Consider the following 243,793-nt stretch of genomic DNA (forward strand, 5'->3'; position numbering starts at 1 on the left):
GATGAACCCAGGGACTGTGCTTCTGCCCTCACCCTCCCCCCGTTGAAACCACCTGAACATGTGTCACTTGTCTCCTTGAGATGCAGTCTGGATGAGTAAGGCTTATGTTGCCTGCTCTTGCCCAGCCGTAGTCAGTGGGCTATTAGAAGTGTTCCTGGGATGGGCGGCGCCTGTGGCTCAAGGAGTAGGGTGCCGGTCCCATATGCCGGAGGTGGAGGGTTCAAACCCAGCCCTGGCCAAAAAAAAAAAAAAAAAAAAAAGTGTTCCTGGGAAACTAGACCTTCCTGAATACCCCTCAGGACCAAGTTCTAAGCCCATGGCCCTGAGGGTTGGGTTTCCCAGAGGCTCAGGATAGCACCTGAGATGGATGGGGATCCCCAGGCTCTGTGGCCTAGACATTGTCCAGCCTCTACCTGGAAGAGTTATTCTTTGACACAACCTGTAGTTTTCTGTGCCATTTACCACTTCTCAGGATACCACCTGCTGGTGGGGGCTCCTCATAAGCACTTTGGTGCCAGGGGATCACTGACAGGCCCAAAACACTGATCTTCAGAACCGGGTGTGAAACAGGTGGCAATGCTCAAGCGGTCCCACTTCCAGCAGAGTTGAGCAGCTCCCAAATCCCCCTGCCCCTCTCAGGAGGGAGCTGCCCTCCAGGGGTGCAGGGAGTGATGCTGAGGCCAGCAGAACTCTGCAGCAGCTACCTCTCTGGATCTACCAATGGAGCCGCAGTAGGAAATAGGAGGTACAGGCAAATTTGCATCATTCAGAAAAGGCTGATTTCCAAAAGATCTAATCTCAAAGCTATGGGTGGTGGACAGAGTTGTCTCAGTCCATTCAGGCTGCTATAACAAAAGGCTGTTTACTAGGTGGGTTATAAACCACAAACTTCTTCCTCACAGGTCTGGAAACCAGGGTGTCAAAGATCAAGGTACTAGCAGATTTGGTGACTGGTGAGGACTCACTTCCTGGCTCATAGGTGGTGCCATTTTGCTGCATCCTTACATGCCAGAGGGCAGGGGAGCTCTCTGGGGTCTCCTCAGGCACTAATCCCATTCAGGAGAACCCTGCCCCACACCATCATCCCACCCCATAGGGTTTAGGATTTGAACATGGATGGGGGGTGGGGGTGCACATTCAGACCACAGCAGGAAACACAAGAAGTGATCAGTCATGGGCAGCAAAGCTATTAACCACCACCAACCCCAAAGTTATAGGGGCCTGGCAGGGAGGTCCCTAAAACCCAGGGAGCCCTGATAGGAGCCAAGACCTTAGGTCAAGGGCACAGCTAGCTAAAGGTGACCTTCCTCCCCTTCCCTGTCTCCCCTGGGAGATACTGAACCTGGTAGGGGAGCACATTTCGCACATCCATGTGTCAGCCATTTAGGGCAGAGTTTCTAACTGAAGAGTGTGTCCCCCTCAAGCTGATTCCCAAGAGTTGGCTAGAAAGCTGGTTCCTTATGTGCTTGTATGACCTTACGGAATGACGGTTTAATACTTAGCATCTTACATGCTTATTGCCTCATAGCTTCTGCAGGTCAGGAAGGAGGGGAAGCTAAGCCTTGAGGTTCTGGCTCCGAATGTCTTGGGAGGTCGCAAGCATCTGCAGGCTTAAGTGGGGTTGGATCACACTCCTAGCTAAGATGACAACTCATCCTTGTTTTCCCAGGACTGTTTATGTTCTGCCTACGGCTGCTGTGCACGCTATGATGGAAGAATTGACTAGCTCACAGACCATATGGCCCTCGAATCTTGAAATACTTAGGACTTGGCACTTTACAGGAAAGTTTGACAGCCTCTGACATAGACTCACACTGAAAATCAACTTCACAGGAAACATGAGTAACAGTGTGCCTGGGTGTCCCCAAATGCCCCTTCAGAGATGGGGGCAGGCTCCCTGGGGTCTCAGGATCCCACTTGGCTTGGGGTTCTAGAGCTTTAAAGTCTGAATATCTTAGCATGTGTTACAATGCCCTTCAAAGAGATATCACCAGACTTGGCATTCGGATGAGAAGCCCACTGAAGTGAGTGCACTGAAGTAGTAAAGATGTGTGGGTATGGCAGGGTCACCAAGATGGACAGCCACTGAAGCCCCTGGACTCTTTACCTGAGGGCTTTCTCTGCTGTTGAACTCTGGGGCATGGCAAGCCAGCAGTCTCCAGAGCTAAAACCCAGGGAGCAGCCCTCAGCCACTGACCACCAGGAGTTGACATAAGGACACCCCAGCTCTTGCATGCCTCCAGAGGAATAATTCTGGGGTGTATCATCTCTAGTGGCTCTCTAGAAGTCCCTGGGGAGCTGGTGCTCCAGTACCCACAGTAGTAATGAGCTTGGTAATGTTAGCAGCCACCGTTTGGCCACTGGATGGCCATTTCATGCAGGGCACTGCTGGTCAGGCCCTAACAAGCCTGGATGAGCCTATGTGCCAACATCTAGAGATAGTCCATTCACTTCCAAGGCCTATTGTCAGAGACAAGCAGGGGAACTGGACTCCATGGTATTGGTTAAGGACCCAGGGCATCTGTGCACTCATTCAATGAAGCATTAACTGGCTGTAAATTTAGTCTAACTAAAAATACTTTGAACAATATAGCCACCTTGAAAGAAAGAGATAGTGACTTGTAACCTATAAAAAGGGGATCTGTTTAATGTATGCTAAGCTAATAACATTGCCGCTATATACTATCACTGTGAGTATAAAAATAACACAAACAAGAGAGCAGATATCCTCCCTGTTCCCCAGAATTGCTAACTTTCCTATAAAGAAAAGTGAAATTATTATCTCTCACCTGCTTCTCCATTGATTACCTTGGATGACAAATGGACCGACTCTTTGGTCCAGTAATACCAACGCCACTTAGTTGAGTATTCGCTTCATCTCACTTCTCCCCTCCCTTCATCAGTCTTTTCCTAGGTGCATCTCCAAATCTCCTGTGCTTAAATCTCTATTTTGGGTCTCCTGTCAGAACCAATCTAAGACAATGGACCCCTAAACTAGAGGGGGCCTGAAAAAGTTCTAGATTTGGCTCAGACTCCAATGACTAATTTTGTTGTTGTTGCTGTGTGACATTGTGGTTTCAAAGCAGAATGGTTTTGTCCAGTTCTAAGCTGGGAATGCCACATCTCCGAAATCCTAACTGAATGAGACTATTCAGACTAATAAGAAATCCCCAAGAGCTCATCTGATATGAATCTTCCAAGTTTGTCCTCCTAGATGGAAACCTCTGTCTTTGCCCCTGTGTGAGCACAATAACCACCATCCCTTTGGTCTTCTACCGTCAAAGCTGGTTCAGGTTGCTGCCTTTCAGGTGACTAAGTAGATCCAGGCAAGAGAAGAACGAGAGCAGAGCCACCAAGAGCTTCCTGCCCCCTGAGGAGCCTGAGTTAGACTGAGACCTACAGACTTATCTCATCGGAACTGGTGGTCTGCTGTGGTTTGAATGTGCCTCCCAAAGGTCATGGGTTGGAAACTTTAGCCCTGATGTAGTAGTGTTGGGAGGTGACTGGATCATGAGGTCTCTGCCTGCATGAATGGTGTAATCCACTCATAGATTAATGGGTTACTGAGGGAAATGAGTTATTAGAGTGGGTCTATTATAAAACCCACTGTGGCCTTCTCTCATAACCATCTCACCATGTGATGCCCTCCACCACTGGATGATGCAGTAATAAGGCCTTCACAGGTGCAGCCCCTTGGCCTTGCACTTCCCAGCCTCCATAACTACATAAGAAAATTTTTTTTATAAATTATGCAGTCTCAGGTATTCTGTTAATAGCAAGAGAAAATGGAGATGTGGTACCTATGATGACCCTCTTGGGTCCAAGATATTAATGGGCTTAAGTAAGGTCCTTTGGGTACCCAAGCCCAGAGACAACTTCATCTGTTAAATCTATTGCTAGTTTTCCAAAATAATGCCAAATCTACCAGTCTTCTTCCTTGGTAAGAAGGACTAAGGAGGGGAATTCTAAAACACGATATATGTGTACATCTATAAGCTAAGAAGTAGCACAGAGGTCTCTGGAATCCTGGAATATAATATGCCATATTAACTTTGTTCTGATAGGTGGTGATCTAACAACACTTGATGCCTTGGAATCTGACAGAGCCACATAATGTCATCTTGGTGCTGAAATTAGCATTCTGTCTCAGGCTAGAGTGAGAGCTACAGTCAAGGGTGGCGAGAGAGAGAATGGTCTCGTGGTAGAGAATTTCACAGTTCACTGGGGGAAACAGACTCATACTTTCAAAGGTAGGCAAAGTAACAGTTGAGGTGATAAATTCTAAATAGGATATAAATCAAGGAAGATTTCTGGAGGTGGAGACCATTCAGCAAGACTGAAGTACAGATAGATTAGAACTGAGGAGAAAGACAGGCTGGCAGAAAAGGGCTCAGTAAGAAAAGAGCTTAAGAACTTTCTGAAGAGAAGGCTAGACGGTCATGTAAGGCACACATAGTCCTCAAATCAGTCTTGGGTTTGAATTTGGCTTAACCATGGATAAGCTAGGAGAGCTCGAACAATTCTGGTGATTTTTTTTCACTCAAATAATCACTTTTTAAATATGTAAAATGAGGATTCATACCTATCACCTAAGGGTATTAAGATTATAGCCCCCATGTGGGTAGGTCTAGCACACAGCAAATGTCAACAAGTGTCCTTTGAGTAGGCTTGAAGAGCAGTGATGACAGTAGTTCTGCATATCCCTGGCAGACGTTACATGGAGACAGACTTGTTTGACATTAGAAAGGACATCTGAGTAACAGTGGATGCCCTGGGATTCAGGGGACTCTCTCCCATTAGGTATTGAACTACAGCTGCTGGGTACTCACTGCTTGGCTGGGCTGCTGTGAACACAGTCTTAAACAGATAGGCAGATGAGACTCTGTACCTGGCTCAGACCCTGAGAATGATGTACACTAATGTTGTGCAGACCCACTAGGCTTTGGTGGGACCGAGTTCCGAACCAAAAGCTCTCAAAACAATTTTGTTTCTACCTTTTTTCTCTTAAAACTTTATTATATCTCATCGCCTTCATTAGAAGTGAGATGATATGCATGAAAAATGTTTTGACCTCCTTCAAATCTTAGAAACCAGATTACATTCCAGCTAATGTATTAGAAATCGAGATTTTCCATGTAGTGGTGCCCACCCTAGATACGTTCTTGAACCTGGGCAAATTAAATCATTTTAAATGTTCCAGGAGGGAGCTTACTATTTAACTCATATCAGAGGATGTCTCATGCTAGGGAATCCACAGGATGGCTGGGATTTGTGAATATTAGCTTTAAAGTGACTAGTAAAACCATTTTCAATGACTACTTTTTATAACGTGAGTTATGTTCTTGGAGGAGGGATTTCTAGGATTATCGAAGTGCAGGTGAGAGAGCTGGGAAAAGATTATGGCAAGCCCTGCAGACCTGGGTTTTGCCATACAAGGTCTTGCCTTCACTGGTCCTACTTGTGGGGAGTTTCCTACATGCAATTACATGCCTGACTTTTGTGACCAGTTAGGGCAGAAAACTGTTAGAGAGACTGTCCCAAGACCTTTAGCGTACTCAAGGCTGACTTTCAACTATCAGCGTGTGCATCTCTGGGCCTGATAGCTTTTTCTGAAATTGCAGGGCAGTTGATAGCAGACCCAAAGCACCAGGGAATTAGCATTTTCTAAGAGGTACCTTCAACCAGTGATTGGCAAGACCGTAAACACCCCAACATATTTTTTCTTTCTCTCATTACCCCCCAAATTCGGGTGAGAGAATTCTGAGAGATTAACTCTGCACCATTACTCGGGCTCCAGGAGGACTGGGGTTCCAGGTGCCCTGGCCTCCCCTCCTTGTGCCCGTCTCAGTTCCTCCACACCTGCTTGAAATCCACTGATTGAACATAAATTAAGGCCCCGGTTTTGTGGATTCCTTACCAGCTTCATCTTCCTGATTGTTGACCATCAGGCCCCAGTGCATGAACACTGTCTCCAAAGCTGCTGAGGAGGAGCAGGCAGCCCCCTAAGTGTGCCATGATGAACTAATGGGATTTGTGGTCAGGAGGATGTTCTAAGGGAACATCCAAGCGTCTATTTGGATATTTGAAACAGGGAGATAAGGTGTCAATTCTTAGTCACCTTATCTGAAAAACATTCACTTGTTAATCTCAGAAGGGTATAACAGTATTTCTAGACTTGTAAGGTGAGACTCTAGAATCTGTTATGTAGTTCATTTGAGAGGGGCTGCTGTGTGGTGCCTAACACTACCTTCAGGAGAGTTTTTCTGGTTTCTAGATAGTCCTGCCTCTCCCTAACCCACAAAATTTATTTGGGGTGGCTCATTGGACCTATGTCCAAATGCACTGTTTCTCCCAAGGGAAAGGAATTGCCTATTGGAGAGTTGAGGGAAACTGAGGCAGCTGTATCTTTGCACAGAGATTCTTATCAAAACACCCGTTTGCTGACCTTTTCATGCAAGGTGTCCATTTCCTCAGCCTACTTTCTCCTTTGGATACAGATTCTGTGTATTACTGTCCACAAACTAAGCCTCTTGGCTCGCACCCAGAAAGCATGCTAACTACCACTTTGTCAATAGAAGTAAAAGTAACAAAGTCACAATGTCTAAGAAGGGCAAGGTTGAAGCTCGGGTGGCAGAGCAAAGAAGGGTCTCTGCCACTTACTCATCGGACCAGGGCCTGGTTGAGCTTTCCTCTAGTCCCTGACTTTTCCTTCCGTGGACACTGCAGATCACCTGGGGGTATCGAGTCTCATTGTTTTGAGGAGACCGTGGTCTCCTGGATGACATACCAGGCCTGTTTTATAGGCTCCTTCTCTCCCTCAGTGTGTAACCAACCCACTGATGCTAGACACGTGGTGGTTTAGTGACACTGAGATGGCAGGAACAGGGGAGAAGGAACACTGAGTTCTTCATTTGAAAATGGAATTCGGTCCTGCACAGGTGAATATCATTAAGTCTGTTGTCAGCAAATCAAATTGTATCTGGCACCATTTTTAATCAGTCCCATTATCTTTCCTTTCCCTGGTATGAAGAAGTGCCTCTTTGCCTCCCTCACTCTGCACTGGGGACCTCTAATGGGAGGGACGCTGTGGGGAAGGGAGCAGTGCAGAGAGCAAGTGATGTGTGGCAAGGAGAGCATGCTAAGGGTGCAAAAGGATTCCGTGAACCTAGAATTCCTTAGGATTACTCCCCTAGACTTCTGTGTTTTTAATTCCTCCACAACTTAAATAACTTAAAAAATTGCTGTGGGAGGAAAGGGAAAAAGATAAGCTCTGCAGAAAGCAGACCTCTGAAGAGCTGGGAGTAAACTGTGCAGGGGGACAAGGAGTTTACCATTTTGTCCCAGAAAGGAATGCAAACAATTCCAAGGTCACAGGTGAGTCTTTAGCATCCATGCCCTCACGTGGCCCATTTGAATGGGGCTGCAGAGAAGCTCTGTGGAACTTACTAGGGATGACCAAATCTTGATGGAAGAGATCGCCAGAAAACTGTTTTGGGTTGTAAACTTCAACGTAAGACTATAAGCTGCCTCAAGGAAGACAGGACTGTCTCATCCACCTTTAGTCCCTGGTTGACAAGCAAGATGTTTTGATAAATGTGATCCATGCTTGTGCTCAAAAATGCATGTTTGAGTGGAAGAGTTCCTGGGGGATGTCCAGGCTGTTGAAGGCAAGTTTGAGGCTGGAGAGTTGGGCTCTGTAAATGTCAGGGTCCTCAGGGGGGAAGTAATTACAGTCCTGACATTTGGAACTCATGAAAGGGCCTGGCCCAGTAAAAACTACGGAGTGAAATGGACAGCTGAGTTATGGGGAGGGTAGAGGGAGTCACTTCATTTTCCTGCTGTGCCCCTTTCCCTGCCAGGCTCCCCCATCCACAGGAAGGACCACCACTTTCCTTTGTTCCTGCTCATCAAGACATGCCTCATTTGTAACAGAGGAAAGTGGGCTAAATTCAAGGAACTGACACATTCAGAATGGGTTGAGGAGACGGTCTGGATTAGGGATACTTGCCACACATCTGTACAATCTAGGGCTACCTTCTGAAGAAGCTTATTTACAAGGTGGTTTGGGAAGTGTCTTTACGGTCACTCTTTCACACGTCTTGTCCTAGCCTGTCACATGTATCTGTTACCCACCTATAGCAAGGCTGGAAAGCCTACTTTGAGAAAATCGAAGGCATTCAAACACTATTTGTTGGCAAGGGTGAGAATGTTCAATGATTTTTCTCCAAGATCATGTTGGAGAACTTACTAGCTCTGACTTATTTATGGACTTATATAGAACCTTCCCCACCACTACCAAATGGGGACAGCTCAATAGACATCCCCACCATATCTTACCCCCAGTGATGTGTAGGCAAATTTCAGAGCTGCTGCTTGCCTGAACCAGTTTTGCAACAACATGGAATGAGCTGAAATTATTGTAGGAAGGAACATAACATTTCAAAGCGTAAGTCCCTGATCTGGGGTTCAGAAAATAGGTGCCAGTGTTAAATTATTTAAAATCTGATAACAAATTCCATGAGCTTCCCCAATTTTATCAACTCAGACTTCTAATGTGTCTGTATCCTTTTGGAAGCAAATTTCTAGGCAGAGCTCCATCTGAAATTAAAGCCATCAGATATCTTATGTTTTATAGGACCATCCTTCAGGCCGGCAATGGTACTTTTAGCCAGTTTCTCTTCCTTCTGTAAACCTTCTATCCTACAAGGTAGGTATAGAAACTATACCCCATAAATACTTGGGAAAACCCCATTTAGAAATAACAGGCCAAGAAAATACTGCATCCTTAAGGATTTTTCCCACTGTAGCACTTTTGTGAAAGTATTTTGCTAGAGAAAATCATACTAATTAGGGCATCTCCCAAGATGTTTCTTACATATCATATCCCAACATTGTATGGTTGTCTTTGTCTCCATCTGTCCCATTTGTATATCACTCTAGCTCTATCTGGGTTCTATGGTTGGATCATAAAGTATGTTATCCCCTTTGAGTGGGGGTAGATATTAACTAGAACAACTTTCTAGATATATTTCATTCAGTTCATAGGAACAGATATAAAGAAGGGAAATGAGGCATGACCCGGGGTGTGAATATTGAGGGTGTGGGGGCATTGGAGATTGGGATTTTTTTCCCTACAGACTGCTAGATCCTGGTAGGAAATCATCTTTCCTACCAGGAATTGGTAGGAAATCATGGTAGGAAATCATCTTTCCTACCAGAAATTGGTAGGAAATCATCTTTCTATCCAGTGCCCAGCATATAAGAACCCAAACAATTGAATGAAAGTTTACAGCCTTACTGATTGCTTTTCAGATGTTGCTGACTACTGTTGATCATAAAATTTGGCCCACTGGGAGTCCTCTGAGCTTCCTCCTTTCCTTTGCCTTCACTGCCATCCCATCTTGTGTCAGTGGCCCAGACCTCCTGGATCTAATCTCTCTGACCTCACAGAAAGGAGGAGAGGAGTTACAGCTGTGACTGAGTCCACCAAAATACCAGTCTATTAAAACCATCAATTCAAAGTCCATGATATTTGCTGGGAAAGAGTTCCATTGGATTAGACTTTTAATTGGTATGAAATGCAGCCCAGAAAATGGGGGTCTTGAGAGAATTTCATTCTTCAGCCTGTTAGCAATTAACTAACTTCCTCCCGAGTTACTGCCCCCTGGAGAATTGGAGATGTTAAATTACCAGGCAGGGGAAATTCTATTATGCAGAAGCCCGATCCTTTTATATTCACAGTTCTTTCCTCTACTGCCTCCCCATCTTCCTCTGAAGCAAATCACAAATGAGCTGTCTGACCCAAAGCTCCTAAGGAGAATTAGAAACTCTGTAAACTGTGAATATGAACAAATAACTATTTGCTTGGTCATGTCATTTCCAACATATTATCTTCAGGGTCAAAGACATGGGAGTTTGTCTTCATTCAGGCTGCTATTCCAGAATGCAACAAATATATTTCTCACAGTTCTGGAGACTGGGAAGTTCAAGAACAAGGCAATGGCCTTCAGTGTCTGCAGCTCCCTCTCTTTATCTAGGATTGCATCTTCTCAGTGTCTTCACATAATCGAAGGAGCAAGGCAGCTCTCTGGGGTCGCTTGTAAGGGCACCAATCCCATTCATGAAGGTTCCACCCTCATGATCTAATCACTTCCAAAGGCTCTACTACCTTCTATCATGTTAGTGATCAGGTTTTAACATGAATTTGAGGAATGGAGTACAGCATTCAAACTATAGAATTCTACCCCTGGCCTTCTAAAACTTACGTCCTTCTCACATGAAAAAATACATTCATTCCATCTCTAAAAGTTATACTTTAAAGTTGATTTGGGAACAAGTTATAAGTCCAAAGTCTCATCTAAGTGTTATCTGCATCAGATATAGTGAGATCAAGGTATTACTCATCTTAGGTCAAATTGCTTTCTGGTTATAAACCTATGAATTCAAAACATGCTTCCAAAATGCAATGGAGGGAAAAGGATAGGATAGATACTTCCCATTCCAAAAGGGAGAAATAGAGGGGGTAAAAAGAGGTAACAGGTCCCAAGCAAGTCCAAAGCTCAACGGGGCAAACATAATTTAAGCTCTAGAATAATTTGATTTTTTATGTTCTGCCTTCCAGATACATGCTAAAGTGGGGGGTTGAGTCCCAAAGACTGTGAATGGTCCCTACGCTCATGGCTTTGCTACATGCTGCCCATACCACACTTATCCTGGGTTGTGGTTGGGTACCTGTGGCTTGCCCAGGCTGGAATTTTATGCCAGTAGCTCTACCAATTTGGGGGCTTGGGAACAGCCCTGCCCCCATGACTCCATGGGCATTTCCCTAGTAGGGGCTTTCTGTGGTGGACTCTGTTGCTCCAGGGGTTCCCTGCCTGGGACCAGCTCTCTGGGTATCCTTTGTAATCTAGGTGGAGATAACTGCACCTCCACAGCTATGCTGTTATAAACAACAGAAATGGAGCACGGGGAGCAGAGCCTGTGATGTGAGCTGGCATCACCATAGCAGCTCCTGCTCTAAATTCATCCTGGTCCATGCATCCTTGAACTCTAGGCCTCTGATGAAGGTGGCACCCCAATGGCTTCAGGGCCATTCTTCCATTGCCTTAGATGATAATTGGTACTGGCTTTGCTTTAGATCGTGGACAAACTTCCTTATCAGAGGGTCATTTGGCCACATCCTAGATATTCTCACCTGACTAGACTTTCTCATTCCTGAGAATTTTCCCATTTAAGTGCTGCTTGATTAAAAACTCCATCTTTAATTTCTTCTTGCATTTGACTATATGAATTCAGAGAATCCAACTGTACCTTCAATGCTTTGCTTAGAAATTCCTTTAGCCAAATATGCTCACAAGTGCTACCTTTCACAAATCACTAGAGCATGACTATAACTCAGCTAAGTTCTTTCCCAGTTTATGACAAGGATCACTTTTATTCTAGTTTCTAATATTTATATCTAAGGCATCATCAGACTGGCCTTCACTTGTATTTCTTTCTTTTGTGTGTGTGTGTGTGTTATGACATTTATATTCTACATTTACTAAGTTTCATATGTACCCTTGTAAGATGCACCGTAGGTGTAATCCCACGAATCACTCTCCCTCTTCCCCCTTCTTCCCCCCTTCATCCCCCCTCCATCCCCTCCCTCCGCTCCCTCTCCCCCTTCCCGATATTCTTAGGTTATAACTGGGTTATAGTTTTCATATGAAAGCCATAAATTAGTTTCATAGTAGGGCTGAATACATTGGATACTTTTTCTTCCATTCTTGAGATACTTTACTAAGAAGAATATGTTCCAGCTCCATCCATGTAAACATGAAAGAGGTAATGTCTCCATCTTTCATTAAGGCTGCATAATATTCCATGGTGTACATATACCATAATTTATTAATCCATTCGTGGATCGATGGGCACTTGGGCTTTTTCCATGACTTAGCAATTATGAATTGGGCTGCAGTAAACATTCTGGTATAAATATCTTTGTTATAATGTGATTTTTGGTCTTCTAGGTATATACCTAGTAGAGGAATTATAGGATTGAATGGCAGATCTATTTTTAGATTTCTAAGTGTTCTCCAAACATCTTTCCAAAAGGAATGTATTAATTTGCATTCCCACCAGCAGTGCAGAAGTGTTCCCTTTTCTCCACATCCACGCCAACATCTCTGGTCTTGGGATTTTGTGATACGGGCTAATCTTACTGGAGTTAGATGATATCTCAAAGTAGTCTTGATTCACATTTCTCTGATTAAAGATGATGAGATTTTTTTCATATGTCTGTATGCCATGAGCCTGTCTTCTTCAGAGAAGTTTCTCTTCAAGTCCCTTGCCCAGCCTGCGATGGGATCACTTGTTCTTTTCTTGCTTATACATATGAGTTCCCTGTGGATTCTGGTTATTAAACCTTTGTCAGAGACATAACCTGCAAATATCTTCTTCCATTCTGAGGGCTGTCTGCTTGCTTTTTGTACTGTGTTCTTGACTGTGCAGAAGCTTTTTGTTTTGATCAGGTCCCAGTAGTGTATTTTTGATGCTGCTTCAATTGCCCGGGGGTGGTCCTCATAAAATACTCACCCAGACCGATTTCTTCAAGGGTTTTCCCTGCATTCTCTTCTAGTATTTTTATAGTTTAATGTCTTAAGTTTAAATCTTTAATCCAGTGAGAGTGTATCTTAGTTTGTGGTGAAAAGTGTGGGTCCAGTTTCGGTCTTCTACAGGTTGCCAGCCAGTTCACCCAGCACCATTTGTTAAATAGGGAATCTTTTCTCCACTAAATGTTTTTAATTGGCTTGTCAAAGATCAAATAACAGTAAGTAGCTGGGTTAATCTCTTGGTTCTCTAATCTGTTCCATACATCTACCTGTTTTTGTGCCAGTACCGTGCTGTTTTGATCACTATTGGTTTATAGTATAGTCTGAGGTCCAGTAGCATGATTCCTCCTGCTTTGTTTTTATTTCTGAGTAATGTTTTTGCTATTCGAGGTTTTTTCTGATTCCATATAAAACGAAGTATTATTTTTTCAAGATCTTTAAAGTATGACAGTGGAGCTTTAATAGGGATTGCATTAAAATTGTATATTGCTTTGGGTAGTATGGACATTTTAACAATGTTGATTCTTCCCAGCCATGAGCATGGTATGTTTTTCCATTCGTTAACATTTTCAGCTATTTCTTTTCTTAGAGTTTCATAGTTCTCTTTATAAAGATCTTTCACATCCTTTATTAGATAAACTCCCAAATATTTCATCTTCTTGTATTTCTTTCCCTATTGAATGGAATGGAATAGAGTCCTTAACTTTTTTTTCAGCTTGACTATTGTTGCTATATATAAAGGCTACTGATTTATGAATGTTGATTTTGTAACCTGAGATGCTTCTGTATTCCTTGATTACTTCTAAGAGTTTTGTAGTAGAATCCCTGGTGTTTTCCAGATATACAATCATATCATCTGTGAAAAGTGAAAGTTTGATCTCTTCTGACCCTATATGGATACCCTTGATCACCTTTTCTTCCCTAATTGTGGTGGCTAAAACTTCCATTACAATGTTGAAGAGCAGTGGAGACAATGAGCAACCTTGTCTGGTTCCTGATCTAAGTGGAAATGATTTCAATTTAACTCCATTCAATACGGTATTGGCTGTGGGGTTGCTGTAGATGGCCTCTGTCGGTTTAAGAAATGTCCCTTCTATACCAATTTTCTTAAGTGTTCTGATCATGAAGGGATGCTGGATATTATCAAAAGCTTTCTCTGCATCAATTGAGAGAATCATATGGTCTTTGTTATTTAATTTGTTTATGTGCTGAATTATACTTATAGATTTAACCAGCCTTGAGACCCTGGAATAAAACCGACTTGGTCATGCTGTATAATCTGTTTGATGTGTTGCTAGATTCTGTTTGTTAGGATCTTATTGAATATTTTTGCATCTATATTCATTAGTGATATTGGTTTATAATTTTCTTTTCTTGTTGGGTCTTTTCCTGGTTTGGGGATCAGGGTGATGTTTGCTTTTTAGAATGTGTTGGGTAGTCTTCCTTCTTTTTCTACATTTTGGAACAGGTTGAGTAATATAAGTACTAGTTCCTCTTTAAAGTTTGGTAGAATTCTGACGTGAAGCTATCTAGTCCTGGGCTTTTCTTTTTAGGGAGATTTTGTATGGTTGGTGGTATTTCAGAACTTGATATTGGCCTGTTCAACATTTCCACTTGATTCTGGCTAAGTCTTGGAAGGTGACGTGCTTCCAAGTATTGGTCAATTTCCTTCAGATTTTCATATTTCTGAGAATAAAGTTTCTTGTAATATTCATTAAGGATTTTTTGAATTTCTGAGGAGTCCATTATTTTGTCTTTGTCATTTCTGATTGAGATTAGAGATTTTACTCTTTTTTCCTGGTTAGTTTCCTTTTTAATCTATCTCTGACCCAGCTATCATTCAGCATAAGGTTATTTAACCTCCATGTTTTAGTATGAGTATGCAGATTCCTGTTGCTACTGAGTTCAACTTTTATTCCATGGTGGTCTGAGAAGATGCATGGAATAATTTCTATTCCTTTAAATTTACTGAGGTTAGACTTGTGACCTAAGATGTGATCGATTTTAAAGTATGTTCCGTGGGCTGATGAGAAGTATGTGTATTCAGTTTTGTTGGGATGAAATGTTCTGTAGATGTCTGCTAAATCCAAATGTTGGATGGTTAGGTTTAAATCTAAAATTTCTTTGCTCAGCTTCTTATTGGAGGATCGATTCAACACTGCCAAAGGAGTGTTGAAATCTCCGACTATTATGGAGCTGGAGGAAATCAAGTTGCTCATGTCTGTTAGTTTCTCTTATAAATTGAGGCGCATTCTGGTTGGATGCATAAATATTAATAATTGAAATCTCATCATCCTGAGTATTACCCTTAACAAATATGAAGTCGCCATTCTTATCCTTCCTTACTTTTGTTTGTTTAAAGCCTATTGTATCTGCAAATAGAATTGCAACACCTGCTTTTTTCTGATTACCTTTTCCTGAAATATGGACGACCATCCTTTCATCTTGAGTCTATATTTATCTTTTAACGTAAGATGTGATTCTTGTATGCTGCAAATATCTGGCCTGAGTTTTTGTGTCCAGTTTAAGAGGACAGTTTAAGCCATTCACATTAATGGAGAATATTGATAAGTCTGGTAAAATTTGGGGTGTCAAGTTTTTCGAAAGTCCTGTGGGCATGTTTAATTTTTTTTGCCACTCTGGAAGTTGGAGTTTGATCAAAAGTTTGAGTGAGTTTACTTTTGTGGTAGAGGATTGGGCTGGTCATTATGGAGGATAGGTCTGAGAATATCCTGAAGAGCTGGTTTGGTTATGGCAAATTTCATCAACATATGAATGTCATTAAAGGATTTAATTTCTCCATCACAAATCAAACTCAGTTTAGCTGGATACAGGATCCAGCGTTGAAAGATTTTTTTTTTTTTAGGAGATTAAAAGTTGATGACCACCCTCTTCAGGCTTGAAAATTTTCATTGGAGAGATCTGCAGTCATTCTAATATTCTTCCCTTTGTAGGTAATGGATTTCTTACGTCCGGCTGTTTTCAGAATTTTCTCCTTCATATTAACTTTAGTGAAGTTAATTATGATGTGCCTGGGGGATGTCTTATTTGGGTTGAGTCATTCTGGGTTCTGAAACTGTCTGCTATCTGAATTTCAGAATCTCTTGGCATGTCTGGAAAATTCTCTTTCATAATTTCATGGAGAAGGGCCTCTGAACCTTGTGAAGCCACTTCATCGCTTTCAGGGATTCCAATGAGCGAATATTACCACCTTCGAATTATCCCAGAGCTCTCTGAGAGAATGATCTGTTTTTGCTCTCCATTTCTCTTCCTCTTTGAGAGTTTGGGAGCATTCAAAAGGTTTATCGTCAATGTCAGAAATCCTTTCTTCTGCTTGCTCTACTCTGTTACTGAGGGATTCTACTGCATTTTTCAGATCTTTGAGGGCTGTAAATTCTTGCTTCAGTGTGTCAAAATCTTTGGTGATTTTGTCTTTAAATTCGTTGAATTCTTGAGACAACATTTTAATTTCTCTTCGAATTTCTAATTCCAACTTTTGAATTGCTCCTCGAATTTCTAATTCCAAATTTTCCTCCATTTTATTAATCTTGTTTGCAATCCAAATTCTGAATTCAATTTCTGACATCTCGGCCAGCTATTTGAATGGGATCTTCACTTACATCTGCCATATCTTTGCTTGGGGGTGGGGGGGTTGATGTATTGTGGTTATTCATGTTACCAGAGTTTTTCCACTGCTTCTCCCCCATGATTATTTTACACCATTTGACTTTTCCCCTGGAGCTTTGTCAAGGACCCATACAGTGCTATGGCCTGAGAAACTGGGGACCTGTTTGGTTTGGTGGGGCTAAGTGGCTCTGTCTTGTTTTCAGCTGGTCTCTGTGTGACCCTAGAGAAATAGTTACTCTGGGTTGAAGTCTTAGCTGTGGAGAAATACCAGCAATTAAGTCACCCCGCCCACCCCTCCCACAGGTAACAATGGGAAAAGGAAAATCAAACCTTCCCACAACCACACACCCAGGGCACCACTTGGATAGTCTTCAGGCAATTGGCTCAGTCAGCACCTGTCTCAAGTGGGAGAGTTTAAAAGGTCTTTGAAAACTAGATCACAGGGATCTGCTGACAACTGAGATATGACTTGCTCTGGTGCTTTGTGAAGTCAGGAGGACCCACCCAGAAAATAGATTAGTCTGGGAAGGTTGATGCCTCCTTCCCCACCTTGCACCTCTGTCACACCCAGTCACTGATAACCCCACAGGGCTGTGACTCAGTTGCCTCCAATGAGCAGATAGTCCAGGGTTTTGCACCTACCTGAATCACAAGGAGATCTATGTCTGCTCAGCCAGGCTGCTGCTCTCTGCCTCTATCTGGCAGGGGGAGGTGAGGCCTGACTAATTCAGGAGGCTGAGCTGTTCACTCAGTTCCAGCCCCGCCCCTGATTGATGTTACTGACAGAACAGAACAACTTTGCAGGAATCTGTTTCTGTCCCTGCTAAATTCTCCTGTGGAAGAGAAGCTGTTTTGAGTTCCCAGAACCTGTGCCTCAGGCCCTGTCTGTGTTCCTGTACGGTCTCAGCTGTAGTTTGTATTTGCAGCACAGTTACCTGTCAGTTCCAGTCTCTGCCTGCCCTCCTTTGTTTAAGCTTATGGTCCCTTGGGGACCAGGTGCATCTTAGGCTCAGTAAAGCGGTCCTCTGGCTCAGCTCTGCCCTGGGAATCTCTGGCTCTGAGCATGCATTTTCTAGTCCCTGCGCTCTGCCCAGGCTGGTACCGCCTCAGGCAAACCTTTATTCATGGGGCCTGCGTTTCTGTCCCAAATCTGTTCCGCTGTGGCTGCCACCTGAGAAGATGCCCGGCCTCCTCTGGTTGCCCAGAGAGACAGGGCATGTGACGTCAGAATATCTGGGGGTGAGCCCTATTGTTGCCAAAAACATCTGCTGCTCTGCACCTTGGGGCATCGCCGCTCTGGTGTGGTTCCCTCCCAGCTGACTGTCCTCTCCTCACTCCCATGCCACAGAATCAGCACTGACCAGCTGCAGTCCAGGCCCTGTCCATACCCCTCAAAAAATCACCCAAGAATCTGGACTCCTGGGGGACAGGCCTTCAGACCTCAGCGTGAGAGTGGAGGGGAGTGCTGGGAGCTCAGAATTGAAGGTAGAGAATATATACAATTTTACACACTTTTATGCCTGGCAGAAGAGCGCCATGGCACCCTAGTAGGGGAGGTAGGTCCAGTTTTTAGAGTCTCTCCCATGGAGTATAGTGGGAGGACTTTTGAACTCTGCTCATTTGTTTGTGGGGTACTCTGAGCTGTTCTCATGGGGGAGGGGACTCCTATCAGCTTGGTGATGGATTTTGTACCTTTTGTTTATATCCTTGGGGTTGCAGCTCATCTTGGTGGGATTGATGTGCATTCTTCAACCTTCTCCCTTAGTGCAGCTCTAATCCACCAGGTTACTTGCTAAATTTCTGTCCTTTAAGTCTCCTTCTGGATGGGGACCTCTGTGGAAAGCTGGCTTCAGTCAGCCATCTTGTTTCCGCCTCCAATAGTCATTCTTTATATTGACACTTGATAGGCAAACCCTATCTTGATTTGTATCATGTATGTACCTGGCTTCTTTTACTGAAACTAATGTTTGAGATTCATCCATATTGTCACATCTATCAGTTCATCCTTGCTATGGTTTGAATGTGTCCTCCAAAGATTATAATTTGGAAACTTAATCCTTAATGCAACAGTGTTGAGAGGTGATAAGGTGATAAGGTCATAAGGTCATGAGAGCTCTGTTGTCTTGAATGGATTAATGCCATAATCACGGGAATAGGCTTAGTTATTGCAGGAGTTTCTGATGAAAAGAATGAGTTTTGTTGCTCTTTCCTCATGCTCCTTTCCCTATTTTCTTTTACCATGTGATGCTTTCTGCCTTGTTTGATGCAGTAAGAGGGCCTTCACCAGATGTGGTTCCTTGTGCTAGGAATTCCCAGCCTCCAGAATTAGAAAAAAAGAAATCTGTTCCAGTCCCAGGTATTCTGTTATAGCCACAGAACTGAACTGAAACAATTATGTTACTTTAATATTTATTTTTATTCTATTGTAGGAAAACCAGTTTGCTTTAATTTTATACTACATCATTTTTTTGTTGTTGTTCATCCTTTTTTATTTATTTATTAAATCATAGCTGTGTACATTGATATGATCATGAGGCATCATTCACTAGCTTCACAGACCGTTTGCCAAGTTTCACATATACCCTTGTAAGATGCACCGCTGGTGTAATCCCACCAATCCCCTTCCCTCTATCTCCCTCCCCTCTCCCTCCCCTTTCCCCCATTCTTAGGTTGTATTTATCACATATGACTATACCATGATTTATGCCATTGTTCCATAATCTTGGCTTAGAAGGGCTAGAAAATCTTAAGTCCCAGAATGGCAGGATCTAAAAGACTCTTTAGTGTTTTGAATGTTTGCATCTTCCCCAGATTCATATGCGTGGTGGGGTGGGGCCTTTGGGAGGTGATTAGATCAGGAAGATGGAGACTTCATGAATGTGATCTGTGTCCTTGTAAATCTGGCCCAGCCTCTGGGAGCTGCTTTGCTATACATACCAGCAAGAAGATGAATCTATGAGCCAGGAAATGGGCCCTCACTAGACTCTGAATATCCTGGCACCTTCATCTCGAACTTCCCAGCCTTCATAGCTATAAGAAATATATTTCTATTGTTTATAAACTGCCCAATTTAAAGTATTTTTGCTATACTAACCTTAACAGACTCAGGAAATTGATACTGAAAAGTAGAGTGATGAGTGCTCCTGTAACAAATACCTAAAATGTAGAAGAAACTATGGAACTAGAAAAAGGGTAGAAGCCAGAATCATTTTGAGGTCCATGCTGGAAAAGTCTACATTGCCATGAACACACTATAAAGGGTGATTCTGGTAAGGGGGCTCAGAAGGAGAAGAGCTATCTACAGAAAAACCTCAGTCTTCTTAGATAATACCTAGTGGTAGTGAACAGAAAGCTGGTAGAAATAAAATGCTCATCATCCTTAATCATCAGAGAAATGCAAATCAAAACTACTTTGAGATATCATCTAACTTCAGTAAGATTAGCCCATATCACAAAATCCCAAGACCAGAGATGTTGGCGTGGATGTGGATAAAAGGGAACACTTCTGCAGTGCCGGTGGGAATGCAAATTAATACATTCCTTTTGGAAAGATGTTTGGAGAACACTTAGAGATCTAAAAATAGACCTGACATTCAATCCTATAATTCCTCTACTAGGCATATACCCAGAAGACCAAAAATCACATCATAACAGGTATTTGTACCAGAATGTTTACTGCAGCCCAATTCATAATTGCTAAGTCATGGAAAAAGCCCAAGTGCCCATCGATCCACAAATGGATTAATAAATTGTGGTATATGTACACCATGGAATATTATGCAGCCTTAAAGAAAGATGGAGACTTTACCTCTTTTATGTTTACATGGATGGAGCTGGAACATATTCTTCATAGTAAAGTATCTCAAGAATGGAAGAAAAAGTATCCAATGTATTCAGCCCTACTATGAAACTAATTTATGGCTTTCACATGAAAGCTATAACTCAGTTATAACCTAAGAATATGGGGAAGGGGGGGAGGGAAGAGGAGAATGGGCAGAGGGAGGGTGATTGGTGGGATACACCTGTGGTGCATCTTACAAGGGTACATGTGAAACTTACCCTGTTTCCCCGAAAATAAGACATCCTCCGAAAATAAGACCTACTTACAGGAAAGATAAGATATCCCCTGAAAATAAGACCTAGCACATCTTTGGGAGCACACCTTAAGACACTGTCTTATTTTCGGGGAAACAGGGTACTAAATGTAGAATATAAATGTCTTAACACAATAACTAAGAAAATGCCAGGAAGGCTATGTTAACCAGTGTGATGAAAATGTGTCAAACGGTCTATAAAACCAGTGTATGGTGCCCCATGATTGCATTAATGTACACAGCTATGATTTAATGATAAAAAAATAATGACTATTAAAAGTGAGCATGAAGGAGCTGGCTTAGGTGATGGAAATGTAGCCATGCATTGCATAATGACATTTGGTCAATGATAAACTGAATATGAGGTGGTCTCATGAGATACAATACCATGTTTTACTATATCTTTTCTGTTTAGTTGTTCAGATACACACTTACCATTGTGTTATAATTGGCTACGATACTCAGTACAGTAATATATTTGTATAGGTTTGTATCCCAGGAGCAGTAGGCCATACCATTTAGGTTTGTGTAAGTAATTTATGACAACACAATGACTGTCACCTCAAGATGCATTTCTCAGAATGCATCGCTATGGTTAAGTGACACATGACTAGTTTAGATAATGAGTGTATTTAAACAGGTGTATACCTTTGTTAAAACTCCTTGTGTTGTATACTTAAGATCTGTGCATTTCTCTATATGTAAATTTTACCCCAGTAAAAGACTTAGGCTTGAATGGAACAAATAGACCTATGCCTTTTAACTCAGCAAATTTTACTGAGAATTTTGTCTTCTGTCATTAAACAAGTATATAAAGCCATTCCAGTGTTATAATAGAAAAAATAGAAATACAATTTAAGTGCTCAGCAGTGATTAAATTATGGTGGCTTTATGCAACAGTGTTCCACAGCCATGAAAAAATGTTGAAATGTACTTTGACACAGGAAAATACAAAGTGTGAATTAAAAACACTGGAGTACAAATCCATTTTTGCAAACATTAAATATAATTGGCTCTTTTCCTTTGGTTTAATTACAGGCAACATATATACTTTTTAGAGCTCTGAAAAGTATAAAACAGTATATATGTCTGTAATGAATGCATGCAACTTTAATTTCTAGTTGTGTTCTTCATTTGTAATTAGATTTGGGACAGTTCCTAACGGTGCTCAACTCCTAGACTGCCAATGCTCATAGCTTGTTCTTTTTATATTTCTTTCCCTTCATCACAGGCTCTTGATCTCAGACACTTCCTGTTTCTCAGGAAAATATCTAGGGACTCTCTATTTCCATCATATTGCTACACTCTCATCATTTAATCCAGAAGAGGATACCTGTTTCCTCTTTGAGGCTTGAACGTCAAACCTCCTCTCTGCCACAGTCGGCTAGCCCACACTCCCAGGCTTTTTACACTTTGCCCTTCCCTGAAGGTGCTGGCTAGCATGGATGGGATCTCCTTACCCTTGAGCTTTGTTCATGTTCTCTCTGCTCCCATTTGCAGGACCTGGGCATATTACATGGCTTCCCAGCCTCTGACTTTGGCCGTATCTGCACCGCTCTACCTGGCTTATCCTCTAGCATAGTCTTTGGGATCACACCTCTTTATCTACCTTTTATTCCAATTTTTCAGATCTTGAGATCTCAGCTCAAGGTGCTTGTGTATTTCTATATTTTGTGCAAAGGCACAACATAGTAGGTTGAGCAGTGACCCCCAAATGATCGGACAAAGTCTCAATCCCCAGAGCATGTGAGTGTGACCTGATTTGGAAACAAAATCTTTGTAGATATAATTAGGGATCTTTTAGATGTGATCATCCTGGAGTTATGATGGGCCCACAATCTAATGAAAGACTTAGAAATGAAAACGAGATCTGGCACATGGACAAGGAAACTGTGTGAGTGTGGAGGCAGGGCTGGGGGCTGTGCTGCAAGAAGCCAAGACACACTTAGTCACCAAAGCCTCAAAGAAGCAGGTGTAACAGGTGGCCTGAGGAAAAACAGCAAATATGTATTCTATCTCTTCACAACTGCGACTTTCTTTCTTGAAGCTGTCTTCTGTTCTTTGTACTAAAGATGACCTGGAGGCCTGTGGCACCAGGGGGAGGTGAGGGTGGGCCTCCCAAGTGAGTGGAGGGTCATGCCTTTGACCACAGAATGGGAAACTTAAAATCATTAACTGTAGTTGAACGATAATAGGACTTCTCCTTTACAAAACAGTTTATGTTCAGTATACTTTGGGGGACAGATAGTCTGACATTTTTCCTCCTTTGCCAGCAAAGTAATCAATTTCTCTTTCCATCTCAAAAACCACTTGCTCCTGTTTTTCTGATGAAGCTTTGAGAGCAAGTGCTAAGCTTTCAGCAATAGATTTTGGAGTCCCTGGATGGGCTCATTCATTGGCCCAGTGGAATAGTGCCCCATAACTGCTAGAAGAGGCGGGAGCAACCCTGGGTCGGCCAGGGGTCTTTGCTGGAAAGAGCAGCAGCATTTTGGGGTGAAACATGGGACACACCAGCAGCTGCTGGAGCCTGTTTTAGCTCTGGGGATCTCTCATCTCTCTCCCCACAAAGTAGATGCAGCTCCTTGCAACCTGAGCTGAGAAAAAGGAAATAGATTTGGAAAGGGTCTGGGCCAACGTTGTTCAGCCTTTTTATCTATGGCACAGTTGAACCTATAGTTAAACTTCCATGGCACACTTAAATTATGTTGATCAAAAAAAAAGGTAAAAAACAGAATATACTTTGCTTTGAACTTTTGAAAATAATCTTCAAAAATTTTCACAGCATACCAGTTGAAAATCACTGGTCTAAACACCAGGACTTTTGTTACATTTTCTGGGTTGCATCCCAAGATCCTTGCTCCTACCCATTTTGGGGAGGTTTTCAAACCTCCATTTGTTTAGGGTGGCAGTTTGGGGGAGGGGAGCATGAGATTAACAGAACTTTGGGGACCTGGTTTAGATTGAGTTCCCAAGGAATGGGGGACTAGGGCACCATTTGGAAAGGTTTTACCTTCCAGACCTTTAGGGCATTTGGGTTACCATCTGAGGTGCCAGTTGGGGGTGGCATTCGTCCTCTTTGGATTCCCATTTGATAGGTCTTGGCATTTTGTGTTGAGATTGTCTACTGTCTGAGTTTTGTTAAACCATAGAAAAGTTCCTCTTAAAAGTCTCTTGGGAGGAATTTTGGCTAAATGGTCAACTTAGAGCTGCAAACCTATGTCTAAGGAAAATGGTTTTATTATAATCTAATATACAAGATCAGACAGTTAAGTTCATGAACTGATCCTAGAAAAAGTGCTACATATCTCACAGTCACCACTGACATGCTCCCCTGGGTAAGCTGTGCACCATCGCCAGTGCCCAGCCCACCCTTCAAAGCACTTTTTCTAAAATGAATTCACAAACTTCGTCAGACCTTCTATGTGCTGGACTGTGAGAAGTGGCTGTTAAACGAAAACCTTATACTATCTTATAACTGAAATTATTTTGTCAAAATCAGGTAAATGGGAAGAGATTTATGTGGGTAGGAGGCTTGAGATTGGACATTCCATGTTTAATGACCTAGTACAATCTTAAGGCCTGGAATGAAGTTAATAGCATACTCTGTTTTCGTTTAAATAGCTGATTCACTGGTGGGAGGAGAAACCAGTGAGCACAGCCTGCAGGCAGAGGTCTGGGGAGGGAGCACCTGTTGTCCAACTGTCCCCAACTACAACTGCGCATGTAACAGGGCAGGAAGGCGTTCTGGCTTTGGGGGCAGGGTTGGCTGCAGTGTCTGCCACAGTTGGGGTGATGTGAGGCTCCTTCAGAGGCTCGCAGCCAGCCCTAAAAGGGAAGCCCAGTCCCGGGCAACTGCCGCCATGGCATGGCAGGGAAGTGTGCTCCCGCATCTGCTGGGTTTTAACTCAGGGTCTAGAAGGGTCTCACAGCAGAAAGCTCAGTTTGGCCAGAAGGTGCCCTTAACTAGAGGAGAACAATTTATATCAGTTTTAAAACCTTTGCCTAAAAGTTGTAAAAACTTTCAGGTAACAAAACACCCCCGCCCCACCCCGGAGTTTAAGTCCAAGGCTCTAAACTCTCCTACCAGTGAGTATAGATATTCACAAGACCAATGTGTCACTAATGACACTGTACAAGTGACTTTAAATGACACTCAGTTACATTAGAGTAGCAGGATCCTGAGACTTGGGTGGCCTTGTGGTATGGATGAACGATGTGAAAGACTTTAAAAGGGCTTTTCTGCCCTGCTTGTTGAAAACGAAGCAGGGGACTTAAGAAACTGCAGTTGGACATATTTATGAATACTTGTCTAGGGTTCCTAAGAATGGCATCTGGATTGCAGACTTGGGACTGATGGCAAAGCTCTCCTATGAGGTGCTTAAGGGGTTGCCTTTTAACTGCCCCTGCTTTGAGTTTGCCTGATGTAAAATAAGAAAAAGAATGAGCCTTAAAGTTGGGAGACATCTCAGGCCAGTGACATAATTCTCAAATTCACTGAACAATATTGGGAGAGGGTAACCTTTTTGCCTCAACAGTTACTTATAAATGGTTAAAGCCTGTTTATTCTTAATCCTCCCACCCTTTTGCCAGCCAAGTGATTGTTTAGAAATTTCAGAAGCTGTGTAGCAGCAGGGATCTGTGAGATTATCTGATGCCAGAGCAAAATTGAGATCATTTTGCTGATGGGAGCAGATTTATGGATAAAGAAAGGGCTGGATTTGTGATGGTCATGGAATACACTTTTACCTGGGACTTCAACCTAGGAAGCTGAGCTATAGTTATTGAGAGGAAAAGGTATACATTTATATGGATTCTAAATGCTTTTATGTTTTTGTATGCTCATACTGTCTTTTGAAAGAAAAGGGATCTCTTGGTGAGAGGAGAGAAGAATACTAAGTATGCTACTGAAAAAAATGGCCTCCATGCAGGCCGTGGATGAGCCCAGGCAGGTGGCCAGCATGGGAAGAAATCAGACCACTGGCAGGGCTGCTAAGGAGGCCATTCGAGATGGTCTTTTATCTGGGGCTTTGATACCCCAGCTAGATCCAAGCTAAAGACAGGGACTCTACCATTGGGATGGCACAGCTAAGTGGAGACAGTACTCTCATGTAATTGTTCTCCTACCTGAAACTTTGGTCTGGCCTTAGGCACCGACATGAAGGCACATATTATGGACATTGTGCCTTAATGGATTTGGGGGGGCTCGTTTCAGGGAATTCTGTTTACAACAGACTATTTGTATAATTTGCCTTAATGGATGTGGGGAAACGTGATTTAAGAGGACCCTGTTTGCAACAAACTATTTATATGCTTGGGGTGATCTAAGGACTGATAGGGACTTTCTACACAAAGAGCAACATGTGAGCTTTTGATGATAGGAAAGATTGATTTCACTCATATCTAACCTTGTACTAGTAAATACTATTCAGGCTAGGTAGAGGCTTGTGCTACCTAAACGGATGGGGTACCTGGATGAGAGAGCACATATGAAGTTCCAAGGTGGGCTTCCACCAGGAGCTGCTGGCATGGGACAGAACACTTGCTGAGTTCCTGTGCATGTGCAGCACAGAACAGGAACAAGCCTCAGAGGGCAACGGGATGACACACGTCATCTAGGGAGAGAGATCAGGAGAAATAGAAAAGGACATGTTGGCACTGGATGCGGTGGACAGAGCAGAGATAATTCTATAGCTCAAGATGTCCACTACATGGCAGTGATTTTGGGGGGGGGGGCGCGAATGTTGCTTCCCACTGTCTACCTGGATCTACTGCACAGTATCCTGTGGCTGCCCATGAACTTCAAGTGAACCCCTGGTGGGAACCTGGTGAGCCTTTTCTCCAAGAAATGGACATGGATCCTGCAAGGTGTCATGGGCTCATCTCCACACAGGGTGATAAGAAACCTTCTTTCGAATCAGGTATTCCAGCAAATAAGCAAAGTCCTACATCTAGAATGGAAATTGCATACTCCCTGAAATTGATACTGGAAAGTGGGCTAAAACATTGTAGCTTATCTTCCTTCTAGTAAGAGTGGCCCTCAAAAATAGGCTTAAGTTAAGCCCCTAAAAATGGTTTATGAGAGAGCCTTCCTAACACCCAGAGTTAGGTGTTAGTCATGAGTTAAAACACAGTAAAGCTGTATGTCAAATAAGTTGGTCGGGTACTAACTGCTGTGCATGAGTTTCCCTCTTTCAGATCCCCACCGCAGTTGACAGCAGGGATGTGGAAGGGACTCTATGGAGTGCCTCTAACAGCTCACAACTTATTAAAACCGTAAGGAGTGAAATCTCCTTTGGTCCAAAGTAGAAAGGTGTCCCATGGAAGAAGAGAACCCAAACCCCAGTGGAGGGGCCAGCCATTAGGCATCTAAAGTACTTAAGCAAAAGGGAAAATGGAAATGTTGATATTTTTGCTAACCTTTCTTCAATCTGTTCTGTCGATAGGGTAGCAAGACAAATCTTAAATAAGAATGTCTCAGACTACTACCTTTTCTGTTCATCTGCCTTGCCTGCTGAGTTTGTTATACTAAACCTTGTTTGGCCCTGTATGGTTCTAAATTTACAGAAGCTGGTCTCTCAGATCACCTCTGGGGTGCAACTGTGTTTCTTTGTCCACCTGTACCAGCCCTGTGTCAGACATTGTAGGCAAAGCAACAGTCCATTCTGCCTTGTCAGTCCCCTCTCTTGTTGCCTCTGATTTTTTTGCCTGGTAATCTAAGGATGCTGACACAAATTTTACAGTGACATATATACATAAGTACAAACCTTCCATCTAAAACATCGCCCCAACTTAGTAGGAAATAGCTCTAGTCTACACTATCTTTTCCTCTTTCCATAGATATGGAGAGGTAAAATTGAGAGTGGGGAATATGTAACAAAGGGATCTGAGGGAAAAAAATAGCAGAAAGGATTTCTCTCTCTTTGAAGGGAAAGTTGGTTGGGTACTAACTGCTGTGCATGAGTTTACCCTTCCCTGCCTGAGGCATTGGTCAGGAGGGGCAGAGAAGTGTCTTATTTGGAGGGGGTGGTTGGGTACAAGAGATGGACCTGGAGACCTGAGCACCACCAGCCAGGCAGAGGTGAGGGTGGGCCTCCCAGGTGGGCCCAGGTGCTGGCTTCATCTTTGTCAGAGATGAGAAGATTAGAATCATTAACTATAATTGAATGACAACAGGCACTTCCCTTTAAAAATCGTTTCTGCTTATGATCAGGACATTTTTTTTAAACAGTCTGCCATGTTTCCTCCTTTGCCAGCAAAGTAAGAAATTTTTTCTCTTCCTCTCAAAAACCATTTGTTCCTGTTTTTCTGATGCAGCTTCATGAATAAGTGCCAAGCTTTCGGGAATACAAAGAGAGAATCCCCTAGACCTTTCAGAGGAAGCATGACCCAGCTGACACCTTAATTTCAGACTATTGACTCTGGACTGTGAAAATAAACTTGTTCTAACCGAGTTTGTGGTGGCTTGTCCCAACAGCCATAGGTAACAAATACAGCAATAATTAGCAAAACATCTGCACCCTTCCACCCCCACCACCTGACCTAGTGGAAGAAAGAATTGATAGTCTCAGATGAAGACACAAATCAAAGCCTGGGCTTGTCTGGAAGCAATTTCCTCTGAGAAATGACTCCAGGAAAGAGAGGAAATAAGTGAAAACAGAAAAGGGAAGCTAAAACAAGCATGTGTCACGGAGCAAGCTGGTCCGCACTGGTCAACAGATGTCCACTCACCAGGACCCTCCATCAGTTGTCGCAGCGCCCTCTGGAATCTTCCAAGAGATGGGAGTGGGGAGCACTTATTTTCTGGCTTCCGTGCTGGTCAACAATGGCCAAGTTGGATATCAACTGCTCATTGCCCTGCTTTCAGCAAGAATTGGGAGTGAACAAAGCCCCTGGGCAGAATGTGAGACTGTGCCATAGCCCAGAGTTGGAGTGATTACCTGGCTGGAGTGACACAGGACCAAGAGGACACCAGGAAGGCCACCAGAGGGGTGATCCTGGTGTCAAAAGACCTGTCATCACACTTGGACTCTATAGTTTTGGGAAATGCTCTCAAAATTCTAAGCTTGTTTAATTGATAATGGTTCATCTGACCCTTCAGATCAGTTGAGGGTTTAATAGAAAGGTATTCTGTAAGCTGTAAAACACTAATGAATATCAACCAGGATTTCCCCAACTGTATACAATCAGCTTGAACTACAAGGACCTAGTTTTCCCCAACCTCAGCCTCTGTCCTTCACCTCTGTCTTCCACCTCTTCTCGCTCCTCTCCCCTTCCTGTCAGGCCTGCAGCATCTCCACTAATCCGTGTCACACCCCCAGCTAGCCACAGACCCAGCCAGCAGTGCAATTAGACTCCAGGAAGATGCTGCCCTGTGGAAGGACTTGGAAGGAAGAGAAGTGTACTCGTATACAGAACAAACTCGTCCTCCTCAGGACCATCTTCTTATAAAATCTAATTACATTTTCATGCTTTTATAGCAAAAGAAGATTAAATATTTAATAAAGACATCAGCACAATTTGGGCAGCTCTGAGACCTCAGGAGGAAGCCACCTGTCTACAACTGGCTCAGGTGACAGGAACCTCAGGGCAAGTGCCTGGGTGGTGGCCGCTGCTCAGTGACCTTGCCACACAGAGCCTGCATGTAGGGGAGTGCTAATAGAATCCTGCTCTTGCATTTTTTTTTTGTTACAGCTGAGGAGCAAAGAACATTTGCATCACACCAAATGTGCAGTATTCTTACAACTAAACCCAGGGCAGTGAAAAAGCCTTATGCTCGTAAGTGGCAGAAAAATAAGATTTCACTAACTCAGGCTATTTTTTCTGGAAAACTTCACCACATACCAGGACTGGGGGATAATAAAACATCTCATTCTGCTTTTCTCTGAGGAGAAAGGGCAATGGTTGACTGGGAGTTTCTGGTGCCTACAGCACTGCACATGAGCTCCTTGTGGCAAACCCATGTGTCCAATAATTAGATAAGACTCATTTTTCAGCATTTTTTTGAACAAGGAAATGTTCAAAATAATATGCCTTAGGACAAAGTTTAAAACTTAAAGAATACATTTTATAAAGATCATGATCTCCAATCTTTGATTAGACACTAATTTAAAATATCCCTACATAAAAATTCTAAAAACACACATTTAAAACTTAGATTAATAGATCATAATAGAAAAAGATTCAAATACTTAGAACTGGTTTTCCTGGTTTCAAAATGATGGCATAGAAGCAAGCTGATGTCTCTACCCTTCCTCACACACAGAAAATCAAAAAATACACAGGGCTGATATTATCACCAGAAATGTCAGAACTCAAATATGAAGATTACAGTTCCTGAGGACACAGAAATGACAACTCTAAGCAGATGGTAAAAGAATTGGACTTCACATCTCCACTGCCCCTCCTCAAATCTTCCTGGCACTAAGCATGAGTAAATTTCCCTTTGACTCACTTTCTATGCTGGGAAGTGTTAGATTGACAACTAGCTTCCTTGCCATTTTGGGTTCCCTGGCATGAGATCTGTCGCTTCCTCAAGCCATGGGAAGCATAGCAAGCGCCTGAAGAAAGAAATATCCCAGAGGACAGCTGGAGACAATAGAGAGGCAGAACTACCCTCCCCATCCCTGAATATTCTGTAACTCAGCCAAAAGACACCAGATCAGAGTGGCTATTCAGTAGAACATGCTGGAAGCATGTTCTGTACCTGCCCTGGAAACAGCCCCCTAGCAAGCCTTCCTACACTGCCCGGATACCCACCTCCCCTTCTCCATTCAGATTGGGCAGCACTTCCATCTTCTAGTTAGGGCAAACGTGGGCTTAAGGTTCCATCTAGAGTTAAACAAGAGATAGTAATGTAGTGGGGGAAATATTCAATAGGTAAATCACAAAGAATGAATAATCATCCAATCAAAACTAAAGCAGAAGCCAGACAGAAGACTGGAATAAAGAAATAATCCTTCAATACTAAGACACAAATGTATGTCCACAAAGAACAAACAAACAAAAAACCATGACCTCTTCAAGTAACTGACCCTAATAAGATAGCTCTCTAAGCAAGAACTCAAAATAGTTAAGGAAACTATCAATACAGCACAGAGAAACAATTCAAGAATTCAAAAGAAATCTGTTTGAACTTAAGTCAGAGGATTTCACTAGTAAAATATATCAAGCAGAGGAAAAATCAGTACATCCAAAGGCAAGCTATTGGAAATAGAGGGAAAAAAGAATGAAGAATAAATATTGCCTATAAAATACAGAAATTTATCTCAAAAGACCAATTCTAAGAATTATTGCTATTCAAGAAAGTTGAGCAAGAACAATGAAAATAAAATTTATTCAAAGAAATAAAATTTTCCAAAACTTGAGAGAAAATATCCAAATATAGGAAGCTCAAAACACCAAATAGATTCAACACAAGACCACCTCAAGGCAATAATCAGCTCTCCAGGTCAGAGAATCCTAAAAACACCAAGAGAAAAGAAGCAAATACAATAGACTCTCCATTGTTTACCACTTCGCTACACTGACCACCTCAAGTTGACTTAATTTTCATAGACTGGACATTTACATTTCAGTACAGTAGGCCTAGTTCCTGATATTGACCAATTTGTTACAGTCCCTTGGGTGGTCAACTTACAGAGCTTCTATAGTAATATCAAAGGAATTCTAATTCACCTGGTAATGGGCTTTTCAATGGAAACCATATAAGTTAGGAGGGAGCAGAATGATATTTTCAAAGTGCCCAAAGAAAAGAACTGCCACCCAGAAATACTCTATCTAGATAAGTTATCCTTCAAATATTAAGGAAATAATCTTTCTAGACAAACACCAAGAATTCATTAGATCTGTCTTATAAGAAATATGCAGAGGAGTTCTTTAATCTGGAAGAAAACCCCACTAATGTGCAGAAATTCTTTAGGTATAAAACCTCCTAAAAGCACACAAACCCACAATATTCCAAGACTACAATTTTGGTATACCGTCTACTTATAACCCTAGTATAAAGGCTAAAAGACAAATTCATCAAAAATACTAATAACAACCAGTTAAGAGGGGCAAATAACTTGTTATACCCTTTAAGATATTTTCTGTAAGCTTCATGGTAATCATAATGCAAAAACCTATAATAAACACCAAAAAAAAGAGAAAAGGCAATGAATTTAAATCTACTACCAAAGAAAATCACTTAACCACAGAGGAAAATAGGAGTTATAAAACCATAAAATAAGTAAAAAACAACCAAAAAAAATACTATGGCAAACTTAACATATGGACGTCAGTATAGTATTTGATTTCTATCACAAATAAAACTCAGTTTACGTGGATAGATACAGGATCCTGGGCTAAAAGTAGTTTTGTTTTAGAAAGTTTGAGGACAATGACCATCTTCTTGTGGTTTGAAAAGTTTCGGCTGAATGATCCTCAATCATCTTGATATTTTTCCCTTTGTAGGCAAAACTTTTCTTACATCTGGTTTCTTGCAGGATTTCCTATATAGTAACTTTGTCAAAGTTAATTACAATGTGTCTAAGAGATGTTTCATTTAGAGCTTTCTGGGGTTCTGAAACTATTATCTGATTCCTGGGTAGATAGATTGTCCTAGGAAGTAAAAATACCGCTCACCTGAAAGAGTTCAAAGGGTTTCCAAGTGGCCAGAAAGCAGAAATCCACAGCTAGATTCATCTATGCAATCCCAAGGGGCTGGAACAGGGTCCCCTCCAATGGGAAGGGAAGTCAGGAAAGATCACTGCCTCCTCACCCCCCATGAATTCAGCCCACACCACTGACTCTGGGTGTCACTGTCTCTGCACATGTCCCTCTCTCCCTGTGCCCCCTCCTTCCACATGTGCCACTGTTTCCATACTGCTGTTTGGTGGTCACACAATGCCCAGACAACTAGACCAGCTCTCCAGGAAATACTCAGACCCATTGTTCATAATGACCAGCATGATGGTCTACCACCAAAGTAAATTCACCCAGGATTTAAAGAACAAAACCTAGCTTCCACAATGCTGAAAGGGTTAAAAAGATATGCATTGGACCTTTGAAAAACAAGATGGCCAAAACGCTACCATAACTATCAATCCTCAAGGTGAATGGCTTCAATTCTTAAGAAGCACAGGTTGGCTAAGTGGATACAAAACTCAATCCAGGTATCTGTTGCCTCCAGGAGACGCACTTCAAAAGATAAAACAACTCAGGGTGAAGGGAGAGACAACTATAATCCAGGCAAATAGAATTCAGAAAAAAAGCAGTGGTTGCAACTTATCTATAGATACAACTGGATTTAAACCAACAAAAATGAGGAGACAGGACCCGAGGCTCAAGCGGGGTCAGTGCAGGCACCATGGCTGGGATCACCACCATCGAGGCGGTGAAGCGCAAGATCCAAGTTGTGCAGCAGCAGGCCAGTGATGCAGAGGAGAGAGCCGAGCGCCTCCAGCGGGAAGTGGAGGGAGAAAGGCGGGCCCAGGAGCAGGCCGAGGCTGAGGTGGCCTCCTTGAACTGCAGGATCCAGCTGGTTGAAGAGGAGCTGGATCGTGCCCAAGAGCGCCTAGCCACTGCCCTGCAAAAGTTGGAGGAAGTGGAAAAAGCTGCTGACGAGAGTGAAAGAGGTATAAGGTTATTGAAAACCTAGCCTTAAAAGATGGAACTGCAGGAAATCCAGCTCAAAGAAGCGAAAAATATTGCAGAAGAGGCAGATAGGAAATATGAAGAGGTGGCTCATAAGTTGGTGATTATTGAAGGAGACTTAGAACGCACAGAGGAACGAGCTGAGCTGGCAGAGTCCCGTCGCTGAGATGGATGAGCAGATCAGACTGATGGACCAGAACCTGAAGTGTCTGAGCACTGCTGAAGAAAAGTATTCTCAAAAAGAAGACAAACATGAGGAAGAGATAAAAATTCTTACTGATAAACTCAAGGAGGCAGAGACCCATGTGGAGTTTGCTGAGAGATCGGTAGCTAAGCTGGAAAAGACAATTGATGATTTGGAAAATAAACTGAAATGTACCAAAGAGGAGCACCTCTGTACACAAAGAATGCTGGACCAGACTCTGCTTGACCTGGATGAGATGTAGAGCACCCCAGTCCCCTCTGCTGCCGCTTCTCCCTCTGACCCTGACTCCACCTGAGGCCATCCTGCCTGAAGCTGACCTTTGAACTGAGGGCTGATCTTTAACTGGAAGACTGCTTTCTCCTTTCTCCGCTCCCTCCATCCCCTACTACCCCTCCGCCATGTCTTTTTTGCCAAACTATCTCTGTCTCTTCCCAGAAATTCCAGCTGGGCTCGAGGCTGAGCATCTTTGGGAACAACATTTAAGGGAATGTCAGCATAATGCAAAATGTCTTTAAAAGCATGTTGTGATGTACACATTTTGTAACTACCTTTTTTATTGTTGTGGCAACCATTTGTAAAACATTCCAGATACTTCCCCAGCTCTTGAAGCAGCAATCTAATCCCTTTCTCACTTTTGGAAGATGACTTTTCAGTTTAATTCATATTGCCCTCTTCTTAGAAGAGGGGGAAAAGGTATGGGCCTGCCTTACTGAGAACCAAACAGAGCCCAGGGAGATATTCCTCTATGGACAACCTCACTCCTCAAAGTACCAGCCAAACCAGAAAGGTGATCCTAGGAGGAGTTAGCCAAAAAAAAAAAAAAAAAAGAAAAAGAAAAGAAAGAAACAACAACAAAAACATACTGTTGAGGTTTTCAGCTTTAAGATATCTTTGGACAACTTTTATTTTTTATTTTTATCCTTAGAAGTGACCAAATTAAGATGGTAAGACCTCTGAGACCAGATTTTTATCCTGTCTCTACCCCCTTGCCAACGACTCAGAGAATGGATCATGTGCTCCTTATGTTCAGTGGACCACATAATTGCTCTCCTACTTCTTAAAGAAAATTATGTTTTGCCACTAATTTAGCAATATGAAACTCATCGCATTACCCTTTCTGGGTCCGAAGCTGCTATGTCTAAAAGTGCCATCTCCTCGTACTTTGCAACAGTCTGTGCTGGAGAAATCTTGAATAGCTTATGTACAAGACTCTGAAAATTTTATATTATTTGAAACCTTGCTTCATTTGGTTTGGGGCATCCTGGGCACCCCATCTGGCTGTGAGAGCTCTCTACAGTCTTTGAGCTGGCAGGGTACTGAAAACCTGTTAAAGTTTCTTTCCCTGCCCAGTCCCCGCTTTTTGGTGAGGTTTCTCTGAGTGAGGCCTGTTAGGTGTACATCCTGCAGCTTATTGGCTTAAAATGTACTCTCCTTTGGTATGGTCTCTTTGGGGCCAATGGGGACAAAGAGAAAACCAGTAGTGCAACTGTTTTGATAATGAATATTGATATGTCTTTTTGAAATAAAGAACCAGTCCCTCCAACTCTCAAAAAAAAAAAAAACCAACAAAAATAAGGAAAGACAAGGATGGATCCTAATATTTGTCAAGGGAAACACACCATATGAAGAGATTTCAATAGTTAACATTTATGCACCCTATCAGAATGCTCCTCGATTTATAAAACCTTAATGGATCTGCACTATAATAGTTGGAAATGTTAACACACCTTTGGAAGTTCTGGATAGATCCTCCAAGAATAAACAAAGAAATAGTGGACTTACACTTGACCATTGGACAAATGGACTTAAAAGACATGCAGAACATTTCATCCTAATAAAAGTGAATACACAAAAGTGTGTATTACACACTTATTATACACACTTTTGTGTATTCACTTTTTGATTGATTGATTATATCTTAGGACATAAAACAATAGAAATTATTGGAAAAAACAATACTTCATTTTATATGGAATCAGAAAAAACCTCGAATAGCCAAGACATTACTCAGAAATAAAAACAAAACAGGAGGAATTACGCTACCAGACCTCAGACTATACTACAAATCAATAGTGATCAAAGAAGCATGGTATTGGCACAAAAACAGAGGTAGATATCTGGAATAGAATAGAGAATCAAGAGATGAATCCAGCTACTTACCGTTATTTAATCTTTGACAAGCCAATTAAAAACATTCAGTGGGGAAAAGATTCCCTATTTAACAAATGGTGCTGGGTGAACTGGCTGGCAACCTGTAGAATACTGAAAGTGGATCCACACCTTTCACCATTAACTAAGATAGACTCTCACTGGATCAAAGATTTAAACTTAAGACATGAAACTATAAAAATACTAGAGGAGAGTGCAGGGAAAACCCTTGAAGAAATCGGGCTGGGCGAGTATTTTATGAGGAGGACCCCCCGGGCAATTGAAGCAGCTTCAAAAATACACTACTGGGACTTGATCAAACTAAAAAGCTTCTGCACAGCCAAGAACACAGTAAGTAAAGCAAGCAAACAGCCCTCAGAATGGGAGAAGATATTTGCAGGTTATGTCTCTGACAAAGGTTTAATAACCAGAATCCACAGAGAACTCAAACGCATTAGCAAGAATAGAACAAGGGATCCCATCGCAGGCTGGGCAAGGGATTTGAAGAAAAACTTCTCTGAAGAAGACAGGCGCGTGGCCTTCAGACATATGAAAAAATGCTCATCATCTTTAATCATCAGAGAAATGCAAATCAAAACTACTTTGAGATACCATCTAACTCCAGTGAGACTAGCCTATATCACAAAATCTCAAGACCAGAGATGTTGGCGCGGATGTGGAGAAAAGGGAACACTTTTGCACTGCTGGTGGGAATGCAAATTAATACATTCCTTTTGGAAAGAGATATGGAGAACACTTAGAGATCTAAAAATAGATCTGCCATTCAATCCTGTAATCCCTCTACTGGGCATATACCAGAAGACCAAAAAGCACATCATAACAAAGATATTTGTACCAGAATGTTTATTGCAGCTCAATTCATAATTGCTAAGTCATGGAAGAAGCCCAAGTGCCCATCGATCCATGAATGGATTAATAAATTGTGGTACATGTACACCATGGACTATTATGCAGCCTTAAAGAAAGATGGAGACTTTACCTCTTTCATGTTTACATGGATGGAGCTGGAACATATTCCTCTTAGTAAAGTATCTCAAGAATGGAAGAAAAAGTACCCAATGTACTCAGCCCTACTATGAAACTAATTTAGGGTTTTCACATGAAAGCTATAACCCAGTTATAACCTAAGAATAGGGGGAAGGGGGAAAGAGGGGAGGGAGGGAGGGGGGAGGTGGGCAGAGGGAGGGGGATTGGTGGGATTACACCTGCGGTGCATCTTACAAGGGTATATGTGAAACTTGATAAACGGTCTGTAAAGCTAGTGAATGATGCCCCATGATCATATCAATGTACACAGCTATGATTTAATAAAAAATAAATAAATAAATAAATAAGTAAATTGGGTTTCCTACTCCTCAGCTGTCTGCAGAGCCGGATTAAGTTCCCATGGGGCCCTAGGCAGATTACCAGTTTGGGACCCTCATGCCCTCATGTGATAACACTGAACACTGACCATTTGCATTAATACTGAGCACTGACTATTTGCATTAACACTGAGCACTTACAATTATCATTACCTCTGAGTACTGACTATTTGTATTATCACTGTGATGCAACCCACCCCCCCAGAAATCACCCCCAACCAACTAACCAACTTTTAAAAAAAAGGCTCTCCTAACATAAAAAAAAGGCACCCCCATCTGCAAAAAAGACCTCCTAACTTCAGGGAAAAAAGGCTCCCCTTAACCACAAAAAAAAAGGCCTTACTAACTGCAAAATTAAAAAAAATAGACCTCCTAACTTAAAAAAAAAAAAATTCTAACTTGTTCTTACCTCAGGCAGCAGCAGGCTCTGCACAGGCAAGCTCGTGACTCATCTGATCACACCTGAGACTGAGAGGTGTCGTCGAGAGACAGAAGGAAGGGAGTTGGAGAGTGGTGCACATTCCACACATACACAATGAGGGCCCAGGACCAGTCATCTGCTAAGCAGGACAGGCAGCAGCAGCAGCAAAAACACCTGCAGGCAGGATAAATGTCCTCGGCGGGCTGCATGTGGCTGGTGGGCTGTAGTTTGAGGACCTCTGCTCCAGACATTTCTGATTAAGCCCTAACCCACGTGATGGTATGTGGAGGTAATTAGGTTTGGATGAGCTCATGGTGGGGAGCCCTCATGGTGGGATTGGTGTGCTTATGAGAGAGACCAGAGCAGTCTTCCTACCCCTTTCCCTCCTCCAAGATAATGAAAGACATGTAGTAATTTCATCCAACTTGATTCAAGGATCAAGGACATGAAAATCCACAGAATAAAGGACCATACTTCAGCAGCCTAGCTCCTCCCTAGGAAAGAAATAGCTAATGAAATAGGTCACAGTCTGACTCTCAGGGCCGCACTGGGATACTGGGCTGGGTGCTTGGTCAGTGCTCTTGCAGGCGTGGCTTTGCCTCACTCTCTTCTTCACATCCTGCATCCATACCCTATGACAGGCCTCACCCATGGGCGGCATTGTAGGCTGAGCCAGAGCCCCTCCAGTGCTCTGGCCATCGATTCCACCCAGCTTTTCTCTATAAGCCAAACCACTCCTCTACGGCTGTAATGCTAGACTTGCAGGGTGGGAGAATCTTTGAAGCCACATTCTTCAGTCCACCTCCACCAGTAATAAGGCTTATAGCCTGATCTCCACTGGGACTTCCCTGGTATTTATGTTTCAATTGATTCTGGGATGAGAAATTATTGAAAATGAATGATATCCCTGAAGACCCCAGTGTTTGCTGTGTGGTATCCACATGGGTCATGTGATACCAGATCCACACAGACTTCTCACTGAACCCATCAGAGGTTCACTGTTTAACCAGCCAAGTATTCACTAATGTCCACAAGGCCGGGAGGAAGGACTTTTAGAAGGTAGCCAGGAAGGTGGCTTTTTGCCCAAAAAGGAGAGTCACATTACTGATGGCTGATGGCTGTCACTCACTTTGCAAAGTGTGTTGAAGGGAAATAAACTGCTGTGCTCTACATCAGAGATCTGTGATGGCAAATTATGGGTAACAAGAACTATAGAAACAGCAGATGGAAGTACGAAACAAATATTAGTGTGTGTGATCACTTGGACACGGAGCTCACATTGTGTCTGTTTTCTGTTCCACAACAGAGAGGACCTAACGCAGACCTGAAAGGGCTGTGGGACAGCAGGGGCCCAGAAAAGGGTCAGCACGTGACAGGGGAGGGAGAGGAGAGGGCTGCTACAGGAGGCATCAATTTCCTAGCACAAAGGACGAACAATATCCCGTTTATGCCATATGTCTGCATCTTGAAATAATGATTATAAACTAAGCCTACCAGCCACTTTAAATTTGCTCATGACTACTTGTTCCCATGATTGAGTGACTATGCATATCACAAATTAAATTGTTTGCAATTTGTAGAACCATTCTCTTGTCTTTATATAAAGTCTAAAGTTCAAGAACCCCTTTGAGTATTATTGACAATTAAAGGTGTTTAGTTCAGATATCTGAGCACTGTAACCTTCTCTGTAACCAAAAATAGTACTTGTTTCTATCCGAGGGCATCACATATAAATATGCAGAAGTAACTGTGCTATAAAAGTGGGGATGAGTTACAAGAAGCCAGCAATCTGAATGTCTTTGTCTTAGCATCTGTTTGTGAAGAAACTCAAACTGACATTCAAGTACACATAGTTTATTTTGGATGTGATCCAGGAAACATTGGTTGGGAGTGGAGAAGGGAGAAAAGAAAGAGAAGCAGCCAACACAGGGCACCATACTTGCTAATGGAGGTTAATCTCATGGAGGAATTCTGGGAGCCATTGTAGGAAACAGGCTTCAGTCACCCCACCCAGGAGGTAAGGGAGCTAGTGCCAACTCCCATCAGTCATTGGCTGAGGGCTACTCAAGCATATGTCACTGTGTTTGAGGACAGAGCAAGAGGCAGAGGAGCAGGTGCTGGCGCATGGTGGTCAAGCCAGTGTGCTGTGAACTGGGTGGGCTGAGGAGCCTGGGCACCAACAGTGTCTGCTATTCCCAACCCCACACCTTTGGTCCTCTCTACCATTATCTAGAGGTCTGTGTGGAATGAACGTCCTGGATAATAGAGGAGGGCATTTGGTGGTTATATTGGAGCAGACCAGCAGGAAAGTCCAGCCCGCTGAGCACCCTGACCTGATGAGTCCACCCAGGCACACTGGGCCAAAGGTTCTCCACAGTTACTGTCCACTTCACTGAGACCCACATGTGAGGACCCAGGGTCCTGAGGATGGAACAGGCAGCTTGAGCCTCAGTCACTCTGGCGTATAGCCTGGTCCCCTGCAATCCTATCTAAACTGCTCATATCTGAGTCTTTTTTTTTTTTCTTTTGCAGTTTTACAGTTTGCGGTTCAAACCCGGGGCTGGGTTTGAACCTGCCGTCTCCAGCCTATGGGGCCGGTGCCCTACTCCTTTGAGCCGCAGGTGCTGCCCCTGGGTCTCTTTTTACAGAGAATTTCATGTGTTTGGAAGGATCCTCCCACTATCCTTAGCCTATCACCTTTTAGTGTCCTGATTTCTATTAGGCAGACTTCAGTCTACAATATTTTCAAGGAAGGGCCTCTTGTTCTCTTTTGCTCCTCACCCTCTCCCAGCTTTCCAAGGCTGGATTCTAATCTAGAGAAGTTGTTCCTTATGGTGCAGGTGGGAGAATAACAGCCTTAAATGAGCATCGAGGATTTGCTTCTCAAACTGTGGCTCCGAGAACCCCTGCCCCAAGAGCTGAAGGAACTCGTTAAAGAGGTAGGCCTGGGGGCTCCATTCTACACCCACAGAATCTGAATCTCTGGGCCTGACATGAGGATAAGCTGCACCTTTAAGAAGCAAACCAGGTGACTCTAATACAAGACCTAGCTTCTCAAACTTCAGTACCCATTAGAATCACCCAGGCAGGTTTAGAAACTTCTGATGCACAGGCCATGTTAGCACCAATTAAGGCAGAATACAGGAGTGAGATCAGGACATGAGGACGTGTTAAGACTCCCTAGGAGATACCAAATGTGCACCAAGTTTGAGAACCTGTGATCTGACCTATAACTAGCAGGGAAGAAACTGTTAAATGGTTGACTTTGAGAAGCTTGGGTTTCTCATTTTTAAAAACAGACCCTTTCTTTCCTCCTGGCCTCAGAAGTCTTATCTATGACTTTTAATTCACAGGTGAGGAAGCTGAATCCTAAAATGTAAAAACACGGTGGCCAAACAGCTTATTAAATTTTGATTCTTTCTCTTCATTCAATACAATAAACATTCTTAAATGCTCAGTGCCAATATCCAGTGTTTAGCAAGTCATTGTCAGACAGGGAGTCATGTGAGTTACCCACATATACCAGGCATCCCCACTGCATGATTTGGAGATTTTTTAATATATGACCTTACTCTGTACTCTTTACTTTTAATTTCTAGAAACATTTCAACATTTCAGTGTCCTGACCTTTATAAACAATAAAGGCAAGAACTTTTGGAAGAAATGTACATCTATATAAATAATCCACAAACAAAAATTAAAAGTCCTCCAAGCCACATACTAAAAACCATAGGCTTTTAAAAATGCATAAAGCAAACATGAAACTTTGCATCTGCAGACATAGTAAAGGCTGAAGAATTTTGACGTGTATGTATGTATATCACCATAGCTCTGTAGATCTTCCCCCATATGGAAGTAAAAAAGTAACTCCAGTTTACTGGTTCCTTTTATTTATTTTTTTTTTGAGAAACTCATGCAATAGAATGCTGCTGTTTTGTTTGCCTTACAGAAAATTGTTAAAGTGAAACAGCCTCAGTTATTTCCCTTCACTTCTGTGCATCACACGTGGCCTTCAAATGAAGACAGCCCCATTCCCAGGGAAGAGACGTGACGAACTCCTCCATGAAGCCAATGCCAGCTTGGTTCTCTATAATGCGAGAAATCCAACAAAACCAGTTTGATCTAATCCAATATACCAAGGAGCCATAAACACGTTTTGGTATTGGTAATAGAGCTTTTAGTTTTATATTTCAAAAAAATAACATGAAGGAGAAAGTATGAAGAATAAAACCACATTTTAGAAGAAAAATTATAGGCTTCCTACAGGGGTTGTTTGCCAAATTATAAAGGTGATTCAACTGCACTAAAACCAACATATGCTTAGTTTGATTTTTCTTGAAGCTAAGAATTGTTTGCTTCGTGTGTTTCACATTCTCGTTTTCTTAATGCTTTAAACCTCCAGTGAAATAATGTTAAATATTCAAGATAATGGGGGCTGTGTTCTTTCCATAGCCCAGGTTTAGCCAAGCACAAAGGGAACCTTCACTGAGACACTGCTTGAAGTAATCCCTAACAGGCAGTGAGATGCGTTTCTGAAAGTGTACCATTCTGCCTGACGTGACTCTTTTCTGAAAGCATCTCCTGTTTCTGACTCCTTTACTCTGCCAAGTGATAAGAGCACTGATCCATCAGACACACATGTTCAACCTGGAGCAGACGAGGATGGAGACTCAGGAAGGGTGGCCAAAGGCCCAGAACTATGGCTTCTATGCACTCCTGGCAATATTTAAAAGTTGTAGAGTTCCTTACCTGATGTGATAGGCTCTGTGTCAACAGGGGCCTAGTCAGGAGAATAGAAACAACTCCAGGTACTCAAAAGGGGGGATGTAACTCAGGGTGGGTCTCAGCCGCTCTGCTTCTGGTGACTTAATCCAACCTTCCCTGTCTCTGAGGGACAGAAGCGGGAGGGGGACATGCCACCTCCTGGGGCATGCATCCAGGGCCTATATCCTGGGACTTAAATCCTACGGATAGCCAAATTCCTGGGGTCTGGCAGGAAGATGGAGAAAAGCTTCCTCCCCAACTCCAAAGTAGTTCTCCTTGGGCCCAGATCCTTACCCTGTGTATCAGAGTCTCTCCTGAAGAGCGGGTCTAACCTCTCTCAGTCTGTTGGAGTGAGACAGGACTCAGACCTTTGTCTTTACTCGCTTCCTGAACTTTCCTCTCCAACTAAAATTATCCCCAAAAATTACAAAGCAAAAATTCTCATCCTGTGTATATGCATACAGATAGGCACACTAGGGAGAAAGGGAGTGAGGCGTTGCCTGTACAATGAGGAAGGCCCAGCTCAGGCAACCAAAACTATACTTATAATTAAGAGGGGTATTAGGATAGGTATGTGTTAGAGTAAAAATAAAATTCTTAACTGCCTTCCCCGATCACAGATCTGTTCGTATGCTCCTTCCCTTTTGACTCCCTTTCCCTAAATGATGGAGTTCAAAAGTGGTCTATGTTTACTGAGTGTCCAGACCGTGTTTCTCAACCCCCACAAATGCATAACTCAGAGGCTACATGTTGCTTTAAGTTCCAATACAATGCAGGCAATGAGAAGTTTGGGATGGCCCCAGGATTCAGGGAGCCACTGCATGTTATCTGTTTCTATGCAACAAAATACTCCAAAATTTAGCAGATTAGAATGAACATCACTATGTACCCTATAAATATGTATAATTATGTGTCAGTTAAAAATAACAAGATTTATTGCCTCAGTTGTTAAAGTTCAGGCCTTCAGGAGTGGCTTAGTGTGGTTGGCCTGGCTCAGAGGCTGCAGTCAAGCTGTTCCTGGGGCACCAGGCTTCCAGGGCAAGTGTCTGCTCCAGGCTCATTCACAGGGTTGTTGGCAGGTCTTGGTTCCCGTGGGCTGTTGGAAGGAGGGCTTCAGTGTCTCATCACATGGGCTTCATCACAGGGTGCCCTGCATGACCAAAACAGAGGGCACCAGCTTCCCCCAGAGCAAGTGATCCAAGAGGAAGCCAGAACCCAAAACAGAAGCTGCAGTGTCTTTACAACTTGATATCCTAAGTGGCATGCCATCACTTCTGTGTGCTGTTTGTCACACACACCAATCCTGGTATAGATGAGGGGACTACACAAGACCATGAACACCAGTAGGAGGGGATTGTTGGGGACCATCTTAGAGGCTGACTGCCACCCCCTCTTATACCTCCTACCAACTTTTTCAAAGAATAGACCAGAAGGAGGAGGTCCTAGTCCACTTGAGCAGTAATTACTTTTCATTCAGCTTTTGTTTCTTGTTCTAAGGAACACTGTGAGCTGGAGAGATGACTGACATTCTGGGGTCCAGGGAAATATCATCAAATACTATTAAACTATAATTATGGCAGATCAAGTGAGTACATTTGCAGAATTTGAGAGTCAAGTGCTATATTACAAAGTTGAGGTCTCTGTATAGCTGGTCCAGGGTCTTAAATTGAATTTGAATCGTTTTAGAATCGTCTTTCCTAGAGTCGGGATACTTGGTGACATTAGCCTATGGGAGCCACTGCTCCTACCATGAGTCCTTGCAGGTCAACCTTGTTCCAAATGAAGAGGGCAGGGCTGTCACATGGGCCAGAGCAACTGTAATTCAAAACAAGCCCTTTAATGTTTGAGTATAATGCCTTTTTGTAAGCACAACTCCTCCCTCATCTCAAAAACTGATTCACAAGTGACAGTCAGGAGTTATTGTGTGTTGTAATGCTGTAGGAAAGTAGTAAAGAGATTTTGGGGCTGCTTTTGGGGTAGTAAAATCAACAACGACCTGGGGAATCCAAAGGCTAAAGCAAGACAACAACATTGAATGTGGAGCACAGGTCCTGATGTATTTCATTGGGTTTTGGAAGCATGTGCTCAAGGCAGTCTGATATACTGGAAAAAACAAAAGGCCTTTTTCATTTACTCTTCACCTACTATTTCTCCCCACACACAACCAATCAATTCTCCAGCAGGCACCATTAGTTGTTTTGTAATTCAATCAGAGACTATCTACCTGGAGATTGTGTCAGGTCCCCCAGGTTGAGGGACTAATTCTTAGTCCTTCCAGATTGTCCCCCAGTTCTGATGTTGCTTGCGAGTAGTAGGTTGCTACTTAAGTTTCTGACAACTGGCTGTCTACTGGGGGTTCCAATGATCCCTTCCTTGGGTTTAATTAATTTGCTACAATGACACACAGAACTCTGAAACACATTTAGCCATTTATTATAAAGGTTATTACTGGGAAGCCAACATTGATGGATCGCCTGAGCTCAGGAATTCAAGATCAGCCTGAGCAAGGACAAGACCCCATCTATAAAACTAACAGGGAGTTCTGGCAGGCACTTTTAGTTCCAGCTACTTGGAGGCTGAGGCAAGAGGATTTCTTGAGCCCAACAGTTTGAGGTTGCTGTGAGCTGTGAAGCCATGGCACTCTACCCAGGGTGACAAAGTGAGACTCTGTCTCCAAAAATAAATATATATCTATACACACATATATAAAGGTTATTATGAAGAATACAAACAGATGAACAGTCAGATGGAATAGAGGCATAGGCCAAGGCATGAGGGAAGGGGCACAGAGCTTCAGTGCCCTCTCCCATATGGGCACACCATCCTCTAGACACCACTCTGTGTTCAGCTACCAAGAAGCTCCATGATCCCTGTCTTCTGGATTTTTATGGAGGCTTCATTACACAGGCACACTTGAATACATCATTGGCCATGGCTCATCAGTTCAACTTTCTGCCCTGTGCCCTCCAAGGAGGTTGAGGGGTGGGGTTGGAAGTCCCAACCCTCTAATCATGGCTTTGTCTTCCAAGTGACCAGCCCCATCCTGAAACCACATAGGGAACTCCAGCCACTGGTCATTTTGTTAGCATATAAGACACTCTTATTACTATACATTACAAGCATTTTAGGAGTCATAGGTATTTGTCTATGTCATAAACCTGAATTGAAGACCAAATGTATATTTCAAACAATCATAGGCAGTTTAGCTGTTCAAGCTAGGCTTCTGTAAGGCTTAGGAGGGAGTAGTAAAGGTCAATGGTCAGTGAGTCCATTGTGCTTCAATGTCAAAAACTATTTTAAACCATTCAAGATAGATGATATGGTAGCAACATACCATAAGGTACCATACCAACATACCATATGGTAGCAAGTCCCCAAATTTTGGTGGCTTGAAGGTTTGTCTCTCTCACAGTTGATGTCTATGACGGGTTGACTTGGGTGTTCTGCTCATTGTAATCACTCAGAGCCCCAGGCAGGTGAAGCAGCCACCATTTTGAACTTGGCAGGTCATCATGCCATACAGAAAGCACACTATGGAGTGTCCCCTACCAGGAATTAAATGCTCAGCCCCAAATAGACACAGCATTTCCAGTCATTTCCACCCATAAAACATTATCACCTAAATAGCCCAATAAAATGCCTGAAGTGGGGAAGGTGGTTGAATATGGGTGAACAGAATTATTCACAACCACAACTGGATTTCAGTGAAAATTAAACCCTAACTTTCTTTTCTTTTGCTTCCTTGTCCACCTAATTCCCCAAGACGGCACTTCATCTGTGTTAGTGTCTACAGCTGGCAACAGCAATGTAGATCTGGAGACAGTAATGTGTACTTTGTTCTGGAATCGTCACTCCTGCTTGAGAAATGCTATTGTGGCAAATAGATGGGATGGATCTAGGGCTGGTGCTATGACATCTGTAGGTCCTGTATAGGCTTTGGAAAGGGTGGGGGGGGAATGAGATTCAAATCTGGAATTAACTTGGCAGTTCAGGTGCTGAAATGATTCTGTCCACTCCAGTGGAAGACATCCCAGAGCACGACCATTGGAGAAGGGCCCACTCTACCCAGGGTGTCTGGTGCCAGGTGCCTGGTGAATGTGAAGTCAGGGTCACAGCAGGAAAGAGGCTGCAACTCACATTGCTCAAAGGAGGAAGACTCCATGGAAGAACTTTTTGACGTGTGGGCACAATTATGGGGAAACAACTAGGATGTTAAAACACCCAATGCTAGCATTAGCTAGGAGCCTCGTAATCCTCTCAGATGAAAGGAGGAGGGCAAATAGTATTATCTTAGCCTCTGAGGGCTAGAACTGTGAAGGGGCTGCTGAATAAAATCTATAGTTGTTCAAATACAGACCAGTGCTAGAAATGTTGCTGAAAGCAGGAAGGAAGCTGAAAGAAATAGTCCATCTTCTCTTCCCACCTGCCAATCTCCTATCAGCATGTCTTATTGACGAAACTTGATGAAAAGCCAGCTAGCAAAGGAGCTCCAGTGATGCCATTCCCAGACACCAGCCTTCTGAGCAGAGAGAAGGGCAGACAATGGCTTTAGAAAGATGGTGCTGGGAGTTAGGGTGGTGATGTGAGACTGTCTCTATCTGGCCTGAGTGCAGTAAGAAAATTAAGGTGAATTTTGGCCTTTAATTTTTCTGGAACTTTAGTTTCCCTAAGGGAAGGGATATTTTGTTTTCTCCAAGGCAAAAAAAAAAGATGAGGGTGTTGGTGGGGGAGAGTTTGTTACTGGTAATTATCTCTGAGGGAATTTAATGAAGAGAATGGATTCATATGATTTCCATTTAGAACATTTTTAATATTGTGAGCATTGTATGTGTGCTACTTAGGGGCTTACTGTTCTAGTGAGCCAGGTTTATAAGACTAGGACTGATTTGAGAAAATCAGGGGTCAATATTTGGTGACCCCATGACATTGGGCAAAGTGTCTTATCCATTTTAGAGGTTTCTAGAGCCCATAGAAGAACTGCCCATTTCTCTGGGCGCAGGAACTTATAAAAATCAGTGGTGTCAGGAGCTGTCTTATACTTCCATTCCCCTTAATCATGGCTGGTCTCCCCCACTGAAGAGCGTCATTTCATTCCTGGTTGACCATAAACTTGAGTGAGGACAATAAACTTGAGCTCACTGGTCTAACAACACAAAGTGGGGAAATGTTGAGGAGGAGATATTTCCACCAATCAACGCACTCCTTCCTGACTTCTACCCACCACCCTGGGAAGACCGGCCATCTAACAAGGTTGCTGAAGTCTTGACTGGGTCTGGTTTACAAGTTGATGTAGGACTGAGCCCTTAGGGGTTCCTGACTCAGTGCACTGATTGTATCAATTGTAATAAAAGAGAGCTCCAGGGAGTTTAATTGTCTTGTTTTATGTGGGTGACTTTACCAAATTTTTTCCTCCTTGTAGTTTGAAGCTCTGTTCTTAAATATGTTGGCTACTGATCTATGTCTTTTGCATTTAGGGGCTAGGTAGCAAGTCTTGCCCTTCTCCTCAAACACAAGGCACATGCTTAATTCAGAGCTCTATGTTGGAGGTTACATGTCACTGATGACTTTGGTTTGAATTGTCACCCAAAGTTCATGTGCCGGAAACTTAATCCCAATGCAAATGTTGAGATGTGTGGCCTAATGAGAGGTAATTAGGTCCTGAGGGGTCTGCCCTTCCCAGTGGACTAATGTCATTATTGCTGGAGTGGGTAAATCATGGCACAAATGAGTTTCTGATGAAAGGATGAGTTCAGCCCCCTCTTCCTCGCTTGTCCTGGTACCATGTGATGCCTTCCATTGGATGATACAGCAAGAAGGCCTTCCCCAGATGCCAGCCCTTTGACCTTGGACTTGCCTAATCTGTGATAGTCTGCTACAGCAACACAAAACCAACTAAGACATTGGCTGATCTAGTAATAAAGAGGTACTTTGAATTTAATTTTTCTACACATGTACACACTGTTAAGTTAAAACTAACCAATGAGCACACACATGTAGAGGGAAGTAAAACTCAGTGGAAATCAACCAGGTCAGAGGGGGGAGGGGATAAAGTCTTCCTAATGGGTAGTAGGAACCCTATTTGAGTGATGGGCACAACTATAGCTGGGTCTAAGCATTACAAAGCAATCCATATACTAAAACACTTGCATCCCCTTAATATCTTGAATTTTTTTTAATTGCTTTTATTTTTCATAAATGCATCCTTTGGGTACCTAGGGAGCAGGAGAGTGAACATTCATTGCTCCAGCACCCTTTTTCCCTGCAATTATCTTTTCCTTTTGGTCAGAGCACTTTCCTTTTGAAAAATTTGATTTCCTCACTCCAGTCTTGCAATTTGAATGGGCAATTGTCAATCAGTTTATAGGGCAGGTACATGATCCAAGACAGACCAATCAGAGCAACAGTAATGATTGCCCCTGTTTTAATCACATGCTCATCTTTCCAGCACAATATCCTTATTGTTTTTAAACCAAATCCTCATTGGAAAGAGCCTTTTCTTTCCCAGTAATAAAGTTAGTGAGAGGTTATCAGAAAGCAGCCAGTACTCTCTGTTCCCCCACCACAGGGAGAAAGTCATTCATTCTTTCCTATGAGAGACTTCAATTACTCAAAACAACAGAGAAATCTGTGAAAACGTTCCAGAGAGATCATATAATCCTGCTCTTCTGATCTTCCCCAGCTGTACCCATGCCCTTCCAGATGCCAATAACATTTCCTTTTTGTCTAGGGTGATTTAATTGGATTTCTGTCACAAGCAGGAGTCATGACTGAATTCGTAGGAGACTGTTAGGGGAGGATGTGTGGGTGTTTTGGGATGCCTGGCCATCACACCACCTCCAACCAATGTCCTTCACAGCATAGACTAGGTAAAAGAACGGCACAAAACTAACAGTGATCAAATCTCCCTAAGTGGTCAGGGAATGCTTCCCAAAAAAGTAATGCCTGTTGTAGGCTTAGGTTTTCAGAACCAAAAAGCACCAGGGTAGAATTTAAGGAATTTGGAGTAACATACACATTGTAGTAAAAGGAAATTCTGCAGCATTAGAAATAACTCACAAGCCATTCTATGGCATTTGAACTTCATCTTGAAGCGATGGGGACCCACAGTGTCTACCACTCAAGACCCCCGACCTCTACTGGAGCAAAGCAACTGTCTGTGGCTGCCACTTCCTGTTTTAGGGGTGGTAGATAAAGGAGAGGTTCCAAGTTAAAAATACTGAAAGGGGAGTCTGAGCTCACTGCATGGTCCTTACAAGTGTGCAGCAAGGGAGAATGGGACAGCTCTACTCGCAGGTGATGTTGGACCAAGTTCCCTGCCTCCCTGATCCCGCTCACCTACCCCCAATTTTTCATCTGTGAGATGACATCTCCCTTTCTGCCCTGAGGGTCCCCAGAAACCTTTGCTGACTCATGTGCTAACCAACACTGCCATCTAGCGGGAGCCCTTGGAAATCGTCTCACAGAATCACCCCAGCTTCTGTCATGGTCCTGGGAGGCAGGAATGCCCAGCCAGCCCCCCTGCCCCATCTCTCAGGGATGAACTCATTGCCCACGATGGTTCCACTGCCATGACATGAACACAGTTCCTACATGGGAACAGAGCTCTGCAGACCGCAGCCTATGCTCACCTGTCAGCCTCCAATGGCCCTCATCAAATAGCACAGCTGAGGTGCTCTGTGGGGCCTGTGTTGTCTGAACATAGGACAGCGGTACTATACAAACATGGCATTCCTTTGGACATTTCATTGTCTATTTCAAATGACCTCCAGCCCCTCATATTCTCCTTCAGTAATTTTGGGAATTGCTAATGCCAGTTGATAGCCCCAGTGATCCTGGTGACAGTAATATCTGCCATGTTGTTTTCACTGTATGTTAGCTCACTGGACTGCTATGTCCTTTTGTAGTTCACTCATGAACTTCACACTCTCCCTTGCCTTGCTTGATGAGCTGCTAAAGCCACACGAGATATCAGGGGCACTGTTATCTAAAAGGGCCACCATCATTAGATGTCTTTTAATATCTGAGCTACTGGTGTCATGGTCTGGGGCACTGGCTATTCCAAAGTTGCTACTCCAGGACCTCATCTTTCCTGCCTTCCCTTGTCACCAGAAGTTGTCGCCCATTGGCCCCCTTATACACCTGATGTTCTATGAAGACATAAGGTTTCTGCTCTATGGCCCAAAGGCTGGCAAAATATTCCTACTAGAGAAAAGGAGGGAAGAGCGGCAGGAGAAAGAGATAAGGACACGGAGAATAAAATCAAAGCTCTGTCAAGAGAAGTACGAAGTACCCACATTTTCAGGTCATTTAGATGTGACTTTCTGCTTTTTCTCATGTAATATGGAATTGAAATTGTTGAAATTTGACTGATTAGGTTTCCATTCAATTCTGCCAGCAGTGCAACAGAGTGAGGGGCATTCTGTGGTTTTGCTTTGTGTCGGTTTGCTTGTTCTGTCTTGTGTCTATTTCTGGTCATGCACTTTGCAACGTTGCTATTGTAAGCGTGAATCTCGGGGATTATGTCTATTCTCCTGTTGGCTAAAGACTCCACCCTGTATTTCTGAGAAGACAGGCCTGTCTTCTCCACCCGTCTTCTGGGAAAGAAAACATAGAACAAGGGATGAGGGGAGAGGCTTCTGTGGAGGCAGGACCTGAACTGTCTCCAGCTCAGGTCCACAGAGCAGGAGACCTGGCTTTTCAGCTCTCTTGCATCACTGCCTGTGTTGCACGTTGTTCAGTTCTACTCAGAAAGCTTTAATTGCATGCCTACTATGTACCAGAGTCTGTGCTGGGTTCACGAAGTCCACAATTTATCAGAGAGTTTCTTATGAGGAGATGCCTAGAAAATTAATCTAGATCTTCTATGCAAAACTGTACGAATGATGGAGAAAGCTATTTGGTAGTTGAAAAGAAATAGCAGAAATTGGAAAGGGAAAGTTCAGAAAGGGGAAGTCTTGCACAAACTGTTAGAATACTATGGGTGAAATATTACAGTGTCAGAAATTGGGGAGAATTTGGGGAACATCTAGTTGAGCCTTTTTTTGTACTAATATAGTGGCTGAGTCTTGATTCTGCCACCAATTTCTGAGAACAGCAGGTAAGTTTTCTACCTTTAATTCAGATGTCTCAATCGGTATCACCCCAAAATCATATGCAAGGAAGGGAGGTGCCCATGTGGCAATAAATGGAGGGGAAACATTGGTGGTAAGACACAAACAAGGCATAAGAATATTTGTATTATAGCATTTGGGAAATCCAAAGAACCAGAATAAAATTATGTACCCACAGAGTTTGGATAGTTGGATCTCTTCATTCACCAATGAATTCTTGAGCGTCTGCCTTGTGCCAAACTTGATACTGGATACAGACGATAGATACGGAAAATTTACACTCTTCTAAGAAAATGCATAATTACTTGATTGATTCACACTTCTTTTTCCAGAACATCTAACTCCAGTGTCCCTGCCTGACTCTGAGCTCCTGTATTCCATTGTGTCCACTCACTGATCCCTTGACAAGCCCACCAGCCTTCTCCCAGCTTACTTAGCCTCCTGACCTTCCTGTATCCATATTTTCCTTGGAATCCACAGCCAGCTAGGCCAGCCATGTTCTCACCAGCTTCCTCATGTTGCCCCTGTCCTTGACCTTTCATCTTGATGCCAAGATCCATTCTTCTATGCATTCCTTAAATACGCATTAAGTAACTGCTATGAGCTCCTCTACACACTGAGGATATTTCAGTAAGGAGCTAAATTCCTTCTGGGACTTGTGTTTTAGAGGCAAGCTTCATATAAACAGTAAACATATCATCATAAACACACAATGGAATGTCATGTAGTAATGAGGGCTGTGAAAAAATACAGTGAAGTAATAAGTGGTCAGGTAAAGCCTCTTTGACCATAATGAAGTGAAATATTGAGCTAAAATCCTGGATAAGAACATTCCAGGAAGAGAGGCCCAGAGGTGGCAAACATGACTGGTATGCTCAAAAAGGAGCAAGGTGGCGTGGCCCTATGGACTAATGGAGAGGTAGGGTGGTAGGAAATATTAACAGAAGCCAGAGGCAGCTCAGGGCCCTTGTGAGCAGTGTTGAGTTCTACTCTAAGTGCAGCAGGAAGCCATTGGAGAGGGCAGATTTGAGCAGGGAGCCAGTTACAGCTGTTATAGGAATCTGAGGAGGAGCATGGTGGCTCCTGTGGGAGGCGGCAGTCACTGAAGTGGTGAGAGTGCTCAGTGCAGGCCGTGGGCTATAGGCAGAGTTAACAAGATCCGTGAGTGGATCAGTCACAAGTCACAGGAATGATGAGATAGACCCATGGCGACTGAACCAATGAGTGTTGCCATCTTATAAGACAAGTCTTGAGAAGGACTAGGTTGGAAGAGGGTAAAGAGGAAATAAAAGATATTTTCTCTATTTGTTTGAGATGTCTCTTAGACGTTCAAGCAAGATATTAAGTAGGCAGTTTGGTATATAATATAAACCTGAGGTCATTGTGTTGCCAGTGATGCTAAAGCCGTGATGCTGGGTGAGATCACCTAAGGAGTGGGTGTAAATGAAGAAGTAGTAGGAAGGATGGAGCCCTGGGGACACCTTGACGTTTAGAGGTCCAGAGGGTGGGAAAACCACCCAAGGAGGTTGAGACAAAGTTGTCAGAAGAATAGAAGAAAACCAGATGGACCAATGTTCTTGGAGGTGACCAGCTGCTCAGCTGTCACTCAGACCGTGTACTGACCCCCAAAGCCAGGGACATACTTCTGCCCGCATTTGTGTCTTTGGCCCTAAGTGGCCTGGAGATAGCTGGGTCCTCCTCTCAGCCTTTGCTGGGTAGTTTTCTTCGCCACATCCCACAGTATTTCCTCCACTTTCCCATCCCCCACCCCATCACATCTCACAAATGACCTCTTCATTGGAAAGAGGGAGAGAACTCACTCTCCTTCAAGATGACATGCGTCTTTCTCTTTCTGTCAGAGGAGCAGGGGAGGGGCTCTCCTAGTTTTCTTTTCTGGGCAAAGTCCCACATTCATCCACCTTGACTCTCACTATCCTGATCTCCTTGTTGCCAAAAATCCTGGATGGGTCATCAACTACTCAAACTGCTCTCAACTGTTTCTCAGCCTTGGAAGCAAAAAGACTGGTTCATCCCTAATGTGGATAGTCTCTTATCCTCTTCACTCTAAACTTGCTTCCACTAGCAGCATCTTTATCAAACTCAGAGCTGATGGTTATAGTGTTCCCCTGCTCAAAATCCTTCAGAGGCCACTTTTTGCAGGGTATTCAGCTAAGTCTCAACTGCAATCTGGTTCCCCAATCCTCCATCCCAACCTCATCATCTGCTGGACATAAATACTCTGTTACATACAGGGAACATAATCTTCCCCCAAACTACCATGCACATTTTTGCTAATGTTTTCTAGGCCATATCCCAGCCCCAGTTCCTCTACCAATCAGAATTCATTGCTGTTTCCCGTTGTATTGACTTTGTCCCCCACTTTGTTGCACCTGGCATTACAGTGCCTTGTGTCTGTCACCCCCAACAAGACTCATACCTGGTTCACTCGTGGTCATGTTCACCTTTGTTCACAGAGCTATATGATTAAGAGGGGCTTAAAACTGGATTTGTGTGGGGGTAAGGGTGAGAGTGGGGGTGTGGGTGGCTGCTTGTTGCAGCAAGGAAATGACTCAAGCTAAAGCTTGAGGCAGGAATGAGCTCGGTGTGTTTGGTAAATAGTAGGTGCTAGAAAGGATGAGTTGTTGAGGTTGAGGAATAAAATAAATCCATGGTCAAACTCAAGGGTCTGGACCTCATCCTATAGGCAATGCCCTGTGCTTTCCCAAGTTCTTTAGATTTCAAATGTCTGTTTTTTGGTCAGACCATGTATAGCAAGAATCTGTGTAAAAATCATGGTTCTGTGACAACATAATTCTAACATTCTGAGAAGGGTTATAACATGGGGAAGGGACAGCTCAGAGGAACATGCACCCATGTGCAGGTCAGGGTCGTGGACAGAGGAGGACCTGGAATGGTCAGTGGAAGCTGTTAGTACCCTGAAGGAAGGAGTGGGGACAGGAGGAAGGGAGCCCAGGGAAAGCCTACATGTCACAGAAGAGGGAAAGGTCAGGTCCACCACCTGGGCAGACAGAAGTCTAAGGGCCTTGAAAGAAAGCAAGTTGCCTACATTTCAGGTTAGATCTTAGGTTTCACAGATCCCAGTCCAGGTTTCCTTTTCACTTTGAAGAGTGGAATCTGAGCAGATAGGAGTAAGGAGAGTGTTGGGCCCTGCAGAGCTAAGCACAGTCCCTAATGACATGCAAATTTAGTGCTAAAATACCCTGGGCTATATATACTACTAGCTTTGCCCCTGGCGTCCTGATAACCAGCGAAGGGCTGCCACCTTCCCTGAGCGACCTTCCTGGTAGGCACATCTCTTTTGCCATGGCAGGCAGCCTGCATTGCTCCAAAACCCAGGCTCCCAGGATCTTAGAAAGAGGTTGCCCTGGTGGCCTTCAAATACAGGGAACTTTTCTCCTTACTCAGTTATGTAGTCTCATTGCAAATTTAGAGAATAAAGACAATTTGTCCTAAAAGAAAGTATCTATGGTCACAAAGGGCTTAAAAAACCTTTGTAAGCACACGGCCTCACCTGGGCAGAACCCAAAGCCGCACACCCCTGCCCGGTATCTGCTTTCCTGCAGTTCTCAGGGCTTCACGCTCAGGGAAATCCTGCTCTGGTCTGCAACCTACTCTGGGCTTCTCATATTTCTACTAACCACCACAAAAAAAAAAAAACAAAAAAACACAACCCTTTCTCCAAAACACATAGTTCTCAAGAGTTTAAAACTGAGGTAGGAGTTTTAATAAAAGTCTCAGAACAGGATGGAGAAACTGAGTGGAATCAGAAGGAAGGAAATAAGATAATAGCTAAGAAGATACGTCTTTGAAAGAGCCCATCGAGTATTAGGCAGAATTTCTAAAACAATGCATACCTAGGAATAAACTAGGGACATTTCTGTATCTTAAAGATAGAGAATTTCTAAAGCTTTCAGAGATACAATTTTTTTTCTACAAAGAAATAAGAATAAAATCTTGTGAGCAATTCTGAAGGCTCAATGACAATGGAGCAATGTTCCCAAAGACCCAATTGAATGGCTGACTGACTATGGAATTCGGGGGGTAAAATACCAAATCAAATGTGAGGAAACACCAAGACACTGTACAAGTCTGGGTCTTGCAGGAAACATCCCAAGATGGGGTCTTGTGTGGCAAGACCTTTATTAGGGCATTTCCCATAAGAGACATGGGCCAGGAGAGGCTGGGCGAGCTGTCAGACGGTGATAAGGATCTGTCTCCATGCGAAGGAGAGAGGGAAGGTGGGTGCGCAGGACTATTAGACTGCGCTGCAATTTTGCAAGAGTTCAGAAAGCTTGCAGAGAGTCCTCAGGTCCAAGGGAAGTCTCTGCCTCCCTGCTCAGTCACTAGTGGGGGTGGCCCAGGAGAAGCCCCAGCATGAACATGCTGATGGATTGCAGAGGCAGCAGCAGACATGTGGGTCAATTACATTCCCTGCAGGGGGAGATCTGATGGGCATTCTCACAGCAGCCATAGATGTTCTGATTTGCAAGGATTCAGAAAGTTTGCAACCCTGTAGCCTGGTGTGTTAAAAATGAGTATGTACTTCAGAAAAAATTCCCCCAAAAGAGAGTGAAACAGGAGAGATAGTGGGCACCAAGGACACTCTCAAATGGCAAAAAATTATATATAAAAAAAAAAGCTCATGTAACCTCAGTCCCCTTCAAGTAACACAGATGATAAAACTACGTACTTCCTTCCACGAAGGGTTCAATCACACCACTTGAGATTCTACTATAAAGAAAAGGTAAATAATCAGAGTCTTATAAATGGATTGGGTTTCTATCTTTTAGAATCGATCTGTCAAAATAGTAAAGAAGTAATCTTAAAGGACAGAACAAAAGCTCAGCAAACCTTGACAAAGTGAAAAGGATAATGTGAACCAGGCGGGGGGATGGGAGGAAGGAAGGTGGAAAGAGGCAGAAGCCCAGTAATTTTCTCACTTTTCATAACATAGTTATGTCTGAACGAGAATAGATGAGCACATTTCTAAGTTTATTATTTGCAGTGACATAAAATCGGAAACTTAAGTGGCTCTTGAAGAGTAAGGCTGAGGAGGAAGATTTTAATTTGTTTTAGACTATTCAGCATTGCTCATGCTATGTACATAATTTTATCGTTTCAAGTGTTTGAAAGAACTTCTAGAGATTTAAGTATTTAAAAATGATCTTGTTTTAGAAAAAGCGTAGCACCTTTAGTTACTCTAACATGAAACAAGAGCTCATCTATTACTCTTAAGAAAATGAAATCACTTGTAACTTGAGTGCAGACCTTGCTGGCAAGCATTCTGCTTAGTAATGCTAGTTTGGTTTAACTTTAGCAAGATCATGTCCTCAGTGCAATTTAAAATGATGTTTGTGAATAAATATATCTGCCACTGGAGGGTTTGCTTCTGATTCCCTGCAGGTAAGTCTTGGAATATGCATAGAGGTCAGTAGTGTAAAGAATCAGAAGGCATATTTTTATCTCATGCTGGTATCAGTAGCCTAAAAATAATTACAGGTGAAAGCCAAAACTCATTCCCAGATGTAAGCTCCAAGAATGTTAAGAATATTATTTTTTAAAAGGGGGGAGGGAGATGTTAGAGAATGAAGTTTTAAGTATTTAGCTTGCTTCATCTGGAGGACAGAGCCATGACCAAATGATGTGGGGTAGTGACACTGGTGTAGTGACCTAAATAAGAGGAGGAGAGGGAGAGAAAGGAACACCCAATGCCACTCTTTTAGAGGGGTTGTATTACATCGTCCACCTCAGTTCAGCGTAAGAGACTGTATGAGGGCTTGGGACCAAAGCCTGAACCGTCATAAAGAATGCATCTATCCGGGGGAAATAGGGAGAGGGATGTAGAGAGGGCAGGCCTTCCCTCTGTAGCTGGAAGCAGGGGGAGCTGAGGCTGAGAAGAGGGATGGTTTGGCCAAGGCCTGGAGACACCTCTTGTGAACCAGCACAGACTGCAGACTCTAGGTAGTGATGATTTTCAATATTGGGTATCATTTTTTTTCCTTTTCTTCTTTGTAATCATATTTTGTTACTCTAAAACTTTCAGTAAGGGGCCCAAGTTCCTGAGATACTTGACTTTTGAGCATAAAGAAAGTAAACCCTAATTTGCAAAACAAAAGCAAAAGGTCTCAGGACATGTCCTTGGTGCAAAGAGGGAAAGATTTGGAAAATAGGAAGATCTAATGGAGTATAATTTTTCTGGGTTTTTGTCTCTCTCTTTTCTTTTTTTATTAGACACAGCATTTCATTCTTGCTCAGGCTGGTCTCAACTTCCTTAGCTCAAAGGATCCTCCTGCCTTAGCCTCCCAGAATGCTAGGATTACAGATGTGAGCCACTGCACCCAGCATTGTTCCTGATTTAGAAATATGTCTATTATGAAGGATACTTCCTATAGGTTTTGCGGAGATATATACTTTTTGGATTAAGCAAATTCCCTTGTATTCTTTGTTGCTGAGAATTTCATAGAATGGCATGCATTGGGATATATCATTACCTCCCTTAATCTGTTAATATAGTTCTCTATTCTGTTCCACTGACCTCTGCCAATATCACACCGTCTTGATTACTGTAGCTACATAAGTCTTAAAACTGAATAGACAGATTCTTTTCATTCTTTTTAAACATTTATTCATTCTAATTACTTTGACTTTCTGTCTAAATTTTGGAATAATCTTGCTAAAGTTTTTAGAGAAATTGCTTTCAACTTGGGAAGAGCTGACATCTTCTTCCAATGCATAAACACGATCAATCTCCATTTATTTAATTTCTTTCATCAGTGTCTTTCAGTTTTCAGATAAAGTCCTATACATAGTTTGTTAGATAATCAAGTATACTATGTCATTTTGAGAAACTACAAGTGGTATATTTTTAATTTTTGTGTCCATGTGTTCATTGATACTATATAGAAATACAATTGATTATTGTACATTTATTTTATATCATATGCCATTACTACAATCACTTATTAGTTCTAGGAGTTTTAGAGTCCCTGAGTTTCTCTGTATGGACCATTGTGTCATCTGCAAATAGTCTTATTTCTTCCTTTCTTATCTTTATGCCTTCTATTTCCTTTTCTTTATTGCACTGTCTATAACTTCTAGCGCTATCTTGAATAGGAGTGGTGGGAGAGAATATTCTTGCTTTGTTTTTGATCTTAAGGGGAAAGTATTTACTCTTTCATGATGAAATACAATGGTAGCTATAAGATGTTTTTCATGGGTGCTGTTTCTTAAATTGAAGATACTTTAATTCCTATCTTTCTGAGTTTTTATAAAAAGTTTAAAGACATTAGCTTCCTTCACGTCCCTTTAATATCCCCCATTTATAATAAATTATCTTAAATTTCTTCAATGGATTTAGAACCACATCAAACAATGTTATAATTTTTACTTCACATAATTTAGAAAACTTGAGAGAAAATGTATTACATGAGTATTTGCTCATATTTCTACTCTATTTCTTCCTAATATGCCAATATTTCTTCTTTATCCTTTTCTTTAAGCTGAAACAAGATCTTTAGCCATAATTTTAGGGTAGATCTATTGGGAATAAATTCTGTTTCCCTTTATCTAAAAATGTCTTGATTTTTTTTCTTCATTCCTAGAGAAAATTTTTGCTGGATATAGAATTCTTGGCTCGCAGTTTTTTTCTTTAATGCTTGGAAAATATTGTGTTAGAGTAACTAAAGGTGCTACGCTTTTTCTAAAACAAGATCATTTTTAAATACTTAAATCTCTAGAAGTTCTTTCAAACACTTGAATCTTCCTTTGTAAGGCTTAATAATGTTATTTTTTATGTATATACCACTTCCAATCCATTCATCTGTTGGTGGGCACTTGAGTACCTCCACATGTCCATCACTGGAATAAAACTGTTGTAAACATGGGTATACAAATATCTTTTCAAGACGTTGATTTCAATTATTTTGAGTGGAGGTGAAATGGCTACATCATTCTATTCTATGGGTAATTCTATTTTTAATATTTTGAGGACGTGCCAAACAGTTTTCCAAAGTGGCTGCACCATTTTACATTCCCACCAACGGTTCACAGAGATTCTAATTTTTCTGCATTCTCACTAACACTTGTTTTGTTTTGATTATAGCCATCTTAATGGGTATGTCTCATCATGGTTTTGTTTTGCGTTTCCATAGTGATGGTAAGCATTTTTTCTATATGCTTATTGGTCGTTTTTATATCTTCTTTGAAAAATAGGCTTGAATAGACATTTCTCCAATTTTTTTTCACTATTTTTATGATGACTACTTTAAATTTTGTTAGATAATTCTAACACCTATATCATATTGGGATTAGCATTTATTGTCTTTTTTCATTCAGTTTGAAATTATCTTGATTCTGATATATGTATGATGAGTGATTTGTGATTAAATACTGGACATTTTGGGAATTATGTAATGAGACTATGGATCTTATTTAAACTTTCTGTTCTAGTAGGCTTCCTCTGACATTGTCCTGGCAGGGGATGGAGAGAGCTGTTACTGCCAGGTGAGGGTGGGAGTCCAGTTTCCTTGGCCTTCATTAACACCTGTAAAGGAGAGCTCCTTGTTACTGCTCTGCAGGGGAGACAGTTCTGGTTTCCCTGCTTGGGAAGGGTAGAAATGCCTCATGAGTGCTCCCCAGATGACCTCCTCTGACACTGTAGGGTGGAGAGGAGCCTCACTACCTCCATGTGGTGGTAAAAGGCCAACTCTCCACTAGACCTCCTCCAGCAGGAGGGGGATGAGCATCTTATTACTTCCAGGGGGCTGTGGAAGTCTAGGATCCCACATGGTTTTCATTGATCCCACAGAGGGTAAGGATGCCTGTGACTGCCAGGCAGGAAGCAGTAACTCCCTGCTTAGCATTCTCTGATACTAGTTTGGTGTAGGGGGAAGGGGGGGAAGGAGAGATGATGGTGTTTCCTTCAGTTTGACCACAGATCCCCACTCAGCCTTTGCTGTCCTGGGTGGGGGTGGGACCACAGCTTTTTCCTGTGGAGCAGAATGGTTCTTGTCTAAGAATTTCCCCTTTGACTAGGCTATGTCTTTCCTGGTCCTATTATTGGAGAAGGTGTGATATTATTGAGACTTTATTTTTGTCTGCATTCATTGGCTTTTTGGTTTTGGGAGACTTCAGCTTCAAATCTCGGATGTCTGAGACAAAAAGAAAACCTTAGAGACTCACCATCATGTCATTTTTCGGGTCCTGAGGACCCTAGCTGGTCTGCTGGTCTTCCCTCTTCTCTCCTTCTGGAGTTGTGTGTGTGTGTGTGTGTGTGTGTGTGTGTGTGTGTTTTCCAGGGTTTTTAGTTGTAGATTAAGTCCTCACTTAACATTATTGATAGGTTCTTGGAAACCGTGACTTTAAGCAAAATGACATAAAAAGAAATCAATTTTACCATAAGCTACTTGATAAAAATAAAAGTTAAGTTCCTACAGTGCATTTCTGGTCACAATAATATCACCAAACTTCTAAATAAAGACCCCAAACCCTTCTGATATGTGACCTATGGATACATTTAAGAAAGATTAATAAAAACAAGTAAGTAATTATTGACTCACTTATTCGGGGTCATAGGTGGCTAGAGCCTATCCCAGAAGCTTGGGGTACCAGGCAGAAGCCAGCCCTGGACAAAATACCAATCCATTTCAGGTTACACTCACACACACAGCCACACTCAGATGGGGACCATGTAGAGAAACCAATGAATGTAACATGTACATCTTTGGGATGTGGGAAGAAACCAGAGGACCTGGAGAAAACCCACACAGACTTGGAAAGAACATGCAGGCGCCACACGATGGCCCCATTTGGGAGTTGATTCTTTTTTCTCATCAACATTATAACAAAATAATATTGAACGAAATGTTATTCAAGGATCTGCTGTACTTTGCAGAAGAAATAGGGGAAAGTACATCTCCTCCACCATCTATTCTATCTATTCTATTAGAACTCTAAATTACAAGTTCATTTAAAAAAATAGTTATACACCTATTCAGATTTTCTATTTTTCCATCAGTCAATTTCAATAACCTATGTTTTTCCAAGACACTGTCTATTTCAGGTTTCAATTTTTTTATTGGTATAAAATTGTTCACAGCTTTATTTCATTTTAAAGTTCCCTAATACTGTCTACTGATATGTCCCTGATATATCTCCTTTCTATTTATCATTTTGGTTTTTTGTTCCTCTTTTTCTCTTGCCTCTCAACATTATCCTTGGCAAAGGTTTATCTATAATTGTCTTTTCAGAAGGTTGAACTTGGTTTGGTGATAATGCTTTGCTATTTTTTCTGTTTTATTGGTAAATTAGCTATTGCTGTGATATGACTTGGATTCAAACCACCAAAACTCAGTATTTAAACAGGCAGCATTTATTTCCTCCTAAAAGATGTGTGAGTCTGCACTCAGCTGACTAGGCTGAAATCCTGGCTCCAGACTCCAAGTTGAAGGTCGTCTTCAGATCTTACCCTTCTTAGACCTGGGGCAAGTTCTTCTCTTGGTGAATGGTAGGCATGCAAGAAAGCAAACTACACTGCACACAAACATATATAAGTCCCCTGCTCTTACCAAATTTACCAAAATTCCACTGGATAAACCCAATTGATGGTGAAACCCCTTTTCAATTGGGCAGGAAAGTATTACATATATTCTATCTGGCAACTTGGCAGTTTTCATCCATTGTGGTAATAGATGTGGATGTATAATCCTTTACTGGTTGAAAAGTAAAGTAATCCAATATGTCACAATTATTGATCTCATCTTTATTGGCCTCCATTTATTAATGTACTTTGGAATCTGTTCCGTCTAATTTCTTGAGTTGGCTCATTAACTCACAGATCTTCTGACTTCTTTTGGCATATGAGGCTGTAAATTTCTTTAAAGGTAGCATTAGCTTCACCCTATGAGTTTTCATGTGTAGATTTTCATTATTGTTTGGTTAACAGATATTCTTGTATTCCTTACAATAATGTCTTTGACCCCCAAACTACTTAAGTGTTGTTTTAAAATTTCCAAATGTATTTTTATATTTTTGTTATTACCTTTTAATTATAGTGATATATATGATATTAATTCTTTTAGTATTTGTAAAAGTTTGTTCTGTGGCCTTAATATGTGGCTAATTTTCATAAATGTTCATGTGTTTGAGTAAAGTTTATATTTTTTAATTTTGGGTACAGTGTTTAATATGTCTATTTCATCACAGTCATTATGTTATTAACATCTTCCAAACATTTATTTTTCATTTACTTAAGCTGTCAGAACCAGAATGTTTTGGATTTGATATTTTTCTTATATTCCTCTCAATAGCTTGCTTTATATATTTTGAGGCTTTTTGAGGTGTATAATATTTAGAAATGTCATATCCTTTTAACAAATTGAAATTTCACCATTATGAAGTAACCCTCCTTAAAGCAAAAAAGCATTTTGAAATATAAAGTCTTTGTCTCATTTTGAAACAACTGCACAAGCTTGATTTTGGTTAATATTTGCCTGGCATTTTTTTTTCCATTCTTTTATGTGTGACCTTTGTGTTCCTTTATGTGCACAGTATATCTCTGACGAATAGTACAGTGCTAATTTTTAACATATCCAATTAGATAATCTTATCTTTTTATATTGATTATGATTATTGAATTTGTGCTACAACATTTCAAATATAAGACACAAACTTTCCTCACATTTTAATATCTTTGAAGTTAGAATACTTTAAAAATTTTTATCTTTAATTATGGGCACATGAGAGTTGTATATATTTAGGGGGATACATACATTTTGATACAGGCATGCAATGTACAATGATCAAATCAGGGTAATTAGAGTACTACTTCAAGTATTTGTCATTTTCGGGGGGTTAGGAACATTCCAATTTCACTCTTTTAGTTATTTTAAAATATACAGTATAAGTATATACCATATTAGATATAGATATACACACAAAATGGAATATTATTAGGCCATAATAAGAAATGAAATCCTGTTATTTGTAATAACATGGATGAAACTAGAGGGCATTATGTTAATTGAAATAAGCTAGGCACAGAAAGATATACTTCACATTTTTTCATTCATAAGTGGGAGCTAAAATTTTTTAAATTGAACTCATGGAGATAGTGGAACAATGGTTACCAAAGGTTGGGAAGGGTAAGCAAGGAGGGCAGGATAAATAGGGATGATTAACGAGTGCAAAAATATAGTTAGAATGAATAAGATCTAATACTTAGCAGTTCCAAAGATTGACTATAGCTAACAATAATTTATTGAAATCAGAATGTTTCTTATAATTCATATAATTAGCAGCTTTCATTTTTAGTAGCATAAAAAGTTTAGATGTATTTTGTAACCGATGTCATCTTAGACAGGTTAGATTCTATAAAATAGGATATTTACTTTTTTCTTAAGTTTTTCTCCACCACTTCCCCACTCCTTTTCTATCTTTATTGACTTGATTAAGGTTTATTTCCCTTTGTTCTTTACACTTACATGGAATGTTCACATTCAATTTGTATCATTTTAGTGATTGCTCTTAATACCATAGCACGCTTTACTTAAATTCTAAAGCTAATTAGTATCTTATTTGAATTCTTCCAAAAGCTGCCCTTGAGACAAGAACTTGGGTACAGGATTTGGGAAGTGAGACTGGGAAACACAATTGCAGGCATGGGAAAGTGAGACAAGGAAGGGAGAAGGGCCCATCTAGGGAATACCCGCAAGCAGATTACTGTTGTAGTTACTGTTGAATGTGCCTAATAATTTTCCCACCACGGGTCAAGGGGTCAGGGCATTAATCTTCTGACTCTTCCATTGAGTTGAAAGTCATCCCTGGGTGCTAACGTCTCCAAACTTCCGGACTGTGCCTGTTTAAGGCAGAGCAAGTTTCCATGGTGCAGGACAAAGGCACTAGACACAGGAAGAGACACGTGCTTGGGCAGGAACTGTGAGCTTTGTTGAAAACTGTCTACCACAGCCACCAGTGAACTTGAGCTGGCAGAGGATGTGGACAGAGTGTCAGCAGTGTCTGCTGCAATCGATATTCCTAATCTTCTCCTGCTCATCGCCCAACCTTGAACTTTTCATTCTGAGCACCGATCCTACTTTACATATCCATCAGTATGTATTTTATTTACACTTTTTTATATGCCTCCAAAAAGAATGATCGCTTAAAAATAATCGATAGGCAGTTATATTTCGCCAGGGTTGTCAATTTCCTTGCTCACCATTCCTTCTTTATAGCCTCACTCCTTTCTTTATGGAATTAATTTATATCCTCCTCTAGTAAAAGTTTTCTTCACCATCTGAACTTTTTGGCTCCTAGATTTAGATAATGAGTTTTGACATTGAGATTGAAAAGTATCTCTGGTTATGCAAAACTATTTCATTCCGGAGTTTTAGATAGCGAATAGCGAAAGTTTCCATAGGTAAGGATTTATGTCGTTCAGCAGGACTGTTTTCTTTTTTTCCTTCAGAAAATCTGTTAGAGAATTTAGTCTTTGTCAAATATGACTTTTGTTCCCCAGTCCTGATTGATAGTTTAGGTATTGAATTTTAAGTTCATTTTTACTTCCAACACTTAAAAGATGCATTGGACTTCAAAATGTTCATGGCAAATAGAAATTAAAATATAAAAGTATAAACTTCATTCCTCAACACAATCTCTATCAAGTTCAAGACACTTTTGTAAGTGATGATAGCAGCTGTTTGGTCTATCCCTAAAGAACAGAGGGTCCTAGGAATTTAACCATGTCAAAACAGTATTTTTTTTTACATTATTAACTGAATAAAAATGGATGCTCTTTAAAAGTTTATTAAGATTAGGAAACGGGCAGCACCTGTGGCTCAGTGAGTAGGGTGCCAGCCCCATTTGCTGAGGGTGGCGGGTTCAAACCCAGCTCCGGCCAAACTGCAATAACAAAAAAAAAAAAATAGCCGGGCGTTGTGGCAGGCGCCTGTAGTCCCAGCTGCTCGGGAGGCTGAGGCAAGAGAATCCCGTAAGCCCAAGAGTTAGAGGTTGCTGTGAGCCGTGTGACGCCATGGCACTCTACCCGAGGGCGGTACAGTGAGACTCTGTCTCTACAAAAAAAAAAAAAAAAAAAAAGATTAGGAAACAAAAAGAAGTCAGAAGGAGGCGAATCAGGACTGTAAGGGGAGTGCCAAATGATTTCCCATGAAAACTCACAAAATTGCCCTGGTTTAATGAGAGGAATGTGCAGGAGTGTTATAATAGACAAGGACTTTCTAGTGAAGTTTGGGGGCTACTGTTTGGCTAACTTTCTTGAAACACTCATAATAAATGCACCATTCTTTTGCCCTCGAAAAAGTCAATAAGAAAATCCCTTTAGCATCGAAAACAAAACTTGTTGCCATGACAATCCTCTTGGCCAGTCTAGGTTTACTTTGACTGAACCGCTCTCCTATCTTGGTAGCCATTGCTTTGAATGTGCCTTGTCTACAGGATCATGCTGCTAAAGCCAAGTTTTAACTCCTATTATAATTCTTAAAAAAATACTTTATTTTGATCAAATTCGTTTAAAGTTTCCTTTGAAATCACCGCTCTGGTCTGCAGCTGACCTAGGCACAAAAGTTTTAGCACTCATTGAATGCAAAGTTTGTGTAACTTTAATTTTTCAGTCAGAATTGTGTAAGCTGACCCAAATGACATGTCTATCGTGTTACCTACTCTTTGTGCTGTTAATCATCCATCTTTCTCAATTATGACCTGAGTAAGATTAATTTTTCCCTCAAATCAACGTGAATGGTCTGCCACTGCAGTCTTCGTTTTTAACATTGTCTCATCCCTTCTTAAAATGAATTATCTTTTTGTAAACGGCTGATTTCTTTGGGGTATTGTCCCTGTAAACTTTTTATAAGGCATCAATGATTTCACTATTCTTCCACAGAAGAGTCATCATAAATTTGACATTTGTTTTTCAATTTTACCAGAATTCACATTGCTCTGATAGGACCTCTTTTCAAACTGATGTCTTATCCTTTTTGGTGACTCGAACTAGATCTAATTCAGTCATGTTATAATAACTTAATGTAAGTTTATTTTTGTGCAAAAAGGTTTTGAAATCATGCACAGTTTTTTCATTTGCATTTCCCACAAACTGTAGACCCCTGGTGTTATTTCAGTGTTTATTATTAGAAGTCTATTGTCTGATCCTTCCACTTTGGCCATCTGCCATTTTTCTGGTTAATATTTCCTTTGTCTGTTGCTTCATTTTCTGCACTTCAATGTATTTGAATGTGTAACTACTTTTATTTATGCCTTTCAGGGGTATGTGACCATAGGGCTAGTCAAAGAAAAAAAGAAAAGTCCTTCAATTTTTTTCCCCTTTAAAAATTTTTTTAAATTCTTTATTAACTCATAACTGTGTACATTAATGCTTTTATGAGGTACAATGTGCTGACTTGATATACAGTGTCTTTCTAGATTCTGCCAATACTTTACGGCCCAAAGACTTAGGGGGGAAAATGAAAATACAGAGTATCGTCAGGCAGGGATGAGATTAGCGAACAAAATCATCTAAATGCTTTTTGGAAGCTGTAGAATTTATATGACTCTAATCAAGTAATCAAAATTGAGATTACATAAAGTGTTGGGTGGTGATATCATTGGAATGGTAGGTACTAATCCCACCTGAAGACAACGGAGGTCTCCCTTAATCTAGAGTTACTAAAACCGAACTCAGTATGTCAATCTGTGACACAGGAAGAATCACGCTGGACGTAGGCAGCTCCACGTCTGGTACCCCTGTACCAAGTACCTCTGTCCAAATTGTAGCTCCAATTTGCCTCGGGTGACAATCATCTACCATCATGAATTATTGTCTCAGTAACCTAAAGTCATAATAAAACTTGGTGGTTTAAGTGTCTCTTAACCCCCAAAATGTAGAAATTAATGAAGTGTATAAAACCCATGGCATTGGTTTGTTACATTGAGGATAATCTCTGAGCGCTGGGTATTTAAAATGCTTGTAAAATATAATTGAATTTGGCACCCTAACATAAATGACAAATAAGCCTGTGATTCAAATTAAATGTGCACTTGGTTTGAAGTTAAATACCATAAGAGAAATTGACTTAATTTATAAACAGTGTTAGAACAGTGAAGAGAACTTGCATTAAAGTGTTGCTTAATAATGAAGAAAGGATTAGTTTGTTGGGTCATAAGTTTGTGAGTTTAGACATCCTAACTTAAAGAAATTTGAATATGTTAGGTTTATATATGTTATTTTAAGTGTTTAAAGAAAATTAGTCTGTTCAACTCAAGTTTACTTAACATCAATCAAAATTGAATTTCCTTAAGTAATCAAGGAAATCAATCAATTAAAGGATCTCTGAAAATGATTATCTTGTATAAAATGCATGGGGTTTAAAGTAGTATAGGAAAATGTATCAGATGCATTTAGGGGTTTAAGGAAACTTACGTTTTAAAATTTATAATTTCAGTAAATTTAAAAAATCAAACCCAAATAAATGCTAATAATAATCTCTGTGTACATGAACTTCCCTTGAACTTAAAACAATCTCAAATAGAAACCGAATCTAAAGATTCCTTCCCTTTATCAATGTAATCTCTTGCTGATTCTCTGTAATCTCACCTTCTGAAATTCCTACTGGGTGTAAATTAAGCCTTTTCACTCTCCATTTTTCATACCTCTCATTTTTTTGGTTTTCTTACCCAGAATGTAATACAGAGAAATAACTTCTCTTTTAATTCCCAATTCTGTCTTCACCTGGATCTGATTAATCTGTCCACTGGGAATTTTTCTTTAATTTCAATGGTTCTATTTCTCATTTCATGCCAGATACAAACCTAGTTTACCTCTTCGGAACCAAACTACTTCCCTTGTTCTCAAAGTTCTTCCCTCTTGCATTAACTCACTGGGGTGAACAGCCCACTCTCCTCCCTTCGTTGAGCAGCTCCGACTGGCCAGAGGCCTGAGGTTGCATGGCCCGTATGTCTCTTGTGCCCTACCTGTCTGTACCAAGTTGCTCCTCCACCTCTGGTTTTCTGAGTGACATCAAAGGATTAATAATGCAACACTTCTGAGTTAGCTATCTATGGAGTGCAATTTGAGCAATGGGAAATGGAAACAGGAGGGAGCTAGGCAGATAAATTTCCCTTCCCATCATCCTTTTAATCAGAGGATCAGAGGTACCATTTCATTTTGAAAACCTTTTGGTAAAGTTCTATGCTCTAAGCAAATACACCTGCTATGTGATCAACTATTTCTTCGTGTCTCTCAAGAATCAGCGGCCAGTGCAGTGATGCATCATATCATGTTGCTTCATATATGTCCTTGCTCCACTTCCCTTTTTCTTCCTCACCTTGTAACTTGGCTTGTAACTTCCTAATAAAGTATCTGCATCTTAATCCTTGCCTCAGGCTCTGCTTTCTAGAGAACCTCAGGTGAGGGAGTCTTCAAAACTCTTGTTTAATTTTAACCTTCTCCTGTTTTTAAAAATGTTCTTGGATGTTACTAATATAACTACCAGTCAGAGATTATAAACTCTTTAGAATAACTATTTTACATTATTGAAAACCTAATCTTTTCATATTGCTGACTTTCACTCATTGTGAATTCTTTCCTTATGTGTTTTACGATTTGGGGATTGTGAGTTTATCTTCATGGGAACTGTATTGAAGGAACCCTGAGAATCCTAAGATGACGTTTGGTCCCTCCAGAGAGAACTTGCACTCACTTTGTCACAGATATTACCAGTTTAGGAGCCATCAACAATATATTGGACGTGTACCACGTGTACATATCAGGACAGTAGGCCTAGTTCCTCATGTTGAGCACCTCTGTGTATTGACCAGTTTGTTACAATTCCTTGGGTGATCAACTTAGAGGTTGTACCATATATGCAACCTCCCTCCAGGGAGGCCAGATGTCTAAGGGAATTATTAGTTCCCTTTAACCAGAATCAAGTAAAGACAGATAAGCCTCCTTGATATCTCTTTGCTTGTGGATTGATTCAGGTTTCAATTCCTACTCTTTTTCTAAAGATATAGTAGGTCTTTGTTAGTTTTCAGCTTTATATTCAAGGCTTCAACAAGCTCTCTGAAGCAGACAAACCCTCTGAGGACAACTGCAGTGTGAGCTGAAGACTACTATAGTTTTCAATTTATTTTTAATTTTTCCCCTAAGTTACATAATTATTTTCTTCTAAGTTCAGCTATGCATTTAGAAGACTGTTTTTTATATTTTGTCATACCTTCCTGGTATTTTAGAATGGAAGGTTTTTTGATGATCTAATCTGCTATAGTGTCACTGCATTTCTATCATGCTGGAAACGTAATGTGAAGTCTATCTTTTACAATAATAATTGAAAGGAGTTGTGTCATTGCTATATGTTGAGTACTACTAGCCCTTTAAATGAGTTAATTCATTTATCTGCTCAACAACTTTATGAGGTAAGTATTGATTATCCTCACTGCATTAGTCTGGGTCCTCCAAGACAGAAATCCAAGACTAGAACAAATGTGCAAGAATTTTATTAAGGGAAATGTCTTTCTTCAAAAAGAAATGGGAGAAAGCTGGTAAAGGTTGGGAGAGTCCATAGCACAAGTCTAACCCTGAGTGAAGGAAAAAGGTCTTAAACTACAGAGCAGTCTTAGAAATGTTTGGCAAAGCTGTTGTTGGAGAGTCTTCAAACCACAGTTGGCTGACAAAGGAGTCCCATGTCTCTCAACAATGGGTGTGCCCCAGTGTCCCTGCCATGTTAGGCATTGGTGAGGAGCAGACCATGAGAGATGTGACCTTGGCACAAATGCTATTGATGGATTCCAAATAGCAGCAGCTGGGCCCCAGCCAGCCATGCTGTCTGTGCATTCACATGCCACCACACCCACTCGATGTACAAGGAAACTATCAGAACACACAACTGTACAAAGTAGAAACATGACTCTAACTTAGGTACTTTGGCTCCAGGACCTGATTTCTCTTTGCTTTTTGTAATAAATAAGATTGTATTGCATTGGAAAGTCACATTCTTTGTGTAGAAAGAATACTAAGATAATGACGCATATATGGTACAACCTCTAAGTTGATCACCCAAGGAACTATAACAAACTGGTCAATACACAGAGGTGCTCAACATGAGGAACTAGGCCTACTGTACTGATATGTACACGTGGTACACGTCCAATCAGGTCAACTAAAGGAGATGGTCGCTATATAGAGGTGGTCAGCAATGGAGATTCTATTGTAATTTGCTTGTAGTTTTTCAAGGTGCAAGTTATATTTTTAATCAGATTCTTCAAAGGGATTTATAAGAGAACACACTTTAAAAAGCCTTTATAGGTGGAAAACTTCAGGGTCAGGAGCCAAAGCACTTGCCAGTGATCTTTACAATGTGACTGTCACTGGGAATTCACTGATTATTGATGCATATTCCCTCTCTCCTCAGTCTGGTTAGTTACAAATTAATACTGTTCCTTTTCTCACAGGATGTCCTTATCTTTTCTGCTATTGCAGAAGCATCTAGTTTCCTACTCTATATCTACTATTCCTTTTTCATTACCAATTGCCCCAGAGCCAGTGTGGTGAGTCTGCCTCTTGCCAGAATGTTTGGTCTAAAAGACTTATGACATAAGAGGCCTCCAGCAGAGGCTCCCTCTTGGGAGGGAAGCTTGGGGTCTGAGGATCAGGGGTTGAAGGGAGTCTTATTTTTCACTGTATTCCCTGTTTTACATTGAGGTTTTGTACCATATACACACATTGCCTAAAATAATTGAGAACGTAATTACTCTCTGTAAAAATAAAAGTTTAATTAGGAATACTCTGTCATGTCATTGTCTCCCAAAGATTTTAAAGGTGCGTTTGGAGTCCAGCTTCTCTGTGAAGGCTTCTCCCAGTAGCAATATATTTCATCAATTTGAAGATGATTTTTCACATCTTGATAGGTCGGAAGTTGACAGACTTTTACCACAACCTTGGAGGCCGTGATGCAGTTGTTTTTGCTTGCCCATACGCAAAGTAAAATGTTACCCCCCATTTGAATGTTTGTTGACTGAAATGTGGAGAGTTGCAGTTTACTAGCATGCCATCAGAAATACGAGACCTGATTGTCATCTGCAAACCTTCTCTTGGCATCTTTTATTAAGATCAATAAAGTACCAGCAGCAAAACCTGTAGAAAGAGCATCAGGAACTTGGAAGAAAATCCCAGAGCATCAAGAATATCACCAAGCACCTCATAACTGACAGGCTGACAGAGTATTGGAAAACCCAGACGTTAATTCTCTTTTGAAAAGTGAGTCAGAGAAGTTAGAGTCTATGGGGGAAGTGTTAGTGATACCTTAACCAATTCTCAAATTTAAATCAAGTTTATTGAGGTATATTTTAAATATAGTAAAATTTATCCTACTTGGGCACAAAGTTCTATGAACAACGTTGTGTAATCATAGCCAAATAAAAGCAAATGCTGTGTAAGTTTTCTCATGCCCTTTGTAGACAATTCCCTACCCATACTCCCAGACCTGGTAACTACTGATCTGTTTTCTACCTCTATTGTTTGGTGTTTTCTATGATGTTGTACAGCATTTTGAGTCTGCCTTCTGTCACTTAGCATTATACTTTTGCCTTTATCATTTAGCTATTGAGGTAAATTAGGTAATATTGCTTTCCAATTTTTGGTAATTATGGGTAAAGCCATAAATATTCAGATACAGTAGTTCCTCCCTTTATCCATAGGATATGGGGTAAGTACCAAACCCTATACTATATGCTGTGTGTCTTAAATCCAATAATCATTATAGCTACTAAGTGACTAATGGTAGGTGGCACATACAGCATGGATATGCTGGACAAAGGGATGATTCACCAGCCATAACTGCAACCTCGTCAGCACTTAGTCTGATCAGCTTTTAAAGATTCTAGTCATTGTATTTGTTTGTAGTGGTATCTCGTTTTAATTTGTATTTCCCAATGGACGAATGATGTCAGTCATCTTTTCATGAGTTTATTCGCTTTCTATATGTCTTTGAAGAAATAAGTGTCTTTTGAATCATTTTAATTGTATTGTTTGTGTTCATATTATTGAGTTTTTATATTGTATATTATGGGTATTCTTTATCAGTTATGTGTCTTGCAAATACTATTTCTGTGATATTCTGTGGTTTGTCTTTTCATTTTCTTTATCAAATAGGAGAATACTTAAATTCTGTGAAGTCTAATATGTCAATTCTTTTTTCTTTTATGGCTCACACTTTTTGTGTTCAATCTAAGAAATCTTTTTGGTTTTGTTTGTTTTTATTTTCTGAGACAGAGTCTCACGCTGTTGCCCTGGGTAGAGTGCCATGGTGCCATCATAGCTCACAGCAACCTCAAACTCCTAGGCTTAAGTGGTCCTCCTGCCTTGGTTTTTCTATTTTTTAGTAGGGAAGAGGTCTCTCTTTTGCTCAGGCTGGTCTCAAACTCCTGAGGTCAAGCAATCCACCCACCTCAGCCTCCCAGAGTGCTAGGATTACAGTGTGAGCCATCACACAGGGCCAATCTAAGAAATCTTTCTAAAACCCAAGGTCACAAAGATTTTTTCCTGTGTTCTCCTAGACATTTTGTGGCTTTTAGATTATTTCAAATAGGTCTATAATCTATTTCAAGTTAATTTTTTTTCATGTACAAGCTGTGGGTTAGTATTCAATTGTTTCATTAACATTTTGTTGAAAAGAATCTTTTTCTATTGAATTCAAACTTTATTGAAAATTAGTTGACCATATAACCATGGGTCTATTTTCTGTTCCACTGATCAATTTCTTTGCCAAGACCACACTGTTGTGATTACAAAGATTTTGTAGCAAATCTTAGAAATGAAGTAATGTAAGTCCTCCAACTTTGTTCTTGTTTTCCAAAAGTATTGACTATTCTTGTTGCTTTGCTTTGCCTTATAAATTTTAGAGTTAGCCAGTTTTTTGCTACAAAAAAAAGTTTGTTGAGGATTTTGGGACTTACGGATTTCATTGAATTTTTATAGACCAATTTGGGGAGAATTGATATCTTAAGAATATTGGTCTTCAATCCATGATTATGGTATATCTTTATTTAGCTCATCTTGGATTTATCTTGGCAATGTTTTATAGTTTTAAGCATAAATCTTATACATATTCTATAATATTTATCTCTAAATATTTCATGGGTTTTTTTGATGCCATTATATATGGAATTTCTTATTAAATTTATAATCATTACTAAAGTAGAAATATTTTTTTGTATTCTGCAACCAGAATAAACTTTAAAGTAGCTTTTATTTTATATTCTTTATGATTTTCCATGTAAGAAAAGTCATGTTATCTATAAATAGAGATTATTTTATTTATTTATTTCCAATTTGTATGGCTTTTATTTCTTTTTTCTTGACTCATTATGCTAGCCAGACCCATTAGTGCTGATCAGGAATAGTTATTTCTCTTATGTGTACATAATATTGATAAATGGTAAATAAATATCATGTCTAACTATAAAAGAGCTTTCAATAAGTATATAATTTAAAATAAAAATAGAAAAGTATGTTGTCATTGTATAATTTGTATCTTTTTTCTCATTGATGCCTAAAATGATGGTGTATTTTATAATTGATGGTGTTAGATACAGTGAAATCTTGTGATAGAGCAGCCATATTGCATCTTCACAGACTATCATATGAAAATACACCTGGAATTATTCAATGTGGAGGCCCTGATGTTAAGTTACACACTTCTACGGGCTTCCTAGTTTTGATTTACCACTATGATTTCATTAACCACAGCACGGGGTTTCAACTTAAGCCTGAGTCAGGTCTACCACTTGGGCCCTTATGGCTAAAAATGATTTTCAGGTCAGAGATATTTACTAGGAGTTGACTATGACAGATTTGAGCAAGTGACTCTTAAACTGTGAATGGTCTAAAATTTTACCTTACAAGCAAACAAGAGAGCATGGAAGTTTCATGGATGCTTCTAGAAGACACCAAATGCCTGGGTAGTCTGTGACATATCAGGAACTTTATTACCTGTAGCACAGAAAGCTTCATGAGTTTTGTGTTTGTATTGGTTCCCCTTGCCTACTAAGTGCTATGGGGGAATGCAGGGCTGAACCTAGATGGATGCAGATTTGGGTCACAACTGAAAAATCTCCAACTTAAAAAGTCTCAATCTTTAAAGGGATTGTAAACAAATCTGTCTAACTTTTACCCCAGAGAGAGACAGTTATCTTTATTATTCTGGACATCATACTGCCCTCTGCTCCAGAGATGGCCACTATTTCCCTCTTCCAAGACAAACGTCCATGCAAAGATAGTCCTAGGGCTGCCAGTACCTCTGTTCAGAAGACTTGATCCATGGAGAATTTTATTCCAACACTAATGTGCGTGGGTCAGCTAGGAAAAGGAATCATGAGTATAACATCCCTGTCACTGTTCTCCACTGTGGCAGTCTCCCTATACCTTCAACACATTCAACAAATCTGTTTCTTTGTCTAGACCTACATTTGACTATAATTCCCAACTTTCTATATGATTAAGTATGGCCACATTACTTAGATGGCCAATGAAACATGGATAGAAGGGACATTACCATCTCCAGCCCTGACCTTTGAAATCTTCCCCACATAATCTTCTGTGTCCCTTCTCTTTTCCCATCCTTTTCATGCTCTGGTTGATTTCAGTAAAAGACAAATTCCTTTTTGAAGAATCTTTAGTAGAATCTTTATGGAAGAAGATTGGGTTCTTGAATAGTTGCATGGAGCAGATTCTCCCCCTTCCTATCCCAATAGGCATGTAAATGTGATGAAAGTGAAAAATAAAGCCATTCATTTTTAGTGGCCTGACATAAGTTCATTGATTACAGTAGCTATGTTACTCCATTAGCCTTACCACTATCCCACCCCAAACCGTGGGCCTGGGTAGATGCTAGTTTATCTGTTACTTAAAGTCCTCTGATAAATGTTAACTCAACTTTCAACTCCATTTGCTGTAAATATGGAGTAAGTCATGTAATGTGTAAATTTTGTCAGCTCAGGATGCTACCACCCAATGGTGCAGAATAGCACCATGGAGGCTCTAACCCAGTGGTTCTCAACCTTCCTAATGCCATGGCCATTTAACACAGTTCCTGTGGGTCATGACCCACAGGTTGAGGACTGCTGCTCTAAAATAGCTTGGAGCAGGTCTGAGAGTCTTTCACTTGGGAGAGTAGGTCATGGCCACTAACATCATTGAGGGTGCTACTAGGGGGGATGAGTAAGGAAACCATAGTGCCTGTTTGTATTTATTAGCTTCTTTAAGACGTCCACAGGTCCTCCCAGACTACTTCAGTGAGAGAGAAGTCACTTTGTCCACAGGGGTGACTTAATCCCATTAGAGACCAAAGCTGGGTCAAAGGGACTCAAGGAACACCACTCACATGAGCTTCCCCCAACCACCCTTTTTATACTTCAGGGTCAAATCATTTCTGATATCTATTGCACACTGTATTTTCTAAACACATTTTATGGGAAAACAGCCATGCTTATCTGTTTAGGTAATATCTATGGTCCCTTTCTCCACCTGTAGACTTAGTAGTTATAGCACAGCGGCTACAAAACCTAAAATATTTGCTATCTGGACCTTTACAAAACAAATTTGATAACCCCCGGTAGAAACCATTTTCATACACATCATACATATGTAGAAACTGGGGCTCTACTGATTTAGATCATTTCATTCAATTCACAGAGTACATTACCAACTTGCCCAGTGTAACTTAAAGGCATTAATTTTTCAAATATTTAAGAGACTTTTGGATAACTTGAAGTACTTGCAAAAGTATACCTCAGATTCAAGCTGGCCCAAATCTCTTTCTGTATAGCTATGTATATAGCTAAATAGTTCAATGAAATATTAGCAGTTGAGTGAATCATTCCACATAGTACTGTAGATTGCTTCTAAGGCTTCCTTGCCTGCCCATTCTGTAGAAATCCTACTGTGCACATCTCTTTAGCCCAGAGTAATAGTTTGGATTTTAAAAATTAGGGGTAGGGTTTATCTATTCCTCCCTTTCCAATATTTTCTGCCCCAAGAACCAAGGTAGACTGACACAACTTTGGAAGAAAAAGACAAAACAACAAATAACCTAACCCTGTTGTAGAGTCCTTGGCCAAAAGAAAAAAAAATAGAGTTATAAGGACTTTATTTCAAAGGTAAAGTGATGTCCATAGCCCCGAGTGGCCCTTTTGCTAAAGTGCCAAGTGGCCTGATATTTAGGGGAAATGGCACCCAGACAGGGACGCGCCTCAGGCTTCTGAGGCTGGTGTGTGGGTGTTAAGATATTTATTGAGTTGCTTCAAGCCCACTATTACCTGCCACTTATGTGTCATGGTGTCTTCATTTAGAAAACAGAACCCAGGGAACTCCCTGTCATCACCGACTCCCTCTCAATGTTAAAAGGCAATGTCTTACCCTTACCCTCCCTTGCTGGCTCCCTCTCCTGCTCTCTTTAGCTCACCGTAGCTCACTGTCTCCTATGTGTGTACTCTTTGCTTTCCCACTCCCTGCTCCAACCTTCCCTGAGTTCATCTGAACATTCAGTTCCTGAACCCACTCCACTTTTAATCTGTCAGCCCCCTTCCAAATTCCTTTCTTCCCCCATCCATCACTTCAAGTACTCTACTACCCTCAGCTTCAGTCTTGCTCAGTTTTCCTTACTGATCGTGTACCTGGCAAACCTCCAACATTGGATCAATCCAATTGCTGGCTTTCTCTTCTCCTATCACCAGTTCACTCAGCCTTCTGGGGACAATAAAAAAATCAGGGAGGCTTGAAGCCACTTCAAACTTCTCTCCTCCACACTCATCAGACCCCCCACCTTAGCATAATCTGCCTTAGCAAATCTGTCAACAGATGCTTCTTACCTTTTCCTCAGAAACAAACTATAGTGGACATTTGCTGCTTGGCTTCCCAGCATCCATTCTCTGTCTTTCTCTCCCCTAAATACTTAATTTCCTTTGAGAAAGTTCCCCTTCCCCATTCTCAGTCATGCTGTTTCGGTGGGTTTGACCTGATGCCAAGCGTGGGCACTGATGGGCTTCAGCTCATGAGTTCCCCTACTTTTCTGACCACAGTGAGAGGTACATCGTAGATGACCACACCACCCCACTGGGCCAGAGAGAGACACAGGGGCAACTTCAGGGACTTCTGACACTTTCCACCTGGTGGATGTGAAGTCTCTGATTGCTGAGGCCTATGGAGAAAGATAAGGGCAAGAGAATCATAGGAGCCAGGGTAATTGGATGTCTGGAGCCTCTGGATCAAACTGTGCCTACACGCGGGGCTGCCTTGAGACTTTCAAGGGTGTCAGTCATTAAATCTCCACATTGCTTTTAAAAAGTTCCATTGAACTTTCTATTGCTTGCATTCTAACTGATGCCCCATTCCAAAATTTTACCTCTGTCATTAAATCCCTCCTTTCACTACATTCCCAGCAAATGACCTTGCCTCCTGTTCAAGGAGGAAATGGAAGTCTTCTAGCAGAAACTCCATCAGCTTACTTCCCTGACATCTTTAAGAACTTTTGAATCTGAATCTATCTTCCTGCTTCCTTCTCAGAAACTTCCCTGCCACCTTCTCAGAAACTTTGTCTCAGTACCTTTTCGGGGGGATTAATATGAGAGTACACACAATTAGGTACAGTCTCAGTTGCAGTTGAGTGTGCCATATCCTCCTACATTGTACCCATCAGGTGGGAACTTACTAAACCCTCCCTTCTCCTTTCCCCTTCTTGAATTTAATTGTGTTTTTCTCTCATGTGGTCCTGTAATTGTTGATCTGATAGCTTTAATATAGTATTGAGTATGTAGGATGCTTGCTTTTCCATTTTTGAGACACTTTACTTGGAAGAATTTCCTTTATATCCATCCAGGTAAATATAAAAAATGCAAAGTCTCCATCTTCTTATGGCTAAATAGTATTCCATGGCACACAGTTTATTTACCACCCATGGGTTGATGGGCACTTAGGTTGTTCTCACATCTTTAAAATTATGAATTGAGCTTCTATAAACATTTGAGTCCAAATGTCCTTATGGTAAAATGATTTTTTTTTCTTCTGGGTAGATACCTAGTAATGGGATTGTGGGATCAAATGGAAAGTCTACTTTTAGCTCTGAGGATTCTCCATACTTCTTTCTAAAAGGGCTATATTAGTTTGCAATCTCGCTATCAGTGCATAGATATTCCTCTGTCTCTGCATCCCACCAGCATTTGTGCTTTGGGACCTTATGATATGGGCTATTCTCACTGAGATAAGGCGATATCTCAAAGTGTATTTAATTTCCATTTCTCTGATAATTTGGGATGATGAGCATTTTTTCATGTGTTTCTGTCACATCTGACAGTCATCTGTCCTCTTGGGAAAAGATTTGGTCCATGTCTCTTGCCCAGTGATTAATGAGGTTATTTGCTCTTTTTTTGTTGATTTGCTTGAGTTTTTGTAGATTCTGGTTATTTGCTCCTTGTCAGACGTAACATGTGACTATTTTCTCCTATTCTCCTGTTGACTATTTGCTTTGTTGATTGTGTCTTTAGCTGTGCAGAAGTTTTTTAATTTGATCAGGTCCCATTTATTAATTTTTGTTGTTTCTTCAATTTCCAATGATGTCTTCTTCATAAAATCATTCCCAGGCTGATATTGTAAAGAGTTTTTGCAATTAGTAGCCTTCATATGTTCCAAAAAAAAAAAAAAAAAATCAAGCTGAGAATCAAATCAAAGACACAATAGCTCTCACTGTAGCTTCAAAGAAAGTGAAATAACCTTGAAATATACTTAAAAAAGGATGTGAAGGATCTCTACATAGAGAATTATGAAATACTAAGAAAAGAAATAGCAGAGGAAGTTAACAAATGGAAAAACATACCATGCTTATGGCTGGTATATACTACCCAAAGTCTACAGATTAAAATACACAAGGATCATACTTTGAAGAACTTGAAAAAATAGTTCTTTGTTGTCCCAGTATCTTCATCTCCCTTTCCACTAGTTCTTTATGTTTCCCTTTCCTTCCAGAAGAGTACCTCCCAATAAACAGTCGACAACTATTCCCAGGCCCACTTCCTCATTTTCCTGGCTCTCTTCATCTATCCTTCTCTGCCATATTTCTTGGGGGGACATATGTCCTCCCACAAGGACTTCACCTGGAGGGCATGCCTTGGATGAGGATCCATGGAACAGTCAAGGGTTTCTACACAGTAGGCAATTAACCACAGGGGGACCTCAAAACAGAGATCTTGGCAGAAGAAGTCAATTGGGGCATCACTGGTGTTTGTTATCCTTGAAGCCACTGAGGTTGATGCAACCTCTCAACAAGTGTGGGTGGTGAGAATAGAAGAGAGCTCTTTGAGGTTTTGGGGAAGGGACACTTAAGGAAGAAGTGGGAAAGGGGGCACCTTTCAATGGCTAAAAGTTCAGCAGTAAGAGGTAAACTAGGAGAGAAGACTATCCTGGAAGCTAAGAGAGGAGCATGTTCCAAAGAGGAAATGATTGGTCAACTGCTACCTAAGGATCAAGAATGATAGGACAAAAATCAGTGGATTGAAAGGTAGTGGGAATTTTAGAGTGTCAGGGTCAGAAGCTAGCCTTCAGTGGGTAGGAGGGTAAATAGAAGGTCAGAAAAGGAGGAGAAAAAAACCATAGACAGTTGTACAACTAGCTTTGTTTAGATTACTCCAAAAGCAGACTGTGGACAAGTACATCTGATTTATAATCTGATTTATATGGCAGCAAACCCCAAAATCACAATTGAAGAGTAGGGTAAAGGAGATAGAAAGGGGGAAGAGGGGGTACCCATGGGCAAGACTGCTATGTACCACTGAGGCATAGTCCTCATGCCCACCAGATCCAGCCTCAGAATTGTGCCCCTGGTCCATGTATGTAAGTCACTACAAAAGTTTTGAGACAGACTGTGTTATGCTCCATTATTTCATTTCCAAGAAACACAGTCAACAGCATTCTTTCTGATTCACTCATGCAAGTTTCAACTTGCTCAGCTTATCAGTATTGTTGGGAGGGTTTCATTTGTTTCTGTCCATTCAGATTTTGTTTGTTTACTTTTGTGTATCTCAAAACTTTTGTAAGTTCTTGTTATTACAAGTGAACGTCATAGTCACTAGTAGTACATAAGCTAGAGCTAATTGACTCCCACGCCCCCTTGGTTGAGGGCTGCCTCTGGAGGCATCCTCCTCACCAAGCTCATCCTCTCACACTTGCTAGGCAAGCTCTTATGGTATCTGAGAAAACCCTATGGGTGTGGGAGGGAAGAGTTCATGGTGCTGGAGCTGCCAACTGCAGCTGCCTTGAACTCTGCAGAGTCCGGGGAGTATGGAAGATCATTAGCCCCACCCAGGACCTTTCTTTCCTTTACCAAGCCATGGCTAAGGTTAGAGAAGGGGACCTTTGGAAATGTAACCCAAGGCAGGCATGACAGAGACTTCTAGCATGATAGAGTAGATAAGAATGCAGTGTGCCCACATGAAATTAATACTTCCAAAGGCTGGAGAGGTCTGACTGAACAGTAGATAAAAATGTTTTCTCAGCCCCACATTGTCTTCCTGAAGTGGGAGCCAGAATTAGGGGCCTGAGCAGGAAGACACAGACGTTATTGCAGTGCTCTGCTCTTTACCCTTTGTGACAGAGGCATGGGGAGGGACATGGTGAACACCTTGTTAGGCCTTACATTTTCCTCTCCCCTAAGCTTTATTCCCTCTATATTAGAACAGAGAGCCCAAAGACTTGACCTTCCTTTTCCTGAATGTACCTGGACCATCATTGTTTCTTTATATTTCTTGATCATTTTCCATTCACCAGGAGCTGGGGGAAGAATTTTGCCAGAGAAGTGAGCAGTGAACCTCAGATTTATTTGGGAGGAAAACCCCCAAACACCAGGAAACAGCTGTCTGCAGAATGGTGTCAGCAGTCTTGAAGCGAGCATGGAAGAAAAACAAACCAGCAGGCAAGGAGGACTCTTCCCACCCTCCCCACTCCCATCCCTTTCTCCAAAGGTCAAGTGAAAGAAAAACAAGGCGTGGCTGGGGAAAGAGTGAAACAGAGAGTGCTGGAAGAGGCTGGCAGGACTTTCAGCTGACCTAAGGCTTGGAAGAGTTAGTTGTGAGTCCCCTAAACACAGGCTCCAGCAACACAGTTAGCTCTTCCTTCCTTCATACCATCGAGGCAGAATTGTGAGAGCACATCTGTGCCTTCTGAGTATACACACTCTGGGGCTGAGGGGACAAAAAATGGGAGGGTCCAGTGACCTAGGGGTAGATTCTTGGGAAGAATGATCCCTCCCCATGGAGGCAGCAATCCAGCAGAGCAACTGGATCCTGCAATCTTGGGTCTGTTCTGCAAGACCTCACCTTTGTTATCTTTGCCTGATCACCAGTCCCATCACACATTTCTAGGAGCCTTTCTTGTGTCTGAAAATAAGGGCTGCATGGATAACAACACATGGGGAAGAAGCGTACATACTTAGAAAGTTTCAAATGCTAGGCAACAGGAAAGGAGGAAGTGGTTGTAAACTGTGTTAGTGGAGGTGAAGATTATGCCAGGCCTAACATCTGTGGTTAGAGTTGGAGTAAACATTTTTCTTATTGTCACGCTGTCACACCCAAAGATGTCACTACTGGAGGTCGTGCTCCCAGCTCTCTTCAGTCCTCCCGTGGAAGTCCCTCCTCCGGCTCCTCTTCCCTGTCCCACAGAGCAGCTGCCTCTCCTTCGCTCTGGTGTTGCCTTTGTGTCTTCCTCTAGCCTCACCCTAGGCATTCAATGTCCGCACCTCGCTGTTCAAGCACTCTGCCTCCCTTTGAAAAGAAACTCAAACCATAGCTCTGGGAAATTATTTTTGATTAGCAGAATGAGACGGGGGTGTGGAAAATGTGTACTGAACAAAGAGCAAATCCATTGTCATCTCTCCCTGCTGTTTGACCCCTCACAAGTGGAGAGCAGTTTTGCCCTTCCCATTGGCTCGTTTGAAGTCTCTGTATTATTTTTAATATTCTTTCTGTTCTTGCATCCTGCATGGGAAATGTCCACTTTTATAACTCACAGGGGTGAGACTGCAGGGCTTTTCCCCTGGCAGCCACCTGGCCATTCCTAGGTTCTGGCTCTGTGTTGTACGAATGTCACAAAGGGGTCTGACAGCGATTGACAGGGATGTGATGAAAGCCCAAAAGATGAACAGCAGGCGGACTGATGTCAGAGGCGGGAAGGAGTGGTTGGATGGCCCAGCCCAGATGCACTTACCTAGTGAACACAGAGAGCAGCCGGCAGCTGGGGGCAGCAGCAAGGTCAGCGAGGTCTTCACTCACTGGACTGTTGTAAAAAAAATACCTGGCTGGGTAATTTGTGAACAATAGAAGTTTATCGCTCACAGTTCTGAAGCCGAGAAGTCGGGGAACGAGGTGCTGGTAGATTCAGTGTCTGGTGAGGACCCGTTCCTCTTATACAGTGACCAGCTGCCCCCTCCCACGATGGAAGAACAAAAGGGCTTCCCTGTCCTCTAAGAATGTTAATGCCACTCTTGGGGGGTAGGCTCATGAGCCAATCATTTCTCAGCACCTCATCACTAAGGATGAAGTTTCAACATGTGAAATTTGGGGTACAACAAACACTCAGAGCACAGCAGTAGGTAATACTACTGAACATTATAACATGCCAGACATGGCTCCAAGCCTAAGCCCAGCTCATCTGCTTAGAGGAAGTTGGTACCAACGTCCCTTTGTAGCTGTGAAAAATTGAGGCATAGAGGGACGTAATAACTTGCTAAGGTCACACATTTGGTAAATGCTGGGGACAGGATCTGACCCCAGGCCATCCTGGCTCCAGAGCCTGTGCTCAGAACCACTGCACCATACTCCCCTTTCACCTTGGGAGGGTTCAAGCTCCTTGGCCTGCAAAGCCTTACCTGGAATAAGAGGCCTCTCAGAGCTTGTGAAAGGTCCCTTCTAAGGCCCCACATTACACACATCAGACTGGCTGCTTTTTGTACCTGTGTAACCTATACATGTGCTAGAGACCTCTCCTATGGGCCAGGCACGCCTTACCTTTCTTGGGGTGATCAAGTGTGCAATATGATTATTGGGGACACTGCACAGATAGGACACCACCCCAGGCTCTGTGGGGTAGTATAACCTAGTACAAGGGCTACGTGCCTGCACTCGGGGTCATTCTAGCCGAACGAGGGTCAGTTTCCTCAATGTCTTCCAGTTGTGGCAACGACCCCCAGGGTTCACTATATACCATGCCTGCATCTGACCTTGTTCTAGAAAGGATTTCAAATAGGTTGTGAAGGGAATAAGTCTATTCACACTCAGAAAGTTGAGTTTATAATGATTTTTTATAAAATATTATTGAATAAATAATTTTATAAATGATACTATTTCCATATTAAATGTTAAATTACTACTCAGAAATAATACTTAAATAAATTTAACTCACAGGCATAGGTAGGCACAGCTGTTATCACTTTTGAATTGATCTTGGCTTTTTCACCTATTAACCTCTCAGGACTGAGAGGGCATACTCAAATTAGGAGAGTTTCATAAAGTGACATTTATTGAAGTATAGGCTGGGTATAGGGAAATCCCCACAGAAAGTGTGGTATCCTGAAGCTAACAATGGTGTGTGGAAGGGAATTGAGGAGGTGAGGAGGGCTGTGTCACTCCTAGCCTAAAGGAGAACTGTGGGAAGGGGAAGGAATTATATGGGAGGATCACCTTGACAGAAGCTATCAGGGAAGGAGCCAAGGGCCTGGTCCCTCACATACTCTTCTCTCTCCCTCTGGTCTCTTGTTAGCCCCCCACCCCCATCCTTAGACAAGACCCATCAGAAGCCAGAGGATGAGGGTCATCCTGCAGGTCAGCCTTCTGAGACCAGAGCAAGGCAGAAAAGATAGAGAGGTGGCCTAGAGGTGGGAAAAGAAGATATCTCCATGGTCTCACTCCGTCATCCAGGCTGGAGAATAGTATCATGATCATAGCTTACTACAACCTTGACCTGCTGGGCCCAAACATTCCTCTCACTTAAGCTTCCCAAGTAGCTGGGACTATAGGCACATGCCACCACACCCACCTACTTTCTTTTAATTTTTGCAGAAACAGAGTTTTGCTATGTTGTCCAGACTGGTCTTGAACTCCTGGTTTCAAGAGATCCTCCTGTCTCAGCCTCACAAAGTGCTGAGATTACAAGTGAGAGTCACCATACCCAGCATCTGATTTCTTTCTTAGGATTGAAGTTTTCGTAGCACAGGGTCTGCCTCAGTCGACCAAACCTCAAGTGGGTAGAAGACGCCCTCTGGTCTTGACTTGAGGAGGAAGCCGAGTTGTGCTCCTCTTCCCTGGAGCCGTAACTGGAAAAGGAAAGTGTGTATTTTTCTCACTGAGGAGACAAAGTTTATCTGGATTACCCTTGGCCCAATTCTGTATTATCTCAAGTCTATAATCCTTTATGTGTAATTCCATAGCCCAACTACTTCTGAAAATGAAAACCTTTTCCATATTTTAGCTTGTCAGCAAAACATGACCTACTGACATAAACTACTTGTAACCACTATCTATCCCACTCTATAGGAATATGGTTTTTTGTAGAAAAATTATGTTTGGTTACTGGGGGCTTCCCAGGCCCCGTCTCTTGTACTATATTCATAAGCTTCTGCATATTCATACTATGTATAATATACAGTATACGACTTTCAAAACTCCCAAACATTTCTAGATTCCAAAATCTATCTGGCCCCTCAGGCTTCAGATATGAGAGATGTTTTGGCCTTGTAGTTCTGATTCACTTCAGCTCCATAACACTCTTTAGAAAAAGGGATAGGAAAAGGTATGCTTGTCATTTATAATTAATAGAATGTCTTTACTTCAAATGTGGCTTTGATACAAAATAAAACGTTCCTATTAAAATAGAAAAATTAGCCAGGTATTGTGGCTGGCACCTGTATTCTCACCTACTCAGGAGACTGAAGCAAGAAGATCTCTTGAGCCCAAGTTTGAGGTTGCTGTGAGTTACGATACCCAGGGTGAGAGATGAGACTCTGTCTCAAAAATAAATAAAATAAATAATAAATATAAATTTAAAAATATATGTGTAATGTACTTTTAAACTCAAACTTAGTTTTTGAAGCATCTCTATCCCTTTTGAATACAATATGAGATCGTAAAAGACGATTCAGTAGAGAATCGCAGCAGGAAAGAGCTAAGAGAGGGAAGAGATACTACAAGAGAATTTGCTGAAAGGAGGATTTGCAGGGTGTGGGCAGGGTCAAGGACACCAACAGAGGATAGTACTTTAGATCATGGATTCTGGAGCTGGACTCTCTGCGTTCGAATCTCAGCTTCACCACTTATTAGTTCTGTGTCCTTGGGCCAGCGAGTTAATGTCTTTACGTCTCATATTTTCATAATGTAGTAACATCCTTCTTTTTTTCCTTGTTTATTTATTTATTTATTATTAATAATTATATTATTATTTATATAATTATATATTATTTATATAATTTATTATTAATAACTTATTATTATTAAATCATAGCTGTGTACATTAATGCAATCATGGGGCACCATACACTGGTTTTATAGACCGTTTGACACATTCTCATCACACTGGTTAACATAGCCTTCCTGGCATTTTCTTAGTTATTGTGTTAAGACATTTATATTCTACATTTACTAAGTTTCACATGTACCCTTGTAAGATGCACCGCAGGTGTAATCCCACCAATCACCCTCCTTCCGCCCATCCTCCCCCTCCCTCCCCTCCCTCTCCCCCTTCTTAATTGATTTTCACAACCATGCTGTGAAGTATGGGCATCTTCCCCTTTGACATATGATGAAACTGGAGAAGTCAAGTAATTGGCCCCAGGTTAGGCAGTGAATCTGCAGCAAGTGAGACTGGCAGTAAGAACTCCCTGCAGCCACCTCCTCACCTGCCTTCTTTGCAGAGACTGGCCCTTCCCTGGCTGCCCCAGGAGGGGAACAGGTCACACAGTGTTCTCAGCCTGGCCAATTCACATATGAGCAGAAAGGCTTCTAAGGTATTTCCAGAAATGTCAGCCTTTGATATTTCTTGTTACGTATCTCCACCCTGATAATTACCCCAACTCAATTTAACAAACAGCAACTGCATAATCCAAATAATACAACTTGATCTTGTTTGTAGAGGAGTCAGATCTGAGTCAGTGGATTTGATTGTCTTGGGAGAATTAAAGTCTATTTTCTAGTTCAAAGGTAGAACCAAATATGAGTTCCTTTTCTTCTAAATGCATGGGCCTTCATACAATGGACTCCAACTCAGCTGGAAGAGTAGAGTAAAATCACACGTAACATCGTCTCTTGCCTTCCTAGGCCTGGTGGGAAGGGAAGCAGGGACGTCAATGTCTAGGTCTCTCTCTCTTTTCTTTACTGTCTTCTGCTCCTCGACCACGGCCTTCCCCTGACAGAATTTAAACAGAAGTCTAAAGCCACAGAGATCCTTGGAATCAACTTCTTGGGGCAGAGAGCAGGAGGAAAAGACAGGTAAAGAATGAGGGAAGTGGAGAACAAACACAATTCCAGTACAGATAGCAAAGGACGTCCCTTTCCTGTAACGGAGACAGGCACTATTTTTTTTTCTTTTCTTCTCTTTTTTTCTTTTACTGAAGGAGTAAAACAGTCACACACCAACAGTGTTGTAAATTTAAGTGCAAAAGCATTGAAGTGCTTTACTACAAATTACAACCTAGAAACACGTTAACTGAACAATTAAAATTCATACAATCAGAAAGAAAGAAATAGAAACTCACAGTAGGAATTCATACACAATATTTAAATTTTCTATTGCTGTGTAACAAGTTACCCCAAAATGTTACAGCTGAAAAACAGCAAATTTTCATTATTTCACACAACTTCTGAGGGTCAGGAATCTGGGAGTAGCTTTGCAGGTGGTTCTAGCTGAGGGTCTCTCATGAGATTTCAGTCGAGATGTCAGGGGCTGCAGTCATGTCAAGCACAGAGGTGGCAAGATCCACATCCAAAATGGTTTACACACGTGGCTGTTGGCCAGAGGCTTTAGGTCCTCACTGGCTATTGGCAGGACGTTTTAGTCCTTGTCATGTGGGCCTCTCCAAAGAGCAGTCCCCAACACGGCAACTGGCTTCTCCCAGAATGAGGGACTCAGGTGAGAGAGAGCAAGAGGAAGCCCAGTGTCTTTCGGTGGCTACTCAGAAGTCTAACAGAAGTCTAAGTCTATCACTTCTGCTCCGTTGTCTTTGCTAGAGTTCTAAGTTCACCCCACATTTACGGGGAGGGAAACTAGGCTTGGCTTTTTGAAGAGAAGAATATTTAGGAGTTTATGACCTATTCAAAACCATCAGACACTCAGAAGATCAGTTCCACAAAATAGCTCAGGATGATTTCATGGTAGAGATGAAGGGTTGGCCTGCAAGAGATCTGGGAAGATCTCAGAAGGTTCTGAGTGCCCCAGCCCCTCCTCTCTTCCCTGATAGTTGGGACCCATCCATCCTTCTTGGCCCTCCCTGTGCCACCTTCTTTTATCCCAGCTCTTTATTATACCTACTCTATCTTCCTTTGTTGCTCTTGGCTAAACTAATTTGAGCTGAGGTATGCCTAGTTTATAAAGAACCTGCAAATAAGTAGAATAATCCCTCGTGGGAGTTACCTAATGCTAATAAAAGATCTCCTGGAAGCACAATGCATCTAAAGGAACCAATCTCTTTAATTTCTTTCAAGTGGAAAAGGATGGTTTCAATAGCATGAGTAAAGTCCTCCCTGGCCCCTGGACAACAACATAAAAAATCAGAGGTTGTTATGCATTATATGATTTAATTTTCATAGCAGCTGAAGATCAGTTTTTGATTTCCAGTCAATGAGGAACCTAAGCTAGCAGAGAGCAACTACATAGCAAGATTGTGAAGCGTGGAGCTGCTGCCCAGTGCAGGGCACCTGTTGAACCTGGTTTTCCTAGCAAGGACCCTGAAGCATCATCTCTGTGGCAAAACTAGTAGCCCACTCTGGGAATCCAGGGGAACCAAGTTTGTTCTATTTTCAAGAGTTCGGAGAGGATGATGTGAGTACAGAATAGTTATAAATGACTATTAGAATGCCTCTGGGTCTCCAGAGGACAAGGGAATATGTATTAAGGTAGCAATTCTCAAGTTTTCTGTCTCAGGAACTCTTTATACTCAAAATATTAAAGATCCCCCAAAGCTTGTGCTTCTTTGTTTGTGTTTTATTTAACATCTATTTTAAAAATGTCTTTGAATTGACAAAAATTATATGCATTTATTATGTACAACATGTTATTTTGAGCTAGGCAAACATTGTGAAATCAGGCTAATTAACATATGCATTGCCTCATATTCTTGTGTGTGTGGCAAGAACACTGAATAGCCACTCTCAGCAATCTTCAGGAATCCAATACATTGTTGTCAATTGTAGTCACTATGTTGTACAATAGAGCTCTTGAAATATTTAATATCTACTTACTCCACTTACTATATCAATTCATTTATAGTTATGATATTAGAAATTAAACATGAGGTTAGGTGCGGTGGCTCACGCCCATAATCCTAGCACGATGGGAGGCTGAGGTAAGTGGATCACTTGAGCTCAGGAGTTCGAGAGCAGCCTGAGCAAGAGTAAAATCCCTCATCGCTACTAAAAATAAAAACTAAGGCAAGAGGATCACTTGAGCCCAAGAGTTTGAGGTTGCTGTGGCACTCTACCAAGGGTGACAAAGTAAGACTGTATCTCAAAAAATAATAATAATAATGATAAAGAGAAAGAAAGAAATTGAGAAATTTTAAAAATATTTCATTCATTTAAAAATAACAATGTTAATATGACATAATACCTATTACATTTTAGCATATGCTTTTATGGAAATAACTGTTTTCCAAAGCAAAAAAAAAATATTGGCATATGTTAGATTTTTGCAAATTTCTTTCATGTCTGGCTTAGTAGAAGGCAGCTGGATCCCATCTCTGCTTCTGCATTCAATCCCTGGTAAAATCAAACATTGTGCAGTGGGTGGAAAACCCCTTTATGCAGTCATAAGTGCATGACAGTGGAAAAGTCAATTAATGTCTCAGCATTATTATGAAAATATTGTTGACCTCAGAAATCCACACTTTTAGAACAGCTGCACGAATGTGGTCTTACCAACTCTCTTCTTCTTTATTTTGCTGATGGCACACTCTGAACAGAGCATACTGGAGTCAGCATTCCTGGCTCTGGGACTATGTCTACATACACAGCCACATAAGGCCTCCATGGCTGATTTCAGTGTGCAATGGGAACAAAATAAATAAATACATCAAAGAATTGTCCAGAAGGGAAAAGCTGGATGACACTTTAGAAAGTACGTAGAATTGTGTTCCTATGGTAAGATTATGTTCCTGTCCACCAATGTCTGCTTCCCCTTTCTGCAGGAAGACCAAGCATCTCCTCCCTTTGAAGTTTGATACTGTCACATGACTTGCTCCAAACAGTGATGTGTGGCACTTCAGAAGGAAGGTCTATGAACCAGTTTGCTCTTTGTCACATTCTTTTCCCTACCGGCATCCCCAGTGCTCTATATGGGTATTAGCTGCCCCATCAGCCTGGCCCCCAGAGTGAGGATGCCACTGATGGGAAGCAGAGTTCCCGCCTAACCCTTGCTGGGCACGTAGCACACAGGGGAAAATAAACATGCATGATTTTTAGCCATTGAGATGTTGGGAAGAGTTGTTATAGCAGTACAATATATCCCAACCTAACTGCTACATCTAGTCTCAGTTCATTTTGTGTTGATGTGCAAGGAATACCTGAGACTGGATAATTTTAAAGAAGAGGACATTTAGCTCATGGTTCTGCAGCCTGTACAAGTAGCAGGGTGCTGGCATCTGCTTAGCCTCTGGTGAGGGGTCTCATGCTGTGTCAAAACATGGTGGAGAAAGTCAAAGGGGAAGCAAGTGTGTGCCAAGAGGGCCAAACTCCAGGGTGTCTTGACTTTACAACAACCCTCTCTCCTAGGAACTAATTCATTGCCTCCAAGAACCAATCCAGTCTCCTGAGAGCCAGGACTCAGGACACACAGGATTTCAGCTTTCAACAAAATGGACTAAACTTTAAGATCTTGCTCAGCCCAGAGATCCACATAAAAAGTGACAATAAGGCCCAAGCAAAAGAAAAACCACATACAATTTGTATAAAGAATCGAAAAGGGCTCCATGCAACTGGTGGCATTTTGGATTTAAGTCTATTATGTCAGATGGCTTCTTCCCTGAGATTGTGTCCTCTCCAGAAAGGCTCTTCAGGTATCCTCACATCCCGCCCTGCAAACACACACACACGGGCACACACATGGTTTTTGTCTTTCCCATCTCCACACCTAGTTCCTTTGATAAATCCAGACATACACCTAAACTTGAACAGAGCTTAAACAGTCCTCAGTAGGTCTTCAGGGCCTGTGCAATAGACTTCCATATGTCCCATCCCACCAGTTTCAAAGGTACCCAGACACACCCTCATCCCCCACGATGTATTGTCTGAACTTTGAGAAACATCATGAGAAACTCAACCTTGAGGCTAAGACTTAAAATCCTCTCAGCTCTTTGGATACTGTTGCTGAATTTGTAAAAGTCAGTTATTCTTTCCTTCCCAACTAGTCTGTCATTCAAAACCAGAAGCTATATCCTCACTTCTTAAAATGCACTTGGCAGCTAGTCTGTACTGGTCAGGGTTTGATTCTTGCAATTTCACAGTGATAGGGTTTTAAATAAAGAGGACAGGCTGATTTGAGCATAAAGATTGTTAGTGCATAAGTTCATTATGAGTGTGCTTACTGAAAATATGTGACAGAGGCAAAAAAATCTTAATCAATGGAGGTTTATTAAGCCAAAGTTGAGGACATACCCAGGAAAAACATGAGTCACAGGCAAAACTGTGCCTGTTTTTCGAAAGGGGAATTTGGAAGTTTCAGCATTTAAAAGCATACGGGGTGGGGGTGGGGAGGCCAGGGTTGAGGATAGTGAAATAGATGGTTACATACTCCTGAGGAAAACCTACATTTTGCATAAGATAAGGCAAATGTTCTAAAGAATAAAAGAAGTGAGGGTAGCATCAATTATATATAGTTGTCCCTGGGTAGGTAAAAGGAATGTTTGATCCTGTCTTGTTTCTGTTCTGCTGCTTGTAAAGATAAATGTGCAATTCATTATTAGTGTGGAATCTAAGAGACTTTAGACATAGTCTGCAAACCTAAGTTAAAATCTGGGTGTCCATGCTTATAAGCAGCCAGTGAGGAATTTCCTAAATGAATGATATGTGAGGCCAGTTCTTCACAGGTGCCTGAGGCCTTTACCTTCCCATGGTCTATGAAGCTAGTGAATGATGCCCCATGATCATATCAATGTACACAGCTATGATTTAATAAAAAAATAAATAAATAAAAAGAATTGGGGGACGGTGTTGAGATTTTTGTTTCCTTTTTACAAGTGTGTGTTACCATCCACAATCTCAGAGGATGACAGCTCTCACTTTTCAATAGAGAGAAAGAGGCACATCCCACCATTCCCAACACATATTGGATCTTCACTATATAATTGCAGGAATCATATTATTCTGGGTTTGTAACCCAGTTTTGTCATCTATGAGCTGTGTGACCTTGGGAAAATTACCTGGCCTCTCTACCCCTCAATTTTCTCAGTTGCAAAATGGACATTCTATTCATTTGGGGATTATTGTATTAAATGATGCTTAGTATGGTGCTCGGTGTGTAGGAAGCACTCAAAAAAGGATATCCACTTATTCTGTGACTTCTTCCTATTTACTCTTTTTTTCGAATGGAGAGATCAAAACTGTCAATGTGTTTTTGGGTCACAACTGGACCAAGCACCTTGAAAGATAGAACTGACTGTCCCACAATCAAGGTCTGAATAAGGTGAAGTGAGTGAGTTAAGTCATTTAAGTGCAGGATTGATCTTATTTTTATTTAAAATGTTGACATTTCGTAAATTTTTAATACTGATTTTGATTTTTCTTGAAATACTGCATTAAAATACCTTGTTAACCAAGTTTTCTTCGTCCCCTCCCCTTAAATTCTGCACCCAAGGCAGCGTCTCCTTCACTTGACCCTAGTCCTGCCCTGCCTGCTGAGCTATTAGGAACACCACGACCTAAATAGGAGACCGGAGTAGCCAGAGACACCCGGAGGAAGAGACCTGGCCAGGTCCCCGAGTTTACCCTTCTGCCCTGGATCACTTAACTGAGCCCAGGAAAGGGGCAGAGGGAGTGGACTACAGCTCCCAGAGGGCCGCGCGGCGCCCTCGCCGATTGGCTGCGCGGGCCCCGCCTTCGTCCCGCCCCCTGCCCCTGCCGAGTTGACCCGGGAGAACACCGGGCTAGTGAGCGCCTGAAGACACAGCTACCCTCGGAGGCTCGCCCCTGCGCGCAGGCTTCATGGCGGCGCGGCTGTTGTCCCGGATGCTGCAGCGCGTTGTGGGGTCCAGTGCCCGGAGCTGCAGCTCGGGGGCTCCGGTGACGCAGCCCTGCCCCGGGGAGCCCTCGCAAGCTTCCGCGGTGAGCCCACCCCACCCGCCCGCATCCACACCCAGCCAGGTTACCCAGAGCAGCACCCCAGCTCTACCGCAGGGCCCCTCTTCTGGGAGGGACCCCTCCGCGCTCTGCACCGGGCGGAGCGAAGGGCCCCAGATAACCTGCTCAAGTCTCACCCGCTCACCCAGCGGCTGGGTTCCTCGGAGACTCTCTTCAAAACCTCCCTGCCCTCAGCCATGCCGCCCGCTTCCAAGTCTAAGCATTGGTCAGAAATGGGGGCAACCAGGGGACTGGCATTTTGAGTCCAGAGAAGTGTTATTATTAGCACTCCCCAGCCCTGCCTGACCCCCAACCACTTCCCTAAATATTTTTCCCTCCCTGTCCCCAGAGTGGAGGTGTCTGACCCACGTGTTTTTGTGACATCTGCTTCACAGTGCGACTGACTAAACATGTCACCTTTGTGCTTCCAACAGTCAGTTATCGCTTTGTAGCCACAAGGCTCTGTGACCCATCCTTTACTGACTCTGTCTCGTTTTTATTAACTTTAGGAGAGTTCAGCCTCTTTCTACAGCATAACGAAGCAGGACTTGGCCTCTTCCCAGGGTACAGCTTCCTACCTCTCTGTGGGGTTTGGGGTAGGATCCCTCAGCCCTTGGCAGCACCCCTCAGATATGCTTCAAATCTGAAGAAGTTTTAAGTTTGTTCCTGTTCTTTTGCACATGTGGTTACAGAGTAATTTGGAAAGAAAAGCATCTCTCCATACAGCGAAACCTCTTTTCTAGACCTATCTAATAGTTCTTTTCCTGTCTCCCAGGATTAGGCTTCATGTCCTGGGATTCATTACATCACTGCTGCCCCTCCCTGTATTGCTCAATGGTGGAGAGGACTTCTGCCTAATTTGTGATTCCTCAGATAAGCAGACCCCTTTGCTGGGAAGTGTAGACTTTCTTAGTATCCTTGAACGCTGAGCTTTATTGAGGAAATGATAGGAAAGCAAAAATGGCTGAGAGATCTTTAAAGAATTTAAGAAAAGGGAAGTTTCTTCTCTACCCCCACCCCCATTTATTGTGTACTTTTCATGAAAGTACTTGTATGCTCAAGTGACTTCATGTGTGGTCTCATTTAGTCCTCACAATAAATTGTGTGAGGTGAGCAGGGTTGGTATTTTCAGGTGAGGTGGCCCATCAAAAAGTAACTTGCCTCAAGGCACAGAGCCAGAAATTGGGGAAGCGGGAACACAACTCTAAGGCCTGTGATTATACCTCCTCCCTATGGAGAGACCAGGGACAGAGGCTGGTCCCTCACACTGTAAGGGAAGGTATAACAGAGCAGGAAGAACATGGAATCTAGGGCAGAATGCTGGGGTGTGTTTCAGTCCCACTCCTTATTAGATGTGTGAGCTTCAGCAAGTTCCTTCACCTCTCAGTGCCTCAGTTTTCTCATCTGTAAAGTGAGGTAACTGTCTGCTCTGTAGGATGTTGTAGGGATTAAAATAATTAACATAATGCTAAGGACAAAGCCTGGCACGTGTAAATGCTGTAGGATGTCAATGCTGGCAGGGATTATTATTACTGTCCTTGCTGCCATTGGCACATGCTGTGTCCTGTTAGTTCCCTCCCACTTGGACATGCAGGATAGCCATTCTGCCAACTGTTTGCTCACAGGCCTTCCAACCTGGACTCCATTAGTGTTAGCCCCAGTGGACTGGTAGCTCCTGAGGGGGGGCGCTCCTCTGCCTCTAAGTGTTTCCTCACAGTGCTTAACACAGGTTGTGCAACCAGTGGATTCAACAAGTAGTTTGGAGGCCAGGTGCAGTGGCTCATGCCTATAATCCTTGTACTCTGGGAGGCTGAGGTGAGTGGACTGCTGAAGTTCAAGTGTTCAAGACAGCCTGAGCAAAGGGAGACCCCGTCTCTACTTTTCTACAAATGGAAAAACTAGTCTGGCATTGTGGTGAGCGCCTGTTGTCCCAGCTACTTGGGAAGCTGAGTCAGGGATGAGCCCAGGAGTTTGAGGTTGCTGTGAGCTATGATGCTACAGCACTCTAGTCTGGGCAACAGAGTGAGACTGTCTCAAACAAACAAAAACCAAGTAGTTATGGCTGTTTGAGCCTCAAACTAGTCGGGAGTCACATGGCATAGTAGACAGCACTGGACATGGAGGCCCATGTTTTCACCCTCTGATGTCACCTGGCTCCTGGGTTGTCACCTCTCCCTCATTTCATATCTCTAAAACCAGAGGCTTGGACCAGCCCGTTCTTAGATGGGGAGGACACAGAAATCTGTCTTTAAAAGAATCTCAGAGGTGGGATGAGACTGGAGGTAGATACATGTGTATATTTAGTTCATGCAGGGTCCCTCTACCCACACCTCTCCCTTACAGGGCTGGTGGGCTGCTTTGGTTGGGGGGTGCTTGGAGAGCCAAAATGGGAGACCTGGGGGCATTGTGTGTCAGGGTGTGGGTGTGAGAGAAGTGAGGTGTGAGCAGAGCTGGCTGTGAGGATAGTGGAAAGGAGGCTTTGGGCTAGGTCAGAGGACAGGGTGAGCACGTGGAAAGGCATGCGGTGGTGTGTGGGTCAGTGGAGAGGTAGGTGGGGGAGACACAGCAATCTGCCATCCTGACTGGGAGGCCCATACGATTTTCCCTACAGGTTTGAGCTCAGCCTGGAAGCACTGCACCCCTCTTTCTGCCTCTCAGGCTCCATGCAGCCTTGGTTGGGGCAACAACAAAGGGTTGCTGCCTGTGGCACGGGAGAAGGTGGGTCTGGACAAGGCAAAGGCATCCAGGTGTTCAGAGGGCCAGAAAGAACAAATTCTGGCTAGGGAATTAGGCTGGAAGGAAGTGGGTGTGGGAGAGGTGGGAGCAGCACTGCGGGACCTGGTGTGGGGAGTAAGGTAAAGGAGGGGGACGGCACTTTCCAGGGGGTAATCTTGACTTCTAACCTGCTCAGCTCCTCAGAATGCTCGTTTCAGTGAGGTGTGGCTATCCTTGCCAGGAAGCGCAGGTGTAAAGCCCTCACACTTAGGGCGGGAATGAGGGGGCAGGGAAGAAGAACCAGGCCTGGGGCTAAGCACTTTTTTTACTGGGTCCTCTCATTTAAGAAAAATTAATTTGGAGGGACCCTGGTATGTATCATCACAGTAGCAGGTGAATTGGGGCCACTGATGCTACTCTGCCTAGACTCTACAGCTATTTGAGGGCTAGCCTTTATTATTCAAATCAGATGCCCAAGGCCAGTGATGATCAGAGGAAGGCACTCTGAAGGCAGGGTCACCCCCTCAACTAACTTATTTGTACCACCCTTCCCCACCCCATTCCCCCAATCTGCATTGGGTAGACAAGAAATAACCAGTAGCATACATCAGGCTGTCCAGGGCCTGCTTATAGCACTAGTACTGGGAGCGCTGGGAGAGCTGAGACCTTACTTGTGCTACTTTGGGTGGTGGGATAACAACTGTGAAACTGTGCTTCAGGCCATCTGTCATTAGTAGACTTGGGAGGCCAGGATTTTATAGGGCTGGGAAGTTGACACAGTGGGAAAACATGATGGCACACAGAGGTGGTTGGTTCTCCATGATCACTTATTGAACACTTAACCATGTGCCAGGGACTCATGCAGTAGAATTAGGTGAGACTAGTATTCCCACGGTAGACACAAGGAAACCAGGCTTTAGAAAATTTAGGCCACTCGTTCAAGAGCTAGAGGCAGGCTTGTTATCCAGGTTTACTTGCTCCCAAGCCTGTGCTCAAAACCACAACAACCCCTGGATTACAATGGCACCTGACCCTGTGATGTCAGAAGGCCAGTGGTTGTAAGCCCTGGCTACCCAGTGGAAAGCTGGGGCACTCGGTGGAGTCAGACTCTTTAGGGTGGTGCTCTGTCATCAGTTCTTAGAAGCTCTTCAGGTGATTTTGATGAGCTGCTGGGGTTGAGAACCATTGCACTGGGCTAAACCATTTTGACAGTAGAGACCAACCTGGAAATGAATGGCTACCCCAGTGTAAGTGGGTTTGCACACGCCTTTACGTTAGAGCCAGGCCTATTTGTTGACGGACACAGTGGTTCAACACTTGGTTCCAACATACTGTTCTAGATGCTGGGGATACCGAGTCAGACAGGATGACTTCTCACACAGAGAAAACAGGCTGGCCCAGGCGGGGGCAATGTGAGCAGTTAGGGCTATCTGTTTATCTCTGGAGCCCCAGCCCTTCCTGAGTGAGCACTGTTGCTGTCTCCTCTGTCCTATATACCCCTGCATCCTGGGCTCCTTGACTAGTACTGATATTTTTTCCCTCTAGGAGCTTAACAGGGAAAACAAATGGAAAAATGAAAGTAGGGCATGCAGTGTTGGAGGAGAGAAGATGTGGGGATGAGGCTTGGTAATATCCACGTAGCGAGTTTGCGTGGCTGGCGGGGTGAGAGGGGTGTGTGTGTGTTTAGAAGTGGAGGTGCAGCCTGAAAGGATCTAGATAAGTTGACAAAAGTTCTCAAAAGTGAAAGCCGTGCGGCCTCTCCCATGGCATTTCCGTTCTGGATTGCTCCATCACACAGCTTGCTCTTGGGTTTCTGCTGAGTCATGCTCCTTGGTCCTCTCACGTGTTCCTACTTCCTGGGTTTATTTTGGCTCCTCCCTCACCCCTCCCCATATGTCAAGATGAAGGTGGCATCTTGGCAAGTGAAGCAGTAAAGTCTGCAGTGACAATGACTGAATTGCAAATAGCTGTTGGTGAAAAGGAGGGTGACAGTAAATTTGGATTCCAGGTGGCAAATGGGATTCTGGATTATGAAGCAGCCCCTGCCCCACCACCATGGCTACCCCTGGAGAGGAAGCAGGGGCGAGTTTGAGCTTTCTCTGTCACACCACGGGGAGGGAGGAAACGACTGTTATGATTACAGCAGACCAGTTCAGAGAAGGGATTGCTGCTTGTTTCCCATGGGAATGAGAGCAGAGCCTCTCAGAGGAAGTGGGAAACTGGTCTTGGGTGGTAGATTAAGGAAAGTTTTATGAACCCAGGAAAACCATGGAAGTACTCCCACACACTCCCACTGGTGCCTCTTCTGTCTTTGAGTTAATCAATAGCTCTTGACCCTGGCTACAGATTAGGATCATACTGACAGGAACAACTGCCCTAGAGATCTAGCTTCCTTTGGTCTTCAGTGGAATATTGAGTTCCCCAGGTGGTCCTGATGTGCAGGCAGGGATGAGTAACGTACTGAAGTAAATGTTTCCTTCTCCTGGCATAGGTTTGCAATTTACCCTGGACCTCTGAAGAGCCTAAGGCCTCTGCTCTTGTAAGAAGTCATGATAATCCTAGTACCTGCCAGCTTCTTATCCCCCCCAGCCCCCACCTTTACTCCTAGCAGGACAACCTTAGCCCATAACTGTGTTCTTATTTTACACCTGGGAAGAGAGTCTTGGAGAAGTTAAGGAACTTTCCAGGATGCCAGTCACACCTGGAGTTCTCAACTCCCATTCCCAACAGAGCCCTGTTTGGAGGTCTCATGGATGACCACCATGGTCTTGATTTCTTTGTCCTAAAGGTTCTAGAGACGTGACTTCTCCCCACCCTAGTCATCATTCTGCCTGCTTTCTTGGATTCTCTGTGTAATCAGAGGAAAGAATTTGAAACCTAATATCAGAAGACATGGATTTGAATCTTGGTTCTGCCAAGAGTGTTCTAGTACCTCATTAGAGCCTTAGTTATAATTATCCCTGTGGGGTGGGTGTGGGAATTGAGCAGAGAGTTTGGAAACTTTAAGATGCTTGGTAAATATTACTTCCTTGTAGCAATTATCTCATCAGCATCTGACAGGATCCAGGGTGGTGCCCTCCATGGAGGAGAGAGAGCGGGTGTGGGAAGAGTCTCAGGTTGGCTCCCTCCTTTTCCACCCCAGGACAAGTCTGGGCCTTGCTTAGACCCTGTAGCATTCTCTTTCCGTCTAGACCCTGTACAATGGGTACGTCATCCTTTCTGGCTCTGGATAGTGTGAAATATTAGGACTGAATAAAGAGCGCCGAGTTCCCCCTTGCCCCTCCCTCCACCTTGCTGCCTAGCCAGAGATCTCACACCCTCACTGAGGGCCCAGGGTGTGGGCCCTTCCCTTCCGTCCTACTCCTCACTCTGTAAATGAGAGGGACAATCTCAGCTTCCCAAGGATTGTGAAAAGGTTAGAAGTGCTGTACAGATGTCGGCGTGAGGGCAGGGGCAGTTGGTATCTGGGGCTATCTCAGTTCTCCCTGTGCCTTCCCCCCAGCCCAGTATCAGGGTCCTAAGTTCCTCCCTGCCCTGTCCTTGCAGGATCTGTCCAGACGGAGGCAGTTCCTGCGGGAGCATGCAGCCCCCTTCTCTGCCTTCCTCACTGACAGCTTCGGCCGGCAGCACAGCTACCTACGGATCTCCCTCACGGAGAGGTGCAATCTCAGATGTGAGTTGCCTTCCTGGACCCTCTCTGAGCTGCTGTCTCTCTGCTGAAGCAGTTCTCAACCCCCATTCCCAAAATTCTCCCCAGTCCTCGTATGCTGCTTCCTAACCTCCACACCTACCTACTTTGCTTGCCAGGCTAGGTGAACTTCAGGGGCAGGACAGGGGTCAGCGTTGAGTTTTATGATTGTGAAAACTGGGTTCTACTCAGGATTAGATTTGAGAACAGAATCACGATTGGGTCTAGGGAGATTGGGTCCTGGACCTCTCACTCTTCAGGGTTCCTTCTTCCTGTTTCCCTGTAGTTCCCAAAGACCAGCACGTGGCTGGGCGTTGGGGGGTGGACATTATAAACAAGTGCAGTACACAGCAGTGCCCTGGGCTGCTGGCCATGGAGACAGTTCAGTCCCATGATGCATCAGCTGAGGCCAGGCTGATACAAGCAGTGCGCAAGTCGTAATCCCAAGCCAGAAGCACTCCGGGGGACTTGCACCTTTACCTCTTCCCACCTTCCTCCCTGTCACCCTCCCTCCTTCTGTCCTTCCTTCCTTCTGTTGTACTTCATTATAAGAAATGTGTTTACTGCATGGCTCAATAAATGGATACAAATCTGTTTAGGAAATGTTTAACCAAACAAAACATACTGTACATAATACATACTTATATTCCTACTTACTCTCTTTAATCTCAAAACACCAATTCTGGACCTAGATTACTAATTTGACTTTATGACCCTCTGACAGATGCTGACCCAATCCTTAATAAAACTGTGCTACAGCTGGGCACAGTGGCTCACTCCTGTAATCCTAACACTGTGGGAGGCTGAGGTGGGTGGATTGCCTGAGCTCGCAAGTTCAAGACCAGCCTGAGCCAGAGCGAGACCTCATCTCTAAAAAACAGCAGGCGTTGTGGCGGGCGCCTATACTCTCAGCTACTTGGGAGGCTGAGGCAAGAACTGTTTATTTAGCCCAGGAGTTTAAGGTTACTGTGAGCTGTGACGCCACAGCACTCTACCCAGGGTGACAAAGTGAGACTCTGACTCTAAATAAATACATAAATAAATAAAGTTCAGATTTATTAAAAAAAAAAAAAAACAACCGTGCTACAGAAGCATTGGTAAAGAGTGGCACCCTCCATCTTCGCGGCTCCCCTCACGTACCCCCTTCTCCTTCACCCTGTACAAGTGGCACCTCAGTTCTCCAACCCAAACGGTGGGACTAATGAGGAGCTGAACTAGATAGGTGGTTGTAGCTGCACGGAAGGCAGCTTTACCAGGCCAGTCAGTGTTTCTCTCTCCCCACGGCCTGTGCAGAGAAAGGTGACTGCTGCCTCAGCTGGAGGAAATGAGGGAAGAGGAGCAGTGCCAGGACAAACAGGCCCCAGGCCCTGGCTTTTCCAGACAGGCCCTGCCCAGCCACCCTTTGGCTGAGGGTGTCAGGCCTTGGCGCCCTCTGCCTCAGGCCAGGTTCTGCCCAGCTCATCTTTAACCTGTGTCTGTAGCCCCCACCTGAGGGATGTTATAACCAGGTGGGGGCAGAGAGTTAACACTTCAGAGATGAAACAAGTGAGGCCCAGAGGGATACTGGTCTCGGTTTGTACTACCTGGGATTTGGTAAGGTCTCTCCTTACTGTCCAGATGGAGTTCAGGGAGACTTGGGGCCTGCCATGCCTGTCGTCTGCCTACCTTCATGTCCCTGTCCTTCTCTCAGGTCAGTACTGCATGCCCGAGGAGGGTGTTCCTCTGACCCCCAAGGCTGACCTGCTGACCACAGAGGAGATACTGACCCTTGCCCGCCTCTTTGTGAAGGAAGGTATCACCAAGATCCGCCTCACAGGTGGAGAGCCACTCATCCGGCCAGATGTGGTAGACATTGTGGGTGAGTTGGACAAAAGTTGTCACTGCTCTTCCCAGCCGGACTCCAGTATTAATGTAATGCAGATTACTTGAGGACTGTTTTGCTCATCTGTGGTGTCAGATATTATGAAAAGTATGCATTGACCTTTTCTTTTACTCATCAGCCATCATGTTTGTGCATTTGATATATGGCCTGAGACAACTCTTATTCTTCCATTGTGTGGTAAAAAGAAAGAAAGGTTGGACACCCCTGACAGAGCATGATGCCCACTTAGTCCTATAATACCTCTGAGACAGGTGCTATTATTATAAATTCAAATGTGATAGGAAAATGAGGCTTAGAGGTTGGATAACTTGCCTAAGATCCCAGTGGCTGGCTGTCACATTGAGCCCAAAGTCCTCCCCAGGAGCCCACATGACCTGGCTCCTGCTGACTTCTTGGCCTCGCACCTGGTCCTCTGCCGCAGCTTCCTTCCCAGTCACATTGCTGGGCTTTTGCATGTGCTGTGCCCTTTGCCAGGAGCTCAGGACTCCCTGCTTGACCTCCCCCAGGCCTCTGCCAAAACATCATCTCCTCCACAAGGCCTTCTTTGACCATGCTGTCTGAAGTGCATCCTCACATGCACTAGACACTCTCCTAGAAGGTGGCAAGCTACAGCCTGGACCAAATCTGGGTTACCACCTGTTTTTGTCTGATTTGCAAGCTGAGAGTGTTTTTCATATTCCTAAATGATAAGGGAAAAATACTCCAAAGAAGAATAATATTTTCTACTGTGTGAAAACTCTATAAAATTCTCACTTTGGTGTCCACTAATAAAGTTTTGTTGGAACATAGCCAGGCCCATTCACTTAAGTGCTACCCACGGCTGCTTTTACAAAGTTGAATAGTTACAACAAAAATTATCATGACACTGGCTGGCGGAGTGGAAAATGCTTACTATCTGGACTTTTATAGAAAAAGTGTGACAACCCCTTCCCTACTCCCTTACCCTAACTTTTTTTTTTGTTTTTAAATAGCATTTGTCTCATCCTGGTGCTGTCATTGGGTTGTATGCTTGACTTTTCACCTGTCTCATCCATTAACTAATATGAAAGCTCAGTTGCTGGGGCAGGTTTTGCTTACTGCACCTGGAACCAGGCATGGCACTTCATTGGTGCTCACTCAGACTTGCTGAATGAATGAACTGTGGGTTGAGTACCATCTCTCAATTGTGCCTCTTACCAGTAAGTTTTTAAATCTGTGCCAGGCAGCTTCTTAGAGCTGAGAGGCAGGCCGGCTTCTAGGAAAGGGCTGAACTTGTTGAACCCAGCTGCATGCCAGGCCCAGGCCCCTCATTCAGGCCCTTCCCTCCACCCACCGCCTGCTAGGATGGGTTCCACTTTGTGCCAGGGACTGTGGGAGAGCAGAGGGGGTGAGGATGGTCAGGAAGGGGCAGGGTACTGAGCACAGACACAGGCACTCGGAGCTCTCCACAGAGGCCCCTGACTGGCACAATGGGAAGAATGGGACCCAGGAAAGTTGGCAGACCTGATCCCATCTGCCATGTGAACTTAAGCAGGTTCCTACTTCACCCTGGGCCTCAGTGTCCTCAACTGTGGACAAGCCACTTTTCTGCTGTGATGGTCCTTGGTTATTGGTCCTTGCTGATGGCATGAGATGGGCAAGGAATGATAGCCACATAGATGCTGGTTAGGACAAGGACCTGCCTGTGCCACCTGCTTCTGACGATGTGCCTCCTGCCTCCAAGGGGCTGGGGAGGTGGGCGGGAGCGAGAAGGACTTAACCATCCCCACCCGTCCCCTTCCCTAGTCCTTCAAAAAGAATGGCAACCTTGCCACCTTGAATTCTTGTGCTGTTCTTGTGAACACTTTGACGTCTCTCAGAATAGCTTCTTTGATTTTCCCCAGAGGTGCTGCTTTGGAGCAAAATAGCTCTGAAGGTTGGGGATGGTGGGTGCTAGTAGGGGAAGGAGGGCTCAGGGAAAGGGAGGGAACAGAATTTAGGGCTGGGATATTAACAGACACTTGTCCCCACCCTCCTGGGTGAGAGTTTTGAGGGACCCCCCACCTAGAGGGTGGAATGAAAAGATGGCAGGTTTCTGGTCTCTGTCTGAAGCTCTGTCAGGCTTGGGGGACTCCTTAAGGGAAGAGTCTGCCCCTCAGTGCTCTTGGGCGCCCCCTGTCTGCAGTCATCAGTGATGCCCTCTGCCCATGCCTTGCCTCTCCAGGGCTTCTCTAGGCTGCTGGTGTGTGTGTGTGTGCGTGTGTGTGTGTGTGTGTGTGTACAGATTCCTCTGCCCCTTCTCTTCAGCTGAGATGAATTTAAAGCACTGTCCAATAGAACTTCCCAAGGTGATAGAAGCATTGTGCAGCTCTGTTGTCTGATACTGGTGTGTGTGTGTGTGTGTGTGTGTGTGTGTGTGTGTGTGTGTGTGTGTGTGTACAGATTCCTCTGCCCCTTCTCTTCAGCTGAGATGAATTTAAAGCACTGTCCAATAGAACTTCCCAAGGTGATAGAAGCATTGTGCAGCTCTGTTGTCTGATACTGGTGTGTGCGTGTGTGTGTGTGTGTGTACAGATTCCTCTGTCCCTTCTCTTCAGCTGAGATGAATTTAAAGCACTGTCCAATAGAACTTCCCAAGGTGATAGAAGCATTGTGCAGCTCTGTTGTCTGATACTGGTGTGTGTGTGTGTGTGTGTGTGTGTGTGTGTGTGTGTGTGTGTGTGTACAGATTCCTCTGCCCCTTCTCTTCAGCTGAGATGAATTTAAAGCACTGTCCAATAGAACTTCCCAAGGTGATAGAAGCATTGTGCAGCTCTGTTGTCTGATACTATATGGCGGCCACTAGCCACACATAGGTCTTGAGCACTTAACCTGCTACTAATGTGACTGAGAAACAGAATTTGTAATTTTATTATATTTTAATTAGTTTAAATAGCCTCATGTGGCCAGCAGCTGCCATGTTGGACAATAAAAGAGGGATTTTTTCAGAAGAAGAAAGAAGGGAACTAAATATGCAAGTACTGTAATAGTTTTGGAGGAGTTTGCAGAGCCTTTGTTTTGAATCCTAACTTCAAGAACGACTGTCACCATCAGATGAGCTTGGCTTAGCTTTAGAATCACTTAGTGTTGTAGCCTCTTCCTTAATTTTTTTTCTTTCTTTCCTACTTTCTTTCCTCTCGCCCTTCTTTCTTTTCCTCCCTGCCTTTTTCTTATAGATAGCTAGATCTCAGAGCTTAAAGTACACAAGAGGCCTAATACAATAGAAAGCCATTGGCAGATTTTAAAAAGGGCTTTGCTTTGTTTTGTTTTTGATAGACTCCAATTACATAGAATTAGATAAATTCATAATCCTCGGTTCATGAGATATTCTCATAATTTGTCCGTGTATATCTACTTTATTCATGTTCATTGCATGTTTTAATAATGTTTTAAATTTCTAAGGAAACCCTACATTCCACGAATTTTGTTTTGTTTTGTTTAAGAACACTGGCCAGAGCTTTTACCCACTTGTCTGGCCTTCCCTGTCCTGTCTGTACAGCTCCCCTACCCCCAACCTGAAGTAAATACTCCTACATTTTATGTTTGTCATTTCTTTGCATTTTAAAAAGTAGATGTTAGATCTTTGAACTTACAAGTACCATGCTGTGTGTAGTCTTTCAGGGCTTACTTTTTTGACTCAAGTGAAATGCGTACATCATGTAGAGTGGCTCTTTTCCTTTCCCTCTGGGGTCTGCTGTTCCATGATGTGACTAAACCCTTCTTTCTTCTTTTTTTTTTTTTTTTTTTTTTTATTGTTGGGGATTCATTGAGGGTACAATAAGCCAGGTTACACTGATTGCAATTGTTAGGTAAAGTCCCTCTTGCAATCATGGCTTGCCCCCATAAAGTGTGACGCACACCAAGGCCCCACCCACCTCCCTCCTTCCCTCTTTCTGTTTCCCCCCCCATAACCATAATTGTCATTAATTGTCCTCATATCAAAATTGAGTACATAGGATTCATGGGTTCCAGTCTTTTCTGTAGTAAACAGTGCTGCTTTGAACTTTGTCTGTCATTAACATATCCGGTGGTACTACTCTAGGAATGGAATGGCTGGATCATAAGACATGTAAATGTTTAACTTTAGAAAACAATTTGCCATTGCTTCATTAAGTGGTTGTGCCGATTTATACTCTCGCCAGCAGCCTATGAGATCCTGCTGAACATCTTCCCCAACACTTAGTAATATCATTCTTGATTTTTGCCAGTTGGATAAAATAATATTTCAGGTGGTCTTGATTTGTATTTGCCTGTTTAAGAATGATATCAGGCATCTGTTCACATGTTAATTAGCGTTCTCTCTCTCTCTCTCTCCAGACACCCCCACACACATACTCATGCATACAGGCATATACACATACACACATGTATATTTTCTTTTTCTCTGTAATACCTGTTGATATCTTTCACCTATTTGTCTATTTGGTTCTTTGTCTTTTCATATCGATTTAGTAAAGCTTCTTTACATACATTGCACACATCTTTTCCCAGTCTGAAAAATCAAGCTATACCTTTCATAGTGATTCTTTTGGTCAGTAGCAATTTTTTTTTTTTTGAGACAGAGTCTCAAGCTGTCACCCTCTGTAAAATGCTGTACCGTCATAGCTCACAGCAACTCAAACTCTTGGGCTTAAGCGATTCTCTTGCCTCAGCCTCCCAAGTAGCTGGGACTACAGGCACCGGCCACAACACCCGGCTATTTTTTGGTTATAGTTGTCATTGTTGTTTGGCAGGCCTAGGCCGGATTTGAACCTGCCAGCTCTGATGTATGTGGCTAGTGCCCTAGCCGCTTGAGCTACAGGTGCCAAGCCCATAGCAGTTTTAAAGTTATCATTTTTCTCCTTTTATGGTTAGTACTTTTTACATCTTGTTAGTGAAACACCCAACTGAGTGTCAGATCAACTACTAGTGTTTTCTTCAAGTTTTGCATTTAAGTTCCTACTTCATCTGTGATGCAATTTCTTGCAAGCTTTTTACTTTTGTGCATTTGAGATGATTTTATTAGGTTTGTATGTGTTTAGAATTGTTACGTCTTTTGGATAAATCAAACTTTTCATCATTATGTACTGGGTCTTTCTATTTAACGATCTTAAGATCTATGTATTTTATTTTACTTAAGTTATATCAGCTTTCTTTTGGTTTTAGTATGTTTGTGTCTGTTTTCATCTTTTTACTGCAAACCTTTCTGTTCCTATACTTTAGATATACAGAGGGTACCCCCCCAAAAGTACTTACATTCTAAGAAAACAGAAAAACTGTATTTAAATTGTAATACTATACACCAATAATAAAAGATAAATGCTAGTCCCATTTGACTTCTGCAATTACAAGAGGTGCTCAAAGCGGTTACCATCAGTGTCCAGACACTCTGCCTATGGTACGTTCATGCCGCTTCAAGTGTCCACTTGCATCACTCGCTGCACATGCCATTCCACCATTCCATTTTCTTCCCGAAGTACCACCCCTGTAGCTGGTTATCTATGGTACACCACATCCTTTATGGTCCCTCATAGGTGGAAGTCATGGGGTGCTAAGTCAGGAGAATGTGGAGGAAACTCAGCTGTCCCTCTTTGTCCTATCCATTGTCCTGGCAAATTCTCAGTGAGGTCAGCTCTCACGTCTTGGTTTATGTAATAATCTCGGGATGCAAACTTCCCGTTTTGCTGTTTTAAGAATGTGTCATGTGCACATTGGCAGACATCTGTGGTGAGTGTGTAAACTATTCCAATATCACAGCAGAAGAAACAGCTTTGGGAGGCCTCCTGGGTCTTCCCTGGTGCACATCACACAGCACCCCGCCTCTTAGCCTTACCATGGATGCCTGGAATTGTGAGGTGTGCTGGGGGCTCTGGTGCATACTCACAACTCCATTGTCATCTTCCACAGCATTCTCACATTTCAAAAACTACTTCAGAATGGTCTTACACTCCTCAAAGGACAAACAACTGTGCTTCCATTGTTTTCTTTGAGCTGCCTGTCACCTGGTGACACACTAGCATTCATTTGATTAATGCCATCTTTTGAGTGAAGATTGTACTACGCATTGCTCCTGTAATTCAATTCAACTTTGAAAGGTAATACATAGATAACATCTCATAAAATATGTGTACATTTTTTGGTAGCCCCGGTATATAATAGCTAAGTTTTGTTTCCCAAATCTGAAAATCTCCGTCTCTTAACTAATATATTTAGTCTTTTTGCCTTTATTGTGATTATTGAGATTTGGGCTTGTTTCTAAATCTTGTAATTTGTCATACTTTAATATTTATTCTTTTTGGCTTTAAAAATGACATCCCTGTTTCCTAAGAAAAGAATTTCAGCATGCTCTTCTGCCCCCTGATTTTTGTAGGCCTCCTTCATGCATATTGTTGATATTTTCTAGAATTTTACTTCTAGGTTATTATGAATTAGTCTGTCCTTCTCTTTTAAAGGCACACTCTTTTAAGACAGCAAACTTTACCAACGTGTTTCGACATTGCCCTTAACTCTCATAGTGCTACAGCTTCTTCTGAATTTTTTTTATCTAATTAAGTTTGTCAGTGCACTTCTTTATATGGAAAATCTAATTAATCCCGGTATGGTATGACAGTTGGTTTTCATAATGTTTTTAGTACACTTATGTCCTGTTAAGTTCAGCTGGCAAATATTTTTTTATTTTTTATTTTTATTAAACCATATCTGTGTACACTATTTGCATATGTATCCATGAGTGAAATGGGCCTATTGTTTCATAATGTGATTTTAATGTGTGTAAAGTTTTAGGTTCAAGTTTCTTTTTTTCATTTAGTTAAAAATGTTAATCCCTTGTCTTCTTACAGTCAGCGTGCTGTTGAGAAAAGTCTCCTGTCAGTTTGGTTCTTACTCCTTTCTGGGTGATGTGTTCTTTTGCTCTGAAAGTTATTCGAGTGTTTTCTGTGTATCTGATGTTCTGAATTTCACTAGAGTATGTCTGGAATAGGCTTTTCCTCATCTGTTCTGGTGGCATTCATTGAAATTTCTCTTTCAATCCTAAACCATTGTCTTAACTTTGAGAAAGTTTTCTCCATTATTTCTTTAAATACTTCTTTTCTCCATGTAAATGTTTTCCTGGATGTTGTTCCTCTACTTCTAGCCTCCGTGTTCCTTAAATCATATTTTGAGTTTTTTATTCTCCACTTTTTCCTGGAGAGCTCCTTAATCTTATCTTCCAACTCACTAATTTCTACTTCTGTGTCCATATAATTCTTTTTCTTAACTCTTGTGTTGTTTATTTCACAATTATTTTTACCTAATATTTCCCCTTGGGTTTTTTTCTTTTTTTACAATTCTAGAATTTTATTTCAAAATGTTTTTTTTTTCTAATTTTTTATTTCTTTTACCGTATTTATCATGCCATTTTATGTTCTCAGTCTTCCCATTTTAATATTTTTTTTCATCAGTAGGTTTTAATGGATTTCTTTGGGAGATGGAGTTGGTGGAAGGAGCTCAAAGGTCTCTTTAGTTTTGATATAAATTTGGCTTTCCTTGAGGCTTTTGGCTATTCTGCATGGCATGGCTTAATGGGAAAAGGTTTACAGCCAGATCCTAGTTTTTGATAGGCAGCAGGAAGGAAGGAAGAGGGGAATGTGAAGAATTTGAGGTCCCAGAATATCAGTTACTCACTTTAGTTTGTTACCTCCTCCCCGTGAGTTGTCCAGTGTTAGTATCACTCAGACTGTGCTGAGGATGACACTCTCTGTGGTTGTGTTAAGTGGCCATCCCCCAAGACTTTGCCTTGGATCCCTCAGGGAGAAGCAGAGTTGGAAGGAGACAGTCACCCTTGGTTTTAATTCACAATTCCCAGGGCGGGAGAATGGAGCAGTGAGTGCCTAAGTGTGGTCAGTCCACACCTGTTACCTTCACTGCCCTTCCAGCAGGGCTTGGCAGCTTCCCTGAGTTTACCTCCTGTAGATTTGTAAACTAGTTCTCTGGGTGGGTGATTGCCACTGATTTCCTCAGTTAGGGGTTAAGCAATGATTGTGCCAAGGTGTTAATAGGTGAGGGAAAGAATGAAGAAGCTTCACCTGCTTCTGGTCACATTCTCTGCCAGTCACATTCAACCCCATGTTTACTCCCCAATGCCGGCTCAGAACAGCTGTTCATCTTCCTGAGTCTCTCAAGACTTTTGTTTCAAGCTCTTAGATTCTGTGTCTTTCTTCAGGGTTGATTTGGCAGAGGGTACAAGCAACCACTGCTAATTTTCCTTGTTGTCAGAGGCCAGAGCGAAGCACTTTTCTTTATTTTTCAAACTTTCATTTTGAAACTATCAGTTTTTTGTTTTTGTTTTTAAAAAACCATAGTTAATACCCATTTGTTTCAGATAAGCAAAAGATGACCATCCCTCAGGCTCATTGGAAGCCACTGTTGATATTTCGGTTTGGTGACCCACCTGCCTTTTTTCCCTGCATTTGGTGCTTACTATTTTTAACGTGCTCTTCTTAATATGACATGTACCTTTCCCTACACCCTAACATAGGACTTTAGAGTCATTTTTAGTTGCAAAATGTTTTATAGTATCATGCAGAAAAAGCATAATTTTAACCAGGTTTCTATTGCTGGCCATCTAGATTATTTCCCATTTTCCTTTTTTATGCTTTACTCTGTAATAAACATCCTTGTAGATAAATGTTGTTCACATCCATGATTATTTTCTTAGGTTACTTCTTAGAAGTGAATCCAAGTCAAAGGCTTTATAAAGTTACATGCATAACTTCCTTCCCAAAGGTTATATAATTTTATTCTTACACCGTGTGTGTGTACCTGTCCGTTCATTCCTACCTAAACTGGTTATTCATTTTGTAATCTCCTGCCTTTTTCTCAAGGCAGTTTCACGTGAGCACTTTTTTCCTGGTTTCCACTCTCATGTGGCACTGAGCTGATTCTTCACAAAGAAACAGGTGTCCAGTCCACATAGTTTCTTAGAAGCACGTAGTTGGTGGCTGGAAGGGTCTAGTCGATGTCACTGTTCATGTAGCACAAGGTTCATGTAGCACATAAAAACCAAGGGGTATATGTGTGTTGTATGTATGTTTTCTTACATTATAAAAGAAACCTTTTTCATTTTAGAAGGAAATTTTACCTACCAGTAAATATAAAAATCAACTATTATCCTACATTGATCAAAAATAACTATTGTGAGTGTTTTGACACAGTGTGTCTTTTCTCTAGGGTTCACAGGATTTAAAAGTGAGCAGGTGGGGGTTTTCAGGCTCATTCTTTGTTCTTGTTTAAGAAGTTCTTCAAGAATTCTTTTGCTTAATTTCCTCACTTCCCGTTTGTTACTAGACAAAGAGGGTCCGGCTGCCTGTCACTGCCCAGCCAAAATGCAGAGACAGGGTTTAGGTCCGAGCAAGCTTTATTATCTGAAGACTGGAGATTCTGGAGAACAGTGAGAGTAGCCTCTCAGTTCTGTTCTGCCTCAGTTACAATTCTAATCATTTTTATAACAAAATACAAGAAAACTAGAAAATTTTAACTTTGATAGGGAGTAGCTCAAAGTAGTCTCCATTCTAACAATGCAAAATGTTTAAACAACAGAAAGGTAAAGGTCATTTTCACTTTAACAAACTACTTAAGAGAATCATCACTGAAAGGAAATAATATCAAAGTAACCTTTACTCTGCCAATATCACAACACCTATTGTCTGTGTGTGACTGCTTCCTCAAGTCTCCTGAGATAAACATCCTCACCACTGTGAAGCTTTTAGCTGGATAGTCCAGCGGAAGGGTGGGTGGGAGGATTGTGAACTCAGCAGACTTGGTTTGTAGGCCTTCAGTGAAGCTTCCCAGACTCCATCTTGTAGGCCCCTTCTCTGCCTTCACATTTGTTTTTAATGTGTCCATTCTGCTTTTCTATTGAGTTTTTTCTTTCTATAACTCTATATTTTTTTTAGTTTCCAAGAGCCCTTTTCTTGTTTTCAGGGATACAATATTTATTATCTTCACTCTGCTTTTTAAGAGACTCGTCTTCTGTTATCTCTGTTGCTTTTTTTTCTTCTTTCATTTTTCTGCTTGGGGAATTGTTTATCTTTCTTTCTCAGCTTCCTCCTTAAATGTCTGGCAGTTCTTGGCTGTGTACCCATCTTAGTGCCTGAGGTCTCTTTGGCCTGCCTGGTAGTGCTGGTTGTCCTGAGGTTGTGGAGAAAATGGGTGTGGGGTACCACTGGGTTTCGTGACTCCTGAGTGTCAGTAGTATACTCAGGGTTTGCCCCGCAGCTGGCTTTAGTGTCTACACCGGTGCTCCAGCCTTGAGGCAAATGCTTCTGTTGCCTGTCTTCTGCTGCATGGGGAAACAGGCCAACTTCCACAGCCCCTCCAAATGCGATTTCCCTGCCATAAGATGTCCTTGATGTGCCTTGGGACCCCTCTGCCTCCTGTACTCCTGACTGCTAAGCTTGGTGCACACTCGTCACCTGCCTTGTTTTTACAGGATCTTCTAGGTGCACTTTGGGTAGTGGTCTCTATCCATTTGACCCCGTCTGCTTTCTCTCTTTCAGTACCTCTATGCCCTTCCCGGCGATCAATAGTGTTCTTTATTACCTTCCAATGCTGTTACGGATTTTAAAAAAATTCTTCTGTGATTTCTAGAGAATTTTGGTGAAATGGAGCTGTCAAACAGCACATAATGCAAAGTCTTGTTTCTGTTTTACAGCGTATCGGGACCTGTGTAGTTGGCTGTTAAGAGCAGTCCTGAGTCAAGTACACATGGAATCGAATGCCAGCTATTCTTACTTGCTGTGTGACTTTCAGCAGCTTTCCTAACCTCTCTGAGCCTCTCTTTCTCCTTATCTACTAAATAGGGATAGTGGTTGTTGTGTAGGCAAAGCACCCAGCAGAGCACCCGGCCCAATGAGCACTCAGTTCTTAGTTTTTTGGTTGTTTTGGTCATTGTTTTTGTTTTTAAGTTCTCATTAAGTTAAGCTTGGTTAATAGAGGTCCATACAGAGCTACTTTTCCATCCATTTTGTCCGGACAGAGTTCTGCCTTCCAGACCTCTCCCGGCCTCACCAAGAACAAGCATTCTGACTCCCCCTCTCATTGTCTCTGCAGCCCAGCTCCAGCAGCTGGAAGGGCTGAGGACCATTGGTATCACCACTAACGGCATCAACCTAGCCCGGCTCCTGCCCCAGCTTCAGAAGGCTGGTCTCAGTGCCATCAACATCAGCCTGGACACCCTAGTGCCAGCCAAGTTTGAGTTCATCGTCCGCAGGAAAGGTGATCACCTGTAGCACCATGTCCCTCCCAGGGCCAGTATAGCTGGGGAGGGGGTGGCCATTCCTAGGTAAGGGGCCTGGTTCCTTCCACTTGGTGTCTGGGCTACAGTTAAACCTAGGAATTTATTCCTTGTCCCTCATCCTTGCCAGATGCCCATAAGGGACTTCTTGGGATCAGATACCAGTGATCTGGGGTGACCAGCCTCCCCGCTAATGCCATTCTGGTTTGCCCAGGACTGAGGGAGTTTCCAGAATGAGGAACTTCCGGTTTTATTTATTCATTTATTTATTCATTTATTTTTGTTGTTGGAGGCATTAGAAGTTGGGTTTTTATTATGCTAGATTTTTCTTACTCTTTTTTTTTATTAGATCATAACTGTGTACATTACTGCATTTATGGGGTACAATGTGCTGATTTTGTATACAATTTGGGATGTTTATATCAAATTGGTTAACATAGCATTCACCTCACTTATTTAATTGTTGTGTTTAGACATTTAGTGGAGAGAGGGTAACTGGTGGGACCTCACCTACTGTGCATATTGCAAGGTCAAATATTAAGTAGAGTATAAATGTCTGAACTTCTGGTTTTAAAACCAAGATAGTCCCTGTCAAACTGGACTGAGTTGGTCACCTTATAATGAGCTCTGAGGAAATGTAGGGTAGTCTCGGGTGGAAACAGCAGCTCTGAGATGCCAGGGTCAGGGTGTGCATTGCCAGTGAGGATCCCTCAGTGGTCCCCATGGTTGTTCCTATCCCTTGTAGATATAAACCTCCCCGCTTCACCCCCTGCTGCAAACACACCCACACTTTCTCCCTCTTGGCTTCTTAGAGGTGGGCCAAGGGGGACGGGTAGAGGCAGCCTCGAGCCCTGGGTCTCACGAGGCCAGTGCCTGGCTTCCCTGCCTCACGTCAGGGTAGAGGCTCTTCAGCGTTGTAGGACGGAAGGTGGCACATTACTGAGGACTCTGGAAGATCAGAGGGATGCCTGGGAGACCTAGAGTTCCTTCTCCTTCTTGGAAATGGCTTTAAGATCAGCCTGACCATCCTCTTTCCTCCCTTTCCCTGGTGTATGACTCTCTGTTCATACTTTCCACGTGCTGAGGAAACGCGAGTCCCCTTCCTCTGTAAAGTGCTGTGCCAGGCGTTAGGGTGGGGACAGAAGACACACAAAGCCTCACAGGCCACTAATGGCCAAAAGATGTAATTCCCCAGAATGGCTGTTGGCGTGTCTTGTGGTACTGAGTAGAGTGCTGCAGGGAAGGAGAGAGAAACCCTGGCAGGAGAGAGCTGGGAGGGCTTCAAGGAGCAGGCATGTGAGATCAGGGGCATCTCCTCTGAGTAGAAAATCTGCGAGGGCTGCACGGTGGGGAAGTGGAAAGAGTATTTGTGGGCTGTGCCCCTCACATACACATACCCTCCACCTTTCCTTTCCTGCTGGTGGCAGACAGTGTGTCCTAATGTACAGTCCTTCCTCCCATTTGCACTCTTGTGTCCAACACCTGCCTTTGGAGTGGGGAGTGCTTTGTAGAGAAGAAAACTAGTTCCAGGTTGTCTTAGCAGCATTTCATACACAAGCTGCACATTTCTGCCTTAGCCCTCCGTTGCTGGGCAGTCTGAAAGTGCTGCAAGGAAACTATGACAGTCCTCACCAGGCAACCTCCTCCAGGGCAGTGTCCCAGCTGTGACTCAGGTGACCACGAGCCTGTGCAGGCTGGGGGCCCAGGAGGGGCTGGCGCATAGTAGGTGCTCAAGTGATTAGGTACATGAGGATGAGCTGGGTGGTGAGAAGCAGCCAGCCGAGGATCACATGTATTGTGATTTATGACTGTCAAGAGAACAGCACCCATAGTAATAACTTACCAGCCCTGGAACAGCATCTGATACAGACACACTGTTAAGGAAAAAGCACAGATAAGGGAATGAAAAGCCTACATTCTGAAAGATAGAATAGGAGGCCTTAAGCAGGGCATTTCTTCTTTCTAGACCTCAGTTTCCTCACCTAGACTGAGAGGGTTCAAGTAGACCAGGATCAACTTGGTATGGCCCACTGGGCCAAGTCCAGCCCCTGCATGGTTTTGCATGACTTCTGAGTCAAGAATGTATTTTTCATATAAGATCTGAAATCGGGCCTGGGTGCCATAGCTTATGCCTATAATCCTAGCCCTCTGGGAGGCCAAAGCAGATGGATCACCTGAGCTCAGGAGTTCAAGATCAGCCTGAGCGAGACCCCATCTCTAAACAATAGCCGGGCATAGTGGTGGGTGCCTGTAGTCCTAGCTACTTGGGAGGCTGAGGCAAGATGATCACTTAAGACCAAGATTTTGAGGTTGCTGTGAGCTGTGATGCCATGGCACCCTGCCAAGGGCAATAAAGTGAGACTCTGTCTCAAAATAAAACAACAACAAAAATACCTGAAATCAGTTAGTAATAGGGAATATTAACTGTAGACAAAATATTAAAGTGTTAAATAAAATATTGTCTCTGTAAAAAGAATTCCATTCTTTCATCCAATTTATAGACCTGTATAACAAAAATCTCTACTCAATTGTTACCATATTTTCATTTAGTCAAATCCTACTTTATGAAATATATTTATATAAGATCCTCAATTTTGCCTTTTGGCTTGCAAAGCCTAAAATATTTACTCTCTGTGCTGCTATAGAAAGCATTTGCCAACCTCCAGGCAGGTGATTTCTGAGGCTCCCTGTAGCTCTGGCTTCTCTGTGGGTGGGGAGGGGTGGGAACAGGGAAGGGGGGGAGCTCCTGGATCTTTGTTTCTCTCTCCCTGTCCACAGGCTTCCACAAGGTCATGGAGGGCATCCACAAAGCCATTGAGCTGGGCTATAGCCCAGTGAAGGTGAGGACTTGCCCCGCCACTGATCTTGACTACCTCCACATTGGCTTGGCTTTCCTCCAACTCCCTGGCCCATCTGGCAGCCTGCAGTCCAGCCAGCCAGCATGGCTGAAGTGTTGTCTCCCTACCATCACTTCCTCCCAACTGCATCCAGCCCTGCCTGCCCCTAAGAGAGAAGGGAGAAAATCACTGAGCCCCTGGGATCCTTCAACTTAGGCACTGAGTGGGCAGAGGTGGAGACTGGGTCCCCCAGTGGAAGACCTCAGCAGTGCTTGACCCCCAAAGGTCACTCCCTCGAGACAATGCAGAGTTGGGGGAAGGCCTTCATGATTCTGTTGTCCCCTGGCCAGGTGAACTGTGTGGTGATGCGAGGCCTGAACGAGGATGAGCTCCTAGACTTTGTGACCTTGACCAAGGGACTGCCCCTGGATGTGCGCTTCATAGAGTATATGCCCTTTGATGGTCAGTGACACGGGCGGGAGGGCGGGGACTGGGCTGCGTGAGTGAGTTACTCTTTTGTACATATTTCTGACCCCAGGGATGGTGGTGGGGGTGGCTCTGGCTGTAGGGCTATCATGGCCATTGGAAGCCTCTCAGAGTCCACTGTGGATGTGATTTGGCAGGGCCCCCATCCTCCCATCCCAGTGGCTGGGAACTGATTCCTGTGCTGGGTGGGGGTAGATCTGAAAGCTCCAGGGTCCCTTCAACTCTGATTCAGCAGCTCTCCCTGCCTCCCCCAATGCAAATATAGGCAACAAGTGGAACTTCAAGAAGATGGTCAGCTACAAGGAGATGCTAGACACCATCCAGCAGCAGTGGCCGGAGCTGGAGAAGCTGCCAGAGAAGGAATCCAGCACAGCCAAGGTTAGGAGCAGGACGGTAGAGCCGGCCTCCTCCTAGGATGGCGGCATCATGTTGGGGGTACAGTGTATGTGGGAAGCACTGCAGTGCCATCACAGCACCTCCCTGTTACTGGGATGGAGAACTAGATGGGGCAGGGGCGGGCAGGGGGATAACTGATCAGAGGACATGCTCTGTAGGTGGTGGGGGTTGTGCTCACCTCATTCTTCCAAGTGGCCTTCTCTGGATATGCTGCCCATGGGTCCTTTGTCCTCAGCAGGTTTCCTAAGGCACGCCAGGCTCAGGCAGAGAACTCATGGATCATCCATGGTTCCAGATTTTCCATTACCTGAGGGCCTTGGACCCCACCTTCGCTGGGGCTCCTCTGGGAGAGGGCCAGGGAGAGGAAGACCTAGATTCAGCATCCCATCCCATCCCCATGCCCTTTCCGCCTGCTCTACCCTCCCAGGCCTTTAAAATCCCTGGCTTCAAAGGCCAGGTCAGCTTCATCACATCCATGTCTGAGCATTTCTGTGGAACCTGCAACCGGCTGCGGATCACAGCTGACGGGAACCTGAAGGTGAGTGTCCCTCCTCCATGAGGACCCCAGCCACCCCCATGTTCTCTTGGCTCCTCCCACCTCTGCTTGCTGATGGGGGAGGAGGCCAGCAGGGCACACAGGTGGTCAGCGTAACAGCGTCAGGTTTGGGGATATCATGGGAGCAGCAGGCAAGGGTGAACCCAAGGCCCCTGTGGAAATGTCACCCAGAGTCCTTCTTTTCATCTGTCTTTGAGTTTCTGTAGCTTCTGGTTTATTGGGATCCCCAGGATCCAAATATGCTTTGCCCAGTGCCCACTGTGGTTGGCCCCTTCCACCAGGTTAGGGCTGAGTGCTGAAAATAGCATCTGTTAGTCATGTCTAACAAGCGTGTCCTTCCTGTGTGTAGCCCTATGGGGAAGTCAAGGCCTGTAGGGCTGTACAAACTCACAAATGAGATCAAACAAAAATGCAGTGTGGTGACCCACCATCGCTTGTCAGACGCATGGCTGACCAGGCAGTAAGAGGGGTGGCCCTTGAGGAAGAGCACTAGGGACCTCAGCTAGCTTTGAAGGGGGCGGGTAGAGAGGTAGCAGGAGGGGAGGGTGCATGTGTGACGTTCACACTGATCTGGCTGGAGCAGATGAAAGTCAGGTATGGGGAGACCATGTTGCAGAGGCCTTTGGTTGAGAATGTGTTCTTCTGACATAGGGCTCTGTGCAAGGTTTCTGAATGGGGGGAGACCTGTTTGATCCCCCATCCATGTTTTGGAAGAATAACCCACAGGGTGGGTGTGAAGATAGAAAGACTAATTGGGTGGCCATGGGCGATGCTGCAAGAGTAAGAGTGTGAGGTGCCGGGGGGAGGGAGAACTCAGCTTGGGAAACATGAGCAAGGAGGAGAGGAAGGCGTCGAGCGTGGTAGCTGCGGGGCCTTGGGGTCTGTTTAGGTTTGGGGGCGTGGAGGTAGGTTGGGTTTAGATGCATCCAGTGTAACATCCAGCAGGTTGCTGAGCAGATTGGAGAATTTTCTGGGCCAGAGAGAGAGAATTGCCTAGGCTGTGGGTGATATCTGTATCCATCAGTGTCCCAGCTGGAAGTGGAGGTGAGATTGTGACAAGAATGAATGAAGAGGCTATCGACAGTGTACCAGGGTCACGCCCCAAGAAGGGATGTTGAGGCCTCAGGACAAGCAGCAGCAAAAAGTTGTTCCCCACTGGGTGGGAAGGGGAAGCAGAGGAAGGGGTGACAGTGGGGCCCACTGAGGGCTGGAGCCTTGGAGAAAAGGCACTTTAGCTGTGGAGGGAAGCAGCTGGTGCCAGAGATGTCAAAGCAGGGAGGAAGCAGGAGCCAGCTAGAGGGGAGCCCACCAGGTGATAAGCACAGGGGGACCCCCCTCCAGCTGCAGAGAAAAGCAGAGAGTGGGGTCTGGGAGGGGGCGAGGAATGAAGAACAAGCGCACAGTGTTCTGCCTTCTGTCTTCGGTCTCGTTGGTATCGTCTCTTTTCTAGTGGTCCCTGCCCTCAAGGGCTTCTCACACATTCTCCTCCATGGCCACAGTGCCTTGTGTAGAGGTGGCACGTAGTAGGTGCTTTGTACAGTTTTACGGAAGGATGGTAGCCATCTCAGTCTCTGGCACCCAGCCTCTCATGGAAGCTGGGACGTGCTGAGTGAAGTTGGAGTGACCTCAGATGTCATCTCAGTGAGTGACTGAGCAGTGCCCTCAGCTGCTTAGCTATCACACAGGGATCACAGACTCAAACAGGTGCAGGGACAGGAGGGTGATGTCCATGGGTGAAGGGACCAGGAAGAGACTGACACAAAATGGGAGGTGCATGCCACATCTGGGAGGACTTCCAGGATGCACACAGCTCCAACTGAGTGGGGGCTCTTCCATCAACATTCTCAGGAGAAGATACGGAGGTGGATTTTCATGTGCTACCTCTGGACATCTGCTTAGTTTTCAGAGTACACTAAAGAAAGCATGGCCATAATTCAGACACAGGCCTTGGGGAGTCCAATTTTGCTTCTTGCTCTTCTGTCCCCTGACTCCTCTGTACAGCACCTCTCTCCCTCATTGCCAGGGGTCCTGCCTTGAGCACGATTCTACCATGGGAGGCCGAACACTGGTGCCCCACCCCGGGGCTCAGAGGATAGGGACAAGCCTCAAGGAGGCATGTTGTCCTCACCCCCACATAGGTCTGCCTGTTTGGAAACTCCGAGGTATCTCTGCGGGATCACCTGCGGACAGGGGCTTCCGAGCAGGAGCTGCTGAGAATCATCGGGGCTGCTGTGGGCAGGAAGAAACGGCAACACGCAGGTGAGGGCAGGGTGGGGAAGGCCAGGCTAGACAGCAAATGGGCCACTGTCCGCAGGAGGGAGGCTCAGAGTTAGGGGTGAGAGCGCCAACGGGTGCCTTGGAAGAAGCTGGTGGGGCTCAGTGTTGTCCCCACTACACCTCGCTCCTGCTGGACCTCCAGTCTGGGAGTGCATGGAGTGATGGGTCTCCTTCTCTGGGGAAATTGTCCTAGCAGAGGCTGCTCAGGACAGGGGATCCAGCATTCTCATGGGCTTGCTGGGCACAGGGAGGGGAGTGTCACTGCTTCTCTCTCATCCCACATGTTGTCTTCTGATAGGGAGGGCAGCGTCCTGTCCACACACTGTTCCCTGGGCTCTGCCATGCATAACCCACAGTGCATGTGTGGGCCTTTTGTGAGGGTGCTCACAGCTACTGCAGGTGCACAGGGGACAGGGTGTCAGAGCACGTTCATCTCAGTGAACTCTCCTCTCCCTGCCCTCTCTCCCCCTTCCCTGCTTTCCTCTCCCCCCACCCGATCCTTCCCTTACCCCAGGCATGTTCAATATTTCCCAGATGAAGAACCGGCCCATGATCCTCATCGGTGGGTGACCCATCAGTACGTAACCACTCACCCTTGGCATTTGGAGATCCTGTGGGGTGGGGCCCCTGCCATGTCACCCCCCAGCTCCTGCATTTCATCCTATGTTTTCTTCATTTTTATCCTATTCCTCCTTCATATTTTCATACCCCTTTCAAGCCTTTGCTGTTTCTGCTCTTCCCTGTTGATAACTCACCCTCAGTATACATGTCACAGCAACGATTTTTCTGTCTTGCCAGAAAAAAGAGCAGTGGGTCCCCTAAGTTTAGTAATCACTAAGTTAGTTGATGGAGCTCCTAGTTAAAATAGAGACCTTTTCCTCAGCCCTACAATCTCCAGCTTGGATACAATTTTAAACGTCCCTTCCCCTGGCAGCATGGAAGAGTGTGTGTGTGTGTGTGTGTGTGTGTGTGTGTACACTGCTGGCCCCCTCGGTAGATGTGTTACTCTGCATCTGTGCCAGGCAGAGCTTCAGGCCACAAACTAATCATGTTACTCATGTTTTCAGGGAGGAGACAGCCAGGATTTCAACTTTCTAGTCTTAACTCTAAGGAACGTCTGTGCATAGGACACAGCTAATGTGCACAGGATGCTTCAAACTGAGATACACTTTTTTTTAAAGCTATATGCAGTGTCCTGCTCTGGGGAACTTGGCTGGCCCCTAGGAACTGTAGGGCTATTGTTGCCCATCTGGCACAGTGCCCAGATTAGAGAGGGGAGACCCATCCCTTGCTCACATGCAGATCTGAGCCCCCTGAGTTGTACCATTAGACAAAGGAAAGCAGTGAGAAAAACTAGAGGAAAGGGTTCTTTTGGAGCAGAGTAGGGGAGTGGCTCAGGGGAAAGCAGGCTAGCGAATGGGCCAGAGAGGGTCCAGGGACCACCTTTGCACACAGACCACCCCAAGACAGCTCACTGCTGGGAAGCAATGAGCCATGGTAGCACTCCATCGGGGGCAGACTTTATCATCCTTTTCCCCACCCCCAGCCTCATGGTCCTCTTGTTGGGCTGGTGCCCCTCATGGCAAGGAGTAGGGGTGCATTGATGATATCCTTTGAAGGGAGGTCGTACCTCTGACATTGACATGTCGGGGCTCATGGTGGAAGCCACAAGTTCCCATCTGCTTCACACTGAATTTCGTGACTCTCAGGGAGGCTGAGTAACTAGCCTGGTCATCTGCTTTCTATAATACAAATCCGGGAGTTGCCTGCAACAGGGCCCTTAGACTTTCACATATGTGTGAATCACGTGGGAATTTTGTTATTTCAGATTCTGATTTGGGAGGTCTGGGGTGGGATCCTGTGTCTCCAGTGAGTCCTCAGAGGTGCTGGTGCTGCTGGCCCATCACCACCCTCTGAGTAACAAACCTACAGAGTCCCCAGACCGTCTGGGCCATTGGAATCAGCCTGTCAGTCTTGTGTGCACTTGGGATGTGTTTGAGAGAACTTGAAAGACATGATTTAAATAGATGAAATACTTCCCTTAGTACCTTGTCTGTGAACTGAATGACTGCCTTAACTGGAATTGGCAGTGTAGGGTGAGACCCAGCTATAGGGACACTGAAAGTTCATTTGAGCCAGGCTTCAGGCTTCACACCTTAGTTGTTTCAAGAGAACCTGGGAAACGAGAAGGTTCTCGTGAGGAAGGGCACCCAGGAGAAACCCCACCTGAGGCTGCACGGCCATCACTGGTGAGCAGCGCTGTGAACCTGCATGGTGGGTGCCTCCTGTCTGTGTGTCTTTCATTTTTGTCTGTGCTTTTTGTTCTCCATTCCTCTTTCCCTATTGTGAAAGAAAGAACTTGAGGATGGGGGACAGGGAGAGGGTCGGGGAGTAGAAGTGGGAAAAAGAATTGCCTTTCACTCTTTCTTTCTCTTTATTGCCTTCTAGAGTTATTTTTGATGCTCCAAGATTCTCCACCAGCCAATCCAAGCATTTCCTCCTGGGACCCCTGCCAGGTTCAGGGTCTGAGACCCAGAATGAGCTTCTCCAGCCAGATGGCAACTCTGTGGAAAGGATGTGGGGTCCCCCAGGCCCCTTCCCTAGCCCAGCAGTGGCTGGGGCCTGGCTCCTCTTGGAGACATTACACTTCCCATGCAGACTCAGATACCAACTCAAAGTGCCTTAGCTCAGTGTCCCAGGCTCCTGCCACACCCCCAAGACCCCTGTCAACCTCAGAACAACTAACCCATGTGGACTCGGAAGGACAAGCAGCTATGGTAGATGTGGGCGGGAAGCCAGACACAGAGCGGGTGGCTGTGGCCTCAGCTGTGGTCCTCCTGGGGCCTGTGGCCTTCAAACTCGTCCAGCAGAACCAGCTAAAGAAGGGAGATGCCCTGGTGGTGGCCCAACTAGCTGGAGTCCAGGCGGCCAAGCTGACCAGCCACCTGATTCCTCTGTGCCACCATGTGGCCCTGACCCATGTCCAGGTACGGCTGGAGTTGGACAGCACACGTCATGCTGTAGTGATCCAGGCGTCTTGCCAGGCTCGGGGCCCCACCGGCGTGGAGATGGAGGCCCTGACCTCCGCTGCTGTGGCCTCACTCACCCTGTATGACATGTGCAAGGCTGTCAGCAGGGACATCGTGCTGGGGGAGATCAAACTCATCAGCAAGACTGGGGGCCAGCGAGGAGACTTCCATCGGGCTTAGCACTCCTGCCCTTCTCACCGATGGCTCAGCCAGCTCTAAAGATGGGTTGTAGTTAGGGCAGAGGGTAAGACGTCATGTTCCCTTAACCCCAGTCACTGTTTACCTTCACCAGTAGGGACCCGAGCTCAGGCCACTCTACTACTAGTCCGCTGCTAGATGATCTCTGACGACCTGTGAGGTCATAGGATGCCTGCACATAGGATGCCACTAGGCCCCTGAGCCTTGCAGAACACTAAGGTCACGGGGGGGTGGAGGGGGGGATGCGGTGGGGGGGGAGGTTTCCAGTGAATAGTGCTAGATAACTGAAAAATTACATTCTGTTATTTGTGGACTATTTCAGACCATCAGTTTCAGACAATCCAACCCACAACTTCTTCTCATTTGGGGTTTTCTCTTCTGCTTTCCTGGGGAAAGAATAAGGGCTCATTAAGCAGAGGAACCCACTTTGAGGAGGGGAAAGCACAAGCTTGCATAAAGAACAGGCCACAGCTGCTCCCAGTAGCTTTGATTCCCAAGTCTGTGAAGCTGCAGCCCTGCCCGGTCCCACTTTCTCTCCCATCTTGCCTTGTACCTGAGCCTGTGTCCACCAGGCAGGCTTATAGGCTTTCAGCTTTATCAGTTGCTCCATCCTGCCTGCACCCTTCCCCAGGCCCTCTGCTTACACTGGACACATGCACGTGGGCTGCAGCCCTAAGGGCTCCTGACTGACCACATAGCTCACACCTGGCCCTGCTCTAGGCCATTCCCCATTCCTCTTCATTCTGGAGTATATCAGGGAAAGAGGAGGGGAAGATTGCCTTCACCTTCAAAGCGCACAAATAAAACCATGATGCCAACTCGCAGATGTGAGAACAAGGACTGTGTCTCTGGAGGGCCCCGAGCTGCTACAATTTCAGGCCCATCCCTCAAGTTTCCCAAAAGGCACTTCCCTGGTGAGAAGTGAAGGATAAATCCTGGAAAGGTATATTGGGCACATTCTCTGTATGTTCCCCTGTGGAAGAACATAAAGTGGAGTCAGAGGACATGGAAATGCACCATCTGAAGTAAATTTTGAATGGGGGAGGTGGTGTTTGAAGTTCACTGCTGAATGGTGAGGATAGTTAGAGGCCCCTGGTTCTCACATCCCCAAACACTGGCGTGGCCTCCTGGGCCCTCTAATGCAGATGGGTATTCGTGGGTCTGTCCTGCCTGCCTTCCATCTGCCTTATGCTGAGGAGTACTGGCAGAAGTTTAACAACCAGCTCTCTGAAAAACAGTTTCCATGACACAAATACTCCCACGTTGACCAGTTTCAAGCTACCAATATAATTCTAAATGGCTTGAACGGGTTCTGGTGGAGCTCCAGCATACCACAGGCTGTGCCAGTTCCCCAGTGCACCCCAAGTCCCCTCATGGGAAGAAGACACAAGTTTCGAGACATGCTGGGTGAGGATGGTATGGATTTAATATTTTTTAGTATTACAATATATTCTTATAAAAAAAAAGGTGCAGGTGAAAAGGACACTGTACGTTTTGTCCACTAGCCTCATTTGTCACATGAGGCAGCTGATGAGAGCAGCCTTGGCTTGAGAGCATCCATGGTAGGGGTTGGGGAAGGTGGTCACAACTCTTCAGTTGGTGGAAATGGGATGGGGGTGGGAGAGCCTGCCCCAGACCCTTCCCCATCCACCTGCAGAATTTTCTCCTCCCACTGCCCTAAAACACTTTATTTCCACACAGGGGAGGAGGAATAAGTGCTGCTGATGAGAAGGGAACAGTTCGCATTAGGTTGACAATGAATTTTACATTGGACACAAAATTAGACAGCTGGAAAAATGTTCCCAAAGGTGGCAGGAGAAGTGTGAAGGACATGGGGAAACAAGACCAAGGAACACATTAATTAATAGCTGAGACATTTAACACATCAAGGACCTATGCAGCCCCTTTCTACTGAGTTGACTGCTATGATCCATGGTCCAAGGCACTGTTGAAGATCTGGCTGCAATGGCATCTAATACCAGAGCCACTAGCCAAATCCAGGAAACAATAAATAGAGAAGAAAAAATCTTTGGGGGTGAGAAGGCTGAGCTCTGGAACGATGTATGTGTCCTCTGTAAACAGTTAAAAAACAAACTACTTTTCTGAGGATTGAATGTCTCTTGAACAGCTTCCATATTCCTTGTCTTTCCTGGTGCATATCCAGTCTTCCCTCAGGGGGCGGGAATGCCAGGATTTAGGGATGCTTGTCACACTGGAGTGCTCCCCTGTTCCCTACCCCGTGGAGGTTAGGTCAACTTCAGCCTGGCCAGTTTGGGAGAGGACCTCAAGAGGCCTCACCCACAACCTCCCCATCATCCCAACACCTGCATCTTGCAGTGGGGCTTTCAGGGGCGCAGATGGGTATGGCGAAGCTCTCTGCAGCTACTCTTCCTAGAAGCTTTCATCTTGCCCTCACCTGGGCTCCAGGCTGGGCTCTTCACACCTGTGCTGGCCAGGCTTGCAGATTCCTCCCATCAGGACACGTGCCACCTGCCTCCTCAAACCAACGCACGTACTGGACTCACCAACCCTGTGTTTCAGCCCCTGCAGCTACTACGGCCCCACCCCCAGGAATCTGGTATAGGCAAAAGGCAGAAGATAGGCAGCTGAGAGCGGCCCAGCCCACCAGTCTGTGCACCGGCAATAACCCTGAGCCAGGGACGAGGTCGGGAACATGAAGGTCAGGGCAGAGGGCAGGAGGGCTAGGAGATGGTGGAGGGGTTGAGGCAGGGCTGGTAAGATGTTATTCAACATAAAAGCCCTAGAATTGACCTCAGGCCCCTCCTTTTGGAAGAAAGAGATTTTGTCTACATACAGCTGTCCCATCCACCGAGGACAGCTTCCGATGGACAAAGTGGAAGGTGGGAGTAGAGAGGAACTCCAGAGTAGGTCCCAGGCAAGTCAGGCTGAAGAACCAAACTGTGTTTCAGAGATGAGGAGTGGGCCCTCAGGCAGTGTGCTCCCCCAGGTAGTTGGCCTCCCTCCACCATCCCCATCTCCTCCACTTCTGGGCCTGCTCTCAGCTCCAACCTGAGGGAGGGACCACCCTTAGACGTGTGAACGTGGAGGGCAGCTCTGGCCCTCAGGAGCCTCTCAGGAACGGGCTTCCCCACCAGCCTCAGCGAGACCCAAGTGTACCCCTGCAGGCTGGACAGAGCAGGAAGCCAATGTGGCAGCTGCCCTGAGGCAGGTGTTGGAGAATAGGGTTCTGAGTGATTTGTATGACCTGGTAGGCCAGGGGCTGCAGAGTAGAGCTGGGCATTCAAGTGATGCCCTCTGGTAAGGGGCTACAGGGAATTCCTAGGCAACATGTGAGGTCACTTTACAACCGTGGCCAGGTTGTATGGAGAGGTGGGGACTTGGGGTACACCCGTAGGGATATGCCTGAGGCATGAGGTGTGGTGTGAATGAAGTCCTTCTTGAGCCCCCTCCCTTGCCAGACTCAAGCACCTGGTATGAGGCATAGTCGTGGAAACTCAAAGGGGAATCTTCTGCATGATGGATTAGTAGGTAAGAGGGAGGTGGGCAGGTAGTGTAGGATGAAGACTTAAGACGAGGCAGAGAGAGAGGCCAAGGACTTGTGACCTAGGAAACAGGCACTGCTACTCCGTCCTCGTGGCTTTGGTCCCTGTATCATCCTCTTAACATTTGTTGTTTTTTGGAAACTTCTAGAACTGATCTAGCTAAATATTACGTTTCTCCTGTTTCTATCCAAGAGGAAAATTTGCCCCCCCATCAGTGTTTGCCGAGCCTCCTGGAGAGCTGGGAGCCTGGATTCCCCCACCCTGGCTCTCAGGGAGTCCCCTAACTCTCCCTGCGCATGAAATCTGGACAACAACATGGGCCTCTCCAGTCTAGATCTGGAACAATTCTGTGCCAACATGTGGATGCCCCTGGTGAGGGTGGGGGGCAGGGCCCTCAGCCTGGGTTGCCTGGCCAGAGGCCTGGGGCCTGCCAGGGGTGTCTAAGCCAGCCTCCGAGATGACCCCGGGCTCTGATGCAAAAGGAATCATGTGAAGGGGAGAAGCGAGGGGCCCCTGGTGAGTAGCAGGGGGACACCTGGTCCAGCCCCACACCATCCCCTGCCCGGGGCCCAGCCCAGGCCTCAACCCGAGCACCAAATCACGTATCACCTCCGCCTCTATTCAGCCCCTCCGGCTCCCTGTTCCCCGGCCAGTCCCAGGTCAATAATTTAGCCTGTTTATTGCCCGCTCCCGGGTGACTTCCAGGGCCTGGCTCCCTGACCGCTTGCGGCTGCGCTTGAGCTTGCTTAAGTCCTTGTCGAAAACCTCCCCGGAACGCAGGGCCGACACCAGGTCGTCGAACTCGCCTCCCTCCTCCAGCGCGCTGCCCGCCCGGACCTTCCGCTGCCGCTGCCACCTCTCGCGCTCCCTCTGCTCCTTCAGCTGCGAGGACAAGAGGCCGGAGCCCCTCAGGAGGACGGGCCGGCTGGGCTGCGGGGCCTGTGTCAGTTGTCCCACGGTCCAGCTCCCAGGCGCCCCTCCTGTGCCCCGCTCTGCTCTTTTCCCTCAGGCCGGGCGGACCGGCCCTCCCGTTCCCCGCACACCCGGCCGTTCTCCCGGGGCCGCCTCCGCCAGCCCGCGTCCTCACCATGGCTTCCATTCGCGCCCGCCGCTCCTCTTCCTCCTTCCTCCGCCTCATGGCCTCCAGGTCCTGCCGCGCCTCCGAGAAGGCCTGCAGGAAGGCGTCGAAGATACCGAAGAATTCGTCCGGCTGCATCTTGCTCTCCTGCTCCCCGAAGTGCATCAGGGCCTTGGTGAACTGTCAAGAGAGGGAACGGGTGGCCGAGAGTCATGCCCGAGCATGGTGGGCTCAGCCCCAGAGGTTAGCTGGGTTCTGACCTGAGCAGAGCCCAGTCCAAGGCTGGGGACTGATGCCATGAGGGGCGGGACTGAAGGGCGCGCAGAGACCCCCATTATCCATGGGGGGATAGGGAAGAGGCCAGGGAAAGACTGTAGCTGACACATGGGGAGGTGGGGGACTGGACCAGCTGACAGTGTACCTCAGAGGCACCCCTGTTATGGGGCAGGCATGGGATCTAGAGGTACAGACGTTGGGAAGCCCTTCCTAAGGCCAGGAATAGCCTGGAAAGAACTCAAGAGGACTTTAGAGGTCATCTAGTTAACTGGGTTAATAACTTAACCCCTCTGTGCCTCAGTCTCCTCATTTGTAAAATGGGGATAATAATAGAATCTACTTCATAGTGTGTTATGGGGTTAAATTAGTTAACAGATCTGAAGGACTAGCTATACTTACATGTGCCAGGTACTGTTCTGACTTCCACTGAGAGCTACTACCTCTTATTCAAACCACTCAAAGACCTCACTGCTCCAGTGTGCTTTGTGGATAGCAGCAGGTGCCCATGTGGGGAGAAATGCTGAATCTCAAGCCCCACCACAGGCCTCCTGAATGAAAATCTAAATTTTAATAAGACCCCCAAACTTAGGGTCCATGTACACCTGAGTGTGAGAAGCATGTAGAGGCAGCGCTGCTCGCTAAGTCCAAGGCTGAGCAGCAGTCAGGAGTCTACCCCAGTTCTAGTTACTTAACCCCTCAGATTCTTAGCGTTCACATCTGTCACCTGGGATAATAACCTTTCAGCAAATCCATGACATAGGTGGTGAGACAAATCATTCAAACATGTAACCTGGTGCCTGACACCTGATAAAAGGACTGATCTTTACAGTCTGCCATTATTACTTGTCTTGTGGGAGTGAGGAAACTTTTTTCTCCAAGTTCTGTGACTCTGGATCTGTCCCTTCCCAGCCATCTGTGGCAGTAATGGGTGAAGGCATCTGTTTAGATAAGGCTGAATTGGAAAGCAATAGGGGTGGGGGTGAGGCTGGGGTCTGAGTGGGGACTGGAGGTATCCTTACCCTGTCCCTGGCCTCATTTAGCTGGTCCTCCAGCTCTGAGAAGCTGAAGCTGGACACTGTGATGAAATCACTCATGACTGGGACGAATTTATCACTGGGCTCCCGCATCTGGCGCCTCTGATATTCCAGCTCCTGAAGAGGGAGAGTGAAATGCTGCTTAGACAGGTGTCAGGATAAGCATCAGGGATGCAGGGTCACCACATCTGCCACCCTTTCCCTCCCAGAACACTGAGCCTTTTAGAAGAAGGAGCACCCCAAACCTCCCAATCTGAAGGTGACTGTGAGAGTTAGCAGCCAGCGCATCCTGCTACTACCCTTCTCTTGCGCACCACTGCCATCTTCTTTCTCTAAAGCTTTGCGACCCTACGTGTGGTCCAGGACCAGCAGCACCTCCTGGGAAATAGTGAGAAATGCAGACTCTGGGACCCCACTCCAGAAGCAATGGGCAGAGGCCACACTTTAACAGGACCTTCAGGTGATTCATGTGCAGGCTAAAGAGATGAATTTCTGAAGCTTAAAGCTGACACAAGTGCTGCTGGTCCACGGGCCACACTTTTTTTTTAAATTTATTTATTATTAAATCATAGCTGTGTACATTAATGCAATCATAGGGCACCATACACTGGTTTTATAGACCATTTGACATATTTTCACCACACTGGTTAACATAGCCTTCCTGGCATTTTCTTAGTTATTGTATTGAGATATTTACATTCTACATTTAGTAAGTTTCACATGTACCCTTGTAAGATGCACTGCAGGTGTGGTCCCACCAATCACCCTCCCTCCACCCATCCTCCCTCCTCCCCTCCTGTCCTTCTCCCCCTTCCCCATATTCTTAGGTTATAACTGGGTTATAGACTTCATATGAAAGCTATAAATTAGTTTCATAGTAGGGCTGAGTACATTGGATATTTTTTCTTCCATTCTTATGATACTTTACTATGAAGAATATGTTCCAGCTCCATCCGTGTAAACATGAAAGAGGTAAAGTCTCCATCTTTCTTTAAGGCTGCATAATATTCCATGGTGTACATATACCACAATTCATTAATCCATTTGTGGATTGATGGGCACTTGGCCTTCTTCCATGACTTAGCAATTATGAATTGGACTGCAATAAACATTCTGGAACAAATATCTTTATGTGATTTTTGGTCTTCTGGGTATATACCTAGTAGAGGAATTGTAGGATCGAGTGGCAGGTCTATTTTAAGATCTCTAAGTGTTCTCCAAACATCTTTACAAAAGGAACGTATTACTGTGCATCCCCACCAGCAGTGTAGAAGTGTGCCCTTTTCTCCACATCCACGCCAACATCTCTGGTCTTGGGATTTTGTGATATGGGCTAATCTTACTGGAGTTAGATGATATCTCAAAGTAGATTTGATTTGCATTTTTCTGGTGCTTAAGGATGATGAGCATTTTCTCATATGTCTCTAGGCCATGTGCCTGTCTTCTTCAGAGAAGTTTCTCTTCAAGTCCCTTGCCCAGCCTGAGATGGGATCACTTGTTCTTTTCTTGCTAATACCTTTGAGTTCTCTGTGGATTCTGGTTATTAAACCTTTGTTGGAGACATAACCTGCAAATATCTTCTCCTATTCTGAGGGCTGTCTGCTTGCTTTACTTACTGTGTTCTTGGCTGTGCAGAAGCTTTTTGTTTTGATCAGGTCCCAGTAGTGTATTTTTGATGCTGCTTCAATTGCTCGGGAAGTCCTCCTCATAAAATATTCACCCAGACCGATTTCTTTAAGAGTTTTCCCTACACTTTCTTCTAGTATTTTTATAGTTTCATGTCTTAAGTTTAAATCTTTAATCCAGTGAGAGTCTATCTTAGTTAATGGTGAAAGGTGTGGGTCCAGTTTCAGTCTTCTGCAGGTCACCAGCCAGTTCACCCAGCACCATTTGTTAAATAGGGAATCTTTTCCCCACTGAATGTTTTTAATTGACTTGTCAAAGATCAAATAACAGTAAGTAGCTGGATTCATCTCTTGGTTCTCTATTCTGTTCCATACATCTACCTCTCTGTTTTTGTGCCAGTACCATGCTGTTTTGATCACTATCGATTTATAGTATAGTCTGAGGGCTGATAGCAGTGATTCCTCCTGCTTTGTTTTTATTTCTGAGTAATGTCTTTGTAATTAGAGGTTTTTTTCTGATTCCATATAAAACAAAGTATTTTTTCAAGATCTTTAAAGTATGACAGTGGAGCTTTAATAGGGATTGCATTAAAATTGTATATTGCTTTGGGTAGTATGGACATTTTAACAATGTTGATTCTTCCCATCCATGAGCATGGTATGTTTTTCCATTTGTTAACATTTTCAGCTATTTCTTTTCTTAGAGTTTCATAGTTCTCTTTATAGAGATATTTCACGTCCTTTGTTAGATAAACTCCCCAAATTTCATCTTCTTTGGCACTACTGTGAATGGAATAGAGTCCTTGACTGTTTTTTCAGCTTGACTATTGTTGATATATATAAAGTCTACCGAGTTATGAATGTTGATTTTGTAACCTGAAATGCTGCTGTATTCCTTGGTCCCTTCTAAGAGTTTTGTAGTAGAATCCCTGGTGTTTTCCAGATATACAATCATATCATCTGCGAAGAGCGAAAGTTTGATCTCTTCTGACCCTATATGGATACCCTTGATCGCCTTTTCTTCCCTAATTGCGATGGCTAAAACTTCCAATACACATGGGCCACACTTTGATTAGCACTTTATAGGACTATAAAATTGGAAATTTAGAAATAATCTGCCCCTCCCTCTCCATGGTGGCAAAAAAACATTCTTTCTCAGATTTAACCTGACCTCTGCCTCCAAAGCCATCCCCCTGACATACCCCTCCCTCCACAGTGACGATGGGAAGGGTCTCCAGTTCTGAGGTAGAATGTACAAAGGCTCAGGGACATCCCCATACTGGCTCAGTCTGGCTCACTTCCTCACTCTTCTACTAGTGCTTTTCTGGAAGCCCAGGGCCAGAAATAGTATCAGTTAAGAAGCCATCAGAACAGAAGTAGTGGAGATCACCACTCCCTCCAGCAATGAGTTAGCACCTGGGTCCCCCACTGGCCCAGGGAAGAGGCAGAGAGCCATAGGGAAGAAGCTTCTAGGGGCAGCAATTCACTGCCACACTGGGGCAGCTTTCAAGGGATGAGGATCCTCTTTCCCGTCTGGCTGCACCTTGCTGAAGCATGTGGCAGACTCCTGGTTCATTCCACTCCACTGGCAAGGAGACACCATGTAGGACAGTGACATGGACATAGTCTCTGCTGTCCTCTTTGTAGGGGGTTAAGTTTAAGCCCCAGATAATCCAATCACCCTTTTCTAAGGCTGTGCCTGCTGCCAGGTGTTCCGTCACCCCACTGAGGAACGACAGGTGGCATGAGCAGCTTTTCCTAGCAGCGGCCCTCAACCCAGGCAGGCATAGATAAGGTACTCACCACCTCAACTGCTCTCAGGCCCTTCCTGAGGTTGCCCACTTCCTTTTCCAGCTCTGCCAGGCTTTGAGGAGACAAGGAGAAGGAAGGTCATTAGGTCTAGACTTGGGGAGCTGAAGCTGGTCCAGGGAGAGGACAGTGTAAAACACAATGGCCTGGGAGTCAGTGGAGCTGAGCTACATGTGGCCCTGACAAATCATCTCCCCTCACCTGCTTCTGTCTGTGTGTCTATAAAATAACAGTAGTGAAGCTTGTATTCTATCTTTCCAAACCTATGGCCTCCAACTTACATTAATTTATTTTCATTACCACCAGGGATGCTTATAAACTCTCACATGCATTTTGCATATAGTGACATTCAGTACCTGTTAGTCATTTGCCGCTGCATTTCCAAGAGGTAGTTTCTGTCAACCTATCTGTTTGGGTCTGATTTCTTGTCTGAGCAGATGCTGTTGATGCCCTGCCCATATTTCCATGGACTATCATTGTAGAGCACGGCCCTGACTTTCCAGAGATGTGAGCACTTTTTCTGAGGCCCAGCCCCATCTGCCTATACCCAAGGCCAAAGAGTTATTCTCCCTCTGCACCAGAACCCCTCATCCAAGACTGGTATGAGAAGTTGCATGATTTCCCGGGCGACCTCGCCCTTTGGGTGAGGTAACTTAAGGGGGTTTTCTTCACTATCTCCCAGTGTTGCTTAGTAGGATTAAGCCCCAATTGCCCACAGTGGTAATGGGCTTAATAACATTCTCCTTAATGGCATTCTTTCCATCTCTTTCTATTCTTTCTATTCCCACTTCCCCACTCTTCTACTGGTGTTTTCTGGAAGCATCCCTGAAAGAAGGATTTAAGAGCAAACTGTCCTTGTTTGGTTCTCCCCGAAGCAGACCCTGAGGTGCCAGCCATTCCCAGTCAGCCCGGAGTAGGCCCAGGAGGAGGACAGTCAGACAAGAGTACAGCTGATCACCAGTAGAAGCAAGTCTTAGAGGGACCCCTCACTTGACTTTGGCAGCTTCTGGAACATGCTGCAGCTCTGAAGGCATGTTCAGGATGTCAGGGAAATGCTTCTCCAGGATCATGATCAGGTAATGGAGCAGAGAGATGTTTCTGTGGATGGAAGTCCAGTCAGAGATAAGGGACAGAGGAAATGGGCAATGAGAGTCAGGGGGAAGTTAGTTAAGGTGTTAAGGGAAGCAGACTACACATCTCAGAGTGGGAAACAGAGGAAGGATGAGAGGGAGGAGTGGAGAGGCCAGGGTGGGGTGGGAGGAGTTTAAGGACTGGGTGGTCCCTACCTATCAATGCTGGACTTGGTGTCGGCGATCTTGTTGAGGCTGGCCACCCGGAACCCGTAGGCACCCCCACGCTGCCCTTTGTTCATGAAGTTGCCGATGGCCAGGACAATCTCGAGCATCTGCTTTAGACGCTTGCTGCGGATCAGCTCCAGAGAGGCCAGCAGGATGGCTGGGGAAGGAGGAACCTGTGAGAGCCCTGCACAGACTAGGCCAGGGCAGCGGCTCCCCCTGCAAGATGCCCCTTCCAGAGAAGGGGCCATCAAGAGTCTTCAACTCTCAGCAGAGCCAAAACTATCCTTGCTCCTCAGAAAACCCATCTACTTCACATCCCACATCCACCTGCCTCCCGGGGAAGCAGACAACTCACCAGGGCCAATTCACCAGAGAACCCACTCTCACAATGTGCCAACTCTTCCTGAGAAGATGTTTAAGAAGATCTTTGCTTCTTAAGATTAATCTTAAGATTATTAATCTTAAAATAATTAATATAATTTCTTTCTATGAATATCTTCAGAATGTAATTCTTTTACTTTTTCTAAATGTAGCACCTAAAATTTTTAATTTCAGCATTTTACATATTATGGGATTGCTACTGCCTATTTTGAAATGCTGTATTGATTTTTTTAGAGAGAAAACAATCCATCAATTAGTAACATCAATTATAAAAATACCCATATTAATTTTGTTCTATAAAATAATGATGTATTTTACAGTTGATGATGTCTTAGATTTGACGAAATAAGTTACTTGACATCCTGTTGACTATCATTTTCAGGATTATTCCAACCTTAAGGCATTTTTCACCGTCTTCCCCCAATGCCTGACGTGACATGTTTGCTAGTACCACAGATGAAGCAAAGAGTAACCAAAGCATCAGTATTGCATGCTCTGGGCCTTCCTCAGCTGCTGTATATTTACAGCGGAGTCGCAGGACTGATATACAAATCCTGCACCAATATTTGGTTACTAGTTATGGAATATGCTTTCTGAATATTGAATGTGGTGATCAGAAGACCAAATTATCCTGTGACCTCTGGCTTATGCCAAACTGCACATTCCTTATGGCTGTGACGATAAAATGAAAACCGCTTGACTAAACGCTTGCAGAAAACTTCAAAAGTAGTTAGAAACAAATAACTGAAAAAGAAGCTGTGAAAACTAGTAACAAGTAAGGTTTGTCAGCAGATTCTGAGTTGAACATGTGCATGCTCTGTGACCCAAAAGCAGCATTACCTTTGATAGATATTTTGGTTGTTTCTAGTTTTTAAAAAATTACGAATCAAATGGGTAACTTCCTGTATATTCAGATAATGGAATAAAATGCAGCACTGAAAATGAATATCCCACTGCTACATGTAACACTAGGAATGACTCATGACCATAACATAGAGCAAAAGAAGTCAGCATAAAATTACTCATACGATATTACTCCATTTACATGAAGTTCAAAACAGATAGGACAAATTTAGAAGATAGTTGTTACCTTTTGAAAGGAGGGAGAGGGAGTAAAGGTTGGGCAGGGGGACATGGAGACGGCTCCGGGAGGTTGGAAATATTCCATTTCTTGATCTGGGTGTCAGTTACACAGGTGCATCACTCCAAAGATTCATCAAGTAGAAATCTTATGATTTGTGTGCTTTTCTATAAGCATGTTGCATTTCAATAAAAAGTTTATTTAAAAAATCTACTTGGAAAAGTTAGTAACAATTTATATCAATTGGGGTAGTTTTTCTAAGGTTGATATGCTATTTGAAAAATTTGCAAAGGAAACATTCTAAAAATGCTAAAATGTTGGCAAAACAGAAAATGACAAGAGTTCAAAGGAAATCAGTGTAAATGGGAAAACCCCCATATGCAATCCTGACACTAGATATATTCATAAGAATAATATATTCATGAATATATTCATAAGAATATTATATTTGCAACCATGTTCATCTTGACTATATTCAGTGAATATGTTCATAATAAGAATCAGTAACTTTGGTATATTCAGCAATAAACATATTCATAAGAAGAATATGCTCAAAAAGAATAAGTTCATAAATATATTTATGGAAGAACGGGTAAATGTGTCAAATTTGGTAAACTGGCTTTTGGTGAACTGACCCGGAGACCCTGCTGGAGGCTGGGAGGGCAGGTGTCAATAGTGCATCACCCAGCTGGGATCTCAGCTCTCCCAGGAATACTTTGTAGTAGATCTGGGAGGAAGAATAGGAATTGTAACTCTGCACAATCCTCTGCCTCCACCTTCACGAAAGCACACAGATCAGATTCTACAATCAGCTCTTAGAAGGAAGAGACCTCTGGACTATTCGAGGACAGCAGACATTGTGCAGCAGAGTATGATAGACCAGAGCTACAGGACAACTTTCCCCAGCAACTTTTGCCATCCCAAACATGTCTCACTCTGCCGACTTTGGTATCAAAGGAGATGCTTTCCTGAGCAAAAGAAGTTGATTAGTTTGTAGTGAGAGCTTAGCAGTGGACTTCTGGGAACAGGAAGCTATCTGAGGTTAAACTTTTCCAGTGGCTGAGCACCTGTGGTTCCATAGCTCCAAGTGGCAATTGTCCACATTTGCTTGTTTGTAACCCAAGACACAAACCCTTGAGAATACATGTCTTGGGCTATACCCCTTAACTGTGCTTTGTGCTCCACAGGCAGTCTGCAGCAGATGAAACAGTCGTGATGAAGGTGAAGATCTGTTCATCACTGGGCAGGAGATGCCGCCAGACCTTAGAGACTACAGTCACTACTGATAGCTTTCCTTCTCCCTCAGACCCATTATCTATGTCACCACCTACAGTCCCTGCTGTGTGTGCATTTGATCCCCACCTACAGTCCCCACTGTGTGTGCCTTTGTGTGGCATGAGGGGGAACATGATCTGACTATGGAAAATGTCTGCCTTTAGCTCTACATGCACCACCTATCCCCAGAATCTTCTCCAAAGGAGCTCAGTGGGTTCCACAAAATGCCCTGGACAGGGCATCTCAGGGTGTGCTGACTACCTCTGGTGTCCAGCACCAGGGGTGGGGGTGGAGCATGCTCTGTTCTGCCCCCAGCTGGGGACCCTCAGCATCCTGGACACCGGCTGTTTTTTTCTGCCCTGCAGATCCTGTCCTCAACACAAATAAACCTCATAGCCTCTCCTGGTTGCTCCCTCTGGGGTGCACACCTCTTCCTGACTGCCAGCCTCTCCCCCAAGCTCCATATGCCCCTCCTTCTCCTGCCATCCCTTCAGGCAGCCTCTGGGCAACACAGGAGGATTAGAGGGAAGGGATTGGTTCTGAAGAACAGCATTGACATTCCTATCCTGGCTCCTCCATCCACCAGTAATACAGCCTCGGGCAGCTAACATGGAAGAGAGAACCAGAGGTCAATGATAGCATCAGCCCATGGAATTGTCAAGACCAAAGAAGACCATGTCTGTAAATTGCTTCACACAGTGCTTAGCACATGGTTCTCACTGAATTACAAACTTCTCATCTGGAAACAGGCCTGGGTGGAGGGGTTCCCTGACTTAGAAAATCAGTTGCTTCCAGGGATCTTTCTGAATAGCTCACAGGTAAAACAATAGTCCAGAGGTCTTCTATGAATTTAGCACTTCTCTAATAGGGTAAAGGTTGATAAGTTTGATCTGTGCCAGGCACTGTCCTAGGTGCTGGCTATCATCATTGTCTTCTCAACATCTCTGTTCCCATCTGGGCAGATGTCAATCGATGCCCCACCTTGCAGAGTCTAAATGCTGAGTCATAGGGAATACACATGCACATCTTCACAATAATCACAGTTTCAAACTTTGTCTTTGACTTTGGCTTTTCTTTTAGGTTGAGAATAACACAGGCATGTCCTCTGGCCCTATGCATTGGCTCCCACCACCCTGGCTTTCCCAGACGCCTCTGTCCTCTAGGCCTTCCCCCAACCCTCAGCCCTACCTTCCACCTTGGGCTTGGCCTCAACTAGCCGCTCCTGGAACTTCTTCTTGAAGAAGAGGGCCTGTAGTCGCTGCTGGTAGTGGTCAATCCTGGGGACAAGGCCAGCTACATCATGAGGTAGCCCCCACCCTCCCACCCCAGCCTCTGCTCGAGCCTGCCCACATCCCTCCCCTTTCCCTCAGCAACCCCACCCCCAACCCCAGTACCCCTACCATGCCCGCAGCCCCAACCTGCTCATTTCATAGAGGAAGCGGTCAGCGCGGGCCATCCGTTCAATCTCATGCTTGTGCTCCTCGAGGAGGTCAATATCACTCTTCTCAGGGATGAACTTGAGGAGCTGCAAAGAGCAGGTGCAAGTCACATAAGCAACTGGTGAGCAGCAGAGATGGGGTGCAGGGAGTGACAAGCCACACACCGACTCTGCTCAGGATGGGAGTGGCCCTTGGCAGAGAGGGGTGCCTCCTGTGTGAACCCATCTGTGTTTCATCTGCCTAAAGAGGGCACCCAACTCTAAACTTTTTTCTTTTCTTTTCCCCCAGTTTTTAAAATTAAGATACAACTTGCATAAACAGTGAATTAAACTATTCTTAACTGCTCAGCTCAATGATTTTTTTCCTTTTTAAACCAATTTCAGTGAGGTGTAATTTACCTAAAATAAAATGCACCAATCTTAAATGTACAGTTCAAGGAGTTTTGTCAAAACTCTCCATCCATTGAATCACTATTCAGATTAAGATACAGAACATTTTCATCCCCCCAGAAAGTTACCCTGCATGGCTTCAGTAAGTGACTCAGCTGAATACAGGTTCCCAACTGCACTCCATGACCCCTAGTTAAATTCACCTTTTCCTGAACTCACACTACACAGTCCCTTTCACATCTGTTTTTTTTCACTCAGTGTAACGTCTAAGGTTACCTCATATTAGTAGTTTGTTTTTACTTATTGTTCAGCAGTATTCTATTTTTTTAGTGTACCAAGTCTATTTATTCACTTTCTTATTGATGGACAGTTGGTTTGGGGGGGATTTTATAAATAAAGTTGCTATAGATACAGCTGATCCTTGAACAGCACAGAGTGGAACTGTGTGCGTCCACTTAGACACAGGTTTTCTTCTACCTCTGCCATCCCAGAAACAGCAAGACCAACCCTCCTCTGCCTCCTTCTCTGCCTGCTCAGCAAGATGACCCATGAGAAGAACTTCATGATGATGTGCTTCACTAAGGAATAGCAGATGTATTTCCTCTTATGATTTTCTTTTCTCTAGCTTACTTTGTTAATCAGCTGCTTATGTTAATAGTAAGGTCAACAGTAAGCAATTAGTAGCTAAGTTATTGGGAAGTCAAAAATCATATGGGGATTCTCAACTATGGGGACTTGGTGACCCTATCTCCTACATTGTTCAAGGGTCAACTAGATTCTTGTGTGTGTCTTTTATTCAGTATTATACTGGCTTCTCTAGAATGTATACTTAATAATGGGAGTACTAGTCATAAGGTAAGTTATATGTTTAGCCCTAATAGGCACTGCCAAATAGTTTTCCAAAATGATTGTGCTACATGAAAATTTCAATTGCTTTATATCCTTGCCAACAAATGTCAGTCTTTTTAATTTTAGCTACTCTGGTAGGTGTGTGGTGTCACCTCATTGTGGTCGACTATATTTTTCGGATGACTAATAGTACTGAACACCTTTTCATAGGCTTATTAGGTATTTGAAAATCCTCTTTCATGAATTGTGCAAGTCTTTTGTTCATTTTCAAGTTGGTTTCTTCTTTATTTGCCCATTGATATGTAGAGTTCTTTGTTCTGAATATGATCTTTGTTAGATACATGTACAACAGAAAACTGCTGTGTGGCTTGTCTTCTCAGTAATAGCACGGTTCAATAAACAGACGTTCCTCATTTTAATAAAGTCCAACTGATGGTAGTTTTGTTTGTGTTTTCTAGATTTTCTTTTAATGGACACAACAAATTGAGGGGGAAGAAATTCGCGGAAGATATGACAATTGGTCACTCTGATTTTGCCTTGGGACCCCTGGAAGACTGTGCCTTAAATCTTCTTTGAGAAACCTCAAGGACTCCTGGAAAAGACGTAGTCTTTTCTAGCCCTCCCCTAGAAAGGTGGGTCCAGGAAAGTTTCTATAAATCTTCTCCCCAGCTCCTTCAGCCTGACTGCTGCTTGACCTAAGAGTCTCAGCCTCTCTGGGGGCTGTCAGGAGGGGGATGGCTGCCCTCATGTTCAGCTCCCCTTCCCTTCCCACAGGGGTCCTCACCTGCTCTAGCATGTCCTTGGCAAGGTCCTCCTGCTCATCCATCTTCAACACCGCCTGCCGGATCTCCTCATTAGAGAGCTTCAACCTAAGGAGAAACCCCACTCCCTGAGCAGTCTGGCCTGGCTCTTATGTCTAAGACAGTCACCAAACATTCTCCAAAAGATACAGCCTCAGCCTCCCCCTTCTCCCTAAGAGGAACCAGGAGTATATTTGATGATGCTTCCTCTTTGCCTGCTCTGGAAAGCGTTTGTAGACTAACAGGATTCACTCTATAAACTTGACAATGGCATTCTAGTCTCTAAATAGAGGCTTGAGTCTCTGGTCTCTTGCTTGAGACTCTGTCAGAGCTGATAGGGAGATTTGGGAGTAAAAGGAATGTCCTCAGTGGATACTAAAGAGATAGGAAAAGGGTTTCTGGTTCTTCTCCTCCTCATTCCTGAAGAATGTCCAGCACTCCACGGGAGGACAGGCCTATCAGTAAGCAACTGGGGGCAACTTCCGGCCACTTCCTCCTGGGAACACGGGCTGCCTCTCAGCGTCTGACAGCGCCTCAACTCCCACACAGCTATCTCAACCACCTTGCCACCCAGGAGAGGAAGAGCCCCCCACCCATGGCCCTTCCCATCCCCTCCACATGTATGGCCATGAGGAACCCTCAGGATTCAGAAGTCTCCCCCACCATCAAGTGGAAGAAACTGAGGCCCGGGGTTGTGTGGGAGGAAAGGGGATAGATGTGCCCGAGGCAGCTGGGGCAGCACTAAGAATAGCATGGGAGGCAGTGTCCTCTGACCTGCTCCGGCAGGAGGCCCGCACAGAAGCTGTGCTGTTAACACAGATACTGCCCTGTTTGTTCTGTAGCCATGGGAAATACCTAGGGGCTGAGATCATGCTGCTCTGTGGCCTAAGCCAAGAGGGGCCTTCTGTGGGCTTAGAGCAACTCAGCTGCCAGACGCTGACCAGGCTGGTCAGGGGCCTCGTGACCGGGCAGTTTCCTATCTACAGAGCCCCACACTGCTGTTCCCAGGAGAAGGTTCTAGATCAGAGCCATCCCTTCCATCCCAGGAGACAATAGGGAAGGGGAGGCCAGAGACTGCCACCAGCCCATTCCTCTCCACCTCTCTACCCCAGGCCATCAATTCCACCACCTTCCTTTGCTCTAGCCCCATCTTGGCCTCTGGTTCTTGGCGGGGACATTACCCCCACCAGTAATCTATCCTGGGGGAGGGACCACAGACACAGGACCAGCGCGTACTTGGAGAGAAGGATGATGCAGTTCTGGGCCCTCCGGCCGTCAATGACGGACAGCTCTTTGACCTTGCGGGAGGCCAGGTAGATGTCCTCAGTGGAGCCCAACTCTTTCTGCAACCGACAAATCAAGTGGAAGGCTGACAATCAGTCACTCTGATTTTGCCTTGGGACCCCTGGAGGATTACACCAATCCTCTTCTTGCCCACCCCTCAGCAGCCACCCCCTGCAAACCCAGGCGTGTTCCTGGTGTGGGGGGGGAGAAAGAAAGGGAAAGTAAAAGATAAGACAGACAAGAGGAGGGTGGCTGATAACTGATCCTAGTATCTGGGACTTTACCATGGGCTAGAATGGGTTGGGGAGGACAGGGAGGAGGCCCCTCTGTGGAGATTGTCCTCACTGGACCAATCAGGGAAGGGGCTGCTCCAGTAGAGAGGGTATGACTGTACTCCGTGGCTTTGGGTAATGGGACATGGCCTACCACATGCCCCAAAGATCAACCCCTACTCCCACGACCCCACCCAAAAGCCCTCCCCAGGCTTATGATGAGAAGTTGGTTCCAAGCAGGGATGGCCTGATATGCCCAGGGTAGAGGGCATCCACAAGGTCAGGGGCGTAGAAACTGAGGCAGAATTCCATGTAGAAGTCTCTCCTCCCAGGTTCCAGCAAGCATATTCTCAATAAATCAAAGATTTCACCCCCTTCCTTTTCTTGGGCCCTTGGCTAGGTAGACAGAAGGCTGTCTAGTGTACTATTCTTACTCAGGACTGTCCATTCAAAGAGATGCTGCATTTTGTACAATTCCAGGGCCCCCACTCATATCATAAGCTCTGTGAATCATGCCCCTGGAAATGTGCAGTGCCCAGCCTGAGCAGTTTTACAGGAAGGGCTTGCCTTAGGCCCGGTGTGTAACACAATAGACCTTCTCCTCACTCCAGTAGATAGTCACCTCCCCTGCTGCCAGAGGTCTGTTTGAACTACCTCCCACTTCTACATTTCTTCTTTCTCTTTGAGGCCCCTCCCCATGCTGCCCTGTATGGATGGGAAATAAGGCAGGGGTTGGAATGGACGAGCCCTCTTCTTTGGGCCCAGTACAGGGCAGGCTAGTGGTTAAAAGTTGGAGTGTTCAGAGCCCCAAGAGACTCACCTGCTGAGAAGGATTAGTTATCAGCTCCTAGGCAGGTAGCAGCCACAGCCAACAGAGAATTAAACATGCACATTAGCCAAGAAGTTCAAGGACCCCAAAACAGCAGTACAGACACGGGGATCCCCCATCATCTACTCTGTCCACTGTGTTCCAGTGAGACCCCGTAGTTGGAGATAGGAACTGGAAGTAACACTGGACAGGAGCTGTTTCTATCAGATGTGCACTCACAGAGGAGCCGAGCAAAGCAGAGACCAGCAGCTTCGCCCGCCTGCCCAGGGGGATCACCCCTCCTCAGCCTGCCCCCCCCCTGCACCTGAGTCCCCCACCCTGGGCCTTTACTGCCTCTTCTTCCTTCTCCCCTGCTGGGAACCTGCTGAGGGGATAGAGGTATGGTCCTCCCTGGGAAAAGCTCATCTTTCTAAATAGGGAAGGAGACCTAAAGAAGCTTGAGCTGGAATCTATATAGAAAGTTGTATTCATTCTGGCAGAAGAAAGCAAGTGTCCTTGAGTTGTGCCTTGCCCCTTCCCCCTTGTCCCTCCCCTGTCCTCTGATGCCTAAGAGGAGCTGAGAAGGCACAGCTTACACCTGTGCTCTCCCTTCCTGACACTGACAGAGCTGAAGCCACCACTCAGAACCTGCACGGGGCATGGACAGAAGACTGTGTCTGGGCTCCCAGACAGGGAGAGGAGACAGCTCAGGCAGCATGGCCTCTGGGGTCGCTCCAGCCCTGCTGCTGGGAATTCAGTCCCAGAAATGAGATGGCCTGTTGAGTGTCAGGAGGCAGGAGGTGGACTGAGTGGGCTCGGAGAGGAGGGAGGGAGAGAACAGAATGTCTTTCAATCTTAGCTCTTCTCCACTTGCCAAGCTGGAGGCCCCAGACCCAGTTTGTCCTAAGCCCCATACCTGTCTCTCCTGACTGGCCCCACCCCAGCCCACCTCAGGGCCCTGGAGACTAGGGAGGCTGGGCCAGAGCCCCCAACTGGGGAAGACTGTCAGAGTGGGGCAGTGATTTTCAACTGGTGTGCCGTGGCTCACAGTGTGCTGTAAGAGGATCTTAGGCGTGCCATGAAAACTTTTAAAGATTATTAATTAAATTACTTTCCAAGGAAGTTCAAAGCACACTAACTATATTCTATTTTAGAATATAGTTAAAATATAACTATACATGCTCCTCTGTCCTCAGCACCGCACAGGGAGCCCGGATTCACAGGAGCCAGCCTGACATGGGCATGGGCTAAAAATGCATCCTGGAATCAGGGGTATAGAACCAGACGCTGTGGGCAGCCACATTTAAAGCAAAAAAATCATCATTTATTTTTTCTAGAACCCCAAGACAGGGCCAGAGCCTGACCCCCACTCCCACCCCTTCAGACAGTGCCCAAGGATAGAGGCTACATGGGTCCTTGGTCATCCACAGGTCTGGATTGGGCAGAGAGCAGGCCAGGGCACCCTCACCAGATCAGAGGGGAGGCTGGCCACAACATCCAGTCACTGCCCAGGACCAGAAGGGCACAGACCTCCCGCATTGGCACCTAGGAAAATCCTCAAGACTGGAACCCTAGGCTGAGTAGAGAAGATGAGAAAGATGGCGGCACAGCCCAGAGAGGAAACAGTCCCTCTGAAGGTGGCCAGAGAGAAAGCAAGTGCCTGAGGCCACCAGGCTAGTGATTCCCAAAGTGGACCTGGCGGGAGGACCCCACTGTGCTAGTTACAGGGTGGAGTCCTAGGCCCCAATGTATGTCCTGAATCACATTCATTTAAGGATTAGTTCTGAAAATCAGCATTTTTGGCAGTCTCGCAGGTACTCAGCATAGTTCGAGACCCCTGCCTCGGAGATGCCCTGATTTCTGCCACCAGCTCACCCCTTCCACACTTCCTCTGCCACTGAAGGGCCAGGCTCGCTGGCCAACCATCTGCATGTGGAACCTAGACAGGGGTGCTCAAGGCCCCCTGGGGCCTTCCCAGGCCCAGCCCCAGCCTCAGCCCCTGCAGTGACCTGGGGAAGCCCCCTCCACCTTCCTTGCAGTGTCCTCAGCAACTCAACAGGGTGCTTGGAGACAAAATCTGGTGGAGAAAGCAGTTTAAAAGTGATACGCCTTCTAGGTCTAGCCCTCAATCTAGGGGCCACAGAGAGCAGGGGTCAACAGTGGCCAGGCCTTGGTCCTCCTCCCCCAGTGCTCCAGGATGATAGTGAGACGTGGACAAAACACTACTGCAACACTACAGTGGGGTGTTTCCCCTCCTGGAATGCATACCTCTAACTCATCTGTGTGCCCAGCAGGCACGTGGTACCTCACAAAGAAACTCACTCAGTATACATGGGAGGAAGGACAGGAAAGAAAGAAGGGAGGCAGGGAGAGAGGACAGGGCAGGGGACGCTGGGGTATGGAGTGTGGAAGTCAAGGCCTAAGAGGCAAGAGGGGGCAGGGTCTTACCTGGTGCCTCTGATAAGCTGAAAACATTTTTTCAAAATCCTCTAGGTCCAGAATCCGAAATACCTGCATGTCATCAATCTCATTCCATACAGTGCCAGGGACACGCTCCTACAATTCAGGGTAGGGAGCTGTTACCATGGTTGACCCAACCCCTTCATTATAGACATGCCAGTGCCTCCCCAATCCCACCTGACCCCAACTCCCCAACTGCACATATTACAACAACCAGGATTTCAGACCTTCCAGGAGTCACTTTCTCCCCTCAACCTCCACCCTCTTCAATTCTGCTCCAGGGAGGAGGCCAGAACCAGCCTCCTCTTCCTCCTCCCTGTTGTGTGGGGCCTACGTAGCATGTTCCTGAAATCACTGGAAGTGCTGGAGGGATGGGTGGGTGGTGAGAAAGAGGGTGAGAAAGAGACAGAGGCAGCGTTCTCAGGGTGCTCCACAGAGATCCTCCCTACAGGGCAGGGGTGGTCGTTTATTCTCTCAAGGGTCTTCCTCCCACCTTCCCAGATTCCCAGAAAGTGGACAAATGCCAAAGGCTGGGACACCTGGCACCTGCAGTAATTCTGCTCAGACTACATGACTCTGCCACAATTTCCCTGCAGGCCAACCCAGGAAAGGAGTCCCCATCCTTTACGATCAGGATGGCCCTGTTGCCTTTCCTCTGTGTAGGAACCTTGCATTGGGGTCTGGAGAGGAGCTGGAAGCCAAGCCAAGAAAAACCAGAGACAAAGCCACACCAGTGACGCAGCTACTGATCCTACCAGTGAGGACAGGATCTGGGCTCGGGGCACAGACAGCAGAAGTGTTCCAGCTCTCTCCTCCTGGGAACCCTCACCTCATCCAGAGCTTGTGGCGCCCAGAGGGTAGCTGGGGAACCTACTTTATGCCTCTCCCTCCTTCTCCCTACTTTCCAGCAAGACTCAGAGAGAGAAACATACCTTTCACTCACTTTTATTTTCTTAAACTCTGGAAAGGGGAGGCTAGGCCAGAGTCGGGGGGTGGGGACATTCCTGTGGCCTTCTGAAGGCCAGGGACCCTCTTGTGGAATGCGGGGCTGGGAAGCTCAGAGCAGCGAGGGATACAGGCAACTGGCCAACCCCAACACAGACGCATTCTTTTCAGGGCAGAAACAACTGCTCTGAGTGCGTGTGTGCGTGTACGCTCACACACATGCGCATGCACGGGAGAGGAAACAGGATGGGGACAGAAGTTAGGCTCCCTGGCGGGGGAACATGGGAGGCAGAGAGGAGATGGGAAGGGGATGGAATGGGGGAGGCAGGTAGGAGGCTTGCTGGGGCAGGGAGGGGCTGCGGGACCCAGAGTCTACTCTGCACGGAGACCTCTGTCTACCTCTCGGCCTGGGGTGGAGGTGGGGAGAGAACAGCCCACAGAGATAAAGCTTCCCATCCTCATCTTTATCCATGGTGAGGCCGAGGAGAGAAGGAAAGGGCTAGAAGTAGAAGGAGACAGCTGGATGGTTCGCGCTGGGAAGAATTTGCTCACGAGACAGCAAGCTGAGCACCCTGGCTCTCTCTCGCTTCTTCCCAAACACTGCCCTCCCCCGCCACCCCCAGCTTCCCTACATTTGCCAGAGAAGGACTCAAGGCTCTTCGAGGAGGTATACCTGCCGTCTGCAGCCAGAGAGAGGTGGGTCTGTTTCTGATAGTCCCCCCATCCTAGCTTTCACCACGTCACCCTGATATGCCCACTTTGTGTAATAATTCTCAAATTTAATTTTCCATGACTCTAGCCAAGAGCCCATCATCTCCTGTCTAGACTCCTGGGACTTCCCCCCCACCCCCACCCCTGCAGAGATAGCCTTTACATGCCAGAGAAATCTTTCTCCAAAACACATTTCATTCTGTTTCCCTCATAGAAGATTGCCTGTGGGGTCGGGCAGGCCCCAGGGGCTGACGCTCCCAGCTGTGCCATTGTGAGGGACTGTGGGTGAATGAAGGGGTACTATCCTTTCCCAGGGCACAAGGAAAGAAACTGAGTCTCACTGAGCTGACGTGAGGATTAAGTGAAACAACCTACTTAAACATACATGGTAGGGCCAGAATAATAACTAATCTAATATAATTATTAGTTAAGACTTTCCATATGCCACCCACTGTTCTAAGTACTTATAGGTATTAAGTGAATTAATCCTTACAGCAATCCTTTGAGGTGGAGATTATTATTACTTCAGATCAGATCAGAAACCTGAAGTCCAAATGGCTCAATAACCTGCCCATCACACAGTCAAAGGCTTGGGACTCAAAGAATAAGTTCTCAAATATTATTCAATGCCCCTCCACCCTACTTCTGCTGAGAAAATCTGCAACTTCTACAAGTGTCCACCAAACATACACTTTACAGTCTAGGAATCAAACTCGGGCCTGCTCTGGGAATTTGTATAGACTTTCCTATTGTTTGACCTTGGAAAAAACCCTAAGCACAAAGCTGCACATGATGAAAATGGTGCAAAAATATTAGTTGCCCTGTCTTGTCTTACTTAATGAATGACACACCTGATAACTTCTCATTACATTTTTGAAATCTTATTATATATTGTGAGTATAGGAGATAAACGATGTTATTTCTCTTTTTGCCACAATAAAATATATGTCGTTTCTAATCATGAACATCGGTTCTGCAGAGCTGTTTGTCTGCTTGTACGCAGGTGGCCTTTCTACCTCATCCTGTGGCCATGTGCATCCGCAGGGCACAACTGTACAGTGCGGTTGTCGCAAACTTTACATCATCTTGTTTCAAAATGCTGCTAACAGGTGGCTCTAAAACTTCAATGATTTAGATTGGAGAGGTTATCAGAGACTCAGGAAATTATGAATGGGCTGTATTCACATTTCATCTTTCCACCTGGATTATAAAACCAGAGGTAGAAGAAATCCTGGACATGATTCCCAGGTGAGCAGACTGAGGTGCAGACAAGATGAGTAGTTTACGCAGTGCACGCAGCTAGTTATTTAAAACCAAACTCAGTTTGGATGGAGGTAAGAACCTTTCTCTCAACCCTTCTGCCGGGTCTCTGTGTGTCTCCTTGGACACACTTCCTGTTTTGGCAGAGCCTAAGCTCTGACAGGGCAATGTCATCTCTTACCTTTTATTATTATGCATCCCAACCCCCCATCGTGAAGCTCCACATTCAGCAGCCATCAGACTGACAGGCTGGCCTTCCATTAGCAGGAGGCACCTGACCAGCAGCTAGCCACTACGCAGCAGTCTCACTTCTCCCCCCCACTTTGAACTCACTGAAGCTCGCACAGAATGGTGCAGTTATGAACTCCCCATAGTCCAACAGATCCATCTAACAAGGCCAGAGGGGATCTATCAGGCCCAGTTCTGAAGGGGTGTCTGCGTAGCTGCTGTGAATGTGTGGGTGTGAGTCAGGCCAACTGAAACCAGTTGCCGTGTGAGTATTTACCTCAAGGACAAAGCCCCTGGGACTTGCCAAGGCACAGAAGCAGAGGCAGGCAGCTGGGCCTGGCCTTCCATTACTAGGGGCCTCGTGGAGTCAGGGCATCTGCTCTGTGCTCACGAGAGTCTAGTGGAGGAATCAGCTCCCACATGTGGGCCTTGGATTGGTGATCCCGGTGGGCATACTCAGAAGGCCTCTCTCTGCTGGCCTGGAGTTCCCAGTGTGTGCTCCCCCAGGAGGATGTCAGAACAGACACACCCTGACATCAGGCTTCAGTCCTTCAGACACATTGCCCTGATCTTTACCAAGACATGGACCTTGCCCCAAGCTCTTGCCTATTTTCCCACCTTTCTCCTCAAATTGACCCTGTCCTTGAAATTCCGGCCCAGCCCTTGCCTTATCTGTTTCTGTGACTCCATTCACCCTCAGCTCACACAAATTCCATTTTAGGTGACTTTGTCCATGTGTGCATTGCCACACGCCAAGCATCTCTCCCAATGTAGATGATCACCCCAGTGGACAGTGAGCTGCCCAGCACAGCAAACCCCTCTTCTGTGTCCAGACCGACTGCCCTTACCCACCGGTGAAGGGGCCCCTGCTGTAGGAGAGCCCACCTGCTGGCCCCTTCCTGGCCACTCACCTCATTCAGCTTGACCCAGTTGAAGGACTTCAGCGGGTGGGAAGGCTGGGGGACACGCTTTTTCCTGAGAGGGATATCACTGCTGGTGTAGGGGTCCTGAGGGAGGGACGGGCCCACAAAGCAAGGTGGGGCACCTGGGGGAGTAGGAGCCCCCCCAGGTGGAAGGGGAGGGGGTGGGGGTGGAGGGCAGCAGGCAAAGGGAAGAGGAGGTGGGGGTGGAGGCAGGTCACTGGTTATCATCGAGGAAGACAAGGTCAGTGGGCCCCCAGGGGGAGGCGGGGAGGATATAGGGCCTGTCTGTGAGGAGACAGAAAAATCGGAAGGATAAAGCCATTAGCACTGATGCCATTTAGGTCCCCACCACCGTTCCCTCCCTTACTCTATTCTCCATTATACCAAACCCCATGTGCTTCTCTCACCTCCCACATGCACTGAGCCCTATTCTCTCTCTACACTCAAACATCCAGAACGCAAACCACCACAGACAGGAAACACATATGGTCACACACATACACACAGGGTCACAGGCACCGCCATGCAGCAGCAGGATTGATGCATACAGTTGTACAGGCTACTGAGTGCACAAGGGCCTCCAGAGGAGGGAGAAGGGGAGCCAACCCCCACCTGCGCTCTGCTTTCCAAGCTGTGCTTCCTGTGACAGTGTCACACGCAGAAGCAGGGGAAATTACATTTTCTAATTAACACAAAAGTGCCACCCATACAGCCCAGGGGTTTCTTCTATCCTGGCCGGAGGGCCTCCTCTCTCCTCTCCCTCTTGCTGGGGTCCTTAGCCTCTTGGAAAACCCGCTCTGCATACCCTGTCCTGAAGCCAAACTCAACTCTGTAAAAGGGGGAGGGTGCCTGCGTACTGAGAGCTCATTGAGCTGGGCCACCAGCTCTGCCACTTGTCCCCGAGCCTGGCGCAGCTCCTGGGACTCCCGGGCCAGCTTGTCCTTCATTTTGTTCAGCGCCCGCATCATCTCTTCCTTCTCCGCCGTCTTTGTTTCACATTCCCGCTCCTTCCTCTCCAGCCGGCTCACCAGCTCTGTGTGTTCTGGAAGAGGGTGGGACAGGAGAGCAGATGGGGCACAGAGGGTGAGTGTGTGCGCCCCACCCAGGAGAGGAAAGTAGGGGAGGGGTGTGGAGCGCGCAGCAGGTTTACACAGACCCCCTCACCTTTCCGGAACTTCTCTGCCTGGTCACGCCACTGTTTCACTTCGTTCTCATTGATGAGCCTTTGGGGAACAGGGGGAAGGGGCAATGTAGTTGTTGACTGCTGGCTCGCAGCTCCCCAGAACACATGTCATCTCTCTATCCCCACCTGGGTACCCTGATCTCCAGGTCCCTATCCCCACCCAGTTCACAGTATGTGTCTGTGTGGGTGGCCAGATCTAAAAGGACCCTGAGATACCTTATAATTCAGCCCCTGTGTGATAATACAGTTAAAGTACTCAGGTTACTGAGACCATACCAGGGGGTGAAAATAATTAATGTTAGAACTAGAACTGAATCACAAGTTTCCCTACATTATCTGACTTGTACCTAAAAATAGGTTTTCATTTGAGAGAGATCAAAATACTGGCCCTACCAAGGTCCTAGCTTCCAAAGCCCAGTGTACAAGAACAAGTGAAATGGACGACCCCACCAAAAATACAGAATGAGTGCAATGCCCTGAAACACAAGAAGGCCTCGTTCACGTCAAATTCTTGGAACAGGGTGTTGAAGATGAGCTTGTACCTTGACACCAAGGCATAAGAGAGGTGAAATCCCAAAGTGGATTGCAATAATCATTTCTTTTGTAAATCTGGAAATGTGGAAGAGTCAGATACAGGACTCTTGGTGTCCTCAACCATATCAAGGGTATAAGGCGGGGGCAGAGTACAGGGGAGGTGTGTGTTTTATGTAGAGACTTCTCTGGAGAGAGTCATGGCTGTCACCCCCGACGCGCTACCTCCTTCACCACCATCCAGGGAAGGGGTTCCTTTGGGCCCACCCCAGGGGTTGTGACCCTTATTCCCTGAAATTGGGAACAAATCAGCATAAACCTGGGTCTGACCCAAGGCCAAGCAAATCCAGGGGCTATGGGAGCACTGCTATGCTGGGACCTGCAGGCACTCCTAGAGTTTGTTGGTATAGGAGACTGCTATGGGCCCAATGGGAGCCTGATGGAGGAACTGAGCTGAAGCTATCGTAAGTCCTGTCCCAGGGGTGCTCCTGGGAGAAAACTGGCAGCATGTGCACTATGCGCCTGTACATACTGTATCGCCAGTGAACTAGAGGTGATAGAGACAATCACCAGCTGGAAAAAAATCTTGCACGGCCAGTGAGCTGGATTCTATGGCAAGAGGCACCCATCAGGAACTTTGGAAATTCCAGGAACACTGAGGTCTTTACCCATGTGCCAAGCCTGGAGAGCAAGAAGCCTGTTTACTAAATTATCTGATCAAGTAAGACCTTTCCCCTTCTTCTTGTGCCTAGGCTGAGGGGTTCAGAAACTGGTTAGCTAGTGGAAGGGTGGGGTAGGACCGGGGTCAGAGGAGAAACAGAACAGAGAAAAGCAGGCAGATATCACACGTGTACGTACACACCCATGCACCCTTCCCACCGTGGGGGCAGAGAAAGACCGAAGGCTAACCCAAGTCAAAATGTTTGCTTCACATCTGGCACTAGTCCTCCTAGTTGTAGACTTGAGGCTATGTTGCAGCTTGAAGTGATTTTAGGACTTCTACAGGGTGTCCCAAAAGTCACCCCTAAAATACCCATAGATAGAAAAAAATGGGAAATTGTAGCTAAGTGTACTTTTATTTACAAAATATTCATTACAAAATCTTACGAAGAGGTGGCCAACATGTAGAGAATATTTTGTAAATATTTTGCAAAATTTTGTAATGAATATTTTGTAAATAAAGGTACAGTTAGCTACAATTTCCCATTTTTCCTATGTATGGTGACTTTTGGGACACCCTGTATTACCCAAGAAGGAGCGAAAACTTCACTGGACCTGAGTTTTCATTGTCTGACTATCGAAAAGATTCCCCTCTAAATAGTGTAAAGAATTAGTAGAAAATCAAACTAAAGCTGCCTTCCCATTACTTTACTGGTTGCATTCGTCCAACGTACCACTTAAGATTTCCACTACATCAACATCTAATTATTTATGCAAGTGAAAACAGTAGCAAGAATAGCCAAAACGTCATTTTCTTCTTGGCTTTGAAGTTCAATATAGTGAATTATTGCAAGCCAACTTACCGCCTTAAGGGCAATTGGCTCAAGCTCATATTGACAGTTAAGTAAAAGTTTACAATTAATAGTGCATTAATATAAGGTCATATTTTTTAATTGATGCGAATTTAAACCTGTTTCTCGGAGTTTCTGTACATCCAGGGTCAGTATGCGATGATATGCCAGTAGGCCTTGGGCTCTGACAAACTCCTCCAGTAGACTGTGATCAAATGGCCACGCTCTGTGTCAGTGGTCCACAAACTTTCCACAAGGGGCCAGAGCAACTACTGCAGTTTTACATACCATGTACAGTCTCTGTCACATAACCCTGCATTTTTTTGGTTGTTTAAAATGTAAAAGCTATTCTTAGCTCATTGGCCATACAAGAAGGAGCTAAAGGAATGGAATTAGTACATACACTGCAGTTTGCTGTAATGGGTTTACATTTCCCCTCTATTCAATGCATGCCATAGATCATTAAGAATTGGGTGCATGCCCTACACATCTGTGCCATCCATCACAGCAATCACCAGCCACATGGCATGAGGCTACTCAAATTTAAACCTTCCAATAGGCTCAGAGAATTCTATTAGCCCATGCCCTTCAAGACCCTTTTGGGGTGTCTGGGTTGAGAAAGGGAGCTGAGGTTTCCCTGGTGGGATAAGAGTGGAGAGTGAAGAGGAAGGTGGAGGAAGACAGAACCAAGGCTGGCCATTGCTCACATGTTGACGATGTTCTTCACGTTGAAGTTCTCCAAGGGAGCCAGGTCGGGGTCCACACCCCGCTCATCCTGGAGGACGATCTGCTGGAGGATACGGTCCAGGAGCTGCCACTGCTGGAAGTAGCCACCATTCCGCTTGTCTGGGGGAGGACAGGCACCATGTCCTTACTGAACCCCTCAATTCCAGGTGCCCTGCCCTTCCCCACCTACAGTGAACTCCTGGTCTAATGGACTAGGCAGCACCATTGCTGATAATATCAACTCTCTAATCCAGTTATCTCCCGATTATCTGCAAGGGACCTTCTGTGAAGGTGTCAACCACCTCCCCCACCCTGACACTGGGTATATTTCTCCTGAAATCTTTCTGGCTGCCTTTCTTCCCTGTTTGGACCCGGGGTATGCTATGCCCTGGGAATGGAAATTGCTTTTTACATTATCTATAAAAAACACCTGCTTCAAAATATTACATGCTGAATAATGAGGTCTCCAGGGAAATTAAGAAAAAAAAGATTTTAGGATTATCTACACTATTGCTATACAGAGAAAGATGAATGGAGGCTGATTACAGGTGTGCACTGAAAGTCAAAATGAGTTAGGGAAGTACTTATTGGAACCTGAGAAGATTTCTTGTGGAAATTTCTTGTGGCGACCTTGAACTATGAAGACAAAGGCATTGTGTGTTGTGTGTGATCTCACAGGGCCCCCCTCTCATCCTCTCTAATGACAGTCTGGCTGAACATGAACTTCCTTTTTATGTGATAGCCACAAGCTCTCTGTTCTTGGTTCTTGATCCAAGAACACTTGTCTTGACTGACCAACCACCATACAAAGCCAACCAATGCAATCCTGGTATCAAAGTCAAACCATAATGCCTATAGGTGGAAGATCAGGTCTGCAAAAGCCTGATTTGGGGGCAGAACTCATAGAGGGGCCCATTCACACTGTCCATGGAACATCAAAACAAGAACCCCTGGGAGCAAAAGGTGTCAGGTTTCCCAGGGGACTTCCTTGTCTTCCACGAAGACCTTCCCGGCTGAGTTTTGGAGAAATGACAGCTTCCTGGTCCATCGCACTAGCCCCTTTCCACCATTCCACTGACACATGCATTGCAAAAGGACAGAGTTTTCCATTTACCTTCCCCCCAGGAAAATAGCATAAAGCCAGACCACTGCTCATAGAGGTAGAACATGATTTATCTAAACCCTTGACCCCAAAGAAACAAAAATCCCTCTGGTGGTAAAGAACTTTTCAGCCTCACGGTAAACTGGAGACAACAAGGTGCACTCCGTAGGTCACTCTGAGGTTCAGAGATGACATGCTGAAGGACCTCCCATCATGCCGGGCCCAGAGTTGTCACACAATAAATCATAGTTGTCTTTACTATCACCATGATTGCTGGTACCATCTTCACTACTAAGGAGAGTCTAGCTGGGTCGACCATTATGGTAAACCATACGAGCTTTCAAAAATTTTCTCTTTTGTGCAGATCCTAAGTTCTAAATGAGTTAAAACTCATTTCAAATTGTATTCTGTGGTGGCTGTTAGCAATTACATATAATTTATTCAATCACTGCATACACCTGGATCTTAAGAACTGAGCCATGTGCTCTTGTCCATGCTGGCATTGGGGTTTGTGGGGAGAGGTAGGGATGTCAGGGTGGAAGCCAGCAAGGACTAGACGGAGGAGTAGGTAAAACCTTAAAAAAAAAAAAAAAGGCATGCTCATTCCACATCTGTGCTACTCCCCCAAGCACACAACTTCTTCTTAGAGCTCTCTAAGAGAACTGATCACTTCCCTGTCATGAGCTCATAGCCAGAGCTGTTTGATTTTTCAATGATCAAATTACTGCTTGTTAGATTAGGATGTGCGAGTTGCTCCGAGCCAAGCCCCCAGCTCCTTCTCCAGATGACAGTGGAGGTCCTGACTCCTAGGACAGAGGGAAGAGCCAGGGCCTTAGTCATCCAGCCTGGTCTCCCAAGGGTGACTCCGAGAGAGATGTAGTCAGACTCCCAAATCCAGGGAGGTGCCGAAGCCTCATGTCAGCCTGCCCAGAGCCAGGGTGCAGGCGCAGCTGAGAGGTGTGGCAAGTGCAGGGAACTCACAAGGCATCTGCAGGCAGTGGTGCAGGACAGAGAGCAGGCAAGGGTAGGCCTCAGTATGCTTCAGTTTCTTGTGGATCAGCTCAAACATCTGGGAAGCACTTTTTGTGTCGATGTGGACCTGGGGCGAGAAAGGCACAGTGAACAGACAGAGCTAGGGAGAGTGGGCCGTTTCCATCCACTGAGCCCCATCTCTGAGGACAGCTTTCCTTCCTGTCCCTCTGGTCCAGGCTGTCCTGTGTACTACAGGGTGTCTAGCAGCATTCCTGGCCCATCAGAGGCCAATGGCATCCCTTCACATCAGCTTTGAGAACAAAAATTGTATCTAGATGTTTTCCCCTTGCTGAGAATGCCTGATCCAAACTAAGGGAAGGAAGTGGGGGGCAGAGATGATTCAAAGTAGCAGGCAGCAGCTGGCATAGGTACAGCAGCAGGTTCAAATCCCAGATGTACTCTCTAGTTGTATGACAACAGGTAAGCTGCTTATCCTCACTAAACGCAGTTTCTTTTTCTACAAATCTAAGGCTCCTGTGAAAATATAATGGGATGGCACTTGGTGACTTAAGCACCGTCCAAAAGTGGGTTTCTATTTGGATAGGGGTTTTATAATGCAATATTTAAGCAGCTGAGTTGTGTGTTTTCAGGGTTGCTAAGGCTAAAATGAAAATACAGTTTGGTTTGCTAAGCATGAGCTGATTAGGGATAAGGAGAGGTGACTCGGGAAATTGCTGGAAGGCAGGGGCAAAGTCAGCCCAGGAGAGGTATTTGAGACTAATCATATTAACAAGAACTTTCTCTTTTGGGGGGAGGGGGGGATTCCTGTTCTTGTGTCCCCTGGGGCAAATGCCTTAGTAGGGGAGGCTACTAGAGCCAGCATACTTCCAGGGCTCCAGAGCAGGACGAAGCAGTGAATTGTGTGTGTCATCTTGACTGGCTTAAGGAATGCCCCTACAGCTGTAGGAATGCCCCTACAGATTGTTTCTGGGTGCATTTGTGAGGGTGTTTCTAAAAGAGACTGGCATTTGAATCAGTGCACTGAGTAAAGATCTATCCTCACCCAATCCAGATAGAGTATAAAGAAAAGGAAAGGAGAATTCATTCTCTCTGTCTCTCCTGGAAAACTGGGGCAGCCTTTATCTCCTGCCCTTGGAATCAGAATTCTAGGTTCTCTGGTCTTTGGACTTTGGAACTTGCACCAGTGGTCCCTCAGACTATCTGGCCTTCAAGCTTGGACAGAATTACACTACTGGCTCCCTGGTTCCCAGCTCACAGATGGCCAATCACAGGACTTCTCAGCCTCTAAAATTATGTGAGCCAATTCCCCTAATAAGTGCCCTCTCATCCTTCTATCTCCCTTGCTCTCTGCAGCTACACTACTGGGTATGTTTCCCTGGTGAACTCTGACTCACACACAGGACCTGGCCATGGGGGTGCCCACTAGGGAACCGAGCCTGCACCGGCCCCACCCGAGCACAGGGTATAGAGAAGTGGCTGTGCCGCTCCCCACCCCGGAGGGGCCCTCCTGCAATTGCTCCAGCTCATGGCTCCTCACCATGTCAAACCTCCTGGCTAGCTCCAGGTCATCTTCATTCCGGACCATCTCAAAGAAGTCTAAATGCCTACAAAGGATGGAGAAATAGAGGGAGTAGACATTATAGCCTGGACATCCCTGGTGGAGGGTTTCAGCCCCTTCAATCCTTCCACCAAATAAATCTGAAAGCTTTATCAGGGATCCCAAGAAAAAAACCAGAAAAAACATTCTGCCTCCTTTATAAGATCCCATGACCCTCCTCAGGAAGGCCAGCTCAAGATCCCTTCACTTTAGGTTGGGTTTCTCCGTTTTGGCATTATTGATATTTAGGGCTGGATGATCCTTGATTATGGGAGTCTGACCTGTAATTTGTAGGGTGTTTAGGAGCATTCTTAGTGTCTGCCAGTGTGATAGTCAAAAATGTTTGCAGCCATTGCCCAGTTTCAGCTGGGGGATAAAACCCCCTCAGTCAAGGACCACTGCCCTATAGCTACCTTCCCCTATGTTCTCATCCTGCCCTAGAGTCAGCTTTCAAAATCAATTTCTCCTCTTTTTCTATCCCCACCTGCACACTCACCCGCTACTCCCTCAAGAGGAACCATCTTATCCCTTAAAACCCAGGATAAAAAAATAACCTGCACTGAAGGGACAGAATTGAGGGATCTCACGGTGTCACGTAGGAATTGAATCATGCCCTTTGCTACAGGGCTGTAAGGTAGGCACTTTGGGCGGGGCCCTTCTCTATTAAGCAGGAAAGATACCACAGAACATTTAGCATTTCAGGCCCCCAACAACTATTGCCCCCCATAAACCAGTGTGGAAACTAAACACCCACATATTTCCAAATGCCCCCCAGGGGGCAGCACAGCCACGGTTGAGGACTGCCGGGTTCACCTGTGGATAACACCAGAGATGAGACAGGAAGTTCAGCTAAGAGGACAGGGGGGCATGCCTGCCCACACATTGCTGATTCTGGAGCTATGCTGGCTATGGCAGGTGGGCTCCGTGAGAAGGGCAGACTTCACAAAGGTCCTGACTGTCCCCACTGAGGCACTGTCCCCACAGGCCTGCAGCAGGCATGGGAGGGTTGGGCCTTACTTGTCCAGGATGGCATTCTCATGTTGCCGGAGTTTGTCGATCACAGGCTGTATTCCCAGCATCAGGAACTCATACCGTAGATGTAGGCGGAACTCCAGGTTATCCTGGGGAACACCAAGGGAGGATCAAATTCACTTTCACAGTTTCCACAATAGTTCCTCTTCACCACCCTGCCCTGGTCCCACCACATGTTTTGCAGTAAACACCCCTGAAGTTGCTTCAAGTTCCAGAGTTCCAAGAAAGAACAGGGGCAGTAGGGAAGAGGGGAGACATCCTTGTCCTTACTATCTCTATTTTAGGTCACCTGCCTCATTTCCTTCAACCCCCTTGCTGGTTTTCTCTTAGTCTTTGGTCATTAAAAAGCAATGTTTTAGAGGAATATGGAGCACAAGCTTTGGAATCAGATAGATCTTGGTTCAAACCCTGCTCTGCCACTTACTACCTTGGGAAAGCTTTAATTTTTATCATTTGTAAAATGGACACAACACTACCTGCCCACAAGGGTGTGTTACCAATCAATCAGAATAGCCACCAGCTACAAATAGCTGGCACTGATAAAGGTCATGTCAGCATCTTAGGGACAGACCCTTTCCACAACCCACTGCACCTAACCCTGGTCATCAGGAGTGGCTGCAAAAAAAAAAAAGTATCTTGGAAGAAAAGATGGAAACAGAGATCACTGAATTGCCCCTTTGGCCCCTTTTATTCTTCAAGTTGAACTTGCACAGGACGTCTGATTGCCTTAGAATTTGGGAAATTCTCCTGCTCTCCAAGTTCTTCTAATGTTGCCATTTTTATAGTCTGAGAATCTCATTCTGATGCCCAAAGAAGGGAAAGCAGAAGCTGCCCCTTCTAACAGAAGGGGCAAGAGAAGTATGACCAGCCAACCAGAGGCCAGCTCAGAAGCAGGGCTCTAGAAAGAGGGCCCCAAACTTGTCCTCTCCCCGTCAATAACACACCACCCTGAGCCACCTTCAACCAGCCTAGCTTGGGAGCTGTCTGGGGAACTCACCACGCATGATACTATCTGAGTGGGAAACTCCCCAGGTGCTCTCCTGGGTTTAGGTAAAATCAAAAAGAATTGTATGGGGAAGCCAAGCAGGAATTAGGCTTCGCCACAACTTCAAAGAGCCACCGATAAGACAGGCCGTGGGTGCTTGCCGTCCACGTCTGGCAGACAAGACACTGCCTGGTGACAGCAAGTTCCACAACATGCAATTCTTTATTGGCCCCAAGTGAAGAAGGCAAGAGGTGGTAAAGGCCACTTAAAGACGATGGCAATAGTGGCAGACACACCAACCAGGTGCCTTGGCCCCTTCTCTCTGCCATTTCACCAGGCAGCACTCACACTCAACACTCTTACTCAGGTCCAGAAAGTCAGGCAACAGCAATGGCAGGAGAACACGCCTTACCTCTCCAGCTCCAGCATTTAGGACAGCGTTGATGAAGGACATGATGGCTGTTTTCAGATTTACTTCATCCCGGTACCGGCCCAAGCTGCGATCTAGCTCATTCAGCAGAGTCTGGATGAAAAGGCAGGGCAGAGCAGCAGAGGAGGCTCAGCACCCTCTGAGTGCAGCCTCTGAGCCTTTGCTCCCACTGTTCCAACCCCCTGGAATGCCCTTTCTCTACGCAATCTCATCTATCCAACCCATCCAGGACCTCCCCAAGCCTCACCTCTGCCTAGAGGCACCCTTCCTTTGCCTTCTAGACTGCAGTCCCATTACTGTCGCACTCCATCCAGCCTTTGGGGCATTGCTTATAGCTAGTATGTCTTCCCTGCCCAGCTCCTTGGCAGCAGAGACACTGCTTTTTATCCCTTTTGCATCTTCAGCAAATAATCAGAAGCCACTTTTAGCACAGAGTGAGTACTCAAAAATGTGTGATTATGGAATAAAAAAAAAAAAAGCCTATACCGGTGCTAAATAAATCATAGCGTTTGTAATGTCAAAAGACCAAGGCTGCCAGGCACTGTGCTAAAACACTTAATACTTATCCATCTATTGGTAACTTCTTGGAAAGGTCAGGGAAAAGTAGAGAACAGCGTGGCCTCAGCTTTGAGGGCTGATTCCAGTGTCCCCACATTAGGAACTTACTGAGACACAAGGCCTAAAATCTTGACCCTAGAAATTGGAATTATAGTGAATTCAACAATTCTGTGTTTTTTTTTTTTTTTTGAGACAGAGTCTCACTATGTCACCCTTGGTAGAGTGCCATGGTGTCACAGCTCACAGCAATCTCCAATTCTTGGGCTTAAGTGATTCTCTTGCCTCAGCCTCCCAAGTAGCTGGGACTACAGGCCCCTACCACAACACCCAGCTATTTTTTTGCTGCAGTTGTTTAGCTGGCCAGGATCAGGTTCAAACCCACCACCCTCCATGCATGTGGTTGTGCCGTATCCACCGTGCTACGGTGCCGAGCCTAATTCAACAATTCTTGTCTGAGCCTCTATCATGAGGCAAGCCTGGGCTCAGAGATGTAGAGCCTGAGAAGTACTGCAGGCCATATTCCAGCCTCCAGGAACCTGTGGTCTAGTGAGGAGGGCAAGTCCATTTCACACCCAAACTCATAGCTCTTCAGTTCCCGCATGCGTACTTAGGTAAGCTCTCAGGGTCCCAGTACTCTCTGCCTGTGACCTTCCAAATGCAGGCATGCACCCCTTTCCTCCAGATTTTACTATAAAGAATCCTCAGGCCCTCACTCCCAGTATGCTCCCAGTATGACACCCCTGCTACTCTGCTGGCACTGCCCTGGCCCCTCACCTGGAAGCGCGTTCGCTCTGCCGCATACACCTGGTAGTGTAGCATGGCCTGCAGCACCTTCTTGTGGCCACCGGGCACGAGGCACACGGCGCCCAGGATCTCCAGCACGGCCACCTTGGTCTTGCTGTTCTCCGTGCGCAGACTCTGGGCAATGGTGCTGATGGCCTCGGGCTGTGCCAGTACGTGCGCCCGCCCCTGGGAGTTGTTCATCAGTGCCTTGATGCAGCCAATGAGGGAGGTGTGGATGCGGCTCTCGCAGGTGGCATGGTCCATGCTCCGGAGGAAATTTAGCAGACAGGTCAAGCCCTCAAGCTCGATGAAGCGGGTCACAAACCTACCAGCCAGAACCATTAGCAAAGATGGTTTGTTGGACTTGCATGATTCCGCATACATTTTGCAAATAATTACCCCCATTACCCATGTACCACCATGCACCTTATCTCTCCTAAATGCTAAGTTCATTTATAAAGTTTAAATGAAGCCCTGCAATCCTATCATTCTCACAGAAGGCCGCATCTTATTTGCATTTTAAATACTGTGATTTGCATGTCATTGATGGCAGCTGCATAGCTAAAATCAATCGTGTGTATGTGAAGGGGATGATCCTGATAATCATTACAGCTGTTAAACCTGAAGATGCCTTTCCAGGAAGGATGGGAATGAAGAGAAATACAGTTATATAACATAGAGGACTTCCAAGCAGGGAGGGCATCAGAATCACTGAGTCCAGAGATCAAGGCTGGGGAAGACACATTTCAAGGGATCCTAAAGAAAATAGTAGAGTTATCGTCACCATTAGCAGAAAACATTAAAACATTAGTTTGGGGGTTCTTAACTTGGAGTCTGTGTTCCCCTAAAGGGTCAATGGATAGCATTTGGGGGTCCAAGGACCTGGACGGGAAAAGAAAATTACATTTTATTTTTGGTTACCTCTAACTAAAATTTAGCATTTTTCTCAGCATTAACTATAGGTAATAAATGACCGTAGTATTAGCACTAGCGTGACTTTTATCATCCAAAGAAATCACAGTTATGTTTATATCAAATTACAGTTATTGCAGGTATCTCAAAATACCATTTAGACTCATCAGTACTTCAAAATGATGGTGGTTATCAGGCCTGCTGCTAGCTCTCACTATTTAAAGCATAAATCAGCACATTTATTACTATCTCATACATTTTTAATATTTGGTAGTTGTATTTTCATTTAATTCATTTATTTTTTTCCTTTTATCTATTTTATTTTAATGTTTAAGACACTTCTGAGAATCTGCCTGTAAGTTTCATCTGGGTGCCAGACATCCACAGCGTGTTCCTGCACATAGAGGTCCTCAAACTTTTTAAACAGGGGGCCAATTCACTGTCCCTCAGACCATTGGAGGACCAGACTATAGTTTGAAAAAAACAACTATGAACAAATTCCTATGCACACTGTGCATATCTTATTTTGAAATTAAAAAAACAAAATAGGAAGAAATACAATTACACCACCGCATGTGGCCCGCGGGCCGTAGTTTGAGGACCCTAGAAATTTGAAGAATAATTACTGATTGAAGGGAACCACTATAAATAAGCAACCCATTTATCCCAAATGTACTTGTGTGTATATTGAAATGTGAAAATACGCCTAGAACAATAGAAGAATATGCTCTCAAATTAAGTTAAAACTAGGTGATTTTTTTACTTTTTCTATTATGTGCTTTTCTATATTCCACAAAATTTCCACAATGACAATGTGTAACTTCTGTAATCAGAATTTTATTAAGGGAAATTAAAATGAATTGAGGTGGAAAATGAACCTGTCAACTCCCCTCAACCCCTTTATTTCTTGACCATCTTATCCTTTCCACACCCCTTTTCATACCACGACCCCACCCATCCCCTACCAAAGCCATAAGGATTAGGGTGCTCCCAATCTCCTTTGGTCTCTGTTTCCAGTCTCATGGGGGAGAAAGCTCAGTCAAGACAACATACACAGTCAAATGGATAGCAGGTAAATGTTTAACAACTAGCTCTTTTGGGAGAAAAAAGGCCTGATTATAGTGTTTGCTTATTTTTGTTATAAATACTCCCAGCGTAGCCAATTTCAACCTATGAATATGACGGTATTGAACATGGAGTTGGGAGGAGCTACACTGTTACATAGTCTTTCCACCGTGCACATACAATGGGTGTAAACTCACAAGCATATGTTATTATAAAAAATAGAAAAATAATTAGCTAATTAGGCAGTGATGAGCATTTGTTACCTTTGTTTTGATATAATTTATTTAATCTTAAATTTTCAAAATTCAAATTTTAATCACAGCTATGTACAACAAGCGAGCAGAAGCAGTGGTTCACCCGCCGTAATCCCAGCACACTGGGAGGCCAAGGCTGGTGGATGGCTTGAGCTCAGGGGTTTGAGACCCCCATCTCTAAAAGAGTGAGACCCCCATCTCTAAAAAATATATATATATATGTATATAGCCAAGCGTTGTGACTGGAGCCTGTAGTCTCAGCTACTAGGGAAGCTGAGGCAAGAGGATCACTAGAGCCCACGAGTTTGAGGTTGCTGTGAGCTATGATGCTACTGCACTCTACTGAGGGTGACAAAGTAAGACTCTGTCCACCCCCCACCCCCCCGCAAAAAAAAAAAAAAAAACTGCTGAAAATTTAACAGTCGGCTTTCACCAGCTGGTAAGAGCCAATTCCAGCACACCCTGGGCAAGCCCCAAACACAAGGACACCACTAGATGTGGGAAGTGGGGCGAGTCCTCCTGTGGTCCTGGGACTCCCATGCCCTTTTCCTTGCCTGCCTGACTCAGGTTCCAGACAACAAATCTCATCCAGAGACACCACATCTCCCCCTAGAGGTCGGAGTGGTTCTCGACCCACTCCACCTCCTTCCTGGCTAGCGCTCTCCCTTTCCCCCTTATTCTCAGAAAGCTCTGTCTAGTCTACACCTTGTCTGCTTGGCCACTCTCCTGTTCCTCCTTCAAAAAAAAATCAAGTACTTGCCCTTGCTTCCTCTTTAGAGAGCTCGTCGGGGCCTGAGGTTTACCCACTTTCCTATGTCCCTCTGCTCTCCACCCTTGCAGCCCTCCAGGAGAGGAGGAAGATGAGCTGGGACGGGAGGTGAGCTGAAGTGGACTCCGGGGAAGACCCGCATGGGAGCAGAGCTCTCTGCCTCTATGCGGGGTTCCAGGAAGTGGGAAGGCCGCAGCAGGAGGGGCAGGGTTATCACCTCATGGGCTGTGTCCGGAGAGCTGTCTTCAGGTCTTCCACGACTTGGTTCCTCATCTCCGTCTCTTCCTCATCAAATGCATACAGACTCTGCATCTGAGGGGCCCGCAGGGAGGAGACAAAGGTCCCTCTGCGCCATCTGTCCCCCAACCGCCTGCACCCTCAGCCCAGGAGTGACCTGGGGGCTACCTGGCCTCAGGGAATGGTTTACTAAGACAGACTCTGAGAAGACCCAGGTTCTGGGCCTGGGCTGTACTTTCCTCATCTGTGAAATAGGGAGAATTTTCGGCCCAGGCTATTTCTCAAGCCTGTGTAATATCCAAATGGATTAATAAATATTTAAATGTTGGGGGACTCAAAGGTTGAACACAGGAAGGGTGGATTATGATTAAATGTTGTTTAATAACTGGAAAGCTGTGGAGCCCCAGTTGAGTGGGGCTTGAGGAACAGCAAAGGCAGTTGGGTGTGGGTGTAGCAGGGGATGGGGATGGGGGTGTCACTCCCCTCCACAGCCTTTCCAGGTGGGGGCAGGGCAGGAGAGGAGCAGCCACTCACTGCAGCCATGGAGTTGATGCGGTCAATGTAATAGTCAGGCCAGCTGGTCGCCAGCTTGTTGGGGTCCTCCTGTTCCTGGAACAAGAAACACGATGGTATCAACTAACCGGCAAGACAGGTCCATGGCCTGAGGGCCTGAACTTCAATCAATATCAATCCTTGCCAGGTGGGGTAACTTGGAGGAAGTTACCAAATCTCCCAGGCTTCTATTTCTTCCTACGTAAAATGCAGATAACAAACATTGAATTTCACAACCAACCATTGCTAACGCTCCGAAACAATGCACTGCTTTCAATGGGTACAAACTTGTGCTTACATTTTGGACATCTTTTTTTAAATTTGATTTTTCTGATAATCTCATTCTCATATTTTACAAGACTATTGGTCTGTGGCATTTGGAAATTTTAAAACTTAGTCTTTCTTTTTTCCTTTTCTTTTCTTTTTTTTTGAGACAGTCTCACTTTGTTGCCCCCAGTAAAGTGCCCTGGCACCATACCACACAGCAACCTCTAACTCTTGGGCTCAAGCGATTCTCTTGCCTCAGCCTCTGGAAAATCTGGGACTACAGGCGCCAGCCACAATGCCTGGCTATTTTTAGAGACGAGGTCTCACTCTGGCTCAGGCTGGTCTTGAACTCGTGAGCTCAGGCAATCCACGCACCTTGGCCTCCCAGAGTGCTGGGATTACAGGCGTGAGCCACAATACCTGGCTTTTAAAACTTAAGTCTTTCTCTCAGGGATTTGAAGGACACTGACAGAAAGCACTTGGCACAGTGCCTAGCACATGCTAGGTGCCCAATAAATAGTCTATTTACAAACACAGAGAGAGAGAAACTCCCAAGGCCTTGGGTTTGAGAAAGCCTTGGGATCCCCTCCTAGGCCTGTGATTTAATTCCTAACTTTCCTGATGATGAGGCATGTGTAGGGGGGAGGCAGGGCCTGGATCTGAGGTCCATTGGTCCCATGCTTAGTTCCCAAGAACTGTGGTCTCCACCCCCCCAACCCCATCCCCACAGGGTTGTGGACTGGCACTGGTCCATGACCTGTTAGGAACTAGGCTGCACAGCAGGAGCTGAGCAGTGAGCAAGTGAGCAAAGTTCATCTGTGTTTACATTCGCTCCCATGGCTTGCATCACCGCCTGAGCTCCACCTCATATAAGATCTGGGGTACCATTAGATTTTCATAGGAACCTGAACCCTACTGTAAACTGTGCATCTGAGGGTTCTAGCTCAGAACTCCCACTGAGTCTGCATTATGGTGAGTTGTATAATTATTTCATTATATATACAATATAATAATAATAGAAATAAAGTGCACAATGAGTGTAATGGACTTGAACCATCCTCCCCTGCCACTGCTCCATGGAAACATTGTCTTCCATGAAACTGGTCCTTGGTGCCGAAAAGGTTGCAGACTGCTGCCCAAGAAAATCTCAACTCTTCCCCACGTGTGGGCAAGAATGACAGGATTAAATATTAATGCTGATTGAAAATCCAGCCTTCTCCAGCCACATGGATCTGCTTCTGGGCATTCCACATGTCCTGCCTGTTCCTATCCCCATGCCCTGGTGGCTTTGGATGCGCCCTCCATCTGCTCACTGACAATCTTTTACTTCCAAATCAGCATGAAAACCTAACCTCCTCCACACCCTCCCCGAAGAATGGCCTCTCTGCCAGCTGCCAGCTGGCCCTGCATCCTCAGCTCTGTCCACTTCCCCTTCATTATTTTGTTTCATAAAATCCAAATTTTAGAGGAGTAAAATGATTATATATGTTAAAATCTCTATGACTGAAGGCCCAACATTGTCTTCTGCCTTGGGGAGGGAATCACACTACCAAAAACAATTGCATCAGCAAACATACTTCGCTGTACTTGCTGGCTCATCATTCATTTATTCTATACCCATCTAATGAGCACCTGTTCAATGCCGGTCACCACACTGAGCCCTGGAAGCCCTGAGTAGAGTCATGGTCTCTGTCTTCCCTATAAAAGCCCAGGGCCAGAGAAAGGGTGATGGAAGCTCTATGGTGGAGCTGTCCATAGTGGACCTGGGGGTGGGGTGCATCTAACACTGAAGGCTATGGGGGTAGGCTGGGGGATGACTGGGTTGAGTTATTAAAGATTACTAAGTCTAAGACAGATGGGAGGGGGTTAAAGACAGAGGAAGCGCCTGGTACATGGGAAGGCAGAGGGGTGTAAAAGTATATGGAAAATTACATAAAATTTGTTTTGGAAAATAGTGAGAGATGCCTTTTTATTTTAATACTTTATTTTGGCTGTATGAAAGATCAACTTAAGGGAACTCCATAGTAAATCAATTTGGAAAATGAAAAATCATAAGATATGATTAATTTGAGCAGTAATTACTCCTCAAATTTTTCTTTCCTTTTTTCCCTTTCCCTCTCTCCCCTTCCCTCCTTCCTTCCCTCCCTCCTTCTCTCTTTCCATGACTTGTGCTTTTTTTTTTTTTTTGAGACAGAGTCTCACTTTGTCGCCCTAGGTAGAGTGCTATGGCGTCACAGCTCGCAGCAACCTCAAACACTTGGGCTTAAGTGATTCTTTTGCCTCAGCCTCCCAAGTAGCTGGGACTACAGGCACCCGCCACAACGCCTGGCTATTTTTGGGTTGCAGTTGTCATTGTTGTTCAGCAGGCCTGGGCTGGCTCAAACCCGTCAGCCTCAGTGTATGTGGCTGGCCCTACTCACTGAGCTATGGGCGCTGAGCCAACTTGTGCTTTGTTAACACATCCTTTTCTCACAATGAAGTTCATGGACTCAGTGTCACGTTCTGCAGGTGATTGACAAACATGCACCGAGTATGCCGGACAGTGGACTGTAGTGTGTGCAGCCTGTGCCTCTTGTCACGAGTTCCCAGACCCATCAGTCCTGAATTCTAGCAATGGCATAGCCCCTTGCCATAACAGGCTGTGACTTTGGAGAGTTTATTGCCTCTCTAGGCCTTCCTGGCCTCACCTGTAGAATAAAGACAAGATTGGATTGCTTCTCTGGTTTCTTCCTACTCTGAAATATTGTGTGATTCTAATCCTCCAATTTTATAAGGTCTGGCTTAGTGTGGACCCCTAGGGATGAGACAAATGTCTTGGCCAGGAAGAATAAGAGAAGAGCTATGAATGCACACAGGAGCGTGGAGGGGAAACAGCTCAGACTCTGCCCAGACCCACAGTCTCTTACCGGGAGGGAGAGGGCCTGAGTCTCAGGCATAGGAATGACCAGGCTCTGATCCCCAAATACCCCTACTCTGAGGATCAAGCTGTGACTCAACTCTGATAAATGGGAGAGTAGAGGGAGAGGAAAAATGTGAATGGAGAAAAGAAAAAACAGAGTAAAAGGAACAGAAAGGCTAAAATAGAAAGAGGGCAGAGAGAGGAAAAAAGATGAGCAAGACAGACTCAGCAGCGGAGTGAGAGGAAGAAAGGAGAAGATGCATCTCCTGGCAAAGCAGCAGGGGAAAATGATCTTCGGGGAAGCCCCTCATGCTTTGATTAGGGCGGGCCACAATCAAGAGACCAACAATAGCCCTTAATGAACAAGAGAGGGACAGAAGGTGGGGAGAATAGGGACTGAGGCATGACTCCTGCCCGGGACAGGGCAGAGGCTAACGATCTAAAAGAGGACAGCCCTACGGCCCGCCGGGGCAAACTGAGCTCTTCCAACAAAGCTGCTCCCAGGTACAGCCCAGGGCTGCACGGCCTCCATGCCTGGGGACAGAGGGGAGTCCGACTGCATTTCATATCTCCCTGCCCCAGACCTGATCCTGGGATCCAGATCCTGATCCCTGTTCTCAGTCTACTATCTTCCTGCAGGTCCTGCTTAAAGAGCTTCTCAAAAAGAGGATCCTTTTTCCCTGAGCGTAAGCTCTATGAGGCCTGGGGTTTGTTTTTTTCTGTTTTATTCTCTGCTGTCCTCCAACACCTAGAACGAGCTGACGTGTGATAAACGGCTGCTGAGTGACTAGCAAGCCGGGCAGCAGGAGCAACCCGCGCGGCCCCGCAGCGAGGCGGGAGGCTGTCGGGGAGCGCACCTTCTTCTTGCTGCAGTAGATCTGCCATTTCTTCTCCGGGGGCAGTGCAAACACAGCCTCCCGGTTTCTGTCCGTGAGATCCAATTCATCCTGTGAAGACGGCAAGAAAAAAAGATGGCTGAAACCAGGGACAGCTGGGATTAGAATATTTTCCCCCAGAGAGAACTGCAATTCCCCCAAACCTATTCCTCGGCCTACTATCTTCCTCCCCAAGAGTGTCAAAATACAAGGCAGTTCTTTTTCTACTAGGAATACAGCCTCAACCCAAGCCTGTGAGTATTCAATCCACACTCCCCCTCTGCCTGTCCACCCCCACCTTGTCTCTGCAAATGCCCTCCTGGTCCAGGTCGCCCCGCACCCTGCCTGTCTCCTGAACTGCCTTGCTGGCCCCTCGTCGTCTTGTCTAGATTTTCTTGTCCTCCATCTCTTGTCCTTCTTAAGCTTGGCAACACCACTAGCTAAGAAAGGAGGGAGTCATCTTCAGAGCTAGTCCTGCCTTTCTCAGAATCCTGCCCCATCCTTCAAGTCTCCCTGCCCTTGGAATCCCTCTCCAGAAATTGTCTGGCTCCCCTAACTTCAGCAAGAGGCCTGGCACAGGCTGGAGAGAGCTGGTGAGGACAGGGGCTGAGCAGAAGAGGAAGGGTGTGCCATGCCAAGGGAGGTGTCTGTCTGCTGCCCACAGAGGTGGTGTCCGCCAGGGGCAGCCCCTCTACCCGCAGGACCACCAAGACAAAGCAGAGCACACACAGGGTGCAGGCTCCAGGGGCCCGGTCCACACTCCCCAAGGAGCAGAACTGGGAGGTTTCTGAGCAGTGACGGGTGATTTTGTATTGCAGTTACTTATGAACTTGTCTTTCCAAGCCGGTGGTCTCTATCACTAAATCAATGTGCAGTTCTTGTCAGGGCGCTCAGCTATGACCTGGGGCTGCTCAGGCCTCATTTAATCTCTCTTCTTGGTCCCTTCAGCAATCACACTTCTGGGAGTCTCTCCTGCTTCACTCTGTCTTCCTGCCTGGGCTCCTGTGATGGCTTTTCCTTCTCTATTCTACCTTAAATGTTGAAGCCTCCCAGGCACCAGCCTGTGTCCTTTCCTCTCCTGCCTCTATGCCGTGCCCCAGGTGAGGCCTTCTCACCTGTTCCCAAGGACTCAGTTATCATCCTAAAGACTCTGTAACCTGTGCTCCCACCCACCAACTTCCTGAGCTCCAGCCTCTGGGGCCCAACCACCTGCAGTAGCTGTCCACTCTAATGTTCCTCAGGCACCTCACACACTTACAGAGTGTCACTATGCATCTGGCATATTTATTCATGTACTTAAAACTTCAACAACCCACTTTACAGAGGAGGAAACAGATGCACAGAGAGTATGTTGAATTCATCATCCAAGCCCCTAAATGTGAGTCCCCTCCAGTCTATCCTGTCCTGTGCAGGGCTCAGCATCCACCCAGCTTCTCTTGTTAGAAACCCGGGTGGTCTTTGATTCCTCCTTATGCGTCTATCCTCCCAAGTCCTATTCTCTTTCCTGTCCATAGCTGCTGAATCTGTCCACTTCTCCCCATCCTCGCCGCCACCACTCCCCCTCATTTGGATTGCTACAATAGCCTGGCATCCTTCTCCAATGGCATGTCCCACATGCTCTTTTAGAAAAGCAGATTGATCACCCCAAACCATGCTTAGTCATTGCTCGCAGGATTGAATCCAAAATCCTTAGTTATTCTGGTCTTCATTGTGTCCCTTAAAGGGACTTGCGACTCTCACATCTGCTGTTTCTTCTGCAGGGGACCCTCTGCCATTGTCCTGCACCCACATTCACTTATCTAACCATCAGTGTCTTCAGGTCCCAGTGGAAATAAGTCATTGCTCATGGTGGCCCCTGCAGCCTCTACACTCTGGAATAGAGCTCCCTGCTAGACATTCCCAAAGCCTCCCGACTACTCCTGGTCCTCACACTCACCACATGTGTCACTGCTCTTCAGGATCTGTCATCCCTGTTAAACTGCAGGTTCCCGCAGGCAGGGGCAGTGTCTGATGGTTCATCTCTAAACCCCCACAGCTCCCCTGGGGCGCAACACACAGCAGTCTCTACAAGGACTGTTTCTCATTTGTTTGATGGACACCTAACACTCTCCTTCTTGCAACCAAACTTGTCGGACTCACCTTTGATTTTGCAAAAGTACCTTATAAGGGTCCCTGCCCCACTGAAGATGCTCGGAAAATATTTGTTAAATAAAAAGGCCAAAGAAAGGAATACTGTTCATCATGTCCTTTAAAAACTCACTCAGTCTACTCAAGAAAAGGCCCTGACTAACACCAGCCAGGTTCCAAATGCTATTCTGAGCCAGCAAACACCATGTTCCCCACTTTGTCACCCCATTCCTAGGAAAGGTATAAATCAGGCAGTGAGTTTCCCTGAACCTGCTGTGATGAGGAGGTTGGACAACTTTTTCACATAACCCACGTGGTCTCATCTTACACCAGCCCTATTATTAGAAGAGCTGGGTTTCCTTAACCAGGTGCATTTATTATCAAATACAAGTAATAAACCACATTCCAAACCACATAAACTGTTTCTTCACTAGCCAGCAAGGGAATGAGTGACCAAGAGCTAATGGTAGATGAACTTGGGCTATGGCTTTATGCCAGAGTTCAGGTCCTGCACCTCTGGTCTGAGACCTTCTTTGGTGTGAAGGCTTTCTCACCATCAGACCTCCAAAGAGAAAAATTATGCTTATTTCCTGTTTTGTCTCTTTGTGTCAGAGTATGAAGTTTCATGTATAGGGGCCTCTCCCACAGGCAGACTGGTGTACCAGTCTAGATGGGCATTGCAAAGTCAGGAAAGCTGGTCCTTGTGTCAATGGTGGAGCTTCCATCTATCCCAGCTAGACACGGGATATAATCATCCTGGACCTGAACCAGGTCTCAGATGTGATAACAGCATCTCTGCCCCTATATTTCCAGCCAGTCATCCCTTGCTCCAAGGAGCCCAATGTCTGGGTATAGGATCCCACTCTGTCCCTTCTTCCTGCCTCAGATATTAAAGGCTGCTTGGGAAACTCCAGAGAGCAGAAGAGAGAAAGGAGGTGTCACATGTCCTGGTGTTCTTTGTGTCTCCTCACTGCCTTATTATACTCCAGATCTGCCTCTTCCTATGGTAACCTAAGTGCTGCATGGAATCTGGAATCCAATGCAGATAGGAGATAGGTTCATTCTACTGGAGACACATTTCACGGTATCCATCCCTGTGAGATGATCAATTTCCCCGTGCAGCTGAGGTGTGCTGGGCAGCCCACCTCCTCCTCAAGAGGAGTTTCAAGAGGTGGCGATTGCAGTATGGGGGCCCTGCTCTCTGTCCTGCCCTGCTTGTCCATTCACCCTCCTCCCATTTTCAGTGCCCTCCCTCCCTACTCTCTCACTGACCACCAGTTCTGCGAAGCGGACATTAAGCTCCTCCGGGTTCGGGATGGGGCTGGAGAACTCGATGTACTGCAGAGGGTGGCTGTCCCGGAGGTTGATCTCGGGGAGGTCACTGCCCCCGAAGCAGCACAGGAAGCCCAGGCCATGGCGGCTCCTCTTGCGGGGGGCCATGGTCACTGCAGGCTAGGGGGTCAGCAGGCAGATGCCCTAGGTCCTCATCATGATCTGGGCACAAGAACAGAGAGCACAGAGTGGTCAGGCATGGCAGTCAGACAGGCGAGGGCAGAAGTCACTCTGCCTTCATAATATCTGTGTCCCATGGATTGTCAAGAGCCCTTGACCCTATAGCCAAGGACTCCTCCCTCCTCCCACAGCCTCCCTCTGTCCCTTCTAGCTCTTTCCATGGGAAGCATTTGTGTGTCCTCCCCACCATGCCCCGGAGTGTTTCCTGCCAGAACACTTCATATGCCTCCTCTGTGCCCCAGGGAAGAGAGGAAGGCTGACATTATAGAAGGGACTTGAAGGTGGGCAGAACTAAATCTCATTGAATGTGCTAATGGTATCCTATTCCCTATTGTCTGGAAGATCAGTTTCCAGCAAGATGCATTTACTCACTTGATTCATTTCAGGGTCTGGGGATGACTGATTTCAAGGCATGGGGAGGAGGGCTTGGAGAGAGAATGCTGGTGGGGAGACATCAAGATCACTGTATGGGAAAGCTCCCAGAGCAGGGCCCTAGCGCGGTAGAGACCTGAATGGTCTTCTCATCAGTCTGTTGCACCCAGGATATTTGGATAAATGTGAAATATTAACAAGGTAAGGGTTTGCCCATCCACTTAGAACAGTGTTTTTCAACCTTTGTAATGCCATGGCCCTTTAATACAGTTCCTGTGGGTCGTGACCCACAGGTTGAGAACCGCTGACCCAGAAGAAGGAGGTCAATGTCCCTCAGAGCGGTCATCTGGGGAAGCTGTTAGAGTGAATTCTAGATAAGGAAATCAGGCTTGGGATAGTGTTCAACATATTGAAAGAAATCTGCTCAGACCTGCTTTTCATACCAACTAAGGAGAGAGAACACTGCTCTGGCCAGAGAGCAAAATTGATGGACATCCAACAGGTGGGTAACTTTTGGAACAGAGGGGTTAAGTCTTTGGCTTGCCACTGGGAAAGCCTAGTGTCTGGCTCAAGGAGAAACACTGGCCCAGGTCATCAATGCCACATAGCCTCTAGGTCAAGGAAGTCTAAGGCCTCCAGAACCACCTTCAAACACTGGTTCCTGAAAACGCTTTCAGACAACCTGGGAGGGTTCAGCAGAAAGACCATAACTCACACACCAAACTGCTGCCAGCCACATTCTCCCCATCCCATAATTATGAATCTTAAATGTCTAAAAAGACAGAAGATGCTGTTTTTATCCCTGTTAAATATCATTTTGTGAGGGGTGTCAAGATATTTGATTCTTGTCACCTGCACCGTTGCTGAAACTGTTGACTATGGCAAGGACACAGACTCCAATGGCACAACAGCCTCATCTAGGAACGCCAAGGAATTATTCCTCAGTATTCTCAGGGGGAAGTCCCTTAACCAGCTCTGAATCCATGTAACTACCACGCTCTCATTGAGCCCTTTTTTCTATAAAAACAACATGAGCGATTTCCCCTAAAGCCCTGTGGAACTGAAGAGATGCTAAATGGAAGGCATTCCTGTGAACCAAGATCTAGAATCTTATCAAAAAAGAAAACAAGATAAATTTGGCATAACTTGTTCTCAGTGAACACAGGGTAACTTCTAGAGAACATCGCTTTATTTCCTAAGTCCGAACAATCTAGCTAATCACTGAAGCATAATCTTATCTGGCTTCTTCTATGCCAGAATCTATTTTAATTGTCATCCTTTTAAAAGAACAAACGTTTACTGGCTCCATTTTATCTTTCTTTATAAACTTTCAGACAGACTTTTTTATAGCCCAGGAGAGCCTCAAACAACATATTACCCAAGGGTACCTTGTACTGTTGGTTATCTTTTTATTATTATTATTATTATTAAATCAAAAAGAGGTAGATCATGTATACATAATGCCTTTAGTGGGTACAGTGTGCTGATTGCACTGTTGGTTATCTTTGCTGTTTCCATGTGGCTTTCACCAGCACAGGGAAGGCTGTCTGAGGGCAGGGACTGCCTCTGTCTTCTTTGACAGTTCCTCTGCCTCCCCCAATTTCTATAGCTAATAAAAGCCTTGCAGTTCGTGAGTACTCAATAAATATTTCTTGGTCAATTAGAAGATGACCTATGCTCATGGAAAATAAGAAAAGAGGGTCCTTATTAAGCAGACAAGACATCTCTGACTACAGCAGTTGATAAGGAACCTTTGTATGGAACAAGAGGACCACCCTGGAGGCTGGGGATAGGAGAAGCAGCAGGCAAGCTAGTGCAACAGTGCTGGCAGATGGTGGCAAAGACCCGAGATAGGCTGGCAGCTTAGCCAAACAGAGAGGAAGTGGGACTTCGGGGTTTCCTTGGGACTTGATAAGCAATGGCCATGAGTAGGTGAGACAAAGCCCTGGCCTCTGACTGTCAGGCTTAGTAAAACACCAATTCTTTAGGCAAATGAGGTGGACCAAGCCTCAAGTGTGGGATGATCACACGGAATGCAGACCAGATCCCCTTTGTTTCATCAGCCTCCAAAATGCAGCTGCAGCTGCTGAGCAAGATCGCTTTGTTCAGGGTACAGAGCATGAGAGGGAAGCCCCTGGGGCTGTGGGGAGCCTGGCTGACAGCACGGGGCAGGGGGTAGGGTGGTTGGGGAGGGATGGGCTGCTGCCTGGGAGGACCTCTGAACACCTCCTCGACTTCTCGTTCCCTAGTCTCCCTCTCACCTTTATCTGCTCTTCAGCTCCTAAGCCAGGCTTTAACCGGGGGAGTCAGGGGTCACGACAGGCCTGGCACGCACCTGACACACTGCCATTGTCATACCCAGGTATAAGCAGCCATGACTGCTCTGGCTGGGCTGTGCCCAGGCCATACCTATCGTTAATATTTTAACATCTCTCCTGAGAACAGACAGTGGAGGTGCAGTGGCCCTCAGGAGGAGGGACGTGTACACAGACCCTCCAAACAGGAAGTACCATCCCCCAGAAAAGGGCCTTGCACACTCGGGGGACTGCTGCATATTTGCCCTTTTAAGGGACTGCCTGTTTCACAGCTCCCGAGAGTGTTTATATTCTGAGGACAACCCTCTCCCAGCTACCCCCGCGTAAGTCTTTTCCTGCTTCCCTTTCATAAGGCGCCATCTGAACACCCAGGACAAAACCCACAGGCTCTCAGCTGGAAGGAGCCTCACAAATCATGTCACTCTGTGGTAGAAATGAGCGAGTGAAGTCCAAAGAGAAAAATGTCTTGTCTGGGGTCACACAGCTGGGGACAGGGCTGGGATTAAAACCCAGGACTCCAGCGAACAGACTGCAGTCAGATCACTGTCCCACCAGAGACCTTATTCCCCCACCAGTGGGCCTTTCCCCACCTTGCTCCTAGCCCAACAACTTCCTTCCACTATAGCAGACACATCCCTATGGCTTAGTTCAGAAATGCCTCTAGTCACATGGTCCAGGAGAGGATGACAGAAGCTCCAAATGCCATCTGCTTCCCCACAGCCTCAGTAGGAGCTGCTTCTGTCCTGCAAGCCCTAATCCCTGGCCCAGTCCTGCTCTGATGCCTCCTCCACTCCTGCTGCCAGTGGTGGAGGGGTGTAGAGGCTCTGAAGCCAGACAGACAGGGGTTTGCCTCCTGCCTTTGCCTCTCCAGCTGGTGCCCCTGGGCATGTCTCTTAACCTCCCAGGGCCCCGTTCCTCATCTGTGTCAATCTTGATGGGTTTCTCCCAGGAGGAGTAAATGAAGCAATAGAAGAAAAAGGCCTGGAGTACCTGGGCTCTCCTAGATGAAGCCCGGCTGCTGCAGGGTCTTCTTTGCCATCATCACCAGCAAGGTGAGACTTGCTCTGCCCAGAGCCTGCCGCATCAGCCCTTTTCCAGGCACAGCTGGGGCTATGAGTGGGGATTTACTGAGCTAGATTTAAGAAGTCCCCCAGCCTTGCCTTTGCAAACTGGGAATCCAGGCCAGAGGAGCTGGGCTTTCCCCTGGGCTCTGGGTTGCTCTAGCTGGAAAGGTAAACTCACCACTGACCCGAGCAGGGAGTGGGCAAAGTGAGGGGCCGGAGCAATTCACTCCTGCCAAAGCCCTTGAGAAAGAGGAGGGTTGAGGTTTCTACCTCAGAGAAGAACTGAGGTGCAGTGGGGAAATGGAAGGGAAAGGGGAGATGGAAACCCAGCAGACCCAAACTCAGACCAGCGGGACTTAACCTGCCTTCGCCCACTTTCCTCCATAGAAACCTCCCCAATACCAGCAGCTCCCTGCCTCCCACATCCTGTCTCCCTGCTCCCTCCCTTCTTCCTGTGGGGAAAAGGTCATCTCAGGTCAATCAGTCCCTAAACACAGACCAACTGGCAGAAGACACCAAACCAACAGCCCATTGACCAACACCTTCTGTGAGGGCTAGAAGGCACCTTTGAGGGGCCCCTCAGTCCCCTGGCTCCAGCCAGACTTCACCCCCTCACTGTCACAGTCCCGGCACCTTGAAAGGAAAGCACACTGCCTTAACTGGGGCTAGTCCCGGCTCTGTCACTAGCCAGCTGGTGGTTGGGGGCTGCGGTGTTAGAGGGCACAGCTCCATCCCAGCCCCAAAGGTTTCCTGAGAGGCTCTCCTGCACCTGTGCTGAGCACTCTCCCAGGTTCCACCTGGAGCTGGAAAGGGCTTCCAATCACTTGATTTCATTTTTCCCATGTGGTCCATAAAGATGCAAACACTAACCCTTACCCCTAGGTTTACACCAAAGGCTTTTTGCACTTTAGGACTTCCAAAGACCCACATCATCAGCGCTTATTCCTTAGTCTTGAGTAGAAGCAGAACAATACTAACACTTAAGACTTTGAAATGTGGCAGACAAAGGCTGTATTTACATTTTATCCCCATAGCAACTCTCTGACATAGGTCACTTCATTCGGAAGAAGTTACTTAAAAACAAACAAATAAAAAGTAAACTCAAAAATGCAAAAAAAACAAAACCTGTGGTTCAGAGAGGTTAAGTAACTTGCTTAAGGTCACACAGTTAGTTAAGATCATACCTAGGATTCAAACCCAGGAGTCTCTGACTCAAAAGCTATAAACCACTAAGCCACAAGGCACATATCCAAGAAATAGCCTAAGTTGAGATCTGCTCTGAGCTTTCTCAACTGGTCCAGTAACTCAAATTTCTATATTTCCTGTGAGCTGGGCCAGGTGTTTTTTTATTTGTTTGTTTGTTTTGTTTTGTTATGCAGTTTTTGGCCGGGGCTGGGTTTGAACCCACCACTTATGGGTTTGAACCCACCACTTCCTGCATATGGGGCCAGCGCCCTACTCCTTTGAGCCATAGGCACCGCCCCGAGGCCAGGTGTTTCACAGTGCTGCAATCTCATTTGAGCTTCACAGTGACCTTGTGAGGTGGTTGTTGTTATGACCCCCCCTTACAGATGATGATATTGTAGCTTCAAGAGCTGTTACACTGCTTGGTCAAGAACACCTAGCTGTTACGGGACAGATATGACACTGACAAGTAGGTAGTCTGACTCCAAGGCTATTGGTCTTGTTACAGAACCAAAGCTGACTCACAGCCCTTCTGTTAGCTCTGGGGGCCAATGCTGTGACTTTCAAGCATTCAAACTGTTCTATCCTATCCCCTTCCCCACCTGGATACATGTGGGTCCCAGGGCAAGGACATGGTTTCGATCGTTTTCTTTGGCACCTTCCAAAGTGCCTACTGGGAGGCAGGTGCTGCATGGATAATTTTCTGCATTATTTCATTTATTCTCCAACCTTCCAATAGTATCACTATCTCTTCTTACTGAAGATGACATTAAGACTCCCAAAGGTCTGGCAACTTGCCCAAAGAATGAGTGCTATAAATGAAGAGGCTGGGTCTGAGGACAGTGGTATGTTATTAAACACCTGCTTTTGACTAGCTTCTAGACCTACGTGCTGGATGCTGACCTGGGCGATGAGGACCCAGGAGTAAACAAGGCCTGGTCCCTTTCCTCCAGGCCCCTTCTAGCGGGAGAACAAGGGGAGTAAGGCAGTGACAACAGAGGGTTAGAGAGAGAGGGGTTTGGGCAGCATTAAGAAGGACGAACTGGCCCAGCCTGTGGGAAAGGGGTGAAGGGAAATCAGGGCGGGCTTCCAGGAGAAGGTGATATTGAGCTAGTCTTGAAACAGCTGAGAGAATTAAGGAAGAGTGCAAGGGGGGAAAGGCATTCCACACAAGAGGAACAGCATAAGCTAAGGCTTAGAGGCAAGACACACACATGGCATGTCTGAGGCCAGAGTCCTGACCAGTGGCTAAATCAACAGGCAAAGGAAGTGCACAGGGTCCCCGAGTACCCTGGTTTGATGGCAGAGCTGCAGGCATCTGGGGAGCCTGCTCCTTTTCCCTTCACCCCAGATCCCTTGGGGCTAGGGCTGGGAATGGGGTCCAGAGGTCCCAGAACATGGAACATAAGGAATGTAAATAATTTCCTGCTCCGCAGGCAGAGATTGCTTCCTATACACTGACCCTCCACATGCCATGTGCTGTGCAGGTCACTTAGGAAGTGACCCTGGGCCCAGCTGGGGGCCTGGCTCCCCAGGGAAGAGTCACTGCTTTTCTTTCTCAGGCTACACTGCCAGGCCTACTGCCAACCTATACACCTGTTTCCATCTCAACCTCTGAGGACCATCTCCTCAGGCTTTATGGGCAGCAAACAGGCCCAAGGGTCCCCTTTAACACTATCAACAGCCACATACCCCATGGAACTGTCAGAATTACTGACACCCAACTCTACCCCACACATTTGGTTGGGTTCTCTTCAATCGCCACTTGTTTAGCTACCACTAACTGTGTGGCTTCTGACAAGTTACTTGCCTCTAGGCACCTCAGTTTCTTCATTTATAAAATGGAGGAAATAATAGTAGTACATAATTCATAGGCTTATCTGAGTATTAAATTCATTAATGTTTGTAAAGCACTGGAAACAGGGTCCAGTAAAGGCAAAGGCTATTAATAGCCTTATGTATAGATAAGCTACTATTACATGCACGGACATACCTGGATATTGACTGTATGTATTACAGCAAGTTTTCTCTATACATGGATGAATGCTACATATTATTATAGGGCTTTGCTAAAGTTACAGAGGCCAAATCCAGCATGCAGAGTGTTTTTGGAAATATTGTCCTATTAGAGCACAGCTCATTCATTTAAGAATCGTTTACAGCCACTGTCATATGACAGAGACAATGTGGCCCACAGAGCCCAAAACACTTACCAATAAGCCCTTTACAGAAAAGACTGTAGGTACTCATGTTAACCCTATGTGACTGACAATATCCAATTATTTTTAATGTACAGAAACATCCATTTCAGATCGTTCCGCTTAATATATCCTACTGGCCTCTCACTTGTCCTGTCTGACCTATTAAATTGGGAGTGCCATGCTCTAAATCTAGTGACTCTAATTATAATAAAATTATAGTTATCATTTATTGAGTAAATACTGTGTTCAAAGTTTATCTCAAACTTTCACCTTCCCGGTTTACAGATGAGGAAATGTGAGGCTCAGAAAGATGCTAAGTATGTGACTAAGACTCAAATTAGGTCTCCAGGCACCGCCACTGTGCTGTCCCTGGTTGCTGGGAGTGGGATCCACCTCTGATGAGGGGCAGAAGCAGGGAGCATGAAGGCCTCCCATTTTCCCACCTCTCTGTGTGTCCAGCTCTGAAGCCCAGTCCTGTGACTTTTCTGGAAGGGCAGTCTGTTTTCTCTTTCTCTCTCCCTCCCCTCAGGTAGCACTTAGAACAATCAGATTTTCTGACTTGCGGTGTGAGTCTCAGGCCAGACCAGACTGGGGACAGAGAACATTTTCAAAAATAATCAAGCTCTCTTTCCAGGACTGGGAAACTATTCTTAGCAGCTGCCTAAATTATGGTTTGGTTCCCTTGCACCCTGGGAAAGGCAAAGAAAGCAAAAGCAAACTCCCAGCCCCAGAGACCCCTCCGTGCAGGCTGGAGGTGGGAGACACAGAGGAGTTCACTGAGCCTGGAGAAGAGGAAGGAGAGACCCTTCTGGGAAAGTGAAACTGAAACTCCCTCAAAGCCACATTTCTCTAACTGGGGAGTGAGGGTAGGAGTTGTAGGTTTTTCAAACGGTTTTCTTTTTTTTCTTTTCTTTTTTTTTTTTTTTGTAGAAACAGAGTCTCACTGTACCGCCCTTGGTAGAGTGCTGTGGCGTCACACGGCTCACAGCAACCTCTAACTCTTGGGCTTACGCGATTCTCTTGCCTCAGCCTCCCAAGCAGCTGGGACTACAGGCGCCCGCCACAACGCCCGGCTATTTTTTTGTTGCAGTTTGGCCAGAGCTGGGTTTGAACCCACCACCCTCGGCATATGGGGCCGGCGCCCTACTCACTGAGCCACAGGCGCCGCCCAAATGGTTTTCTTGTCTTGAGAAATGACAATGAGAATATAGGTTTCTTTGTATCAGCAGAGCAAAAAACAAGCAGATGGTAGCTCCCTAAAACCATGGAGAAGCAGTCACTCCTTCCTTCCTCCCTCCATCCATCCACCCCCTGAGTGGCAGGTGTAAAGAACCCAGGTTTCTAGGTGTTTTAGATGAAGCAGGTATCAAATCCTATCCTCACAGAGTGCATGCTCTTCTTGGGATGTGGGGGAGAAGGGGCAGCTCCAGTCTCTGGGCGTGCAGAGAGGGAAGAGAGACTTCTGGCAGGGTGACCTGGAGCACTGAAGTTGGACTTTAGGAGAAGTAAGGACATCAGCACATGCCAATGGGGGTCCAAGGAAGCATTCTCAACAAAGTGTGTGCCCGAGAGAGGATCAGGCATGAGCAAAAGCCCAAGGTGAATGAAAAGCTAAGGCAGGCAGCTGTGCCAGGCAAGGACAGAGCTCAAAGAGGTGCAGTGGGAACCAAGCCTGGGGCTGGGAGGTGGAAGCCAGTGAAGGGTGTGTGGGTGGGTGGTGGGTAGTGGCTGATTGGTTCCTGGCTTATAGAAGAAGAGAGAGTTTGTGAAGTCTGGTCAGAGCTGAGATTCAGACAGACATTTCTGGTGGCACTGAATGGGGCAGAATTCCAAGAGGGAGGAGCAGAAGCCGAGGAGGCAAGTTGGGAGGCAAGACCGTCTGTCTGGCAGAAGTAAATGAGGCCTCGAACTGCTGAGAACAGAGAGGAAAGAATGGGTGCTGGTGATGTCGCTGTCAAGGAGGGGTGTGAGGCCATGCCTGTGGGGAGGAGGAGGGGCCTGGGCATGCAGAGCAGGGACTTGGGCTGGCAGTGGGACCGGGAGGGTCGGTGCTCTTGAGCACCAGTTGGGGAGTGAGAGAGAAGGCACGTCAGCCCGTCTCTTCCAGCCAGTACAGCCTGCAGTCTGGGGCTCCTGGGCAAAGGGAAACCACCCTGCAGGTGACAATGCATCTCCCCAGTGCCCCCTGCATCGGGAAGCCAAGCCCTCACCTGGTTTACACTGACAAGCTGTGTTTATTGAAAAGCACAGGTCAAAGAGCCTGGCTTCCCCATATTCTAATCCCCTACTAGAGCAGCCCTGCTGAGAGCTCAGCACCTTTCTAGAGCCCAGGGCCAGGGGAAGCCCCTGCTGGCCACTCCTGGTCTTCTTCTCCCAGGGCCCCCGCACAAAAGGCATTCTGTCCCTCATGAGGGCAGGAGGGACAGAGGTCCTCTCCTGGCAAGCCTGCCCCGGAAACCCCATGGGGCTTGTGCACATGGAGCAGCCCTTCTTACAATCCAGCTTGTCCCACTCAGCACCCTGCATTCACCCCAGAAAGGCCCTCCAGGGCCTCAGGGCCCACAGACACATCCCACCTCCTCAGGGAGGGCAAGCTGAGCTAGAGCAGGGCCTGGGGAGGGCTGGGATGGGTGCTGAGCTGCCCCTTGGAATGCAGCGGAAATGTAGATCCAGGGTGACCCCTCACCTCCTCCTCCATTGGGTGTGTACAGTTTCATCAGTTCATTCATTCATTCTGACAAATATTTGTTGAGCCCCTAAGTACCCTGCTAAGAGCTAGACAAATACATTATAAACATCAACTCAGTTCGGTTGGGAAGAGAGATGATGAAACAAGGTATGGTTAAGACAAGGAAAGTACAAAAGTTAGAGCCTGAGGAGTGTTTGCAGAACTGCATCCCAGCGGGGGTTCTGGTTCACCCTGAGTCCTCTTCCCACACAGTCTGTTTAGAGGGGGAATCAAATAGTGGAATGACATCTGGGAAATAATCAGAGATGCCACCCAAGGTTCAGGACCAGAAGCCATCCTGGGTCACTGATACTGTAAAAGATAAAAAAACACTCAAAATATTAAAACATAAGGATGAGCTCATGTGGATCGGTTAGATAATAGATAGATGACCAGTTGGTAAATCCACACACACACGGGTATGATAGCCTGAAGTCATCAGTATTGAGTGACTGGGGCTTTCAGTGATGCTGCTTGTATTTTTCTGGATTTTTCCAACTTTCCTACGGTTAGCATTTATTATTTTTATCAGAACAAAATGTTATTTTTAAAAGAAGAAGAACCTAGACTAAGAGTGAGGAGACCTGGGGTTGAGTCCCATCTTGAATGACCTGGGACAAGAGCACATGATTCCTTTGGTTGGGTCTTGTCTGAATATGAGTAAGTCAAACCACTTACTATCTAGAGTTCCTCCTGCCCCTGACACTAGGAAGTGTTCCCCCCAGCACATGAGATGCCAAATGACTCTGGTTGAATTGAACCATATTCCATGAGCTCCCATCAATGAGCGTCCTTCTCATTTGTCCAATTATTCACTAAATCACCATTGATTTTGCAGCACTTCCTCTCTGCCTGCTCTGCTCTAGGGGCTGGGCACATAAGGGTGACCTGATCAGAAAAGATCCTGCTCTCACAGAACTATTGTCTCCCAAGCGTGGAGTCTGCTCGTTGTCGTCAATCCCTAGTGCCCCATCCTGTTAATAATTCTTGCTACCTTTTTCCAAAAGGACTTTTGTTTCCTTCTGAAACTCCAAGCTCCAAGCTCCAGACCTGGCACCGTCCCACATGATTTCATGCTGAGCCAGTGCTGACCTCTGAGTTCCCCTCTTTCTCAGCCATCCTGCAAACAGCCTTTTGAAGAAGTTTCTGGAGTTGTTCTTCATTCCTCCATTCAGATGAATTGGCACAGCCCTGGGCCCCTGGGTGAGTCAGAACAGGGCACTAGCAGCCTGGATTACAGTCCAGGAATTCATCAGAGGCCCACAAGATTGACAATGGGAGCCATGAAATGGAGGTGTCGGGGGACAGGGATGGAGTTAGGTGGGTTGGGAGATTCCTGATCCTGTGCACTGGACGGGTAAGTGAGTCCAGTGAGTAGATGCTCACTAAAGACTGAAGGGGAGAGGGAGGAGATCAGTGCCGCTAGCATGAGAGAGAGGGCTTGACACCGCGAGTGCACGGGCGTGGGAGGTGCGTGTATGTGTGTATGTGAGGTGGTGTGTGTGTATGTGCAGTGCATGTGTATTTATGTGTGTATGTGAGCTGCTGTGTGCACGTTGTAGGTGTGTGTGTATGTGTATGAGTGGTAGGTGTGGTTGGTGTGTGTGTATGGTGCTGTGCGTTTAGGTGGTATATGCGCACGTGTATAAGTGTGTGTTCATCTCCAAGAAGCAAACACGTGTAATTGCACTGACTTTCAAGTGTAAGTAGAGAGAAGACCCAGTCGGGTCCCTAAAGTATTTAAGCAGAGGAAACATTAATATCACTGAAAATCAGCCCCCATGCCACTTTCTAATCAGCCCACCTTAGTTTATGAAGGAGTTGCCCAAGCATAACATTTAGGAAATGTTACTGTGGGGAATGCAATGTCTTTTCTGCATTTCCCCAAGAACCACAGGGGCTGGGAGCAGAGGCCCATTCAAAGGATGCTCACATCCTCCAGAGGCCAGAGACTGGGGGTTCACATGCGTCATCTCTCAGCACCCCAGAGAGGGCAGGATTTTTGACTGATGAGGACACTGTGCTTCAAGACCAGGAGCCAGGGCTCTTTCCTGTAACATCGCATCTCATTCCAACACAGTGTTGACTCAGCTCTCCGTGCAGGGGTCCCAAGAGGAGGGTTCTCAGGGGGATGGGCTCTGGGGGAGGATTCTCCAGGGGAAGGGAGCACCAGGGGGAGTGCATGTGTGTCCAGAAGATGTAACTGGGTTTCTCTTGGGTCTACCGCACCCTCTGCCTCTGCTATTTGAAATCAGAACAGTGTTGGCCATGACTATATATGGTTAGTGCTCTGCATGGTGAAATGAGGGGGGGGGGGCTTTAGCTGCTTCCTCACTAAGCCTGAGATGGAAAAACAAGTTGCTAACAATAACAGATCCCAAACTACTCCAGGTTCTGCACTTTCTAAAACAGATATTTGACACATTGTTAGAAAAAAGGAAAAAGGATACTAGTATTTATTAAGAGGTGGGCTGGGCCCAGACTTTCACACTTCCTTCATTTAATTATCCCAACATCCTGCAAAGATAGTAATATGATCCCATATAAGGAAATTAAAGCTTAGAGAAGACCAGGAACTTGCCCAGATTAGTAAAGTTCATAAAACGTGTGAACCTCAGTCTGACTGATTCCAGAACTCAGACACAGCCTTTCCACTGTGAGGAGATGGCAGCAGGCAAATGGCAGCGTCACTGTGAACAGTCGGCACCCCTCCAGCCGTGGCACCTCCTGTGGTGTACATCCCCAGCTCTCCCTCAGTCCTCCACACCCCAGCTCTCAGGAAAGAACTGGGCACTTGCACAGAGAAGCCACGTGCCCACCTCCCACCGCAGGGAGCAGCGGCCCCATGGTAATTCTCACTACTCACAGTGAGTCACAGAAGGGTCCAGGCTGTCCCATCTTCTGGACCACCCTCTAGTGCATACAACCTGGGTGTGCTCAGGAGGACCCCTACAAATGTTTCAAAGCTCTACTGTCACCATCCTGAAATTTTTAGTAATTTTTGCACATTTTCCTTCTGTGCTGGTTCAGAATCACACAGCTGGTTCCGCCCATCTTCTGCAGGGGCCAGTACAGGCAGTCTTCCCCAGGAAGAGCAGCCCAGCTGGCCACTCCCTGTGTGTTTCCAAAAATGTTACCCGCAGTCCCTGAATGGTTAGGACTAAATGAGACAAGTTACTTTAATCTGGGGTGGCTTCCTGCCCAAATGTTCTTGATCTGCTGCTCAGCTGCTCCCACCCTGATCTTTCCTCCTTATCACACTCACTTCCCCACGCCAGCCTCCCTGGCTTCTGGCCAGGCTGTCCTGCTCATTGCTCCCTAAACACACCATTGCTCAAGGGACTGAAATTCCTAGAGGGCAGGACACTTTATCTCCAACTCTCCCGATGGGGCTCTGCTCACACACTGCAGGAACTTGATAAGACCTGAAGGATTAAATGAATTGCTTGCAATGTTATCTATCAATTTAAAAAATATTTAAAACATCGATATGACAAAAAAATGAATTGCCATATTTCCTGAACTCCTGACCCTATCAATCGTAAGACATATCATCAATGTGATGGCATTACATTTCACATACACAAAGATTGTGTGTCTTTCTGCAATTGGATAAATAATAAAAGCAGCAAAATACCTCAGCTTTGAAATATAGTAAACAAAGGCTCTGCTCATTCTGCATGTGGGTTCTCAACAATACCCCCTACCGTGTCCCCATGTCTATCTCTGCCTCCTCTTCCTCTCCTCCCCCCCCCGCGAGATCCTGCCTTCTTCAAGCTGCCTTCCTAACCACTCCAGCCTACCTAACCCACCCCCAAATAAATGCAAAGCATTTTTTGTCCACTCTGTTCACAGGAAAGAATTATCTAATACATATTCATTATCTACTACATGGTGGCACTTTATGTTATTTGATTTCTTGTGTTAGTTTATATTTTATACACCAATGAACCTTTCCTTCATCTAGACTCTAAGCCCCATGGGAATGGTTCCCAGGACGCTGCTGTGTGCAGCAGGACCTCGGCTGTCAGTAAGTTCTTCCTGAATGAATGAAATCTCATGGCAGTAAGTGGGGAGGGAAGGAGAGGAAAAAGTGACTCACTTCCCAGAAATAAATCACGCAAACCCAATGAACTCAGGTCCTTCAACCCTTTCTCCTCTGAGTCCTCTGGAAATAGAAGGTATTCAGATCTCAGACCTTGGCCCCACAGCCTCAAGAGATGTCTCGAGTGACATTCAGCTAAAGGCAAAGGAATGCTCCTTTATGAACCTGCATGGTTAAATCAGACCTTGGAACTCCCAGATAAATGCAGAATGTTTCTGTTTCATTTCTGGTTTAAACTTCTCCCTCCCCAGCCCCCCACAACAAAAGGGATCTTGCAATTAAAAGGTTTGAGATACTCTTCCTCTTTGTGCTTGAAGGAATGGGATGCTTTTCCCAAGGGAAATACGAGTCTGGCTATAGAAGGTCAGGCTACAGAAGCTGAGATTTCTTCTAAGAAGCCAGGCCATCTCCCCCCCGAAGAGGTTCCTGAGCGCTGAGAATAGTCCTTGCATGGACTCCCTGCTTCTAAATCACCTTATGTCACCCTTGACGCCTAAGTCTCCCCACTCAGTGCCTGTGACCCGGCTCATCCTGGAAAGTACACTGTGGTGTGTCCTCTCTCTGCACCCTGCCACCCCTTCAGAGGCCCCGCTCAGTTGTCCTTTTCATAGTATGAACAATGTGAAATCTGATCCACCTGCCCCAAGCACTCCCCACGCTCTCTTGTCTTTTTGATTACTCCTGGAGCCCCCTCCCTGGAGACTCTGCTTTTGAGCTCCCTCGCCCTGGAGAACCCTCTCTCTACAAGCTCTCCCTAGGGCCCCCTGAAGCCTCTCCCCACCCCACCCCCGCCTTGGAAGCCTTCCCTCTAGAGCCCCTCCGCTGGGAGCCCCCTTTCCCCAGACTCCCTCCTCCTAGAGCTCTCCCCCTGTGTCTCTCTCCCAGCTCCTCCCACCGAACCCACCCCCAGCAAGCCTCACCTCTTGCTGGAAGCCTTCCCTGACACCCTCCCCCTGCCGAGCATCCTGCCTTTCTCCACTCATGAAACATCAGGCAGATCTATTGCTTCCTGAATTACAGTCACGTTCCCTGGGCTGTGACCTTCCTCAGTCCCAGACAGCATCTCACCAGTTTAACAGGAACCCTGGTGCCCAGCACTGACCTGAGCGCATAGTTGAAATGCCAGGTTCAGACCCTGGTTCAGGGTCAGGTTTGACGATATTTCACACAAGGTGTGACCTTCCTCAGTCCCAGACAGCATCTCACCAGTTTAACAGTAAATGCAAAGCATTTTTTGTCCACTCTGGTGCCCAGCACTGACCTGAGTGCATAGTTGAAATGCCAGGGCTTCCCAAGGCTCAGACCCTGAACATCTGCCCTTCTCCTCTCCCCTCCAGCTCCAGACTTCAGATGAATTCGGTGACGGTCACTCCAAAATCCCTCTTCCCTTATCCCTAGCTCCATATTTCCAGCTATCTGCCTTTCTAGTCAGATATGCTGGTGCAAGTCCCACCAGCTTCCCCCCAAATGACTTCATCCCCTTTTCTCTGTGACTGACACCACAGCCCTGAGGTTCAAAACGACAGAAGTGCATTTAACTTTCTTTGTTTTGAGCCCTACTATATGATGGGCGTTTTATGTGTGTTATCTCATCTAATTCCAAAGAAACTCTTAAAAGTGGATATTAGCACATCAGCTTTAAGGACGAGGAAACACACGTTCAGAGGCAGGTTTTGACTGAGTCTGTCCTACATTTCCATTGTTCTCCCCAACACACCCTCACACACTGACACACTCCTGCAGGCTCACACACAGACACACTCACACATACACACGCACCGTCACACACTCTTCTCTCTTTATTTTATCAATTATCAGTCCCCGCACACAGTTGATTCTACTTAGAGATGTTTCCTACAACAGTTCTGCACAGGCCTGTGTGGACACTTAGACGCCACTCAACACACAGGGTGTGACTGTGTTTCCCAGCACCAGGGAGGCTGCTGCGCAGAGTCTGGCACATGTGGCTGGCACCACTGACCTCACCTCATGCCCACTCTCTGAGCTGCACATGCCATCGGCTTGGGACTGGCTCTGCAGGGGCTGTCCTTTCCTGCTGGCTTGGCTGACCCCTTTCTTCGGGACTCCATCTGCATGCCTCTCATTGCTCCTCTTGGCCTCAGGTCGAAACCACTCACAACTCTACCTGCTTGGACCATGTTCTGCATTTTCCAGCTCTCTTCTCGCATTTTAGCCTTTGTTTTTTCCACTTTCAGCAGATCTCCAACTATAGCGCATCACAAGTCACCTTGTGAGTTTATGAAAGATGTGGATTCCAGGGAGAATCTGCAGATCTGGGGGAAGGGTCCAGGAATCTGCATTTTAATAGGTTCCCCAAGTGATTTAGATGCAGACAGTCTAATTCACTGTCAGTTTGCTTTCCTCCTCTTTTGCCAGCATTTCTACCAATCTCACAATTTACCCCTTCTTTCCAGAGCTGAAATCAAATCCCTCTGAGGGCTGTAGAGTAGAACCACTGGGCATTTTAAGAAATACTAATGTCGGGGGCCCCAATCTGAATCAATTAAACAATCTGGGGGTTAAGGTGAGAAGGTTATGCTGGATAGTCCAATAATGTCACATCCCAGGAATATCTTAGTCCCAGGCAGACTGGGACAGTTGGTCACTCTCCTGGGCTCTGGCATTTGCAAACCCTCTCTAGGTGATATTATTCTGTAAGCAAGCTTGCCAAACACTGGACTATGTCCTCTGCCCATCAGCCAACTCGTCCTGGGAGTCCCTGAAGGGACAGCTCACCTGCATTTTGTTTTCACTGAGCGCTGGTCATCTTAAAATGTGTCCCTGGACCAGCAGCATCAGCATCACCTGGGAATTTGTTTAAACGGGTGGAGCCACCTTAAATAACAACAGCAATAATAATCCACACCTACAATTTATGCAGGTTTCTACTACAGGCCACGCACTGCCCTACATGCTCTCCTGTGTCCCCATCCAACCCACAAGGAACATGTGAAGTCAATATTACTGTAGGCAAATGATGACACCAAGCCCTAGAAAGGCTGAGTGAACCAGGTAAGTCATACTGTTAGTTGGTGGCAAAACCATGCCCAGAACCCAGATATGCCCAGCTCACAAGTCCCAAGCTCCAACTCCTCTCTCATCTACTAATCTTTTAGAAATCCCTCCCAAAGCCATCTTTGCATCATTTTCTGACTCCAGGGAAGTAGTGATTAAGGAGTTAACTGTCAGGCATGAGCTGGGCCTGGAGATCCTTTGAGGTTGGGCCCAGCCCCCCAGGGATACTGTAGCTGATCAGAGGGGGCTTGTTTTGATTTTGTTGCAGCAAACATTTACTGACCACAGCCTAGCTGGTTGGAATATGCCAGCTCATTAAATTCAGCAATAACCTTGTAAAGTGTACGGTGTTGGGGTTTTGTGGGGGTCATACATAAATCTAGCTCAAGTTTGAGACCAATTAAGAAATGGATACATGAAGAAGACAGATGGAAGTCAAAATAGCAGCAATATTTCTGATAAAGCTGTTGGGAGCATGTGGCTTTATATATCAGACCAAATGTACTTCCTAATTTTCCATTCACAAATAGGGCCAATTCACACATTCAGTCGCTGGTATAGGAAGGTGACCATGGACCTCCCCCTAGGAGAAGTCTCCTGACCAAGAGTCCCCCCACCAAGAGCTGGCCAGATGCACCTACTCTGCAGGTGACAGATGCAAGAGAGGGAGTTGGCAGTCCCAGCTTATAACTTCTCCCAGAGTCACCAGTTGGAGATCCCTTGCCTCTTCCCTTGAGGAAGCAATGGGGGAGGGAGAAGCCTGAGAGGGCAGCCCACATTCTCCACCCCTATGGGCATTAGAGCTACTCATGCCCTGACCCCAGGCCCAGAGATGTTGGCTTGGTCAGGGGAGGAAGCACAAGCGTGCTCATTAATATTTTGTAAACATTCCCTAGGTGATGCTAAGGTGTCAAATCTTGAGTAGCTGCTCATAGAAGATCCTTTCTTGGAAACAAGAAGCCAGGAAGGTGCCCCTGGAAGGGCCGGAATTGTTCTTACTTTACAACCAGGGAAACAAGTGTTCAGGAAATTTGAGTATCAAGTCCTATGTCCAGAGCTCAGAAGCCAAATACCAAGGATGAGTAATGGCCTAGTTAGCAAATAAGTTTTCCCCAAATTCAGGGTGGACTTGGAGGTTTTCAGCCAGGTTGGAGCTAGATCAGCAAAGCTAGCTGTTCTCAAACTTTATTGTGCAATAGAATCTCCTGGGGGGCTTATTAAAATGCTGGTCACTGGGCCCCACCCCAGAGTTTCTGATTTAGAGAGAAGGCTGCGTGGCTGTGGGAAGAGATCAGCTGTGGCTTTTGAGTCAGGTATATCTAGATTCCAGGCATGACCTCTCCTGGTTCACTCAACCTCTCTGGGGCTCGGTGTCTTCATTTGCCAACTAGGAACCACAGTGATAATGACCTCACGTGTTTCTTATGAGTTGACTGAGGACATGGAAAGCACACAGGGTGGTGCATGGCCTGTAGGAGGAATGCGGAGGAACTGTAGGTGTTATTATCATGCCGTGGTTGTTTATTTAGGGATGGCTTCTTTGAGAAAACTGGGGGGAGGTTTTGGATGCAGGTGAGCACACCAAGAAACAGAACAGCAAAGTGAGAATGAACCAAGTCTTACAGGATGCGGGGACGCGAGCCAGAATGGAGCGGAAGCCAGTGCACAGAAGTGGGGATGAGTGGATCATGTGCAGAGGATGGGGTCTGCTGCAGATCTGGCAGGCAGGCGGGCTGGGATTTGAAGTCACCCAAAATAGAACTTTCTTCTCTCCAAGCTTGCAATTTGCTTTTCCCTCCTCCCTTTTTCTCTGGGCCACACTTCACATGCCTGTGTCCAGACTCATTTGTTAGAATTGCGTCCCCCTTCCACCCCCACCCTTGCCCTAGGGAATCAAGGAATCTTAGCAATGTCTCCAATTCTAAGTTCTGGAGGAAAAGAAGTAAAGTACAAGGGGAGAAGCCCTCTCTCTAGGCCTCTGTCTTTGTATGACTTCCCCCTAGCCCCTAGCCTCCTCTTCCCCCAAAAGATGGCCATTACCAATCATCATCAATCTGGCCATGGAGTAAGAGGTATCCAAGCCAGGAAGGACATCAGTGGCCTTCGTCCCACCACTCAGCCACTAAGTCCTCTCTGCCAACCTACACCCCTGCCCTATTTCCCAGCTAGGCTCAGCGCTTATCCCTTTAAGTCTTCCCCCAATAAACCTCGCTGGATTGCAAGAGTTTCTTCTTCCATGTGTTCATTCATCCATCCATTCATTCCACAAATGCTGACTGAGCACCAGCTCTGCGACCAGGCGCTGGGTGTGCAGCAGGGCTTCCGTTATGAAGAAGTCTCTGCTCTCCTGCAGTCTAAGGAAGAGAGCGCTCAATTTAGAGGCAAGAGATCGGTTCCCCCACCAGTCATAAGGAGAAAAGGGGGCCCCTCCTCATGCTTCTCAAGGCTTCCCTTGTTTGCTAACACAAGAAGAGACCTCCACACCACTGGTGAGACACAGGCTAATCTTCCTGCTCTCTTTCTTGCCTGCACCAACACATAAAAGGAAACACACTATATCAGACACCCTTCATGATTCCTCGTGGTTTCCTTCCTGCAGACTTTAGAAAATGGTCTGAGCTTCAACGTGTGCCATCTTCAGTCACAGCTTGGATTCCTCTGTCCAGAATCTTAGCTTTATGACCATCTCAACCAGTATTTATTGATGTACTCAGTTGTGCTGGGCTCTGGAGATTGAGATAAATAAAATACATTCCTCGGTGCCTGGGGTTCACGGTCTAGAGGGGGAGCCATCGCATAAACAGAGTCATGATGCGATGTGGGCCGCACACAGTGATGGAAATAAGGCATTGTGAAGTGAGCTGCCTTTTGATGAAGAGGATAGCAGGGAAGGCTTCCTGGAGGAGGCAATGCCAGAGCTCAAACTTAAAGAAGAGAAGCCATCAGTCTGGAATTGAGCCCATGTGTTGGCTTGGCTCCTGCTTGTCGCCTTAATCACTTCTCTCTGTGCTCTTTTCCCTTCCCTTCCCTGCCCTCCATCTCACAACAGCCAGGGCATTGGGGCTTTTGGAAAAATGAATCCAAGTGCCCGCAGTGTGATTGTGACTAGATTTTTCCCTCCTTCCTCTTTTTTATTTTTTAGTGTTAATATTATAACACCAATAACATGATGCTGATAGTGTGATCAACACTAAAAATATAAACCAAGAGTTTATTTCCAACTGACCATTTTTAGGTGGTTCCCAGATTACCCCCTTGGTTTTTCTTTTTTTTTTTCTTGTGGTTTTTGGCCGGGGCTGGGTTTGAACCCGCCACCTCCGGCATATGGGACCGGCACCCTACTCCTTGAGCCACAGGCGCCGCCCATCCCCCTTGGTTTTTCAACTCCAAGTTTTTCATTGTTCTTCCGGTCTAGAGAAAACATTACCTCTTATCAACCAAAAGCCAGGCCTGAGTTTTCCAATGTTGCACCATGGTTCTCAACAGCTAGAACAGAGCTCCTGGCAGAGAGCAAAGGGCTCTCAAAGGGCTTTGGCTGACTTTGGGGCTGAGAGTCCAGGCTGTACCAGGCTCAGCAAATAGGAGCCACAGCTGCAAGTCAAAGGCCTCTTTCATGAGGAGACCATTTTTGTCCAGCACAGTCATCCAAACAGGTAGTGAAGATCATTGTCCAAATGAATGGGGAAAGAAAGAAGTACATAGAAATATGTACCTATGAATAGAAAAGAATTTGCAAACCAAGAAGCCCCTTTTGAACATGGAACAAGATTTCATATGGCAGTATAAGGGGTGTACCATGGTTGAGTCAATTGAAGTCAATAGTCCTTTGTCTGAGGGATTCTGTACATTATTTGGGGGGCTACACTTCATGTCACTGCATGCTAAAGAGCCTCCACCCCAAGATCCTTTCTGAGAGGAAGCAAAATACCTCAGGAATACAAGGGGGTTGAATATCTAAAATAATTCTCAGATTCTAAGTTTGGCTCTGACAGTAACCAGCTGTAAGATTTGGGGAGAGTTATTTGACTTCTTCAAGCCTTACCTCCTTCATCTGTAAAAGGAGAACGTGGGCTGGGCATGGTGGCTCACACCTGTAATCCCAGCTCTTTGGGAAGCTGAGGCAAGGGGGTGGCTTGAGACCAAGAATTCAAGACCAGCCTGGACAATGGAGTAAGATTTCATATCTACAAAAAAATTAAAATTAAATTAAATTTCAAAGTTATCTAGGTGTGGTGGTGCACAGTTGTAGTCCCACTACTCGGGAGACTGAAGCAAGAGGATGGGTTGAGCTCAGAAGTTCAGGCCTGCACTGAACGATGATTGTGCCACTGAACTCCAGTCTGGTGACAGATGAGACCCTGTCTCTTTAAAAAAGAAAGAAAAGAAAGAAAGAAAGGGGAAAAAAGAAAAGAAATTTGACAGGACATAACCCACCAGATAGTTGTGAAGAGTGAGAATTCAGGAGTAGTGCCACTTATCAGATGCAAAGGATTTTACAAGGAAAATACTTTTCACTATATTTGCTTTGAGAAGGACCAGTGTTTGCTTCCCTTCCCTTTCTCTTACTGTGCTCTTACTGATAGCAGAACTAACGCAGGACCCTTTTTCCCCAGGAAAGAAGACTGATAGCCCCAATGGAGCAGAGAAGGATTGATAAGAGGTAATGTTTTCTCTAGACAGGAAGAGCAATGAAAAACTTTCTAGTACTAGGAAGAAAAGAGGATTTCACTCTTTCTCACCTACAGGAAGGATTTAGGGCGCAGGGGGTTGCAGTGTCATTAGAAATAGCCTAATGACTTACTTGGGAGATCTCCAGAATAGGCGCACAGGGCTAGGGAAGGGCCATGCCCAGCTCCCAGCAAACACAGCTCTCCCAGGGACAGGTTAGCAGCAGCTGGGGAAGTCACCCACAGGCAGCCCTCAGGCCCACTCAACTACAGCCTCTGTATTCCAGAGCAATAGCCAGACACTCGGCAGAGCAGGGGTGGATGAATGTCTTGGGAGTGCCAGGGTTCTGAGGTCCACCTCAAAGGCCCTGGGGGCCAGACTAGACCTGGGCCCTTCAGTGAACTTTAGCACAGAGGCCCACGACGAAGTGGGAACAAGGCAAGGCTCAGTGGAGATCTGTGAAAACCCTACAAACTCAAGGCCTTGCCCTGGCCACCTTGAAAATGCAGGGGCTTCCCCAGGAAATCAGACCACATGAGGGAGGAGGAGTGTCTGAATTGTGACTTGATGGGATCTTGATCTAAAGCAACTCTCTTAAATCAAAGAGACTGAAGTACCATTATTTATCAAGCGAAGTTTTTCATCACAAGCTATCCATTATAGGAAATACTTTTTACCAACACATCTGAGTGTAATATATTCATTTCCACCACCCATTCCAGGTAGCTACTTTTATTTCATCATCATCATTATTACTAAGTAGGTTATTTCCAAACTGACAGTGAGGAAGCAACGAGAAGGACAAGAGCAAGAAATAGTCCCACTTGTTTCAGGTCTGAGTCTTTGGAGAGCTCAGAGAGGCTGGCTGAGAGGTGGGACCAGAAGGACTGCAGCCTCTAGACTTGCCCCTCACCAGCAATTTCTCTTCCCCTCTCTCCTGTTCTATCCTCCACCAACCTCGTCAAGTCCTCCCTTTCACCCAGATTTAACTATAACTGACCTGTCAGCTTCTCTGCTCTTTTCTCACTGACAGAACAAAGCCAAAGCACCTGCCACCTACCACTGCGCTTCCGCCCCCTAATGCCCGCCGCGAATGCCCCGCCCCATGCCACGCCCCAATCCCCTAGGGCACGCCCCTAACGTACCATGCTCCACCCAGTGACGGCCCCTGATGCCCCGCCCGTGCCTGCTCCCTGTGCCCTGCCCTCGGTCCCGCCCTCTAGTGCCCTGCCCCCAGTGCACAAACCAGGACCGTTCTGGTGGGCCTTGCAGGCCTCCTCTTTCCCAACCCACTCGTTTTGTGGCCTTGGCAGTAGGTTAGAGCCAGAACTCAGAAGTTAGACGGTTTGGGTACAAATTCCAGTGGTGCTTCTTATCCGATCTGTCATCTTTAGCAAGTTATTTAACCTCCCCGGGCCTCATTTTCCCCAGTTGAAAATGAGAATAATAGCAGTAATATGCCTCATAGGTAATTGTGTTAATGAAACTAGCAAGCCAGTTAGTGTCCAGTGGTTAGGGTAGTGCTCGGCACCTAGTAGGCACTAAGTGTGAGGAATAGCACACCCTCCAGCGAGGTCCTCCAGGAGTATTTAAAATAGCAGCCTCTCTCCAGCACTGTCCACCTCCCATCTCCCTTCTCCTCATTTTCCACATAGACTCACCACCACCTGACAGGCTATGCATTCTACATATTCACTATCTCCAACTAGGAGGTAAACTCCATAGGGCATTTTTGTCCATCATTCATTGCTATATCATTCATTGCTATATCCGCAGTGGATATAATTATTTCCCTGCACACAGCAAGCTTTTGTAACAAAGAAGGAATATATGAAAGTTAACTTACTCACTGTATATACTTAGACATGTTATATGACTCCACATGACTTAGTTTACTCATCTGAAAAGTAGAGGTGATGCCTACGCCCCCACATTCATGTGAGGATTCAATGAGCTAACATTAGTGAATATGCCTCTTTGGTCCATGGTCAGTGGATGCTGGTGGATCTGAGAGGACCAGTTTCAGTCTGACTCAGGCTGGGTCTGAAATGGTTAATCCCTGACTCTTTCACCCATGGAGGCAAAGCCAGGCTGCAGGGCCACTGGCAGCTGTCCAGGTGGAGGATAAATGTCAGGGGTGTGGCCTGCAGAGCTGGCCCGGCCTTGATGCAGTCCTGACCCAGGCAGCTGGAGTCACTGGCCACCCCCTCCTGCTGAGAGATGTGCCTGAGCCTGGAGCATTTAAGAGCACAGGAGCTGAGCAGTGGGAACCTCCGCCAGTCCGGGTCCCACGCCACATCCTGGCCTTGGGGGAGGTGGGCCCAAGGCCTGGACTTGCTTCCCAGCTATTCCCAGGCGGCCTGCTCTCCTGCAGGCCCAGCTGGGCTGCCTGAGCTGAAGGGCTCAGGGGCAGGTCTGTCTCTTAGCATCACCTTCTCCCCATGCCTGAGGAGGAGGACACAGGCCTCAGCACAAGGAGGGACTGGACTCAGAGCCCAGCTCTATCAGCTCTGAAGCCCACCTGCCTCCTGGGGAAGGTGTGTGTACAAAGGCAAATGAGCCTCATGTGGCCAAGTCACAGAGAGGACACGCTGAAGCACAGGGACTCCAACCAGGGGCTCCCCATCTTCCTCCAGTTTATCACAATGCTCCAGCTTATCAGCACCTTCCCTAGGAGCCCATCCCTTCTCACAACTGATCCAGACAGAGATGAAAACAGAAAGGGGCAGACTTCAGTATGGATGGTGAGGATGAAATACGTGCAGTCCAGGGTCTGCCCCAGGGGGTTCTCCATTCCACAGTCATCTGTGCTAGGCACTTACACTGCAGGGAATAAAGTACAGGCTTGGCCCCCCAAACCCGCTCTCAGTTGAGGGCTGGGGGCTACACCCCAGAACGTCATGGTGGAGCTGCACAGGGAATGGCAGGAGTGTTGATGAAATGTCTCTAACTCAGCCTGAGGAAGGAGGGAGAGCAGGAGTTCAGGTAGGGTGGTCCCCAGGTGCTTCCGGCAGGTTAACGGCATGGTAGAGATCATAGGAGCTGACAAATACAGAAGTTATATTTCTAACCAAGGGTCCAGCTCAGAATGGCTCCAGGGAGGATGCCAACCTCAGCTTTCATCCTCTCCATCTTCAGGGACTTTTACTAGAAACTAAACCCTCTGAGACCAGGGACAATGTTCAGTCTGTGTCCTCCATGCTTAGAGTGGTGACAGATATATGTATGGTGGCCACTCTGTAAATATATCTGAGTGTGCCAATGAACAAACAATGAACAAACACACACCCCGGAGGTAAGATCACTACTGACCTTAGGAAACCCTGCTTTGTTCTGACATGCACAGAAGTTTCTATGGCCCAATTCCCTATTGTTAAGTATAGGAAACTTCACAGGCTCTAACTCTCTAACTAGTGCCAAACAAGAAATTGCTCAGCTTCCAACACAGGCATCCTTCAAGGACTGACAGAGCAGCAGCATTCTGTTCATCTCCCAAAGTGCTGCCAGCTTCCCCTACAGTCACGCTCACTCCTTCAGTACCCTGGGCACAGCTGCAAGAATCACACACCACTGTGGACAATGGCCAACAAGAGCAGGCAGTTGGTGACAATGTTTGTGGCTTGGTACCTACCGAAAAACAGGATCATACCATACTTGCTGCCCACAAGCAGTCCCGGGCACCCATGTGGACCATTCACACACCCCAGGTGCAGTGACCAGCCCTGTCCTCAGCTCCTGCCATGGACAGTAATACACAAGGAGGAGACGCCAACGGGAGCGTCTGTTCAGACACTATCCTGGTCTGGGATGGGAAGCTGGCCCTGGGCTACTTAATCATCTAAACACCCACCACTCTTGCTTTCTTTTCAGTGGAGAATTGTAAAAAGTGGAGGTTCTCCTCCTGCTTCTGTTATTCATTCATGCAGCCGTCATTTAATGAGGACCTACTATGTGCTGTGGACCTACTCTGTCGCTGGGACCATGCTATGTCCATGCTATGTCTGTCTGTGTTCCCTCCAAAATTCATGCATTGAAACTTAATCCCCATCGTGGTGGTACTGAGAGGTGAGGCCTTCTGGGGGTGAGTAAGTCACGATGACTTCACCTTCACCTTCCTTTTTGCCCTTCTCTTCCTTCCACTATGTGAGGATTCAGCGTTCTTCCCTTCCTGAGGACACAGTAACAGGCACCATCTTGGAAGCAGAGAGCAGCCCTAACGTCAATCTGCCAGTACCTTGATTTTGAACTTCCTAGAGTCCAGAACCGTAAGAAAGAAATGTCTATTGTTTATCAATTACCCAGTCTGTGTCTTTTTTTTTTTTTTTTTTTTTTGTAGCAGCCCAAATGGACCAAGACAGACTAAATGCAAAACTGAACCTGTCAGGTCTTTGCATCCTGGAAGTTTATAGTCTAGGGAGGGTCAGCTAGACCATCAGGAGCAGGCCTGTGGGAACAGAGATGAGGAGGAATCCCACCTACCTGAAATGGGGGGAGGGTAGAGAAACTTTTTAGAGGTGATGTTTGAAGTGTTCACTTGCTATCCTTCAAGATGAGCCTTCAAGCTGTGAGGAGGGCAGAGCTAAGCGTGGGAGGGGCAGGGCAGGCAGCGCTTGGTGGCTGCATTGAGATGACCTGAGAAGCAGGCCAGGGCTCAGACATGAGGGGACCACACCCCTTGGATTCTGAAACTGGGTCTGGGATTTTCCAGATTCCCTTTTGGCTGATTAAGAGAATCAATTCTCAGGCCAAAGGGAAGCAACCTTCACACGAAAACAGAGGCTCTGAAGAGCAACTAGCAACCAGGCATGGGGACCCTAAGGAGCAGAGTCCGGGAGCATCTTCCACCACTGCCTCTAAAGCCCAGGGGCCCCCATCCTACCAGGCACAGGGGCACATCCATGAACACTCCCCCACATACACACACACACAGAACCTACCATGAGTGAGGACCACTATTCTCGGGGTGACCAAGCACCATTCCACAAACTCAGACCAATAATCTGACTCTGGAAAAGACTGTGCCCCTCAGCTCCTGCATAGCTGTGCCTCCTCTCTTGGTGTGTCACTCCTCACCTGGGTGTGAGTAACCTCAACGCCTCCTTTCTCTGACAGGACATGGCTGTGGGGAGGAATAGGCTGTTGAGAACAGGGAGGTGACTGTCATTATGAAGACCATTTTACAAGTGAGAAAGCTGAGGCCCAAGAAGCAGGCCACTTGTCCCGGGACCCGCAGCAGCCTTATGACAGAACCGTAATGGAAAGCCAGCCCAGAATCCCAGCCCAGTGCTCCCTTCTGCTTTTCCACTATAGGACGGCGGAGGATAAATCCTGGTTTGGGCCCTGATTTCCCCTTAGTTTCTGCTGAAGATAGTGTATAAAGTGGAAACAACTATAAAAATAAAAAGTTCTGAAAACCTTAGCCAAGACGCACTCATGAACATTTCCCCTAAATATTGTGAGCCCTGCTAGGGTCCAAGCTACATTGCTTCTCCTGTCAGACGATGTTCCTTAGCATTCCAGAAATTAATCACAACTTCTCCTGACCTTTACCACACATTTTCTCTTTGAAGCCTGGAGAATACTTAGAAATCCTTAAAAAAAAAAAAAGGGAAGGTGTTCCTATCAATTACTCCCAAAGGTCCGTGTTTGCCAAGGTGAAGGTAGAAACCTATCATGGTGCAGAGTTGCGTCATTATCTGCCTACTGTTAGGCCCTCTTTCACATTTCACGTCTCACATTCACATGATTTCCTTAATGTTTGTGTGTAAACAGTCCTAACATGAACTGAGAAAAATTACCAGCAAAAGCAGAAAGCAAACAACCCAGCCTGGTTTGGAGAATTTTAGGAGGATCAGGTGGCATGTCAGATATGTTCTCCAGGAAAGAGGACCTAGTGGCCATACCAGCTACACAACCAATTGCTGCAAAAAACTAAAATAGAATAAAGTAAGAGAAAGGGTTGAGACTCCCCTCTGTCTGCCAATGGCTTCTCTCTAGCATTACAACGCCATAGCGATGCTCACCTTTTGAGAGATTTGCTGCCCCCAGATAGCCCCAGCTGCTCGCTAATGTGGCATTGTCTTGTGAGTGATGAAGTTCTCAAAGCAGGGAGCCCTGAGAGTCCCAGCAGGCAAGAAGTCCCCCCAGAGTCAAAAATATCTGCCACCAACTGGCAGTTATTTGAACTAGTTGTACCACATACTAAGAGTTGGCTTTACAACCACTTTCTCCCTGGGCCTCTCCTCCCCGCCCCAGCAGACGCTACCCACACATTTGTTATTTTTCCCCACTGTCTTTTCAGGCAGCCAAAGCCCAAGCCAGCAGGCAGAAGCTGGACCTGGACACATGTCCAATGCGGGAGGAGGCCAGGTTCACTGACCAGGCATGGGATACACCTCATCTAGTATTCACCAGCACACCTCACACCTACACCTTCAGGACACATGAAATACAAGCATCGTCCTCATTTCCCATTAGAAACTGGAGGATCCCAAAGACCAAATAATTTTTTTTGCATCATTTAGCAGTGGCGGAGCAGAGCAGGTCTCTCTCCTACCCCACTCTACCCAAGGGGCACCAGGACCACCACATGCTGTGGTAAGGGTGGGAGTTGCAGGACAACCCCATGTCCAGGGGTCTGATGAACCCACCCTGCCTGTAGGCATGTGTACTATGGACAGCTTACACAGGCCGGACAGATGGAGCAGACATGGGGTGCAGGGGGGCCAGTCCTACCTATGCTCCCCTAGGCCCAGAGCCCAAGCCCCACCTGCCCAAGGACCCCACACGGTCGGAGTGGTGGTGGCGCAGGCCCAGTGTCTCCCCCAGGTGCAGCGTGTGTGGGCAGGTGAGCAGGTGGGCCTGTGTGTGCATTTACCACAGGGCCCAGGAAAGTGCCCTTCGGGGACAGCTGTGCCACTTCCACAGGAGTATGGTCAACCATTTTTTTCTTAAAGAACAATAACCCTTTTTAAATTGACACCGAGGCTCTGCATGGACCGGCAGCCTCCCTGACCAGGGCTTCCCCGGAAGCCACCCCAGGTCACTTCTCAGTATTCTCCTCTAGTAGCTTGGCAGCTGGGATAAGCTGGCTCCAGAAAAGAAGACTGGCAAGTCCTGAGGAGATCTCTGTGTCTCCCTCCTTTCTCACCCCTCTGGCCTCTTTCCCCGGCCTTCACCTATTCAAAACACACCCTGGAGGGGGAAGGAGGTGCAGACATTCTGTGCTCTGCGCCCTGCCGGAGCTGGCTCCCACCCATGTGACTTGCACGGCCCCTTCTCCTGCCGGGAAGGCTCCACTGGGGCCTCACTGGCTCACACGTTCTCTCCTCCAGCTCACCCTGCCTGCAGGAGCTGGCTGCCTCCCCTGCATGCCACACAAACTCCTCTGTCCCTAATCTGCAGAACCATCTCTGTCAGGGATTTGGGGTTTGTTTTCTTAATTAACTGAAAATGCTAACATGGGAGCCCCAGAGCTGGCAGGAGCCTGGCCTTCAGTGGCTGCTAGAAAAAAATTCTTGCTTTGAAATTTGGATCACTCATGCCCCACATGGGATGTCAAAACAAGCAGGGACACTTGATCTCAGACCGCAGGGGCTGGGGCAGGCTCAGGTTACAGGGCCAGTGATGAATTTAGCTACAGGATGCTTTAGTAGCCAACAGGTGATGAGATCCTGACTTCCCAAAATGGTACAGCTAGACCCCAGAAAGGCCCCTGCTGTGGCACAGGCTCTAGGGGACAGAAAGAGAGAGAGTCATCGGGCTGCAGCCAACCACATTTGCTGAGTGCCTACCACCTGGCAGGCACAAGTTGAGGGTGGGGAGGGGTAGAGATGGCTAAGTTCTATTGATTCCTGTCCTTGATAAAGTTGGGAATGAGTTACAAAAGTATAGCATAAAAGGCCCCCAAAGGCAGAACATTTACTAGTAGGATCTTTGCAGAAAAAATGTAGAAGATGGCAAGGATAGAGTGGGGTCTGGAGAAAAGAAGACCAGCATGATCACCCAGGGCCAGCTGAGGGCTGGTAACTAGAGAGTAAGGGTACCCTGGAGTGTCACCCAAAAGCAGGTATGAGTGCCTCATCCAAGACCCAAAACCTGAGTGGGAGGAGGGAGAAGTGCCGGAAGGGGAAGAGGCACAGGTTCTGAGACATAGCTCCAGCCTCCTGCACTGGGAGGATATCTGATCCAGACAGGGTGCTTGCTGCCCATCCCCATCCAAAGGCCAAGGCAGCAGGCCAGCAGGATGTGCCCCAGACACCTTCAGGACAGCCTGAGTCACATTCATAGGCTGGCGCTGCAGGCTGTCTCACCCAGCAGCAGAGCCTCTGGAGAGATCAGAAGTTCTGAATGACCTAGAACACCCATCTTTGGGAAGAAGTGTTGCAGGGAGGACCTCACTGCCCCTTCCAAGCACAAGTGGACCCACCTGCAAAGGCCCAGAAAGAAGCAATGATCTGCTGAGGTCAGAGATACCACATCAGAAGCAGAGCTCCTGATCTGATCTCGGGCTCCTTCCTCCCCTGACTTGCCCACTCCTGTCTGAGTGTCTGCCCTGGGTCCATCCTGAGCCTGGGGACCAGGAGGCTGGAAGATTCAGAACATCAAGCTGCTTTGTCCCAGTTGAGTCTGGCCCACTCTGCTCCCAGGAGAGGAGAATGTCGACCAATTTCCTCTTAGGACACTCATACTACACCTCTCCCTTCCTGTGGTAGAATCAGTGTCGATTTTCTTAATCTTTAGTACTTTGGCCCTTCAAGCATACATTGTAGAACACAGTTTAAGAAACAAAGCATTAAAAGTTAAGAACCATCATTTTAGAAAAACCACTTGGTGCCAACTTGCACAGAAACATAAACTTGGGGACTGAAATCTCATGCCTGAAGTAGGTTATGTGGTGATCACTCAGAGGATTCAGAATGGCTGCATTCAATTTTTAGATTATCACTAAAATGAAAACAAAATGCAACATTGCTCAAGGAAAAGAACATCTCAAGCCAAGTTCTCAGACCTTAGAGAAAACATTTCACACAGTTAGGCTGGCCTGGGCTCTTCTGGGCCTCAGCAGTATCTTCAGTGCCTACCACAATGGCTGGCGCACCGTAGGCTGGCAGTTTGTCTTCATTGAACAAACAAATCAATGAATAATTGAAGGAATGAAGAGGTTCCAGTCCTGGCTCTGCAGTTCTCCAGCTCTGTGTCCTTTGGCAAGGTCCTTAAACTCTGAGCCTTAGTTTCCTCATTTGTAAAATCTACAAAGCTCAATAAATTACTACAAGAATTAAATGAGATGTTAAGCTTTTGGCACAATGATTGGTGCATTCAAGGGGCAGGAAAAAAATGGTAACCATTATCGTGACTTTTCAAAGATGACTTTATTTTTATTATTATTATTATTATTATTATTTAGTTTTCTTTTTTATTAAATCATAACTGTATACATTGATATGATCATGGGGTATCATACATTTTTGACACAGAGTCTCACTATGTCACCCTTGGTACAGTGCAATGGCATCACAGTTCACAGCAACCTCAAACTCTTGGGCTTAAGTGATTCTCTTGCCTCAGCCTCCCAAGTAGCTGGGACTACAGCCACCTGCCACAATGCCTGGCTATTTTTTGTTGCAGTTGTCATCATTGTTTAGCTGGCCCAGGCTGGGTTTGAACCCGCCAGCCTGGGTGTACGCGACCAGCACCGTAACCACTGTGCTACAGGTGCCAAGCTGTCAAAGATGACTTTAATCCCATATCCAAAACGTCTTTCCTGCTTTTCACACCTTCCTAATTTCATCATGGTATTTTTTTGTTTCAGTAAATCCTTAGCACAAAGCCTAGCACCAGTGGGAGCACAGAGAATATCTGGTGAAGCAGAATTTAACAGAGAGCTTCTCTGATTTGGAAACCCTGTGGCTTCTGGTTAGTGCCAGGGGCTAAGGCTTCTACTATACCCTACCTCCTCCATGGGAGGCTTCCCTTTTGGCACAGATCCTGGGGTTCTCCAACCTGTACCTGAGCATTCAAGGCCAGGGAGCCCACCTGTATCCACATCACAAGAAATGGGGCTGAGGGACCATTTGCAGAGGGTGGGGATGCTGGCTCAGTCCCATTCCTCCTGCTGCACAGACCTCTCCTCCCATTCTCTCTCAGGCCAGCTCTGGGCAGCGTGGGCCTCCCTCTGAGGCGACGTTCCCAGGCTTCAGCAATAACAGGCCCTCCATTCTTCTCTGCCCTGGCAGACCTGCCACCTCTCACAATGACACTGCTGCTATGGGCAGCTGCTCCCTGTCCAAGGGGACAATGCAGACCTCTTTGGGGCCTGGGGTATAAATTCAGGGCCTAGTCTGTCCCTTACTCCAAGAGGAAGAGGAATTGGCCTAAGTCTCCTGCGGAGATGGATTTGAAGGGTCACTCACTTCACTCTTGGGTAGCAAATGTCATTCAGCCTCTGGCATCTCCGCAAACAGCCCTCACTGACCATGCTTTGTTTGCCCCAAATGAAGGAGAAATCTGGCATCTGCCCCTCCCTGATCTTCTCTGTGGGCCAGGCTCCAGCTATGTCTGGGTGTCAACCCTCAGCTCCCTGCCTCAAGGGCTAAAACCACTGAGAAAGGAGGTGGGTGCTATCCCCAAGGCCAGCTCCTTACCACTGAGGCTCCCAGCCCCCACCCCTCTCCCCTTCTCACATCTGCCCATCAGATCCTACTGGCAAGAATCACCATAACTCAACCCAGTCTGCAATCTGCAGTCCAAGGAGAAGGATGTAACACAGCTTTCTTTCACTTACCAAGTTTATCCAGCTATTTTCCAACTTTCTTTTTAGGGATCCTGAGCTCAGTCCTCAAGAATGATCCCCTTATGTCCCAGAGCCAGAGCTGGGTGGTGGGAGCCCAGGGCCACAGTGGGGGGCTGCGGACAGGGAGTCCTTCTGTGGGCATGGATTCCTGGGGGTGGGGGCGTGTGCACTAAGCAGCCCCCCTTCTCTGGAAGCTCCAGTGCTAAAATCCAGCCCAGGAGGGTCCCAGCCACAGCCCAGCACCCAGCAGAGCAGGCAGAGCCACTGTCCTGTGGAGTAGCAGAGTGTGTGGCTGTCTTTCTTAAAGGGACAGCCTTCCCCAGAGTCTGAGGGGGTGGCAGTGCTGAACAGGAAACAGCAGGGAAGATGAACCAGTGTTCTCCAGGGAAAAGCTCTGAGCAAGCACCAGGACCCTGGCTGAGCATTGGCCTAAACTGACATCTGACAAGCTTGTTCAGTCTCTGACGTGCAGAATGGTGAGGCAGAACGATTCTTCTACTATAGGGTTAGCCTCACCCAGAGGACCGCACAACAGGCCGTAATAAATGTCAGTAACTTACTGTGCGCAAGGCACTTTCCTAAGTGCTTTGCCTGGAAAAATGGATTTAGTCCCCACAGATCTTTATGAGGTAGGTATCATCATTATTGTTATTGTTGGTGTTATGGTTATTTCTATCTTATGGATAGGAAACTAAGGCTTAGAGAAAATAAACTGACAAGGGCTCAGGAGTAATACGTGGAAAATTTAGGATGTTGACAAAAATGATTCTACTGGAGTTCAACCACAAAGCTTCCCCTGAAAGAGTTCAGGGAAATCCTCTTCAATCTATGAGCATGGATAGAGGACCCATCAGGGTCAGCTTCATGCCTTAGAAAAGGCAACATTCAAAACAAGGTGTCTGCCCTGGCCACGCTCACTGACAGGAAATACACCCCCAAAGGCTGACACTCATCCAGAGGGGGGAACATTTTTTTAATTCTGTACAGTTTTCTGTATTTTTTCACATTTAATTTTAGAAGATATTCTTATTTTAAGAGGTGATTATTTTTAAAAAGAAAATAATAAAGCTTCTACCTTCTATCTTCCACTCAAACCACCAAGACTGGAACAAGAAGATACAAGTATTCTAGGTGGAAGTTCTGTGGGGAAGGATGACGCTCTGAGGGAGGATGGTAGCCAGGGTAACGGAACGGTGCCACAGAACCAGCGTTCAACCTGTTAGTTAAGTTTGGCCTAGTATCGAACTCCAGGTAGATTTTAAATAAAATTAAAGCAATAACTTCTTCTTCCAGCCAAAACTCAAATATGAAGCCTTTACAAATTTGGCAATTAAAACGTTCAGTGAAGTCCAGGTCCCTTATATGTTATCCAAGAGCCTTCCTGATTTGATCACCAGCTCCTTCTGCAGCTTCCCCCGCATGGTCCCACCCACCCCACCCAGCAACCAGGCCAGACTGCCAGAGGTTTCGTGAGCCAGGCCAGCACTCGGCCACTTGCTCATGCAGCGCCTTCTCCCTGGGATGCCCTTCCTCTCCTCCTAGAAAGTCTCCCACATCTTTCCAGAACAGGATGAATTGTCATTGCTGCCATGGGGCCTTCAACCGCCCACAAGCGGACTTGACTGCTGCCTTCTCAGAGCTTGACCATTGCTATAGACCAAATGTGTGTGTCCTCTCAAAAATTTACATGTTGATGCCTAAACCCCAGTGTGACGATATTTGGAGGCAGAGCCCCTGGGAGGGGACTAGGTCAGGAGCACGCAGCCCTGCTGAATGGAGTTCCACTCTTATAAAAGAAGCCCCAGAGAGCTGCCATACCCCTCCTGCCATCTGAGGACACCGTGAGAAGACATGATTGGGTGTGAACCAGAAGGCAGGAACTCGCCAGACACTGAACCTGCTGGTGCCTGAGTCTTGGACTTCCCAGCTCCAGAACTGTGATAAATCAATGTCTGTTCTTTAAGCCACCCAGTCTCTGGTATTTTGTTATAGCAGCTCACACTGACCAAGACGCCATCCCGAGCATACTGTGAGAGCTGGCATCACACTCCATTCTACTTAATTTAGTGGCTTTGTTCATTTTTGTATCCTCAGCACTGGGACCAAAATTATTTGTGGAGTAAGATGGCACGTGACAATAATTGTTATTATTGTTTGAGAGCATGTGTAGTTTCTTGGACACTTCCTCATAAGTCATTTGATTTGAACTTCATAACAACTGGCTGGGATATTAGAAGTGTCAGATGTTAGTATTGGAGGAGGTCAGTAGTGTTTGAGGTCCTCATGACTCTACCTTTCAGAGATTAGGTTTGTCCAGATATGTTGAAGGGCTGGCCAGGCTCCTCAACCTTCCCTAAATGCTGACAAATGCTGCTTTCAGCCAGGCCAGGCTGCTTCTATCCCCATGGCCCTGCCCTCTGCATGCCTCCCAGTGCTCCGACCCAGCATATCCTTGCCCTCAGCTCCCCCTCCGGCCACATGGAGCACCAGTGGGCACAGGGGTGATGCTTCTCGTCCAGTGTGTGGCCCATGTTTTCTCTGGGCTAGTGAAAACAGCATAGCCAGGGTACTGATGAGGCCACAGCATCAAGCAAGACTCTAACATGATCCTTCCAGTTTCACGGAGAAAAACCCTGCCATGCTGTACCAGCTGTACCCACCCAGACAGCCAGTCCACAACCTCTGACATTGTGGTCACTGGGAGAGGGCATGGACCAAAGGTACACAGAATGTCTGAGCTGAGAGGAAGCTTAGAGATCACATTGCACAGCCCCCTTTGGACAGCCATGAAAACTTGGGCCCAGACTGGGATGGACTTGTCTGAAACACAGAGTGAGATGGTAGCAAAATGACTGGCTGCCTCCTGAGCCCCTTCCAATGAGTCTGTTCTAAGCAAGAAATAAGCAACTTAAAGGGTTTGTATTAAAAGGGAGTCACAAAGGCCAAATTAATTTGCAAGGAATTCTTCAAGTACACAACATACAAATCATTTTTGCACACTGCACATAGATAACATTATTAAAACATGATGAAGAAAAAAAGCAGAAGATATTCAGTAACAGTATTCAAATTTAGTCACTCCAGAGGCCAGGCCATGATATAACCCATCTCCTCCCATGACTTGTCCTATGAACAAAGTGAAAATGTGGGTCTAACACTCTCCATGCATTGGGTTAGCAGAATTCCTTAAAATGGAAATGCTACAGATGGATACGTCCTTTCATCCTCAGATACAATTCTTTACAGTTGTGCTGGTTATTGGTGCTTAGTTGGTCTGCACTCCAGGCGCCCAGCACATTGTGTCTCCAGGCCACTTGTGATTGGGTGGGGCCACGTGACTGATCCTGCCCCCTGAGCTGGAGTAGACACTGACTGTGTACTGCTTAATTTTATGTATCAACTTGGCTGGGCCATGGGATCAAATATTTGGTCATGCCCTGATGTTGCTGGGAAGATATATATATATATATGGGAAGTTAACATTTGAATCAGAAGGCTTTGAATAAAGCAGACTACCCTCCACTGAGTGGGTGGGCCTCTTCCAATCTATTGAAGGCCTTCAGGGAAAATGACTGAGGTCTTCCAATGAAGCGGGAACTCTGCCCCCAGACAGTCATCAGTTTTGAGCTATAACACCAGCTCTTTCTGGGAGTCCAGTCTGCCGATCTGCCCTGCAGGGTTTGAACTTGCCACCCCCATAATCATGTATGTAGATTCTTTAGGATAAATGTAGTTAGGCAGAGAGAGATCCAGCTGGTTCTGATTCTCAGTAGAACTTTGACTAATGAAGTGGTCTAGAGTCTTTGACAGTGGCAGACCCAGACCCCTTTCCCTTTGGCATGGTACCTGTCAACACCTAAAATAGGGCTTCCCTGCCAGTCCTGGGCCCTGATGACTATAATAAACAAAGCCCCTCCATCAACTTCCTCAATAGGAAGCATGAGTAAAAAACCTCTGTTGTTTTAAGTCACTGAAATTTGGGGATTGTGTGTTATTAAGCATAATTGAACTTATTCTGACTGAAGCACTAACCATCAATCTGAGATTTGAGATGCTAGGTTCTAAGGAGAGAAATCCAGAAAAGCAGTGGAACCAGGGCAAGATTTTGATCCTGGCCTCACATACACATTCCCAGACACAGAGCTCTTCCCCCAGTCACATAGCTTCCCCACTTTCCATCTCAGGATCCTGAGAGTCTTAACTCAGAATCCAGTCATAGTCCTGTAAATGTATCAAAGGTACAATCTCACTGGTGAGACTGCCCTAGAAAATGTTCAGAATTCTGCTGAGGAATCTGACCTGGGCCTAGAATGGGACGCTCTCCAAAGAACAAAAGTTTCCACTACGGCAACAAAAATGTTCAACATGATTCAAAAAAAAAAAGGAATAAAAAAAATAAAAATAAATTTAAAAAACTTTCAGTAAGAGAAATGAGATGAAGAGCATTTATAAGCCCCAAACCAAAGGCCATTCCCCTGGCCCCTGTGAGGTTTCCTACCACACTGGGAGAGTAAACAGGACTAGAGAGGGTACTGGGAACAGAGCTGGATGTCCTTGGCTCAGATGCAGATGGGTAAAGTGTGCAGCTTTTGAGAAAATGGAATTACAAAGCATTAATGATTCTCCTTAGAAAACAAGGTGACCCAGAAGAAGCTGGGATTCTTTATCTTTCTTCTCAATGGATAAATCCAGTCCCCGACCTTAAATACACTATAAACTCTAGGGCAAAATGACATGTAATGGTCTTACACTATTATAGGAAGAATTTAGCTTAGACCAGTGGCTGTCATCACTAGGGCTGGACCCCCACAGCACCCTCCATACCCCAGAGACATTTGGCAATGTCCGGAGACATTGTTGTGGGGTTATCACAACTACTGGGTAGAAACTGGGGAAGCTTCTAAGCCTCCTATGGTACACAGGACAGCCCTCCACAACAAAGAATTATTTGGCCTAGTACCCCAAGGTTGAGAAACTCTGGTTGAGACTCGATCCCCAGTTATGAGGGTGTGCCAGTTTAGAACAAAGAGCAAGAAGAACATTTACAGAGTGTTATGCTCCAAAGGAAAAAATAAATACATACAGTATCAAGATAAACCAAAACTGACTGCACCACTAAAACCTTCTGAGAGGTAGTTCAGATCGTATCAGTAGGAACATAAATCCCATTGCTGATTCCTGTGAGAATCAGAGTAGAAGGTCCATTATCTAGACTTTGGCTTGAGATTTGTGAAACGAAGCAAGGAGCCAAGTTGAGGAGTAGCTGCTGGAGAATAAAGATAGCTGAATTACTCAACATAAAAAAGAGGGGGGCTTGTTTGTTTGAATTGCTGGTGAGTACCAAGGGAGCTGAGAAGGAAGGCCAAATGACAGGACTTTTGGCCAAGTAATCTTTTAGAAGAAGGTTGTATTCAATTTCAAATTGTTTGCATTGTTGTAATATAAACACCCTTGGTCTCCCCAAACCTCCTAAAAGTTCACCATGTTCACAAAGTTCTTATGTAAATGGGGGGGGGCGTCAAAGTGTGAGGGCTAAATTCCATATCTGGGTCAACATGATACAAAGGAGAGTTCATAGTTTGCATGAAACCAGCGATAGTTAACAATTTCCTAGGGCTTACTACATGCCAGGCACTGTTTAAGGACATAATAGGCACAGTCTCATTGAATTCTCACAGCTGCCCTATGGGGGACACCACTGTCATCCCATATTACAGATAAGTGCTCTTAAGCAGAGGGAATTTAAGCCACTCGCTCAGGGACACCCATACAATGAGTGAGCCTTAGAGGCAGAACTGAAATTCAAGTGGTCTGGCTGCAGAGTCTAGTTTTTTAACTTCTAGCCCACTTTGCTTATGACCAAAGGTAATTAATAATATTAACTAATTGGATGGAAACAAGAAGTCAGAGTGGGAGGTGATGTGAAAAATGTGAAGCACCTCTGACTTTGGAACCCCTAAACCAGGGTTTCTCAGACTTCAGTGTGCTCCAGGCTCACCACTTGAGCTTGATCCAGCACAAACTGCTAGGCAGCCTGCCACACCCCTCTTCCCCCACCCCCCGAACCCCCCACCGACAGAGTTTGATTCAGGAGTCTGGGGCAGGGCTCAAGGATGGACATTTGTAACAAGTTCCCTGTGATGCTGATACTACTCATCTGAGGTCCCACAATCTGAGAACCACTACCTTTTCTGCTTATAGGAGTGAGATTCACCTAATTTATTCAGAATCTGAAAGACAGGGATGCTCAGGTGACATCTAGCCGCAATATCAACTACTGAGCAGCTTTGAATTGGAGCTGACTAAACTAAAAAGAGTGAGGTGGGGAGGAGTAAGTGTCAGGTGGAATTCAACTAGAAGACGTCCTGGAGGAAGGGCCAGGTGGTGAGATGTCACAGGGGATTACTGATTTCCTCAACTCTGCTTGATACACACCCCAGACAGCAGGGATCCGGCATTAGAGTTCCCTTTCTCAGGGAAACATAATTAATTCAGATGACTTCCCTGAAACTGCTGGAGGAGTGCCCCTTCAGCGAGTCAATGCAGAAAGTCTCAGCAAGATATAAGTGATCAGGAGACACCACCTTTCATGGAGCAGGAAGCTGTGCAGGACAGTGGTCAGGAGAAATAAACAGGTTCACATCACAGCTCTGCTGCCACTGTGATCCTGCTCAAGGTCCTGAACTGTCCTAAATCTTCGTTTCCAAATCTGTAAAATAGAGCAACTAACCAACTAAGTCTCAGAGGTGTAAAAACCATGTGTATGTGACATGCTCACTATAGTGCTGGCCCTACTCCCTATACCCTACAGCTCTATCTGTGGCCGGGGAAACCAACCCAAGGTCAAAGGCAGGGCTTGCTTTGTTGCTGCTCACAACCCATGCAGGAGCTGGGATGCTGTACTTTACGTCTTCTTCCCCCACCATCATTTAAGATCTTCCATCCCAACAGGTATCATCTGGTGTTTTAGGGCCCAATTCCCCCAGTTTTGAGCTTTCTTTCTACCGAACTATCCCCATATCCTCTTTCCACACCTAACTCAAGTCTCTCCTCATTTATATTTGAAAAGTTGGTAACACAAAGCAGGGGATAAAACCAGAATTCCAAACCATCTAACAGCTACACATACAATATGTACTCAAGCATGCTTTAAAAATGTATGCAGAGAGAAAAGACTGGAAATGTTAATTGCAGTTAACCGAACTGGGAAGGCACATTCCCCACTTGTGGTTTGTGACCAGGTGGGAAATTGGAGGGTGGGGGGGGGCAGGAGTGGGGGCAGAAAGATCTAAACTCTTTCCAGTCCCCAGTATTGGGCTTCGAAACAAATTTTATTTTTGATTTCTGCTTCTATGTATTTTCTGCCATAAATAAACCTACATTTCTTTTACAGAAATAAAGGAGGGAAAGTGTTTTGTTTTGTTTTTTAACTTCATATCCTTCCAAAGCTTTTCTTGATTCTGATCCACTCGACACACTCTCTGCTCACTCGACCCACGTGCTTCCTCTTGGCTCTTAGCCTCTGTTTCCAGCCTATGAATTTGCATATGTAGCCAGGAGGGGTTGCTTTCTAAACCTCCTTGAGCACATGTCCTATTTGTATACCTCAGTCCCTCTGGTAAGCTGAGCTGCCCCAACGTGGAAGGAGATGTTTCTTCCCTATGGAACAGCAGCCAGGTTCACTGACTACTATTCACTCTTGGGGGATCCACCCCCACCCCCAAAAGCTTACCAGAGGGCTCTCTGTGCAGTGAGCAGTTCATGTCAAAAGGAATTGCACAGAAAGTGGCCTGAAAGTGAGGAGAACTATGTGTACACGCACGCGTGCACATGTACACACACACACACACTCATCCCGATCCGCCTCTTCATTCCTTCTCTATCCAGAGGAAAATGTCATCCGGTTAGTGCCCTCAGATGAACTGGGGAGGCAAGTCCCCCCGCTGTGGTTTGTGAGGGGGTGGGCAGCAGGGAGGGGAAGTGTTGGGGGGAACCAATCCACTTCCATCTGGCTCTGAAATCTACACTTATTTTCCTGGACCGGACCACGATCCTGTTTCCCAATGTGAGGAATCTCGCTCTCTTGGTGACACACACTTTCCCCAAGAATACTTGGCTTTTCAATGAGGAATTCTTGTAGAGTTGGGATTCTTGGAAACAGGACAAAGACTAATGAATTACTGGCTCTATCTTAGGTTTGGAAATCCTCTAGAATTCACAGGAGTAGGGGGAGGAGGGAAGCAGGAAAAGAGGGCGAGGGTGTGTTTGTAGCAAAGGGGAGGGTGGCAAGACTGAGACGCAGAATTAGAATGTTCAAGGCACAGGCGATCCAGCTACCCACTAAGCCCATGATCAGACACCACCATCCACTCTGAACAGAAGGCCGACAGGGTGAGGTGGGAAGGTGGTGGATACCGAGTGATGCCTATTGAGGCTAGAGAGGTATAATGAGATGGAAGTCTGGTCATTGATTGCCAAGTTCATCACAAAGAGTGATGGCTGGGGGTGTGGGGGTGCACTAGAGAGAGCAGGGGTCTGACATCAGGCACACCCTCCTGATGTGCCACAAACTAGCTGTGTGTCTCCAGCCAAGTCACCTAAAATCTTGGAACCTCATTTTCCTATTTTATAAAATGGAATTAACACCCACTGTGCAGAGCTATAGTGACAATGAGATATACTGAAATGTGCAAGGGCTCAGCCCAGCATCTGGCACCCAGCGGGCCCTCCATAAATGGCAGGGATTGTTGGGAGTATTGGAGTTTACAGGACTTTACAAAGCCTTTGATAGGAGGTCAGTGGCAAGAGGGCTGACAGCCTTGTGTATTGCCAGGGAGTAGAATGACCTAGCTCTGCCCAGGTGGTGGTAGCCGGGCTTACACTCCCCGTAGCAGGCGCTTCAGGGGCTCTTGTGTATTCTAGTGGGTTGGGGCTATGCTGTCCTACCCCAGCTCCAGCTACAAATCCTCTGTAGTCTCCACTGCTTAAGTCCAAAGTATGGCTGTGCAGGCTCCAGATCACCAGGATGAAATTGTAAGTGGGTCTACAGGGGTCCCAGGGCCTCCGTCCCCTGAACTCTGAACTGTCAGGAAGTGTGCTGGCTTCTCAGTAAACATCAGACGGATCACCCAGCCCTACCGCCTAGGGAACTCCATGAGTTCTTAAGTCATTCTGGAGAAAGCAGGGGCTGAGCTGCCGCCATCCCATCTCCGCCCCCCTACCCCCTGCCAAGAGCTCTGGTAACCTGGGCAAACAGACCATAGCCTCCAGTGTGTTCTCAGTCTAACTGAGGCCAAATGCAGACATAAAAGACTTCAGAATACAGAAAAACAAGGAAGAAAGACGAGAGTTTTCTTTCAAAGGAGCTCATATGTGCAGAGGGATCATGAGGTGATTTAAGGAATCCACATTCCATGGGGTAAATCCGGGGAGACTTTCCAGACAGCATGGTGCTGGGTGGGGCCACCATTTGGTGTTACCCGCAAGTTCTCCCCAGAAGTCCCCTCTTGTACCCTGTGGCCTGACTGAAGAACAAGCACTTTGTCCTGAAATAGTAAATTTATATAACCTCTCCATTGCAGCGATGCTCAGAGTGGCTCTAGTTACAACAACAAGGGTTTAAGAACTGGAGTGCTTGCAAAGGCAAAGGCAGAGAAGGAAAACAAAACAAAACCCACATGAGGTTTTCATTTTCTTTAGCCACGTGAGAATGGCCCTGAAGATCCAGCTATAAATACCCAGCTGCCGTTGCCACAAGATGGAAAATCACGTGCGTGAGCACGCACGCCCGCACACACACGCACACACATAGCACACATGAAAAGCGCCTTCAAACAGTTTGAGGGCTTAAGAATGCAAATCAATGTTTCTAAGAATATCAGCCTCCAGAAGAGACAGTGGACGCCCCCGTGCTACGTGCCCTGTCCTGAGCCCTCCCCAAGCAAATCTGACAGGACTTGGCAAGAAGCCACCTCACAGCCATCAGCGTGGTGGGATGTGGAGCTGCTCCCACAACACCTAGGCCAAGCCAAAGCCCACCAGTGGCCAGGAACAGGACAGAGGAGAAGGGTTTGGGATTAAACCCTGGAGAGGGGAAAGAAGAGCATGCTGCTGGACCCAGGACATCTTAGATTCAGTTCCCTGGAAGCGGAGCCTGAGACAGAGATTGGGGTATCTATGATGTATTGAGACCATGCTCTCCAGAGAAACCGGGAAGGGAATAAGAGAAATAGGAGAGGGCTGGAGAAAGATGGAGCAAGAAGGCGCTTGCAGATGAAGTCTAACTTCACCCCAACCCCATGGAGAGCTCTGGACGGTGAAGTGCACTGACACAGTTGTCCCCCCAAAGGCCAGGGAGTGGGGCTTCTGGTGCCCTTTCCTAGTTAATCAGTGGCCACAAGATGCAGAGGAGAGGTGGGCAGGAGCAAGACTGTACATCTCCCAGGTCTCTCTGGGTGAGAGGGGTCCCATGAGCCAAGGGCAAGCCACAAAAGTGTGGGCCATCAGCTAGAGCACCCACAGCAGCTGGGAATGTGAGCAGGGCACCCACAGCTTCTCCTATCAGGATTCCCCCCACCCCCAAGTGACTTGCGTAGAATTTGTACTTTCTATTGATTACAAAGGTTTGTTTTTGTCTTGTCTTGCTTTGTTTTGTTTTTGCTTTGCCTGGGATGCTTTTAAATCAACCTGCTGAAGAGAGAAACAAAGGTTTGATTAATGTAATATGCAATGCTAATTGCCTACCTAGTATCTCTATTCCCTTCTTCCATACTAATAAGTCACTGCTTTTGTATGTGGCAGCAAATGCTGGATTAAAAAATTTTCAGCTGGGTGCAGTGGCTCACACCTGTAATCCTAGCACTCTGGGAGGCCGAGACAGGTAGATTGCCTGCACTCAGGAGTTCAAGACCAGCCTAAGCAAGAGCGAGACCCTGTCTCCAAAAAATAGCCGGGTATTGTGGCGGGTGCCTGTAGTCCCAGCTACTTGGAAGGCTGAGACTGGAGGATCACTTGAGCCCAAGAGTTTGAGGTTGCTGTGAGCTATGATATCACGGCACTATACCCAGGGCAACAAAACAAAATTTAATTTTTTTTTCAGCTCCCTGCCCACCCTGACTCCTGGCAGTTTGGGACTGCTACTTAACACAGTTTGGGCCAGTTTTTGGATGAGACTTTTAGAGACTCTAGTTAGAGCAGAATTGGCTGGCATGCACTTTTTGCACTTTGTCATTTTCTTTCTTCCTGCCTACAAGGCATATGAGAAAATAAAGGTGATGCAGCCATCTGGTAACCAGTAGACAATGAGCACACAGACAAAAACCTCAGAGAGATAAAGGGAGCCTGGGTCCCTGGGGTGCCACTGTGGAACCACCCTACCAACTCTGCACTGGGTCTGCTGGACTTGTATAAGAAAGAACTCTAGTTGACAGGGCAACACTCGTCTGGTTTCAGTTTCGTGCAGCTGTAGCTGAACACAAGACTCAAAACACTGGTTCTGTGGGGGTATCCCATGAAAAGGTCCCTTTAGATAAACAAATCGGGAAGCACTAGTTTAGACAAGGTGAAACCAGTTTTTACTGCAGTGCTTCTCTGAGCAGTATGGCTCCTTAGGGTAAGAGTAGGGGAGACGGAAAAGCGTTGCTTAAATTTCTTTAACCTCAGAACTTGTTCTTCCCCCAGGACCCCTGTGAGAATCTAGTGTTCTATCAAATACATTTGGTAGATTCTAGAACGGGTGACCCCTTCAGATTTTTTTCCTCCTGTACATTTCATCATTCCCTACCTAGAGCAGACTGCCAGGTCCATACGCAGCCCTGGCATTGAGCTTCAGTGAGACGTGAGTGAGAGCCAAAGAACTGAGGCCTGTGAGGTTGGTCAGAATCAGGCAGTGAACTAGGTTTAGTTGAGAGACTCAAGGAAGCCCCACGTGCCCTGGAATTTGTGGGTGTTTACTCCTCCATTTCTGCTAAGCCAAGAGCCTGCCTGTGTCTATGTCACCCTAGGGCCATGGCTCCAGCCAGGCAGCCCCTCCTCCATGGCTGTCACAGAGCTCTGACAACACCACTCCTTCCCCTGGTCCCTTCAGGGAAAGGAGCACTAACAGCTTCCTGGTGCCGCTATCCCCCCCGGGTGCCTCCACATCTCCTCTCCTCTCTTTCCTTTCTGTAAATAGTCCTTTCATTCAATTCTTTTGGGTTAAATCCCCCTGGGAGTGCCAACTGTGTTCTGCCTGGAACCTGACTGATAGAGATACAATATATATTCTTCGAGCAACCACACTCCCGGGATTTGCTCAAACAAGTCCCAATTTCATGTGATTTTTCATCTTTTTAATTTAGGTGGATTATACAATGTATAAAATAGGCAGAATGCAGAGAGGAAAGCCACCCCAACTCTACTCTCCAGTGCAAGCACCATGCCAACCTGAAAGAGGTTCACTACTGCAGAACAGAGAGTTGAAGTTCACAGGCTCGGTCAAGGACGGAGGCTGCACAGCAAAGGACAGTGGCACTCAGGGCCAGCACAGAGTGTGTCACTTGGATTGGGCTCAGGCCAGAGTCCAAGGAAGGGAGGCTACAACAAAGAGTAAGGGACATGAAAGAGCTAAAGCAGCTGCATTTCAATAAGACACCCGGAGAAGGAGTCGCCAGGGCTCCACTGTTAAGTAAAAGAAAGTGAAGCAATTCCCAGTGGCAGGCTGGTTCTCACTTCAGGCCAGGATGTTTGCAAAAGGAACTGAGCAGGGGTTGTATAATAAGGAAAATCAGAAGGGAAGGAGAACTTGGTGGAAAGCAGGCAGGTATGGTGGGGAGAGGAGTTTTTTACCCTGTGGCAATGAGAAATATCTGAGACTGTTAGTACCATGTCCTTATTGAAAGAAATTTCAGGACAATCGCTGTGGTCACTTCCTAATATTTGCAAGCAATCCCAGTAACTTCCAAAGGAAAGTTGGGATGAGAAAGATCCACAAATCAGAAAAAACATAGGCCACACTTTTAGCTCTAACATAGTAATGACCATATGCACAAGGGATCAAGTGTAGATGTTTGGAGAACATCCCATTTGGGAATATCACACATTGAGCTGAAATTTCTCAGAGGGACCTGGAGCCAAGGGGAGCAGATTCCTTTTCACTCTTTGGTGTGTTTGTTTGTCAGCAGGTAGAGGAGACGGATTAGGAGTTTGTGCCCATTTTAAAAATTAACTTTGTTAAATTCAAAAATAGTTTGGATAGCTAAGAAATATGATACTAATAAAAGAAACATTTGTGTACCCAACATTCAGTATAAGAAATAAAATATTACAGATGTCAGTGGAGCCCCTGTACACCGTTCCTGGTCTGCCTCCTGCTGCCTTCCCCAGAAGGAGCTACTTCTCTGAATTCCATATTATTTTACAATTTAATTACACGTGTATATGTTTGTAAACAACAGAGTATTATTTTGTATGATTTTAAACGTAATATCAATGGTGTCCTTTTGCAACTTGCTTTTTCCACTTAATATTGCTTCTGAGATTATACTTCACTATCCTATCTTTACTAATGACTTTCTAGTACCTTTTTTTTTTTTTTGCTATATTACATACTATTACTATGTATGTTTATATCAAATTACTTTACCAGACTTCTGGTTGGTGACAGCCATTTGAGTTGCTTTTTAGCTCTTAAAAACCATATTGTCATAAATATTCTTGCACATATCTCCTTTTCATATGCATTAGAGTTTATAGGCTTACCTAGGAGTGAAATTTCTGGGCCACGGGCTAAGTGCCTTTTCAATTTTAAGTGATAGTACTAAATTGCCTTTTGAAGTATTCACATCAATTAATCCCAACCTTAATAAACAGGAGTTATGTTTGCCTCTACATCCAATACAATGAGCATGATTTTTTGGGTCAATCTGAAGAGTGTGGAATGATTCCTTGTGATTTGAATTAATTATTTCCCTGATTCCAAACAAGGTTGAGTACATTTTCATGTTTATGACTCCATAGCATCCTTCTCATGTTAGATTACATTTGCATGCTTTGACAAATCAAAATAAATTTTCTCGTAATTCACTGGAAAACTTGGAGAGGGGGAAAGAGCTGTGGATGGAAGCAGAAGGAAGACTTCCTTTTGCAGATTGGCTTCAAAATAGGCATTTTTTAAAGGAGCCGTAGTATTAAAGAAGAAGCACATGAAGCAGAAATTCCAACAACCCCTGGGCAATGTGGGGAATGCATTTTTTAGGCCTTGTTGACATTGTCTAGGAACAGTTCAGAATGTTTTCATTATGCCCTTCACCTGCAAGACACATAACTATGTGGACATTGCAGACGAACTGGAGGACCATGGGAACAATTTGTCCATCTTCCTGCTGCAACAAGCACCAGGTATTTACCATCTCAACAGATGAAATTGCTCCTCTGCTAACAGAAACCTGGAAGGAGACTCCATAACATCCTCATCCTCCCAAACACTCTTAAGTGGAATCTAAATTCCTCAACTTTAAGTATCTCCCTCTCACAGCATTAATCAGATGGAATAGTATTCTTCAATTCTAGATCCTTCCCCCATGACATTGTGGAGTGCCTTGAGGACTCATCTATTTATCTCCTGTCCCTGGCACAGGATGGTGGCAAATGGATGAACCTCTTTAGAAATGCATGAGGGTAGAGACTGCATGCTACTTAACTGCAAAGTTGCAGGAGGCATTTGATTTATGTTTCTCAAGGGAAGGAATTCTTTCCATACCGACCTGAATGCTTTGAGAAGAGAGTAATGACGGAAATAAACAAGCCCCTTTTGCTCAGGATGTAGAAGTCATCTAAAAAATGCCTTAGGATACTTCTTTTTTATGAAGATTTCCCTGCCTTCCCCCATCTCAAAATGATCCTTTCTCCTTTAACTGCTTATTCTATCAGCACTGTATGACACCCAGTATTCCAAGTGAAAGACATCAATCTGGCAAATAATAATAATAAAGATCTATATAACACTTCCTATGTTCCAGGCACGATGCTAAGTATTTTACATGTGTGAATTTGAGCCTCATTTGGGAGTTGGTATTATTACTATCATTTTACAGATGAGGAAACTAAGGCTCAGTTTCCGAGGCTACACCCCAAGCCCTGGGATTCGAGTTTGGATGCCACTAGTTTGGCTCTCGGAATCTGCATCAGAAATCACCGTGCCACATCAAATCTACTGAGAGACCCGAAGAAGCCCTTAAATGCTTCTTGCTGTTCTGGTGAAAATGCAGCTGTGGGCTTAATAAGAAATGAATTGTCCTTTGCATCCTTAACTCTGATACCCACGTCAAATCTTAATGCCTGAAAAGCTTGCTGATTCCCTCTTTATTCATTAATAAAAGTTCCAGTCACATGGGTTTACACGCAGACCCTGTCACCTCACTTTAAGAGACCCAAGCCTTGGAGCTCGCAGGGAATTTGCTCACCGAGATTCACCCCACAGGACCTGACTCAGCACCAGCGTCCTATACCTGGCAGCTTCTCAAATATTTGTTGAACACCCACAACCATTAACCCAAGAATTATACAGCATTTTTCATCTACCTTACATCATTCAGACTCACCTCAGCCCTGCACCACTGGTATTTCTGTCATTTCCATTTCAAACATGACTAAAACCAAGGCTCAGACAAGCTCAAGAGTTTATCTAAGGCAGTTCAGCTAATTAGTGAAAGGCTGGAATTCAAACCTTGATCTTGACACCAAATCCCATGATACCATATCTTTTGCTACTAAGTAAGTTGATCCCTTTTATTCTTGTCTTTTGCATGTGTGTGCACATATACACACACACACACACACACACAAAACTGACCTCTCTTTCTGGACTGGTGAAATAGGGATCAGCTCAGAAAAAGAGGAAAGAATCTCAACTAAGCTCTTACTCTATAAACTATGAATGAATGAATGAGTGAATTAATGAATGAACACATGAATCAATGATATAGACAGACATCAAGTATTTCCTGAGTGCTAACTCTGTGTCTGCCACCAAGGTAGGTGCTGCAAATACCACAGCACCTTCTGGGTGCTTCAAGTCCATCGACAGAGGAATCTCAGAAGTAACTGAACCTGTCAAATGAAGCCCACTTTGTCATTGAGCAGGAAATTCTGTAGAGATGGGAGGAAAAAAAGCCAGATCCTACTCTGCCCTAAACAGAGGAGACTGGGAAGTACACCGTATCAGGGCAAACTCCAGACACAGTGCTCTGCAAGAGTTTTACAGAGGGTACAGCCCCACTGACCAGGACAGCGATGCCTACTCAGACATCAGGGTGCACGTACGTCCCCGCTTCCCCAGGACAGTCTCACGTTATGCCTATTTTCCCCAATATCCCATCCAGTCAATGTCCCTTTCACTCTGGAGAGTCCTGGTTTAGACAGTAAATTACATGGTCGCCTTTGCCTTCCAGGAAATTCATGACTCTCTAACAGCCCCCAGGCAGGAAACCTCTGGCTTCCCAAGGTCATTGAGTCGCTTATGTCTGCTTTTCACAGGGCTTTTCCTCTCAGCCCCTACTGCAGAGCCCACACAGGTTCCAGGGGCCAGCTCCCAATTCTACGGCTATGTTTCCCTCCAGTCATAGCATTGAAGCCAAAATAAGCCACCAAGATCTAAAAGGTATGAGCTTCAGATTCCCTGTTTTATACCTTGACCCCAACAGATTCTACCCATATGCTCTTAGGCAAGTCATTCAAGCTTCCTCATTTGGGCTCAATCTCCCCATATGTAAAAAAAAGGGCAACAATACCTGTCTCCTTGGTGACATAATATAAGGGAAAACACTTTGCACAATGTCTAGTGTACAGGCCTGCCCACCCCAGCAGACTTTCTGGAATATGTTACCCCTCAGATAGAAAAGGCATGGAGGATGTCAATATCTCAGGAACTCCTGTGCAGCACCAGGCCTCAAGCCTCTGCACTATTGAGTTGGAAATGCTTCTTCCTCCTTCCAAAATAAGCAAAACATGGCATGGCCCTTTTATAAAACTTTGGCTATACACCCCCCAAGCGGAACAGGTGCATCCTGCTGACGCAACAATTCTACTTCCAGGAACATGCCAACAGGAATGCATTCACATGTTCACCCGAGAGCGTACAAATGTTCACAGCAAGCCTATTCACAACAGCTCCAAACTTGGAAACCACCCAAACGCCCATCAGCAGAAGAATGGACAATGTGTGTTGTAGTCACACAACATCATGGAATGAACGGGGTACATGCACAACAACAGAATATGAGCAAAAGCTGGACACCAATGAGCACTGTGTGATTCCATGTAAGTGATGTTCAAGAGCATCAGTAACCTACGGTATTAGAAGTTAGGATGATGGGAAGGTAGAAATAGGAAGAGGAACAGAAGGGGCTCTCCAGGGAGTGCTGGTGGCAGGGAAGGGCTTCAAGTGTTCTGTTTCTTGAGGTGGGTGTGTTCAGTTTGTGAAAATCCATCTAGCTATAGACTTATAAATTGTCTATTTTTCTAAATTATGTTAGACTTCAGAAAAAAGTTAAGATAAAATTTTAAAAGGAAAAATAGATTTATTTGGTAGAGAGTTGAGCAGACCATGTAGGCAATAGACAGACGGCAGTGGAATGTTTTATTTAATTAGTGTTTGTTGAGCCCTGGATCTGTGCCAGACACTATGCAGGATGCTGGAGCAGCAGAGCCGATGACATTTGTCCCTGTCACCCATCATCGTCATCATCTTCATCACCTTCTCCATCACTGATAACATTACTTAGTGCTTACTGTGTGCCAGGTACTGTTTCAAATACCGTTTTTTCCCTTCTTTACTCTTTCCCCCTTTTTGAAACCAAATAATGTATTAACTTCATCATCATAACAAAGTATATAATGGATGAGGAAACTAAGACACAGAGAGATGAAGTATGAGGTCAGACAATGAAGTTCACAGACTCATCCTAGAAAAGGTGCTACATACCTCATTGCTGAATATCACTGTGGTCACCTTCAAAGTACTTCCCCTGGGAAGCCGTGCACTGATGCCAGTGCCTAGCCCACCCTTCAAAGCGTTTTGGAACTCTTTTTCTCAAATGGCCATCAGAGCTGTCACTGTATAAGGTCTGACAATTAAGTTCATAGATTCATCCTAGAAAAAGCGCTACATACATCATTGCTGAATATCACTGCATGGCCAAGGGGAGTACTTCGAAGGTGACCATAGAGATAGTCAGCAATTAAGTACGTAGCACTTTTTCTAGGATGAGTTTGTAGATTTAATTGTCTGACCTTATAACTCATTCAAGGTCATACGGTTAGCAGGAAGTGGAGCCAGACTCTGAACCCTGGCTATCTGAATCCAAGGCCTGTGCTCTGAAAAACAACTTTATACAGCTTCTCATAGTCGAGAAACCTGGTCTGTTTATCAGCTCTGTCAGCCTCAGCTTCCATTTACGCAGCCACGGACATCAATAACATTGCCTCTGTCCAGGGCACTGGTGATGGGAAATCACCGACTTTGTGTCTCAGGACGGAGCAGTTCGGAGCTCCATCTCTGGGCAGGTGCCCGTACAATGCCTCACGGTGGGGAACAGACTGATAAATACATTGAGGGAGATTTGGAAAGAAAGACAGAGTTAAAATAGCTTGATCCTTCTACAGCCCAAAGTCCACAGAAACTCTGAAATGGTTTCAAACTAACTTCAAAGCTGCCTCTGGCACTGTGGAAATATTGACGTGTCTCCACACTGACCTGAAATCACTCTCTTCCCTCCCTGCCCTAGTCAAGGGAACCTGAGGCCGGGGGCTGTGGCGTCTGGGAGGAAACAAGAAAGGGAGTTGTTGACACTGACCCCCAGGAATGTGGTCAGACACTGAGCTGGGAGTCTGGATCCCAGAGTCTGGCGGATCAAGCATTCAACACACAGGCAAGCTCTGCTTTGACACTTGGGCTGGACAACGAGTGTGCATGACCTGAGAGGTGGAATGCTCAAAACACAGCACCACAGACCAACAAAGACAGCAGGAGGCGTCAGACATGGCAGAGAGCCACACAGGCATGATGTGAATACCTGTGCAGGAAGGGGTGGCTCCCAGGGGGGCCCCAAGGGACCACCCCTTTTATATTGCAGACACACAGGTAAGGTAGAAAGGAAATTCCAAAGGTCAGCTTATCCAACCCCCTGTCTCCAGGCAGGATGGCAACGGAGCCATCTGATTATGCTTTCATCCAGACACACCTATGTCCTGAGATCAGCATGAGGGTAGGGGGCAAATGCAAATTTGACAATAAAAGTCAAGACATTTGCTCAGTGTGCCCAATTATAACATGACTCTATTGGTAGAGAAATCATTTGGGTATCACCTAGAAAGCACACAAAATAAAGCATAGGGAAAAAAATGCCCTTTTCATATTCTGACATAGCTACCAAAAATTACCTAGAAAATCGTGGGCTCCTCTGAAACAATTTCATATAAAATAGTTAAAAGTCATGCAGCTTCACCAGGCACTGTGCCGAGGACTTAACACACATCTTCCCATTTCACTATCCCAATGACCCTACAAGGAAGAGCATGTTGTCTTCATTTTACAGATAAGAAAACTGAAGCACAGATAAGGTTTGTGACTTTGAGGGCAAGTTACTAAATGGCAAGGCAGGCAGGGTTTCTTGGAAGCCAAGCTCTGAGACGGAGCATGGTGGGCAGGAGGCTTGTTGGGAAGGGCTCCTGGAATCTCAGCCTGGGGTGTGGGGAAGGAGAGGATGAGCATGGTGCAGATCACCCAAGCCCAGCCACCCCCAGAGGGAGCCCTGGAGCTGGGGTGTCCTCTGAAATGGTCCCACTTTGGGTTGGGAAAGAGGGGCCAGGCCTTTATAGTCCCCTCCATCACAGGGCAACCCATGAGGGGACATGGCAGAAGGGACTGGCAAGACAAAGTCTCTTCAGCCGAGGTGATTCCAAGAAGGGCTGACCACTGCAAGCACTCCCTCCAGCTGGGAACTCAGTCTTGCATGGTGGTCAGGGGGCACAGACCAGTGTCCACAACACAGGGACTTACACCCACGCAGACAATGCAACTGTAGAGTCCACACATTTGGCCATTACACTATGTTGCCTGATTCCCTCCATAAGGACTGTTCCCCCCTTCCAATTCATCAGGCTGCTGTATTTCCTACATACTCAGTAATAAGGAGATCCCTGGGGACAAGGCCAACTCTGATGAGCAGGAGGGCAGCCACAGACCCTGATGCTCAAATAGTTTCCCTAGACCCAGGGGGCAAAAGGGGGCCAGATAACCATGTAGTCTTACCCCAGGGTGGTCACCAGGCTGTGTACCCCACCCACTCAGGCTGAGTGCCAAAGCAAAGCTATCCTAGGTGATGGATGATTCTTCAACTGGCAGGCTCATGGACCCAAACTAGTGGACATACAGTGGAACCTTATATGGAACCTTCAGTAACGGACTAATACAAAAAACAAATTTCCTAGCAAGAGTGACATGACCTCAAATCTGTATAGCTGTGTGTATTTCTAAGGCATAAAGAAATCAGAAAAAATAAAAATGACTTAGATCTCTGTAGGGATGACCTTGACATATGATCAAGGGAAAGAGAAGTACCTTGCAGAGTAACATGTGTAGGAAGATTCAATTTCAGTGAAAAACAAACAAGCAGGACCCCTCCATACTTGTATGTACACCTGCAAGTATTTGTATGAATGAATGAAAAGTTACAGAAAGAAATATTACTAAGCTATTAATGATAATTAGTGGGGGGAGGGGAAGGGGAGAAAATACATTATTAGTTTTCTGTTTGTCTTCATGTATCTTTGCATGATATTGATTTTCTTGTTTAAGCAAGAAAGAATTACTTTTACAATACGGAGAAATCAAATAAAAGATGCATTTTTTTAAATGGCCCACCCAGTGCCAAGTGCATAATAGGAGCCTATATAAAAATACTATTTCATTATCTCTCCTCTTTCCCTTCTTAGGAGGCAGTTCTGAACTATTCATTTGGGGATGATCAAAAGAAATATTTAATGTAAGATGAGGAGTTTTCTGTGCCTCCCCCAACCACTAGAGCAGAGCTTCATTTTAACGTTATTTTACACATAATATATATCTGCCACCAAAATAAATCTGCCACTAAAATCTATAAATATTATACCATACATTCTATAGTCAAACAGCAAATCTGTATATCTATAGTTTGGTATTATTTGTGACTGAGGCTCTATCACAGTGCTAATGAAAGCTGACCACACCAAGCAAACTCTCAAATTATCTTGGCACATATTCAGGAAAAGCTCAAAGAAGCCAAAACCCAACTTTTCACCACATCTGCTGACAAGAAATCAAAGAGTTAGTTTTAAGTTTCTTCCACTCTTCCCTGTCCCCGGCGACCCCATCGAAGGAGTCACCACAGAGTGGAGGGATGAGGACTCAAAGCATCCACATTCTCTGTAAATGGAGCCGCTCTTGTCCCTCTGGTTGGTTACGGCCATGTGCTCTTGCAAGCCCATCAGCTCCTGGATAAGTCCTATTCTCATGCCTCAAGGATTAACTCAGATATGACTGCGTTGCATCAAGGATTGAATTGATACTGTTTCCTACCAGATGTGGATTCTATAAGGTGATTGGACTTTTACGAGCTGTAGACCCGTAGAAGGCATGAAGGAGTCCTAGTCTTTCCTTGACTATAAGGCAATGTGTTAAATGTTATGACAGAGCTGTGCGCTAGGCTAAGCAAGAAGGAAAAGGAGTTGTAGGGAGTCTTGCAAAGGAAGTTTGGTGGAAAAGGGAACACCTAACAAGGCTGTGGAGGATGAATAGACCAGGAAGGTAAGGACGGGGGAAAGGTCTTCCCCGTAGAAAGAACTACCAACAAAGGTATAGACGTGGGTGTTCTCCAGACTAGAGCAATAAAATGGAAGCTAACCCTTGAGCAATGTGGGGATTGCTAGTTGACACAACTGGCCATAAAGGAGCACCCCACTCACACGTCCTGGGGCCCGACCTGTGTTGTCCTAAAAGGACACCCTGTATCTCAGAAATCTCACGTAGTCTTTTTTCATCATACCAGCTTATGGACTGCTTATTTCTTCCTACCATATCTCTTGTTCTGTCTCATGATGATGGATTTAGGTTTGGACTTTAGCATAGTCTTCCCTCTGTGTGGTCGATTGCCAGTAACTACAACGACCATCATAGTGCTAGCTAATGTTTGTTGAGTATTTACTCTCAGCCAAGAGGTGATAACCCTTGCAGTCATCCTGAGGTATTATTTTATTATTATCCCCACTTTGCAGACGCGAAAACTGATAATCAAAAAGTTAAAATAATTTGCAAGATCTTTCAATAGGTAAATGGTCCAAGAATCATACATAGGTTTATCTGATTCTGGAACCCGTGACCTTCCCTTTTCAGACTCGCTCTGTTCGTGCCTGTGATCCAGAGCAGGAGCCAGCAAACATTTTGTATAAAGGGCCAGATCATAAATATTTTTACTTCTGCAGGCCATACGGTTTCAGTCACATCTACTCAACTGTGCCATTGTAGCATGAAAGCAGCCATAGGTGACACATAAATGTGTTCCAATAAAACTTCATTTATAAAATAATGTGACAGCCTAGATTTGACTGGTGAAACTGCCAACTTTTACTGTGTTAGGTTGTGCTCATTCATTCAGCCAATGTTTATTGAGTATCTACTTGTCTGGAACTATTGTAGGCTTTGGGGACGTGGGAAAACCTCACAAAGTCCCCACTCTCATGAGGCTTAAATCCTAGCAAAGTTTGGGCTGTTTGTTTTGCCCAGGCCTGGCACCCTGAGTCCTAACTTGGTGCTTTTTGCTCTTCTCCTCCTTAGACCAATTGTTCTCACCTTAGACTTCAAATCACCTTGGGAGATTATAGAACTCTCAATGCCTGGGTTCCATCCCCCCAGAGATTCTAATTTAATTAGAATCTAGGCCCAGGTATGGGTACTTTTACAAGCTTTTCATGTAGTTCTAATGTGCAGCCAGTGTTGAGACCCAGCATTTGGATAGCTGTTTACTTTCCATTTCTTCTGCTTACTTGCTATGTGAAATAGGAACAGTCTCTTAAGCCCTCAGAGTTTCAGTTATAAAATGTGGTTAATACCAAACTCATAGGATTATTGTGATATTTAAATGAGACAATTTGCCTTTTGAACTATAGCATGTTATACAAAAATGTAGGGTAGTGTAATTCACTGTGCCATTATTCTTAGGTTTTAATGCTAGTCACTGCCTTGGTAATTTTTGACCATTATTCTTTGATTTGGGGTTTTTTAAACAAGTGAGAGAGAGAGAGCTCACCAATAGCCCAAGTTCATATGTGAGTGAGCTGATGGCCTTTCCTTTATTCCAATAGAGGATCACTTGGGGCTGCCATTTGCTCGGCATAGAGAGCGCTCTTCTGTGCCCTACTTTTGTATTAAATCAGCCATTCTCAACCTGTGGGTCGTGACCCCTTTGTAACAATGAAAATACATTGTAGCATTAGGAAGGTTGAGAACCACTGTATTAAATGGTCTCCATCTCCAGGCTGAGCTATCTGACCCTCCAGCACAACTGTTAAGCCTCAAATAAGTGGCTTATTTACTTTGACTTGTGGAAAAATGTCCAAACCCAGGTAGTTTCATGAGCTTAGAACTGGAGAGGGTCAAGGCATTAATAATTTGCTGGGCCCTGAGAAGTTTTCTGGGTCCTTCCCATATTTCATTTTGTCTCCTTTTCATAGTAACCCTGGGACGTGAGAATAGTTATTGATCTCAGTAGATGAAGAAGCCTCAGAGAGGCTGTAAAGCTTGTAGTGCCAGAACTCAAATCTCAGCCTACTTGATTCTAAAGCTCTTTCCATGGAAGCATGGGGCATCCTACAAAAAACTCCACTCCTCTTTGGCAAAGATTTAAAGAAACATTGAACCGCCAAAGTCCATTTTTCTCAGGGTTCGTTTTTTTTTTTTTTTTGGAAGGGGGAACTCAGAAAGAAACCCACGAACACGTGCCAGTGACCGTAGTCTGATAAGATAAGCCTTGGCTAGCACTAGCAGAGCAAGCCAGGCTCAAAGAAAAGGCACTTCCTCCCTCTACAGCATCTTGACTGTGGAGTTTTAGAACCTCATAATGACACACACAAAAAACAAACAAACCCAAAAATGTGAGGAGAGAGTTAAAGAAATAGATGTTGCCAGGAGTGAGGAATTCACTGACCCCCCAATCTGGGCCATCTCAAGAGAAGCTGGCCACTGGCTGAGCCTCTTAAAAGCTTAAAAGTCATCCCAGGCCATGGTTAAAGAGAAAGCTTGAACAAAACAAAAACAAATGTGATCTTCAGAGTCTTAAATGTCAACTTGAAGGATAACTTAGAAGCTCTGGGACAGGCCAAGAAGACCTACAGCTGCTTTCGCTGCTGACAATCCTTCTTCCCTTTGGAGTAGTCACTTCCCTGGATAACATATCAATCAGGGTTCAGGGGGCAGCCTCCCATCTCATACCCACTGGAGATGTTTACAATGGCTAACGCTTCCATTCTATACAACCCATCAGATTCTCCATTACTCTGACCTGATCATTCATGACAAAAAGGGGCTGCCTAATCAGCCTCTGACCTCGGGTTGTCCCTCAAGACTCAATTGGTTCTTGACCCTCCTAGCCCACCATACATACGCAAGCTGCTGCCTGTCCTTCTCCCTCCCCAGACAGCACAAACACAAGAGGGTTTCCAGGCTGGACATCAAGGTGCCTGGTGCCTTCTCCTCAAGCTCAGGATAATGGACCAGGCATGTTCACCGATAACCCTCATTGGAGGTGAAAATGACCTAAGCCCTAGAAACTCTAACCACTGCCTTCAATCATGAAAAGTATGTAACTAGGTTTGGGGGAGGTCTTTCCAAACAATATTGGCTCATCATGGCAGAAAAACTGAAAAATAAAAATACAACATCCCCAGAGTCTACAACATTCCTAGCTCTGTTCTTAGTCCTTCTGCATAAATGTTATTTTCATAATGACTTACTCTCCTCATTTTATAGCTGAGTAAGCTGAAGCTAGGAAGGAATAAGGACTGTATCCCAGGTTACTAATTCATATGGAGGTCACAGTTCTCTCCTCTCACAAGGCAGATGTTCAGGAGTCTGCACTCCCTCCACTGTGTTAAGCTGCACTTGAAGTCCAGAACTCAGTCACAAAGTATCCTTGACAGACTCTCTGATGAGAGATCTAGAGGTTCATATGCTATCAAAGCCAAGGACATCCCCCAATTGTTCTTTCTATCAGGTGTGTTTGCCCTTTGCTCCTTCAAGACTGCCAGAGAGTGCACCTTCTCTAGTTAACCTAATCTCGGGGTTGTCCAAAGAGCTGGCCAGATGCTTAGGCTGATGGAAATAGTGCAAAGACTTCAATGTCAGCCCAAGCATTTGTGGCCTGGGAATTGATCTCGGGTTTGGGGTTGGGGAAATGTCTCCTGGAACAATCCCCGAAGGGTGAGGATTCCACCAACTCTCCAGAGAAACCCCACACATTTGAAGAGTTGAAAGCCTAGTTGTCACCCACATCTCTCCCTAAGGAGTCCTGTGCTGGGCAAGGACATTTCTAGGAATCCTGCTCTGATGGGCTGCCTCTGCCCCTGGATATTTATTCTTCTATTTTTAAATAATGAGAATACTTAAGCCATTGGTTCCTTCCACTGGCCCCACTGAAATCAAAGAAGAACGCTTCCCCAAACATTCATCGTCTCTTTGCCTCCCTACCTCCTACGCTTACCCTTTATCTTCATTCTTTACCCTTAAATCCAAAGCTTTTCAGTGATGGGGAGAAAACCCTGCTTTGTGTCAAAAGCTCTGGAGGCAGGGAGTCAGGAAGAAGGACTAGAGAGAGAGAACACGGTCTCACAGACGGCGGTAGCATTTCAGTCTCCTCACACTCCGCGAAAGCAGAATCATTCACAGGCCTTCCTACGGGTTCTGCCTTCACTGTACCCACCTTCTTGAGCCCCCAACTCTCCAAGTTCTAGTCCCAGGAGAATTTTCTCTCCTCTTTCTGTCCTGGTGGGAGCAGGAGCATTCCCTCAGCACCCAAGGATCTAGAGGAAAACCTCTGAAAACTCAACTAGACGTCAGGAGCCGGAGTGGGCAGCTACCGGGCAGTTAAGACACACAGTTATTTTCTTAAAGGAAGAAGAGGGGGGTTAGATGCAATTCCCAGCATAGATGAAGAGATGGACCATTTATACTTCCATACCTGAGGCCAAGGCCATCCCCACACAGTCACTGCTGTGTAAACACGTGATCACTTGTGCATCTCCTGGGGACCCAGCCACACCTGTTTACACTGCCCACAGGATTTCTTTCTTTTTCATTACACTTCAGGTGACAATATACTCCTGAAGTTATGAGTCTATTTCTGACGTTGCTGCCCTGGAGGTCAATTTGTATAATTTCTAAAATCTTTCTCAAATCTCAACTTCCTATGACTCTGTTTTTACATCCAAACTTCCTCTCTGTCCCCTAATTCTCTCATTTTTTCTAGGACATAGGGAGACTCCAGTCATCTTCCTCCTACCCAAACACTGTAGGTTGGCTCTATTGCAAAATGCAAAACCAGAGACCTGGCTAGAGCAAAGCTGAAAATTCAGCCCATCTGTGGTCACCCGTTTGTGGAACCCAGTTATTGACAGGCAGTGCCCTTCATGGTGCAATCCAGGGTTGCTGGACCCATATGGCCCCTTTCCTCCCACCCTCAGTAGAGCAATTTCCCCTCCAGGTCCTGGGGAAAATCCAAAGCCCCTTCTTCAACTGGCTTTTCAGAGAAATCCAAGAAACTAATACCAAAACTTGGAAAGGGGAAAACACAAAACTTTAAACTTTTGCTTTCATTCCCATTTCGGCTTCAAGGAAAACCTACGGGGACTTTTTTCTGCAGAGGTGTGATTTTCCTTCCCACCCCCCACCCTCAGAAACTTTCCAAATCCACCACAGAATTGTGGAGAAGTGGCCAAGGCAGAGACAGAAGAGTTAAATCAAGCCCAGACCTCAGCAATCTGTGTTCAATTTTGATAAAAATCTCTCCCCCTCTCCCCCAGCGCCCCCCTTCCTCCACCCCACAGCTCAGACGCGTCTCTTTATGTTACGAGCTTGCATCTTGTTGGAGGCACCGCACACAGCACTTCCAGAGAAACTGGCAGTACCCCATGGTGGCCATGTGGCAGAAACATGCATCCTACTCCAGAGGCAGGGCTGGACACAGGGCCACGGCGTCCCGGACACCAACACCTCCTCTTCGTCCTCCTCATCCCTTTCACAAAATTACCTGCAGCCAGGCCAGATCCCTCTTCCCTGGTTGAGTCAGAGTCTCCCCACGCCTAGTGAGGTCAGGACATGACGTTAGGTTGGGCCGCAGGTGCTGAAAGTCCCAGAGACGGAACCCCTTTCCCGGGTGCTTCTTCCCTGGCCCAACGTCCCACTGCCGCTGAGAACAAGAACCTCCGCGCTGCCGCTGCCCTTCCTGCTGGCCAGAGGCCAGGCCTGCAAGTGGGAGCCGGGGGCTTGTGAAGGCTTCCAACCCACCCAAGTGAAGGCACAGGCAGAAACGGGAAAGCCACTATTAAAAAGTTGTCAGTTTGGAGGGGACCTTCTAAGTTTGTCTACTTGTGACAACAAGGAGTCAGATTTCAAAGCCGCAAAAAAAAAAAAAAAAAAACCAAAAACAAAAACATTTTTTAAAAGTTTTCCAAAGACATTTCCTGTGTCCAGATGTGCCAGGACAGACGCACACATGCACACACACGCAATCACACCCACGCGCGCGCACACACAGGCCCCGGGAGCCCACGCCTGTGTCAGCGGCTCCTGCAAACACTTTAGAGAAACAAAACAGACAGCCCGCAGAGCCGCCGCCTCCCGGAGCCCCACGGAGCCTTGCAGAGAAAGCAGACCCGGAGAAGCGAGAGGCAGCCCCGGCCCGGCCGCCCGCCCGCGGAGCGCTCGGCAGCGCGGCCGCACTTACTCGGCGCCCGCGGCGCCCGCCGCCCGCAGCCCGGTCCGCCGCGCTCCGCCCGCCCCGCCGCTCGCCGCGCTCTGTGCTCCCGAGCGCCCGCCGCCGCTTCCCTCCAGGCCCGGCCTCGCTCCCGCCCGCCTCCCCTCTCTGACGTCAGGCGTCTTGGAGCGGGATATTTATGGCAAGGATACTCTGAATTTTCCCTAGGTAGAGTTCTGATTGCTGTTCCTCGGGATTTGTAATTTTCACACTTTGAGTCGGAGCTGGGAGGAGGGGAGGCGGAGAGCAGCGGCTGGGCGAGGTGTGCGCCCAGTGAGTGTGGCTCTTTCCCATTTTGGCAAGGAGCCTTCTCAGAGCTCCCTCTGCTTGGGGGAACGTGTGAGGGGCAAGGAGGCAGAAATGGCCACCTGGGCAGTGGGTCCTTCCTCCGCACCTCCTCTGAGCGACTGAGAGAGCCCTGTCCCTAGGCCAGCTTGCTGGGCCCGGGCGCTGAGGAGTCCCCTCTCCCTCGTAGAGTGTCCCTTCTGTCCAGGGAGGTGCTGGGCAAGACAGCAGAGAAATGAAGCACAACAGAACAGCTAATTAGGAGTGCCGGTCCACACCCTAACAACTTTTCTATTTCTTTTTTGGGAGTGTGTGTATATATATATATATTTATTTAAAGGTTTATTTTTATTAAATTATGTTCCACACTGCCTGCCTCTGTATAGCTTTCCCAACTCCGTGCCAGTCAATTCATCTTACTTCATTGCTTATGTACATAGTATGAGCAGTTTACAATAGTTCTTATTCATACTTTTAAAAATTGGTTTAATTTTTTTTTTTTAACGTGATCATCAGTCTTCTTGACTGGACTGGAAATTGCCTTAGTTAAGGGCAACTCTCCCCCCCGTGGTTGATAATCCTCTCAGGGTGAGGCTTTGTCCGTACCTATTTCCTATTTTCCCCCCATTCCCAGGAGTCCCTTCCTCTACAAGGACGTGGAGCCCCACTGGGTGGGCAGGTCGGGATTCTAATGGTCATCTGTTTCTCCACCTAGCAGAAGGTGCTTCAAGAAATGGCCTGGTTAAACGATAATCCTTCCAGAGAAAAAGAGCAAAACGCACTGTCCTTCATGGTTCCCAAGGATTGGACAACAAACTGACAATGATATACATTGCTTACAGGATACAAATTGCTTACACGGTCAGGTAACGTGTGTGTTTAGTATTCAATTCCCCTTTAAGGAGGGGGGCATGGATTACCCACAAATCATCATTAAAACACAACTAGAGTGACCTTTCCATCGGTCCAAACAGGGTAGGAGTTACAGTGCAGCAGGGACTCCAAGGCTGAGAATGTGTTTACACCTTTGGTTAGGGCTGGTTGCCAGAAGGAGCCCAGTCTTGGGGCCTCCTGGAGGAGACAGACACGTTGTTTTGATCCAAGCCTCAGAGGGCCCCAGTGCCCTGCCGCCTGGGGGGGCATCATACCCCACTTCCACCTCCCTCCATCCCCTCTCGTGTCAGGGCTCCACTGGCAAGATGAAGGAGACAGTACAAATTGGCTTTTAGAAACCATTGACAAATCCCTTCTCCTTTGCCTTCCAACTAAAGAAACTAGAAATTACAATATTTACCATTCTAGACTCCCTCATAGGTCAAGATAGCTATGAGACTCGGTTCTGACCAGTGAGGTTGAAATACAACGGCAGAGGACACAGCTTCCACAAAAACTCTTTAAGAAAAGGTCAGATTCAGATGGCACTCTTTCAACATTCCCTCTTCCTTCTCCCACTTCTCTCCTGGAGCGCACAGCGTCCACCTTGCCACCTTGGGAACAAAAGCTGCTAATTTAAGGGTGGTGGAGCAAGGAGGCAGAAGGGACCCTGGTCCTGGATACCATCCAGAAGAGGCTGTATCTCCTTCTGACTTCCTGATACGTAAGAAAAATAACCCCCTTTGTGTTCATATTATTGCAATTGAGTCTTCTGTTATCCACAAACAAATATAATTTTACCAAATACACTTTCATCATTCACCAAAATATAATACAGGGATAATTACTAAGCAGTGCTTTCTAAATATGAAAATTATTTTTAATGTGATGCCTTGCATTTGCGTAATTCTTTATAGTTTCCAAAGCCGATTCATCTATATCTCCTCTGAACCTCAAAACTTTGGAAATTATCACTCTAACCTTTTTTTCATAAGAAAAGAAGGCAGTAGATAAATGCACAGGTTCGCTTATCAGTAAATGAGGGACTTTTGAGCTTAACCTAATTCTTTTCAATTCTGTGTATTTTCGGCTGGGGCTGGGTTTGAACCTGCCACCTCTGGCATAGGGGGCCAGCAGCCTACCCCTTTGAGCCAGAGGCGCCGCCCCCACAATTCTGTGTATTTTCTACAATGTCTTTAATAACAAGCAAAAACAAAAATCTGATGAACAATGCTCATTTCTCCTAAGTCAGTGTGACTTCTATTTAATTTAACTAAGATGGAGCAGATTGCAAGTAAATTCGGGAACTGGAAAGTGCTACAGTTCATTCACAATCAAGTTCAGTCTTCTGTCTCTCCTTCCTCTGCCCCCTCCAGCTACCCCCTGACATCCTGACCTGAGTCCCTGCAGATGTTATTTCCAAGGTCGCATGGCCTTTAAGATGAGTCCAGTCCTACCATTCTTTATTCTTATACTTTTTTTTTTTTAATGTTGAGACCATATCTTTGTGGAGGTGCTCCCATCTCCAATGGACGTCTTCCCATCAAATCTTTCTTTGTGTGGGTTCTTTTTCTGATTCCTCTTCTTCCACTGAGATCTCAGTGTTCCCTGAGATTTGGTCAGCAACCGTCCTTTTTCTGAGTATCACAGACATTCCTTTTGTGACCTCGTCCTTTCTCGTGAATGCCACCACATGCTTAATAACTGTCTGGGAAAATCAACATTTATATCTTCACCCAAGACTATGTCCATTCTCCTCCCAACCTTAATCCCTCTTTCCAGCTATTTATTATCCAGATCTCTGAACATATGGCAAGTATTAAATAAATATGATCTATTTTTAATTATTATTGCCAAAATAAAGGATACAGGAAAGTTACTAAGGCTTAAGATTCATTTGAAGTATCAGGAGCTACATTGTAACCATCCTTCCTTGGAAATTACCTGATAGGCCAATCGAATTGTCCACAGTCATAAGAAAAAGTCATGTAATTAATAGAAATTAGTAGCAGCAGACCAAATAGAGGTGAAGTGGTAGACTGAGTGAGAAATAGAATATCTCTGTTAACTCCCTTTACAGGAGGGAACCTGTGTCTGTGAGAACCTGTCTACAAGATTGACACTGAGTAACTGCATTTCAGGCAAAGAGAAAGATGAGATTAAAGATAGGGCCAGATAGAGGTGGTGGCTGGGGGAGGACAGGATGGGAACAGGGGTCGTGAGGCAGGGAAGTAACAAAAATTCTAGGTCTGGGAGAGGGGAGTCTCCATCCCTTTCCAGGTGTTCTTTGCTCAGATTCTACCATGGAACTCAGTGCTAAGGATAACTTTTGGAAGTGGGTGAGCACTGAGGAGTTTATGAAGTGGAAGCATGCTCTCCAAGGTCATGTGGTTTTTCCCCCTACTTCCAACCTTGCCATTCACCTCATGTAGGTGATCTTTCCTATTTTCAAGACCTCCAGGGAGGGATTTCCATCTTTCTTAACCTACATATTCCAGGAATGTTCCCTGAAATACAATGAGGCTCTGTGAAGCACACTACTCATCTGGACAATTGTACCTGCTTGATGCAGGATCCTCAAACAGTTCATTAAGGTTGACCTGGTTTCCCATGCACCATGTATTTCCAGGGCCCAGCTGATCATGGTGAGAAATAGGCTTCACAAAGGTCCCTCCTTGCTCACTCTCTAGGAGCAGAGCTCCTAGTCTACATGTGTGGACCACAGTAACACTTAGGAAAGACTTTTGGAAGAACGAATGAGATCTCCATGCATATGTCATCCAATCAATATCAGGCTCTCAAGAATGACATACTCCCTTGCCTGATTTACTGAGCCAGCCTACAGCACATGGTGAAGAGGACTCAAGGGTCAGAATCAAAGTCATTGGTTGAATCCCTAACTCCACCTCTCACTACTGTGTGACATCGGCATGATGGATAACTTTCTCAAGCTTAGTTTTTGTGATGGTTAAATTCATGTGTCAACTTGGCTGGGCCACTGTGCCCAGATATTTGGTCAGACATTATTCTAGATATTTCTACAAAGACATTTTTTGGATGAGATTAATGTTTAAATGGTAGACTTTAAGCAAAACACTTTACCCTCCATAATGTGGATGGAGCTTATATGATCAATTAAAGGCCTTAATAGAACAAAGACGGACCTCCCTTCCCCACACCAAGAAGGCGGAATTCTGCCAGTTTTGAACTCAAACTGCAACTCTTTCCTGGGTCTCCAGCCTGCTAGTCTACCCTATGGATTTTAGACTTACCAGACCTCCACAATTATATGAGCCAACTCCATGAAATCTCTCTCTCTCAGTGAGAGAGACTATCTCATCTCTAAGTACTGTTGTAAAGGTCAAATGAGGCAAAATTTCAAGGTTGGGGAGGAGAAGGACCACCTAGAATTGTAGGTCTCTCTCATCCCACCTCTTAGTCTGATCAATCTGCTAACCCCTAGGCTCTGTTCAGGGAGGTGTCAAACTGTTATTGAGGGTGTCAATGCCTAGAAGGCAGAAGGCATTAACACAGGATTAGGTCAGCACAGACATATCACACATCAGTTATTTTTATTGTAGGTCTGATCACGGGCCTCTCCTATCTCTCTCACTTATAATAAGAGATATAATCTCATTGTTTAGGACAGGAATCCTGGACTTCAGTTATCTGACAGTAATTCCCAAGGATACAACTAAAGAGAAAAAAATCTCCACAATTTTTTCCTGAAAAATAGCTATCAGTAGGACATAAACTTGATAGCACAGCAGTTTGAAGACAGTTTAGGTCTCATTGTCATGAGGCATAGTAATAAAAAGGCCTCAGAATATGGCATCAGAAAAATATTGTTTCTAGTTTCCGTTTTGGCTCTGGTGACTAAGAGCATTATTTCATTTCTCTGCAAAGTACAGATTAACAGAAGAATTAATGCCATGGTGCTAGAATGAGGATTAAATTACAGAATATTTGAACCTTACAGATGGCCACTATTCTTACATATCTTTTCCTCTCTTTGACCTCTTTCCTACCTCCACACCCTCAACACACACTGCTCCCCTGTCAGCTACTATTGAGAATGCACTTAACATTAACGTATAATCCCCCAGGTTCCTGGCATTCAACTTTCTGCAATCACCTTTGCCCAAAGTTAAGAAATCTTCCCAGGCTCAAATGTGACCATACCAAATAGGCAGCAATTGGAAAATTAGCCCCATAAAGGCCATCTCTTTCCAAGGAGCAGGACTGCATGTTTTAGAAGCCTTCTCAGGTTGTTTGCAGTGGCCTTGAGGGTCAACTCTGCTGCCTTGCCTACGTCAAAACCCTGAGTGTTTAACCACAAGACACACAATCCTGGGACATGGTGGCGGCGGTCTTCTACCCCCGCAGAGAGGCAGGCCATGCGTGTGTCCAATCTGGTATGTGGCCTCCCTCAAAAGCCAGTAAGGCAAACTCTGGCCCACTGTACCACACCTGGCCAGATGTGGGATAGCATTATCACAGTCAGCAGAGTGCTTTTATGGAAAAAAATGAGATGGAATTCTTTCTTGACACCCCTAGAGTCTGACAATCCATAATTAAAGCCCAAAGTCCCTAGGTTGGGGAAATCACATCTGCTATAGCCACCAAGGCTTATGTTATTTCTAGAGCCAGAGTACTTACACCGTCGTGATCGCATACAAACCTCCATTACAACCAAATTTTCAGTAGCTCAAAACCCTTTGAAAAATAATGCTCAGGGCCAAATGTTCTAGTTAGCTTCAGAGTAAAATTACATTTTTAAATATTTAAAGGAGAAAATTTTTCCCACCTGATCCGTATGCGTGGTGAAGATGTATGGCATGTGCACACACACACACACTTTTCACCATTGAAAACTAAACATTGCTTACAATGTCCACAATGTGGGACTTTGGGCTGCCAAATATATGTGTGTTCAACTGAGTAAAGACTCAGGAACTTCAGGAGAAGCATGACACATTTCATCATTCAGTGGTTTTGTCTTTTAAAGGAAACTATCTTAAAAATGGTAAAGTGATGATGTTAGGAATCTGTTCTTAATTACCACTCAGTAACTTGGCAATCTGTTTTATCCCATTCATTTCTTTTGGAAAGTTCTCAGCAACTTGTCTCTTTAGCTTTGTGTATACAATTACATACACAGATATAAAGAAAGAGAAAACCCACCCTGGTTGCCCTTGGGAAAAGCACACAGGACATTTGCATGTTTAACACATCCTTCTGTGGGTTAAATATTCATAAGCACAGATTTTTCATGTACTGGGGGGTTTCATAAACACCCAACAGGCTTGTTTGACGATTGCTTATCTGTGATTTGGGATCCTACTGTGGATACCTTTCTTATTTACTTTAAAAGAAGAAGAAGATCCAAAGAAACCTTCCAGTAACACTTTTGTTGATTCAATTCAGCTAAATGCCAGACACTGTGGTAAGCCCTGAATATGTAAAATGAGTAAAATAGGGTTCCTATCCATAGGCATTTATAGTCTAGTGAAGGGACCACATAATCAAGCTTTACCACAATCAGGTTAAAATAAAAAACAAAAACACACAAAACTTTCAGAATTCCCATGGTTGGGAAGAGGTGAAGACCAAGAACACGGCCTCCCTTAGGAGAGTTTTCTGGATGAGAAAGAAAATACCTTTCCTTTCCTCTGGCACCATCCAGGCCAGTATTTCCAAAATATCTCCTAAATAATGGTTTGCCACAAAGGGGAGAGGGGTTCCTTATGATTCAGAAAATGCGATAAAAACTATGTATTCTACATGTCCCCTTGGAAACTCACAGTACATATTATACTGAAAGTTCTGAGCCTTCTGCAGCCAAAGAGAGCTGCCTAACTTTGCTTAACACAGCGTTCCTCAAAGTTATTTACGTGTAGGACCCATTTTTTAGATAACATCTATGAACATCCCATAACTTTAAGAAACATTGTTTAGTCTGAAGATGACCAGAAGTCTCTAAAAATAAATACAAATGTAAGAGGATGCTGAATTAGAATTTTTTAATAAGACAGAAAGATACAATAGATAAGAAATTCCAAAATAATGTTTCAGGGTGAGAAGCAGATTTTCAAAAGGAAATATCTGGAAACAGTTTTATGCCTCTAAAAGTCTCTTCCTACAAGGAGTTTATAAAAAATTGGGAGTGTGGAGGTTGAGAAAGAATGTTATGAGGAGAATTTTTTTGAGAGACCTGCACTGAATTTTTTTCTCCACTCCCACAACAAGGAGAACTTCAGGAGGATGACTCAGGGACCTCACTGAGGGCTCCCTAAAGTTGGAAATTATGGACAGCATTGGACTCCAGCCTGGAAATCTAGAAGACAAGATATGCAGGTGTTGAATTGATTTGGTGATGAGTTAAAGGAGAGTAGTTGCTTTGTTGGCAAGGCTGGTACTCCTTGAGCTTGACAGGACAAGGATTGATGCATGTTTCCAGAGGACCATATGGGGGCCACATGAGAGAGGAAGTGAGCCAGGAGCTATTTTTAGATCTTACCCAAGAGGACTACCTGGAAAAATTATGGGACCATAATATGGAGAGTTGGTGTGAAGTAGACGATTGGAAAACCAAGTAAGGGAGAAGCAGCTGAAAGAAGAGAAAATACAGCCAATGTCATTGGAGTTTCAGTTAGAGGAGCCCAGTTGAATAGGCTCTGAAGAACCCACTGAAGATCTCACAAGGGAGTCTGATAAAGCCATTTTATAACTGTACCAGTCAAGTAAAAACTTCACTGTAGAAGGAGAATTTCTAGCTATGGCTGAGTAAGGAGATCAACATACCTTATCCCCCCAGAGCAACTATAAATCTGAATATAATCAACAAAAACAACCATTTCAGCACTCTGAAAATTAACCAAAGGTATGTGACAATCTAAGAAGCATTTATACTTTAAAATCTGCTAATCTTTGTATGAGAACAGTGGAACTTTTTGGTGTTCTAGCTTGAGGCTGAATCAAATCATTGGTTGACCACTACACTATACAGCTACAAAAGTGACTCTTAGGAAGCCAGGCTTATAAATGAAGATAAGAATATTAAAAACAAAACTTTGCTGAGGTAGCATTGTCTGTATGCTGCAAATTATTTTACAGATTCAGCCAAGACAAGTAACAAAACAAATAAGCAAATGAAATAGCAACAAAAACCTTCAGGGGGGCAAAATAAGAATCCAAAGGTTATAACAGATTATCTAAAATATCCAGTTTTTAAAAAAAAATTACAAGATGCACAAGCAGTAAATTGTGACCCATAGGCAAGAAAAAATGCTGTCTGTGCTGAGTGTCCTCAAATGCTGGACTTAGCAAAGACTTAAAAGTAGTTACTATAAATATGTTTTATGAACTAAATTAAAGAATTAAAGAAAAGAGCAACAACAGTGAATCAAAAAATAGAGATTCCAAATTAGGACGCAGAAATTATTTTTTAAAAGCCCCTCAAAATTCTGAAGTTGGAAAATACAACTAAAATTTAAAATTTTACTGAAAGGGCTCAGGAGAAAACTTAAGATAGCAGAAGAAAGAATCAGTGGACTTGAAAATAGATAAATAGAAATTACCAGTCTGAATAACAAAGAGAAAAAAATTAGGAAATATACATGGACACTCAGAGATCTGTGGAGAAAAATAAACTGTGCTAAAATTCATATTTGTATAATGGGAGTCCCAGGAGAGAGAAGATAGAAAAAGACAGTGAAAACATTTGAAAATATATTGGCATAAAATTTCCAAACCTTAATGAAAATCTTTAATCTGTTGATCCAAGAAGCTTAAAAAATTCTACATGGAACAAACATAAATAAATTCACACCTAAATATATAATAGTCAAACTCTTAAAAGACACAGAGAAAACCTTGAAAGAAGCAAAAGAAAAATGAGTCCTTATACAGAGAGGACATCCTTATGGTTAGTGGTTGACTTTTCATCTGAAATAATAGATGCCAAAAAGCAGTGAAATGACATATTAAAGTGCTAAAAGAAATGTTGTTAACCAATAATTCTACATCCAGCAAATGTATTCTTTTTAAATTAAGGCAAAGTAACTCCTAAAACAGTAATCAAAATGGTACCCTTTAAAAACTTACTTAACACACAAAGAAAGCTGGGCAAGAGAGACAGGAAACATATGGGGAAAACAGCAAAATGGCAATTACAAACCTAATCATAAAAATAAGTATATTAAATGTAAATGGCTAAAAACCCAATAAAAAGGCAGATATTATTGGATTTAAAAAGCAAGAATCAAGTATAAGCTGCCCATAAGAAACACATCATAGGTTCAAAGTCACAAATAAGTTGAAAGCAAAAGGACAGAAAAAGATATATCATGCAAACATAAGAGAATTGGAGTGACTATATTATTATCAGACAAAACAGACTTCAAAACTGGAAATAGTATTTAGACAAAAAAGGATCTTTCATAATGATAAAATTGTCAATTCATTAGGAAGATATAACAAGTAACTATAGAACTCCCAAATTTATGAAGTAAAAAGTGATAGAATTGAGAGGAAAAATACTGAATTCAACAATAGTAGATTAAGATTTCACTAGGTCACTAGATAATAAATCATCACAGATATGGAACATTTGAACAACTCTGTCACCAACTTGACATAACTCTGTGTGTGTGTGCATGCTATGGTTTGATTGTGTTCTCTCCAAAATTTAGATGCTGCCAATGTTATAATATTAAGATATGAGGCCTTTAAGAGGTGACTAAGTGATGGGGGTTCCTTCCTCATGAAAGAAATGAAAGCCCTTATAAAAGAGGTTATATAACATTTGGCTAGCTTATACTTTGCCTTCTGCTGTGTAAGGACACAGTGTTTCTTTTTTCCAGAGGATGCAGCTGTCATCAGACCTTGGACTGGTGCCTTGACCTTGGATTTTCCAGCCTCCAGAACATGAGAAAATAAATTTCTGTTCTTAATAAATTACCTAGTCTTAGGTATAGCCATGTGCCACATAGTGACATTTCAGTAAACAATAGACTATATATCCAACAGTGGTCCCATAAGTTTATAATACTATATTTTCATTGTACCTCTTCTATGTTTAAACATGTTTAAATACACAAACACCATTGTGTTTCAGTTGCTTATAGTATTCAGTCCAATCAAATGTCATGAAAGTTTGTGACCTGAAAGCAACAGGCTATATACTATACAGCCCAGGTGTGTAGTAAACCACACCATCTGGGTTTGTGAGTGTAGACTCTTTGATGTTCTAAAATAGCAAAGTCACCTAATGATGCATTTTTCAGAATGTATCCCTGTGATAGCAACACAAATGGACTAAGACTATGAGCGTGTATGTGTGTTGGCTTGTTTTATGGCCTATTATATGGTTTTTCCTGAAGAATGTTTCAACTGTGCTTGAAAATCACATGTATTTTGCAGCCATTGGGTGACTACTTTATCGTTAAGAAATATATTCCTTGTCTCTAATACTAGTGCTTGTCTAACACACCTGGAATTTTCTCCAGAAAGAGAAAAACATAATGCACTAGACCATAAAACAAATCTCAATAAATTTAAAAAGATTTAACTCATACAAGGTATGGCATCTGACCAGAAAAGAATTAAACTACAAAACAACAACAAAAAGAAATTTGAGAATCCTCAAATATTTGTAAATAAGCAATATGCTTTTAAATATTCATAGGTTAGAAGACTCAAATTGACCTATAGATTCAGTTCATTCTCTTTAAAGTCTTGGCAGGGCTTTTTTTTTTTTTTGGTTAGTTTGCTTTTTTGGCAAAGAATGAACTAGCAAGCTTATCTTAAAATTTACATAGAAATGTAAAGGACTTAGAATAAGCAAAATAAATTTGAAAATTAAGAACAAAGTTGGAACATTTATATTCATGATTTCAAAACTTACTATAAATCTACAATAACTGAGACAGTCTGTTGGAAATTCAAATGAAATAAAATTAACTTAAATAGATCGTAAATAGACTTAAATGAAAGTACTAAAACTTTATCTTAGAACTAAAAATCTCTGTGATCTTAGGTTTAGCAAAGAAATCTTAGATAACACCAAAAGCATAATCCATAAAAGAAAAAGTTAATAAACTAGACTTCATCAACATTTAACATTTTTGCATTTCAGAAGACACTATGAAAATGAAAAGATGATAAAAATGAAAAGTATCCCATATATGGAGAAAATATTGCAGATCATGTATCTGTAAAGGACTTGTACCTGGAAAATATAAAAATCTCTTACACTTCAATAAGAAGACACTCAATTTAAAAATGAGCAAAAGACTTGAATAGACATTTTACTAGAGAAAATGCACAAATGGCAGGTGGTGCCCGTAGCTCAGTAGGTAGGGTGCCAGACACATACACAGAGGCTGGTGGGTTTGAACCAGGCTTGGGCCTGCTAAAACAACAATGACAACTGCAACAACAACAAAAATAGCCAAGTGTCATGGCAGGCACCTGTGGTCCCAGATACTTGGGAGGCTGAGGCACTTAAGCCCAAGAGTTTGAGGTTGCTGGGAGCTGTGACGCAACAGCACTCTACTGAGGGCAACATAATGAGACTCTGTCTCAAAAAAAAAGGAAAAGAAAAAGAAAATACACAAATGGCCAATAAGCATATGAAGAGATACTCAAAGTCACTAATCTTTAGGGAAATGCAAATTACAGTCACAATGAGATACCTCTACATATCCCCTAGAATGGTTACAATAAAAAGCCAAACAATAATAAGTGTTGGTGAGGATGTGGAAAAACTGGAACCTCACATCTTGCTGATGAAAATGTAAAATTGAATAGCCCCTTTGGAAAATTGTTTGGATCTTTCCTAAATCTGTTTATCATTCAACCCAGAAATTCCACTTTTAGGAACAAATCCAAGAGAAATAAAAAATATATCTGCACAAAGACATGCATGTGAATGTTTATTAGAGCATTAGTCATAATTACCAAAAACTAGAAACAATCCAAATGTGCATCATCTAGGGAATGAATAAAACTTGGTATATCCATATGACAGAATGCTATTTAGCAATAAAAAGAAACAGATTTCTGATTTATGCCACAGCATGGACAAACTTAAAAAAACAAAAACTTCAAAAAAATCGTTATACTAAGTAAAAGAATCCAAACATGAATGACTATGTTGTTGTGTTATATCATTTATAGGAAATATCCAGAAAAAGCAAATTTGTTGAGACTGAAAGCAGATTACTGGTTGCCTTGGATGGTGGGAAAGAGTGAAGGTTATCTGCAAACAGACTTGAGGAAACTTTGGGGGAAACATTTTAACATAGTTAAAAATTATGATGGTTGCACAACTCTGTTAAGCCTATGAGATATCATTGAATTATACATTTATAATGGGTGAATTCTATGGTACGTCAATTAAGGTATGGAATCCTGTTTTTTAAAAACACACACACAACTTTCCTGCCTCTCTTTCTTCCTTGCAATTCCAGTCCTGGGGAGAAGGATGAATGAGAAGAAAGTCAAGCCAGAGAGGATATGAACTACATGTTTTCCCCAAAGGTGGGCACTTAGACTGCAACCAGTTTTAGCCAAGGAAGATGTGAGC

The 243,793-nt window shown here is 45.2% G+C and overlaps 2 protein-coding genes, 1 long non-coding RNA gene and 1 pseudogene across 10 annotated transcripts; 3 read left to right on the plus strand and 1 right to left on the minus strand.

The window, feature by feature from the left end:
• Window positions 1-32,659: 32,659 nt before the first annotated feature.
• LOC128593866 (tropomyosin alpha-3 chain-like) lies at window positions 32,660-33,972 on the plus strand (annotated as a pseudogene). Its single transcript, XR_008382417.1, has one exon. The product of XR_008382417.1 is annotated as a tropomyosin alpha-3 chain-like (transcript).
• A 58,396-nt stretch (window positions 33,973-92,368) lies between these two features.
• Window positions 92,369-122,135, plus strand: MOCS1 (molybdenum cofactor synthesis 1). Of its 4 annotated transcripts, none has more exons than XM_053601179.1 (11): window positions 92,369-92,563; window positions 98,840-98,966; window positions 100,672-100,839; window positions 111,928-112,092; window positions 114,890-114,951; window positions 115,299-115,410; window positions 115,700-115,812; window positions 116,258-116,368; window positions 118,525-118,645; window positions 119,178-119,225; window positions 121,112-122,135. In XM_053601179.1, exons 1-11 carry the CDS (start codon window positions 92,444-92,446, stop codon window positions 121,870-121,872), a joined length of 1,908 nt encoding a protein of 635 aa, XP_053457154.1. In that variant the 5' UTR covers window positions 92,369-92,443; the 3' UTR covers window positions 121,873-122,135. The 4 variants fall into 4 exon arrangements, with proteins under 4 accessions (XP_053457154.1, XP_053457157.1, XP_053457155.1 ...); XM_053601182.1 differs by having other exon boundaries at window positions 119,178-119,240; window positions 121,112-121,251; XM_053601180.1 differs by lacking the exon at window positions 119,178-119,225.
• Window positions 122,136-123,201: 1,066 nt separating this feature from the next.
• DAAM2 (dishevelled associated activator of morphogenesis 2) lies at window positions 123,202-231,134 on the minus strand. 4 transcript variants are annotated; one of them, XM_053601175.1, is made up of 25 exons: window positions 231,016-231,134; window positions 170,300-170,521; window positions 166,883-166,972; window positions 162,842-162,916; window positions 162,288-162,382; window positions 159,062-159,395; window positions 157,712-157,822; window positions 156,300-156,403; window positions 155,223-155,289; window positions 153,674-153,791; window positions 151,572-151,710; window positions 148,804-148,862; window positions 148,497-148,681; window positions 147,628-147,924; window positions 143,561-143,668; window positions 139,985-140,091; window positions 138,733-138,817; window positions 136,690-136,796; window positions 136,460-136,548; window positions 132,523-132,691; window positions 132,227-132,334; window positions 131,231-131,291; window positions 127,788-127,919; window positions 126,502-126,672; window positions 123,202-126,296 (listed from the first exon to the last, which is right to left on the minus strand). In XM_053601175.1, exons 2-25 carry the CDS (start codon window positions 170,465-170,467, stop codon window positions 126,075-126,077), a joined length of 3,201 nt encoding a protein of 1,066 aa, XP_053457150.1. In that variant the 5' UTR covers window positions 170,468-170,521; window positions 231,016-231,134; the 3' UTR covers window positions 123,202-126,074. The 4 variants fall into 4 exon arrangements, with proteins under 4 accessions (XP_053457150.1, XP_053457151.1, XP_053457153.1 ...); XM_053601176.1 differs by lacking the exon at window positions 231,016-231,134 and adding an exon at window positions 230,320-230,721; XM_053601178.1 differs by lacking the exon at window positions 231,016-231,134 and adding an exon at window positions 191,588-191,722.
• Window positions 231,135-231,151: 17 nt separating this feature from the next.
• LOC128593293 (uncharacterized) lies at window positions 231,152-241,937 on the plus strand. Its single transcript, XR_008382318.1, has 3 exons — window positions 231,152-231,213; window positions 232,049-232,927; window positions 241,068-241,937. It is a non-coding gene; the product is annotated as an uncharacterized LOC128593293 (long non-coding RNA).
• The last annotated feature ends 1,856 nt before the right edge of the window (window positions 241,938-243,793 follow it).

The sequence above is a fragment of the Nycticebus coucang genome, chromosome 9 (assembly GCF_027406575.1).
Source record: "Nycticebus coucang isolate mNycCou1 chromosome 9, mNycCou1.pri, whole genome shotgun sequence".
Taxonomy (NCBI): Eukaryota; Metazoa; Chordata; class Mammalia; order Primates; family Lorisidae; genus Nycticebus; species Nycticebus coucang.

Coding starts and splice junctions, on each gene's coding strand:
- MOCS1 (XM_053601179.1), top strand. CDS start 92,444: ATGGCGGCGCGGCTGTTGTCCCGGATGCTGCAGCGCGTTGTGGGGTCC. Junction 92,564..98,839: donor AGCCCTCGCAAGCTTCCGCG/GTGAGCCCACCC, acceptor CTGTCCTTGCAG/GATCTGTCCAGACGGAGGCA. Junction 98,967..100,671: donor GGAGAGGTGCAATCTCAGAT/GTGAGTTGCCTT, acceptor TCCTTCTCTCAG/GTCAGTACTGCATGCCCGAG.
- DAAM2 (XM_053601175.1), bottom strand. CDS start 170,467: ATGGCCCCCCGCAAGAGGAGCCGCCATGGCCTGGGCTTCCTGTGCTGC. Junction 159,396..162,287: donor CTCCGGACACAGCCCATGAG/GTGATAACCCTG, acceptor TCTGGCTGGTAG/GTTTGTGACCCGCTTCATCG. Junction 148,682..148,803: donor GGCAGAGAAGTTCCGGAAAG/GTGAGGGGGTCT, acceptor ACCCTCTTCCAG/AACACACAGAGCTGGTGAGC.